At 41.6% G+C, this 288358-nt stretch overlaps 3 protein-coding genes across 10 annotated transcripts; 2 read left to right on the forward strand and 1 right to left on the reverse strand.

The window, feature by feature from the left end:
• The first annotated feature begins 8920 nt into the window (after nucleotides 1–8920).
• On the forward strand, nucleotides 8921–22929 carry ESD (esterase D). 2 transcript variants are annotated; one of them, XM_075422021.1, is made up of 10 exons: nucleotides 8921–9070; nucleotides 9733–9836; nucleotides 10296–10371; nucleotides 11297–11385; nucleotides 13160–13258; nucleotides 16389–16513; nucleotides 17388–17507; nucleotides 19576–19674; nucleotides 21159–21326; nucleotides 22704–22929. In XM_075422021.1, the coding sequence occupies exons 3-10, from the start codon at nucleotides 10304–10306 to the stop codon at nucleotides 22782–22784; spliced, it is 849 nt and encodes a 282-aa protein (XP_075278136.1). In that variant the 5' UTR covers nucleotides 8921–9070; nucleotides 9733–9836; nucleotides 10296–10303; the 3' UTR covers nucleotides 22785–22929. The 2 variants fall into 2 exon arrangements, with proteins under 2 accessions (XP_075278136.1, XP_075278146.1); XM_075422031.1 differs by having other exon boundaries at nucleotides 9737–9836.
• Nucleotides 22930–25343: 2414 nt separating this feature from the next.
• Nucleotides 25344–170242, reverse strand: LRCH1 (leucine rich repeats and calponin homology domain containing 1). 7 transcript variants are annotated; one of them, XR_012764120.1, is made up of 22 exons: nucleotides 169840–170242; nucleotides 102396–102540; nucleotides 99258–99384; nucleotides 93125–93230; nucleotides 92490–92626; nucleotides 91147–91274; nucleotides 89051–89135; nucleotides 82186–82291; nucleotides 81030–81142; nucleotides 76806–76873; nucleotides 75638–75724; nucleotides 72780–72869; nucleotides 72637–72673; nucleotides 71825–71938; nucleotides 69592–69645; nucleotides 68341–68413; nucleotides 61940–62044; nucleotides 52726–52835; nucleotides 47819–47956; nucleotides 46329–46406; nucleotides 37616–37873; nucleotides 27813–27898 (listed from the first exon to the last, which is right to left on the reverse strand). XR_012764120.1 is itself a non-coding variant. In XM_075422055.1 (21 exons), the coding sequence occupies exons 1-21, from the start codon at nucleotides 170075–170077 to the stop codon at nucleotides 27785–27787; spliced, it is 2256 nt and encodes a 751-aa protein (XP_075278170.1). In that variant the 5' UTR covers nucleotides 170078–170242; the 3' UTR covers nucleotides 25344–27784. The 7 variants fall into 7 exon arrangements, 3 of the variants coding, with proteins under 3 accessions (XP_075278170.1, XP_075278189.1, XP_075278180.1); XR_012764119.1 differs by having other exon boundaries at nucleotides 61940–62047; XM_075422055.1 differs by lacking the exon at nucleotides 37616–37873 and having other exon boundaries at nucleotides 25344–27898; nucleotides 61940–62047.
• Nucleotides 170243–236254: 66012 nt separating this feature from the next.
• Nucleotides 236255–259401, forward strand: RUBCNL (rubicon like autophagy enhancer). The gene is made up of 16 exons (XM_075422077.1): nucleotides 236255–236341; nucleotides 236668–236777; nucleotides 238823–238931; nucleotides 241273–241941; nucleotides 246639–246724; nucleotides 250184–250391; nucleotides 251275–251379; nucleotides 252664–252706; nucleotides 253058–253190; nucleotides 253581–253726; nucleotides 254522–254586; nucleotides 255656–255894; nucleotides 256696–256757; nucleotides 258009–258162; nucleotides 258286–258376; nucleotides 258879–259401. The coding sequence occupies exons 2-16, from the start codon at nucleotides 236706–236708 to the stop codon at nucleotides 258989–258991; spliced, it is 2295 nt and encodes a 764-aa protein (XP_075278192.1). The 5' UTR covers nucleotides 236255–236341; nucleotides 236668–236705; the 3' UTR covers nucleotides 258992–259401.
• The last annotated feature ends 28957 nt before the right edge of the window (nucleotides 259402–288358 follow it).

Here is a 288358-nt window from a genome sequence, read left to right on the forward strand (position 1 = left end):
AATAATGACAATGATGTTTGGGTGATTCCTGTCTCTTCGCAGAAAAAGCAAAAGGGGTGCAAGTTGAAAGACTCATTTTTCATTGAGTCATTTAGGCTGTGAACTGCTAGGGCTCTGCTAGCCAAGTGTCCAGGTCTAAGCCAGTTGACTCGCCTCCTAAAGGCAACTGAGAACTGAGAAAGAGAGACAGCCTAAAATGAGTATTGAAGGCAAGTGGAAAGGATCACCCTTTAGAATTGCCTACCGGAGAAAATCCTAGCCTTCAGAGCCCATCAGTATAAAATAGCTTCAATCCCAAATAACAGCAGCTATAACGTAGCCACTTAACATTACCTTTCAAAACAAGATACTTGGGACTGATGGGGCTAATGCTAAGCCTGGAGATGTGGTATAGCGGATAAACTTCCGACTGTTAAGAGGACTATTAGCAGTCACATGTGGGAGAACACAGACTATTTGCTGAATGGGTCTTTTGAGCAACAGTCACTGGGGAAAAGGTGAAAAGATTGAACTGTGCCATCTTCTGATCTGCCCAAGAAGCAGGTGTCTGATGGAAGAGGAGCGCACTGTGCCATTTGAAGTGAGGTTTCACCTTACAGACTTACATCTATGGAAAAAAAAGGGGGAAAATGAAACATGTTAAACAGATCACTGCAGTCACTGTCAGACTACATTTATGTTTATTTATCCTTATAATTCTTTTGAGAAAAGGCAACTACTTCTGGGACCTATTTGCTGATGGGCAACTAAGGTACAGTGAGATAAAATCAGCAAAACAAGCCACTCAGTGAGCCAGGAGCAGAACCCAGAACTTCAAAGACATGGGTGAGGGTAAGCCTCTGCTGCCCAATACTGAGGGAACAGAGATTTCTAGAGGACATCCGAGAATCTGCAGTTCTTATTGACACACGAAAAAATAAATTCTAGCAATGCAGTTGAGATTTGCGTATTTGAAATGAGTCAGGTTATGTTAAGTTTGAGGAACCAGCTAAAGTAGGAAGCAAAAGTAGTTTATAAAGGCACTTTCTCAGCTGAACTACAGCAGTTGGGAGACCCTGAGTGACCCAAAGGAAGATGGATTATCCCAAAGTTCCTCTTTGATGCCTCCCATAAGAAATGGTATTACCAATAGTGCAGAATAGCATATCCCTTCTTTACCGCAAATTAAACTTTTTTCTAAACTCCAAAATATGTTTCAGAACTGAAGCCTCTTTTTTTCACAAAGATCTATTATCCTTCTCTCTTTCTCTCTGTTACCGCAAGGAATACAATAATCTGATTTTTTTCTTAGCTATAGATCTCAGATTGCACTCCATCTCATCTTCCAGGTCATTAATGGACACTAAACAGTCTTGTCCTTTGTATCGATTCCTGAGGGGTGTCACTCTGCCAGCTGGACTCTGTACTGCCGATCAATACCCTCTGAGCCCAGCTATCCAGCCAATTTTCCACCCACCTCATTGTCCATTAACTGAGCCCCTATTTCACCAATCTAGCTAAAAGGAGAGAAGGAGACTAAGAGAAGCTGTTGCTAAGCCCTTGCTAAAGCCAAGGTATACAACTTCCACTGATCTGGCTTTGTCGATTGAGGCAGACTTCTCATCAGGAGGCAATAGACTGGTCAGGTGTGCTGTGCTCTTGGTAAATCCATGCTGGCTGTTCCCAATCACGTTCTTGTTCTTTGCATACCTGGAAATGGCCTCCAGGAGGGTTTGTTCTATTACTTTCCCAGGGATGGCGGTAAGGCTGACTTGTCTTTAGTTTGCTTGGTCCTCCTTCATGCCCTTATTGAAGGTGGGTGTCACATCTACATTTTCCCAAATATCAGTAAGACCTTCTGGATTGTCCTGACCTTTTAAACGTGATAGAAAATGGCCTCGCAATGACACTGCCAGTTCCCTCAGCACCATCTAATCCCATACACTTGTGCATATCCACATGAGTGACGCGCTCCCAAACACTGTCCCCTGTTTTGGCAAATACTTACCTGACAGGCCGACTCTATAGGTGAAAACTGAGGGGAAAAAAAAAAAAAAAAAAAGCCACTGAGTATCTTGCTCTTTTCCATGTTCCTCCTCACTGAGTAGGGGGCCCACATTCTCCTTAGCCTTCCTTTTAACGTACATAAAGAAACCTTTCATGTTGCTCTTCACATCACTTCTAGTTTCAGTCCCAGCTGAGCTTTGGCTTTCCTAACTCCATCCTTGTGTGCTTTAGAGATGTTTCTCTATTCTCCCCAGGTAGCCCATCCTTGCTTCCACTTTCTGTAGGCTTCCTTTATGCATATGGCACAGTCAAGACTCTTTTCTTCATCCACGCTGGCCCATGCTCAGTTTTCTGCAAAGTGAATGGACTTCTCTTGTGCTTTGAGGAGGTTGTCCTTGAAGACCAACCAGCGCTCCTGGGCTCTCCTTTGCCTGCCAGGGCAGTCTCCCATCAGATCCTGACAGTAATAACTATTTGCTCTTCTAAAGGTCAGGGTTGTGACTCCATTTGTTTTGCTCACTTTTAGACACTAATAATAACTAAATAATCCCACATACTAGTGAGTGAAAACTCATTCCTTCAAGGCTTCTTTTCTGTGATTTCAGTACTCAGCCTGACCCAAACTAAATGAGGACATTCAGAAGACCACTCACTATCATTTGTTAAAATTCAGACCAATCAAGTTCTTTGCTATTTCTCTGGGGGCACTGTGAGCATCTACTTTTACTTTTTCATCTTAAATTACATTTGGAATTTTCTGAGTCTTTCATTGCCTGTTCTTCCTCTCAGAACGATATACATTATTGAAACAAATGTTCCTTCTGCTGGGGATCTTGTCAATTGTACCAAAAGCCATCTAGGCATGTTACCACACTCAGTCTTTCACAGCAATAAAATACTGCCCTTTCCCCAGCATTTTTAAAAGCCATGCTCTTTAAAATAATCTTTTAAATAAAGAACAGCAGCAACCTAATATCTTGTAATTTTGCATGACTCTTCATCTTACATCATTATAGGTAACAGATTGAAATAGTCCTCACAAGACAAGAATAGCTTATGATACACAACTTAAAGCTTCTTTCTGCTATTTTGATACTAAGTTTGAAAAATGACTTCAAGTCTGTGGTCTGAATTGCACTCCAAGACCAAGAACGAAAGTCCACTGTACTTGTATTACTTCAAGGCTCATACAGGGATCAAGAAATCCAGCTGGTGTTGCTGATCTTAACTTGTTCCCTCATACCTAAAGAGAAGCCTATATCCTGGGGAAAGACAACCATAAGCCTAAACAAATAGCAGTTCTGCCTCCACCTCTCCTTGGGGCTCCCATTAATAAGACAAGCCCTAATGTTCTATTAAATTATTTATTGGCTGAAATGGAATTGAAATCTGTTCTTTGGTGTTTCGAAGTCAGATCTTAACTATTACTATTACACTTCTGTCAGCCAATATCTTTCTTTAGCTGCAATTCTACCTCAAATTTTACTGGGATATCTAAATTCAAAACATGAGCTTCAAAGACTCAGTAAATTCAACATGAGGAATTTAAAACTGTATGTGGAAAAATTTCTCAAACAGGCAGACTCTTTGTAAGTTCAAAATTAATCTGTACTAGAAAGAAATAGAAAACAAAAGGCATAATACAAATACATGCAGTCATTTTACTATAAGAAAGTAAGAAAGTTTCATTTTTAATTGTAAAGCATTAAGAGGAAAATACCTTGTCAGAACTACCAGACACATATACCTCACAGGATTTAGTATGAGTTGTAACGTGTGCTTCATTTTGCATTTCTCTGAAATGATGAGAAAATGTTACTAATGTTTCTTACTCTCTTTACTGTAATAAAAGAAGCACGCTTGATTTTTTTCCCTGGAAAAGATTTCAATGCTTTAACTGCTCCAGAGACAAAGAATTTTTTTTCAAAAAACCACTAACTTTTTCAACATGATGTCCTTCTATGAGCAGGTGACCCACCTAGTGGATGAGGGAAAGGCTGTGGATGTCATCTACCTGGACTTTAGTAAGGCCTTTGGCACTGTTCCCCACAGCATCCTCCTGGAGAAACTAGCTGCCCATGGTTTGGATAGGTGTACTCTTCGCTGGATAAAGATCTGGCTAAACGGCTGAGTGCAGAGAGTGGTGGGGAATGAAGATAAATCCAGCTGGTGGCCAGTCACGAGTGGTGTTCCCCAGGGCTCAGTTTTGGGGCCAGTCTTGTTTAATATCTTTATCAAGGACCTGGATGAGGGGATTGAGTGCTCCCTCAGTAAGTCTGCAGATGACACCAAGCTGGGGGGAGTGTCAATCTACTCGAGGGTAGGAAGGCCCTGCAGAGGGATCCAGACAGAGTGGATCAATGGGCTGAGGCCAACTGTATGAGTTTCAACAAGGCCAAGGGCCAGGTGCTGCACTTAGGTCACAAAAATCCCATGCAAGGCTACAGGCCTGGGGAGGAGTGGCTGGAAAGCTGCCCAGCAGAAAAGGACCTGGGAATGTTGGTCAACAGCCAGCTGAACGTGAGCCAGCAGTGTGCCCAGGTGGCCAAGAAGGCCAACAGCATCCTGGCTTGTATCAGGAATAGTGTGGCCAGCAGGAGTAGGGAGGTGATCGTGCCCCTGTACTCTGCACTGGTGAGGCCGCACCTGGAGTACTGTGTTCATTGTGGGCCCCTCACTACAAGAAAGACATTAAGGTGCTGGAGTGTGTCCAGAGAAGGGCAACGAGGCTGGTGAGGGGTTCTAGAGCACAAGTCTTATGAGGAGCAGTTGAGGGAGCTGGGTCTGTTTAGTCTGGAGAAGAGGAGGCTGAAGGGGGAACCTTCTTGCTCTCTACAACTACCTGAAAGGAGGTTGTAGTGAGGCGGGTGTTGGTCTCTTCTCCCAACTAACTAGCAATAAGAAGAGAGGCAATGGCCTCAAGTTGTGCCAGGGCAGGTTTAGATTAGCTATTAGGAAAAATTTCTTTACTGAAAGAGTGGTCAGGCATTGGAACAGGCTGCCCAGGGAAGTGGTGGAGTCCCCATCCCTGGAAGTGTTCAAACAAGTGTAGATGTGGCACTTCGGAGGCATTGTGGTGTTGGGTGGATGGTTGGACTTGATCTTAGAGCTCTTTTCCAACTTTAATGATTCTACGATTATATGCTCTTATCACAGATGGCTTATTTCTGCAACTGCAAAACTTCTGTGTATGTATTTCCCGCAGTCTCTCTGCAAAGAGGGTTCATGAACATGCCCAACCTCATAGCAGTTCAGAGCTACTGAGGCCAGTTCAGATCACCAGTGCAGTGCTGCAGGAACATCAGTACAATGGCCAAACTAAAGAGAAGCCAGGGGAGCTATACTGATAATCAGAATGACGAAAGACAACTGCTGATCTAGAAATAATTTCTGGCCACAGAAGAGAGTGTGTAACTTGACCAAAGACAAATTCACAAAACTGCTGAGGGAAACTTCTCCATTTGCTGATCTGTTTAATCAAATTAGGTTGTTATTACAGACTGGATATTTTTCCCTACAGAATTAGAGAACTTGTAAAGAACACAAAACGAGGAGATAGCTAGTACTGACAGCACTGTAACCTGCATTACAGTGCAAAAGTAAGACCAAAGGACCACGCTGTTTCCCAAAAAAGACTTATGGACTCAAATGACACACTAAGTCTCTAATGAACAGAAAGGAAATAAGCAAAGCAAGAAATGGAGCAAAGAAGAAAAAAACTCAAAGTAGGCAGATAAAATAAGTGAGGATGTGTAATCTCTACCCTCTGTTGGCTATGAAGCACCTTGGGCAAGCTGCAGAAAAAGTAAAGAACTGCCTTGAAGGGACAGCAGTTAATGACATGACAAGTTGTACCCAGGTGAAATCTTGACAGTATGGAAAGAAAAGAAAAGAAAAGAAAAGAAAAGAAAAGAAAAGAAAAGAAAAGAAAAGAAAAGAAAAGAAAAGAAAAGAAAAGAAAAGAAAAGAAAAGAAAAGAAAAGAAAAGAAAAGAAAAGAAAAGAAAAGAAAAGAAAAGAAAAGAAAAGAAAAGAAAAGAAAAGAAAAGAAAAGAAAAGAAAAGAAAAGAAAAGAAACGAAACTTTGGAAGATCTGACTTCCATCTAAGACAAAAAGTAAGATAGATGGATATGGTAAAGAAGGGGAAATTGGAAAAATAAATCAACAACAACAAAGTGGCAGCAAAAGTTTCTCGCTTAAAAAGCTAAAGACTTGAAGCAGATTGTGTCAATACAGTCAGCACAAAACATACTGAGGGATAATACTGTTACCAGCCATATATGTTGCTTGGAAATGACCAATAACATGGTACAAGACAGTTTGAGACAATTTAGACAAATATGACACTAGAATCATAAATGATTCAATTATGAACAATTATTACAAAGAACACTGGAAAAGTTCTTTATAGAAAAGAATGACACAGCAATAATCTCCTGGCAAAGTAGACAGTGAAGTGTGAATTCAGTGCTCTGAATAACCAAAGTGAAGATGAAATCACATACAAAAGGTTGAGAAAAAAAACCTGAAAATCACTAGCAGGAGGTGGAATCCACAGCTGTTAGGTAGAAGTTAGCAGCTACCATCCTTCATTCAGATTACCCCAACAAAGACATTGGAAAAGCGTGTACCCAGATGCGTGGCTGAGGGAAGGACTGCACTTACCGAAGAGAAAATGGGAAAGGAAGAACCTGGTACTATAAGCTTAAGACATATAGGTTGCTTGCCTACAGTATGGAAGCTTCTGGATGGAAGCTTTATGGCAAATATGTTTGAGTGGGTGGAAGCTAATGGTATGTTTCCCCAAGTACAGAAAGGATGGTGAAAATGTGGTGTAAAGGCAAAAATCCTTCTGACAGAAGACAAAGCCATCCTTACAAGTGTCAGAAGAAATGTTAGATAGGTGATCAGAAATCACATCTCACCACTGGATTATATCAGTGGCAAAATAATTGAAAGTACTGTCTGTACTCCCCAGGACAGGGGAACATACAGAAGCTATGTTGAAGAAGTATATGTTGCACTTGGAATACAACGACAAAGTAATATGTAAGGCAACAGGAGATAAGGCCTGAGATTTTCCAGAGTAGGAACCTGCCATTCTTTCCTTTTCAATATCCTCATTTCTACTGTTTGCCATAAGGAGAAGGCATTTAATGATAAAGGACAGGAAGCCCATTTCACATCTGTTTTTTCACAGATAATCTGAAATGACATGCAGAATGATACCAAAATGAATTGACTGGTGACAGCTGCAGACACTGTCTCAAAGGATACAGAAATGGCATTAAGGTTAAACAAACGCGCCTAACTGAAGATACTAACAATATCTATACCGCATAGAAGAGACTGCACCACCTTGGCTCCCTCCACCTTACGCTGTCCTCAACACTGTCCCAGCATGTTTTCCACGTTACACATTCTTACACACAACACACACTCGGCCATGCGCCGTGAGAACAGCTGTCTGGAGGTCCGCAACACAGCTCTCATGTCATTCACCTACGCATTTACTTCAGTCATTTTTGACTGAAAAGACATACAAAATAATACTTATATCTTGATGTTGTGGAGACGTGGGGAGGCCAGGTAAACTCATCAGAAGACTGCCAGTTGGATCCTTCTGAATATATCACTCTGAATTGGGAGAAAATTGAACAGAGGTTATCTAAGGGGCTTGGACAGGAAGCCCAGGAACACATCAAAACCTTACCAGCATCAGTGCTGAGACAGGCAGATTTTATATTAACAACAGAGAAATAGCTGAAAACAATTACAGATACCACGGAAAACGAGACTTGCGTAATGACGGCTGACTATATATTCAAGAGAGAAAACACACTGGCTGAAGTTTATATCAAACTACCTCAAAAGTATCTTGCTAGTGAGAGTAGGTCATTAAGAGAGCTACAAAATGCACTCAGATAGAGATGGAAGGAACAACCTGAAGAGTATTTGAGAAATACTAGTGAAAAAACACACTGTAATTTGCTTAACAGCAAATTAAACTTTCCAAAAGAAAAACTGAGAGAAGAGAGTTTAAGCAGCTCAGAGACAGACTGTTTGTACCAGCTACATCCAAGGAGAGACACAGGATAGGAAAGCTGCTCTGGAAGGCAGGATGGGTGGCCCAGGTCCAGGGTCCAGCAGCCGCAGTCCAAACGGATCTGCTAGGGAAAAGCAGAAAGTAACGGGGTGGCAAAGTTTTTGGTACTGCGCCTTGCTAGAATTAGGGATAAAAAATAGAAATGAATTATCGTCACATCAGCAAGTAACAGATGATCAGACTGCAAAACGTTATGAGCAAAAATAGTTGCTGTTAATGCAGTACGTGTTAGGAGACTAAAAAAAGGGAGGAGCTTTCCTGAGAACACGTTTCTGGCATCCGATGGGTATGTTCCACTGTAAATTAAGAAAAAAAAAAAAAGACGACGACCCTTTTAACAGCAAGTGAGAAGAATTTGGGTCATGAATCAGAAAAAAGCATTGCCAAATAGCATCTTTCCTTTATGATCTTGCCAGTGAGCCGTCACGACAAAAACTGCCTGGGCTAGAATCTGGGTTTATTACGACATCAGGAGTTCGTCAGGCCACAGCTCCTACAGAACAGCTGAAACACCGAGGAAGGGCAAAATATTTAAAACTTAACGGCACCAGGGTCCAAGTTCAGGCCACTTCAGCAGCTTTTTTCCCTTTTTGGCGGTGGAGGGGCAATAATGCTCACAGAAACACTTGCTGCTCTGAATAGTTCACCAGTACCAGATTTTCTGGATCAACTTTTCGCTTCCTTCTTCATTTCGCAGCTCAGGATTTCCTTTTTCGGAGCTGGGAAGGCCACCCCCGCCGCAGCGGGTCCCGGCGGCGCCGCGGCCGCAGGCCAGGAGGAGCTGCCGAGCTCCCTGAGGAAAAGCAGAGCACCACCCGCCCCCCCTCCAGGGCCGCGCTCGGCGGAGCCATGGCGGGCGGGAAGCGGCCGCCTGAGGGCCTCGCCGCGGCCCGCAGGCGGGGCGACGGAAGGCCGCGCCCGCACAAGGGCCGCCCCTCACCCGCTTCGTCCACCGCTCGGCCCCGCCGGTCCTCCGCGGTACGGGAGCGGGGGAAGGGTGCGCGGCGGGCTGGGGACGCGGCTGCGGGGAGAGCAGGGCGGCGGCAGGCCCTAGGGCGCAGCCAGCGGGCGGGCGGGCGGCGGGGAGGGGCCGCCGCCTGCGGGCATACCCGAGGGCGGGAGGGCCAACATGGAGGCGCAGCGGAGCGCTGCGGGGCGGCGGGCGGGGCTGGCTTGCGTGGGGTTGGCCGAGCCGGGGTCGGGGGTGCCGCTCCAGCAGCCCCGGGCTCGATGCGGGCGTGGGGCTGGGGGTAACGCGGTGCTGCGTGGGCTCCGTCCCGGGGGTGGCGGAGGACAGTGGGCAGGCCCTGAGGGCCGGCCGCGCTGCGTGGCCTCATGGCCGAGGCACCGAGGGAGCGCGGCGGCGTGAGGCAGGGAGCGGCTCCGTTCTGGCGTTTGTTCCCTGCCGTGGTGTTACCGGGTTTCTGGTCAGGGTTTCCTTGCATGCCGACCCTTCGGGCTCCTTCCCCTCTCAGCTGCCTCCTTCGCCTCGCTGTCCGCGCCAGCGTGTCAGCCTTCCGCGGTTTGCTTAGCAGGTTTGCTATGAGCGCACCGCTGTTGGCAGTTTTTAAAACTCCCGTGACTCTTTCCTGGCTTGTATTTTTCTATACTGTTTTGGTTTTTTTCTCCCCCCATGGAAGTAAGCCTGCTGCTCTGCTGTGAGGCCTGCGTTTCTGCTGTCCCCCGGACTTTGAGAGCCCGGTAATTAATTTCCATCAAAGACTGTTACAGCCTCAGGACTGTGGTAAGTAGCGGCTGGCTGCTGGCGAAGGAGAGGTGGGAGAGGTGTGTCTGCTGCACGGTCATCGCGGAGGTGGTGGCAGGCCGGAGACTGGGCATGCTGGGCTGACCACAGCACCTGAGAGGTTTCTTCTCCGGCCGCCGTGTTGGTAGACAAAAAGCAAGCTGCAGTGATGGCTGAGGTAAAGGTGGTGGGAGATGCGGGTCTGTAGAAGCAGGGAGGCTTCGTCAGCTCTGCTTCTGGAGTTCAGCTCCCCCTCCCCTCCATTCCTGTGGGGAAATAGAAAGTTAATAAAAGAGAAGAAACTGTTTGTAGATTCTTTCTTCTGAAAAACCGCAATGTTAAACAAAGGTGCTTTAAGGTGTATTTAATTTCTCTGTTCCTGCAACTCACTGTAAGTTGAATCCAGAAATGTTTTATTTTCAAATTTAACTTGTTCCTTTTTTTTTTTTTTTTCCCCAGTTAAAGCCATGGCACTGAAACAGGTTTCCAGCAACAAATGCTTTGATGGTTTCCAGAAGGTGTTTGAACATGACAGGTAAACACTACACAAGCAACCTAGATGTTTAGCATGGGGCAGTGAATCTGTGCTGTCACTGCTGTCAGTGTTCTCAGTCTGCAGGAAAACAGCATGTTCTCGCTAATATCCATATTTCAGTAAGGAATGCTGTTGACTACTGTTTTGGCTGTGTTCTTGTATTTCTGTGCTAATGTCTAGTAGTAATATAGTGCTGCATACTTGAGACAGAAAGACTATTTTTACCGTTTAAGGTGAAGCTCCATTACTTTGGGTTGTCTTGTTTGCAGCACAGAGAGGTGCCATGTGTACAAAGTTCCATTCACACTACTGGATATTTCACTTTTAGGCACTCTTAAAAAATGCTGTCAGCAGACAGATGCAGTAGAGAGATTCTTGTTTGATGAAGATGAACAGAAAGATATTCCAAAGGAAAAAAATCATTAGTTATGCTTAGATAAGCTTTTATGGACAATTTTAGGCTTTAGTATAAATTGGGCAGTTGGTTAGTCTGTAGCTTTAGCAGACTGAAAACGCTTCTCTGTTGGTGGGGTATTCTGTGAAGTGTATGTTCTGCAAGTCGTGTGGATGTGTAAAAATTACTTTCTAATTTAATAGGCAAGGCTCAAGTTAAATATTGCTAGGGTTCAAAATTCAGTTTTCAAACTATTCCCTGTTAGCAACACTGCAAAACTATGGCTTATTTTTAAGTCTCTGCTTTAAATATATTCACAATAAAGTAGGAAGGTTAGCTTTTGTCAATTTAAGAGACTAAGGCTGAGTTTTTAAAGAGCCTTTCGCTTTATTTAACTGCTTAGTTGCTGTAATTCACTGACCAAATCTCTCTTTGAACAAAATGCATTGATTCAACTTTTTTTTTTTTTATGATGTTAGTGACCTTGTTAATTAAGTAGTGGTGATAACAAGGAGTATTTTGTTAATATAGTGTGGAGCTAAAATGCAAAATGAAATTTGGAATCTACTTGCCTCCAAAAGCAGAAACCGGAAGGTGTCCTGTGCTGTACTGGCTCTCAGGTAAGCTGAATTCTCATGAATTTTAGTAACTGAAAAAAAATAATCGTAAGCATGCTTAAGCTACTGTGCTACAGTTACTGAAAACCTCATGTAGAGGTACTTCAGTGGCAGCTTTTGCGTTCTACAAAAGTTCAACTTCTGGAACATGCATTTACTTTGACTGTATTGTGATAAAGTTGGATGCAGTTGATCTCAGGGGGGTAACCTACTAGATGGTCTTCTAAAATGCTCAGTGTTCAAAATGTTCTGCCCTTTTGTTCTAAAATGTGTGCACGTTTTGTTCTAAAACATATATTTAAAGGTTCTCCTGACAAGCCTTCCTGTTGGGACACTGCCTCCTTCCCTTTTTCTATGACAGACTGCTTCAGCTAACAGGATAGGGGGTGAAGTCCAGCCCATGGGAGCCAGCAAATTTGTCCTCTGGACCCCAGCTTATTCTGAGCACTGTTTTGCAGGGAGCAACTGGTGAACTTGGAAAGGGAGGTGCTGTTAGCTGCCTTGGCGCAAGCACATCTAGAGTGAGGTAACCCTGTGAGATCAGAAGGGGCCAGGGGCTGAAGACGGTTGTGTGGCAGGAGTGAAGCTGTCTTATCTGCAGCATTGTTTCTTCATCTCTCCAGCTCCTCTGGTGTCCTGTCCAGCTGCTGTCATGCTGAGTGTAAGGCAAGCTGGAGTGAGACTGTTAGGGACAAACATGTGCTCCCAGTTAATTCTGACTTTGTTCCTCCATCCTATTCATGGCATCTCCCACAGAGCTGGGTATTGCAAGAAAAGTGCATAAATAATGTTAAGGCATTGCTTTCAAAGTGGTGAGATTTATGTTAATGATGGCTCCAGGATTAATTAATTACATCTGTTTTTTTCTGTCCTTCAAAATGAAAAGCAGTGTCTGTTCTGCAATTTTAGGAGCTGCTTTATTGGCATTTGTGTTTAGAACGTTGGAGAATTGATGGATAGTGTGGAGACTGTGTTCCTTGTATGTATTCATTACACAAACTATCTGGTAGGTCTGATTTATAGAATGACACTGGACTGGGTAAAAATGTTTACCCTTGAAGGTGGAAGCATCAAACCTGTCTGAAGAGCTCAGAGTCATGCAGCATGTTTATTTTTTCAATCTAAATCATGCTGTCATGGACAGTATGTCAGTCAAATTAGGTTACTTGCAACTTGTCATCAGAGAAGACTAAAATCATTAACCCTCTCAAATGGCACAGTAAAGAAAAATTGAAATACTGGTGTGAAGTGCTGTTTATTTGTAATTGGACTTCAGCTGGGCCTGCTGCGGTACAAAAGACACATTGCTGTGGGTTTTGGAGCCAGATTGCTTACGGACCTTTATCCTGTCTAAAGGGTGTAGGATTTGTCAGACAACGTGTAAAATTCTGTAATGCAAACAGCTGAAACAGCAGTAGAGAGAAAAGTGTAGTTGCAGGGTTAGATGTCAGAAGTTAACAAGGCTAACCTTAGCAACAATGTCTCTAGTCAACGGATTTAAATACACAGTACTTGAGGAAACGGTATGCCAGAGGTGCTCAGGGGGCTGCAGAGTATGCATTGACCTGTTTTTGGTCAAATGTTAGCGTGATTGGCTGTGAGAGTGCAACTGTGTCTGTTTCTGTGGATTATTAAGCATTGATGAACCTCGCAAAAAGACTTGCCGTGTTTATGGAGATGGGAATTGCTTGTATTTCTCAAACTCTTTTCTGCCAAAAGTTTTTGAAACAGGTATACTGTGACCAATGTGTAACCAATGATACTTTTGTTTCTCTAGGGTTAACTTGCACAGAACAGAATTTTATAACAAAAGCTGGTTTTCATCAAGCTGCGGCTGAACATGGCCTTATTGTAGTCGCACCAGACACAAGCCCACGTAAGTTTTAACGAGAGATGATAAGTTGTTACACTGAACTATACTGTCGTTATCCTCAAAGAATTCAGTGCTGCAGTTTGCTACAAAGTGTGTTGCCCACCTCAGTCAGAATGTGACCTCACCTATGTATATCTTGCATTGTTTGCTAGATTATATTGTCTATATTCTTAATAACATGGTAGTGAAGGTTTGACATTTGAAACTCTTTGATTGTCATGACACTAAAGCTGGAACAAAGGGGCCATTGAGTTCAGCACGCAGGAGGAGAGAAGAAAAGGAAATCAAGAGGCATGTGTTATCAGAGACACTTGCCTGCACTTTGTGGCTTGCTGAGAGTTTAAAAAATCTGCAGAACTGTGTTGTCACACAAAGACGTAATGTTTGCTCTTTATTATATTCTGTCCTCTAAGGCCTATTAAATACATTTCTCCAGAGGATTCCAATACTTAGAGAAGTGAACCAGAAACCCTTCCCCCCTGCAGCTGCAATAGACTGCTGATGAATGTTGTTGTTTTTTTTTAAATCATGTGCTGTTATTTGTAGAAGTCTGAGCTTATATGTGGTATGGGAAACCTGAAAATGGTGGATCTCCAGTTACTGGAAATAGTCTTTTGGGGATTGTCGCAGTTTGGCTGTGGCTGGAAATAAAGGGCCACGTGGTCGCTCTTTCGCCCCTTCCCTGCTGGGGTGGGGAGGAGAATGGAAAGAAAAAGGCAAAAACTGGTGGGTCGGGATAAGGGCAGTTTAACAGAACAGCAAATGAAACAAACAGTAACAACAATAATACTGATAAGAAGAATATACAAAACAAAACAGTGAAATGCACGGAGCAACTCTCACCACCTGGTGCCCCGCATGCTCCGGAGCCATGACTCCCTTCCCCCCAGCCAGCTCCCCCACCCGGAACCCAGCATGGCGGCACATGGTATCGAATACCCTGTTCTGTTTGGCCAGTTTGGGTCGGCCTGTCGGGCTGTGTCCCCTCCTGGCTTCTGGTGAAAATTAACCCTGTCCTGGCCAAACCCAGGACAGGGATTCAGTGTATGATGTTTAGTATTTGCTGGATTCTGCTCAAGTCTCAGGAGTGCTGTACACAAAGGTGGCAGTCTTCTGATATTTCCCAAGCTTTAGTGGGTCAGATCTGAACACAAGTAATAGGGGAATGAAGTGGTGTTCTTTCCAGAAAACATTTTTCACATCTAGGTTTTGAAGATGTGTGAGGTCAAGGAACGGAAATGCACATTTCGAATGAGGAAGTGGGACAGAAGAGGAAAGCTAGAGTATTAATGAACGTCACACTTTAGTGTTGCTATCTGTTGCAGACTAGATATGGGCAACCAGCCTTTGCATTATTCACATCATGTCAGGATTAGAATTACCCTTGGGTAATTATACTGGGACTTGGCTTTAGTGTTGTCTAAGTTGTCTCTATCAATGTGTAACTGCATTTGCATAGTTCATTGCTTTGTCCATTTTATTTTAAAACCCTCTTTGCAGCTTCTCTCTTGCCTTTCAGTCTAATAACTGATCAGGATTGCTTTGCTATTTTGATGTGTTTCACTATGTGTTTCATATTATACTCTCAGGTTTTAGCTTAGAGACCCCAAATGTTCTTAAATCTCTTTGAGCTGTCTGGAGAAACAAGTGAAGAGCCATTCAAATGTAATCACAAATGGAGAGATCTGAGGAAATGCCAGTATGTGCTTTTTAACTGTGTAGTTAGACTACATGAGAATTACCTTCCAGGAGCTAGGAGATGTATCTGAATGGGGAAAAAGACTGCGTGAAAACATGGAATACCTGTCATTACAGGCTCTCTGTCAGGCCCTGATAGACTTTTACTTTTCCTTCTTCATAGGGGTTTGCTTTTCCAGACAAGTGTGCCAAGCAGTATTTTGCAGGTTCCTTTTCAGATTTCTTTTTCAGGGTTTCCCTTAAGTTTCTTTTAGCAGAGTCAGCATTGCCTTCATTGCTTGGCAGGACTTTCTGAGTTTTTGTCCATCTCAGAGGGACAGAAGATAGCAGACTTCTTATATCCAACGTGTTGTGTAAGCACACCCAGTCCCTGTGACTGTGGGACTGCTAAGTTACAAAATGACTCCGTGTTCAAGGCCATGTCAGTGGAGCCAACTCCACTCTGATCCTTGTAAAAATCTGATTTCACGCTGTGATAGGGTGGCGGGTATCTCTGCACGAATTGTTAGGGACTGTCAGATTACACATGGGTTTGCAGTGTGATCTGACAGCAGTGAAAGCCCGTGTAATCTCGGATTGCAGAAACTAGGAACATTTTGGAGAAAGGGAGTCCATTAGTTCCTGTCACATATACCTTGAGATACTACATTCTGTTCTGCCAACCAGGCTGGTAAATCACAGGCTAATTGAGGGGAGAGTAAGAGGGGACTGGATGGGATGTACTGACTTTCAGGGAGACATCTGCGAATTTAGCTTGGAAGTGTAGCCTTGGAAAAGAGGCTACAACCCTGCAGTTATTCAAAGAAGAAATTACTAAAGTTTTATGGGGAGTTATACATGGGAGTAATGAAATGAATTGCAGAAAAGGTAAGAGTTATATACTTAAAAAGTGGTAGGAACAGTAAGTGTTATTTTGCTGTTGGATCTTAAAAAGGGAGGTATAGCAGCCGTTATTTGAAGCACATAAACTGGTCTGGACGCACCACTTGGTGACACATAGTTCTGTCCTCGGGGAAAGAAAATTTTCTGAGTTTCTGTTTCCCAGGTAGTTTCTTGTAGTTGATAGGATGAGGTCTAATAACTGAAATAAGCTAATAGCACCAATTAGCAAGTGCCCACTTTTGAATAAGTCCCTGAGTAAACTGGATGAAGCTTTACACCATGAGTTTAGGAGAGATCTGTGTGTTATGTTTATTTATGAAGGGATGCTGGAACACGTTAGAAGTTGGATACATGTGTATGTAATACGTAAGTGGCATTTTGGAAGTGTTGTTGAAATAACACTTGAAAACACTCTACTAATGAATGAAAATCTGAGTTGTGTTCAAGTTGGAAGAATAGACACGTTGATTCAGAAACTTGTGTCCCAGGTCTCTGAGTTGTATGGCAGGTTCTCCAGCTCTGACAGTAACTATAGAAAGAATTTTCACGGTAGGTGGCTGCAATATTGAAGGAGAAGAGGAAAGCTGGGATTTTGGCACCGGTGCTGGCTTTTATGTGGATGCCACTGAAGATCCTTGGAAAACAAACTATAGGATGTATTCCTACATAAAGGATGAGGTAACTTTGCCGCTGGGTTCTCCTGGAAGGGGTCATACTCTTTGTTCCTAGCACCAAAGCTTTCTTGATAGCCTGTGGATGCTTGGTTGTTTTCTTGCTCTCCTCTTTTATAAGAATGGTTTATTATTTCTTTTTTAATCCTTGGTTATTTCAGTAGTTGGATTTGCCCAGTTAGGCCCTTCCTCCCCAAACAGTTCCTTCAACACAGAGGTAATAACACCTGGCTGGGCCTGAGCAGGAGTTTCTGGAGTCTGCTTTCCTGCTGGGGATGCTGCAGGGTTGGCCTGCACTTCTAATCTTGAATCATTGGTTGCGCAGTCTCTGCGGTTATAAAATTTCTGCTGCTTCTGGAGCAACCCACGGCATTTTTCTGCACCAGTACTTCAGTTGTACTGCTCATTTCAGTTGTTTTCACTATCTGTCTTGGGAGGGTGGGGTGGTGGGTTTTGTGTGTTGTGGGTTTTTTTGTTTTTGTTTTTTTTTTTCCTTTAACTGGGTGTAAAAGGAAATCCTTGAAATATGTATTAGAAAGGTGAGTGTCCAGTTTGCCATTCTGGTCACTTACAGGAGCCTGTATTTATGTATCTATTAAAATGAGACTATATTTATTAGGAAATTCCCACATCTTCTGTTACAGGGTTATGATAGATTTCTGTAGAGATACTTATTGTCAGATGAATTGTTTCCTTTTGTTTTTACAGTGCTGTTCAGATTGCTTTCAGGCCACGATTTCAAATGTCAGGCTAGAACCAAAGATGTGCCTTTGGTTTCAGTGGCTTCCTGGAATTAAAACGCACTGGTTATTTGTGTACTTCTTTGTCTAAACAGACTCAAGTTGCTTTAACGTTTTTATTTCACTGTTGTTCCTTTACAGCTGCCTAAACTAATAAATGCCAACTTTCCAACTGACCCTGAACGGATGTCTATTTTTGGCCATTCCATGGGAGGTCATGGAGCTCTGATTCTTGCTCTGAAGAATCCTGGAAAGTACAAAGTAAGATATAGTACAGCTAAGTAAGATACAGTACAGCTTATCCTATATCCTAAGGCTTATACAGATTTCTATAGAAGTGAAGAACGAAAAGATTATAGCATTAAATGTATAACTAGTTTTAGTTGTAGCAATTCATTGACACCTAGTATTAGAGTATGGAAAATTGCCAGAAACACCACTCTGGAATGTATCAGTGAAATAAAAAAATTACAAAATCTTCAAGCTTAAAGAGTTAGGAAAAGTTCCGTTTCTTTTGGATGACACTACAGCTCTTCCAAGCCAATTGTTACATTTAAATATAAACAGGGCACTTCTAGCTCTGGAGTTGTGTGATTTGCTGTATTTTTTCAAATCCTGTCTTGTTTGTTTTGGAGCTTTTGTTACCACCAAACATTTTCATTACCATTATATGTATGTTTGCTTAGAATTTACTATGGACTCTATTAACACCAACTGGTAGCAAGTGTAACAGTAAGAACCTGAACTTCACATGGAATAGTATCTGGAGGACTTTCCCTCTCCCCGTTTTATTCCCCCTGAGATTTGCCTGTCAGCTTACCTACAAATTGATTTTTGGAGTATTCGAGGTAGCTGAACTTATCATAGAATCATAGATTCGTAGAATGGTAGGGTTTGGAAGGGACCTTAAAGATCACCCGGTTCCAACCCCCCTGCCATGAGCAGGGACACCTTCCACCAGACCAGGTTGCTCAGAGCTCCATCCAGCCTGGCCTGGAACACTGCCAGGGAGGGGGCAGCCACAGCTTCTCTGGGCAACCTGTGCCAGTGCCTCACCATCCTCGTGGTGAAGAATTTCTTCCTAATATCTAATCTAAATCTGCCCTCTTTCAGTTTACAGCCGTTTCCCCTTGTCCCATCACTACACACACCCTTGTGAAAAGTCCCTCTTCATCCTTCCTGTAGGCCCCATTCAGCTACTGGAAGGCCGCAATAAGGTCACCCTGGAGTCTTCTCTTCTCCAGGCTGAACAGCCCCAACTGTCTCAGCCTGTCCTTGTTATGTTCATTTGTGTCCTATTTGAACCTAAATTAAACGTGCTGAAACTGATTTGCCTTGCCTTTATATTCGTGAGGGTTGGGATAAATGTTCTCTTTGGAGATACGCCTGTGTAAAATGCATTTCTGAGGGAGAATCAGGTATCGGTGTTTGAGAGATGAGGGGCTCTGTCTTTGCAGATCAGTCCATCCTTGGGCTGTCCTGGACCTGCACTTTGTGGTCAGCTGTTGCAAAAATGAAACTGCATTTTTGGAAATAGCACATTTGCTCAGTGTTATTAGCTTGGTGTTATAAGAGGGTTTAATATAAGATAAAGCTGTATTTTTATCTCTCCTTTTTATCTTTTGGAGCCACTAGTTCAGAAATTTCCATTTTCACTGCTGGCACTTAATTGTTAATAGTATTACCTAAAAGAAGTAAACATTAAATTGAGAATACCAAAATCCAGGAGAACTGGCAGTGGCTCAGGTGGTTTGTTGCTCTTTCTTGCAAGCCATAGGAGCGGAAATAAGAATGTAAGAATAGGGCTTGGACTTCTGACACTGGTACCTGGAGTTGTGATCTGAAACACACTTTTCTTGACCCCCGATCCCGGAGGTACCTAAGTTCACAAGACACCATTGCATGCTTAGACTGGCTGAGCAGCCCCATGCCTCAGGCTTCTGTTACGCTCTGCCAAAATCCGCTTGGAGGTGAAATGGTCCCGCACTCTGACCACGCTGACCCAACTCTCTACTTCAGATCCTTCGCTGCTGCTTAAGGGAATTCAAGCCAACCTCTTCCAGTAAGGAAAGGAACAGGGCACCTAGCCCTGCCTTTTGTAGCTTGGCTGGTGTGCAGAAAGGAAAGTAAAACTGTGGGGCTAGAAAGAGCAAGTAAGAGGGAAGCAGGATAATGGTTAGGGCACCTAGCTCAGAGGGTTGGTGAGGGAGTCCTGGGCTGTGGCAGTAACTTCAAAACAATTTTTGAACAGGCTTTTAGTTTGCTTGTTAGTTAGCAGAAATCACTTTTCTTAACTCATACTTTTTTTCGATGTTTTCTTTCCAAACAGTCTGTGTCAGCATTTGCTCCCATCTGCAACCCGATTCAGTGTCAGTGGGGGAAGAAAGCCTTTGGTGGGTATCTGGGCTCGGATGTGAGCAAATGGGAGGTACGTGTTGCAACTCGCGGTCCTTCAGCAGCGTGTGCGTGGGTGATCTGCAGATACATCGCAGCGGGGGTCTGCAGCAAAAAACTCTGGGGTGCCCCGGAGCTGGTACTGCTGTTTTGCTGCACCCCTAAGCGTGGATGTGACCTTCTGCTGCCTGATGGTGCTTGTAACAGCTGTGGTGGGATAGAAGGCTCTCATCAAACCGACTAAATTCCTCCCTGTTTTATGAAGATCTTAAAACCTGGGTTAAGAAGAATTACAAGCAGTCTGAGGCTTTCTCTAATGCGTGGAAGCAGTGAGCAGTTTATAAGAGAGTTAGGCTGTGGCCTGTTTCTCAAAAACTCTGTTCTCAATATACAAACCAGCTGGGTTTTGTAGTAGCCTGAAAAGAGAGGCTGCTCCAAGCTGTTCAGAGACAGAATAGCCTCACCATCTGCAGGGACAGCCTGTTGGAGGCAGCTAGCAGAGGAGCCCACTAGATACTTGGAAATTGGCCGTAGGACAGGATTAAACCAGACAAAGTTAGGTTTTAGCTCTGGGGCCCTGATTTTGAAATATAAGTAGTAGTTGGTATATGAATGGCTAAGATAAAAAATGTATACATATTGCTGCATTATTTGGGCAGCCCGTCAGTATTTTTAATCTCAGCATAAGCATGGCACTGTATCACTAGAGTTAACTCAGAAGGGATCATCGTGACCACATGCTCTGATTTCCTGGTCAATAAACACAAGCTGCAGTTAAGTCCCTTGTAAATTGGATTAAAGTGTCTCTTAGGAAGACATCCAGGTCTGATTCAGACATTACAGGAATGGAGAGTGCGAGCTGCTTTCACAGTTACTGACAGTTTTTATGGTTAAGAATCACCAGTTAAACTTGCTTACACTTAACATAATGAATTTATTTTGAAAAAAATAAAATGTGTTCTGACCCCGTAACTTGATTTGGAGCTCTTTCGCAAGCCTAGTCCAGTAGATCAACGGCAGGCATCGGGACTAGACTTAGACCTGCCTTTGCACAGATGTACAACCTCAAATTTCCATATTTCTCCTTAAAATTTCCATGCGTTACACCAGCATTTTGACCTTTAGCTGCCAGAATAGTTACATCAAGATACCAAGTTACTTCGGTGGGATCTGGTCCCTGCACAAGCATGTGGATCAGTACTAGATTACGTTGCTGCTCTTCAGTTCTGTGTGAATTTAGCCCTGGGCTGGAGGCTGTGTTTGGTCCAGAAATGATGTCTAACTGCGAACTTGGTAATTACTTGGATCATACCATTTGCCCTTTTTAAAACATGGGTGCTACTTTTCAGTTGTCTGGAATTTCCCTGGCTTTTTTTTTGTTTTGTTTTTCCAAAGTGCAGGTTGGTGTCCTGATGAGCATCACTCAGCACCCCATAATGTGCCGTCCTTTCCTTGCGGTCAGGAGGTTTGACCCAGTCTGATGCGTGTGACAATGTCATTTCTCTTTTACTCGTGCAGGCGTACGATGCTACGCAACTTGCGAAGTCCTATCCAGACTCTCACCTGCACATCTTGATTGATCAAGGCAAGGATGACCAGTTCCTGTCAGCAGGCCAGTTACTGCCCGATAACTTCATCGCTGCCTGCACAGAGCGGAAAATCCCGGTCGTCTTCAGACTGCAGCAGGCAAGTTGCTTCTGCCGGCCACGGGTGTTGGGTTGTTCTTTGCGATTTTGGGGTGTATGAGGCAGGTAGCGAAGAGAGCGTCTCTTCATGGGGCGTGCTCTCACTTCCCTGTGAGTCTGTCCCTGGCCAAGCGAGGAAGAGGATGAGGAGTGATGCTTTCTTTAGCATCAGCCATCGAGCGCAGCATCCATCGGATTCAGGTGCGTTTCACCACCAGGTGGGGCCATGATTTCTGCTTCAACGCCCTGACCCCTTGGCACAACTCCAGCTGCCAGAGGTCGGCTGAAGGAGCCGCATAAATGATTTTTAATAAGCATCATCACAGTCACCGCACAAGCAAAGCGACAGATGCGCTTCTGCTGGATTCCTTATCTGCACTGTGGGTGCTGTGTTCAGCGTAAAACGTTGTGATTTGGGTGGCGTGTGTTTGTGTAAAGCAGGAAAGGTGTGCAACTGCTTGAAATCTTCGCTCTGTGCTCTCAGACTGCGTGCCGCGCCGATACCTGTGACTGCAGCAGATGTAGCGGATGCGGATGTAGATAAAAGTTATCACGTTGGGTCTCAGAATCATTGCACAACAGATTAAAACAAAAGCAAGTTCTTGGTTCTCTGTGGATAGTTGGGAAGGTTGTGAGGTAAGAGACTCCTGAATAATCCCACTTAGAGAGCAGGTGCGCAGCGCCATGAAGATAGGGAGGCTACAAAGTGACCATAAGACTGTAACAAAGCAAGCCTGAAGGACACCGTGTAGGTGATCTTAGAACTGAGTTTGCGCAGGAGCTAAGGTCAGCCAGCAGGCAGTGTGATGAAGAGTACGAACCTTCATCTGAAGACCCCCGATGACCGCCCAGAGAAGCAACAGACATGCGGGAAGGATATTAACATATGCTAATGAGTTCTGGGAAAAACCATGAATATGATCAGCATTTCTCGGGAATGTAATGAATATGTATGTTAACATAGCATAAATACCTAGTAACTGTCTCTTCAGCACACGCATTTGGGCAGAGCTATCCCCAGTGCGTCCCGCGCTGCAGTAAAGAACGCCGCTTGCTAAAGCTCCAAGCTGCAGTTCCAGAGAGTGAATTATTTTGCTGCTTTCCAGTAACGGCTCTGCAGCTGGCGCTTGCCATCGCTAACTTACATGCCCCCGTTAGGGCAGGTTAAGGTACTTTCTGTGTGTTTAGCTGCCCCGTGTTCATATCTACTTCACCTATTGGTTAGGTGTCCTTTACAGTTTTTATATATAATACAGGTACTTTGATTTCTTAGAACAGATCAAACCAGAAGAGTCGTCGCCTTTCCCAGAAGAGAGCGTGATTGCGTTACCATGAACTATATATATTTGCTCATTTCTCCGTTGTTGTTCTTTTCTAGGGTTACGACCACAGCTATTTTTTCATTGCTACATTCATTAATCACCACATCAAACACCACGCAAAATACCTCAATGCTTGAACCGTCTGGATGGGAGCACTGCCTGTCCAGTAGGAATCAAGGGATGGAGGTGACCTAAACAAAAATAATCTGCTGAAGTAGTGCCTGTAACATGGAGCTGTTCTGATTGTACTGCTGAGAAAAATAAAAGTCCCACTTAATTTGATCTGTGTGCTTGAGAGTAAGTGTTTTGGAAGTTCTTGCGTGCTTTTAAAGCTCTCTCAACACCACGAAGGTGCACGCTGCCTGCTCGGTCAAAGTGGGAATCAGCCGATGAGCTGGTGTCAGACTGCCCGTGGGGGGGTGTGCTTGGGACCTGGAGGTGATGTCTAGCGCAGCTGCGCAAAGGCTGTGAGTAACAATAGCGTGCCTCCTGCTAATTAAATACCAGGGTTCACCTCATCAGTCAGTGCTGAAGGAAGTCATTAGTGCTACAACCAATCGAGCAACTTAATGACACCAAGGTGGTGGTGTGCTCTCCCTTGGCCTGTCCCAAGTACATTCCAAGGACCAAGGCTGGTGGAGAATACAGACAGACGCTTGCTGTGCGGGGTGGTTCACTGTCCTGGGCGTTATTAACATCAAAGAATCTGAAGAGTAGGTCGTGGATGATGCTTAAGGACCTCTTGCAAACTGGGTGAAGGAAGCAGTCCCTAGTAAAGGAGGAGATTTTTTTTCCTCCACTTGCCTTTGTTGCTAAGAGGGAAAGGCTGATGCTGTGTTCATGGGTTTCTCAGGCGTAACAGGGCTGAGAGGAAACTGATAGATCTGAAAAAAGCAGCTCCTGTCTATAGATGATCTGATAGCTCATTGTCAAAAACAACATTGCTTGTTTTACAGAAGACGGCAGAGTTTAGGCCTGACAGCTGTAGATGTAAAATAGTTCCCAGTGGTGTAATTCTGCCAGCTACCTCGTGTGGGGCAAGAGCACAGGCTGTTTCTCTTGCGTTCAAGCAGTCGCTCGTAATCTCCTCTTTCCCGGGGTCTGGCTGAACCTGCGCTGTTGCTCCCACCTTGACTCACTCCTGCCAGGACACAACAGCAAAATAGGCTCGTGGGCTTCTTTAATGTGTGGCGGCGTCTTCCAGTTGTTCCGCTCCCTCCCCCCCCCCAGCGGCCAGACCTTGCTCTGTTGTGGCCAGCAAATGGCTTACAGGGCCATGTCTGACACCAGGCTGGCCGGCGGCATTTGCCCTGCGGCCTTGTGCCCAGCGCTGCGGACAGTGTAGCCATGGGGTCAGAGTGCTCAGCGGCGTCTCACGACAAACGCTTTCCATTTGTCACCTGCCTAAGGCATGCTGGTAATCGTGTTTAAGGGAAAGGGGTGTGCCATTTTTCTCATTCCCCAGCAGGTGTGTACACACCTGCGTGTTGCGTTGGAGGAGATTAAAAACCAGGTTTAACCCTGTAATTTACTGTAAGTGCTTTTAAACCATGGGTTAATGGTAGGAAAAAGAAAAAGCTTGCCCTGCATGGGGGGGGGAAGCCCTCTTTCATACTCGATAAATCTGTATGGCATAATTCTGTTTCGCGTTATCCTGCGGAGAGTTGTGGGGACCTTTATGGCCTGCGTCCTTAACGGACAGTCCAGCAGGAGCTCAATCCCTGTGTCAGCTTCCCCAAACAACTGCCCCGCTCCAGCCCTGGAGCTGAGCATAGCCGTCAGCTGTGCCCCGTGGTGCTCCCGAGAGCTGACTGCTGTCCCGTGCTGTTTGCTTTCTTGGCAAAACTCAGCGTTTCTGCACGCTGCAGACTTCCTGCTGGAGAGAGGCTTCCAGTCCGCTCGCTTCTGAGCAGGAGCAGATTCAGGTCAGCGTCTGGCAGGCTCCTGTGAGTCCATGAGAACTTCGGCATTCAGTAACCTCAAGGCTTTATGGAAACTGCCCTGAGCCCTTATAAAATAGGTGCTGGGGAGCTGATGAGGAGGGGCCCTTGACTGCGCTTGTCCACAGGCTGCAGGTCCAGGATGGCACCAGCCCCTGAGGGGCGCTGGAACCAGCTGTGCTGGTGGCTGCAGACACCGAGTGTCTCAGCACCATCTTGGTGAGAGCGGGGCGAGGCGGTGGGATCTCTGGGTGGCAAAGCTCAGGGCTCAGCTGGGCAGGGCCCATGGCTGCCTGCTCCTAGGCTCTGACCAGCGAGGAGCAGCACCAGAGGACCACAGCAGGACTCTTCCTGTCCAACTCACACTGATTCTAATGCTGTTTGTACTGCAACAGCTACAGCAGCACGCGAGCTTCCTTGGCAGTCGCAGGCAGGATCTCCCCAGGAGACTATTGCAGAAAGACCCTCTCCTTCCAAAATCCACTACTGAACGTGAACACACGCAGCCGTAAAATCACCTGGTTAAGGTTTTGACAAATCTCTTCATCAGAGAAATGAGAGAACAGCAGAACCTGTACTTAGGTACAACCCCACTCCTAGCCAAGCTGCAGAACTCCCTTATTTGGGTCATGTCCTCCTCCTCTCCATCCCCAAGCCCTCATCCATCGCTCCCAGGGTTAAGCTCTCCAAGCGCCATCTCTCTTGCAAGAAACTGTCAGTCACAGGGGCAGTCGTGAAAGGGTTTCTACAAATAATATAGTTTAATTGTAACTACAGTAAAGATTTTTCTCTATACATCGTGTTCACTGCTTCGGGTAGTATAGATTTGCCATGCATGTTTTATTGCACATTATATAAATAGTGTACAAAGAGTCATGAAGATTCTCTTTTTAGCCGTACAGGTTAAGACTGCATAAAAAAAGCTGTATTACAAAATATTTAGAGCTATTCATTTACAGCCAACTCCAGGCAAATACCGAAAGACACTATCAGGAGAAAAACAAAATTTTAATTATGAAAAACCAAGATTTGTCAAAATAATAATTACAAAGCTTCATGTTGCCATATATACATTGTAAAAAAATACTCAGGAAACCTGCATTTTATCCCTCAAGATGCAGAAATCAATATTCCTATTTTTTATACTTGATCTTTGAATGCTTTTAAAATTTGATAAACTCTGACTTGAAAACTTACTTTCTTTACATTGCTCGTGCTTTTTGACAAAACAGATATTTGTGCAGCTCTAAAATATTAAAATACATTTTAATTTAGCATTAAAGTGCACAGTATGTTTTATAGAAAACAATATGCTAGCTGCCAATCAAAATTACGATTTAAGCCTCTGTTCCCTCGACAACATAAACGCTTTTGCTTTGGTTGAAGTAACTGGATATTCGGTGCATACCGCACGTCGCACTGTCCGCGCGTCCACTTCCCCCCTCCTAGCACGCTGCCGTCAGCACAGACCGGCACCCTGGCGACCTGTGGTGCTAAATCGCGTAGTCTGCGCTCAGCTGCTGTATTAACGGTTGGAAGCCTGCTACTGGAATACGGGTGGTTGTAAACGCAGCGTGCCTCTAACCGTGCCTACATACGCAGCAGTGACAAGTATGCATCTGTCTTACAAAAAGTCTTTACACAATAGTTCTCCCCACCTTCTCTTGCTGAAATATTTAGTCCTCCTGCCACACGTTGCCTCTTTTTTGTCCGCCTGCGTTTGGAGCCCTTTCCCCCGCGCCGCTCTCCTGCCCTGCTCACCCACGTCACCGCACTAGCTTCTCATCCAAAACAAGAACGGACGTTCCAGATACTGTGAGAATCGCCATGCTGGAACTTTTTGATCTAAAACACGTGATGTTTTTAATAATAAATTATGCTTTTAAAAATGTCTTCAAAAATTTAAAGTGGCGATAGGAAAAAGAACCCGATTTCCTCTTGCTGCTGTGGGAGCAGAGGTCTGATCCTGCAAACGCTCACCACAGGGGAACGGTGGGGCCCTGGGAGAAGCACCGCACCCAGCAGGCTGGACCTGGGAGATCAGCTCTTGGACGCTGCCTTTGGCCACTTTGATAATTTTATCTCCTCTCGCAGAAACCACTGAAGAAAACAATTAACATTTTTTGGCTACCTGGTAAGTCTTCTCGTTAATGTTCTTGTGCTGCTTTTTATTATTTGTTCTGTAGTGCTGTAGTCTTTAAATCAAGTTACAGTGCAAAATTATATTTCAAGACACACGATCCTAATGCACATCATTCATTTCGTTGTGGCAAAAGTTAAATGTCTTGTGCATAGTAAAATAAGCAATCAAAAATATTTGTTCACATTTATTTTTCAAGTGTACACCTTTCCTTTTTTTTTTTAAACATCTATATACAAATAAAACGGGTGTGCTCTCAGTGTCAGCCAATTTAGTGGGGGGAAAAGTGCTACTGGAATGTTGGAAACTCAATGGAATGCAGACAAATTTTTACCAATGTTCCACAAATTCAAGAAATAAAGAATGTCATTCCAGCTAGCTGTTCCTTTAATAAAAGCACCTATTTTGTTTGCTTTTTATCTTACGTATTAGAAAATACAATTTACGGAGATCTAGAGCTACTGCACACCAAGTAGAATAAAAAATAACTAAATATTTATATTAAAATAAAGTGTTTAACCACAAAAAAGCAGTAATAAAATACAGTTTCCTAATTTACATTTTGCATCCAAAGGATGAATAACAACTCACTAATAAATAATATTTATATAAATATTTTATGTCTGGATATTTTTCAAAGGCAATAGCCTGAAGCAACTGCAGAAAAATCTAACGTGGTAGAAGTCTGATTTACTCTCCCTCCTTCCCCCCCCCCAACTGATTACAGTGATTCTCAGTTTAAAGATACGAAGGTATCTTGCTGCAAGACAGCTGCGTACTCCACACATTTTAAGTGGCAGAGAGGTGGCTGTTTTAGTAAGTACTGTACAAAGTGAGCTATAAAAGCAGTGAAGCGCCAATTTGCTCTAGAAAAATGTTTCTGCTTAGTTTCTCATTTGCAGTTCAACACACATGTACAGTCTGAAAGATGGTTTTAAAATCAGAAGTATAAGAATATCCTTGGAGCACTGTTTTTTTCCAATGCAGTTGGAAAAGACGGGCAGTATTTGTGTTCTTTGATGGCACAGTGGAGCTGGTAACAGCAGAGAGAGTGGTTTCATGTGAATAAAGCTTGTTTCACTGTGGTTACATCTAGCAATGCTTGAACTGTTATGCTCACTTTTACCAAGCCCTTTTCTTCTAGGATGTGATGTGGTAGGCAGAGCTTCTCCTAGAAAAACAGAAACAAAGGAGTCAAGATTAGGATATTCAATACTCGCTGCAAAACCTCCCTTTACATGAACACAGTTGGAACACAGCCCAGCAAGCAGGAACAATTCCCTATGTTTAATTAAAAAGACCTTCCTGTGATTTTGACAGAAAAGTCTCTGATTCTGCTCTCACTGTACCTGTGAATTAGTGAGAGATCTGTTAATATCCTGGGCCTCAGAACCCAACCTGTTCTGTGGTCATTATCGTATGGAAACATCTTAACTACGAGCGAGGGCCAGCAAGCACACACTGAACGCTTCACCTGCAAAGTGAGGTAACGTGGCATTTGCCCGTCACTGCGTATGAATGAGTTTGGGGTCAGAAGGCTGGTTTTATCGGTCAAAAAAAGTTCTGCCACTGAGCTCTAGACAGGTAGGTCTTGGTCCCAGGACACGCACCTTGAAAGCCACCCATTAGCGTTTACAGAAGAGCATGTGTAATGTTGTGCAGTCAACGGGCAAAGTGTTTCGTTCCGAGTAATGAGCAGCTTCTTCTGCAACACCCAGGAATCACCTTTATTCACCCTCAGGACACAGCAGTCCTGGCCAGGATGAAACCTGCTGGCTGTCCACAGAGGACAGTCAAACCAGTAAATACTGGATCTCCTACAGGTGACAAGACACCCCCAGTGAACACCTACAGAAAGCCTTGCCTAGAGGGGTAGCCTTGGGTCATGATTGTCTTTGAAAAGCAGTTTTTCTTAATGTAACTGGATATTCCCGTTAATGAAATCCATGGAATTATGAACTCAGGCAGCAGGCTTCTAAAAAAGTAAATGGAAAAGCCAGACTATGTAACATAAACCGTAATTACAACTGTGAGACTCGTTGCCACAACACAGAAGCCAAAAGTGTAACTGGGCTGACAAAAATACACAGATAGAAAAACCCCAGACAACGCTATTAAACACAAACACGTGGATACGGCGTTTGGCTCGTGAGGTCCTTAAACCGTGCACATCAGACTGCTTTAAGTTTGAAAAGGCACCCTCCGGGTGATCGGACCCGCTGCTCTTTCCCTACACATCCGTACATGACCATCTGCAGACACGGGATCCTGGGGTTTGTTTAGGAGAGGGGTTTTTTGGTATTCTGAGTATTGAATCTCTGAGCTGCTCAATAAACTGGCAGCTTCTAAAACTACTGATGCATTTGAGATTATAATTTAAGTGCCTGTCTTCTACTGAATATTTTTCTTGCTTCTGTAATGTCACCTAAGGGTGTCTTATTTTATCTTTATGCCATTCACGGTCCTTTCTCGTACCTCCTCGTATCCACATTGATTATATCTCCAAGTTAAACATCACTACTCTCTTCAACCTCTCTTCCCCACGACACATTTTGTTCAGCTCTAGTCCCTGTCCCTTCCCTGACCCCTACGAACCCTTAAAGCTAAATACAATATTCAGGATGATGGAACAGGAACTGGTACATACAAGAACAGTTAATACAGTTTTTATCGTGTTAGGCACCTATGATTGATGGCTTTTATCTGCTTCCACTGTTGTCCAGTCTTTGTGCAGGGAATCTCCCGTGGGCCACAGCTCCATCAGAACAGCACCGGTATTAAAGAGCTGCCCCGCTGCTTCTGAGGTTTATGGCTTTCTTTTGTTAATGAGTATTTCCTTTATGCACAACCAACACTTTGCTTGCTTGAATGTTTTGTGAGGTGTTTCACACCCCACTGCAGCCTCAATGAGAGAAAAACTACAAAGCTTATCTACTAACTACCGACCCCCAAAAAGTGAGAGCCAAACTTTCTTCACAGTTATGGCATCTGATACTGATAATTGTAATTTATCTATATTCTGTGTTTACATTTTATATTTACTGTTTAAGCTGTTTTAATATTTATTATTTTATGTTTAAAAGATTTTTTTAAACTTAATTTGTAATTATTTTTTTTAAGGTTCATGGTTATAGCCCAGAACACCAAACAACTGCTGTCGATTCCTTCTGCACACACAGACCCAAGAAACAATTTCAGACAGACAGTTTCCAAGGAGCTTGGCTGAGCAGGTCTGCAAGAGATGGACAACACACATTCCTCCACGGGGAAGATGCTACAACATCCTGGCGATCTGCTAACGCTGGGTTTTCCACTTACATTGAGTTTGCGGATTCCGATTCTCATCGACCGAACAGCTGCAGCAGCTGCCTCCCACCCCTGCCCGCTATGTGCGTGCCCCTCTCTGCTGGAGCTGTCTGCCCAAGCAGCACAAAGGAATATCCCTGCCCTGCAGCCACTCCAGTTCGGCACCCAGATTTCCATTCCAAACCTACCCTAAACTGGGCATTTGAGTTAAGACACTGGGTTCTGCAGTTCGTTCTTGTTTGTTCTCCTGACTGAGATATTGACCTGCAAAGCTGGCAGAGAAGGTTCTCCTCAATTTTTATTCTTCTGGAAAAAAGTGTCTCTTCCAGAGAAATATATAAATATATTTTAGGATGCCGATATCTGACAAGCAGTGGAGCAGTTACAAAAGAAGGCAGAAATAATGCCAGAGATATCAAATAAAAGAAAACAAACCAACAAACAAAACATTTCTACTTCAAATGTAGGATTTTACTAAAAATGTTTTGCCAATATAATGTCTCAGGACATAGTTCATATAAAAATCTAAGAAACTCTGATTCTGATAATCTTCATAAAATTTATATTCATCTTAATTATTGAGAATGCAAATCAGACATCTGAAGTGAAATGTTATTCTCTTCACTTTCTTCTACTTCGTTCCAGTGCCCTTGCATAACAGGCTCGTTTCACAGATTTTGGTGGCATACAACATGCCAATATTTCATTAGTCCTCCACATTAGGCAAAAGGCATTAAATAATAATGCCCGCTGAATAAAATATCAGAAAACTAAGTGATTAGTGTTACAAGGCTGAAGGATAGGGACTGAATCCAAAAGCCCAGCCTCAAAACAAACTACCTTGCTAAATATTCTATTAGAGAATATTCTAAATTTTTATATTGAAGCCAGATTTGCTGAAAAAAAACCCTGCAGTTAAGGATGTTTCCCTCACAAAAACTTCAAATTCTAAAATTACCATTTTTGTGGCACCTTACAGCACTCACAGAACTATTCTGTCATGCTTTCTTTCCAGGAATGGACTTCTCAATTTGGCAATCGTTTATAAGCACATTTTAAGTAAAAGCATAAGGGACTGCATGCCCCATTTCATACAAAAAAAACCCATCAAATATATTTTTTCTCCTTTAAAAGAATTAGATTGTGCATTCTCTTTAAATACAGTATAGAAATCCAGTTTTATAAAACAACCTCTCCCCTCCTGCTGCATTTACTAATAAGGAAAGTTATTTAAGGAGGTCTATAAAAAATAAGACTCTGCGACTGTGTTCTAGGAGTGGGAAGTTTCACAGTGTGTTCCTTTTTATATTATACATCATTCTTCACTAGTTCTTGAAACATAAAATTGACAGCCTTCTCTTATATTAAGCATAATGTGGAACTTGGTTAATATTTTTATAATTCTGCAGTTAAACATGTGGCTATGATGAACTTTCCAAAACTGACAATGAGACCAACACCATCTCCTAAAAATGACAAACTTCGTCTCAACGTGTCACGAATCAGTTCTCTTGCCTAAGCCCTAATCACTGGCTTCAAAGCTTTGCAAATGGCTTTCATCAACCCTGCCCTACTTATCAAAGCACAGCTTTAGAGTAATATATTTGACTCTTCTCCGCGTAAGAAAAATCAAATCCTGCTAAGGATGGAACCCAGAGCCTCTTGATGATCAACTCCGCTCCCTGCGTGACAGCCGTTACCTTGGGCCAAGATCCCAGGCGTCTCAGTCCTTACGTTCGGCCGCTGTCCCTGCAGCACAGTCCGTTTTCCATGCTCTGCCCCACTCCCTAAACCACTACAACTTCTTCCTTTCACTCAGTGGAAATCACTGATGGTAGAGCTGTGAAGCTGCAAACCATGAAGATGCCAAAACTTTTCTTAAAACTTGGCATTTTGAGACAATATACCTAACGGACCACGAGAAACACTCACCCGTGACTCTGAGGAGATTCAACCTCACCCACTTCTCCCCACCTTCGATAAAATGTCTGTCCCTTTTACATTGGCATCAAACACATAACACTTCAATATAGTAGTATGAATCATCTCTCTGAAAATACCTTTCTTGAAACTGTCACTGAAAAAAACCCAGAAAGACAGACAGAAGAACTGGATACTAATTTTCAAGACCAGTCTAAAAATCTTTAAAAACATTGCAGAGGGAAGGGCTGCCAGTCCACTCATAGCAGCATGAATATCTCTCTTCTCTATCTACTACAAAAACGAAGATCTAAATTTGTGACGTAATTTTTCTGCGTAAGAACACAGAGGAACTTAATTACCTGTTGCAAGCAAACCACTTTCTACAGACACATAGCCATTTTGAATGGACAAAGACATTTTCAAACTCATCATGAAGCAAAAGAACAAACTCCTTTTGATGGGGGGGGAGGGGGGGAAGGCAAGACAAAAAGGCAGTACAACAGGCGTACCCACAAACGTACACGTGGGCATGTGCTTGCCACAGCAAGTTTCTAATCCTGGAATATTTAGCTGGCGTAAAAGAAAACAGGAATACGCGAGGACACCAATCCCACACGGATACGTGACACTTTACACATACGCGCTATTTTCTTTGACATCAGTTGCCTTCAAAGTCAAGATAACTGATTAATTTATGCTAGGGCAAACAGCTTGACAATAAAGATACAGTAATTCATTATCAAAAAGTAACTGTTGCCATTATATTATATCATATGGGGAAGTAGCAAAATGACCATATAATTGCAACATCAGGGGCCAGCTACATTTGTTAGCCAAAGTACAGAGAAATGGAATTCTATGACTTGGCAAAAGCCTTTCTCTTTTTTCCTTGTATTTGTAGAAATGTGAGATTTCAGGTCTACAGAGGGGAAAATATCACAAAACAATTAAATACTGGAATGTGTACTTTCTCCAAGTACAAATAAAAAAAAAACAGTCCATTTAATGACCTTCATTCAATTTTTAGAGCCAGCTACTCTGAAATGGAAAGTCACTATAAGAAACACCAGGACCTTACCTTTAAGGAAACTTACATCAAATACAGAAAACCTTGACATTTTGTTAGGTCAGGGCCAAGTTTTCTTTTTAAACAGCTAAAAAACACATAACAAAGATTTTTTTTTTTTTTTCATATATCTAACCAATTTGAAATCATGACTCTTTATATATATATTTTCCTTATCCACTGTTACTGACGATGTCTGTATGTGCCCAAATACCTTGAAGTTACCATTCAAAGTACAAAAAAAGGAGCACAGTAATTCAGGCTACAGATATATTTCATCATTTTTTCTTTTAATTTACACAGTAAAGATTATTCTGTTTTGTGAAGTATACACTTATGACCAGATTTGACAACACAAAAAAATCCCAATCAGTACTTCAATACTGCAGCTGCAATGCTGTATTTGGAGTGACAGTCACTTAGATGTCTAAATATGTGCATCTTCTGAATATGTAATAAATTGCAAATGTTTACAAAACTGTATTTGCAGATGGTGGGCTTTGGACCCCTTTACAGATTCTGGCCTTGAGCCATAAAATTTTATAAGCAGACTAGGCATTTTGCCAAAAGACCTCACAGTTTCATTCTAACAGTGACCTGAAACTGGAGTGAACAGAGAAATTAACGCAGACAGACACACATTGAACAGCAAGAGCAAATGTATACTTACACTTGAAATATCAACTATACCATAACCTTACACATTAAACTCTCAGAGATAAAGTGAAAGAATAAGACTGTTTTGTACCAAAGTAGAATGAGTCATTACAGTATTTTTGTACTCCTCTTTCTGGATATTGCAGTTTATGCACTAGAAAGCAAGGAAATGGCAATGGTCCACAAAACCCGCTCTACCTTTTTTTTCCTAAACCTGCGTGTATGACTGCTTTCACTTTTTTTTTTTGTAAAAGGAGTAAAATGCCAAGAATACATCTTTTTGTGAAAAACAATTACATGGCAATACTTTGGAAACTTATGAATGTCTATGGAGTAGAAAAGTGGACTGAATATTTGCTCAGGTTCAATTCAACCTCTATTCATACCAAGCACAGCCTTTCAGAAAACTTGTTAGGAACATGATGGGATCCATATACAGCTTTCAGCTGTAAAACCTTGTTAAAATACATTGGAAGAAAGGGGCACTTGAAAGAGTACTACACTGCATTACTTCACACTTGAAAATATTTACCTGTCTTCTGGATCAAGGAAAAAGAACACCAAATCCTCACATCAAAATGCCCCTTGTAATCCAGTGCGAGCACATTTTACCTGCGTGCATATTAAATTAATTCATTACAAGTTGTATTTATGACTGTACTGCAGTAGGGATGACAAGATCTCTACAGTACGGATTGGAGTAGACCAATTTATCGAGAAACCACAGTGTGAAAATCTCTGATGACCACTGCAATGGAAAAAAATGAATGGGGAAGCAAATGGGGGAGCAAATATAATTAATGTTATCAATGAATATGTGGGTGAACTACAGCATGAGGTTTTTCAAACTCAAGGTCATTAACCTAATCATGTGACTGGCTGTGAGCACTAAGTACCAACTGTATGTAACCGAACGTCTCAATATTGCAGTCGCCTCAGAGATGAAGAACCACCAGCCAGTTGAACTGTTGGTTTCACAAGTATTAAAGTCACAGGAAGAGCAGCACAGAAAGAGGACTCTGAATTTAGTTAGAGACAATTAAAGCCGCTTAATGAGCTACATATATGTTTTAGTTTCCACTTCGCCATTTAGTGGGAGAATTATTGGCTTCAGGAATGGGCAGACAGGTATTTTTCACATTTGCATTATGTTTGAAATGTATTTTGAAAAACATTATTACATTCATACTTCAAGAAATGTAAGATTATATTCTACTATTCCTCTTCCTGTAAGATTTACATACATTTGGAAGTGTTATCAATAACAACCTGAAAAAATCCAAAATGGATAAGCTTCATGTATGTTAGTAAGGCTGTGCTTGTCATGAAGCAAGTATGTTCGTCTGTCACAGTCTGTGTCAAGATGGCTTCAACTCCGTGACTATAAGAAAGTGCTTCTAATGTTACACTTCAATTATTGTATATTGTCACAGCTGAGAATAGTGAGAAAATGTGATCTAAGTAACTAAAAGACTACTCTGCATGGTAAACATACGTGAAGTTTAAACTTTGGACAACTTTGAGAGTTACGTGTCATTATGACTGGGGTATGTTCAGTTGGTCTACACTGGCACAACAACAGTTCAGTTTCTAACCCAGTGTCTAGTCTGATAAAACACTCAGGACATGAACTTCCATTTCCGCACACTGCAAATGCAAAATACACTGATCTACTACTTCTCTTACCTCCCTCCCAAAGCTACTGGATGCAGTGGATAATCAGACAGAGTATCAGACAACAAGACAGATGTGTACTACAGGATGGTAGCAACAACTTTCACCATCTGATTTTCTGATTTCAAAAAATGTTAAAATACACTCATACATTGAGATCAGTACTACATAAGGAGTGCACAACAGAAAACACTGACAGGAGACCTGTTCACCACTTTTGGGAACAGGAGTAAAACCCCAGCCCTAGAGAAGACATGACTTTTGTCTCAGATACTGACGCTGGGTTATAAAGAATCACACAGTGAATGGATTCTGAACTGATTCAAGCTTTACATCACTTTCTCACGTTCCCTAGAAAAGCAATACTGTTAAAACAAGACAACCAAAATCAAGATAAAGATCTGCTGAAAGTGGAAGCTTAAATGTCAAGCTCCCACTCCGAGTAAGCAAGTGTCTGCTGTTGTAATCACTGAAACTGGGCACACAGTTAAGAGACAGGCTTGTGCAGGATGAGGGCACAACCCTACAGCTACGCACCCAAATAACCAGTATCTTTTCGTCAAGAATAAAGAACCTAGAAGTACTCGCTGAACTCACGCCTGGTCACAGAAAACACTCTTTATAATAGAGTTGTTATATGTAGGCACTGGAAACTGCTAGACACTAAACCCTTTAAAAAAATGGATTTATCCATTCTCTGAAATTAATTTTTCCAGCTTAAAATACATATCTGATTACACATTTAATTATTTTTATATGTGTATGTCTATATTTAAGCCATGGAAACCAGGAACCGAACTGCATTTAGAAGTTTTTAAATAAAGTTGTACAACTATCTATGGAATGGGGATATTTATAGTATAGCACTAAATCACAACCATATGGCCAGAATAATCAGTAACATACAAGTTCTTATGCTAGTTATCCTCTAAAAATCTATAGACTTTTTATATACTAGGCAGTGAGAAATGAATGTATATATTTCACAGCCATGAAATTGAGGTCCTTTGGTTAGCCAGCCTGAGACAATTACAAATTTAGTCAACAGCATCTGGGCCAATACTGCAAGGTCAATATAGGTTTATAATTGACGTTTTATATTTTTCAATCAATTTTCATTTGTATATTTCATGTTGATAAGGTGTAAAACAAAAATAATTGTCTTATTCAAGTTTTACAATAGTGGAACAGAACACAGAGCTGGAAGGGAAACGGAGGTCATCGGTCCTGCACTCTCACCACGAGCAGAGTTCAAACACACCGAAACACCTCCTGGCTAACGTGTGTTGAACCTCTTCTTTAAAACCTGCTAGGATGGAAAATCTAGAGTCTTCCTAGATGATCTGTTTTCCTAGCTACATTGTCTTTGTTACATTCATTACACAAAAACAAACCAACCTGCATTTTCACAGGTGATGAAACAGAGACAAGATAGTGACGTGACTTGCTTGACGTTACACATAAGAATGGCAGATACAGCAGTCTAACAGCTTATTCTCAACCTATCGTACTGTATCACACTGTACTCCGTGACCTTCATCCTGAAACATTCTAAAGTCCCTGGCATATTATGGGTTGCTCACACCCACCACTAATTTACAGTCATCTTCAGCATGTAACATAGCAAGTGCTTAAAAGCAGTTCAACGCTGCTTTTTGTGACGGAAGAAAAAGATTATTCTACGGAATCTGGAGGAAAACAAAATATAAGTAGGAAAACGTAACTATTCCAGTATGGAATTTAATTGGAACAGTAGAGATGACCAACAATCTTTAAAGTTACAGTAGTCTTGTCAATCTAAAGGATAAAAAATAACAATAATTTGAAAGATAGTTCTCTAAGTGCTCTTAACACAATTTATGTTGAGATAATTGGCACCAACTCAGAAAATACTATCATCTGTTGAAGGGCCACCTCAGTTGCTTCAATATCTGCAGCATTCTTGGATTTTCACAAAAAATAAGAGGCTCAGTTCTGTTTAGCTTGTGATACACATCTAGCCTACACCCAAAAGTGGGATAAGAGTAGCTTCACTGCTTTAACACAGTTAGTGTGTAGTCTAGGCAACATAAAAGAAAACAAACTATAAATAAAGAGGTACATAAGTTCTTAAACTAGAGTTGGAGGGGGGAGAAGAGATGGGATTTGCCTTCAAGATGCTACTCCCTCTCTCCCCTATTTCAAGAGATTAATAAAGATATTACAAGGAACGGAAGCGAGGGAAGGGAGAAGTTTGTAAGACAAAGGAAGGAAATTAAGTACCTGTAATTTGTCAGAGACAAAGCAGAAAGTTTGTGTGCACATGCGAACAGGTTATGCTGTTAGCACATTCCAGTGATAAGTTATATACATCAAGACTATAAAAAGTATGTGGAAAAGACAAAAGCCTATTAGATCCCAGGAGCGAAAGGTAGAAGTTGATTGTGGGGTTTTCTCCCCGAGGGCGAGCAGAGCGTCAACAGTCTTTCGAATGTGACGAATATCCGACTGCAGGATGTCATACGGAGAGCAGAGGTCAGCCTATCCCGAAGGGCAGCCATTAGAACAGAAAAAAACAGTGCATAAAATTAAAAATACAAAAATAGAAAGATATTGATAAATAAATCATCACAATACTCTAGCATAATCATGTAGGAATAGTTTCTTCCTAGTATTGCCTCAGTCACTAGACACCCCAGCTTTTTTTTATTTCCTCTAAATACTCAAGCTATCGTATAATATCAGAATGTTAAGACAGAAGACCTCAGTCCTTCAAATATTTCCAAAATTATGCCCAGATTCACAAGGGTGAGGAGGTGCATGTGATCCACTTATTCAAATGAGATTTGCACACCTTTGTTCATCTGGGCCTTATTCAAATGCTTAAATGGAACCAGTTGTAAAATCTAACTTGTACATAACAAACAGTGGGTTAGAAAGCTGTTAAAAGCACAAGCAGCAGCAATATGAAGTCTCAAGAAAAAGTACTTAAAGAAATTGTTAGAAGTATGCAAAATTCTCTAGCATAATAAATAATCTAAATCTCAGTATTCAAATATCATCTTAAATGATAACCTGGGATGAAAACCAAAAAAGTCAATGTAGCACTAACTGTATTTAATTTTAATAAATTCAGTTTCTAAACTGAAGAATTTGACACTAAATTCCTCAGGCAGCATTTTAAAAATTATTAGCAGGTTAGGTTCCCATACTTTTTTTGGAAAGTATCAATGACTTAATGTAGCAATTTACTCTAGACTAGTGATACAAAATGAAGTGTAATCTGTAATAATAATATCAATATGCATATGCAATATTTAACATGAAAGTCAAACCAAGCAACAACTACTACTTTCAAAATGTAATCTAAGATAACAATTTTACAGTGCAAATGAGGCCTTACTATCAACAAGGATGGTGAATATTTACCGAATAAAATTATAGGAAGTAGGAAAGAGATCCCCTGTTTCTTTAGTAGCTTTTCAGTTTCACTTGTTTAATGAACCAGCAGTGCAGCAAATAAATGAAGACATGGAAGTTCAGATGTCTATTTTTTGTTAGTGCAAATTTTCAAGGTCTAGTTGGCAAAAAATTAAACTTCAAAATATTTTAAAGTCCATTCTATCCTGAAAAGTGACTAGTGAAACTGGAAGTCAGAACTGCCAATCATACACAATGAAAAAAGTGATTTTTTTTTTTTTCTTTTTTTGCTTACTGGTTCTAGCTTTAATAGGAGTTAAAAGCTGTAAAATTTCAATTTTGTTACTTAGGCCAGCAGATACAGAGAGAGGGGGAAAAACACCCCGTCTAGCAACAACAATGTCGTTTTTACAGTCATTTTTCAGAATTTTTTCAACTCAAAAACTGTAGTGTGATAATAAACTTCAGTGCAATTCTATTTGGCTTTTTCTAAAGGATGAAAACGCACAGTCAGAACAAAATATGCTGATCTTGTTTAAAAATGGGATAGGACTAGTACTGTATCCACAAGGTGCATACTGGAGAAACTAGTTTTAAGGCCAACAAACTACTCACTCATGACTATCAACTATGTTCTATATATTGCACTTTTACCAAAGACACCAATAAACTGAGGAAATGCTGGATTAATTTTAATATAGCATACAAGACTTAATTCCTACTTGTTGCAAATATATCCCAAAAATAAATACCTAAGATATATTGAACTTAAATTTATATTAAAAATTTGACAGAACTTTAAAACAAGGACTTTTTGTATAATTTTTGTCTTCCCTTCTCAACAGTCCCTACTGCAGTCAAATGGAGAAGGAATTAATTTCAGAGTTAGAAAATGGGCTGGCTTTGGCTGGGGTAGAGTTAATTTTCTTCACAGTAACTGGTATGGGGTTATGGTTTGGATTTGTGCTGAAGACAGTGTTGATAATACATGGATGTTTTCGTTATTGCTGAGCAGTGCTTACACAGGGTCAAGGTCTCTTCTGCTTCTGACACAGCCCCACCAGCGAGTACGCTGGGGGTGCACAAGGAGTTGGGAGGGGACACAGCCGGGACAGCTGACCCCAACTGACCAGAGGGATATTCCATACCGTATGACGTCATGCTCAGCATATAAAGCGGGGGGAAGAAGAAGGAAGGGGGGGACGTTCAGAGTGATGGCATTTGTCTTCCCAAGTAACTGTTATGCGTGATGGTGCCCTGCTTTCCTGGAGATGGCTGAACACCTGCTTGCTGATGGGAAGTAATGAACGAGTTCCTTCTTTTGCTTTGCTTGTGTTGCTTGGCTTTTGCTTTATCTATTAAACTGTCTTTATCTCAACCCACGAGTTTTCTCACTTTTACCTTTCTGATTCTCTGCCCCATCCCACTGAGGGAGAGTGAGTGAGCTGCTGTGTGGTGCTTAGTTGCCATCTGGGGTTAAGCCACGACAGAGAATGAGAGCTGCTAAACAGGCTGAAGTTTTACAGAGACTGAAGAACTTGCTAACTAGAGATTAACACACTAAGCAGTATACAGGAGAAGCCAAAGCACACAAAACCAGCCAACATATGCAGAAGACACTTCCTGTGGGATCTGCCATGCTGTGCTTTAGCGAAATTCAGTGAAACCTGGGAAAGCCTGAGGAATGTCTGCTCATTTTGTGTGTTCTGTGACAATGGATAATTTGGTGTTACATTCACACCTTAAGTAATATGTTTATATTTTATGTATTTTAAAGTTCTGTAATGTAGCTCTAGATAAAAAAACCCATAGCTTTTAAGTAACAGTGAACGCATTTCCACTTAATTTACCAGAATTTTACACATGCTGTGAAATGAAAATATCAAACTAAAACATGATATCATGAAATAGTGAAAAAGTACATGACCCCCACCCAAAGTCTCAAAGAGAACCAACCAACCTCACCCATCCATCGCAAGCACTTCTCATTTAGGAGACTGAAATTGTTACTAGTAAGAACTAAATAAATACTTCATCATTACATTTATGGACTGACACAGTTATGTCTGTGAAGCTATCGTACAGTTGCCAAAATCATGCACGCAGAATAAACATAGTAAGGCAGAAGTGGAACAACAAAAGCATAACCAGCTGTTTGTGTGCACAAACCACCCTCTTTCTACATGCTCCTGCAGTGACTGTGAAAACAGAGAGCATTTCAAAACCAACCTCCTCAAATTTTGACTCTGGCAAAAAAAGTCAAGGGTAAGTTTGCAGAAGTGCATGAAAGAATGAAGTCTGTAGTGTTTATGTACTGTACTCAAAACACAGATGAAAGGAACCTCAGAACTATGCTTTCAGTAATCTAATTAACAGCATACTGAACCATTTAACTTGTTACTGTAGGCCAAACAGTGTACATTACTGAGCACAGAACTAAAGGGCGGAGAAAGGAGTCATACCTGATAAAACTTACTGCAACTTCATGGATGTCTCATGATGAAACTATGGAGAAGTAACTGATTATGTGAATTGATCAGAAAAACAAGCGTAAGTGGCAATGAAAATATACCTTTTATTAAACTGAGAAACATTATTACCAGGTGAACAACTAATAGGTGGATAGAAGATAAAGCACTCACTCTGTTTGGTTGCTTCTTTTTGTGCTGCCAAGTTTAGCACACAAAAGCCTCCTGTGTTTTTTTTTTTTTTGTTTTACTTAATTAGTAACTCCTACACTAACACAAATCATATTGATTTTTTGAATAACTGCAACACAGGAGAATTAGTTTTCAGAACAGGAGATGAGATGCAATAGCAGCTCCTGTTTGCAGGACTCCAAAGTCACAAGCAGGGTCACAGCTAAGCTTTTGTAACCTGAATCTTCATACGATGATTTGAGATAAAAAGAGCCATTTCTTACCATCACTCCTTTCGGTTCAGTATGTGTAAACAAAAAAGCTCACTGAAAAATTGAGAGATGTGGCAGAAGTCTCATTCCCACCTGAGAAATAACTTGTGCCACAAAGCCCTGCTGCACCAGTACTAACATGCTGGAACACAGCAGCTTCATAAGCCTGCTATAACAGCTAGCTGTGAAAGATTTCATTTTATCACCGCCTTGTATCAACAGAAATTACCATTCTAGTATTAATCATGGTAACTCAAGTCTATTTTTTTTCCAAGCTATATGAATATTGACAAAGGGGGTGTGTCTGTGTGTAGGGAAAGTCCTTCTGTTCAAAAAAATAACTCTTTAACCTAATTTCTCTGACCTAAAGTAGTTCCATAAAGGGCCAAAATATGCTCAAGTGTCCAAACTGTTAAGATATCAAACTAATGTAAGTTGCAGATCATAAAAATTAACTTGTGCTTTTGTAAAAAGGTAACTTCCGCATTTTGGCTCACAAACACTGAAAATACTTTGTTGAATTTCTTTTTCTGACAAAAAGCTTACAAGGTCCTGCTCCTGATATGTCATATTTGTTCATAATCAAGAATTACAATAAACACAGACCAAAACTTTTAAAAATTTTGCCTTTCAAATAACACATTGCATTTACAGCTTTATTTTGGTCTAAATCTCACTTGTAATAAAGTATCATTCAGCCCACCTCAAATCAGTTACTCTTCCTTTTCACAGGAATATTTGTTAACATTACAAAAAGTACATAAGAAAAAGTGCTCTATAGAATGGATTACCAAGAATCACAGCTACCGAGATTGAAAGCTAAAGCTTAAATTATTGATTTTCAGTTTAAAATGGGAGTTTACTACTTTGCTACTAGTATGAGTAGTGATTCTAATGCAGCAACTGACAAAAAAGCACTATTTTTGCAGAATGTGTATAAATAATTACCTGAGAATTCTTCTTCTAAAGAAGAAACGTATATGAATATTTTTGGGTTTAGTTAGATATGCTGTTGCTGGTTTTGTGAAAGTGGTTGAAACCAAAATAACTCTGTAACTTCACATACATACTTCTATGACATTCATTCAGACTGTCCTGATAATATTTAATATTTCTGGGACGAGATGTCACTAAGAAGAGTAAAACTGCATCAGAACTGGTACATTTGACAGTTTAGAGGCCACACTTAAACACAGAGAGAAATAAATAAATAGCTTTAATTTTTAAACCCAGAAAGTGAGAGAGGGTGGGTGCAATACAGGTGGACTAGGTAAGCACTATAGGTGGTTTTGAGTTTATATGACATTAACAGTCTGCTACAGTGAATGGCACCCTCCAAGTACCGTACATCATTCTGAAAAACGCAGTAGGACAGGCACCTCTGCTTATCACACATCTACTGCCACTTACTTATTCAATCTGTATCAGCCAAAAATCAGGAGTGTTTGTCATTCTATAGCTATTACAGAGGACCTTAGGCAATTTGACAGTTTTTAGTTAACAGTGTAAAATAAAGTCTTCTTTTGTACTTTCGTAAGTGACAAAGACTGTACCTTTTCTATCATATATCCCCTGAGAGGCACAGCACAGCCTGAATCTTCAGGCTTTCTGATGCCTACCTGCCACCATCTCTTTCTCACATCAAACAAAAATTTTGTTTCATCTCAAAAAATTATCATTTACAAAGATCTCTGATACCTCGGAATAAAAATAGGCTCTACAGGAAAAGTTAGCGGCAAAACTGGATACAAATTGCTTGTCTGACAATTCTCACACTTTTGAGGGCCTACCAGTGCAATAAGAGCCTTTCTTATTTAAGGGCCAGGACCATAAGCTTAAAACATCCCTTTTGCTTATGATTCAATACATTCTTTCTGCAAATGATTAACAGAAAGTGATTTCAACATGGCACCCACTGTACTGAAATTCTCATCTGGCAGGCTTTCTGACGCCAGCTGGCACGCATTTCCAGAATCATCTACATACCAGGTCATTATAAAGAGATGCTGATGTTCCTGAATTTTGTGTTTGTGATTCTTTGGTCAAGGCACCAACTCCTGATGCTTATTATGAGACGTTTGGATATGGATATCAACTGCATTTTTCTACACTTGGATGAAGTTTCCTAGTATCATTCTGGGGAAAGTAATTTTGGCCCAAGTATTGAATATTGAAAGCCACAGAAGTAAGAGACCCTGCACATTAGCACAGCACAGTAATTACTTGGCTATCTTGTTTTCATCATACATGATTTGACACAATATTATTCTAAACCTGCGGAGTTCAGGAAATAGCATGTACTCTATTCCATTCCATAAATAACTGAAAAAAACCCAGCAGGAACTACGACAATTTTAAATCTTTAAAAAAACCCCATGCAGCAGAATTTCGAGTTGGCTCTCAGGAATGAAACATGGATATAACTATCACAGAAAAGCCTGATACGTATGGGTATTAGAATCTGTAAGTGGAACCTATCACTTTCACATAAGATGCTTGTTTTAAAAAAAGGAAACTCACTGTATTCCTTTTACTGGTTTGTCCAGGGGTACTTAGGCAATGTACAACTCCTCAACCTGAAGCAGCATTAAACACACCATCTGTAGTTCTTTAAAAAGTTTGACAGTTAACTGTCATGCTTGCTAGCATACAACTTTGTATTCCTTATACATGTCCAACATGTCCAGCAAAGTTCTATCATCTATCACCTACTTAGATTTTCACAGTATTTAGCAAACATATACATTTGCAAATTACCAACAGCTAATCAAAAAGAATATCCTCAGATTACTTAAAACCTAGTGTAAATTTACAATTGCAAGCCATTCATTTAATGTTTAAGAGAATGAGTTCTTCCCCTCAAGAGAAATTAAAGCTTATTTAGATTCATAAGGATGCTTAGTTAATACTTCAAATTGGTAAGATCTGGCCCTATGCTTAAGGCTCTGTGCAACTCTGCAACAAATATACTTTAATAAAATACAAAAAAGAAATTCTAAAAAAAATCTACACTAATTTCAATGGCAGCATTGAAGACGAGTGGTAATAAATATATTAAAGTGTCTATTCACAGAAAACAAAAGTATTTTTCCAGAAAGCTTACTTATCGAAATTCAAAATAAAAAAACCTGAGTAAAGGCTTAGCTTACCCATATGTAATATAGCACTGCAAAGATCATTGTAAATTTTTTTCTGTTTTATATCCATTTCTGAAAGATCTCTTGACAACAATGAAGACAGCTCTTGTTTTTTTCTTTCCCAACAGGCTATATCCAGAAAAACCTGACTTGTATTCTAATTCACTGAATAATTTATGATGCATCAAAAGACAATGAATCTGGGGGGCAGTTCAACAAACACTCTGTATCGACAAGCCCACAGCACTGAGATTTTGATCTTCTCTGAGCTGAAATTTTACTTTTACTACAAAATCATTCTAACATAATAAATTATATAATTACAAGTACTAAATCAACCATTACAACTTGGAAGTCCAGCCCATAACACTGAATTCTCAAAGTACATTTATGGTGAACCATTCATTGGGGTTGTAAGATATTTTCCCCCTCAAAATTCCCACAAAAACGCAAAAAATGAACTGTTACTTATGCTGACCTCCAAGTGCTAAAACACAGATAAAATGCAAAGAATTCAAACTGGAATTCTTTTCCACGGCGAAATCTTTACACTATCATCTGCTCCCCTAGGGGGTGGTGGGGGAGATACACACAAAATACCATTCTGTTTCAGCATTCTTGAAACATAGACTAAAAAGAACTCAGTCTTAATTCTACTGCCATATGTAGACAACAACACAGGGAAAATACCTCATGTAATTTTCATCTTTTTAGATTAAAAAGACCTTGTATAACACTTTCACCTTCTTTTGAGTGTCATGTATTTGAAATTAATTTTTCTTAATTAAGTACTTTTAGACCATAAGAGTGTTTGAAATATTCCCAGTGAAACTCCAGAATTCATTACATTAGTTACAAAGATCCTTTTCCTTATTAATATGAGAATAAATTACGTAATGAATGCTGCCATTCTTAAATGAAAAGCAGAAAACACCAAGCACTGCAATTTCCTTATTTCCAATTTCTGAAACACTTCTATCTACATTACAGAACAACCTCACTCATACCTACATTCCATACGTAACCCACAATGGTTTTCTTCACATCACCGCAGAAGTGTTTCAGTACAAGAGACGGGTGTGGTGTTAGTAACTTTTCAATGCATACCACAGAGTACTTAGTACAGCAAAAAAAGGAAAATCAATAATAAAAAAGAATGAACTCCATATTCTAGAAGCACTAGGTAAAAATGCAGTTATGTTGTATAACAAAAAAAATAGCAAACTTCTATTTAATCACATATTACCTAATTACCATATTCATTATTTATTTTCCATGGCAAAGATAAGGAGGTACTGGGGTTAACAGTGAACTACTAATTTATGACAAAAGTTGCAGTTCTTAAGTGCTACAACATGAGCCACTTAATGCACTAAAGTAGTATTAAATCACATTACTTAAATCTTTTTTTTTTTTAAGTATTTATGGTTAAAAAAATTGTACTTCATAAAGTTATCCTTCAGCTTTAAAGTAATTCATGTGTTTTGCATTTTTGATCATGTAGAAATGACAGACTTAATTAAATTACCTCTGGTATCCCCAGTTTTCTACATGCATCCAGGAAGTTTTCCACATTTCTCCTGCATTTGGCCATGCTAAGTTTTGGCTGTGGAAACAAGAAAAAATAGTTTATGGCAAAACAAGTCAATAACATTCGTTCAGTCAATAAATTAATCTATTGCATTATTCTTGTACTGATGCATCATTTCCATACTTCTCCTGAAAACAACACATAAAATTCTGCTCAACTTTTCTTCTACAACTCTAAAAACATCATGCAAACAAATACGATCTGAGTATGTAAGTTGTGGATACCATGTGCTTTTACTTCAAGTCACCAGCACTTCTGATACCAGACTGGTATCAGAAATCTGAAACAAAGATCTGACCACGAAAAAGACATCAATAAACAGAGAAAATACTAAGAAAATGAGAAAATACTAAGAAAATCAAGTTTCAAGAAATGCACACCAAGATTACATTGATTTTATGTGCCGAAATCTTCAGATCCTTAGGTTCGGCAAGCCAATATTAAACCACTACAGCACATGTTTCTATTCCCTTCTGTCTGCAGGTAAAAGGAATAATTTCTATATTTAACCCAACAGGAAGAATACGCTAGTAAATGCTGTAAGCGCTTTAGTAACATGACATCTATTAAACCAGACATTGCTAAAGTTAACCTCATATTTCTTCAAGCAACAAACAAGAGGATAATTTTGTTTTCATAAGGGTCTCCTATAATAAAATCTTGTCATGATAGAATTTCATACTGTACTGAATAAAAAGGCCATTATGAAAAAAATCTGATCTGTTGCTAGATCAGAGAGAGGCAGAATTTTATTCACCTATAGATGTGTCTACATATGCATAAAAAAAATATATAAAAAATAAAGAACATTTGAATTTGTAATAATGTAAATGTTGCCCCTAATAGCGAAGAACATTCATTGAGGTGCTGGAGCATGTGCAAATAAGAGCAACAAGGCTGGTGAGGGGTCTGAAGAACAAGTCTTATAAAGAGCAACTGTAGGACCTGGGGCTGTTTAGTCTGGAGAAGAGGAGGCTGAGGGGGGACCTTCTTACTCTCTACAACTACCTGAAAGGAGGTTGTAGTGAGGCAGGTGTTGATCTCTTTTCCCAGGTAACTAGTGACAGGATGAGAGGCAATAGCCTCCAGTTGAGTCAGGGGAGGTTTGGATTGGATATTAGGAAAAATTTCTTTACTGAAAGAGTGGTCAGATATTGGAACAGGCTGCCCAGGGAGGTGGTGGAGTCCCCATCCCTGGAGGTGTTCAAAAAACACGTAGATGTGGCACTTTGGGATATGGTTGAGCAGGCATGGTGGTGTTGGGTTGATGGTTGGACTTGATGATCTTAGAGCTCTTTTCCAACCTTACTGATTCTGTGATTCTATAAACCTGTCTTATGTAACCGAGTACCAGTTGGCAATAAAACAGTAATTTTTGAAACATTCTTCCCCCCCAACCCCAACGCAACAAGAAACGTTCAACTTACTACTGCTGGTGAAGGTACGTGAATACTTCCCACAGACCGAGGACGAACGTGATTTACTAAATGGCAGAGAACGACACCATCCATCAGAGCAGATCCCAAGTCTTCAGGCAAACAAATCTTTAGTCTTGTTTCAATGTTCTGCAAATGAAGAACAAATACATACTTTAATACACAAATGGATGATAGGGAAAAAAGGGGAATATATATCCTCATCTTCTCCCACACTGTAGAGACATTGCCAGTTTTGGAGTTTTGGTATACCAAGAAACACACTTCCTTTATATAACTAATCCTTTAAAAACTAAAAACCAACCCCCTTCACCCTATGTTGGTCACTGAATTATGTAAACTTCTTTTAAAAACCTCAACACTTTAAATGCTGCTATCACAATACGCATTTATTTTTAAATATACGTATAAAAATCACTGACGTATACTATTAGCCACGTGATTGCACTAAGTGTGGCTCTTTCCTTTCACCATTCTCCCAAGTTTTCTACTTATCCATCTCAAATTTTCGTTATCAGCAGCACTTTGAATCAGAACTACATTATGTTATTCCTTGTACAAGCAGAGAATGAAAGGCAATCTTTCCCTAGCAGCCTAAAATTTACATAGGAAGCATTAGAGTAATCAGAAAGACAAGTAAGGCAAGGTAAAACGTTCAGATTTAAAGGAGAATTTTTGGATAATTGTTAAGTAAAACTGAAGTCTCATTGAAAAGAATTTGATGTTGCCAAAGAAAATACGTGGAAAATATTTGAGAATTTTCCAGAAAAAACAACCCCTACAGTAAGATTCTTATATATGATGAGTTCCCTTAAATTGTGCTCCAATCTTGAAAACACTCCAACACTATACTTAGTGATAACTCTCAGAACTAATTACTTCCATCACCTTAAAACAGATACTTCTTACATCTAGTTGAACCTCCTTAATGTCATCATTCTCTATTAATACAGTACCTCAATCTATGCTGGGTGTTTTAGATGAAAACAGATTATTCTCTTCAGAATCAAAGGAGAGTGTAGGTTGGAAGGGATTTCTGAAGGTCACCTGGTCTAATAAATTTGAAGCGAGATCAGAGCCTTGATTACTCAAGTTCTGGATACCCGCAAGGAAGGGGATTTCCACAATATCTCCAAGCAACCTTGTTCAGTGTTTTGCCACTCTTATTGCAAAGAATTGTCTCCTTATAGCTACTTGAAATCTCTTTATCTGCAATTTGTGCCACTGCCCCTCATTCTTTCACCATGCATCTTCGAAAAGCCTAGCTATATCTTCGCTATTACTACCCTTCAGGCAGCTGAGGGCAGTCATATGATATTCTCAGCACTCTTCTCCAGCTCTCAGCTTCTTCCTCACACACCCCTTCTTTGGGTGCCTTCTACGAAGTAGCATCCACTGAACTCACTCTGGGGTTTCATTATATTCTCCCAGTTTTTTACTAGACACACTACTCAAGCATTCACATGTGTGGTCTCACAAATGCCAAATGAGGGACTGCATCACATGTACTAATACAATGTTTTGTTTTCACCTTGGATTATTTCATACATTAGAAAACATTTTTGGTATAGGAGATAGTAAATTCTAACATATCATGAAACAATTCAAAAGCAAAATATACTAACAGATATGTTTGTTCAATAAGTACGAAACTAATGACTCACATGTTCTGGGCTACTTTCTTGTACAGTACATAATGAGATGGTGTGGAGGTTGCTTCTTTCAATAAAGGACCCAATACATCAGAGTAAACTTTATTAATTTGAAAAGATCTCACTATGTGCTTCCAAACAGGGTCAGTCTTTTAGCTTCTGTCATAACTCCTTGACTTGTAATCAAAATTCTCACGAGAAACAACAGAACTTTCATTTCAGGACACAATGCTTCAGGGTGAGGGCAAAGAAGGACAGTGCATGGAGCTGAATGTCAACAGCACATTAAACTAGTATTACTGGTAATACCTAACGCTAATATAGTGTAGAGAGATCCTTATTAACTCTCCATGATCATGCCTAATACGGTGAATAACCTTGTTCTACTTCTCATTGTAAGGATTAGCAGAACCAATGGACAAGGCAGGAACGCTGAGGACATTATTTTTAGGAACACCTACTTGGGGACTTGCTACATAGCTGAGGTAACTTTTAAACATAAAAAGCTGATGCTGCTGACTAGACTACACTCAGAAGAGCCACATCCTATTGTCCCACTGTCCACAAGTAGGCCCATGTGAACCTCATGAAGTTCAACAAGACCAAGTGCAAGCACAAACCACGCTATGAATACAGGCTGGGAGATGAAGGGATTGAGAGCAGGCCTGCCGAGAATCACAGAATCACAGAATCACAGAATAGTAGGGGTTGGAAGGGACCTCTGTGGGTCATCTAGTCCAACCCCCCTGCCGAAGCAGGGTCACCTACAGTAGGCTGCACAGGATCTTGTCCAGGCGGGTCTTGAATATCTCCAGAGAAGGAGACTCCACTACCTCCCTGGGCAGCCTGTTCCAGTGCTCCGTCACCCTCAGAGGGAAGAATTTCTTCCTCATGTTCAGACGGAACTTCCTGTGCCTCAGTTTGTGCCCATTGCCCCTTGTCCTGTCACTGGGCACCACTGAAAAGAGCTTGGCCCCATCCTCCTGACACCCACCCTTCAGATATTTGTAGGCATTTATAAGGTCCCCTCTCAGCCTTCTCTTCTTCAGGCTGAACAAGCCCAGTTCCCTCAACCTCTCCTCGTAGGGGAGATGCTCCAGTCCCCTCACCATCCTTGTAGCCCTCCGCTGGACTCTCTCCAGTAGCTCTTCATCCTTCTTGAACTGGGGAGCCCAGAACTGGACACAGTACTCCAGATGAGGCCTCACCAGGGCAGTGTAGAGGGGAAGGAGAACCTCCCTTGTCCTGCTGGCCACACTCTTCTTGATGCACCCCAGGATCCCATTGGCTTTCTTGGCAGCCAGGGCACACTGCTGGCTCATGGTTAACCTGTCGTCCACCAGGACACCCAGGTCCCCCTCCACAGAGCAAAGGACCTGGGGGTACTGGTGGATGAAAAGCTCAACATGACTTGGCAGTGTGTGCTCACAGTCCAGAAGGCCAACTGTATCATGGGCTGTATCATGGGCTGCATCAAGAGAAGTGTGGCCAGCAGGTTGAGGGAGGGGATTCTGCCCCTCTACTCTGCTCTGGTGAGACCCCACCTGGAGTCCTGTGTCCAGCTCTGAAGACCCCAGCACAGGAAAGGCATGGAGCCGTTGGAGCGGGTCCAGAGGAGGGCCACAAAGATGATCCGAGGGCTGGAACACCTCTCCTGTGAGGAAAGGCTGAGAGAGTTGGTGCTGTTCAGCCTGGAGAGGAGAAGGCTGCAGGGAGAACTTATTGTGGCCTTACAGCACTTGAAGGGGGCCTATAGGAAAGATGTGGACAAACTTCTTAGCAGAGCCTGTTGCAAGAGGACTAGGGGTAATGTTTTTAAACTAAAGGAGAACAGATTTAGACTAGACACAAGGAGATTTTTTTTTTTTACAACGAGAGTAGTGAAACACTGGAACAAGTTGCCCAGAGAGATGGTAGATGCCCCATCCCTGGAAACAGCCAAGGCCAGGCTGGACAGGGGTCCGAGCAACCTGATCTAGTTGAAGATGTCCCTGCTCACTGCAGGGGGGTTGGACTAGATGATCTTTAAATGTCCCTTCCAACCCAAACTATTTTATGATTCTACTGCAGTTTATTACGGCTACTTCCATTTTCTTCTCCATTACCAATAAGTCTTGTCTCATCTAATTCCCACATCATCTCCTTTTGGCGTCACCCAAGTTCAGAACTGGTACTACAATACATTCAATCAACTACACTGAATCTTCAACAAGATCTGTTGTGTTAAAAATTCAGCAAGATCAAGTAAGATTAATCCAGACTTCAAACAGGTCAAGTTCTGAGGTGAAAGAATGATCTAAAAGTCCTCATAATTCTATATTCAACAACCCGCTTTTTAAACACTATTTGATAAAGTGAATCCTTTTGCTTTAATATTAAATAGTACAAGGCACATTATTTAAAATAAATAATTCAGGAATTAGCCATTCCATTAAGCTAATGACATAAGAACAAATAATCTTGTAATTCAGTTGCAATATCAATGTGACCTACCTCACTTTCAGGACTTGCACTGCATTTAGCAGTGCAACAATACCACCTCTTTTGTTGGTAACATGACATACTGGAAACCTTGACACATTCAGGCTCACAACATTCCTTGCAGCAAAGGCTGTAATATTTTTATTTTTTTTTTAACACAAATAGATGTCACACAAACAGTGCTACCTAGGTATGAGCTGTATAAGACAGACCCTATACAACCCCATGCAGCAATTTCTGTATCAAGCTCTAGCTTCTATATTCAAGACAATAAATCAGTAAACCATATCGTATATTCAGATCTTCAAGTGATGAAATATTCATTTAATTTCTAAGAAAGCTGTTTCAAGCATTAGTTAACTACTTCAAAAAAAAGTTTCTAACTTCTTGGACTTGATGATCTTTAAGGTCTTTTCCAACCTAAACAATTCAGCTTTAATAGAATTTATTATGCCTTTTACTTGCTAGACTGAAGACTGTTCCAGCTGTTAGGAAATAGTTTCTAGACTTCTCTATCTCTTAAGTCATCACTTCATCCTTTCTGATGAAATGAAATATTATTTCCCATTTTCACAAAACCTTTCCTGAAGTACAGACATCTGACTGTGACAAAGCACTTCAGGAACAGTCCCATCAACATTATTTGCAGAAGTAATGTCACCTCATTTAATCTTTGTAATATTCTCCTACTTAGACAATTTTCCCAAAGAAAAATTAAAAAACACATTCCATTAGCACACGTTAATTCTACCAACACTCACATACCTCACGTAGCTGTTCCACAAGCTCTCTTTCTTCTCTCATCTGCTCCATTTTCCTTCGAATTGTAAATTGTGGGTCTATTGATTCCAAATTTCTTTGTGGTCTTAAGAACACTATGGTTTTAAAAAAGACAGATTTTAGTTTAAAAATGAACACCTTGATTTATTAATCTCTAAATGAAGCAAAATCCTTAGGCACTTCCTCGAGAACAAAACATTAGAAAATCTCTCTGTCCTCAGGAGGACAGAAAAATTCAATCTTGGATTACAGAAATAAAAAGATATTTTCCAGATATTGCTCTGAACGGCATCATCCGCCATCAATAGAGTGGATAATTTTTCAACCAAATCCTAATCTCCAGGCAAGTTTTGTCAGAGGATTAAGTACTGTCCCTTAGAGATTTTGATCTGTGCAAAACTTTGCATCTTAAGATGGCAGGAAACACCTCTTATTCATTTAAGTAGAACCCTCTCCTACAAGATACTGAATTGTGTAACAAGCCGTGACAAGCATCTTCCTACACAGGACAAACTGCTTACTAGATAGGTTTATATTAAAAAAAACACCCCACTCTTCAAACCAAGACTAATGTAAGCAGACTTCGCCATTCAGTACGCCTGCCTACATTAAAAAGTCATATCGCAAATATAGCATTGCACAAACTCTTCGCACTAATCCTTCCCACCAATCCTAGTTCTGTTGACTGTATCACTTGGCCCATATATTGTTCCTTGAAATAATTACATGACATCTCTGCATACATGCACCTCTACCCTCCCTTTTTCTGTGATCAATGATGGTTTTAAATGGTTCTGAAGAACAAAAAGATGTATGCTCAAAATGCAACTGTCACTTGACTTGTTTGCCACTGATTGCCATTTTGTTTCACAAAATGCAACTGTCACCTGCTTGCACTCCAATTATAGGCCAAGAATTATTATGGAAAATGATATTGCTTAAAAGAAAGAAGCATTTTGTATTATTACTTTCCCACCTCTCTCCTGAATGCAACATGAAACCCAAAGTACCAATTCATGGGGTGGAAAGTACACAGCCTAGAAACCTCCATTTTTACATACAGCTACTACTCAGTCTCAATTTTGTTAATTTAAGGCCATTAGAGAAAGAGAAAATAATTCTGAGTCAATAAGTATATGACAGTAGAGAGAAGCCCTCTGATTCCTAAAAGGCACACCAGAAAATTGGAAGTGCACAAGTTGACAATAGAATCTACTAGATGAGTAAAAAATGATGAATGGCTCTGACTGTAAGAAAGGCAGATGTGGGTGTAAGTACAGTAATTCTGATGTTCCATTAAAATTGTGGCATGTCAATTTTAATTTAGGTTGTGATTTGGGTAATAGGCTGAATTTTAGAAACCAGTCCTCAAGATACGTAACAAAATTTAACAAATTGAACTCCTGGTAAAAAGAAATTTCATCTACATTCTGATCAGAAGTAAACTGTTAATGAAGCCCCTGAATCTGTTCAGGGTCAACACACAAAATTGTACCCTCTGGCATCTCGGGCTCAGATAAACAAAACAAAGTTCCTGTACGAGCAACGCTTTGAAATCTCAGACCTAGTCACCAGGCATCACAACCAATTGTAGGCAGGTTGCTTAAGTAACAAAATTAATAATCTAAGCTACTTTTCTAGCCAAAGGGCATGACAGATGCCACCTAAGGCAGTTCAGCCAACAGGCAGTAATTGCTCTTTCCCTTCATCACTAGAAAAGTAGCTCAAGGCAACAAACTCCAGACATACCATTAGGTTATTTATCTGAGGCACCAAGACAGAATAAATTACGGCCAGAGTTACTTACTTCCTTCCACTACTGTTAAATCATGACATTTAAATAGAATACCTAAATATTACAGTTTTATGTTGGTAAGCTTTATGCTTTAGTCCTTAATGTCATCAGAAATCCCACTGGCAGAGTGGGATAGTGTCCTAGAGAGAACGTGCAGGACAGAACTACAGATACTGACTGCAGCTCAGTTCACCTCTCCAGGTGGCCTACACAGCTTCACCAGTGTCACCGTTCAGAGGGATCTACACACAGGTGCACACTTCATAGACAAAAACATTCATTATGCCGACCTCCCACGCAAAATGTGAGAGTAGCAGAGCCATGCCTTCAGATGCAATAGGTCCAGAGTCGTATGGACTTTAATCTTTTCCTTTGCAGAGGGCAAACTGCAAGCTCAGAATAGAACACCATTTTCAAAGCCCGGTGTATAAATAGATATGTGCTTCTTAACATTTTGTATAGAGGCACATATATGACTTCTATATATGCACATATCCAAGCATACAAAGGCTGCTAACAGCTGTAACTACGGTTGTTATGAAGTATAACAGTCCATTCACCTGATTTAACTATGCCATTTCAAAAGCATTACCTATTGATTTAGATAATTTTAAACTCTACTAATTAAAACAGCAGTAAATTTCTGATGAAAGTACTTATGTATGGTGAAAAATTAAACAATCAGAAATCTCTAAAATCTTCTTCAGTACAGCATATAGTTTAGGATGGCTACAACATGCATACAGCAATATCAACTCCCAAGTTCTCAAGGTGCAGAAACTCTTTTCCAAGACTTATATTAAACTCCAAAATTGCACTGAATTAAAATTTCTGCATTAGTAACCCTGTAACAATTTATTAGAGGCTGCTTCTAAATTTTTAAGAGGTTAAACAAAAATCTCTGATCGTGTTTACTAAAAACTGCAGTTGCAATTTCTAAGCTTTTCATTTTAGAAATAATTCACTGCACAACTCTAATAATTAACCTTTGCTGCATCTCACAGATGAAATACCTAGAGAAAAACATGCTCAAACAGTAATAATGTATTTAAATAGTATTTAAATGCCAGTGTAGCTTTATTAGCAGCAGCAACATTTCAAACTATTCTCTACAAAAGCATTAATTCATATTTATGTCCAATTTTGCAAGTATCTTGGAGCATTATCATGGCCTTCATTCGGTTTGGTCACAGCCATCTTTGTTTAGGCCTTTGCTAAGTCAATTTGAATGTCCCAAGCACACTTCATTCAGATTTCAGACTACAAACATCTGTTAACGAAAAGTAAATATCAACATTCAGTTCTATTCATGAATGAGACATAGAATCCACCATTAGGAAAAAGGTAGGCTAATGTTAAGGCAGTGGGAAACAAAAGTTTCTAAATGAAATAAAATAAGGTAAGTTCATAAAAACAAAACAAAACAAAACCAAAACCACACTCAGAAGCATTAGTTATAGAAGTTTCAGTTACATAATTTGAAGAAACATGTTCTAACACATGAAGTTTTGGCAGTCCTGAGTGTTGCTTGCTTCTCTGCATTGCACAGATTTTCCAGCAAGGGGAGCCCATATCTCACACACACATGAAGGTCTATTTTTAACACTTTCCAATAGCAAGTTTCTGCTTTCTGAATCCATGGTCAACCAAGGTTATTAAGTAATGCTTGTTCCAATAATGCAAAAAAAAAAAAGAAAATTTTACAAGTCGCAACAAGGTAAATGAGTAACAATTAATAACACAATATGTATTCAACATACCACAGTCAAGGACTAACTTCCTTACGAAAATTTTGAGAAGGACCTTACAGATCATCTAGTTCCAACTCCCCTGCAGTGAGCAGGGACATCTTCAACTAAATCAGGGTGCTCAGAGCTCAGACCTTGAACACTTCCAGGGATGGGACAACCACAACTTCTTGGACAATCTGTTCCAGTGTCTCACCACCCTCAGAGTAAAGAATTTCTTCCTTACATCTAATCTAAATCTTCCCTCTTTCAGTTTAAAGCCATTACCCCTTGTCCTATCACTACCTGCCCTTGTAAAAAGTCCCTCTCCAGCTTTCTTGCAGGCCCGCTTCAAGTACTGGAAGGCTGCAATAAAGTCTCTCCAGAGCCTTCTGTTCTCCAGGCTGAACAACCCTAACGCTCTCAGCCTTCCCTCATAGGAGAGGTGTTCCAGCCCTCTGATCATTTCTGTGGCCCTCCTCTGGACCCACTCCAACAGGTCCATGTCCTTCTTATGTTAGAAACCTCAGAGCTGGACGCAAGACTCCAGGTGGGGTCTCACCAGAGCAGAGGGGCAGAATCCCCTCCCTCGACCTGCTAGCCACACTGCTTCTGACGCAGTCCAGGATACAGTTCGCCTTCTGGGCTGTGAGCGCGCACTGCCAGGTCATGTTGAGCTTTTCTTCAACCAACACCCTTAAGTCCTTCTCCTCAGGGCTGCTCTCAATCCATTCTCTGCCCAGCCTGTACCTGTGCTTGGGATTGCCCCGAGCCATGTACAGGACTTTGCACTTGGTCTTGCTGAACTTCATGAGGTTCACATGGGCCCATCTCTCAAGCCTATTAAGGTCCCTCTGGATGGTATTCTTTCCTCCAGCATGTTGACCACACCACACAGCTTGGTGTCATCAGCAAAATTGCTGAGGGTGCACTCAGTCCCACTGTCCATGTTGCTGACAGATGTCACACAGTGCTGGTCCCAGTACTGATCCATGAGAAACCCACTCGTCACTGGCCTCCACTTGGACATCAAGCCATTGACCGTAATTCTTGCAGTGCAACCATTCAGCCAATTCATAGAATCATAGAAATCATAGAAAGTTTTGGGTTGGAAGGGACCCCTAGAGGTCATCTAGTCCAACCCCCCCGCAGCGAGCAGGGACACCACTAACTAGATCACGTTGCTCAGAGCCCTGTCCCACCTGCTCTTGAATGTTTCCAGGGAGGGGGCCTCCACTACCTCTCTGGGCAACCTGTTCCAGTGTTTCACAACCTTCATTGTAATGAATTTCTTCCTTATATCTAGCCTAAACCTACCCTGTTTTAGTTTAAAACCATTACCCCTCGTCCTGTCACTGCTGTCTCTACTAAAAAGATTGTCCCCATCTTTCCTATAGGCTCCATTTAAGTACTGAAAGGCTGCAATCAGGTCTCCCCGCAGCCTTCTCTTCTCCAGGCTGAACAAGCCCAACTCTCTCAGCCTGTCCTCACAGGAGAGGTGCTCCAGCCCTCGGATCATTTTTGTAGCCCTCCTTTGGACCCGCTCCAACAGTTCCATGTCCTTCTTGTGCTGAGGGCTCCAGAGCTGAATGCAGTACTCCAGGTGAGGTCTCACCAGAGCAGAGTAGAGGGGCAGAATCACCTCTCTCGACCTGCTGGCCACGCTTCTCTTGATGCAGTCCAGGACACGGTTGGCCCTCTGGACTGCCAGCGCACATTGCCGGCTCATGTCCAGCCTTTCATCTATCAGTACCCCCAAGTCCCTCTCAGCAGGGCTGCTCTCGATCCTTTCATCCTCCAGCCTGTATTGATAGCGGGGATTACCCCGACCCAGGTGTAGGACCTTGCACTTGGCCGTGTTGAACCTCATGAGGTTCGCACAGGCCCACCTCTCCAGCTTGTCCAGGTCCCTCTGGATGGCATCCCGTCCTTCTGGTGTCTCAACTGTACCACTCAGCTTGGTGTCATTTGCAAACTTGCTGAGGGTGCACTCGATGTCGCTGTACATGTCATTGATAAATATATTGAACAGCACCGGTCCCAGTACGGACCCCTGAGGGACTTCACTCGTCACTGGTCTCCATCCGGACATTGAGCCGTTGACCACTACCCTTTGGCTGCGACCATCCAACCAATTCCTTATCCACCGAACGGTCCACCCATCAAATCCATGGCTCTCCAATTTAGAGAGAAGGATGTTGTGGGGGACCGTGTCAAAGGCTTTACAAAAATCCAGATAGATGACATCCATAGGTTTTCCCTTGTCCACCCTTGTTGTTACACCATCCTAGAAAGCCACTAGGTTGGTGAGGCAGGACTTGCCCTTGGTGAAGCCATGCTGGGTGTATCGAATCACCTCCGTGTGCCTTAGCATATCTTCTAGGAGGATCTGTTGCATGATCTTCCCAGGCACAGAGGTGAGGCTGACAGGTCGGTAGTTCCCAAGGTCTTCCTTTCTACCCTTTTTGAAAAGAGGCACAATGTTTCCCTATTTCCAGTCACTGGGGACTTCCCCTGACTGCCATGACTTTTCAAATATCATGGAGAGTGGCTTGGCAACTACATCAGCCAGTTCCCTCATGACTCTGGGATGCATCTCATCAGGTCCCATGGACTTCTGTACGTTTAGGTTTCTCAGGAGGTCCCGAACCTGGTCTTCACTTATAGCTGGAGGGATTTTACCCTCCTGGTCTCCTTCATGCCATCCATTACCCTCCTGGTCTCCTTCATGCCATCCAATTCCTTATCTACCGAGTGGTCCATCTGTCAAATCCGTGTCTCTCCAATTGAGAGATAAGGATGTCATGCGGGACAGTCAAATGCTTTGCTGAGGTCCAGGTAGATGACATCAGTTGCTCCTCCCTTACCCACCAACATAGCAACCCCATTGCAGAAGGCCATCAAATTTGTCAGGCACGATTTGCCCTTAGTGAAGCCTTGTTGGCTGTCACCAATCACCTCCTTATCTTCCACGTGCCTTAGCATAGTCTCCAGGACAATCTGCTCCATGATCTTCCCAGGCACAGAGGTGAGACTGACTGGCCTGTAGTTCCCTGGGTCTTCATTTTTTTCCCTTTTTAAAAATGGGGGTTATATTGCTCTTTTTCCAGTCAGTAGGAACTTCACCGACTGCCACAACTTCTCAAGTATGATGGATAGTGGCTTAGCAAGTTCATCCACCAGTTCCCTCAGGACCCACAGATGCACCTCATCAGTTCCCATGGACTTGTGCACCTTCAGGTTCCACAGATGGTCTTGAACCTTGTCTTCTCCTACAGAGGGTAGTTCTTCATTCTCCCAGTCCCTGCCTTCGTCCTCTGTGACTTGGGTGGTGTGGCTGGAGCACTTGCCAGTGAAGACTGAGGTAAAAAAAGTTGTTGAGTACCTCAGCCTTCTCCATATCCCGAGAGGTAACCAGGTCTCCCATTTCCTTCTGGAGAGGGCCCACATTTTCCCTAGTCATCCTTTTATCACTGACATACTTATAGAAGCTTCTCTTGTTGCCCTTCACATCCTTGGCTTTGTACTTAGTTACAACACACATAGGTGCACTACTTATAGCACATCAAGGAATTTAGTGTCCCGAGTACTTCGTCTGACAACAGTATCCTCCAGGTAAACAACAAAATCTTTTAACCTGACTATAAAAATAATATTTAAAAAGAAGTTTGAATTAATGACAGGCAGACAGGAAGTCAGGCTAAATATTTACAGCTAGATTTCTCTCTGATTGATTTATTCAATCCAAATTTAAGAAACAGTTAAGTTATACAGAGTCATTTGCTAAACCAAAGCCTCCTCAATGGTATGGACATTGATCTTGGGAGACCTGTTTGTTCCAAGTCTTATAATCTCCCAGGAATTCTGGATTTAGCCTCCTCTGTTACAGAGCTGTTGCCAGACAGTTACATTAAAGATGATACGAAGTATTAAGATGTTACAGTGATGCATGGTATTTCTACATCAAAGGCTACACCTACACTAGCAAGCTACACAGGGCTGGTGCATGGATCCTCAGCACTGGCCTGCACACATCAATACTGCTGACACTGTTGCTTCCTGGTAGTTTTAGTCAGTGCAAATCCACCTTCTATGCAATGTCTAGGTATAGCTCAAGGAATGGCGCAGGCAAAGGACATTCCCCAAAGGCAGCTTAAATGCAGCCATGCTGTTTTGGAAAGTAAGAGGGCTTAGGATTGATTTGAATCATGCTGTGCCAACTAACCTCAGTGCCAGAGAATGGTCTCCGGTCCATTTTACTTCCTACCATAGGAAGATACACCTTAGATAACAAACTTAGCCTCGGATAACAAACTCCAAACAGAAAGGCCACAGTCCTGATTAAAAAAAAATAGTTGTAAAAGCAGTTTTCTGTTGTAACAGCCCAAGGTAATAAACATTAATATTTGCTTAAGATCCGAATGACAGAGACATCTATCTGTTCCAAATGCTAGTCTATACTGCTCATCTCATTTAGAAGAGGAAAATGGTAACAAATCTATATTAACATAGATCAAATTCTGCACTGCTAGAAGTACCTCTGGCTTTCTCTGTTAGAATATGCATCAGCAAAGCATCAAGTTAGCATAATACCATCATGAACTAAAATCAGTTTTTCAACTTACCGTTATCACAAGTCTTCTATTCCATATTCATTTCTTTTGCATAGCTGATTCCTACTTACGCTGTCTTTTATGGTCTATAATCAAGAACACTGTGGCAATACCAAGTATTGTCAAGTAATGAACTGAACTAAGAATGTAGGCATTCTAAACTAAATGTTAGCAGTTATCATTCAAGATTTGTGGTCTTGGCTTCAGTCTGATGCTTTTGACAGTTTCACTACTTTCCAATACTTAAACACCCCTCTAATTTAGGACAACTGGAAGAACAGCAGTCCTATTTTTAAAAAAAAATTAATCTGCTCATCAAATATTTATAAACAGTTTAATTGTCTAGGTTCTGTTTCCTCCATCTGACATTTAACTATTAATGCAATATAAGACTCTGATAGCCCAAACACAGCCAGCTTTGCCTATCAGTGCCATGACTCAATGTACTGTGACAATAACTACCTGGAGAAAAACAAAACAAAAGCAGTAGTAATGAAGTCCACCAATGTAGCTGGCCTTCACTATGCACAGAGAAGTCTGACAGCTTACTAACAGTTTCTGTTGGACAGAAATCACTATTTTTGTTTAGCTGATTCTTCAAGGTTTGTTTCTTCATGGATTCCTCTTCTAATTAAGTTAGTTATGTGCCTCCATCAATAACTGCAGATGGGAGCCGGATATTTTTATTAACATTCAGTATCCATTAAAAAAATCATAAATAAAAAATGCAAAAAAGACAGTAGCAAAATTAATTGCTGCTTCAGTACAACTTTTATAAACCCTTGAAAGTAAAGCAAGTAAATAAACCTATCCTGGACACAGTTCTTGGAGTGGGTATCACGGGAAAAGTAGTTTTGCCAGATTTGAAAACAGTGACAGTCTTCTCTCATTTACTTTTGATACTACATATTCTGCAGTAAATTAATGTGCACCCTCTGAGGTATTTAGTCTTATAAACATCCCCTCAACAGCACTGTCTTTCATCCTTACCCACATGGGGCAGTTGCCATATATTCAGGTTTCTGAAAAGACAAAATTAAGTAAATGATACATGGAACACCTACCATTGTCACTGTCTCCTTCAGATGGGATACTGTAGCTAAAGTTGTCCCATGTTTGTGCCTGTGTAAGTGTATTGAAGGAGATAGGAGGAAGACTGAGGGATGGGTCTGCTGGAGGGTAGTGATAGCCAGTCCAACCATGGTGGTATAAGGACCAGAGAGTGGATAAAGGGGGCAGCAGCATTTCATATATGGCATTAGGATCGTATGGTAATGACAAAGATGTAATTCAAAGGTGATTAATATAAAATGTGTAATTTTTGAGAAAAGAATGAAAGATGGTGCAGAATAAAAAGAACGAAAAGTTATATGTTAGTACTTGCAAATCATACATTACATGCACAGTAAAGGCTGTTAGCAAGATCATTGTAACCATAGCACTCCACATAACTTGTTTACAACCAAGTTTTAAGAAAAAGTACCCATAGATTTTAGATTATAGCCTGACAAAAATCTTGACCCTGTGAATCAGAAGGTGAAGTTTCAGCAAGGAAAAGTTCAGAGAATCAGCATTTTGGTATTTTTTGTAACTATGTAACAAGAACACTTCCTCCCCCAGAGACAAAGAAAACTTACACATCCGTATGAAAATATTATTACATTACAACTTCCTAGCTGACTTTGGTAAGTGGCAACTACATTCTCCCTTGGATTCTCATTCTGTTGAAATATGCTCTGTAACTAGATGTACCACAGATGTTTTCCTTTTGTTTTTAATTCACTTAATAGTACATGCAGCACTACTTTTATTTCTTGCTGACTCCCCTAGCAATAAGTCCAAATCTAGAATGAGGCCACCATCCTAGGAAAGTTCTGGTCCTCCACAATTTTTACAGACTTTCCAGTGACAAGAACAGACATACAACACCTCCAGAGGGTGATCCTGAGTTTACACCGCAAGCCTTGGCAAACCTGCACCGTAGACAGTCTTCTAACAAGCACAAATTCAGTAATGATCCAGCTGGGCTCCCTAAAGCATGCACAATTGCACATTTCCATAGAAGCTGCAACAGAGTCTGGAGACCATTCACCAGGTGACTGCAAAAGCATGCCATGCCTACAGTTCATGACCACCCATCAACTCACTATGGAGCTAAACTTGTACAGCAATACAGTCCCTGTTCTTCATCCATTGTGCCGTTTCTCCTTCGATTAGTCACGACACAGCTTATTTGTTCCTTGAATCCTTCAGCAGACATTTTTATTCCTTCCCCACCACATCTGCTCTACACTTCTGTCTCCTGTCTTGTTTGGGGCAAGGCTTTCCACCCAAGCTTTCCTCAAAGCCCCATTCTACACTGTTTCAGAACTGGACACTGACATCCTTAAAATATCTCCCCTCTGCTTATCTTCAGCATGTCATTCATCCTCAAAGCTTCCCACTGGTTTCCTATTTTCTGTCACAAAATTTAAATCTGTCCTTCACAATGATGTCACTGCTTAATGAGTTTTTCCTGAATCTGATCATATCTGATTCTTGCCACTTCTGCCACAAAAATTATGAACTCATTTCTTGGCTTCCTACATATATTTCCATGTTTTATCTACTGAAGCCTACACACAGGGAACATTCAAGCTCCTCAGACTAAAAACTACCTCTACTTTAAATGCTAAACCATAACCTCACATTAATTTAAAATTACTGTGCAGATCAAAAAGCACCTAAAACCATTTAATATTAGAACAAAGTCCAAGGTAAAGTTTCAGTAAGCACAGAAAGTCCCTACTGTATACCATTCCAAATTAATAATCATAAGAAACTTAATCACACAGACTTTCTCCTTCCCACAACTCTGAAATCTGTATTAACATGATAATTCAGACAGTGTTGTATAAAATTTCACTTTAAACTTCTCTTCATGCTCAACTGTTCAAGAGCTCGCTTTCTTTAGTGATGCCTTTTTCCAAAGCCAGTTTACTGCTTCTGGCTAGCGGGATACCAGATCAGCTGAAATCTGAGAGGCAGCACAACAAACTGAGCTGAGTCAACACTGGGTAACAGAATATAGATTTATGGCAAATGATAAAAAGTGTTTAATTACTCTGGCAATTAGAATTCTCATTATTTTCCAAAGAACACATGTAATGCAGTTAGGGAAGACAACAAATGGAAGGCATAAATATCCAGAGATTAGAAAAACAGTAACTGGCACTCAAAAGAGGGAAAAATACTGTGAAGTTCTAATGATTATCATGCATTCCAACAAACTTGAAAGACAGCAAGGCAAGCATGTCCACAGATATTGATGCTGTGCTTCAAATCCTCCACAAGCTATCAAAATGAAGACACTGGATTAAAAAGTAAGATTATGCTACATAAACAGTTGCAAGGGAACAACTTCTCACTTCAGAATATGAAATGCTTTGTGATTTTGAGCTTTGTCAGTGCTTGTTTTAGCCTCTGAAGGTACTTTTTTTGTTGTTTGTTTGTCTGTGTTACTGTCACCTTGCTCAGCAGAAACTATGAAACACAGTGACCTCAAAATGGCACAGAACAAAAGCAAAACATATTCTTGAGTACCGCAAGATGTATTAGTAGATATTCAGGCTTAAAGGTCTGGCATTTTAAAGATATCATGTAAGAACTTTGCAACACTCAGTTTTGACAATTAGCACAGAATCTCAGAATGGTCGGGGTTGGAAGGGACCTCTGTGGGTCATCTAGTCCAACCCCCCTGCTGAAGCAGGGTCACCTACAGCAGGCTGCACAGGACCTTGTCCAGGCGGGTCTTGAATATCTCCAGAGAACAAGATTCCACAACCTCCCTGGGCAGCCTGTTCCAGGGCTCCATCACCCTCAGAGGGAAGAAGTTCTTCCTCATGTTCAGACAGAATTTCCTGTGCTTCAGTTTGTGCCCATTGCCCCTTGTCCTGTCGCTGGGCTTCACTGAAAAGAGTCTGGCCCCATCCTCCTGACACCCACCCTTAAGGTATTTATAGGCATTTATAAGGTCCCCTCTCAGCCTTCTCTTCTTCAGGCTGAACAAGCCCAGCTCCCACCGCCTTTCCTCATAGGAGAGATGCTCCAGTCCCCTCATCATCCTCATAGCCCTCCGCTGGACTCTCTGAACATTTTAATCAATTCATGATTCAAGCACAAAGAGTTTAAATTTATTAACTATTCTTAGTGATTCTTTTTCAAAGAGCAAAAGCACTTCCCAAGAACAAAACTACAGTTCTAAGAAAACTTGTAGTTATTGGTTCTTTTCACTAGTAATTTTAAGGTTTTCAAAATTAATGTGAATTGGAGAAGCCTACACTCTATGAAAGTGTTTAAAATACAGGAGGATTCTTCTGATAAATTTTAAAAATCCTCTCTCTTTTTACCTTCCATGTAAACATCTGACCTTTGAAAAGAATCTGTCAAGAAGTCAAAACACATTCACTACCTTTCAAAACATTTTCTTTGGGTACCATGTCAAATTTTCCCAATGTTTTGCCTAGCTTTAAAACGAAAGAATAAGAGAATCTTCAGTCCTAAACACAGATCAGTATGTACTAACACAGAAGTTTAAGCCACTGTGGTTTATCCTCTGGAAGCACTTCCATTTGTGTGTGTACTTCAAAAAACTGGAATCCTTACCAGAAGTCTAGAACAGTTTACTTTCACCTTTCCAAGAGACATAAATCATTATGAAATGGTGGAGGGAAGGGAGAAGTCAAATAGAAAGCAACGCTCATTTAAAACAGATAAAAATAAACACAGTGAAAATAAACTCTCAAATTTCAGAAAGATATGGCTGCATATATTTTCATTGAAAATTTGCCACTGTTTTTCCACAGAGTACGACGTACACATTTTAGTTAGAACCTTTTAATGTTCTTCTAATCTTGCACTCAGATTTAGAAGATTTATAGAAGCGAGTAATTCAAATGTAAGCTCTAATGAAGTTAAATAGTTAAAACTCATTTCCAGTGAGTTTTAAATGTTTCCCCAAAGGCCATGAAGAATAAATGAAAAAAAGCTATTAAAATAAACTACAAACTGAGCTGAAAAACTTTCCTGGGTCACAGAATTGCTGGAACCCTAGACTAGCTCAGCCCTAGGGCAATAAAGCAGTATATAATTAACTAGCACAAATTCAGGCACTGATAGGATGGTTCAAACTCACACAAAACTTGCACAAAGTTTTAAAGGAAATACAGTCAAAAAAACAGAGACATGGCAAGCTAACCACCTTTAATGGGAAACAGCCAGGATTCACAAACATGCCAGTATTTTCAGTCATGTACTACTTCTATCTGTAGATTACTCTTCTGTGTTAGCAAAACAAACGTTAATATGACTTTTAGAGTAATTCTAGGGTGAGAGCAGGAGAGGAAACAATATGCAGCTTCACTACTCCTTCATTTTATTACATTGTGTTACATAGCTAATATACTAACTTTTTATATGAAGTTGGACCTAAAGTTTTAATATCACCAAATTCCTTTGTCTTACCATGGTATAAATTTAGGGCAACATGACTGAAACTGGATGTAATGAGGTGACAGTTTGTGCAGTAATGGCTCTTGGTTGGTGACTCTGTAGTGTACGATATGGAAAGGAAAATAAATTCAGATTATCAAGTTTTCTGCAGCCCATAGCTATGACCAAAAGACACTATAGCATTGGCATAGTCAAAGCGATTCAAATATATGAATTTAAATTGGTACAGTGCAGAAAATCAACATATAACCAATTGAATTTGGTATTTAAAGAGGCTATACCCAGCTGCAACATAGACAGGAGAAGAACCGTAGGAGTTGCACACCTCTAGTCTTCTACCACCTGACATGGAGGATTTGTTGCAAAGGACTGCAACCATTGCAATCCAGAGTTCCGAGAAATCCTCTAAAAAAACCATTCACTAGGCTATTTTGCCCTGACCTATTACGGCCATTGAGTAAAGGGCATCTTGGTGCACTGACACACCAAGATTTGGAAGCGCATGTTGAACTAACACTTGAACAAGCCGTCACGGTCTTGCATTCTCTCCCACAACGCCACTTGCAGTTCCTGGCAGCAGATTTCACTGGCAGCTCAGCAGAACACATCCCATGAAAGCAGCAACATGGCACAGGCCCGTTTGCCTTCACCGTCTTTCTCCTAACAGTGTTATTGTAATGTTGCTACTGGACAGTGCAATATTATTCAGTGCTTCATTTTTAACGAATCCTGAAAGAAGCCATTTGCTCATCATTTAACCCATACTTTTCGAGAAATAACAACATCTCTAAAGCTTTAGGAACATACAAGAACAGAGTTTAACAGTCCAATAAACTAAGAAATTCAACTGAACAGATCTGTCAAACCACATATCATAACTGCATGAGAAATTTAAAATAACTTCTTCATGAAACCAGGTGGATTCAATACTATTTTCTTTGCTTTTTACATCTATTTAAAAAAAAAAACAAATCTATGGGTACAATTTCTTAAACATTCAAACATGAAACTGCTGCTATTATTGCCAAGATATTTTGTTATGGAAACTACAAGCTTGTAGTGATTTACCAGCATTTGATTAAAAGCGTTTGTGGTGAATGCGAGAAATCAGAATTACAGTCTTAGGACACTGAAACATACTGAAAAACCTACAGTTATTCTTTAGAGGTAACGTGAGATGACTTAACAATATTGACTACCTCAGCACAGAGAAGATAAAAAAATGAGTTTAACCCTGTAGCTAATCCTGTTTTTAAAGGAAGCTGTTACCCAAGCCCTCAAATACATCTATAGGGTCTTTTTTGGGGGGGTGTTTGTTGTTTTTTGTTTTTTTTAAATAAACTGCTGCTTGTTAAAAGATTGAGGGTTATGCAGAACTAATGCACCGCAAATTCATTGAACTCAGCTGCTGACTGAAGTAAACGTCTAATCTTCTTACAGTGCTTGATCCTTACACAAGCATAACTACTAAAAGACTCAATGCAAATAAGCAATTTTCAGAGCAATGCGTAAGCGCTTTCCAAACAAGTCTAATTATTCACATACATTATTCAACAAAATCTAAACTGTATCACTACATGTCAATTAAGCAAAAATAACATTTCAATTAGTATGTCAGCACAATGATATATATGTATAAAATACGTATTTATACACACATACACATATTTTTAAACATATGTATAATTTTATGTATAATTTTATAAAACACCTAATTTATTAGTAAGGGATTAAAATTGATCCATACATAATGTGCCAAATATATACTTGTTACAAATTCTATCTTGATTCAAACCTATAACCTGAAAATGTTCTAATCTTCTAACTGTTGTACAGAAAATATTTCATCACTGCCTCCTTATGGGAAAAAACACAGACATCTATTAATAACACAGATGGAAAAAAAACCCAAATAAAACACAACCACCAAAACTTGTAGTACACACAAGTTGGTTAATTTTGTTTCCCACATTACCTGATCGTGGCTTCAGGCCAAAAGGGATTGTGGCATTTGTAGTAGGAGACATTGTTGGACTTTTATCCTTGTTCTGTGTATTTCAAGAACATAAATCTAAGTAAGAGTAATATCCAGAATATCTCAGCACAACTGACTATATAAAATGCAAAAGTTAACAATATTGCACGCCACAATCATTCCACCAAACCTCTGATAATCTCCCTTTCATATTTCATCGTGTTCCTTTTCTGGAAAACACAAGTTTCTGACCAAAGACTGAAGGCTATTCTCCCTAGCTACAAATACACTCAATTATTTCTCAGTTTTCTCCCATGTAATTACTTGGCTCCATCAAACATATTTTTGTGGCATAGTACATTTAGAAAAACAAAGCAAATACATTTTTTCCTTGGATACGTTTGTTTCTTTCATAGAATTAATTACCATTCTGCATGGTATTTTCCGTGCAACACTGGATTTCTGCCTAAAAAGCAGAAAAGACGTTAAGCATACACCTCAGAGCAGGATTGCCCTTGACCTGGAACTAGGCTAAGAGTTGCAGCAGGAAGAATGGAGTAGCAGCGTACAGAAGAAGGTGAGGTACAATCATCATACCACCAATGGTAACATGGAAAGAGTCCTATAACCAAACTCCATAATGGATACCCTATTGAAGAAGTGATTCCTCAGGGAGCCGGGAACTATAGGAGTCCCATCACCATGACTGTTGGAGGGTGGCTGGGTGCTCATGAATTTGTGAGATGCTCATACACAGTGCAATGGCAGAGGCAGAAGCCCTGTTTCCTCACAGAAAATATAAAGGGAAAAATCTCCCTACAGCTTCCCTTTTTAAAATTCCGCTGAGATTCGCACTATGAAGGCATTAGGATCAATAAAATCAGACTCCTCTCTGAAAACTAATCAAGGACATGACACAGCTGTGCAAAAAGAAACTGCACTGAAATCAACAAAAACTCTTGTGGAACATGGAAGAGTCAAAAAAAAATGTGGCAGTACGAACAAAATGTAAAAAAAATTACATGTTTTTTATTGAACTATGTAACTCGGAAACAAGCTTATCAGAAAGCATATTTTTATATCCTAGTAAATCCTTAAGATGACAAGCATAAATAACAGGCCAAATAAACCACATAGCTATTACTGACAAGTTCAGTCATATTTTCTGTGATATTCAGTTACGTTTCTTTTAGCATATGAACCATGCATACAAAACATGTAAGAGACAAACAAATGCTACTAGCAGCTTACCTCATTGTGAGAGGTTTGCCCACTTGTATTCCAAACAATTAAATCATTCTGCATCTTTGGAAAGGGAGGGGAAAAAAGACCATTTCAGGAACGATTTTAGTGATATACCACAACAGGATATTTTACCCATGATGCTCAGATATACAGTGATACTTAGTTCTTTTTTTCACTGAAATAATTAATTTTCATTAATAATAAATAGTTTTATTGCTAGATGAACAACATCTAAAAAAGTTGTGGAAATTATTCACACAGTTTTGTCATTCATTTTTTAGTATCAATACTAAGTGATTATAACTGCATTTATAAGATTTTAATGTTTGTTCGTTCAAATGCAGTATCTAATTTTATTTCACAGATTTTGTAATTAAATTATCATCAAGAGTTTAATACGGAAAGATAGATTTTTAATATAGATTTGAAGAGAGAAGTATTCCGTAAGCAATTCATTTTAAAATTGCAATATAACATACCTTTTGTTACCACTTCTGCTATAGTTAAATTGGAAACATGTAAATCACATTAATAAATATGAAATACAATCATTAATTCTGCATCAGTCATAACTCAGCAGAAACATAGCTGGCATAAGTAAAAACAAAATATAATTCGATTCGAAATCATTTCCTTGAGGCCAATTATGGTTTTTCAATCGATAAAAAAAGGAAACAAAAATAAAAGATGGCGCTTGAAACACTTGGTCCCAACAGTCACAGAACCTTCCAAAAGTTAGCAAGATGGGAAAGAAGATTACACATCCATTTTGCTTCATGACCTTTCTTGGCTACTTTTCAAGCTCAAAAAAAATTTCTCAGCTTTCGACATGTTTCATGATATTACCTCAACCACTGTATGATCTAGAATAAACGAATAAAGAAATCTTAATTATCTGATCTCAGCCAGTTCTACGTGGGGACTCACATGATTGAGCACTCCTGTGCTCAGGAACTATGGTCTTGTGGCAGACCTGCTAGTTATGCCTGCGTTGCAGGTCTAATCTCTGTCACTGCATGCAGGTCACTAGTCAAAGTTTTGAATTTATGCTAAACTGAATTAATTTAGTAACTCAAGTAGTAACACAAAGGCTTACTGTACTACACAGAATGTAGCATGATGAAAAACTTGCTCTTGCAAGATGTGTTTCCATTTCATGGAAAAGTGCCTACTGCTTTCACCTGCATAACATAGTCCAGATCAGGCCCCCTACAAGTGTTCAGGAAGATTTATTTCTTCTTTCTAAAGGGTTCTTAAAAGTGAATCAGCAGTGTGCTTGTTAATAATTACTCAAAATACAAAGACAACATACATTTTGACACTTAATTAGTCTTATCTGTTATTCTCAGCAATGTACTAAGAACTGTTCCAAATTAAGTGTGGTAACCCCAACGTACAACAACATAACGAAGGTGATGAACCTACTCCATCTTTTTGAAATTGGTATTTTAAAGAAAAAATACAGACAAAATTAAGACTAACAAAGTCATAAGGATAACGTAGGAATATTTGATGGTAACGATGATTATACACAAGAATACTTGAAAAGCATAAAGATAAACCAGATTCAATCTATGTCTGGATAAGATAGACCATACTAAGGTGCTACCAATATTGACAGAACATTACGTACTTTTTTTTCTCAGAATCCTCTTGCAAAAGCAGTCACAAAAATCCCTATACAAACAATTTCTGAAGTAATAACACATCCACCAAATACTTAGATTTGTTCATAGTTTTTCATTTAGGGCTATTGCAATGTACACAAAACTTAAAAATATTTTTTAAACTTTAAAACTATCATCTCAACCTAGATACAGTCTATTTGTAATATTAAACTTATTAAAAATACTGCTGTTAAAAACTTAGTAGCTACAAGAGTATTTGGAGTGAGGGGGAAGAAGAACCAGGTGTTTCGTTTTATTGAAGACCTAACTTTGAGGTGACTTCTTTTTACCAGGGGAATGCAACCATTGCAACTACTATAGTGTTTATTTGAAAAAAAAAACTTTTACTAATTAAATTATATCAGTTTTCTTCTGAGAGACAGGTCTTAATCAACTTCCTATTTACAGCCAAACCTGGGGATTCACACTAAGGCAAAAAAATAAAAACAAAAAACCAGCAAACTCCCCCCCCACTGGGCCAAAACCTGCAATTATCTCCACACTCAAACCGACAGAATCCAATGATCCATTCCAAATGTTTCCACACTTATTGCATCTAGACATCTCCATACCTGATTCAATGACCATTTTTCACCCTGTTCACAAATTCTCACTTCAGGCTTTGCTTTCTCCATAATCAACTCCCTCCTCCTCTGAAATTCTACCTCCTCTTCAGCATTTTCTCTCTGTAAGATAAATAACTCTTCAGACTGTGTATCCCTGGAAATAGAACTATACATATTACTTTTTGCATAATATTACCTTGGAAGTATTTCTCACAAATACTATGATGAAAAGTGAACAAAAAAGTAAGCAGATACTGCATACTTGCAGCTCCAGTACTAACAAATAGATAACACAAATCTAAATAAAGTATGTCATAAAGAATACCAGTTCATCAGTCAGGATACAGATCAATTAATATATCACACAGTATAACTCCCAATTATACTTTATATACTCTCTGTAACCATAGTGACAGTGCTCTGGGCAAACATTAATTTCAGTTTACAAAATAATTTTGGGTTATCTTTAACGAATGTACTGTTTTCCTATACCACAACAGGAATATAGAGGGGGTCGGATAGTAAATAAGTATTCATAGCTGAGCTATGAACCTGAATACATGAAAGTCACACATGGGGAAAAACAACTAAGAGGAAAAAGTAACTGATAAACCCAGAAAAATTTTATATATACACTATAAAAAAAATAAAAAAAATTCCATTAAAATGTTAAAGAATTAGTTTTGTCCTCCAACCTACTAATTTTTTCCCTTCCCTACTTGGTAGATTAATCATTGATGAAATTGTTGGCTCATTTCCTGTCCTCCCCTCCCCAGTTCCCCCACCAATATTTTGTAATAATACACTCATCAACATACCTGACCAAGGGAAGACATCTCCATCTGCATTTGACCGCTATGTATAAAGATAAACAAACGCAAATATATAATCCATTGTGTAGAAACTTGAATACAATCAAACAAATGCATTATTTTTTTCTAAAAAAGGTAGATAAACACACTTTACTGTAGTCTCCTGAAATTCTAAAGCTGTTGCTGGTTCCATGGGATACAGATTCACACCACTGCTCTCTGAAATATCCATGCTTAATCTGCAAGGTTTGAAATAAAAACATTGCACTGGGGTATAATTTTGGTAACCATTCTGTTCAGTATTTAATTTCAAATGGATATATGAAATACTTCTATAGTCATGGTTCTAACCTGCTCAGTGTTATCTCTTACCAACTTTCTGAATTGTTTCCTCATGCTTCACTATCACCAGTTCAGTCAAAGCAATGTTAATGCTTTCCTCTGCAAAATGCCACCCTGAGCAATGGCTTGCGTCAAAACAAAAGGATCTATTTACTACCAACAACCATGCCATTATGCACGTGCACGCTGTGTTCAAATAAAAGCCACAGCCCTGGTTAGATAGTCAGACTAAATTTACAGTGGATGAAAATAAAGCAGCACAACAATAAACTCACAACAGACAGTGATCTGAAAGAAAGCAGTGAATATAGGAAAGGAATACTGGAATCTGAAACAAAGATCTGAAAATACTGAAAAAGGTGGAGTCTGAAATATTTTTCCTCTCCAGCACTGAAATGCTCCTTAAGCGCACATAGGGTATGCAGATTCAAAACTCTGCAGAACACTAGGACAACAGTAACTGGACAAGCGTTTTACAAGTCTAACAGTCATAGCCATTAGCGAAAATAGCTCCAATTGCTATGCTCTACACTGGACTCTAGTCAGTGCATGTCAGACACATCAGCATTACCTAGTGTTTCAGCCCCTGCCGTGGCTTCTCCTTCTAACTCCTAAATGGCCTTCAGAGGGAGGTAAGGATAATTCTGGCTAGAGTTAATTATTCCAATTAGGTTATGCTGACTAGGTGACTAGAGTTATACTGATGCACAAAGGAAATCTCTTTGGGGAAAGTTCTAATTTTTGATGTGCTCTAAGTCTAAGTTAAAAGCACATGAAGGGTTTTGTGCACCTTAAACTACGGAGCAATGGAAGCATTTAAATTCTTCTGTGGGTTTGGATAAAGACAGAGAAACCATTCAGTACGAAACCCAAAATTTTCTCACACTGCTTTACATAATGCAAGTATATAACAAACTCCCATCTAATCCAGTAATTATAAAAGCAACGAGGAGGAACCCATGGCCCAGAGGACTGAAAATCTACAGTGTCATTTGGCAAGTATTAGGCACCCGGGTGTATCTTCCTGGGTAACTCTCTATGTTAACATGCAGGAGACATACATTAAAAAGCTTATATAGCTCTCAGCAAATTAAAAACAAATACTCATATTTAAGGTTAGAAAAAGAAAGTGCAGCTACAAAAAACCTCAACACTGTAAAAAAACAGGAGAACAGATGTGCATGACATGATTAGCCATTTTTAAAAGCCACATTTCAAATTTACTATACTGTTAGTAATGAAAGCACATCTGAATATGCATGGAGAAACAGATTAATTTTCTGTATTTTATTGCCCTTTTTAATAATAAAAACTAAATATGTAGGAAATATTGGGGGAATACTAGAAAACAAAATGATAAAATTTACAAGGCTAACAACTGAAATTTTTTTTAACATTATTTTTTTCCAAACCCCACTTTTTCCTTTTTTAATTGCAATACTTCTCCTACTAAGCCTCCTATGAGATACGGAAACAATGGTATACTATCCCACAGAAACTACAGGAACTAAAAAGCTTTCCTAATTAGTATGACTTTTTATTAAGAAAAAATACTTGTGATTCAAGTATTTAGTATATGATTCAAGAATTCAAGTATTCTTTAAATGATTCAAAATAAAGCCAGAAAAATGTCTTTCTAGAAATACTAACAGGAGTGAATATCTGTCCTAAAAAGTACACAGGTCTGCTAGATGAACAAGCAGTATCAAAACAGGCATTTAAACTAAAGATCCGTGTAGTTGCAAGAACAAACAGCTACAGTGAACTGGCCAAGAGAAGGAGAAACAAGGACACTTTAGGCTGGAAGTGACAAAGAGGTTTCTGGTCTTCAGAGAAATTGAGCTCTAAACCAGCTACCTCATAGAAGTAACAAAATAAAACAAGTTCTCTAGTTTTGAAATGAACTTCATCAGTTTCTGCAGGTGGTTACACAAAGAAAAGCAATAGCAAGCATATGGACAGAACTACCTACACTATTCCTGTCAGTCCTTTTCAGTAGGACAAGCTTTTTGTTTTTTTCTCTTTTAAATACTTATTCATTTGTTTATTCACAGATGAAGAGTCATTCCACCATCTGCCTGGAGCCACTTAAAACAGGCACCTAAACTATAAAACCTTGCCTTCTGTAGTCAGGGGAAGTCTAAGTAAGTTTCTCTAGCTGCCTCTTCCTCGTTCTCCTTTTGATTTCAGAGGTAGACTACAGGAACTCCACCACTAAACCGGGCACCTCCTTTGTGTGCTCCATTGTGATGGGATGCAGCTGGGCCAGAAGACCTTCTGTAATCCTCACAAAATACACCAAGCATTACTAAGTAAAGAAGAGCTTCTAGTCCCTAGAAGAAATGTGACTATCCTAGACAAAACTTCATAAAAGCACAGTAGTGTACATGAGATGAATGGTTAAGAGGTGCCTCCACCTCTAAATTTAGTTCTCTTTTAAACCTGAAATCCTTCTTAATTTACTGGGAATCTTGTCTAGATACTCAGAGAGAGAATGCAGGTTTCCTTCTTAACTATCTAGGTGCCCCTTGGAAAACATCAGTATGCTAACAAATCACCTCATAACTCCAGAGAATTTTCAATTATAAGTTAAAGAACTCCTCCAAAGCCATTCACAAAAAATATTAAACACAGGACATAAAGACACCAGCTATTGTAAGCATACCTGTTGGGATCTTGTAATGAATCTACTGCTTCTCTTAGTTGTTCTATCATTGCTATATCAATAGTTTGTTCTTCTGATAAACTTATTCTATAACAGAAAACAAAAACATTCAAAAAAGAGGTACAAAAGCAATAACCAAGGGTAGCCTGAACCTGAATTTGTGAGCTGTGTCTTCCAACTGGCATGCAAATACTATAAAGGGGAAAAAAAACCCAGGCTCTGTGCACAGTAGCATGCGCAGAATTTATGGAAAGAGTTTGTTATGAAAAAAATCTCCAGCACTTTGTCCTTAACAAAGCCCCTAAACCCAACACACACACAGATAAACAAATGTACTGGATTAAAACTTTTAGCATTTCAGTAAAACACACTAACTTCTAAAATTCAAAATTTATTTAACAATATTTGATTTAACTGCATTCATCATATGTATTGTTTTAACAAAAGTACTACATACAACAATTATTTTAAGGGACCAGCATGCTTTCTTTTGCTTTTCAACATTTCTAATTCTATTTGGGATTCAGAAACAATAACCTGTAAGTTCTGCCAATATGGCTCTTTCAGAAAGTACTTATTCTTCTCTTCCTTCAATTTGTTTTTTTTTTAATCATACAGGACTCCACTGTTCTGCTTAGTAACAACTTCACAGTATACTGTCATGCTAAATCCCCTTATACACTCTCCTCAGCAACTTGTCATGAACAAGATGTTCACTTGCTCTGCTCAGAATTAATGTCTATGAATTAATGATCGTCTCAGGGTTCAAATTATGACAAAAGAAGAAAAAGACTGAGGGATGTTTCCCAGTTAAATTACATTTTTTAAAATGTACATTAAATTTAGATCTTACAAGTTGTGATAATGGCATTGGTAAAAAAGGATTTTAACAGACTAAACATCAAAATATCTAGTTAAAAACCTTGTGTCCTCACAGGTAAAAAAAATATTACAGTATTATTGGTGCACACAAATTAATTAGTTGTAATATAACATCCATTCTATTTGGCAATAATGCGTAAAACATTGAGCACACACAAAGTGCAAGGCTGAGCTTCTGTCATGCCTCCAAGTCTACAAAATTATTAACTGATAAGGAATTGCCAGTTGTGGTCAATCTAATTAAATGACACAGCTAATTACTTATAGATACAGAAAAAATACTTACATTTCTTCTGTTTGCCATTGTGTGTCCTCTTCTATTCTCAATAATTCTTCACACTCTGCTGCTCTGCTCTGTAAGCAGACAAAGTGATACTGAGAACTGAACTTTGCAATTAAGTAGGCAGATAAATTTCACTTTCAGACTCAACATTGACCTAATTTATATAACATTTTAGGGTAGCTAGTTGAAGCAATCCAACACTTCTGCTCCACTCCTCACTCTACCCGCTTATCAAATACTGATTACAAGATCTTCTATTCACTGTTCAGATTTTATTGAGGTCAACAGCCCTTACCCTCCTTTAACTGTAAAAAGAAAGTCAAGCAGCATGAGAATTCTTTATTCTATGTCCCAGATCTCATCTGTGCCTTTCTGGTGTATGCAAACAATGCTTCAACTAAGCACAATCCTAACTCTCCTTTTACTTGTTCTCGTCCCACAGCCAGACTTCTTTATAGAGCAAGGAAATTCCAAAATATGCAAATAGTAGCAATTATGTACTTCATTCATAATTATTAACAGGACTCCTACTTGATAATTTTAAGAGCAGTAAATAAATTTTTTTAAAAAACAAATCAGAACAAAAACTGCAAGCAACAATTCATATCAGTCAGCCAGTTATTTTGGTTCAACGTAGGCATAAATTAGAGCCCCCACTGTCCTACCTATAACTGTGAAATGCTACTTATTTGAGAATGTGACTCTCTCCTTCACACTTCCATTTAGTGCTTTGCAATTTTCTTTTCTGTTTCATCTCAGATAGGCAGGAACACTGAAGCAGTTCAGCTGCCAGTAAAGACAGAAGCTCTCTGAATGGATGTGCACTTGTAGAGAATAAACAGCAGAAAACAGAGAGCCTTATCCTCTTTTGTGTCATGTGTTTGGCACATCAGTCGCATCACCCTGTACCAATAAATGCTATCCAACTCTGCCAGATGTGTCACTGAAGAGTGTACCAGCTTCTCTAACATTCCCCAAAGATGGCCCATTCCCCAGTAGAATGAATAAAGGCATTCTTTTTTTCTTCTCCTTACAGGAATGAAGTACGAGATTTTTCCAGTAAGAAGGGCATATATCATAAGATGACAAAAATGCAGTACTTATTCTAGAAGGTGAATGCTCAGTCTCCAGCCATAATTATATAAATAACATAAAGCCATATAAATTAGGAATAACATTTGAAAAATTACAACATTCTCCAAGCCTAAATTCCTCTTTTGCACTGCAAGTTGTACCGATTTTATGTACGGTTTGGTTAACCAGAATTTCAATTTTGGAAGCTCCTCCCACTATCCCAAAAGGCATTCTAGTACATGACTAAATATATACCAAAGAACACAACAGATGCAGAAATCTGTACAGCAAGGAAAATGCCCTGAGTTCAAAATCCTGAGAATAAAATGAATGTACTACCTATTCAGGTCACTAAATGCTGGTCTCAACTGCCATAATGTTAAGACGACACCAAAATTAAAAGAAATCAAACTGCTCACTCTGGCAATATTCTTACACTGAAATTCAGTACAGTAACCTGTATTTTACTGAACTGGTGTCTGCAACACATTATTTCAGAGAATATTATCTTATTATGATAGAAGACATTCCCAAGGGAATAGTCTTTAAATGGTACACTACTGAAAATTAAGATGAAGTGAAAAGAACAAGAAAAGGAAATACAAAGTATATACAAAATATAATGTATGGTCAAGCTTCTGATGTGCGTACCCCTTTGTCAGAGGAGAATTAAAGTATTCTATCTCCTCCTACTCAGTTCATTGACCTCAAATGTGCACACTTGCTGAAAATTTATAAGCAGGAAACCTACGATCATTTTGTAACATTTTAACTATCTAAAAATAAGAAGTTTTTAGTATAAAAGTCACAAAAGAACAATCCAATAATAAGACAACGCATAGTGTCCTAAACACCCACCAACTATAAATAGCTCTTCCTAATAATCAACGAAGCTTCAGACAATGCACTATTGCCATTTTAAACACTACTGAATTCACATTTGTAAGTACCAAAAAAATAATAAGCAACCTGTATGTACTATGTAAATAAAGTTTTCTGATAACTACATGTCTTCGGTAACTATGAAAGGGAAAAGGGTTGGGTTTTTCCCCCCCTTTGTTTTGAAATGCTAGTCCTCTGTGGCTGCCACCTCAGAGACTCTGCAACTAGCTGAAGACGACCTGCAAGAGTTTTGTTGCTAAAAAACCAAAAAGGTTGCTCAAATAAAGAGATCTTTTGCAGAACCAGAAGTCTGTTTCCATGAAACTGAAAGGCCATGTGCTTTCTCTTTCCACTATTACTTCCCAGCACATTTTTTGCTAAAAGGGATGGAAGATGAAAGTGATGCAATGCCTCTTTGCACCCCTTAAGAATCTCCACAGAAGGAGAAAATTAGTCTAAAAACATCCATACTAGATAACGCTTTTTGGCCTATAAATCAAGAGGTGTCATTACTTATACAGGAGTGCTACAAAATACTGCTACTTCTCAAATATCTTTGCGTTACAAAGGATCTAGCAAAAGTATCCAGCAAATAAATTTTCACAGAAAAATCCCCACTTGTTCATTATTTCTCTAGAACCTTTCAAAAATTCCTCAGTCTACTTAACTATGTTTAATTTATAAATTTATCAGGGAGTTCTTGCTACATAATAAAGTGAATTTCATGAGTTACCACATAACAGCAATCACTCATGATTCGTAGTATACTTCTATGAATGCTACTGCAGCTTTCTCAGACATGTATGTCTAGACATATTCCACTAAATCTAAAACCACAAATAGAAAGAAAAATGAGTAAATGACAATACAAATAAGGAAAATACAACTTAAAACAGACAAAAAGGCACAACAGAACAATTTAATTATGAGAAAAAGTTCAAAAAGAAAGCACATTTGATAGTTCCCCAACAAGAAACCACATGCCAGGAAGATGCCACATAACTTATAAGCAAGGACTCACTAGCCATGACAGAAAGCCAAGAGTAATACTTTCAAACGGATTAAGCAACTACCTATGACATGCATAACCAGCAATCCAGAGCACTAGTGTTCAGTAATGAACATCTTAGGGGAACTAAAGTGGCACCCAGACCTTTACATACTGAACAGACTGATGGGCATAATCTCAAAGTTCTCACTGAGGATAACCTGTCTTCTCTTACATACTTCAAATCATAGAATGCTTTGGGTTGGAAGGGACCTTTAGAGGTCATCTAGCCCAACCCCCCTGCAGTGAGCAGGGACATCTTCAACCAGAACAGGTTGCTCAGAGCCCCATCCAACCTGGCCTGGAATGTTTCCAGGGATGGGGCATCTCCCACCTCTCTGGGCAACCTGTTCCAGTGTTTCACCACCCTCATTGTCAAAAATTTCTTCCTTGTATATAATCTAAATTTACCCTCCATTCGTTTAAAACCATTATCCCTTGTCCTATTGCAACAGCCCTGCTAAAAAGCCTTTCTCCATCTTTCTTATAAGCCCCCTTCAATTACTGAAAGGTCGCAATATAAGGTCTCCCCAAAGCCTTCTCTTCTCTAGACTGCACAACCCCAACTACTTCATTATGTAATATCCATATATGTTGTGTTGTATGCACAATTAATTAAAATGTACTTTTCTACCACCTATAGAATCTACAAAGTGCATAACAGAGTCAGTGTACACCTCCAAAATCCATCAAGAAAGGAAGTGGCCAAATCTTCTAAGAGGTAGGTTCCTAGAATAACAGATTTTATTTTAGATTTTATATAATTGGTCTTTAAAGAACTCTCAATTGCTATCACAGTTTTAAAATATTTAAGAAAATGAATTTTAATACTGTAACATTATTTCATAACTTTAGCCACCACAGCTAATTCAAAGTCTTCTTCTATTTTACTAACCTAACAAATGCAAAAATTGCTCAGTTCAAAATATAAAGCCAGTAGTGCAGAACATATCTGCCACTTCTTCTTAAAGCCTTAAACATAGCTAAAGGATAACTCTCACATATACTTGAAAAAAAGTTATGGGTAAATTTACCTCCTAAATTAATTACAATCACTTTTAACCTACCTGCTTATTTTTGCCTTCTGTATTCTTTATGACAAGGAATATCAATCGTGGTCTCTTATTCATTAAAATGTCTGCAGTGTGTCATTCCTGCTTGCTCTGTACTTATGAGTGTAGTGAAGATATTCCCCCCTCCATTTAAAATTGTCACTAACTTGCCTTAATGTAGCTCATAAATTCAGTAGTAAGAGAATCCGATTGATCAAACTGGTTTCCTGTTTCTCTTGACTTGTCATTGACAATCAAGTGAGATGATCCCTGATGGAATTCCACTAATAAAAACAATTAAAAAAAATGATAGAAGAATGATTTCTGGTTCAGCTCAACATTTGTTACTCAACACAATTTAAGCGTATTACATTACAGAGCTCAAAAACAAGCGAAGTTTAAAGTCAAATCATATTAAGAACTTCAAACAAGTTAAGACTTTTGCATTGTAAGGAGTGATGCCAATTAATTTCAAAGTTGTAATAAATCAATACCTTGGGCTCATACAGTTGTAGATCAGAAGCACTACAACAGGCATTGATGGAGTCAGTTTTGAACTACAACAAATTATGCCTTGCCAGTACCAGTACAAGAACACAGCTAGACAGCTAGCGAGTGTTTTAGGATACTGACTTGACAGTGACTTGGAGTTTAATGCAACTTCAGAGTTACTATACTATAACAGACTCTTAGCAGAACTCAAATCCAATGATTCAGACCCTTCAGAGCCTATGCCAATATTTGCTTACATTATACTACTGCATGGAGCAGTAATAATTTTCTCCTCTGCTTGAAGTGGTCTGATCCTATAACTTACCCTTTCCTGTGTGCTAATAAACACTGTAGGTAGGGTGTAACGCTTTTACTATTTCACTTGGTATTCTACTAAATTCTAATGAGTATCTTAATTGAAGTTCATTTAATCTATGTATGTAACACTGGGGAAAGGCTGATCTATTTATGTGATATCCATACGCAACTCACTGAGTTCATCCTGCCATTAATCATTAGTATGTGCAGACCTTGGAGAAACATTGTTTATCAAAATGTGGATATAATTGAGAAAAACGTAAGTTACTTTAACAAAATTTAGATAAAATTACACCTTCTCTCAAAATCTGAAGAGATTTATTTCTTTCCAGGGGAAATGTTGACTTTGAGTAATAAATCTTTATATATGCATTAAGTCCAGCTACAGAAACAGACTCTGTTTTTGTACAAGGCTGATGCTTGTTGGGCTTTGATTTTTGCAAACTGATTTTCATCTTATACATAGAATTAGACAGAATTTCCCTGTATTTAACTTCCACTTTTTTTACATTCCAACCTTTTCTTGAGTTAGCATGGAGACCAGAATCTTCCTTCACAACCTGATCTTCTTCCACGATGTCTGACATTGGAACATTAAAGCTGATAGTATCTTCATCAGATGGCTAAGAAGAAATAAGAGAAACACTTGTTTCAGCTCAAACCAAGACTGATAAAAACATATGCATTAAGAAGAGTGCTCACTAAAGAGCAGCAAACTAATACAGGAGAGGGCACCACAGCATCTAACATGACCTGCTATAGGAAGCTGTAGTCATGCTGAATACATCCTCACAGTAGGCTTGCCAAGCAGCACAATTCATCCATCATCTTTTCCTGTCTCCCTCACTGCACTAGTCCTCTCCTTGCAGTAACACCATTGCATTGTGCTGCTCCCTGTGTGCCTTCCTGCGACAGCTGAAAAAAGGGGGTCCTTATAGCCATCAAAGTCTAAGGAAAAACTGAACCACGTACCACAGTTCCTTCTTCTTTCCCTCCAAGACTCTTCTCCCCTACAATACCATGAAGCTTGTTAATTTCATGCCTACAGCAAGCAAGAAGAGCTTTTACAGGCTGAGGCAGTGTCTTTTATTAGATTAACTGGTAGAGCTGAAAAAAAGCATAAACTCTCAAGTACACTAGCTTTTCTTCATTGGCTTAAAAGCTCATGCTCCTTTTTTCAGCTGTATTAGCTGGCACACTAAAACACATTATTTTTGTCTACAAGCTTATCCTGTCTACAACTGTATAGACAGTGGCCACACAAAGAAGTGCTGACACGCTAACCTTCGCTTCTGTCCCATGTCACCAGCGGTCTGCTGTTCTGTAGGACTGGCAGCAGCCTGCTCACAGTGGGACCTGCTCACATTCTCTCCTGAGGTGAAGTATAGCAAAAACCAGTAAGCCTTTGATACTGTTTCCCACAGCGTTCTCCTGGAGAAACTGGCTGCTCATGGTTCGGACAGGTGTACTTTTTGCTGGGTAAAAAACTGGCTGGATGGCCAAGCGCAGAGAGTGGTGATCAATGGAGTTAATTCCAGGTGGCAGCCAGTCACGAGTGCCGCTGTTTAATATCTTTATTAAGGATCTGGACAAGAGGATAGAGTGCACCCTCAGTTTGCAGGCACCACCGAGTTGGGTGGCAGTGTTGCGCTGCTTGAAGGTAGGAAGGCTCTACAGAGAGATCTGGACAGACTGGATCAATGGGCCGAGACCAATTGTGTGAGGTTCAACAAGGCCAGGTGACTTGGGTCACAAAAAACCCATGCAGCGCTACAGGCTTGGGGAGGAGTGGCTGGAGAGCTGCCCAGCAGAAAAGAACCTGGAGGTGTTGGTCGACAGCCGGCTGAACATGAGCCAGCAGTGTGCCCAGGTGGCCAAGAAGGCCAACGGCATCCTGGCTTGTGTCAGGAATAGTGTGGCCAGCAGGAGCAGGGAGGTGATCGTGCCCCTGTACTCGGCACTGGTGAGGCCGCACCTGGAGTACTGTGTTCAGTTTTGGGCCCCTCACTACAAGCAGGACACCAAGGTGCTGGAGTGCATCCAGAGAAGGGCAACAATGCTGGTGAAGGGTCTAAAGCACCAGTCTTATGAGGAGCGGCTGAGGGCACTGGGGTTGCTGAGTCTGGAGAAAAGGAGGCTGAGGGGAGACCTTCTCACTCTCTACAACTACCTGAAAGGAGGTTGTAGTGAGGTGGTTGTCCATCTCCCAAGTAACAAGCGATAGGGCAAGAGGGAATGGCCTCAAGTTGCACCAGGGGAGGTTTAGATTGGATATTAGGGAAAAAATCTTCACTGAAAGAGTTATCAAGCATTGGAACAGGCTTCCCAGGGAAGTGGTTGAGGCACCACCCCCTGGAGGTATTTAGAAGACATGTAGATGTGGCACTTCAGTACATGGTTTAGTGGTGGACTTGGGATTGTTAGGTCTATGGTTGGACTTGATGATCTTAAAGGTCCTTTTCAACCTAAATGACTTTATGATTCTAAGAAAAACACAGTTTCCAGAAAAGGCCAAATTTTTACTCTTGCTCTCCTGAGACAGAGAGCTTACCACTAAAACAATCTGTCAGAGCTTTGCAAATCTATTTCCAAACAAACTCACTGGTGTTTCTCATTCTTTAGATGCTCTGTGTCTCTGTAACTTGCTACTCTGCACATACATATTCCATACATGCATACTGTAATTATAACTGCTATAATACACATGTAGTAGTTTGTGCCATATCCTTTAAGAATATGTTTTTACAGAAATGGTATTTCTCTGTTCATCAGTTCAGACCACTGTAACATAAGACCTGCAATGGAATAGGAGATTATTTTATTATATTTATATTTTTTAAATCCTGAAGGTAAGGTTTGTGATAAGGAATGGAGCAAATCTGCTTTGCCCTTAAAAAACTGTATTAAAGATATATGTGGCTATTCCTATTTGCCAAAAATATCCTGGATTTAAAAACATTCTGTAAATGCGTACCACCATAAATGTGTTTCTTCATCAATAAACTGTATGTTATTAACTCTATGAATTCACTGGCTGTATTATTCTGCTGAAAGAGAAAAAATTCAAAAGGATATTCAGGGACTTGATAAAGCTCTATCAAAATGATGAAGCTTTATAGTGAAGTGAATAAACATTGCAGCACTGTTCCTATTCATCAATTTTAAAAATAAATTTTAAAATAAATTTTATTTTAAACCAAAACAAATCAGTATCTCAAACTGAAAAGAAATCATACTCCAAGTGCTTTAAGCACAAAATTCACCAGTTCTTTTAGACCTGCAAGAACGACAATCCAACAGCATAAAAAAAGAGACATGCACAATATAAATTCATTCAGACAACCAAAGTTACAGTGAAGCTCCTTCTCTTTCTTTCAGGTTGTATCTCATGTGACATTTAAGCACTAAATTTAGTTGTTCTAGTTCAAAGATTCAGATTTTGTTAATTTTGCAACTGTCATTTGAAAATTTTACAAAATGTTTTTATATGCATTATTACAAGTCCTGAATACCAAAACAGGCAAGATTTTTTTCTCAGCAGAGTAACACAGACAGCTTGTAGGAAAATATTTTGGAGTGTTGGTGTAAAAAAAGCCACAGGTCATTCAATTTGGAAACAGAAAATCATTCCTTTAACAGGCTATGTCTCACTTTCAGGGCCTACAGAATTCTGCAATTGATTTTCCAGGTGTTTCCTGCCAGTGTAGTATGAAATAGAAACCATCCAAAGAAGCTTGCAATAATACAATAGTATTGCTCGTTCATAGGTGAAATACTGTATCTTACTTCCTTTGTCCACAGTGTTATTTTTGTTCAGCTGGCAACAGAAGATGACAATAGACATATAAGAACCAAAAATACCTAACATTATCCCAACATTGAACTCAGATGATGCATTTTGAAAGAATCTTCGTATACATTCTTGCTGGTCCTAATGTTTCATTCTTCTGGGAAAAGCAGGGACAACATCTTGATCTTAACAAGTACCCTGTTGTTCTAATGAGTTTTAACTAAGGAAAAAATAAAGCCAAAGGGAGTTGGAAAATGAATGAAAATTCTTCACTGTTCCTAAACGATGATGTCCATAAGTGCACTGTGTTAAAGCAGAATTTGCTTTCAAGTTGCTGCGATTAATTTTACAGCAACACTAGAAGATATCTTTCACTTGAAAGGCCCGAGATAACTATAGGTCTGAAGAACTGATCCTGTAACAACCCTACCAACAAGCCAGACAGATACATGAACTGTTGATCAAGCACTTCCTCCTATGTGTATGGACCCAAAGCTAAACAGCAAGCTACTTAAAAAATACATTGGTATTCAAACAAGTGATTCGTACAAATTACTGTTTTTAAGTTACACAAATGCAAAATGACCTTGTTGTATTTTCTGTAAAAGAGCTGAAACTCTACAGTTACCAGCCTTCAGATTAAACTGTAGTTTGTTTTTCTGTCTGATGTGTTTATAACAACTCTCCAAAAATGTGTTCTAATTATCACTTTATTACTGATAATGTTTATCTAATGTTTGGCGCACAGACTTCTGATTGTGCATGAATCTGTATTTGCAACATGCTAGTATTTCTTGCACAATTCTCATGTGTAACAAGTACTAAAGGTTGCCCCAGCAGGAAAAATGAGTGACGAATTTACTACCAAATACATTTGGGATTATTGATCTCAGCATCTACTTTCTCCTTATTAGCAGACCAGTAATCAGGCAGGGATGGAATGAGTAAATAGCTCTCATATAGCCTTTGTGGTAATACAAATGCATTGGTTCTTTGTTGGTTCTCTTTAAAACAATTTTTTGCAGCATTTCAATTGCTACGTTTTGATTACAGGAAAGATGATCTATTTTCTAAAGATGTTATTTATAGCTAAAGAGGAAATTCTGGAATAACGGTTTCATTAACAAGCTAACTCCGCTTCAGGAAGTGTAAGAATGCTAAAACAGTTTGTAAGCATCTCTGAACAGACTGCACGCTCTTAGAACTAGAGGGAAACAATTACAATTCTGGCTAGAAATCACAGTAATTCTGCTTCATTTCCATCTAGTAAGAAACCTGCCCAAATACTTGGAAATCCCTGTGGGATTTTGTTTAAAGTGCTTTTGTATTTAAAAGACCAATCAGTGTGTAAGTGGCTTCATTTTCAATTTGCTTTTTAGCAACTAAAAATTCAGTACTTAACCTTGATTCTTTATACATTTTGTTTCAAGAGCAACAGAACCTCTTTTCCTCAAAGGAGGAGAGAAACACTAAAGAATCATTTCAGAAATATCATCACTGAATTATATTGAAAATTATTTACTTATTTATCACTGCTTATTCAGTTCAGCTAGATTTAGTGACCTGTTCAGCTGAGCAGAAGGTCTAGGAAAGTCAGGTGTAACTGCTTAGGACAACAGTAGTCTCAGAAAGCCATCCTTTGTCTTCACTCAGCCGGACAACACAGTTCACAGAATCACAGAATAGTAGGGGTTGGAAGGGACCTCTGTGGGTCATCTAGTCCAACCCCCCCGCCGAAGCAGGGTCACCTACAGCAGGCTGCACAGGACCTTGTCCAGGCGGGTCTTGAATATCTCCAGAGAAGGAGGCTCCACAACCTCCCTGGGCAGCCTGTTCCAGTGCTCCGTCACCCTCAGAGGGAAGAAGTTGTTCCTCATGTTCAGACGGAACTTCCTGTGCCTCTGTTTGTGCCCATTACCCCTTGTCCTGTCACTGGGCACCACTGAAAAGAGCTTGGCCCCATCCTCCTGACACCCACCCTTCAGATATTTGTAGGCATTTATAAGGTCCCCTCGCAGCCTTCTCTTCTTCAGGCTGAACAAGCCCAGTTCCCTCAACCTCTCCTCGTAGTGGAGATGCTCCAGTCCCCTCACCATCCTTGTAGCCCTCCGCTGGACTCTCTCCAGTAGCTCTTCATCCTTCTTGAACTGGGGAGCCCAGAACTGGACACAGTACTCCAGATGAGGCCTCACCAGGGCAGTGTAGAGGGGAAGGAGAACCTCCCTTGTCCTGCTGGCCACACTCTTCTTGATGCACCCCAGGATCCCATTGGCCTTCTTGGCAGCCAGGGCACACTGCTGGCTCATAGTTAACCTGTCGTCCACCAGGACACCCAGGTCCCTCTCCACAGAGCTGCTCTCCAGCAGGTCCACCCCAAGCCTGTACTGGTGCATGAGGTTGTTCCTCCCCAGGTGCAGGACCCTGCACTTGCCCTTGTTGAACCTCATCAGGTTCCTCTCTGCCCAGCTCTCCAGCCTATCCAGGTCACGCTGAATGGCAGCACAGCCTTCTGGTGTATCTACCACACCTCCCAGTTTGGTGTCGTCAGCAAACTTGCTGAGGGTACATTCTAACTCTTCATCCAGGTCGTTGATGAAGAAGTTAAACAAGACTGGGCCCAGTACTGACCCCTGAGGGACACCACTTGTCACCAGCCTCCAACTAGACTCAGCGCCGCTGATGACAACCCTCTGAGTTCTGCCATTCAGCCAGTTCTCTATCCACTTCACCGACCACTCATCCAGCCCACACTTCCTCAGCTTCCCCAGGAGGATATCATGGGAGACTGTGTCGAAAGCCTTGCTGAAGTCAAGGTAGATAACATCCACAGCTCTCCCTTCGTCTACCCAGCCAGTCATGTCATCGTAGAAAGCTATCAGATTGGTCAGGCATGATTTCCCCTTGGTGAATCCATGCTGACTACTCCTGATAACCTTCTTTTCTTCCACTTGCTTGGTGATGGCCTCCAGGATAAGCTGCTCCATCACCTTTCCCGGGATGGAGGTGAGGGCTGATTTCCAGCACTGCCTAATTGCCAAACCACGTAAACGCATTAAGATCTACAAAGTTTCTGAAGTTCCTACACTACAGCAAACTGCCATAACCATGACACTACAGAACACACCAGGACCGGGCACACTGAACTCCTGTTAATTCCCAACAGGAAAGAGTCATCTGTCAGAGAAAAGAAGTGAGAAGCCGCCAGGCATGTAACCTCTTAGGACATTTACTTCATTGGAAAGAGCAAATGTGGATTCTGGTTTGGTCCTTATTCTCTAGATTATGTAAACTGTCTGAAAACCATAGTGAATTTTCATTATTGGTAGGTTGTTGACCATTTGTAAGCACTCACTGCCCTTTCCAGAAAGTGTACAGACAAAAAAAAAACCCCAACCCACAACCCCTTCCTCCCCAAACCCCAGACTCCTTTTATCTTTGTTTTAGCCATTTCTTAGCAAGAAATTCATGCCAACGATGCGGTTGCACAGTTTTGATGGCTAAAAACTTATTCACCTCGTTACCCAATTTATAATAGTGTCAAAACATGGACGCGGAGGGAAGGGAAGCTGGACACAAAACTCAGGCAGCTTACCTCTGTTGCTGACAAACGTTTATCGCCATTATCACTACCAACACCTGAATCTGAGTCCTTTTTACTAGGGTAGATGTCATCAATGCTAGATGTGAAAACAAAAACAAACCAATAATAAGCTATTATACCATTTACCATTAGAATTCTATCCTAGTTTCACTTAAATCAAAGCAAAATTCCAATCAGTCTTAATGGTAGAGGGTGAAATAGCCTACTATGGCTAAAAACTGTACATTTGCAGTCTGGTGATTGTAAAATAGATCAGATGGAGTGGCTAGTTAGCCTAACAATCAACAAAAAAACCAGAAGTAGTCTGCTATAAACCTTGCTCTTGTCTATACACTACATAAAAACGCTTAGTTACTAGCTAAGTAGCACAGGCGTCTGACTGAAGTCATCTAGTCATGGGAAAAACAATTAAACTAGTGGAACTCAAACTGGAGTCAACTGATTTAATTGTAACCATTGATGCATTAAAAATGAACTGATATTTCCCTGAGGCTTAGAGTAATTATTAACACAGAAACCTCCTTTTGGTGTTTTAAAATAGACTTTGAAATTTAGGTTTTTAAGAAAATGACTATAATAATGGCAACTGCTCTCTCTCCTGGTTTCATTACCTAGTATGACCTCTACTCATTTTAAAGTATACTATTAGATGCAACACACTCATCACCTAATCTTTTTTTTTTTTTAAATATCCTTTATTATCCTCTCATTTGCAATCCTGAAAGCTGTAATCCTGAATTCAGATTGACACAGCAATTTAAAAAAGGAATTTAATCAGTCTTCACATGAATAAGATATCTAATTAATCCTAATCTTAAACTATCTCTTATCAGTGTAACACTAAGGATTTTGTGTAGAAATTGCCTACGGAAATGCTAACTGGGTTATGTTTTTTCTTTAGAAGTTTTAAGTTATTCTCTAAAATAAAAATTTTTTAATGACTATGTGTTAGGACATTAGGCTGTCAGGTACCATCTGGTTCCTACTCTGTACTGTCCCCTTACCCTAACATGCATGCTCCTTTATGAGCAAAACGTCATACAGGGCATGACATTCCTGTCAATTTTCTTGTACACTGAAAGAATAAAACAGAAAACCAGTAGATGTTTCCCAAATGGAAAACTTACTCTTCATCCTGGTTTCCTCTCACCTTTGGCATTTATCTGACAGAAATTCACAAAGGTTCTCCAAACATACATGGAGGAAAGCAATTTGCTTAAAATCTTATCTAGACAACTGACAGGGACATTCCATAACAGTTCTGTTTTGGTTTTTTTTCAGGGTGTTAGAAGCAACATCTCTATTTTCATTTACATCAACACTTTGTTTTTATTGACTACTCCTCTCCAAAAATAAGGCACTATCGTACTTTCTCTGATTGGTTATATTATACTTCCAACATTAGCAAAGCAAGAGCTCACTAAAGACTGGTTTCCAATTAGCTATGGAAATTCTCATAAAAAGGAGCTGCTCCATATCTAGTTCCTGTCCTTAAATGACAATACAAGATGAGATTTCCTAGATGTTTGATGGAAGACATTAAAGATTTTGTCTTTCATTTTGCTAACAAATTAGCACATTTCACTTTAAAAGGATCTCGACATTCACGCAGTTCTCTTTGCTGGATGGATAAGCCTCTAAATGAATAAAAGAAGAGATTAAAACAGCTATGCAACAAATGTGTAACAACCTATAAATCACATAAAACCACAAGCAATTGAAACTTATTTAATGTGTCAGTAGAATTACAGGAAAGTTCCAACATCTAATGATACTACCCTCTGAATTATTTCCAATATATTCCAGCAGTCTACTAGTAAAAGATTTAAACTAAGGTTCACTTCTAAGGTCTTTCCTAACATGCTGCTAACTTTAACCAGAACTGATCTTTAAAAGCATTTTGTTTTAAACTCTTACAGAGATTTCACTAGAACAAAATACATAAAGCAAAACAAACCTCTGTTCAAAAAAAGTAAACTCTATTATCTAAACAAACAAAACTCTGGAAGCTAAAAATATAAATATTATTTATTTCACTTTGTTCATAAGTGTTACATGAAAAAACTAAGTGAGATTTTCATACATACCTCTCTTCCACAGGTTGTGGCAAATGCTGTTGTTCTATGGCATTGAGATACAGTGAGTCTGCTGTTTTAATCTGACAGGCCTGTACAGTCAGATATTTAAATATATGCACTTTACCCTTTGTACAAATCTGTTAGACAAGAAAAAAAATTAGGTGTATAACTAGAATGAAATAAATAATTTACTCCAAATGTCACTTAGTGTAAAATTCCCTGAAAACTAACTCGTATCATCAAAATACAGATCACATAAAAGGAAATGGATTTTATTCACTTTTAAAATAAAAAATACTCAGAACTACTTCAATTACCCTATCAATTATTGGTGTATACTAGTATAAATACCCTCAGAGAGTAAGACAGAAAACAAGAAAAGAATGTGTTCTACTTCAAATCCAAATGAGCTTTTCACTCAAAAAGAATTACAAGAAAAATATATTGTATGGCCTATTACTAACCGTGAATTCAATAATTATTTTCCAAAATTAGTCAATAATGATATCTAATTAATCAGCACGTCCTTAATGCTCTTAGTCTTCTTGTTTTTACTGGTGTCCAAGCACCTTTGCAATGCATTTCACCTGCATTTTAGAATATTTTTTCTTTACTGCACATTTCTAGCTCAGGTGCTTGCTGAAACTTGCTCTGTACTTTTGAGTTTAGTAACCGCATCACCATTGGTTATGAAAAGTGTTTCTCCCATGTAATAAAAATTCTCAAGTACTTCAACAGTTGTTGATTTAGAACAATTGTAGCTTTCAGAGATGTAGTTTGAACCTACTGTCCAGTAAGTCAATAACAATGAAGTTGTCCTTAAGCAGCAAGCACAGGTTCCATTCATTTATTATCATCATTTCTCAGCATTGTTCAGGAGTTTCATTTCTTTGTGTATCACAAGCTATGAACTTACATTATAATGTAAAATAAAATTTCAAACGGATTACGCTCTAAACCATCTGTATATTTTCAAGTTACTAGTAAATCACTGTAGAACCTTCTAGAACTGGGCTCTTGCTAACAGAGATAAAATTTACCCAGAGAATTTCTCAATTCTCTTTTCCAGAATTATATACATATTCCAAAATTGTTTCATATGCAGACAGGAATGACAAAAATAAACATGCAGCTAACAGAATGGAAAGCTTCTAGGCTCATATTGGTTCAAGTGGCACACAGACTCATACGCAGAGCATCATACGTTGTGTTTTATTTATGTATCAACAATTAATGTCTGTGATGACTGAAGTTCAGAAGCCTGCAATTGCAGAAGCTGACATTTTATAGGCTATAATTTGTTCTTGTCCACCAAACATTAAGGGACAATCTAAATTACAGATGTTACTTACTTGTGCTGGTGGAGACTGCAAAGGATTATTCTCAAGCAGTAATACTTGCAACTGCACCATCTTTCTAAAACAAATTGGAATCATAAGCACTTTATTGCAGGAAAAGTCGAACTTCACCAGGGGAAGCTGTACTAGTTCTAAAAATCACAAAAGAGAGAGAAGCTGTTACATCTGTATTTATTTTTGCCGTAAAATAATACAATATTTCCAAACAAATTTTCTTTTGCATTAGGAAAACTACAAACTCAGGCAGGCATATGATCAACATTTACTCCATTCTATACTGAGAAATGAAGTGTTACTGTTACACAAGTGACAATAAATTTTAAAATAAATACTTTGAAATATTTTTTCCCCTGAAACTCAACTGACAGTTCCCATACTGCATTCACAGGTAAGTACTTGTGCAACTTAAAAGATGCCTTGAATCATAAAGAATTCATTAAAAAAAGCCCATACACCGTTATGAGTGAGTACCACTGAATGCTCTATTCTGCAAACTCAAATAGAATAAATTTGAACACAAAGTAATTACTACTTTTTAATCATATTTACTTACATAATTAAAAAATACTTTCAAAATGCTACTAAAAAGAGCTACTGTAAAGATATTCGGATTTTTTGTTTGTTTTTACCTTGGGGTAAAACTTCAAGGTAATTTCTTCTGACATTCAGTTCTTTTAAAGATTTCAGCTGGCCTATCTGCTGTGGCAAAGCTGTGATTTCATTACAGCTGACATCCTACAGCAAAACAGTAATAGCAGAAATAATGAACTTTTGCCTCCTGAATGTTAAATAATACAGATGTGAAACTGTAGATAATCTGCTATTCCTGTTGTAACCTGAAAACATTTACCCATCTATGTCCTGTCTTCACAATGTAAAACCAGATACATGAGAAAATGTTTACACACTACTTAAAACCCAGAGCGAATTCTTATTTGGACAAGTTAATTTCAAAAGTTAATTTACTTTCTATAGAAACAATCAAAACCATTTGCTTAAGATGTTCTACCTTTTTGTTTTTAACTTTTATTAATATGAAGAACTCAGTACCATGATTATATAATCAAAGAAGTTTGGATGAAACGTAAAACTGCTAGTGTGTGGATCTCATTTTTTAAAAAGGTTCTTGTTCTTCCAGAGGGAATATTTCAGCAAAATTTAAAAAAAAAAAGGAGAGAAAAAGGCAATAGCATATTGTAATGATGCTCAAGAAAGGCATATATTTATCACATCACATAGCAGGTCATAGTAAAATAGGACAGGTCTTGTTTAGTATTATAAAAATATTCAAGATATTATTGTAAAAGGTACTTCTTCATTGCCTAGAAAGGTTCTAAGCAGGTCTGATTTTGATGACCAAACACAACTGGTTTAATAATCTGGATGAAACTGGAACCCGTCCTCATTTCAGCATTCCTAAAGGAGTAACTGCTGTAAAGTTGATTTGAAAGTATAGGGTCTGCCTACACTGAGCATAATTTCAAGCAACAAGTTTACATACAGTAGTAATACAGTCATAAATATTATACTTTAACACTACTGTTAACAAGAAACTGCTACGAAAGTGTACTAAAGTTCAACCTCTTGGCAAGTCAGTCTAAGATGAGATAGTTTTCAGATACCATTTTTACTGCCAAATGGTCTATACTCAATGTGAAATCAAAAGGACATTGAAAACTCTCCTTACATCCCAGGCAACCTGTAAATTTGAGTTACGTCTCAATTATGCTTCCATTTCTGCATTAAAAAAAGGGAAACAATATTTCATAGTAGGAAAGCTAAGTGGGATGATGCCAAATTTTCCTGAAGAGCCAACAGAATACTTTTTGGACATTCACTCCTACTTTCTTGATTGTTTCAAATGGATTTATACAGTATCTGGGAGCTCTTAGACTACAAAATTTCTAAAGTAAATCAGATTTTCAAGTAATCTCTTTGAAGATAGCTGCTTTAATGCTAGTCAAAAGGGTTACATTAACTCTCTATCTTCAAGCATAAAAACTAGCTCACAAAAACTGATAGTAAAAGCAAAATATGATCTGGCAATGCTGCTCGCTGTGTCAGACAAGTTTCTTCTTATAACAGAATCTCACTGCTGCCAAAGCTTCCTTCCCTTGTCAAAACTGAGTCAGGAAATCATGTTAGCTTAAAAAATTCCAGTTAATGAGTGCATCTTTTGCACAAGTTGCCACAAAGTATGGTTAATTGCACTGTTCCCAGATCATTTATTTTTAAAGCCTTACTGTCCTATTTATAATCTGCAGACTTTAAAAAACTTCATAATTAGATACTAATTTTTTAGGGCATGGAATTTAAATTCAAAGTCACCTTGTGGCAGACAAACTCTAGACCAAGTGTACTTATGGACACACATCAGAACAACTCAGGGAAAGAGAAAATTTTAAAGGAAGTGGGGGGAAGGAAAACAAAACAAAAGAAAACAAAAAAACCTGGCAGCATATAGCCTCAAAAACAAAGTCCACTTACAACCTTTCAAAACATCCTCAAGAAGACCGATCTGTTATGACAGCATGTCAGCATTCACAAGATCTCTAGAGATAACATTATACTTTATCCTACTAAACACAGCAATCCAAGTTTTTTATTACCTTGTTTGACTAGCTGTGGAAAAGAAACCTATAACACTATTTCTAGTTATACTTATGCTCTTGACTATTATTAGACTTCATGAGTACGTATGTGACAGAGACGGTATTTATCTTTCCCATTACTTTGATAGTAATGGAAGCAATACTATCAAAGCCAAATGCCTATCGTTTTCAGGCTAACAGTTTTTTAAAGGAACTAGATAACCAGCAGTTTGGAACTTCACTTCATGGACGTCTGCTGACAACTGAAGTCCAAACACCTACTCAAGTTCCAGGGGCTAGTGTTTGCTGAAGGTCAGATGACTTCTTGCATTAATTCTATTTTGTCCTGCCATGACAACACAATTTCTCAAGATTAGGGAAATGTAAGGCATATTTAATTTAACATTGATTACTGTAGCATGAAGCTCAATGGCGTGAAAACAATAAAAATCATCAACTTTTTTCTGCTGTTTATGGTGAAGTTTCAATGGTCTTAAACCAATAAAATTCAGCATAATGTACACACAAAAACAAATATGGTACTCTGGCTCCATACCAACATATTTATTGACACACAGGAGTTTATCCAAACCATCCAAACACAGGCAAACTTCCTGCTTACATCCGTTTTAAAATCTGGGGACTGTTATTCCTAAAAAACACATGGATTCTGCCAGAACTTGTGACCTACAAGCCATACTGAACGGTAAAAAGAAGCTACACAGTGCATGAGCATATGGATCCTTCTAGGTAACAGAAGGCAGGAGCTCCCACTTGGTCAGGCCGCTGGCCCAGATTAGATGAATGACGTGAAGGACCTACAACCCCGTTCAGAGATTTAAAGGCTTCCAACACGAGACAGAAGTGTCCCAGACATGGAGAAGAGAAAGCAGAAGTACAATACTGCCTCATAGGCTGGAGAAGAGAATTTTACTCTGTATCTCATAGTTTTGGGTGCAATTAATGAGTCATCTCTGTTGAATTACTTTTCATTGATGGAAAGCAAGGTTCAGATTATCTTCACACCAGTTTTGCACTCATCCTCCTGGCTGACAGTAGAGGTATGATTGAGTTATGCAGCTGCAAATAAGTTTCCCAACAAAATTTTGCAAATAATTTGAATATAAAGTATTCTCCTGCAGGATATGTGTTATTGTGATGCTTGTAAGACAGCTGTCAGACCTATATAACCCAGAACCCTAAAATTTAAAAGAATACCTGAAAACTTACTGCATGTAATACCTAAGCAACTCTATGTCACAAGTACTAAATTTATATAAATATATACATGTAATAGAAAAGTAATTGCCTACCCCATTTTGGAGGAGAGAGGAAAGAAAGTAGTTAGTCGGAAAGATCTGACCCAATTTGCAGCAAACTATGCTTGTATTGTTCCAGAGTGACTACAGAGGTAAAATTTGTTTCAAAAAGTTAGATGACAACTCCATTTGCTACGTACAGACATATTTTACTGCACGCAGCCTGTGAAAAGCTGTAAAACACTCTGAAAACCTGAAGGTGCTTGGCAAAGCCCTACTAATGCAAGAACTGAATGCAGTCAGGTGGCATCTGTCACCTCTCGGGACCGATCCCCTGGGCCAGCTCAGCACCAGCACCGCACATGTCCCACAAGAGCAGCGTGTCCTGGCAGAGGGCTGAGTGGTGGTGTCACTTGGAGGCCACACGCTATTCAGGCTGGCATTGGTTTCACACAGCTGAATGTTTTGTGCAACAACTGCAGCATGACTTAATCTTTATTTTTTTTCTTGTTACTCAGTTTAGAACAAAGATCACCTTATTATCTAAACCACATTATCTTATACACGCCAGTACGGATACTGGCTCTCAATCCTACCACTATTTGCTTCTCGCAGTACATCACAGTTTAGTAATTTCCAGCTAAATAATGCAACTCATTTCACTGGAAATGTACCAAACACTCATGGTGGCATCAAACACTAAGTAATCAGGTCATCTAAACAGAACCTTGCCCAATTTAATAACAATTGTCATTCCCACTCCCCCCCACCTCCCCTCTGTCATAAAGAACTATATCAGACCTTCTTCAGCTTTCATAATTCTTCTAGGCTATCAAAGTGACATGTTGCTATAGCCTTGACTTGAAATATTTTTTAGAGCAGGAATTGTTGTGTTCTTCATGACAAAGTCTAACACTGAATTACACTGTAACTGGAAAGCAATATGAAAATCCAAATCTAGTATTCCAGAAGTTAATTTGAACACGATTTGTTTAAAAAAAAAAAAACAAATAAACTATTTCATTTGAGCATAATCTAGATCAGTTTTCAAGATCTTAGTTTTTAACTTCTCAAAATTCTAAAATAAGCATAAGGGCTACTATTAAGTTACTCTTAGTAACAAATGAAACACTTCCAGCATCAGCAATGCTAGGTACCTTACTGGAAGGGTTCAAACTTGAAATTGGAGGGGAGATTAGACATGAAAGCACTTCAGTAGCTCTTTATTGAAAATATTATCACAGACCTCTGTTAATACAAATAAAACTGGTGATTTTGACCAGATCGAATCAGGCCAAGTCTTTCAATTATTTCATGTGAGCCCGCCACCACTAAGCTAAGCTACACTTAAACTAGAAGTAATCATGACCTAACAGGTTCAAACCTTTATTATCTATTCAGTCATCCTATCCCCTAAATTAGGATGTGTTTAATACTGTTCAACTTTAATGATATATAAAACTGGAATCATAATCTTTTATTGAATCTATTTGAAGTACAACAGAAACAATACTATATCCTAACACATTTTTTTAAGGTTAATTAAATCAAAATAATTTCAGCAATCTAATTAAGACCATCACACACACAAAATAATTAAACTCTTTGATAAGATAAACTAATAATGCTCACCAAACAAAACAAATTTGGTAGTCTTTAGCTCAAGTATAACCTGGTAAAAAAAGGTAACTGCCTCCCCCTCCCCCCAACAGCTAGATCAGTTATAATAAATAGCAGAAGCCTGCTACCACAGGATGCTGTACAAAAAGAATACTAGGAAGAAAAAAGCCCCACAGTTGCCGCTGCACTCCACATATGAAGAACCAGCAGCAGGGCTGGGGCCTAAAGCAAGGCCAGCTCAATTTCTGTAACATAATTTAGTAGAGAAACTACTGTTATAAAAATAATACAATAAGCAAGCACTTTCAGATACCAAAAAGATGTGCAAGATAAATGCAGTCAACGGAGATAGCAGCAGCTGGAAGAAGGTTCAAATATCATTGTTTTACTATGCATAAGTTAGCAGTGTCAAAATGTAGTTTATTTTTCAATTTGTATTTTAAGAGGTCAAGGTGAACAGAAATAACCAGCAGACATGACGCGTAAGCCACAGAGAATTCAGCGTCTCATTCTACAATATACAAAAGAGGAAGATAAAGGGAGAGAAAGGGAAGCATTCTCTTCTATACATTTTCCACACACAAACTTTAAAAAAAATGTGCAATCAAATTAATTTTAAGTTAACGTACCAAATAATTATTGCCTTTTCAGATTCTCGTTTATTAGACAATATAGATTATCTACTGCTTGCAGAAACAACAGTTGTCTAGATGGCTTTGAAAACAAGAGTTTTGTAAATCTGTTTAGATGGATTTTCCAAGAAAGGAAGGTTGTATGAGAAAAATAGTGAAATGAAATTAAAATAGACTGATAAGACCAGTATCACTAGTGGAATGCAATATGGTAAGCAAACAGTAAAAACAGTAATAACCAAGAGAAAGGAAGCAGAAGGGGAGGGTGCTACAGAGTGGGATACCGCTTTGCAGGGCCCTATAACAGAACTCTGAACAGCAAAACAGGAAGCCAGTGCAGGCAGTGGGTAAAACTGGGAAAGATGATGAACTTTGAAGCTGAGTTTTGAACTAACTAAGGGCAGTAGTGTTGTTTAGCAGGGTACTGAAAAACTTAAAGGAAATTATTATTGTGTTACTACGCAACACACTTGAGAAGTGTAAAAGTTAATTTTTAACCTGCATTATAGTATTATGCATTTATTCAAATATATTTGCAAAGTTAAGGTCCCTTCCAACCCTTACCATTCCATGATTCTATGATTCTAAGTTAATTTTACTGTTTCTAGTTAAATACAAACAAAGTCAAAATAAAAAGAAAATAAAAGATCAGTGACATACCAGTTCCATTAACTGTTTTAGCTGACCTATCTCCTCTGGAAGGGAACCTAGCTTATTGTTACTTGCGATTAAGACTTTTAGAGGAAGACCACACAGGCAAGCTGGCAAAGAAGAAAGCTGATTTCGACTGTAACAAAACAAAACAAAACATTAAAAACACCAGTGACGCTCTACTGTATAGTCATATAAAGTCTGAGAGTTGTAAAACTCCTTCATTTTGATGGGTCAGATTTTATACAAATAAAATACGAATTTTCAAATGGCAATCCTTAAGAAAACACTTGCACATAAAAAATATCTGCATTACTGACTAAACAGTATTGTAGAATTTATCATTCTGGAAAAAATGCATTATATAAATTTAACAATATTGGAACAAGTCTGGTTGTCATCTAAAACAGCTATTCTCCTTCCTAACGAATATAGGGAAGTCAATTGAGACAGTATTTTGCAAGTATTTAAACATCCCTGTGGTTTCATGTAGCAGTACAGTGGATGTCTTTTGTTCCAGCTGAAAGACAAATAAATAAATTACAGATAAAATGGTTATTTTTTCAATTCCTTTAAAGCACACTTACAGTTGAAGATTACTTTGTATTTGTTGTTCTATGATTCTATGACACTAACCCAGGCAAAAACAGCGAAAAATTCTGGGACCATCAATTGTTAATTTCTTTCCGAGACTCATATTGAGCCATTTTATCTCTGTATCTTATTTTTTTCCTAAAATTGATGAAACATTTTTTTACATGACTGACACGTGCCATCTTAATTCTTCATATCATTTGGGGGCAGAGGGGGAAGTGAGCAGAAGATTTTCATGAAGAGGAGTCGCAAGGAAAGGCAAAATCTGGTAGAAAACTTTCAAGAGATTTACATTCGCATTCCAGTAACAATTACTCTAGAAGCTACAACTCAACAAATGCCATGATCCTTTGTGATCTCCAGATGACTAAAACTGTTAGTTTCTTGTGACTTGTGGATCAATGCCCAGAACAAACTTTAAGCTCAACAGAATAATGTATTAACTACCGTCTTTCCTAGACTATTTGAAGGTTTTCTTATAATATAACTTTATCTTTTTTATGAGTATTACCCTGTAGGGAAACAACGAACAGTAACTTCAAGTGGCACCCCAGTGAGAACCACTTTAGTCAGCTTCTGTATGACTGTTAAGGCTCCAGAGAATATGATGACTGAACTCTGACAACAGATAGTAAAAATTGGCCTGCGTAATTTCAGTAAGAGATGCAACATTGAATTGAAACAAAAGGAAACAAAAATTAAAATTCCACTAGTCTCAAAACCTTTCTTCTTTAACCGCCAATCCAGTGGTCTGCTACAAAACTGCATATAAAGGCGTGTATTTGAGGCCCACGCAACAGTCTCAAAATGTTTTACAAAACAATCATCATATCTGTTACACAGACTGGGGGACAGAGAGGTATCAAATAACAAACCCGAGGTTATTAAAAATGAGAAATCCAACTACTAGCTAGTAGTAGCTGAAAAAAAGAATCAGTGCTTATTGTGGAATCAGCTTCCCCAACTCTATTGTCTTTACAGAAGACCAAGACATAACTTCTTCTAAAAAATAAGTAGAAATAATTTTTTAAGTTCTAAAGAACTCAAATTGAGGAAGCCTAGTTACACAACACAGAAGGTCAGATACAAAACAACAAAAAAAATTAATTTAAAAATTATTTTAAGTTCTACAGAACTCAACAGCAACCTGCTAAGAGATAAGGAGCAGCACATAAACAGGGTGAGTAATAAATCATTAGTTTAAAAGGAATTTCTTTAAATAAAACATGAACAGTATCCACAGCAAGGCCCAAAGACTATGTATATCTCTTGGCATCACTAACATAACATGGTCAGAAAGTCAAGGACATACTTCCTTCTACAGATTGCTTACTGTGTTCAACTAACACGGGGGAAGGGTAGATCCAAATGAAGAGGAGATTTTAAACTGAGGGAAATGACCTCACTTAGTAAAACTTGAAAAATTTCCTTTCATTTTGCCTAATTTACTGTGGTAGTAATATTAACTCTAAGTATTACAGTTTTGTGATGACTCACACAAATTCCATCACTACATTGAGTTTTAATTCACTGGTTTACTACATTGAGTACTAATTGAGTTCATTCTAATTCCTAAATTTACTAAGATGTTTTATGTAAACTTAATGTAATCCATTCTTAATTTATATATATATCTCTCTCTAAAAAATACGGTGTCAAAATTTCAAGTCCTATTCCTTACACGTGTGCAGATACTCAGGACACATTATTCTGTTTTAATTTTTAGTGTCAAAAATAGTGTTCCACAGTGGCCAAAACTGCAGTACAGTAACAATACAGGAAGGCTTGAGAAACATCCTCAGTGTTCAAAAAAAAAATGATGATCAAGCCTTCATACCTTGAATTTAAAAGCCCCAGAGCCACTTCGCCCTCTGCCCAAACTTCAGTCTCACAAAGACCAGATCATTATATCTTCATTACTACAGTTTCTACATACTCAACTGCAAATAAACCTCCACATCTTGGCCCAACTGAAAAAGTGCTGACATTCCCTCTCTCAACAGCAAATATGCATTCACTCACACTTTAACCAGTAGCAGTTTTCTATACAGACTAGTATTCACACACATTTTTCATGGAACAGAGACAAAGCTACCTAATTCTTTGCCCCTTCCTCCTAAAAAAGGCAGCAACTATACTTCTTGCATATTAAGGATATTAGTGACAAAGTATCATGCTTTTTCTCCATTCCCCATGAAAAAAAACATTAATCCTCTGTCTCTGTCCCTCCAGCTGTTTAACTACAAAAAGTACGTCAAGTTTAACAAAATTTATCATCAGAATGGAATTAAAAGAATCTGTCTGTGAGTTGTGATTAGCATTCTGGATTTGCTAGAAGAATAAGAAAGGGATTACTATTACTTGGTCTTTCTTTAATTAATTTCACATTTTGGCCTTCACAATGCCTTCACACAGAGCTGCATCTACAGCCAGTGAGTTTTTGCATTACTGCTTCCAATAAAGTAAAAAGTTGTTCCAGATACACATAAAGTGCAGACAAAAAAGCTTTACACATTTGCAAATAAACAGAAAATGTGGCAAAGTTACACTTACCTCAAATTCAAGTAAGTTAGCATTTGCAAATTTACTATGGCATCTGGTATAATTTTAATACAATTGTGGTATAGATTTAGTGTTTCCAGTGACACAAAATGGCACAACTCCGTAGGAAGCTCAGTTAATCTATTCTTGGATAAATCTGATAAGAGAAAAAGAGAAGGTACATTTTTTTGAACCATCAGATATATATACTTTGAAAAGCTATGCTTCTTTATTACAATAAATTAATAAATGCAATCCTACAGTAAGACAGCAAATTCAGCCAGTATTTTTATTATGCAAAATAAAACTAGTGCTAACCTTTACAATCTTGAAATGGAACAGACTGCATATAAAAGAGCAAACATTCAATTAAAATTTATTCAGTCTAATAAAAAGTAATTATTTGTAGGACTCAATATGCTGAGGAAATACTTGCAAACAGAACCAAGTATAGATTCCAAAGCTCATATAATATACCCAAAGATGTAGCTGATACACAGCTAGACATCTGTAAATAATGACAGTGTTTAGAGAAAACAAACAACAAGGAATATATCTTTAACTTCTTCAAATTAAAAATTAAAAGTTCTTCAGGTAACTCTTCAAACTGACCTGTATTTTCTAGATCTCAAGCAATTATAAAAGAACATTACCTATAAAAATGGTGAATACCTTCAGGAATGGATTTGATATATGGTATAAGTACATACAAGACAACAATCATGGATTCCAATGGCCTGAGTGCTTGTGCCCACAGAACAAAAGCTTTTGATTTTTGACCAGTTATTCCCTCTTTATTTTTCATTTTAAGCACAAAGACGCAAAGGAGAATCAGTAGGAAGAAATGTTACTGAGCTTTCTTCCGTAACTACCACAGTATGGAAAATGAGGTATCATAATGCCGAAGTGAGCTCAAGTCATAAAACAATAATGCATGCCAGTGTTCAACTGAATTAGTTGGGTTCAAAGAAACATTTAAACAGTGTTGCAGAACAAACATCTCTTATCATCAGAAACTGCAAAAATGCTACCCACCCATACCACCAGACGGATAACCTGACCTGAAGAACGGTCACCTGTTTTAAGTGGAAGGAACAGGAATGTACCTGGGCAAAAAGTGAGATGTCCGATGGGAAGGATACAAAGGAAAATTAAACTTCATGATCTCCTCACTTCACTGCGGCTATTTTAAGTCTCCTTCCTGACCTTTCAAAGTTTACTTCAAAGCTTGCTTTCATAAACTACATAAAAGGAAAAGCAGCCAAAGTATACTACATACATTTCCAGATAGTCAATAACCTGAATCCTCTCTTTAAGGCCATAAAGAAATTTTTTGCTTTTGTGAACATACAGACAGAAGCCCAAAGATCTTTTTAACTTTGTAGTTCCAGACCCATCAGTTTGCTGTGGAGGCACAGCTTGAGTTCAAAACTATCATCAGTAGAAAGGTTTTATCACTTTTACTTTTGTTCCCATCTCCTGCAATGTGAGCTGAAATTCAGTACACTCCATGCCCCTTGTCAGTGTCCACTTCGCTTCACTTTGTTGCCTCCAACAAAAAGTTGGTTTCATTATTCCATCCTCTACCAAGACAACAGCCACAGCCTACACGTGCCATAGTTGAGAGCAGGCCTGCTGACCCAAATGGCAGCATGGTTGAATTGAGCACCTCACCCAAAATTATTCACTTCTAAGTTACTACACAACAGCAATGCTTGAACTGCTCTGCTTTCTCTCACCAGACTTTGATGACAATTAGTTGCAGCATTACCTCAGCTTCTCATTTCCTTCACTTCTACCATCAAACTAAAGCATTCCCTATTTGAGTGAATGTTATTACTGTTTCAAAGGGGAAGAAAGCTCTTCAATGTTCCTCTGTTTTAGTGCTTTGTCCTCTACTGTTATCTATTTGTCACAAGAGTACTTGTTTACTAACATGGCGTTCCAAAAAAATTACCACTGGTTGGTTCCCTCTCCAGCTGCCTCCCTAGCTATGCTTATTATCAGATATTAACAGATGAGTGTCATGCTATAACTTTTTTAATCATGCAGGAGATCTTTGTATTTTACAATTCGATTTCAAAGAAAACCTTCCCTTTTTCAAACGACACTTTTCTGCAGTGACACCGCCACATATATGCTGCTCCTGTTTCCTCCTTTCGAGGTGCAGGACCAGCAAGATCCACAAGACCGAACTGAACTTTAAGCTGAGGCTGAAGACAACCTGCATGGCACTGGATGATACACGGACAGTGACCTCTCATCCTTCATACAATCTTTCTGAAGTGATACACAGATCAAAAGCTGGGAGCACAAGAATGTTACTTCTTCTCGAACCACTAAAACTTCAGCCCACCACCTAAACTCCATCTTCTTGCCTGTTCTCATTTACCTTCACATCAAATAAAAGGGACTGTTGTCACAACATTTGACTTAGACTTGAAAAAATCTAGTACCTCAAAAAAGCGTAACAGGAACTAGACTGACCCTCCTCCTACAACAGACACTGCTATAACAGTAAAATGCTTTTTTAATTCTGTTACTATCCTTTGCTCTCAAGAGCTTTCACTCTGTCACTCTGAAGAAGGACAAAACAAAAAACCTGCAGATGATAACAGACAAATTCCTTCCTGTCATCCTCAGGGCCATGGGTTATAGGACAGGCTACGAACACAACAAAGGAATTCAAGAATTAACTTACAACAGAGGAAGTAAATTATTTGTTATTGTGCAGTTGTTATAGTTCAAGATTAAGATAATTTCAACACTTGTATCTATTGTCGCTTCCTAAATAATAAAAATCCAATTCTATTTACAGCATAAGGCATGGAAATAAAACCTATACATTTAATACTCTTGTAACATAACTTAATTGAAAAAGCAAAAGTTTGCTACTATAATTTACTGATAAGAGGTATCTTTAATACCAAATCTGAATGTCCTTGAGAAACAGAGTACTGGAATGGAATCTGACATGCAGAATGGCTATCATATTTTTTAATAAGTGGCAATAATTTTTGCCAAAAAACAGACTTTCCTGATCAAATGGAAGAAAAGAAAAAATATATTGTTTTTATTCAATCCTAGAATGAATGTGAGCCTCTGAACATGACGCAGCTGTGAAGAAAGCCTAGCAGCTTTCAGATGGCTCTGAAAAATCCATACAGAAAATCATGCCTTCAGAAAGGAAAACAGCCCGCATAACAGTCTTGTACTGTACCTTAAAAGGTTAAACATGTACAGAAACCTCTGAAATGTACATAATTATTTTGATATTACTTTATACGAAGATACTTTTGCCTCAAATTACTGCATCTTACTATTAGTCTGTATGTACTTCAGGTTTAGTCTGATATTTGAGTTCTATAATAAAATACAAGTGTTAAACCTTAATGAAACTGCAGAACCTTTTGAACATACTGAGAAAAACAGTATGCATATATCTTGTTTCTGTCAGAATTCATAAACTTTCTGAAAAATATTTTGCCAAGGCTTTCTTGAGTTCATTATTTAGGGAAAACGAAGAATGCAGAAACTAAAATGTTAAACTTCTGAAAATATTTTTAAAATACAGAAATAATTAGATGGCAAACCTTTACTTCCTTAATGTAATTCTTTAACTCTACATTTCCCAAATCACCATGCTACACATGCCCCTTGCTTCATTAATCTGAAGAATAATGCTTCAGGGTAATTAATAATAATGAAGTTACTATACAGACTAGCTTTTGCTACAGAAATGGAAATGAACAGAGGGATGGAATTTGTTTATGTTTACAGGAAATTTGATTAATTTGCGTACACTATGCAACACAAAGGAGATCTAACAAATTAATGAATCTATGACAGGAGAAGTACATTTCATAGTTGCCAAGACAGTATAGGTAGGTTTCATCTGAGGTGACTACTTCCTGTAAATTCTATTATGAAATAGATGACATAAATCTAAACAAATATGGGGGGAGGCCATGCACTGCAGTGAGCTTTTTGTTTTAAATGAAATAACACTATTCATTCATTATTTGTGACATCAAGACGTTTTCAAACTACATCTGGCTTCACTTCATCTTTTCCTGCCAAGAACAAGTTTGCTAAAACTCCAAAATAAAGTAACAGAACACAAAAAAATAAGCAAGCCAGTTTAGCAAAATATTAGACGGAATCTTGATCTTTAAAAGAGTCAGCACAATTCTGGCACAACGACGGGGCTTTTGTATGAGAAATGTTACTATGTTGGAAGTTAGACAGGAACTACACAAAATAAGCACTTCCTTAGCGGGGAGCGAACAATAAAAAGCAAAAAGTTCAGACTGGTAAAAAAGCATTTAACAGGAGACTCCAAGCCCTTTTTGGAGACTGGCACACTGCACGGTCAGGGTCCGCAGTGCCATCACCCCAGTGATAACTGACTCCATCCTTAGGGCAAAACTTTACCATTCCTGTAGCTCTGAACATGTCTAGCACAGTGAAGCACCACCACTGACTAGGACCTTTCTGACTTCATGCTTTACAGGCAAATTACCAGCTGCCACTATATATATATATATATGTATACACCCACATGGTATAAAACACTGCCACTGCAGAAACCAAAATGGCATTGCCAAAATAACCAGAATAACACTAGTCATATAGTTATAAATTTTTTCAGTAAGGTTACAAAGTGCTCCAATTTTCCTACCTTCCAGTTAGCAATGTTATTAAATACAAGTTATGAATACATTATTAAATAAAAACTGCAGAATATTAATTGGAGAACTAAAATATGTAAGCCTTTTATTCAGAACAGCAATTCATTATATAAATATGCATATGCATTACTACACCACAAATCTTAGCCAAGAATTTTAATGAAAGCAGTATTATCAAAAAGCAATGATTTTAAATTTTCAGCTTACAGAAAAATTCACTATAAATTCATACTTATAACACACAAACCTACAACAGACAAAAGTTGGAATTATGCAAGTAAGCATCTATCCACCATTGAGCAGGGAATGTTTGAGAGAGAGAGAGACAGAGAACAAGATCTGAAAGAGAAGAAATATCTGTATTCGATATGGAGTTTCAAAATCAAGAAATTGCAAGGTAAAAAAGTCACCCAAATAACCTTAACTCCAGCCCACCAAGTTCCTATCTTTGTACTCTTCAGCACTGAATAAAAGACAGAAATCATTTTGAAGAAGGTTTTTGCATTTGTATTCAGACACCATTCAAGGTATTCAAATGAGATGTCTGAACTGGATTTGACAAAATTCAAGCAATTCACTGAAAAAGCCTAAAAAAAATAGTAAGTTCAACCCTAATTTCATGGGGAAATTATGCAAATAAGAATGCTGGGAAATACATTAAGAAGTCTGTATATGACATGACACAACTGTACAGTGCTTTACCTTTTATACTATAAGTTACGAATATTTTTATTGGGCTTTTAGGAAGCCTGTATTTCCGTATTAGCTATCTGTGTCTTCATTGATAACTGAAGCCACAAATTGATGGCACGATCTCAGACAACTTTTGACATATCTAATTAAATACACTTCAGACCTTCAGCAACACTGTATCCCACCCATACTTATCTAGGCAAAGAAGGCAAGTGATCTATTGTCACAGGAACTATGCCTCTCAGAATCAAATAGTCAACACTCTCTAATGAAGCAATTGCTTCATTCTAGCTTTTCCCTCCTAAATTGTAGGAAAATGCATCATCTCATAGACAAATGCTATATATTATTCATGACAACACTGTAATGCAACTATAAAACGCTATACACTTCTAAGACATGCCCTACAACTTGTCATTATCTACTGTAGCAGCATACTTTGTCTCAACTGCTTGCCATCTCTATCTGCCGGTACGTATCAATGAATAATGTCCTGGATGTACAGCCAGGTTTCACTGTAGTCAGCAACTTCTACTGACAGTGATGCTACACAAACAAAAAAGAGGCAGCAAAGGCCTCTACTGACTGGTGTCTAATGTATTCTGGTTCGTTCATGACAATCACGCCACAAAGAATGCATGGCATTTCTTCACTAAGAAACATTTCTATTTAAGTTACTTAGCAGACAGAAGAGCAAATAACAAAAGATAAAGAATGCCCAATAAAGTAAAAACAACTCCACTTCCATGTAAGAAAAAGATATAACATAGTAGTGCATGGACTCAAGGTTTTTCATTCTGAAACTACAACTTGTAGCAGACTGAGACAAAAGTAGTTTTAATGCTGATTCCCAAGTCATCATTAGTGACACAATAACATCTAACAGTAACATTTAGACACTGATTAACACTACTGAATCTAGATGTAAGACTAATAAAACACATAGAAAAAGTGCATCTATCCCAGGCAGCTGGGCACAAAAATGTACAGATGTTGCAAGAAAAAATGTTTTAAGCAGATTATAAAACAACTCTGCTGATTCACACACTCACTAAACACTACCTTTGGGAACACTGTCAGCATATTCTCCATCTGTCTCCCATTGCTAATTTAAGAATTAACATTAAAAATCTCCACCTCAAAGCCACAGGCAAATGAAGATTACACTACAGGTGTAGCAAACAAAGTGATCATACATGTACCTTTGTATCCACTTTTCTTATCATTACTATGATTTAACACATTAAAAGTTTCTCCTTTACCACTGTGTAGCTGAGTTCTCTGATTCTTCCCTATTCCACATCTTGACATAGCATTATAATACGCTGGCAAGTTAAAGAGCTAACACTAGTGACATACAACACAACACTGTCTTCTCTGTGTCACTGACGGTCAGAACGAACCCAATTTATTACTTGTCAAAGCAGCAACTGTAATAGTAATAATACATATTCACCACAGTTATCAGAGGGGACCTAAAAAGGGTTTAGAGGGAGGAAGAAAAAACAGGACTGAAGAAAACCAACACTGGGAGAAAGCATCTCGCAGAGGTGTCACCACTAGAGGGGGTCCGGGTCTCATAGACTTGGCCAACACCCTGTAACCGCGTTTCTCAGCAGTTTTCTTCCTCTAGAGACCATCCACAGCACATGCAAAGGACAGAAATAGGAAGGTACACTTTATAGCCCCCAGCACTTCTGTGAATCTATTTCCCATCACAGTTTCCAAAATGTGACAAAGGCTACTCACTTGCAACTATTACTGCAGGAAGCAAATATATACACCAATTTCTAACACGGTCAAGCCCTTACAAAAAAAGTCAATTTCAAGATAGTCATAATGAAGTATTTTTCCCCAACCTTCCTTCAGATGATGTAGGAATCTGAAGTATCCTTGAGCTTTCTGTAGTACAGCAATAGCAACGCTTGGCCTCTTTCAGACAAAAGGGGAATTAAGAGTTAGAGGAGACATTTGACAAAGACTCTGCTTGCAAACTCATTCCACCCCAACAACCCTCATCTACTTTATTTCATCCATTGCTCCATTATGGAATACATAGCTTACTTTTCCACAGTGCACTGTAGCCTTCTAATAAAGCACAGCCAAGTGTAAGAAACATGCGTCCTAAATTTCTTCTCAGGTAGCGCACTAACTAGCCTGAAGCAATCCAACAGCATACGCTAGCTCTCCCAGACACCAAAACTGTGAACAGAGGTCATTTCAGGGTCTTCCGCTTCATCTATGTGAAATAAGAGTGAGGGAAGGAGGGAGCAAAGAAGTAGGAAAATGCTCAGGAAATAGGAAAATACTCGTAAACTGAAGCATGTGCTCACGATTAGCTATGTGGCACACTCCCAGGAGACAAAGGAAATTTCTCTGCAAGAAACATGCTCAAAACAGTATCACAAGCCTGGAAGAATAAAGAGAAGGTTAATACAGCAGTCTACCCTTAGGTGGCAAAGTAAAACATTTAAATTTCTCCTTTATCTTCTGTTTCTTCCTCTTTAGGACAACTGTTCATGGGTTAGGTTTGACAGAAAAAATGCTTCCTGAGGGGGCTCTGTTTACACACAGAAGCTGAACCTGGTGTGGAAGTGCATAGGACTCCCTAAAAACACACTGCAAAATGACTGGGTTCTTCCTGCAGATCTCTGTGTAGGAATAAACAGATTTGGGACTGTGGTGGGTTGACCTTGGCTGCCCACCAGGTGCCTACCCAGCTGCTCTATCACTCCCCCTCCCCCCTCCTCAGCACGACAGGGGGAGAAAATACAACAAAAAAGCTCATGGGTTGAGGTAAGGATCACTACTTATTGTCACAGGCAACACAGACTCAACTTGGGGAAATTAATATATTGTGAATTAATAACAGAGTAGGATAGCAAGAAATAAAAACAAAACTACTTTCCCCCAACTCCCCTTCTTCCTAGGCTCAACGTCACTCATGACTTTCTCACTTCCTCCCCCTGCCCGCCTTGCCCAGCAGCACAGGGGCACAGGGAATGGGAGCTGTGGTCGGTCCATTAACACTTCATCTCTGCCACTCCTCCTTCCTCACAGTCTTCCTCTGCTCCAGCATGGGTCCTTCCCACGGTCCGCAGTCCTTCAAGAACTGCTTCAGCATAGATCCTCTACATGGGGTGCAGTCTGTCAGCAATGGACTGCTCCAGCGTGGGACCCCACAGGACCTGCCAGAAAATCTGCTCCTGCGTGGGCTTCTCTCCAGGGGCTTCAGTTCCTGGTAGGAGCCTACTCCAACACAGGCCCTTCACGGGCTCAAGCTTCCTCCAGAACACATCCTCCTGCTCCAGCATGGGGTCCTCCATGGGCTGCAGGTCAATATCTGCTCCACTGTGGACCTCTGTGAGCTGCAGGGGGACAGCCTGCCTCACCATGGTCTTCATCATGGGCTGCAGGGGAATCTTTGCTCCGGTGCCTGGAGCACCCCCTCTCCCTCTTTCTTCATTGACTCTGGTATTCGCAGGGCTGTTTCTCTCACATTTTTCTCACTCTTTTCTCACACAGCTGCTGTGCAGCAGTTTTTACCTTTTCTTAAATATGTTACCACAGAGGTGTGACCAACACCGCTCGTGGGTTCAACTTTGGCCAGCAGCGGGTCTGTCTTAGAGATGGCTGAAACTGGCTCCGTCTGACATGGGGGCAGCTTTTGGTGTCTTCTCACAGAAAGCTGCCCCTTCAGCCCTGCGCCGGTACCAAAACCTTGCCATGTAAACCCAACAGAGGCACCTAAACTCCTGTATCACAGACAGCAAATACCTTCCATTAACAGAATGACCTTTAATAATGTGTGGTATGAAACCCAGTTCATGGGCCATGAAGCATTCCTCCCTCTCCCACGCCTTCCGCACAAGACAGAGGAAACAAGTTATTAATTTTCACACTCCTTAATAAACAACCAACCCTGAGAAGGATCAATGGATTGTATCATTCCAGTACTGTACTAGTCAGACTCCGCAGGACTTAAAAATTCCACGTGTTTTCTCAGACACAATAGCATTAAGAAGAAATGCTCGCCCAACTCTAAAAACTTCAAAAACTGTTCTTCATAATTTTCAGCTTTTATAGTAGGTTGATGGAGAGTACTGGAGGAACAGAAACTGAAGTGGACACATCATACACTATCCAGTTGAACGTCTTTACTATATCAAACTATATTTCAGTCATCTGCCTGAACTGTTCATACTGGCACATGAAAGTAAATTTGATAGCTAAACTGCGGGCTATAAAGGGGCTTCCATGTATATTGGAGACTTCTCACAGGATTAATACTTGGATTATGAAATTCTTTTCTGAAAGAAGAATAGCGACCACAGCTTTCACCAAATAAAAAAAAGCTGAAAAAGGTGTAAACTGTGTATGTTTGCGTATAAACACACAGGTGCACAACCTTATTTCAGTCAAGCAAAGATCCCAAAGATGCTGGTGGATCCCTGCACGGACATACTCTAGTGTCTTCTATCATGAATCTGTTGTTTCAGCCACAAAGATCTCCTCTCCTAAAGCTGTCAACTTTCGAAACCAACACCTCCCACTTCCACAGGGGAATTCCACATGATGCATTCAAAAACAGCAGGATGCAATCTAGCCCACAGACAACACTACTAGAAGGAACAAGTGGAGAGCAATGTCAAGGTTTGTTGTTCACCTCATTCTCTATTTTAATGGATTTTTTTTTTCCCCTTGGGCTGTGAAGATAGGACACTATTTGTGCTATGCATTATCTTCCTTGGTGATCTGCTTGAAGTGGAGGTACCTCACATTTACCATCTGGTAGAAGTAGCACATAAACCAGATTCTGTAAAGTAGCTCACTTGCCTGCACTCTGAAGACGATTATTTTTCACACCTGACAGAATAAAATATTAGATTTGTTTATTTCTAATTCATTTTTATACATGAACTGTCTCACCTTCTATAAGAAAATTTGCTATGAACAGGGAAATGAACAAAAGTTATTTGATCTTTGGGTATATCAAAGGTGTGTGGGCAAAGACATGAAAAAGCTACCTGACGCTAATTTACAGTGACACGGAAAGCAGAGTATTACTCATCTAATCACTTCCCTTTCTGTCTGCCCATCTCCCACAGATGCCAAGGTTAATCTACCTTATCTACATTATTCATGTACTTCTCCCGAAATGGTTCTTGAAGTCAGCAAAACGTAATTGTAACAGTTTGTCAACACAAATCTGTTTTGTACCGTAAAAGCTGACTTACACTATTAAGCACATCCTTAAACAATGAACTGATTATACGGCTATTACACAGGAGGTACATTTGAAAGAAATGGTTAAGTAATACTTCAGACTTCTAAGCAAAACAATCCGTGAAAACATTATCAGAGACTGAGGTACCAAGAAAGAAAATCCTGGAATAAACAAATATATTAAATTGTAACAAGTAACCAAAAATAGGATGGCTATTCCTAGATAAAGAAAAAAAAAAAAAAGAAAAAGAAAGAAATAATAGAAAGACTTCCTTGAACTGAAAGAAAATAAGCACAGTACATACTGCCTCTACCCTTAAAAAAAAAAAAAAAAATCAAACAAACTAAATCCACCTAGCTGGAAACACTAGAGATATAGATCTGTAAATTTTGTACTGAGATCTCTACCCTAAGTAACTGTTCCCATGGCTTTTTTTTTAAGTTTAAGATAATGTTTCTCAACATTTTTCTCTCCTTCAGAATCAAAGAACCTTGCCTTCTTTGGGGAAAACAAAACCAAAACAGATACCTTATTCAGTATGCTGCTTGTTGGTCAGGGGAGGGGCTGGGTTTGATGGATAACACATGCAACTTTTTTTCTTTTTACTTGCTTTAACAAGTCATAGTTTACATCAAGATTTTAATCTAACATCTTTATGAGAGACATCAGATACACAGACTGCAAAAAGACTAAGCAAAACACACACACCCTCTATTTACAAACAACCCAGCGCCTGTGACTGGGCAGGCAGAAACCACCTTACGCTTGCCATAATACTCACTGGGGGACACAGGTGGGAACAAGCTAGCAGGCACTGGTGGCACTTGTGGGTTGGTCTCCAACCACAGGTAAACATCAGTGCTGTTGGTATGTAACAACTGCATGCCAATGCGCATTTCGAAGGGACAAAAGAATGTTTCCTTCTGGTTTATTTTCTTCATGTTGGTTTGGGGTGGGGAAAATGCACAAAATGACTAATGCTCATCTATAAAGCCTACTAAGCGTGGCCTACAATTCCTGCTTCTGGTGCAGATTAATCTCTACTTCCTTATTTATTTTCTTTGCAAACTATCTTTCAGAAGGTGTAATTTCCATCTTACATGCTAAGTATTACAGTGCTATTTTTCTATAAGAATCATCTTGGACTGAGTTCTCTTTCTGCAGGAATTCTGTTCTGCTTTTGCATGTATCTTACCTTGCATCTTCCTCTTTGCTTGATTGCTAACACGTTCTCAATGTGGTAACAGTGGGTTAGCAGACACAGAACAGGCTGCATATAAAGCAGGAAAGGGACAGGAAAGTGTTAATTCACTATGTCTTCCCCATCAGTAATTAAAACAAAATGTAAAGAACTACCTACTCTGAGGTCTAATCCTGAAGAGGCTACAACAGCTAATTTATTCAGGCCCAAATGAGAGACCTACAGGGAGATAATAAAGAACGGACGGACAGCATTATTTCCCTTTAGTTACCGTAGCCTGTTGGGTAGAAGGAAAGTGTAAGCCAGATCTATTACATCTCAGGTTTAAGAAGTCTGGTAACTGCAAGTGTATGCTATTGTTATATTTTTTGAAAAAATTTTACTCAGTCTGCTTTCTTCCTTCTGATAAAATTCAATAATGCTTTAATGAAACAGTTGGGGTTAAGTTGTCCTGGTCAGTGAAAAAAAAAAGTCTTTGCTGCACAAGCTGTGAACCTGTTAAAACAGTGACAATTAAGAGTTTGATCACATGCTGCTGCAATCCAGGTGGGTTTTGTGAAAAGAGGAATTAAACTAAAAGCTTCAGGATGAGAACTTGGAGGTTTTGGGAGTACACCTTCAACTGTGGCAGCAGAAACTCCCAAAGATTTTATAAAGTACTCAAATTCTTGGTTTGGTTTGTTTATCCAGTGTAGACATTTTTAAATCTTTACTGTTCACTTTCAACAGTTTTCCACCAGTGAGGGTGCTTAACCTGCTAGTTCAGGATGCTGAACCTGCTAACCTTATACTACCACTGCCATCACTCAGTGGCTAAACTTCCACTGACACCATGAACTGGAGTCAGAAATTTCGAGTCAATTCAATTTTGAAGTCATTAATGCACTGCAAAACTCAGTGATTCAATAACAAATACTTCTAACTCTACCCAATAAACATTCTGACTCAATAACTTACACTTTTTAACTGTACCCTCAACGAGTTCATTAATATACAGGCACTTAAAGTGATCCACTAGTGATTTAGTCTATTTTGCCACCTCTCAGAAAATTTTAAAACTAAAAAAAATTATTAAAACCATCAGGACTTTGACTCTTGCCAAATGCATTCTCATGACTCAGTATTTGAGTGTCAGATACATTAGTCATGCCCAATAAGAAGAGGTTATATCTAATGAGAGAACTGTGGTTTTAGTCAAAAAACTACATGGCATTCAGCTCAGATTACAATTTATTTTCTGTATAAGAAAAGCAACAGTCTCGCATTCTTATCTTACTCACTCCATTTCAGCCTCTTTTTACTCAAGGAAAAAAAAAAGTGCAAGAGTTCACAAGAACCTCTAAAATTTTTGTTTGATCTTCTTCCAAAACTGGGTACTCTTTGTGATGCATATACTTCTCAGCTCTTGTCCCTTCTCTTTCTCCTCCAGCCTCTTCAAAAAATTTGGATAGGAAATTCAATTTTTGGGGAAGAACTCTAAAGGGATACACTAGCAAATATACAATTATAAATGCATTTTACTTCTGTTTAAAAAAGGTTCTGCTTATCCAGAAATTAGGAATCATTTCAACCAGCAAGTCTTTCTCTGGAGAGATGTGACACCACCACATACCCCCATATGTTTCATATGCTTACTTCATGGAAGTCTGAAGTTTGTTTATTAAAGATTGACACAATAGCAGAAAATCAACTTTAACACAAAAGGCTGCTAATGTGTGTCTCATGTTGAGCCCTCTGCCAACACACCTGCAGATATATTGAAGGTGTTAAGCAAAAGACTACATCACAGTTCTATATACTCTGCAAGATACTACACAACTGTTGTGCTATAAATTATCAGTCGATTCATTTTCTGTATATAACAGTATTTGATTTCACAGAACGCTAATTTTAACCATTAACTGAGAACAGAAATACCTATCATATACCATACTCTTCTAACAAATGGAAAAGGTTAAAAGGTTGGTAAAACTTTGTTCAAAAGTTAGCTTATACTTTTAAATCAAGCATCTGAAGATTTTAAAATGTCAGAATGCCAGCAAGCTTAAGATATATTCTATTAAGGTCTGCTGTGTCATATGAAGTCTTTTGCCAGAAACATTTGTAGGTAACGAATACTCCTACAGCTCTCCAGTGCAAGAGGCTTTTTTCTTTTTCTGCAGCCCACCTTCTGTATAACTGACCACGCAAATATGTAAGGCTAAGGATCAAGATTGTCCTTTTAATAGTTCCTCCTCTGATCTTTTTTTCCTGTGAGAACAGTACCCTCTCCCAGTCATTCTTCTGCAAGACTAACAAGCAAGCTAGATTCTTCTAGTTTCCTCTTGTTACAGTTTTCCTGACCATCCAAGTAGATCTTTTCTGCACCTGTCTCGGTCTCAAGCCATCTTCCTTGAACACGAATGCAATGTAATCCTCCATAGGATTACGTTACACCATTACCATGCATGACATCACTAAAAATTTCTAGTCTCTGTTGAAATACATCTTCTGATACAGGCTCAGGACAAAATATGATGTTTAAGATTTGTCATATTGGCAGCTCGTGACCACCTTTACAAGTGTCATATCCAGGTTTTCTTCCTTTACTAATCACAAGTGATGATGACTTGCAGCAGACACTTCGCTTATTGACCCTTTAAATCTGCCTTTCTTCTGGACCTTTCTTCATATAGCAATGACTATTTCCAACACTAAATATACCCTGACTGTTGTCCTAAGTCTGTGTTCTCACCAAATAAGAGTGCTTAAGAAACACAACACTGGGTGAAAAAACTGACACGAGAAAATACTTTGTTTCTGTAACAGTTTCCTGTCTCAGAAATAAGTTACCTACTTCAGTTGAAATTAAATAAGAAATTAGAGAACCAACAGCCACCACCAAAAAAAAAAATAATCCAAGTTTTTGCTCACAAAGCTGTAGGCAACAGCAATTTCTATTACAGGTTCATAACAGTAAAATGTTATCCAAGTTTAAGCATATCTGGCATTACAACGCACAACTGTAGTTCCAAAGATAAAAGCTATGATGGTTTACTAAATGAAGCCAGTAACCAGACTACCTTTACCAATGGATTATTTGGAAATTTGTGCTTATTGCCATTTGTTACCAAGTTTTCCTAGGTCAGCTTTTGTCAAGCATCTGACAAGAATCTTACACCCTTCCTTCCCACTAATACATTAGCCATATCTTTATCACGAACACAAAAACCAGTTCTTTACATTTTCCACTAGCAAAGCACTTTTCAGAGGTTAAATAAACCTAAAGGTTATTTATGCTTATTTTAAGTTTATTCTAGAGGTTAATAAACCTTATTATTAACAAATATTTTAGAGGTTAATAAACCTTTAGAAAGAGGTTTATTTAAACAAACTTCTTTTACACCATAAAAACTCTTGAATCAAGTATGGACAGATTAAACTTACTTACTTTAATAAAGTATCTGGGCACTACACTTGTGGGACAATCTTCTGATGTAAAATGACATCAGTCATTTCTCAACAACTCCCAGTCAATGTCAACAACTTGCAGAGGTACACACTAGCATTTCCATTTCGTGTTGTGTCTTTCCCAGTGCCACAGAATCCACATAAATAACCTCAACAACTTCCATCAGAGAACACTCATTTGTTACCCCAATGTTCGTTTTTTACTGAGAAACAAGAAAAACTGCTGCAACAAGGCAAGGTAAGTTATGAGTCTCAACATCGTAGCCAACTTCCAAGAACACTATTTATTACAAAATACATAGTTGTATACACAAATATTTTTCAAAAAGTGGAACAAAAACTAGCATGCACAGAGGAAGGAGGGAACTCAGCTTTTCCTTCAGACATGACAAGTCCTTAGAGAGTGCAGCATAGAAACTTGGCAATGTGGGCAAGCTAGCGATTCATTGAACATACTGGCCATCAAAGAGGACATCTGTAGGAGCAGCAAAAGGTTGACACAGACCTGGACCAGCATCCCCTTCATCATGCAACTGCAGGCCTTGTTGGAGGACACTGCACATCTTGACCAAAAATACAGTGAAGTCCAGCTGCAGTTGCTGTTTGCAAATGTTAAAGACACAAAGTAGGAAGAGGAAATAACAGCACTCAATGAGAGGTGAAAAACCTCTATTTTCTTGGCTTTAGTGACTAAGTGATCTCCAGCAGCATGGAGGACAACACTTCAAAAGATTTCAGGGCCATGGATCAAGGAATGACTCAACTGGAGTTATTAACAGACCTGCTATATCACTGCCTCTCACAGAAAGGAAGGGAAGCCAGAGCTGGGGTTCTGCTGCTTTTCCTTCAGCAGGAGAATGTTCAATGTAGCCAGTGCTTACCAACTCACTTGTCTGTTTTTCCAAGGACATAAAAAACACAGTTTCACTTTTTCATTTGGAAAAAAAAAAAAATGGAAATAAGCCTCAGAGACAGTAACAGAGCAGGAGCATTTCCTCCACTGAATTCAGTTCTACTTCAGATGTGCAATGCATACAGACTACTTTCTCCCATTTCAGTAAGTTTTTTTAAGAGTTTATCCTCCTATGTTATTTCATGCTACTGATAGTGAAGGGAAGAAATGCAAAGTCACCACCATCCATTTTTCAGGTTTTGAATGCTGGAAGATGTTTTAAAGCTGAAAGCAGTATTTTCTTCTCATGGATTAGCAATATGATGGCCTAGGATCACAGTGTAAACTACATCTGTCTCAGGGGAAACCTGAGCAAATTATGATTACAACATACAGATATGTTTCAGAAAAAGCAGAACAACTTCAACAAATAAGACTACATTGTTTTAAATAGCTATATAAAGGTTGATCTAAGCTGGAGTTTTTTAAATGATTTTAATTATTTTACACTTTCTACAGCAGACATTACCATAGCTTAAATGCACCCAAACTGCTTTGGTTTTCTTTAAAAGAAAGTAAATTTCAATTCCGATACTACATGACTGTTACAAGAACAGCTCTTCACTGACTGGAACAAGAAAAGAGGCGGGAGGAAATCTCAATGCTTGCATATGCTATGCTCATAAAAAACATGGGTAAAAAAACCCTCTCAAAAGAACTAATGTCACCAACATACTAACTCTTTAGAATATAATATTCTAAGTGCGTATGTAATATTATATGTATTTAACTAATCGCATGAAAAAAATCTCCTTAAGAAAATAGTTACTTGAAGTCTCTGGTAACATATATTTCATTTCTTTTCTTTTGGCATATGAAAATACAGCAACTGATATCAGTGAGTTGCCTCAAGCTGCTTCTAGTTGTAGACAAAGGACTTCATTGCCAGCAGGAGCAGTCTACATTTTTTAAATTGTTTCTGCATTCTCTGTATACAGATTGTCGAATTATTCGCATGTGGTAGACTCCTGTCATTTCCAGCTGTTCCTTGGTCCTTACTGTTTTGCACCAACATAACAACTTTCAGTACAGCTTATTGAAACTTGGCCACTGAGCAACCCTGTCTTCCAAAACCACAACTAAACATGCAAAACCTCTCTCCCAGTCATTAAAAGGTATAACAAACAAGAAATACAGCCCTTCTTTGACAGCTGACAAAGCAAACAACTCAGTAGCTTTCATTCACTGTTCTTCAGCAGCTTTCACAGCCCAATTCTGATAGGCTAAGAGTACATTCTAAGCCTTTAAATTCACTTAAAACTGATTTAGCAGTACTGTAAATCACTTTTTAGGATTTCTATGAGCCCTTCATATATTTTAAGCAAGTCATACACTAATTTTGAAAACTTATAACTGATAAATGAACTCCAATGCCTATAGTTTCTATGCATAAGACTCTGCACTACAAAGGCAGCTGGTGAAAGTTTGTCACATCCCTTCAAAATTTATTTCCAGACTTTTATATTAACTTTTTAGGTGTTTCTAGAAGCTTTCCAGTCTTAAGTACTTCCAAGAAAATCCAGCTGAAGAAGGAACTATACCCTCTGCTTTCACATGGGTTTCCAGCATTGACTTTGCAATATGACTAATCTTGCACTGAATTGTGAAAATGGTGTTCAAGTAACTTACAGTCTGATTATAAATAACAATTTTTCAGTGTCCTAAATTGAGTGAACTATAAAGTTCCCTAACTCTTCTGTAATGCTCAGTGAACTGTAAAGTTCACTAAAAACTTACCCAAATCACTATCTGGCTAATTTGAACCTGAAAAGGATCACACAGATTGACAGGTAATCCATACAGTACTCAGATCAAGAGTTCAATCAAAAAGTCATGAAACAAGGGGGAAAACACTCCTGATTTTAGACTGGGCTCTAAATTGTTATCCTTTTTGCATGACATGGATAAGGGGGTGGTTATCTTCTTTGCAGGATATGGATGAGGTAAAAAACATTCTATCTAGGAATCTAGAACCCTTTTCACAAGTCAGAAAGAAAGTGCTGTAACTCCACAGTCTTTCAGAATTAAAAAAGGTTTCTTCTCAAATTCAGTTATACTGTCCACAGCATCAGCTCACCCAAATTTCTACACAAATCCTCTCCAGTTTGCTTTGGCTAGATTCCTTAGCTGCACACTCTTGAACAAGGTTATGTGACCCCCAGTACCATACCCGCCACAGCAACTTCCCACATATGACAAGCCAGAGACTTTTGTTCTCTGTTTTCCTACCAGCCACCCAAACCATTATTAACACAATGAATTAATTCAGTCTGAAATCTTTCACAATGAGAACAATCAGCCATTGGAATACTCTCCCCAGGGAAGTGGTGGATCCCCCAACACTGGACACTTTTTAAGATTCAGCTGGACAGGGTGCTGGGCCATCTTGTCTAGACCATGCTTTTGCCAAGAAACTTTGGTCCAGATGACCCTTGGGGTCCCTTTCAACCTGGTATTCTATGATTCTATGAATTCCCATACAACTTCTGGCCTTTTTCCTACTGACAGAGAATTATCCATCTTACCAGTAACAAAAAGAGTATTTCGTTTAATAGAATTCAAGAGTTAGAAGAATTATTTATTTTTTAATTTCTTAACAGGAGTGTAGACATGTGCATTAACTAAAAAGAACCCCAAACGACTAAGTAGTTTGGAAAGGCCAAGGAACTGTAAAGATTAATGTACCCTCTTCAAGTCCAACGTGTAGTGCTCACAAAATTTATTTTTCACACTTATTTTGTAATTTGGCCTGGAACTCTGATATCCCCTTGCCATGCAGGGACACTCATGTCAGGGCAAGAGGTCAAGGAACTTTCATTCCACTCTTGATCTAAGCAAAATCTGCTTTTTGATGCATACGTGACTGCAGATTACAGCACTCCGTTTTCTTCTTCATACCAGCACTGTGCTGACTGATTCCTCTCCTGGACAGTTTTTTAACTCACCAGTCATTACCCAAACATTTTCAATAGAGCAACACGGCCCCCTAATATTTTCCCAGAACATCGCAAACTAATCTAAGTCTGAAGACCAGGGAAGTTGCCTGAAATTAAAAAAAAAATAAAAGAAAGAATTCAGCCTCTTTTCTTCCACCTTTTATCAGTAAAAAAATAAAATTTCACAAATGTGCGATTTTATGGCTCCAGGAACAGCTAAATCATATGCAGATGAGAGTGACTGCCCATACAAACACAACATACAAAGTTCAGGAGGAGTCTGAAAGCCTTCAGTTTAGATTGCAATCAGTAGCTGATACACAAGAATGAAAACAAGACTGTTGTGATACATAGTTTTCAACTATTAAACTTCTGAACTTCTTGTGCAAGTCTAGTCAAAGTGGTGAGTTTATGAGGGAAAAATGTTAACTCTGCTATTATTAGTATACTGTAAATACCTTTATTCACAGACAACTGAACTGTCTCAGCTGTTGCTTTGAATGCTTAAGCATATAATCTATGCCAAACTCTCATGGCAAAACAACAACTGAAAAGAAGCAAAGATGACAGAAGTTTCTGACACTGCTTAAATTCAGTACCAGTAAAGTAACAACAAAACAAGAAAAAAAGGACATCTGGAACTTAATAATATGCAACAGAAATTTAGTTTTACTTTTATACCATTGTTTCCACAGTACTGCAGGTTCATTTAGTAAAGTATACTGTGTATATCCAAAATACACCACTTGTTACTCTACACTGAATGAGCAACTTCATAACTAAAAGCTGTAATACACTATTTATTCCCTATAGAAAACAAAGTTTAGTGTCCCTACCCTTGCTTGCAGCAGGTGTGAAGCTGTTCAGACATACTACCTCTTGCAACTGAACACAGCAGAATTAATTCAAACTATATTAACAATCAAATGTGCCCAACCATCTAAACTGCTTTAACTGGGAGTCCCAAAAGAATGTTTAAGTTACTGTATGGTCTACATAAACCGAAACTTATACAGTACTGAAATTAAAAATAGTATCACAGAAATCTAATACAAATTGTTCTGCAGAGGTTTAAGAATCTAAATTAAAACAAATTTAAAAAACATTGAGAAGAAACTGCACATACTATTGCTTTTTCTTCTCATTCCAGCTTATGCTAATCTTACAATTGAAAAGTTCCCATCTACATTGTTTTCAGCAATGTCTTTTACCACTATATTAAAAAGATTTTGTTTATCCATCATGAATTTAGTTTCAAAACAATGAAAAGTTAGGACTGCCTCAACATTCCCCTTATTTGAAATCATTCAAATTGCTAAGAGGATTTTGCGTGTGCATGCATGCAAGTCAATAAAAGAGCATATCACCGGGCCTTCAGCTTTATTGCTCTGGAACTACAAGACAAATAAAGGGCACTAGCTGAATGAGAAGAAGGTATGATAAAGTTAACAGGGTCAGATCGAAGAGCTTTTGGAAGCTTTTACCTTTCTAAACGAGGTCAGTTTTTAACAGTTCTTTTGCAAGCTGTAAAGTAGTTCCACCCTGATCAAAGGGAGAACTTCAGAGCAGCTGTTCAACTGTACATATATGTATGTATATTCTTGGTAAGACAATAATGCTGTTTGCATTCTTTAAGTCAAATAGTAGCCTGCTAGATCATGACCGAGTTAAGCATTACCACTACACACTTGATAGTACTACACGTCTCATGGCTGTAAACACAAAGGTCAATTTATGTGTTGTCAAACAACACTGTGACACTGAGCAACCAGTGCTACACAAGACCACGAATGAAGCATAAAGATAACCCAGTGGTGGGTGAGAATCTGATTTAATGTACCAAATAATGGGTTTTAAGGCATGGGAATAGAAAACCTTCATCCAGCAAAGCAGGATACAAGAGTGGAATATGAACTTGCCAGATAAACGGAAAGTACTGTTTTTTGTATTTTTTTTGCACTGTTTGCAGTATGCTTAATGCTTTTCTGTACCACAAAAAGAGGCATTCAGTAAGCAAAGTTGGATGACACTTCCCCCCCCCTTTTCTGAATTGTATGTTACTTCAGAAGATAAAGATTTTTGTTTTATCACAGGTTTATGAAAGGGCACAGCACAATGCTAAATATCAACTGTAAAAGTAATTGAAACATTCAGAAAAGCAAGCAAGGAAGGAAGCTTGAACAAACTAAACAGCAAACAACAATTCCACCGTGTTTATCCATGGCACATTCTGTTTTGAAGACTGCATGTGGTTCTAGTGGCCCCTTTACCAAAAGAATCTGGCCAGGACTAAAAAGGCCAAAGAAGAGTATAAAATAATAACAAAAGCTTTGAAACAATTTCCATAAAAAGCAAGATTAAGTTGTTTAAGATTCCTCAGGCTGGAGATAACCTGGTGGAAAGGATATGAGAGTCAAAGTCAGGACTGAAACCAATATCATCAGTAGAGAATGATAATCCAACTGTCTCTAATACAAGCAAAAAAAACCAAAACAAAAAACATGGAACTTCTTACAAGAGTTTACCGGGATTCAAAAAGGAACTACACAAACTTTCTGAAAGAAATACCCACTGAGGACTGAAAAACAAAGGTGACAATTCTGCCTCATGAAGTCCCTTGGCTGCAAAGTTTTGAAAAATGGCAGGAACACACATGAGACTAGTCGGTACACTTCTCCAGGTACACACTATGGGCTACTGGGACAGGCTACTGGGCTAAGCAAGTTACTGCTACTTCATCAGGATATAAGAAGTCCACATGAAGTTAAAGCTGGCAAAAATTCAGGGCAATGGCTTTGTTAAAACTGCCAGCTGACAGTAGTAGATTATGATTACTGACTGAAGTCTACTGATTTACCATAGCCCCATAGCTGCACAACAATGGAAAGAAAAGCTACTACTTGCCATTTCATTGCACAAACATATTTTTGCCATTTCACTGTGCCATCTCCACAGCAAACCTGGTATACAGAACTTTTTAATCCAATGTCAAAATCATTTTAAGGTTAAAATAGACATTAATTATGCCTCGATACACTTCAAGACTTCTAACACAGTAAGTTTTGTATTCATGACAGCCTGGTATTTTAAGATGACAGATGAATGAAAAGAACAGGACTTCTAATGGAAAATGGTTGCAGCCACTCTATCAACATAACGATAGCTTTTGGTTTGAATGGAATATGTATGCAGACTCCTAAAAATAGATTGGAAAAAGAGCTTCTTCATATCCCAGCAATATGCGCATTTCATAAGATAATAAACCATATTGTTTTAGGGGCACATCAGTATAAAAAAGCTACATCCACATACAGGAGAACTGTTCACTTTATATGAATAACTAACATCTGTTACACAAAGAACAAAATAATCTCTTCTCTGACAAGTTCTTAAATCTAGAGGTAGACAACTACACGTAGCAGATGTGTAATATGCAGAAGTTCACAGGCTCAGTTCTCTAGCAGACCTCACTAAATTCTACATGAACGATGCTTTTCAATAATAAATAATCATAATCTTCACCCAGTGTTCCATTCAGAATGTCACTAAGTTACACAATACTGGATTTACAAGCAGACAACTAGAACCATACCAAAAGAAGGAAATGTGACCCACCTGCCTTTCTTCACAAAGCTGGCAGATCCTAGCTAGAATTATTTTTTCCACCAGATAACAAAGGGCAGGCAACAAAAAGTGCTAAATAAAACAACTTTCTGACAGGACTTCTGTTCAAAACATCTGAAAATACATGAAGTCATATACTAAAATTCCCAGCTTTGTGGGATTCCAGCACAGCACTGCAGTTGAGACAAAAAAGCACTTACATTGCTTGAATCTCTGGTTGAGCAGTTGAGGTGCTTTCTCCAAAATTGTTCGTAAATGATATGTGATAAAGCAAAACATGTTTTATTCAATTAATCTAGCAATTGCGCCTGTGAAGATGATGATGCGCCTGCATCTAACCCTTAAGGGGGCACTGGTTTTCAAGCACAATGCTGAGAGTGAATTTAACAGATGAAATCCAAGCTCCTGCAAAGAAGGAAAGGTGCACTGATTTCATTATGTCTGAGATTTGACTCTCAGTGACTGTATTTCTCTGCACCCATTTAGTACATATATTCACCATTCTGCAAACATGAGAGAGCTCAAATGTAACGATTGCCATTTGCTTCCTCCTTTGGCTTGAATGTTATGCCAATTTAGACACACAGTGCTCTTCTGTCTGAGGGAATCATGACCCAGATAGGAGAAATTGGTTTGACAGATGACTACTTGCTTGGTAATTTTGGGCAAAGTCAATTAATCCCCCTGCAGCAAATTTTTCAGCAACAAGTGGCAAAAGCGTAAACCTCGTAATAGCCCTACAAGGGCTGATGAATTCTTGTAAACCTTTTCAAGAGAAAAGGGTTGGTAAAAATTTAAAGCATAAAATCAGGAACAGTTTGCAACAAGATCACCTACTGACAAGGTCTGAAATAATTTAAATCCAATTGTTGCCAAATCTGGTTTTAGGTATAATGTTGCCTAGGATGTATCTTTGTTTGTATACATAATGACTTTATTGCAGATTGACAGAAAACACTTAACAGAGTAAAACTAAGTCTACCTGGCACAGAACTTAAACAATCTGGAAAAAATAACTCCAAACCAGATGTCATTGTCTTTTTACTCACAAAACACATGGTGTTGCCTAACAAATGTAAAAAGAATGTATATCATGTATACAGACAGCATGAATAAAATGTTTTATAGAAATAAGTAGACTATGGGTTTAGGTGAACCATGAACTTTTCAAACCCACTTACAAATGTGGCACAGTATTAAACAAAGACAGGAGTTTGTATCTATCACTTTGTTGTGTTGCATAAAATCAGTGACTAATTTAGATTGGAAAGGACCTCCAGAGTCACCTGGTCCAACCTCCAGCTTAAAGTGAGGCCAACTAAATTATATTATCAGGGCCCTGAGCTAAAGCATTCTGAGTATCTCCAAGGACGGAGGTGTCACAGTACCGCTGGGCTACCTGCTCCAATGGCTGCCCTCACAGCCACTGGAATTTCTCATTACAACCTTTGGTCAGGCATTGGAACAGGCTGCCCAGGGAAGTGGTGGAGTCACCATCCCTGGCGTGATTCAACAAACGCGTAGGTGTTGCACTTCGGGACATGGTTTAGCAGGCATGGTGGTGTTGCGTTGACGGCTGGACTTGATCTTAGATGTCTTTTCCAACCTCAATGATTCTACCATTCTTGTGTTTGTGCGTCTCTTGCCCCCTCACTGTACACCTCTCAGGAAACTATGGCTCTGTCTCTTTGTATCCCACCATCAAGTAGATGTGGACAGCAGTAAGATCCCCCACCCCAGCCTTCTCTCATGAAATCCACAAAAACCTCATTCTCTCACCTTCTCTTCATACATCATGGACTTAAGCTCATCAGCCATCCCAGCAGCCCTCAAGACTCACTCCAGCATATCGGTATTTCTCTTATAGTAATCAAAATCAACACAGTAGTCAAGAAGCAATCTAAGTGCCAAACACAAACACTTCCCTCAAACAACCCAGAATACTCTTCTCTCTGGGCACAGAGACAAGGCTTTAAACTACAGAACAGCAGCATGAAATAATACATGCAGTGGTCAAACCCAAGCAAACTTACAGGCTACAAACATGTTGCTTCTGAAGGATGGTAAAATCTAGTAAGACAGACAGAATTTATGGACTTTTTCAAAAATTTAATTATCTTGACAACGTAACAGGTTCGCAAGTTTCTGAATTTTTTCTAAGTCCTGAAAATTTGTTAAACAGATAGGCACCTAGCTTACTGATTTTAATCAACGCCAAAACACTTGAAGATCTAGGCCTCAGTACTTTAGGAGACCAAGTTTCACTTCCAGTGACTCAAAGCCTAAGATTACTGAAAAAGGATATACGGTGCTTTGAAAAAGTCTGCCTACATTTATAAACAAAAGTCTACCTACATGTATAAGCAATTACAATATAAATAACAGTCCAAAAGGCTTTCAAATCACAGCAATCTGTATTTAACTTAGCATGTATGAATACTTTGTATATTAAGGCACAAGAGGAAGAGAAACCCTGAAGATTACTTCAGTAATTCATTCCTAAACGACACTGTCAAAAGAAGGAGAGAAAAGCTGTGTGTTTAAGAGGTCCTCCAATCCGTTTGCTATAAAAGCTCTTCTGGAGGAGCAATGTGGACTAAACCATTTTAACAGAGCCAGAACATTATTGAAAAATTTGGGTATAAAGTAACCACAGGAAGAGACCCCCTACACTATCCCCCAACAGGTTGGAATATAGTACCTTAGAAGCCAAATTGCTTAACACAATAACAAATATAAGGTCTTACAACCGAAGTGCAAATGAAGATGTCACTCCTAACTGCAGCTAGAAAACTAGGAGTATGGTTCAATTAACCCAGCTATAACTGGCCTCAGACAGGTAAAATTACAAAATAACCTTGTTCCCCTATACATAATGCTTTAGACAGAGTTAAAATGTAAAATATACGCAAGGATATATTAAGGACACATCATGAATTTAAAGTTTAATTTATTTAAAACAAAATAATCACTTAAGCATAGAAGGCTAAACAAGAAGAGACACAGTATCAATAATCTGGTAAATGGACAATATAACAATTTAATGTTCCATGCAGAGAAAACTGTGCTAAGATCATATCAACGAGAGGGCACCCATATGGCCCATCCTTAGCAAATGGCCTGGATGACAACACTTGGAAAGGCAGAAGCGTAAATGGCATGCGTCTGGAACACCCAAAAGTATCTGAGAGAGTGTTTGTCAAAAAACTGGTAAAGCTAAAAAGACAACCCTTGAAAAGGATTGAACAGTAACTGGAGAATTACAAAGAGACTTCTGAAACAAAGGAAGGGTCAGCTTGAAAAGAAGGACGAGCATTTACGCTTTGTTTATAATGGAGGAGAGGAAGATCATAATGGCAACAGAGCAACCACGAAAGCCTGACCGGACAACGGAGAAATCACCCCACCAGCATCATGAGCTCCCCTACGCCTCAGGGAGCAGCCCCCCCGCCAGGTGAGGAACTCCAACCAGCACAGGGGCACCCTGGGGTGCGGATCCATGGCTCGGGTGGGCTATGTGACTTGGCTCAGGGGGGACTTTGCTGCTGGCCTGCAGGTCAGCAGACTGTCAGGAGTGGCCCTAGTGTAAAGCTGGAAGATCCACATCTCCAGAAGAGGTGTTTGCAATTAGGAGAACTCACAGCCGGGCAAGAGCAGGCACTGCTTGTAACCCACGCTGCCCATGAAGCTTGTGTGCAGTAACTGTGTGGGGGAAGAGGGGGATTAGAACTTTTCATGATTTGTTATGAGAAGCATGTAGATGTCTGTAGGCTTTTATTAACACTTTCAGTTGTCTGATACTCTGGTTTATCCACCATATTGCTGGTATCGATCCTAAGCATACAGTTCCCTGATTGATGCTTAATTATATCATGATAATAACTCAATAAATTGCTTTCTGTGGTTTAAACGACATGATCTGAGCATTTCTTTCCCTGGAACAGTCAACAATATGAGTCTTTGAATATATTGATCTTTACATTAATTTCTAATGTTCCTTAGTAGTTGTGCTTAGATAATACAGAACAAATGCTATCTGGTGGAAAATTAAAAAAAAAAAAAACACAAACAATCACACATCATTTCTTTGGAGCAGATTCATTATTCCGCTGCATCCATTTAACTCAAAAGATACTTCTTTTAACAAGACAGACTGAGGAATACAACTCTGAAGAGGCATTCAGTACCTTTATGAACTCTCCAAATTCCTTCACCTCTCATCAAAGCGGGCCTCTCTCCATCAGTTAAGTCTTTCAAAATCTTATGCTAGCCTCGTTTCACAGAATGACATTATACCCAGAATAATCAGAAATCCCACACATATGCATGTTAATTAAAAACAGATCTAAACTAAAGGAAAAAAAAATTTTAAAAATTATTAGACAGTCATCTAAGTTTGCTTCCCACTGCAGAACAACAGCTCATAGATACGAACGAAGAAACAGGTTAAAACCACTTGCATTTTAACAAGTTAGTTCCAAGCTGATTTTACAGCCACAAGTTTTCAGGTTTGTTCTACACTGCTGAGTAAGATTAAAAAATTTTCACCTCTAGGGAAACAAAACGTAAGGTCAGTCTCAGACAGAGCTACAGGTCTTGCCTCAGCAAGGTCACCTCAACAAAACAGAAATATCTCTTCCTGCTTTGCCAGCACTGCCCACACATAGTTACCATGGTTAAAAAAATCCAAACCCATGCCACTCCCACTACTATTTTTCTCTTTTAATTGTGAAAACAAAGCCTCAGTCTGGCCAGATGGCTTCAGTTCTCCTGAATCAAACTGTCTCTCCCCTGAAGCACTTCATTATACACATAATGTCAGAAAAGAAATAAGCATGAAAAAATTTCAATTATGTAGAAAAACGATATATGATCCCTAACATCACCTTTACCGAATTAGCAGCTTCACCAATGGAAACATGGCAATGCAATTAAGGCACTGTTGCATGATCCACATCTCCCAGATCACACAAGGCTTTGTTTCTCAGGGAGTTCAAAATTATATCAAAATTACATGCAAAAAAAAAATCATGACTCACAGGAACAAATCATCATCTGAAGAAAAGAGAAAGTATGTAACCACATTATTACAGAAGTCCTCAATACTCTCTACACTTTGTACTGTGTGGTCCATCTTACAAACAAAACTAAAGTAACAGAAAAACAAATAAGCGCAGTTTTACTACTAGTTTTGTATCTTCTGGTTCAAATACAGTGGCTCAACCTCACCTTGTATCCCATCGAGGTAGTTTCTTTGATACATTCAATTTTTTCTAATCTCGGAGTCAGAAGCCATACTCTGCTAAGAAGCAGGGCTCTAATCATTTCTCTGACGCAAAAATTTTAAATACACAAAACTTGAGTAACAGCCCAACTCCTTTCTGAATCCCTCTTAGTACTTCTAACATTACAATCCCAGAAGCTCAGCTGTTTCAAAATCCTCTCAGAAAAGGCAATACCTGAACTCCTAACATGAAGACTGAAGGGCAAGGGGATGAAATCATTCAAGGCAGAAGGAGGTATTTCCAAGTTTTACATTGGATTAGGTAAACTAAAAAAAAAAGAAAATGAGCAGCCGCTGTAAGCTATTAACAGTTTACAAATTTTGATTTTGAAGTAACTGCTTGTCCCATCCCACTCGTTGGGTGAGGGAGGTGAGCTTTTTAATATCTGGGCTGGTACACTACTGGAGTAAGTAATCAACTGAGAGAAAACAAAGACAGTAGCTTCTACTGCACAAAAAGTACACAACATATAATCACTCTGCAAACCTCTAAAAGGCACATAAAATCTAGGTGTATAATCCATTAAAATATATATGCAGTATTTTATGTTTTACAGTTGGGGTATGACCTAAAAATCTTGACTTTTACCTTCAACTCTTTCCAACTAGTGCAACTGGCTCTCTGCAAACCTTGAACTTAAACCAAACAGCCTCAGCGCCAGTGCTAGTTAAAAAAACTCAACCAAATAAAGCCTATTCCTTCATGGTCAAATATAGTTGTATAACAGAGACTTAAGGCTTTGGAATTCTAGGATTTGTGCGAGGTAAAAGAAGTAGTTGATGAAAGTAATGATTTAGTTCTTTTGTATTTGACCTCACTGCAAGTATATGATTCTCATTTCCTGAGGAATGTAATTAAGTTGTGGAATTCTTGTACCACAGCAGAATGACTTAGTTAACAGAACTATAAATAAAATTGAATAAATTATTTATAAAAAAAAATACAGTACTGCAAAGATTCACATGCATTTTTGGAACTATGTTAAAAATAGCTGTATTCAAATATTAAACAGCAAATTCATCAGTGACTTCCATTTTCAGCCCTGGAAGTTAGAGACAAATTGCTCTTGCCAGTTGCAGAAGATACTGTACCCTGGAGTTTCCATAGGGAAAAAATAAACACCGACAAGCAGAAACAAAAACCCTAAGATTTACTGTACAAGGAGCTCTTAACAATCATTATACATTGCAAAACAGTCCTGCAGACTAAGACTTCTACAACTGTTATGAACAAACTCCTTTAAAATGAATTTCTTAAAAATCTGAGATGATCTGTAGCAATTCTGAAAACTATTTTTTGCAATTCCTTAGAAATTCCCTGTTTAACCTTCCCATTAGAGACAAAAATCAAAACAAACTGTGGAATGCCATAGAAATGTACTATTTACATAGCACAAAATGATCAAGTCAGGAGTTTCTAGGGTGCCCTATGGGCTGCAGATTGGTTTTGTTTCTTCCTTTGTTTCTAATGAAAAAGCAGTTATGGCTTTGTTTTGATCAAATTAAAACCTGGTTTTAAAATTCTGGGCCATACAAATTCTAGCACAGTAAAATTTAGGTTTTTGTGCCAGTAAATTCTGGCTCTGAAATACCGACTGAGTCTACAGACTTCTATTTTGCTATGTAAAAGAGACAACATGATAACCATATGAATATTCCAAAAACATGGGGAATATTACACAAAGGATCATTGTTGCAGGAAAACTGGAGTCACTCATTCATCAGAATTTTAAGTATTTTCAGAGTACAACTGAACAAGCTACAATACACCCACAAAATTTATTTTTAAGAGATCAGTAGCATTGCTTGTTCTGTTACTGATTGTCTTCGTTAACTATTCAATCAAGAAAATATGTTGAAGACATTACATGTACAATGTAGACAAAATGTAATATATGCAACATCCCATTGGTATTTCCAGTGGGTAAACAAATTGCCAAATTCTTGGTATTTTGCAACTATCTCTGCAAACATAATATTAAGTCAGTAAGACAGACAGATAAGTAAAACCATTGATCACACTCCCCTAGTTACACTAACAGACTTGCCTCTTTATACTAGTTCATACTCAGTACATCCTTAATTTAGTTGCATTAAGCTATTCCGTAATCTCGTAATACAAGCAGTACACTTAACTCAGAGGATAGACAAATTTTACATGCCGTGTTCAGTTTCTTTGGCGTTCTAAATTTTCTTCCATCTGAAAAAACATCACACTTCACACTTTAGAATTAGGAGGTTTTTTTCTGTTTTACAATTATGAAAAACTTCTGGAAGATCTGACAGTGCCTGAAGGCAATGCTAGTATTGCAATGTTGTGGACTTCCAAAAAAATCCAAATAAAAACTGACAGCACTTTCGAAAACCTATTATTTTCAAAAATGTTTTTTCATTAACACAAACATAATTTGAGTCTCCCCATTTATCTGTAGTATTATATGATTGCAGCATTCCTTTCTCCACTTCCAAATGGGGCATTAATGGGAGAAAATTTAGCTTTTGTAAACTTCCAGCCTTTACCTCATAAGTGGCACAACATAATGAAGAAAAACCATGTCTTCCCTTGAAGCAACAGCACACGTGGTGCTTCTGATGTGCCAACATTATCTTGTTTTTGTTGGCTGCAATTCCAACAAACCACTGAAAATCAAAATTACTGAATATCTGGAAAAGGCTGACCATATAGAATACCTTAATCTTAAACATCTATCATTCTGAAACCATCAGAGAATGTGCAGTTAAGCACAGAAGTATTATGAAAAAGTCATTTCACTATGGACTACTACAGTTAATTCCCTTTAAGCAAATTCATGTAGTAGTTCCCATATGATTTCCCTTCTATGAATCTCCCATTCTCTTCAGCAACAATAGTTCAGATAAAACTCCACAGTCGCTCTTTCAACCCTTCTAAAATCTCGTCCTCTGACATTATTTAAAAAAGTCAGTAACTACTATAGACTTGAATACTGCAGGGCCTCTACTGTTCTTTGCTAAACAGAAGATCCATCAATCCACAGAATATTTATGCACTTGTTTAAACAGCATGCATACGTGCAGCAGTAACTAAAAGAGGGTCTCCTAATCTTTTTCTCATTTTCCTAAAAACAATTTCTGTTTTAAACTTATCAAAAAGAGGAAAAGAGTCCCAGAAATACGTTCCTTCAGCTCACATGGATTCACCTCACCTGCCTGAAATGAAAACTTAACACTGTCTTTGGAATAAACTAGCAGCATCTTAAGTCTAAGAACTGCTTTATACCTAGCAAATGGTACAAAAAGGGTGGCTAGCCTTTGTCAGAAATGAGATCAAACTTCAGGCTTACATACCTTCTAGAAGATAAGAAATTCCAGATGGAAAAACGTAAAGCGAGTCTGAAACTCATGAACTACAGGCTCATGAAGCAGAGTTCATGAAGTGCAGCATAACTGCATTAACTACAGGAAGTCCTTAAACTGCAGTCTCAGGTAAAAGCATGCTCTGATGAGCGCATCCTTTAGGAAGAGAAAAGGAACAGCCAGAATTGTCCATTGCTGGTCATGCCAACAACTAACACAGCTGTGTGAGAACAAGGTCAAAAGTCAAGTTCATTTTTGTTAAGAGGTTTTTCTAAATATGGCAACGAGTGTCAGCTTGACTTTAATTTTCTGTTTTCCTCATTGTCTTTTGGGCCCTCTTTTTTTTCAGCCAGCTGGCCGGATAGCTGTCGCTTCCAGGGTAACTCAACCACCACAGTTTGTCTTCCATCTTCCATTACCTAAACTAGAGATTACGTTTTGGGTGCCTATAAAAACCACTGAACCTACTGCTTTATCACTGGTCCTATGGCTTATATATTGGTCTTTTTAAGACCTAGGAATCTTGTATCTTTTACCACTAGTAAATTTTCACACTCTTTATAAACCAAGTTAAGAGAAAACAACTAAACTTTTCAATCTAACAACTTCAAATGGCCCAGCTTTCACACAACAGAAATATTTTAACGACTGTAGAAGTGGTAGGCTACACAACTGCCCCAGCTTTTTTTAGGGTTTTTTTTTACCTGCAGTCACACACACAGTCTTCCAAACTCACTACTAGCACTGGGTAATATGTCCTTTTCTTCACTGTACAGGAATCGGGGCAGTACGCAATACAAGCCTAGGTAAATGATCATGCTTATTGTTGGTAAAACGTACCACAACAACAAAGTTAGGTCTCATACAGAACTGTAGGAGCACTGATAATGTCAACCTACTTGTTACTAACACCAGGATTTTTATTGCCTTTTTTCCTTTTCTTTTTTCACAAACCCCTTAAAATTGCTTCAAGACTACAGAAGGATCCTCCCGTAGATACGAAATGGAACACAACCATCCATCAAGAGTGATTCCAAACAAGTTCTTTTAAAGTCTTTGCTTTGAGCTGCAAGCAGCAAATTACTGCAAAATATGCCATCACTGTTGCGAGGAGTTGCCTTAAGTCAGTAGGGTGCAAGGAGGAGGCTATGTATCTTGACAGTCAGATACTTTATAATGTTTATAGATCACGTTTACTCCCTCTGCCAAATTCATAACAAACAATGTTTTAAGTCTTAACTACAGCTGGTAAAACCCATGTGTCTTGCAACAGTACTCGGCAAAGCTGTATCACTTTGTTTATTAAGGAGCGTCTAAAACCAGAGGAAACAACCTGGTGCCAAGCGTACTCTCCAGTCACAGTATACAACAAAATTGTTACTTAATGAATCTGGAGGTGACAAATGAGCTAATCTCTCTTCATCACTGCACGATACCTCAACAGTCAGTCAACAAAGAGAAAGTAAACAGTCAAATTGAGCGGAAGAGCATTACATTTTAAGCTAGAGAAGGAGCAGATGACTAAGTATTCTAAGAATTCAGAACCAGCTTTCTAAGAACACTGGTTTGCATAAAGCTGGTATAAAACAAACTGTCCAGGCTTCTGAGATATAAATCTTGTTATAGAAGCTCTCTACTTCAGCCATTGTGTTTATTAACAAAACTAATCATGACCATAAATCTACCAGGTAAGCTTTGTCAAAATAAAAGCAGTACATGATAACTAGCAATGCCTTCTGAAATTCATACTACACTACTTCTAATCCCATGCTGTAGTGTGGAGGCAAGCTTTTCTCACAGAGAGAATTATTCCTATTTTCAGAAATGTTTACAATGAAATGAATGTAAGAATACAAAATGATCACTGCTATTTCCTCTTCAGAGAAATATGATTTTAAGAGCTGCCCCTGAAGAATCCAACTATAAAATCACAAAAAACCATGAAAAACCTCATATCCAGTTAATCTTTTTCCTGACATACATTGTGCTTCATAAATCAGCTGTATAGCAGGTTAGTCTCTTTGGATGGCTGAATCAGTCAGTTGGCCTCCTTACGGTGAAGGGACAACTGAACTGGGACTGCAAGGAAGACACGCATACTCAACAGAAAACTTTTTTGCTGCAGTTTTCATCAGAAAACAAATTTTATATTAATAGAACTTCTGGAAGAGGTTGCAAAATAAGGACTAGGAATAGGAGCAAACCTAAGACACACCTCTTACCTGCTCACGCTTACACATTTACCAGTGTTTGTGTTAGAGCGGTTTTGCAATAGTTTCTCATATGCTCTTGCCTAAATATCATTCAACCTCTCTCCCCCTCATTATCACTTTCAATTTGTTTCTGTTAAGTATTTTTATAGCAATAACAGAGGACTACTAAAAAAAATCTCAGAATACTTAGCTGTTGTGCTAAAATATATAGTGTACACTTAAATCAGTAACAGTGTTTATTCACCATTATGGAGAGCAAGTTGTTAGGACACTGCATGCATTAAAATCCAAAAGTGAAAGTACCGTAACTTTCAGAGGTGATAATCACCCAAAGGACATATCAAAAATCCAGCAGAGTTCAGAGTGTTAACCACTTTTCAAATACCAGGCCTCCAACATGGAAAATTTTGTTCTGTGCTTTTGGGTACAATCCTGATACAGAAAACTTGCCTTGAGAGCAGCATCAAACAGTGCAAAGGATCCCTTCACAGATAACTGACAACTGAAGAAGCAAAAAGCTTATTTCTCTGGCATAGCCAAATTCGGTATACTGAGGGACTCTCAGATTCCCTCCTCTCCTGGTCTGGTCAATAGCAGCTGCTGCTCCCTAACACCTTCCCAAGTTCCACAAGAAGCAAGGTGGAGCAGTAATTCCAAAGGGACAGAATCACACATTGTAGATAATATGGCTCACCACAAACACAGAGATGAATAGAAGGGGACAGTATTGCATTGAACACCCACACAAACACAGACAGCACAGATAGGTACACCTTGTTCTTCAGGATCAATGCTTAGAGCAAAAAAAAGCCTTCACTAGTTCTCTACCAGCTATCTCCCAGAACTTCAGTCCCTCTACTGTCACGCTCTCAGACCCTAATTCTGCTTGCTGGCTAGTCCAGCTTGAAGTCTGCTAGCATATCACACATACAGCCGAGAGACATTCACAGGAGAATGGGGGGAGAAAAAAAAAAAAAAAAGAAAAGAAAAGTGTTCAACAGGATAGGCTAAGCCGTGGTGATCAGTCAACAGGGCTTCACCAGGCAAATGTACTAACCAGCTGCCTGCTTAAACGCAACTGGCCCCTTTTATCCCTTCCTTCTCTCCTTTTTCCCATACTAATTCCTCCCCACTTTGATCCTTCTCTTCCCCACCTCTGGTCGTTGCCTTAAACATCCCATAACAGATCCGAACAATCCCTAAATTCTTTTGTTGAGCCCCCCATCCCACTCCTTTGGCACTCCTTAATACATCCTATGTGCCTTTATTCAACAGCTCCCCCTCGACAGTTTGCCTGGCATTCCAATGAGTTTCTTCCAGTGAATCATCTCAGCAGGTTTGGCAACAGGGATAATGGCTTCATCCGTCGCCTTTGCCGGGGTTTATGAGCAGCTGATTCAGACAGATTATCATGGGACCTGATGAGATGCATCACAGAGTCCTGAGGGAATTGGCTGATGTAGTTGCCAAGCCACTCCCCATGATATTTGAAAAGTCATGGCAGTCAGGAGAAGTCCCTGGTGACTGAAAGAAGGGAAACATTGCATCTATTTTTAAAAAAAGGTGGAAAGGACCACCCCAGGAACTACTGACCTGTCAGCCTCCCCTCTGTGCCTGGGAAGATCATGGAACAGATCCTCCTACCAGCTATGCTACAGCACCTGGAGGACAGGGAGGCGATGTGAGACAGCCAACATGGCTTCACCAAGGGCAAGTCCTGCCCAACCAGCCTAGTGGCTTGCTATGATGGAGTGACTACACCAGTAGACAAGGGAAAAGCAATTGTGTCATCTGTCTGGACTTCTGTAAAGCCTCTGACACGGTCCCCCACAACATCCTTCCTCTAAATTGGGGAGATATGGTTTTGATGGGTGGACTGTTTGGTGGATGAGGAATCAGTTGGATGGTCACAGCCAGATGGTAGCAGTCAATGGCTTGATGTCCAAATGGATGCCGGTGACGTGATGTCCCTCAGGGGTCCATACTGGGACCAGTGCTGTTTAATATTTTCATCAATGACACACACAGCATAATCAAGTGCATCCTCAGCAAGTTTGCAGATGACAACAAGCTAAGGGGTGCAGTTGACACACCTAAGGGATGGGATGCCAGCCACAGGGACCTGGACAAGCTGGAGAAGTGGCCTGTGTGAACCTCATGCAGTTCAAGTTGTCCCTGAAATTGTCAGGGACAACCCCCGATATCAATACAGGCTGGGCAGAGAAGGGATTTAGAGCAGCCCTGCCGAGAAGGACTTGGGGGTACCGGTGGATGAAAAGCTGGACATGAGCCACCAACGTGTGCTCACAGCCCAAGCAGCCAACCATATCCTGGGCTGCATCAGTAGCAGCGTGGCCAGCAGGTTGAGGGAGGTGATTCTGCCCTTCTACTCCGCTCTGGTGAGACCCCACCTGGAGTCCTGTGTCCAGCTCTGGAGGCCCCAGGAGGCCCCAACGCAGGAAAGACATGGACCTGTTGGAGCGGGTCCAGAGGAGGGCCACAAAAATGGTCAGAGGGATGGAACACTTCTCCTATGAGGAAAGGCTGAGAGACTTGGGGCTGTTCAGCCTGGAGAAGAGAAGGCTGCAGGGAGAGACCTTACTGCGGCCTTTCAGTACTTAAAGAGGGCCTATGGGAAAGATGGGGACAATCTTTTCAGCAAGGCCTGTGGTGAAAGGACAAGGCATAATGGTTTTAAACTAAAAGAGGGTAAATTTAGACTGGATATAAGGAAGAAATTTTTTACAATGAAGGTGGTGAAACACTGGAACAGGTTGCACAGAGAGGTAGTAGATGCCCATCCCTGGAAATATTCAAGGCCAGGTTGGACAGGGCTCTGAGCAACTTGATCTAGCTAAAGATGTCCCTGCTCATTGCAGGGGGGTTGGACTAGATGACCTCTAAAGGTCTGTTCCAACCCAAAGCATTCTATGCTTCTAAGGTGGCTCAGTTCTCCACCTTGTCACTGTTCCTCTGGTCATTACCTGCCTATCTGAATAGCCATTAGACAGGTGTCTTTACACTTATGATCTCGAAAAGCAACAAGTTTTTGAGATAGCTTAGTTCTTATTTCACTGACATTGTAGCATTTTTATTGTATTATTTCATTCTATTTTTGTATAAAAGCATTTAAGCATGATTAAATAAATAACATTTTCAGTGTACTGTAGTCATTAAAAAAATGAGAGGTGAGAAGAAAAACTTAATGATAGCTTAATGTAGCTGCAAACTATACTGAACTATTAAAATAGCTGGTGGCAAGAGGCAATGCTACTCTTTCCTACTATAATACATTCCTCCTTTCCTCCACTCCTAGTTCCAACCTTTCTTCTATCTTTCCTTATTCATTGCAGCAGTTGTTCTTGTATCTTGCTGATGCATTTTCATGAGTTCTGAAATATTGGTGTATCGCTCTTTATCATGCTTGCTCTTACCATACTTCTACCAGGTAAAAACTACTGTTATCTCTGTTTTACAAGATAGAGATTGGAAACACAGCGACTATCTGGCTGACTTGAAATTAGTTTTTCAGAGGTACCACACATTATTTGCTTTAAGTGTAGGGGGAGTTGTATTATCCATACTTAATAAGTAACACAAGCCAGCAAGGCCAGATGAATAGGGGAAAGCCAGATTTGTCTGTCCTACCTAAGATGACATCTTATTTTCTCAAGGGAAAATTATCAGGCAGAGAAGCTGTAAAAGGATTCAGAGGAGGAAAAAAGTGCTAATAATGCTGAAAGTGGCAAGGAAGGGGTGAAAAAGAGACAGAGAATCTCCCTGTCTTTGCCATACACAAACACTGTTCTAAACACCGGGATAGGAAGCCAGCTGTTGCCTGAAGAATCCAAGACACAAAGATTATTTTTGGTTTTGCTGCAGACTGAAGAGTTACATTGCCCAGCATTTACTAAATGTAAACGTTAAGATTCAGAAAACGTGCTTGCATCAGCAAAGTTTAGATTCCTAGTTCATATGGGTGCAGGTCCATTAACAATAGTAACAGTGTAGACCACAAACAAAACAGATACTTTTGCTATGGCTAACAATATACAAAGTTAGGGAATAAAACACCTCATCCTTGCTTAGCTTTCGCTCTTAGTTCCAACAGAGAATTTTCATCCCATTTTTACATATGGCCAAAAAGTTTTAAGGTAACTATATTTTATTCACTATTTCTTTCAGAATTAAAACTGATTTGCTTTGCTTCGTACATGAGCAAAGACTAGGCATTCATTTAATTCGTCAAAATGCTTTTTTCTCTGCTTTTCTGGTGTTCTCTTAAACAGTAACTATATTCAATAATAAAAAAAGTTCACTTCTACTGAGAATTTAGATATCCCACAGAAGAATTGCACGTCAAAAAAATGGGTTTATTTTAACCTTAGCTATCAACGTAATTCAGAAACGGTTTCTATACTGTGGTTAGTCTATTCATTATGGCCAGCCACAAGACACTAATTTGCTATGTTATTTGAAGGTTTTGTTGTCCTTTTTTTAATGTAGGCCTTTATTTGCTTTTTTCTCTTTTCCCAGTGGTCCCATCTTCATTCACATTCGTTCCAGACAATTCCGCAAGTAAACCACAAGCACTGCCACAGTCAGGGATCTCAGCATAACCCTTAAGAACCTGCCTTCTTTCCTACCTTCCTTTTGTTCAAAACCTTGCAAATTAAGCATCTCAACTATCAGGGCACAAAAGTCCTAATAAGCCACGATCAAAAAAAAAAAAAAAACGAGCAAGAAAAGGACTTTAAAGTTGTTTCCAATTCTCAAATAAAAAGTCCATCTGAAATATTTCCAAACATACTGTAAAAGTATACTCTACTTCTAAATTTAAAAAGTAATTCTGAACTTAAATATAAACCAGATACTCAAATCGAGTATCTTTTTTGAGAGTCTGAAGTATTCATATAAAGTGTAAAACAATTACCCAGATGTATAAAGCTGTTACATTAATGATATTGTGGTACCAAGACACTCCTCTCTTTGTACAGTCAAATGAAATCACTTTCAGTATAAAGAAAATACCTCTAGTAAAACAAACTAGCTAAACCTTTTAGGCTAATAGCTACTCTGCTTAATATGCTTCAATTAATGTCTTATACAGTTTTGAAATCCAGTATATTTATCTAAGCTTTGCCACCTCAAAAATAAAGGTATTTTTAAAAATACCGCAGTTCATTAACAAATTTATGGAACATTAATGATGAATTCCCTGGTGACAACAAGATCAACGGATTTTTAACACCACTTCAAAACTTCAGTTAACTCAGGAGGAGCCAGGGAGATTCTAATAAGCTTACCATCTTGTTTAACCATATCCTGTAGAATATTACTCCAGACAAACAACATAACAAATACTCTGAGTTTTGTTCAAAGTGATAAAATAAACTGAAATTAATGATCTGAAAACACATTACGTTAAACAATGTAGGATTTATAATGATTGGTTGCTTTTACTCATGTGCAGAGAATTTGAATGGACAAGACTCCATGACAAGAAAAAACTCAAATGTGTAACATTTAATCACACTAACAAAAATACTTATGAGCTGTGAAAAGAAAATATTGCGAATTACAAATGAAAAATGTGTTGCTCTTTTCTTTAAAAACAATTGTGCCTCATGATGTAAGATAAACTGCTTCCAATGTGTATAAACAGACATATGTAAAAGATCACTTACACAATTCAAAAGTTAGTCACAACTTCGTACTCCATCTCACAGTCCTGGATAGCAAGTTTGTTAAGTTCCTTCTAACACAGAAGAGTTGGACCAATCTGTTTCATTTGCTTATCTCCACTTCGAAAGCATAGTTATTTATCCCTCTTTAAAAACCTCTGCCTTGGTTAAATTCATCTGTTTATATTATGCCTCCCAAGATCTTCCTGCTTCTCACAAAAGCCACGTGCCTTCCTCCCTTTTCTTTGCTCCCTCAAGCTTGCTTATTGCTATATAAACAATTCTGAGAAAATTACTGCAGAAATTACCCTCTTCTGTTGCTAGGAATAATAATAATAAACAGGTCATTTGAGTTCTAAGGTTAATGAAAAGTTCTCTCAACTCTCAGGTCCAGCTAAGATACAGCTGTAACATTCAAACTCTCAACATACACAAAAGGCAGCTATATTTACTGATTCTTAGCTAGTAGTTAGGAACTTGAAGGCATTAACATTCTAGTGGGGACAAACAGTATCACAAGCATTCCAGATAAAATTCACATAACTTCATAATTTAAGCACGAATTTTATTCAGTTATTGGTAGAGTAACAGACCGCAAAGACACATCACCGCAGCAAAAGATGTTCCAGAAGCTGACAATACCAGGGGCTTGAGGCATTATTAGGAAGGTTCAACCACCATGGCAGAGACAGTCATTCTCAGAACCAATCCTTCAAGGGAATTCTCTTTTTGTTCGAAAGACTTCTTTCATCAGTTACAAAAAAAAAGCAGTTTTGTGTAATGTTCCTCATCTGTGGACCACAGTGAGCCCATATTACCACTTCTCACCTTCAAATTACTAGATGTCTTCCGCTTCTTCCAGAAATTATTTGCTTGCTTACTACTTTTCTCTTGTACCTGCTTTCCACAAGCTTATCTCACTAGAAGCTGCAATTCTGCAAGCAGCAAGCCTTGCAAAACCCTGCAACAATAATCACCCTGTACAGTAAGAATGGAAAACTGTGGTTCTAAATGAATACAGAGAAGCACTCCTACTCAGCTGGGTTAAACCAAATATAAGAAGGAATAAAGGTGTATACAGTCAAGATGCTCAAAGTTTTTCAGCCCCTCCAAAAAGAGCACAAATTTTGTGAAGAAATTTAACATTTTAAGTAGCAGTCTGCAGAGCTCCTACCAACTCTAACTTTTCTTTAAGTTGACATCTTTACTATTTGTTCATGTAACGTTCATAAAAACTTCATTCGTCTATATCTCTTCAATTCTACCTAGATAAACTTCCTCCTCCTGTACTCAGGGTTCATTCATCTTTCACACTCATCTGTGAAGATCATCTGAAACAGTCAAGACTGAGAAAAGGAGAAGTCCTGTTCTCAAACAAAAATTTTCATTCTAGAATATCTGTATCAGGCAGCCTAGCTCTCCTTTGGAAAACTGCGTAAAATTTGGTTTGGTTTTGTTTCTGGCTATTGCTTGTATTTTTAGCAGTCATAAAGGAAAGAGGATGTTCTTTTAGGAAGCCCTCAGGTTTCATGTCAAGGATCTATAAACAGTTTGAGTGGAATAGCACTTTTAAGCTTTTACATAATTAATATTTTTCACTTTGGACACTACTGTTGTAGAGAAACTGTCCCAAGTGATATTCAGTGGAAGATCTCTTCTGTCTCCAATTCCAGCAGATCCAAAATACTTACAAGGAGTCTCTCTGACAGGAAGGTTCAGCAACACAAGTTCAGAGGGAAACGTTTTCCATACCTTTCATTCAGGAAGAATTAGTAAGGAATACCTGAGTGTACTGTTACACACAATTAGAATGTTACGTATACAGTTAGATTGTTTCATGTTTTTCATACCTTAATCTACACCGAAGGCTTTTCTTTCAAGTTGCACAGTCTACATATATCTTGATTTTTCAAAGCCACTGTGATACCTTGGCTATTGCAGTGGTCCCCATTCCTGCAGCTCCAAAACAACAGGACTGTCTGAAGAGACTTTAAGCATATACAGCCACCATAACTAGTGATGCACCTGTATCAACGTTATATTACCCTGATTTTCAGTAACTCGTTACACTTTGTCAAAAGATATTTAAAAAACAGAGACTGAAAGTTACATAACTAAAGGACAAGCCTGGAAAGGCAGAATTTTTCTCCAATACATTCTTTCGCAAATATACAATCCAGTTTTAAAGCACTGTAGTGATGGTGGAAAGGATGTCACATGCTCAAGTGACATTGTTTTTCTCCTGCTTTATAACACAACAGTGAATTCATGCTCACACTTCCTGCTTACTGAAAACAGTGCTCCACTACTGAAGACGCAATGTCACCTTTTTTTAATAAAACGAACCACTTCAAAGTGAATGAGTAACAGAAGTTAGCAAAATCAAAGTCTCTTCACACTGAGTCACTTCCCATGTCAAGACATTCACCTATTCATGAACTTCTACATTACAAGTGTTTGGTGTCTATGCAAGACACTGTTTTCACTCAACAATTCCTGCAGAAGACTTGCTTTTTTAAGTAAACACTAATATAGAAGAGGATCTATCAAATACTTTGTATCTGTAATAATAAACTTTTTCCAATTTCCGTATTCACATACCTTAAAAAGCACCAGTAATGAAACATCAAAATCAATATACCATAACAAAAAGGTAGTAGGGCAAAATATCAGGTCAGATCAGACAACTTGAGAGAAGAGAAGCTACTGCAGCTCCATGCCCCCAGAACCAACCAGTAGCCAGGTGGAAAATGTATTCCCAGTAGGCAGATGCACACAAAGCACATGCATGCATCACATATGCATATACACCATGGTAACAATGACATACCCACAAAGCACTCAGACACAGGCAGCACCAACATATATTTATATATTAACATACACACACATGCACGATGCAGATCCATCCAGCAGCAGGGTTCACTCAGTCTCCCCAGTTGCTGGTATCTGGACGTAAGACCCCCTGGGGTTTCAGGCACTTGCACTACACACAGGTCTCTGAACCCTGGTCCCACACCAGCGGCCAGCACTTCGTTTCACTCACTCGTCTCTCCAGTCACTGGCACCACAGACACAATCCCACTCCAGCTGATGGCACTCAAGTCCATTCAGTTCAGCCTCTCCACTTGCTAGCACCACAGACAGACCCGCCGACTCACGGTCCCACTCCAGCTTCTGGCATTCAGGCCCCCACTCACACCCATGTGCACAGAGTAAGGGTCCCTCACTCAGGAAATGTGTTACAAAGGAATCTGATAAGATAATACAGACTGGACTGACCAGGTGCAAGGCATGGTCAGACAAGTGTGCTGACCAGCATATTACTTAAAAGTGACCGGCCTTTTCTATCTCATAAATATTGCTATCTTCCCGTAAACGTTCCTCCTCAAATCACTCTCTTTCTCCACCATTGGTTCATATCCAAAGTGTGTCATAATAAAACCTCCGCAATCCCAAAATGCTCTTCCCCTGCAGCCCATAGTGTGCCCCGTACCCCTAGGCAGGACTCCTCTCAGCCTAAAATATGCTCCAGCCTTGACTCGTCCCGATGGGTCTCACACACGGATAGTGGGGCTGAGGCTTCCTGGGAGACCATCTTTTCCTCCAAGTCCTTAACCTGTGTTCCTTGTCTGCCTTTGTGCCTCTGTGCTACTCTGGGCTTGTGGAGATGGTCCTTTGATGGGCTGATGGCTCCTGTGATGGACCTGTAGTGCCCGAGGCAGGGTATTATTTGGGCTCCCCCTCTGGCACTGTGTCTCTGTGCTAATCCGTGGGGGCTGTAGCTGAGCTTTTATTACATCACCTAACAATAGGAGGCACAGCTATGCTAAACTGAGATGTTAATTAAAATGTTCTTTCAAAATATCAGCTAACTCATAACACAGATTTCCACATAGCATCAGACCAAAAACTCATCCTCCAAAATTACAAGAACTAGAACTATTCTATCTTTCTAAAGCAACAGCTATGCTCCAAATATTACCTTTAAAAAAGGCGATTATGATACAGTTTAATTTTGCATGATGGTTTCATTAACCTATGTAAAGCTAATGTAAATGAGCTTTTTACCTATGTCCAACTTTTACAACAAAAATTTCAAAAAAATCTTAGTATCTGTTCTAGCTAATACAGTATTTTGGGAATCATATTAAATAATCAAATGTTAATTTATCTTATGCTATCAACTTAACTTCCAAAACAAGGTCAGCCTTATTTAAAGTCTTCTGAACTAGAAAAACATGGGTTTACTACCTCTTTATGAATTCATACACAAAGAAAGAAAGTCATCCCAAACACTACTAGTTATTAAAATAAAATTTGGACAATGGCCAAATGTGAGCCACTTAAGTGCAGCTCTAAAAGCATTAGATCCAGTCATCTTGCAAAGTGTGATATACGACCAGACTTACTCTAGGCATTCTGTCCCTCAAAGCAGCAGAGATACTTATTTCCTGTTTCAGCAGAATAGGTCACGATATTTTTTTTTTTTGTAAACTTGACATGATACTTTGAACCTAGCATCTTTTACAGGCATCACCCTGCTATTCTAAATAGAGTGCCAGAAAAACATTCAGATTGTTGAAAATGCACTGAGTGTGTCTACAGCAGCATTTTAGTTCAGATCAGGAATCAAAAAAATCAGGTCTCGTTACCATCACCACTTACTATGCTATGATGCACAGCAGAGAGAACAGCAACTTTTAGAGGCAACTAAACTTCAAAATACACTCCTAAAAAGGAACTCAGTCTACGAGATCAGAATGAGTCAAAAATAAAAATCCCTTTTAATTTGTAACAATATGGTGTCTGGGGCCCCAGCACCAACTATTCTGCGTTCGAGACCCAGTCTTACAAATTGTGCTAATTGCTAACGTACACATAGCCAAATCTCTTCAACTGATACAGTTCTATCCAAATGAAAAAAACAGTAATTGTATAACTAACTCAACTTTCACAGGTAGTTTCATCATTACACCTGCCTCAGGGTTTAATGCTTAAAAAAACCAAACAGTAAAATCTGTCTGTTAGATATGAAATTTAATCGATGACAAAATTGCTTCAGCTTCAAAGCAATTTTTCTATAGAAGTCATGGATTTAAACCTTGAATAAGCAATTAACACTTTTTGCTTCAACTAACATAGTGACACTAATCCACTGACATCTAAGAGAAAGAGTTAGTGGCTGGAGACTGATTTTCAAAGAATGCAGTTATGATACAAGAACAGCCCAGAAAAGGCACGACATTTTTTCACTAGTGTTTATATACGTTAAAAACACTCAGATGTATTAAATCCACTTAAAATACTGTCTTTTAGTATTCCCCATCATGCAGAAGGAGAGAAGCAACCAAGCATCTGAAATACAAAGACATTTCCTTTGCCTAAGATAGGCAAAATGTTATGATAATATCAAAAAGGAATCAGAGAACAGATAAGAGGACAACTATAAATACCTCAGTACATATGATTAAGACAAGTAACTCCTCTCAGACCCTAAGCAATATTGGAAATGATACACATAAGACTAAAGCTTGCATGGAAATATCTACAGAAATCATAAAATCATAAGTGAAAAGCAAAATGTATTTTTTCTTGCTAAGCTGTAGCCAGACATACTTAGAAAAACAACTGCACAAGGACACAAACAAAATAAAAAAACATTAGGTTAGAATTCTGAGGTACTCATACTCTGCTGGTATTTACTTTTTCTGTAAAAACAGAAATTTAACTCTAGTAGTCACCTGCACACTTCACATAAGATTACTATGCAACATACGTCACCATAAAACAAAATAGATAATGCTACGTTTATTACCTCAACACATAAAAGCATGATCATGCAGAAATTACTGTGAAAATAACATACTTCCATAAGTACGTATTCTGAGTAGCAAGTTCAGAATAAAATACACACACAACTTCTTTGAATAAATTCTGTGCAAAACACAAACTTTGTTTTTAAAATTGATCCTGAAAAGCTCCCATGACTACACTAGGAAGACCTCTAATTTTCAAATTATAGACATAAAAATGTGCCTTTTTTCTCCCAGCTACAAGAAAATGAAAATCCAAATTTTAAGTGCCTGAAGTGTGGATGTGTGCGTACATAATTCTTTCACATGTCTATGACATGTGCTTGCACACCCCTGCAAATGAGTGAATACAATGCACAATGACTGATGCAGTTCCTTATTCAAGTACATCCCTGTTTGAGAAACTGCTTTATACAAAATTCTGGTAAGCAGTCATTTCAATAGCCAGTTTAATCTGAAATATTTTGCCTGCATATAATTATGAAACTAAAAACAAATGTGTTTTTATTAACAGTTACCCCAGGGCATAGTCTGTTAAGGATATACATTCTCATGGCTTAACTGTAGCTTTATCTGGCAAGCAAGTACCCTGCCTTCCCTACAAAGGCTTAGAGGGGCCTATACTTGAGTAAGATAGAGAGATATACACACAAATCAAACAAGGATAAAAAATAACAGTAACTTATAAATTAAATTTTCCTCAAAGTCTTACAAGCAAATATGAAGCACATACATTGGCCATGTAGTCTCACCAAAACAGAGAAGACCAATCTGGTAACCTACTGAAATTTTGACTCAATTAGCACTCACAAAGTAAGCTTTCAGTAAAACAAACAAACAAAAAAAAACCAAGCACAAAGAGGCCAATTAATTTATTCTGAAATGAAAATTAACATTCTGGAAAATATGATTACACAACAACTCCTGGCATTTGCTAAAAATATATGATACTGTAAATCACTGGTCAGAGAACTATTTGGGCTATGATATCCCACATAAGCCAGTCTATATTTATTTCATTCACTTTAATTAGTTCATCTTCGATTTTCTTTATCTCATTCACTTGAAGCAAGATACAAAGTAGGCAATTACACACCGTTTGGCTATCTCCATAGAAAAAAGATACATAGAAATAGCAAAAGATTTTTCCATACAGTCATAAATTAATAGATTCAATTACAAGAAGGTATTTAAGAGTGCAATGCAATGCCCTTCTGTTAGAAGCTGAAAGTTACTGTTTGGTATTAAAAACTGTTATTTCAAGTTTCACTGCCAAGTAACATAGGCCATTTAGAACAAAATTGACAAAACCAAGGTAATCATACATTCATTTTCATAAACTTTCCTTTGTTAAATAACCCTTACAAATTACAGATCCACTTTCTTACACAACTGAAAAAGGAAACAAAGTACTTAAAGAATTCCCTTTTCAAGGGGTTACACCAGAATCTGTTTTTCTGCAGAAAGAGAATGTGGGCTTATTCTTCTCCCTTCATTTTTCCTCAGTGTCAGAGGGAGGCCATTAGGTATTTGCATCAAGACTCAATTCTTCTGTGAAATAACTAGTTTCATCACTGTAAAATGGAATTTAAAGCGAAAGGTGAGGAGCAAATTTCCAACAGCTGTCTTCAGACTTAGCCTTGCCATCTTACTGTCTTTTCACACACAGTACAGATGTATTCATTGTGCTGTTCCAAGTTAACTACTAAAACACTGCAAAACAATAGATTTATGCTATGTAACTTACATATTTTGTTCCAAATTAGTAAACTGCAGTAAACATGGCTAACTAAGGGTGCATTTGTAGTTTACTGTTTATACAGTAGCTTTATGAAAGACCAAGAGCCAAAGCTTCTGTTTAAGGAAAAAAAAAAAAAAAAGCTGTCTAAAAAAACTACCTATTACCACAGTGGAAATCCAGTGGAAAGTCCCTAAAAACATTTCAGATGATGCAGTCAAATGGTATTATTTAAACACTGACTTCCTCCTGTTAATTTACTGCCAGTACACTGACTGACAAACATTTTAAATGAAAATTAAGGAACACAGAGCAATTCCCCAAGAAAAATACTTCCATGCTACCGAACTGTATAAATGCAGTATAGTAGGATATAAACTAAACTACTGCCCTCACCGTATTTCCTTTTTCTTTAAAACTTTCAGCTTACTATATTTGCAAGGACAATACAAGAAACAGTTCAAGGAGAATTGATCATACCAATGCTCAAAACCATTCAACTCGGCTAAGACAGTAAAACCATAACTCTGCTACTATTTTGCCAGTGGCCTAATACACCACAGTTATTCCTTGTTTCTAATCCTTTAGCCATATAGGATAACAGAAAGCACAAAAAAAAAGCTGCATTCTGAGGGCTAATATTATTTAAATGTTATTTAGAGATCTGTCACTTCCCAACATACTTGCTGCCTGTTCAGTACCTCATCAACTTCTCTGGTTATAACACAAAGCTTCTCACTTGTTCAAATCTACCATTCAGAAAATTTACAGCCTTTAATGGGTATTATGAGAATAAATAAAAAAAATAGAAATAGTATTAAATTTTATATTAATATTCTATGAGGTAGAAAATGTATCGGTAACCACATTTCAGAATGGAAAATGCAATTAATGGAAGAAAACTTTGTGAGAATTAAATTCTAAGACATTATTTGATTAAATATGTTACTGCTCTTCAAGCTAATAATATTGTACAAAAAAAGAAATAAAATACCACATAACAATAGTGACACTGAACAGAACAGCTTTCAGTGTTATTTCATTACCTAAACCATTTTACATTAATATACGACTGAATCATAAAAGTAGCCTGGTATCATCTTGCCACAGATGAGTTCTCCTGCAGATCTTAATCTGATTAAATTCAGAAAATAAGTTTTAACTGTCTTGCTTTTAATGGCCACAGTTTCTGGTGATTTGCTAAAGAAACAAAAGAGAAGAAACCTAAGCAAAACAAGTATTCATCCTCTATCATACACTGTGTTCCTCTAATTGCAGGTGAGGTGGGGAGAACTATCACATGTTAAAACCATATATAATAAAGTTATATAGTAGCGACACTACATACAATGAAAATACATTGCAGTTAATATAAATATCAGAAGACAATTTTCTAACATTCAGATACTGCAATAGAAGAACAAATTCTTCTATTTTATTATTTACATTACTGCTGATATTGCACTACAGTTTCCCCAAGATAGTCTGAAAGTAAGAGTTAAAACCAAGGCATAACATGCAAGACCATACACACTAGCTAGTGGGCAAGAATAACTATCTATCTTTCAACAGCTGTAACTGCAAAATCACAACGTACACAGACAGCTATACTACTGCTCTCACAGTGACACAGACATACTGAAATTCGTTTTTAACTAACTGAACTCAGATTGTGACAGCAGGCTAAATACAGCAGCAGTGACAGGAGAATTTGCCAAGAAAATAAGTTGAATAAACCTCTGCTGAGGTTTACACAGATAAAAGATGACAGTAAGATGTCTTCCACTGCTGCAGCTACAGTACACCTCTCATTAAAAGGAAGTTTGAGGCAGTGTATCTATATTACTTTTTAAACAAAAGCAAGCTTCTGCATGCATGGTGACACAATTTTTCCCTACAAGGGACAAACAGTTAAGTCCCATAAAGTACAATTTGTTTTAGAAACTGGGAAAATCCTGCATACATCAGTCAGAAGGGATTTTGCCAGCAACTTCACTTATGCCTACCTTTCACCCTACCCGCATTTGTGCACCAAATTGCCAAAAAAAAGACAACTTACTGTGCTTTGCTTGCACACATAGCTTTTGTTTTACCTGTTAAATGATCTTTTAAACTCAGAAGTTTTCACACATTTACTCTTCCGATTCTATTCTCCATCCTATTGGGGAGGCGTGAGTGAGCAGCTGTGTGGGGCTTAGATGCCTATAGGAGTTAACCCGTAAGTAAAATTTACAGCCATACCACTTTAACAGTTGAGTAATTTTAAACACAGGCATTCCACAGCTGCCATCAGAACTTACAGGAAGAAAATACACTAATCTCAACCCAAACAAATCTGTGTCTCCTAATATTCTTGCTAAGCATTTCAGTCTTAAGTGCTACAAGTTCCTCATGAACATATTTCAAATGAAGAACCACCAGTGTACCCAGAATATGGTTTAAGAACCACCAGTGTACCCAGAATATGGTTTAAGGTGATAATCAAGACCACCACATTCTCTTTTAAAGTGCTGTAAAAGCCAAAACACTTCAGCCTAAGTGCTTCCTTCAGTATTCCCTAGACAGACTAACCATTACAGTCTGCATTTGGTAACAGATGCAAAGTATGTCAGAATCTATGCATCTATGTCAATATATAACTAGAGCAAAACTCTACAAGTAGGTTTACGGGTAAGTATGTCAGACAAAGGTGTCTGAGTTGTAACTTTTGCATAGATGCAAAGCAAGGTTGTAAACAGAATTTAATCACCTCAGGTATTCCTTCACTAAGAAAATGCTGGGAATTCACAACAGGAGAAATACCTCACACCTGTTCCACACAGAGAGCAGGCTGGCAAAGTTCAACTCCCCTGTTCAAAATCTCATCTTGAAGCTACAGGACGAGGGCATCGAACGACATAGAATAGAAAAGCTTTGATTTATAGAGGAAAAAAGATTCTGAAAAGGAGGCCTTCAGATGACCCACTACACTGCGCTTGCAAAATGTAATCTTGGGAGTTCAAGACACTTGGGAATGCCTCGGGTAAATGAAATATGCTTCAGCTGGCAAGAACAAGTTAAACAGGTTCATACTTGACCCTGCTTTGCACAGGCGGTTGGGCCAGATGACCTCCAGGGGTCCCTTGCAGCCCAAGTTATCCTATGACCCCATAAAACTCAGATACAAAGTTAGAATAAGCCTGTATGTAGGCTTTTATTAAATTAACTGCACATTTTAACTGATACTTGATTTAAAAACAAATACCCCATCGAAAGAAGCTGGTTTTGTGAAGCTGTAATCAGATCTTAACCAAAAGTTCCCAAAGGGAAGTTACCTATAAAATCAAATGCCAGCTGACCGAAAATTATCACAAGTGAGAGAAAAACACAGATAGGAGATCCAAAAGAAGTGAATGACACAGCTTTGGCATCCAAGAATGGCAACCGAAGGGGTATGTTTTAGAAAGAACACAAAGTGACCTAAAGTGGAACCTACACTGCAATAATTTAGAATATTGAAAACAGAATAGGTAAAAATCCAAACCACCTACTGTACTCAGCAATGTTTCTTTGTTAATTCCAAGATGGGTTAAAGTAGATTTTAACCAAGATATTTGAAAAGTCAAAAATAAGTCAATTGAGCACATTCTAGTATAAAAATTTAATATAAAATTACTATCAATATCTTTCAGTCACTTTTTTAAAATTTCATTATGTTCTGAAACTTGCTACTAAAAACTTGCCTAATTTATGGACAGTTATCAACACCTATTTCACCACATTTAGTAAAAGCCAACCTTAGCTTACCATCTATGTCCTTTTTTCAAGTCATCACTGCCTGAAACAGAAGCTTAGACAAGGCTACCAACAAGACAGACACCCCTTATGAGGGCAAAAGGCCAACACAAGACTGTTGGAAAAACAAAGGAGTACACACAATGCAGTACAAACATACTGTATTTAGAAGTTCTTTCAAAACAAAATCCAAGCAGAGTCCAGCATAAAGCTGGAGAAGGAAGGGAAGACAAAATACGGCAGAAGAGAAGAGGAGGCAAAAAGTAGGAAAGAGAATTCTCTCGAGTTGTAGGCAGGGGCCACGTTAGCACCGTTTCTCTGTTAAACACCCCATATGTTATGGTCTTGTTTGAATCTCTGGAGTACAGTTGCTGAGGTACTGCCAGGGCTAAAATTTGGAACAATGACATGAAAGTGTGGAAGGAGTAAACAAGTCCTTTCTCCCTTTTCATCTACATTTTCCTTTTCTCCAGTTCACTCAACCTTTCTTTTCATTCGTTATAAAATCCTTATTTAGTTAAAATATAGGAAAAATGCTTAGGTGCAGCTGTCACATTCTTCTAAATACTGGCACCTGCATCTAACCCAAAGTTTGTGCTACAATAAGCCAAGCCAGCTTTCATCACCAAAACGCTTTTCTGACATAGATGGTTGGATCCTTTTCTGTTTATTCCCAAGCCTTCCTGAACTAATCCCCAAACTCAAAACAACAAAAATAATTAAAACAATAAAAACAATTGCCTTAGATATGGTCATCTGGACATCAGTACCATCAATTCACCTTAAACAGTAAGACTGCTTAGCATGCAATTCCTTTTATGTCATTGACACTCCTAAAGCTGGTCTTTATGTACTGGCTGTAGCATGAGTACATAAAAAAATCTGATTTCATCTGCATTCCACCAAGGGTGGAGGCAGACAAACACTTTCTCAAAACCAGTTCCCAAGAAATCCATATTTCATAAAACCAAAACATCCTGTTTCTATAAACAGAATTGTCAAGCAATCCATTCTAGAACGGATACTCAAGGAGGAATTCCTAATTAAAAAGCAACTTTTCCTGTATTTGATTTAAAACCTTCTTTGACATTAAAAATAACTTTCATTTTCATGTCCCTAATTCATATAGCAAAACATCAAAGGAGACCTAAGTGTAAAACTATTGCAAGGAAAAAAAAAAAATACTTTGACATGTTTAATAAACACTGTCAGAGCTAAAACTTGTTCACTACTGAAACAAATCATGTTCTATAATCTCATATGAATATAGCATTTACTAGAAGAGCCTTTTTGATTTGTTCATACCAGAACATCAGTCATTTTTATTTGGTTGTAGAGCATTAGTTCAACATCTACTCAGAGGAACTGAACAATATCCACAAGAAAGTTAAGCGTATCATATCAGAAACTATTTAGTTGTATATATGCACAACCCAGCATCAAAGATCTTCTAGACTTCCCCCCCCCAGAATACAAAGCCATTGCTGATAAAATCTGCAAGTGATTGATGTTGACAATGCTATAAGTAACAGCAAGGCCAAGTTACAGATACATGAGGGCCTGGAGCACACGATAGGTTAGACACAACCAAGCTCATATTTAACCCTGTCATATGAAAACTTAAAAATACAACATGGAATATTGCAATCACAGTCTTGGGAAGTGATGGCGTAAGCTTGCAGTGATGAAAAAAAATGGGCTCCCACCAACACTAAGGTGCAAATGACTAACACGAAAGTTGGGTGCATTAACAGCAATTATTGATAAATAAGCTGAACACACCTTAACCCACTGACAGTATTTGCAAAACCCCCCAAAACTGCAGTGTCTAGTTGCTGAGTTAATGTTTAAATGAAAGACAATAAAAAGGTTAAAGCACCCAAAAACCTATGAGTTTTCATTAAATTAGAAGATCTGGGATCTGAAAGCGTATTTCACAGCAGAACACCAACGCTTTGTCTGTTTAGGACTGACTCAAAAGCCCTTGCAACATTCACTGCAGCAACGTAAGATATTTGCAGCCTCAACACTGCTCCCCACTCTGTCAGCAGTTCCCTAGAACAGAGGCAGCACATGGAATCATCTGCCAGCTCTTCAACACCACAACTGAGAGCCTGTACTGTTAGTTTAAATCCACCTTCATCACCATTTAGTCTGGTCACCCTAGGTAGATGGGCAGTACCTCAGTAGGAAGGTAGGTTGACAGACTTGCTCAGAGAAATTTATGGCCAGTATTACTCAGAGGGTCAAACTGTATCAACGTAAAAGTCTCTTCTAGTAGACATATCATTTATTCCATGCTTCAACAAGTATAGTCCACTAGCCCCAGAATGAAAACAGCAGCACGAAACAAGGTGAAACACATCTGGTAAAGAACGACAGAAGTGGCTACATGTTCTTGAAGTAGTAGTGAAATTCCTCTATAATAAAAGAGCTTCTGTTAATAAACCAAAAAACCTTAACAGCTTATTGCTCTCTACCATTTCCTTTTTTGTAACACTGCTTTCTATGGATTTAATTACACTGTTCCACAGGAAAGACATATAGCAGTTATGCTCACATAGCCTTAGTTTAATAACTTAATCATAATAATTACCAATAAAGTAATATATTTCTCCCTATGTCCCAACTTCTTTCACACATCTTGATTGGCCTGTCCTCATGCTTTACTTATTTCATGCACCAAAGAAGGATTTAGAAACATATGAAAAAGTAGAACTGTAACATGCATAAAGTAGACCAAGTGAAACATTTATTTTATATAATGCATTTAATACACACACAATGACATAATGTAAATACACTAAGACTAAGCACTAAAGATTTTTGTTTTCCAAGCTGAATCAATTACAAGCAGAAGAATACATTCTAATAGCAAATATGTTTGTTTTTCTAAGGTGAGAACATTAAAAAATAAGATGGTTTTCCTAGAGACAAGGAAAGAAAATTTTTAGAGACAGTCTAATTCCTTCAAATACTGTTAAGGGAGAAGGTGATTTATCTTCAATAACTACCATATAAAAATAATTTTGAAAAACAACAAACATTCTATAAAACTATTTGACTAGAGGTTGTAAGCAAGAAATGTAAACAGCTTAGACTACTTGGCCACCAAACCACAAACCAAAAGATTCTGTTTTAGAGGGAAGATATATTTCATAGAATCATAGGTTGGAAAAGACCTCTAAGATCACCAAGTTCAGCCATCCACCCAACACCATCATGCCTACTGAACCATATCCTGAAGTGCCATATCTACACATTCTTTAAACACCTCCAGGGATGGGGACTCCACCACTTCCCTGGGCAGCCTGTTCCAATGCCTGACCACTCTTTCAGTAAAGACATTTTCCCTAATAGCTAATCTAAACTGCCCGTGATGCAACTTGGGGCATTTGCCTATAGTCCTGTCGCTAGTTACCTGGGAGAAGAGAGCAACACCTGCCTCACTACAACCTCCTTTCAGGTAGCTGTAGAGAGCAATAAGGTCCCCCCTCAGCCTCCTCTTCTCCACACTAAACAACCCCAGCTCCCTCAGCCACTCCTCATAAGACTTGTTCTCTAGACCCCTCACCAGCCTCGTTGCCCTTCTCTGGACACGCTCCAGCACCTCAATGTCCTTCTTGTAGTGAGGAGCCCAAAACTGAACACAGTACTCCAGGTGCGGCCTCACAGTGCTGAGTACAGGGGCATAATCACCTCCCTAATCCTGCTGGCCACACTGTTCCTGATACAAGCCAGGATGCCGCTGGTCTTCTTGGCCACCTGGGCACACTGCTGGCTCACGTTCAGCCGGCTGTCGATCAAAACCCCCAAGGTCCTTTTCTGCCAGGCAGCTTTCCAGCCACTCCTCCTCACGCCTGCAGCATTGCATGGGGTTGTTGTGATCGAAATGGAGGACCCAGCATTTGTCCCTGTAAAACCTCACAGTTGGCCTCGGCCCATCAATCCAGCCTGTCCAGATCCCTCTGCAGAGCCTTCCCACCCTCAAGTAGATCGACACTCCCGCCCAGCTTGGTGTCATCTGCAGACTTACTGAGGGAGCACTCAATCCCCTCATCTAGATCATTGATAAAGATGTTAAACAAGACCAGACCCAAAACTGAGCCCTGGGGAACGCCTCTCGTGACTGGCTGCCAGCTGGGTTTAACTCCATTCACCATCACTCTCTGCTCTCGGCCATTCAGCCAGTTCTTTATCCAGTGAAGAGCACGCCCATCCAAACCACTGGCAGCTAGTTTCTCCAGGAGGATGCTGTGGGGAACAGTTGTCAAAACAACACTGGTAAGGTTTCTGATTAGTCCAGGTAACAAGATTCAACCTTTCTACAGATTGAGCATAGGTATCCTACAGAGCTGATCTGGAACGATCCTTTTTCATAAATGGTTTGGAACAAAAGCATTTGTATTTTAGAAACAGTAATTTTGGAGGTAGATAGGTCTCAAATATTAGCACTGATACAGAATAAATACTCTTTTCAGAGTCATTCACTAGTCTGGCCATCTGAAATTTGTGTGATCACAAAGTTGATCAGAACTCATTTTATTTTGGCCATATTTGCAGACTACTGTATTAATAACACCTTACACTGCAAATTTAGAACACCAAAAAAAATAATACTGATTTCTCAGATTTTAGAATTAGTGTTTTATGGGTGTTTATGAGCTATGTCTAGAGCAATACTGATTCTCATGTAGAATTTGTCCATACTGATTTCACTCACAAAAAAACGAATAGAATTGTATTTTTATACAAATTCTAGTTAGAAAAGCTTTACGTTCCTGCAGCATCAGGCATTTTTTTCACTTGTTCCAACAAAAAAATTGGGGAAAAAGCTAACAGACTTGGGAGGGATGTAGAGGGAAGCAATATCCAGCCTCTTCATAAGTCTTCTCTTTTTCAGACCTTTTACTGGTGTAAGACTTTTCAGATTTAAATAGTTAGCCTCTTATTCTCCTATTCCAAACTTCTTGTTATGTAATCACCCAAATTACTCAGAAATCATTCAGAACCCTACACTTACTATAAGCACACATTCACATACAGTAACTGGTGTGCTTGTTTCTGGGAGGGGGGCGGGGGAGGACTGATGTTTGAGTTTGGGTTTGTTGGTTTTTTTTTTCACTTTTAAAGGTAAATCTTACTATACTGGATAGAAAAATACGGAAACTTCACAGAGTCATTCTATTTTCCACATGTATAGTCTCAACTGCAATGCTCATGCTTCACTATTCCCATAGCAATGCTGTGATTTATTTCCTCATTTTAGAGCATTTCCCTGCAGAGGCTAAACCTTACACTCATTCTTACTCCCCTTTAACGAGCACTTGTAGAAAAGCCTTTTTTTTTCAGGCTACCATTGCTTCACAGATAATCACGGCTTAAATTTTTCAGATAAACTGGATGCTGGAAGGATCACATGGCCACATCTCCCACAGCTTAACATTTAAGTGCATAACTAAAATGCTTCAGTGAGACTACCAATTACTGCAGTTATGTTACTACCACACAGAACTGTTCAACACCAAACTGAGCTATAAGATTCCAGAAGCCATTTTTAGCCTTGGGCACTAGGCCAAAAATAACCTTTCCAGTTCTCTAGGAAGCCCAGTGTACAAAGATATGAAAGCTGACCAAGGGAGTACAGCACTTCTTGCCAAAAATACTGATTTTTTTTTTTTGTAAAGTTAATACTGTTTCACACTACCTGATTCTTAACTGATTGCAAATCTATAGTGATCTTCTTTTAGAGAGTGAATATTTCTGAATCATACTACCATTCTTCTGCGCCAGATGCTACTATAAAGTGAAGTCTTCATTTCTGCATTGTGTTAATACATTTAAAAATCACTCCCAGGACTTAAGATCATAACGAAAGCTTCAAGGTTCACACCTTTACTACTATACCAACATCTTCCAGCACAAAGCTTCAATTCAAATGCCTCAATCTCCGTTCTTCCAGATATCTTACACTGTCTTGATTAAAATGGAAAAATATAAGCCAGAGAACCAAAGCTGGATTCCTTTCAGTCTTGTCCTTAATCTGCTCCAAGATCTAGACTTGGCCATTCAAAATTTCTGTTCCTCAGTTTTTCCAGTCTGTAAAACCAGGGATAACCTGCATCATCATAGAACAAAGAAATAACTCACAGAGAAGAGCAAGGTTTGCAAGGTAATTTTCAACAGCAACATAGAACAAGGTCTATGCTAGGACCAACTAAAACTAGGAGTCAGCTCTTAAAGTCATTATATTAACACTCAACTACATAAAAGGCTCTTAAATTAATCAAAATACAAGAAATTCAAAAGACTTTCTCCACTCTTGGAAGTTCCTGATCTGCAGGCTGAATGTCAAAATTACACACAGTACTCTAACATAGCAGTAATAGCTGCAATACCACCAAAGAATATACCAAGAGAGTGGCTGCCTTACCTCCAAATTCCCTCACAAAAATTTTAGCAAGTTGAAGTTATTGGATATTTTATATTAGCTCATCTTTTCATTCAAATCATAAGATCCATACCACTCGCATCAAAAATTTTCTTTGAAGAGCTTGCCCCCTTCACTTTTCATGTTGAATTTCAATAAGCATATAGGGAAAAAATTCCAAAGATGGAGAAGCAGCGTGCCAATTTTTTAAAGAAAAATAAGCAGTTTCAGACTCAACAGCTTCTTTTACCCCCCAAAAATACCTAAGAAAAATAATGGATGAAACCACACATTGTGAAACAAACATGACAGTTTTCCATCAAATTTGAAAGTTCGATGATGAATTAAAACATCCATTATAATACAGCTATAATTCAGTAAAGCATTCTATTAGTTTCTGCACATTTGGACTAAGAAACTACATCATCTGCCCATGAGAAATTAAAAAAAAATAATGAAGAACACACAGTAACAAAGTATGTTGATGTTGTATACAAACTAGGTACTGGTACTGACAGGTCTTAAACTAAGACAAAGTACGTAAACATAAAACAGTTTAGATAGACCCCACAAACAAATTCTTGGAAATAAGGAAAAATGTCACCTCTGGTAAAACTCGCAAGTGACAGGACGTGTGCAAGTGAGAAAAAAAACAAGGCAATCTGAACGGGCTGGTAAATGAAACACAGGCAAAGAGCATGCATTCAGGCAGAATGAAATTCAAATCTTGGAACACAGATCACAGGCAAAACTTACTCAGTAGGGAAATGACATTGTACATAGTGGAAGGCAAAAAGACAGTTTTCTTGAACGGGGATGAACTCAAAAGTTTAAAAATAAACCCTAGCAGCACAACATATAAGCATGGGAAACCTGAATTTAAGCTTCCCCCCTTAACCAAGCCCAGCTGCGTTAAGCAGGGCATCTTCCCCCTGACTGCTGAGAAGGCTCCTTTTATCTTTGACCAGAAATCCCATCCCAGAAATCTTCATCACTGTCTGTATTTTCTAATTAACATATGAATGACACCATGTTCTTCCTCCTTCCCCACCAAATAAACAGATAGATAGCTTTGTTGTTACTACACTTGCCATGCCTTAAAAAGACTGGATTAAATAAATTCAGATAGGCCTCACTATCCTCAAAATACAGTAATGTAACAATGGCAATGGTACGACCTATCAAGTATTCAATAGTTTTACCCCCTATTGCTCCTGTCACTAAATTATAAACAGTTAAAAGTTCAAACAGTAAAAAAAGTCATTTTAATAATAACTTTGCTTACCATGATAACAATTTCACTATCATTAAATTCCAAGACAAAGTTCTTACCAAAAATACAAAAACAACAGTTCATGCATAGTATCTTGCCTTACTTCCTGTCAGCCTCATCCAAGGGTGTATTCTGCTCCACTTCTTTCCTTGGAATAATTTCTGACTCAATTTTCTTTTCCTACTCCATTTCTCGCCCATTTTCTAAAACTTCTCCATCAGTTTCAGAGATCACCAATTTATCTTTGTGCACACATTTTATGAACCTGTTTCTTTCTGTTTACCAAACAGATCCAACTTGTCATTCATGCGTTTCACTTTAAATGTGGAGGTTTTTTTATTTCTAATCTGATTTTTTTCATTTTTACATTTTGCCTGTCTAACGTAGTGCTACAAAGGAGTGATGCCACTGCAAATAACGAAAGATGCAGACTTCAGATGTTAAAAAAACCTGACATGTGTATACACACCATAAATCAAAGTGAAATTGTCATTTGTAGTTATTTGCTACTTTTGAAACATACTACTTTACATCACAATCTACCGCATAAAGAAATCAAGACACATGCCACATTTAAATGTACTTCCAGGATTTTTTTTGCTGAATTTAGTTCAATTCAAGAAATTATTTACCTTAAATCCTCCACCCACATATTAATGCTAGCTGTCCCAGCAGTGTCTCCTTCTACCACAAAGAAGTCTTTATACAGCTGCATTAGCAGAAAACACCTAACTAGTCTATATACTTAAATCCAAAAACTAGAAATTAAATCTGTTACCAATCTTGCATTTTACAGCACTGCAGTTTTGGAAGGAAATAAAAGTTCTGTTTTTAAAGCAAGTGTTTTATGTCTACCTTGATATTGGCAACATTCACTTCAAAAAAGAAGGATTATGAAGAGAAGTGTAGGGAGACACAAAACATTTATAATCTTTACAACATTTGCAATTTATATATGCAAGCAGCTGGTGTATTTCAATAAATTAACCTACTGAAAAACAGAAAAGGTAACAGACAACAAGTATCTTCCGACATATTTTCCTGTTTGTTCAATACAAATAATTCCCTCCGTTCTACAAAGAGTATTTCCAAACCAAGAAGAAAGCAAGCCACCTGTGCAAGTTCGCATCCTCCACACTCAGTATTACAATTACTGCAACTCACACCAAGGAATATCATCACCCAGCTACAGAAAACCAACATAAAAAGCAGCACAGGTCACTGTTAACGTGGTGCTCAGCTGTTTTGCTCTTGTTCTGCTTCTCATAAAGATCAAATCAAGAACCCTATTCTGATATTCAAAACCTCCAGCTACTTCCAGTAATTTCTCCAACCATACCTAGAGGAGCTACCTCACATTGAAACTGTCAGCTAGCTTTTACCTAAAGGAGTGGGAACTCCCACAGGCTCAGCTGAACATGAAACATTTCATGCCGCTTCAAAAGCCAGCACAAACCTCAAGCTCCAAATTAAATGCAAAACTAACCCTCGCTTGGCTCTGCCAAGATTATATTCTCACTCACAAGTTTTGACTTTGTTTTCTTCTCTTTAAAAACATTTCTCCTACGGACTGGGATACAAGGACCAAAGACTGTTATTATTATTTCTATTTTTAAATAGTTAGGAGGTTTACAGATATTATGGTGTTCTGCACCATACAAGGAAAGAAAGGGATAAAAAGGCAAGCTGGCCAGCAAGACACCCTTGGGGGAAAGCGGCTGGGGAGAAGCATTAGAATTTTAGAATCAAACTCCTCCCACAAAGACACAACAACCCACAAATTTAGCAGAAAGTAATTATTCCTCCAGAAGCTTAACTCCTCATTACCTTTCCAAAGACCTACTTTGATGTGTGTACAATACCTTGTAAAACACTGTCATTGGAGAGCAGTCAGAAGTCCGGAGATACAACACCCATTTTCACTCTTGACAGTGATCTGCACACTGAATACAGTGATAACATTTCTGGCTTTTTTAATTTTACACGTGGGAGAACAATAAATGGCTAAGCTATTTTCATCATTCTGGTCTCAACAGAACACATTAAAGATACTGCTCTGGTTTCAGAAGTGCCATTTAAATTATATTGATTATAATATTGATGATTAACCAGCTTGGGAATGTTCACAAATCTAGTAGATGCTTACTAACAGTGCCAGCAAGAACATGGCAGGCAGAATGAACAGTCTGTGGCCTGGGGAAGTTACTCGTCCTTCCTAGAATGGTCATTCTGACATGCAAAACATCACACTCTCCATCTTGGTTGCTCTTGCAACTCTGTAAGCAGCAAAAAATGTCACTGGCTTTTCCTTCTGCAAACAAATGGATGCCAAGCTTCCCAAACTTAAATTCAACAGTTGACATTCTAAAGTATGAAGTTTATACTATTATTTGTAGCACAAAGACTGTAAATGTTATGAACATTAGAGTCAAATAATTTTCTCCATGTTTTTCTAATTCTCTGCTCACAAAATTCTAATCATCATCATTAATATAACTGCTCAAGAAATCAATTTCCCTCAGTTTTACAGGTGTCAGAAAAGTATCCCAAGCCATTACACTTAACCCAGAATATATAGCTCACCTCCCTGCTTATAATCCTTTTCCCTTCTTTCACTTCTACCACTTCATACATTTTCACTCAGTACTTCATAAATTCACAATCAGTTTGTATGATACTTTAACTTCTGCCTTTGAATAGTATTTTCTTTCTATCCATTTTCTTGCTCAAACCTGTATTACATTTGCCCCTTCTTTCAAGTCACCCTTCTACCAGGCAAATACTCGTTCTAATTTGTCATCGTCAGTTCTACCCTGGTCTCTTCCCCTCACAAAAGTATTCAGCGTTTTCAAAACTCTACATATAGCAACTATATTAAGACTCATATTGTTTCTCTTGTTTTACAGTTACCTAAACCAAGACATCTTCTGTGCCAAGGACACAAAAGAAACAGACAAGGAGAAAGAAGAAAGGAGACACATAAACCATGCAGGAATATTTGGGTTCTGTCTCCCACAAGTCTCGTGATGACCTGCAAGTGGATCTTCAAAACCAAACTTCTTCCACTAGAAGCATCTGAAAAGGAACCTTCAGTACCATAACATCACTTTTGGAGCTCTGGGTCAGTCTTTTCCAAAGCAGATGGGCCAAGGACGCACAAAGTGACATTTCTACAAAAACAGTCTTCATCCATTTACATGTACAGCATGGCCACACAAGGCTCTGGCAATTCTAGGTAGAGCTGTTTAAAAAACAGCCACCCTAAACTGGAAATTAAGGGTAAAGGTTCAATAAACAGCCAAGCTTACTCCTGGAACTGAGAGGTTTCACCCTCCCTCCTATTGTGTGATTTCTAGGCTATCACCTCTCCTACCTCTTAGCCCTTGTGCTAGTTTTGAAGCTTCTCTACAAACAAAGCAAGCTAGCCAAAAAGAAACAAACAAACAGAAAACCCACACTGGGGAAGGAGATGGACACACACACACACACACAGAGTCAATGGTAGAAAGCCATTAATCTGCTCAAGCCACTTTCTGAAACAGTAACCAGACAATTGACTACTCCCAATTTCTTTCAAGCAACAAAAGGCACTCCGAGCTAATTCACTTTATTTTGTGTCGAGAAAAGCCTAACAGCACCTGCAAAGTTACTGACCGCACGGGGGTATAAACCTCCAGACAGAAGAGGCAACTTTCAAAGGCGCAAATGACTAGACTCTATATAGCTAAAGAACTAATAGACTCTTTTCAACAAGAGTCAATAGCCTTGATATTTATATGATCCACAAGCAAGGTCATACTCAGACTTGGGGAAGAAAAAGACAAAAAAAAGTACCAAAGGGCTTTAAAGAGTATTCTGCAGTTATAAGTTGCTAAGCATGTCTATGCTCCTAAAAAATTAATTTAGCTTGATAAAGCTCTTTCACAAAGCATTACTTATCAGAACAAAAAACAAACTAGTGTGTTAATAGAGATGTCATTATGAAGTTACAGTCTGAAATTGCATTTATACTGCTGGATACATAACGATGAACACAAAATGGATTTATCTTCATTTTTTAGCCTTGATATAAAGACACATTATACACTAATCAAAAAAAGTTACATCCCATAAGATTTGGCTGCAGGGCAACATTCAGTTCATTTGTGAGAATAAACAAATATACTTCCTCTTTCTCCCTCTCCTAATAGAGTTACAATATTATTTGTGTAAGACACAGAGTAAGTAAGGTTAGAAATTTTCAGATAAACACAGGAAGGCTGTACGAAGGGACTGACTATTGAACATAAAGAAGAAACAGTTTTATTGTTTTTTTCAGATTTATAATTAAATATGTTATTTTCATTGGTATGAGTTTGGATAAAATGAGCAAAATAAAAGGTTCTCAAGAAGCCTCATCCAAAAAACCCACAATGTAACAAAAATATGAATTCAAGATGATGAATTATAACCTATCAGAGAGAATTGTTAAAAGGAGATGGATGTATCAAATCTCTTATCTTTCCTAATGACCAAATAATACCCATATTCTAAAGAAGAGTCCATCTTTGGTTCAGGAAAGCATGCAGTAGCACAAACTAGTCTGTATCTGTGACATCCTTCCCAGTACAACCTGCATTTATAATAAGTGGAACCAATTGCCCATCTACTGCTATAATTACAATTACCAGAAGTGAAGGAAGTATGTTAATAAAGGAGTTGCAGAAAATAAGTGAGAATGAATTATGGCAATCTAATACACACAGTTGTTCATTTAAAAAAAAAGAGGGGAAATAGGAAAGTGGCTTTTTATTATTATTATCAAAGAGGACTGAAAGGAACACACTTTACTTGAACCAGCATCAATCCCCAAAACAAGAAATACATTTTTCAGAAAGGCAAACAAGAAAGAACTTCCAACAGTTGGGTACAAGCAAATGCATTCCTGGACTTAACTGTAATGGAAGACAATTTGTAAACTTGTTATTCTTTTTCCTTTACATGATCCCACAGGAAGCACTTAGATGTCAAAATTCAAGCTAAAGTGTCCCAAAAACTAAAACTCTACAGGTTCTGCGACAGCTGTTCAGGTGCTACTGTGATTTTTGGACCATCTTGAAAACAAATCCGTAGTTATACAGTCCAAACTATTTCAAAGATGCTTCCAGGCAGGCTAAGATGTCTTCAGCACAGCATTGTTTGGAGAGCACAGTCCATTTACAAACATTTACAAAAAAAAAAAACAACAAACAAAACAGCAGGTAGGAGTTCTTTCGTCTAGTGAGAACCCTAAAGCACAATACATACATCTTCTTTCCAGAATTTTGTACTGTCCAAATCAGCATTCAAACACTTCAATTTGTATTTCTTTTCAAATAATCTAACACTTATTTAAAAAAAAAAAGTATTTGCTTCTCTCCCACGTCATCACAAGCAGTAGCAAGTAATCCTTCCTCATGTGCCTAACCCACACAACAGAAATGGATGTAACAGGTAGTCACCAGGAAAGGTTCAGAGGATCTGTCTTCAGAAATACAGCCAAAGCCTACAGAAAGAGGTTGAAGAGATACAGGCAGCCATGGTTAAACATTTAAGTAATGGCTTTGGGGCTTTTTCTTCCTCTTTTACAAACTAACATGCTTCCAGCATTCCCAGTGGTTTTGAGGAATATAATTGCATACTATTACTTAAGGACTATGTGATTACTGTGCCACTGTCTTCTGCATAGCCCAGCCTGTAATAAAAGTGATAAGAATAGCATTTATTATTTTTGAAATGGTTTTTGCAATGCATCCACACTGATGTGGTTTAAAACATCTGACTAAACTCCAGATACTTTACATAGAGGTTTTATTTTCTTCTAACAGTACTGCACAACATGTAAACTCCCTTCTGTGTGCAAAGATACTGCCTGAAAGTTCATCTGATCAGGTCACTCAGCTCTTGAGCAAAACTTTCAAAGACTGAGGAAGAAATGTCCTGTCATCTATCAGCAAGACATATTCAATGTAAACAAAAGTCACAGAAGAAAAAGCATGCCAAGAAGCTGCACAAATAGAAAGTGACAAGTATAGTTAAGCCTCTATAGTTACTATGTAACTGCAATAAGAACTAGAAAAGTCAAGCAATTCAGTCCCAGCTATTGAAAGCAATCAAGCTACATCCCTTTCGTAAGGGTATTGATCATTATATAAAATACAGTTTCCAACTTTGGGAAAAAAATACATGCATGAACAGAGAATTTAAGGTTTAACACTTCTGTCTTCCTCAGACCTACTTAAAGGAACTTTTCTAGAAAACAAGCTTGATAAGATTTTATTTGAGAGTATCTGTAGCCCATCATTTTCTCAATCCAAAAATACTATACTAGTATCTAATGCTAAAACACTGTCAAGATGCAATTTGGTTTCAGTTTTCTGGAAATCCCCTGCTCCTCTAAACTCAATTCCCCAGAATAGTCTCCTCTAAATCAATGACTGTCTCTATTTTTCAGAGAGATGGGTCCTCTTTAGCAAAAAAGCTTTACCAATGAAAGGCTACCCCCATCCCAGAAACCAAAGTTTCAGGGCTTCAGAGACATGTCAGCACATCAAATCCAATAGTAAAAGTCACTCAGTGAAACAACATATTCCAAGTAGTACAAGAAGGTACTAGTTTTATACTATGCACATTTATGGAGAGGAAGCAAGAGAGAAAATTCCCATCAAGAGTTTGCCCCAAGAGCTTCAGAAATCTGGTCTGAAGCCAAGCGTCTCTTCTGTTTATATATTCTACTTATGTAATGTAACAAGTGAAAAGGAACACATTTTTCGGAAATGTATCAACATAGGACTTCACTCACAAGGCAAACAATTCCCACTAAACAGTTACAACATGCTGTTACAAACAAAAATATAAAGTAACTACGGATCAACACATGGTTCTCCTAAAAGGGGACAATGAAAAAAAAAGGCTGCTGTTATTGTAAGATTGAGACACAGGCTGCTCTACACTGCAATTTGCATCAAAGAGAGAATGAAAATTTTATTCTACAATAATTTCATATTGAATGTCTTCTATGTAAACTCTGAAAAAAGCACATTAATGCTTAAAGGCAAAGACTACTTTTTTCCGTGAGCTCTCTTCTGAATAGAAAACTTATTAGAACAAATCGGCATGTAACAAGTATGTACTACCTACACTTACAACTCACAGCTCATGCTTGTACAGAAAACAATATACAAACACTAACATGTAAGCACTGCCAAGCAAAAAAATTTTTTCCAGTACTTAATCTTCTTTTCCAACAGTTTGTATCAACATTAGGTCAAAACAAACAAGGTAACTTTCTGCATTTCCAAACTACTTATCTCATGGCATGCCTTCATTAGACTACAATTTCAAAAAAGAAAAGGGATAAAACATCTTGCTTGGAGAGACAAGCTGACAGTCATTCTTCTAACTGCATACAGTTCCACTATCATGCCTTATCCCTTTCACTATCACGTCTGTTACCGAGTTAATGGTTAGCATGGCAATTCATGCACCAATTCATGGTAGTTCCATTCATCAAGTTTCCTTCATACGTCTCTCTTATTGATATGACGATATAGATGTTCATACAGAGCTCTGTGAAATCCATTCAGCAACAGCAAACAAGCAACAGAGCTAAGTAACAATTGCATATGGCATCTACCACACATCTGAGACATTACTCTGTTCCTTTCAGCTGGGACAGAGACAAGCATGCAGTAAGCACATATGTCTCCACATACAGGGACGCGTAAATATCCTCATGTGCAGGAGCAGTTGAGAATTTAGGCTCATGTTATCACATGCTTGCACGCAGGTATAACACCTGCTGTTTTGAGGGACAAGAACAAGTGACTGCTTGTCTTCTCATTTGCTGTTACAACACAGCTATCTTCAGCAGGAAAATGGGGACACAAAAGGGCATGCGGAGGCGGTACACTAAACATCTCAGGGATACACTAATATATTCTTCTAGTGCAGGTTTGTACTGTTCTCCCTACTGACGCTATGTAAAGAATGGATTAGGTTCCAGCCCCCAGCACAGATAGGGGGTCTGCCTCCTCAGGTGAGAAACAAGCGTGCCTTTTTTAATGTTGGAAGGAGGGTGTGAGGGCAAGGTAAACGCAGACTGGATACACTTCCCCTCACCACTCCTGCCTGCATTGCTGTCAGGCCTGTCCCCTCTGCAGATTTATGTAATGATGGTGTCCCCCACTGTGGAATATGTACAGTGCCTGTGAAGACGGGGATTTCTCTCCACATTTGCCTTAGAAAAGAGCATTGCATACAGAGCTGGAACTATGGCAACGTGACTTAAGGATACAAGCATGGATGTCGACCCCAATGTCAGTCAAGCAGCATTTGTGAAAGGTAGCATGCTCCCTGGGGTAGCTGCAGAGAAAAAGGGTTCCTATGGACACGTCTCTACCTGTGGCATGCAAATAGGCGAGATGTTCAGAGGCTCATGAGTGTCCTAATGTGGTCACACACAGACTTTCATCCCCTTCATGCCAGGTGGGTCCACCTACACGCAGAAGGATGGAAGGAGCGGGTATCCAACTTGGCAAGTATATGCATTCCTCGGGAAACCGATTCAAAGGCGGGCTGGCTGCCACCTCAGACCTCAGCAGTCAGGGAAGGGTGGCACAGAGATGCACATTCCCCAGAGAGGGGGAGGAAGACAGGTGCGAGCAAGAATCCCCCACACACTCCCTCAGAGAGCCAGCTCTGCCTCACCAAATGCAGGGAGTGTGTGTGTGGGGGGGGGGGGGGGGGGGGGGGGTGTGCAGCGATCCAGCCATATGGGAGCAAACACCTACCTCATACACCAAGGCGACGAGGGGCGGGGGGGGGGGGGGTTAAAGAAAGCATAGGGTCCGCGGAGAGCTGGGAGCGGGCTCGGTTTCCGTGTGGGGAGGGCGAACGCCTCATGCCACGGAGGTGGGGTGGAAGGGTGGGTAGTGGGTGTCCTCCTCACAGGGAGGCTGGGGGGCACTGAGATGCCTGAGGGGGCGGGGGGGGGGGGGGAGGTGGGTCCCCCGGCGATTAAATCGCCGGGGGACCCACCTCCCCCCCCCCCCCCGCCCCCTCAGGCAGATACCGGCGCCGGCCGCCCCCTCCCCTGCGCTCCCCCGGTTCCTCACCTGCCCGCACCGTGTCGGAGAGGTCGTGGCTGAGGGCGGCGGCGCTGCGCGGGAACTCCTTCAGCTTCCTGCCGCTCAGGTTGAGCCCCCCGGAGTTCGCCGCCTCCTCCAGCGCCCGCTCCAGACCGCGGTTCAGCGGCGCCTGCAAAGCCAGCGAGCCGCCGCCGCCCACCCCGGCCGTTGCCGCCGACAGAGCAGCGGCGGGGAAGGGCTGCGGCTCGCCTCCCAGCGTCGCCATCTTCCCCCCCTCGCCCGCCTGGCCGCTGGGGGTACCCGAGAGGGCCGCCGGACCTGCCTCCCTCTCTCCCTTCCTCCTCCTCCTCCTCCTCCCGCTCGCTGTGGTGGCTCCGCCGCCGTGAGGGGGAGGGGGAGCGGCAGCGCAGGCAGGAGGCGGAGGCGAACGGGCCGGGCGAGGCGCGCCACACTGCGCATGCTCCGCCTCGCCACCACCCCCCCACCCCCCCCCCCCCCCGCGGGCGGGGCGCGGGGCGGAGCACTGCGGCGCCGCCTAGCGGGGGCGCGCGGCACGCCCTCGCCCCGCTGGCGCCGCTTCAAGCGCTGCCGCACGTGCGAATGCCGTTAGAAACGCGGCCGCGCGCGGGAGCGGAAGGAGGGCCGGGCGCTCCTTCGCCGTCTGTCGCCACGCTCCCCACCGCCTTCCCTAGTAAAGGCTGGCCCTGCGGGTCTGCCCGCCGCCTGCTTTGGACCCCCAGCACCCGCCGAGCCCCCGCGCCGGCAGGCTCAGGGCTCGGACGCGCAGCGGCCTGCGGCAGGGCGGCGGGGAAGCCACCTCGGGCGGGCCTCGTGTGGAAATCAAAAAGCCGCGGTGGCTGTTGCCGCTGAGCTAGGCCCTGAGGAGCATCCGCCCCGCAGAAAGGATCTCCTGCGACTTGCTTCTCCCGCAGGGGCTGGTTCACGCATGCCCATGGCCCCCGGGGCGCAGCCTGCCAGGGTGAGGCCCTCGCATGACAAACCTAGCACAGGAGCCACGATCGGCTCGGTTCTCAAGGGAACAACCTTTCTGAGGGGACGAGGGTGTTGGTTCTGGTTCATTTCCCCCTCCCTTTCTGCAGCTTTGCAAAGCTGAGCCCAGCAGTGGGAGAGGAGCAAGGCCTCGTGCTTCTACAGGGTTTGCAGAGCTTGATGCTAAAAAAGGACTTGTGGACATCATCACCCATGACCTGTATTTTACAGGCCATTACATTTTGCTCAGTTACCCTGTGTTGTGATCAACGGCTGACATTAAACCAAAGCCGCCTTGGCTCCAGGAGGTTCAACCACTGAGCGCTATGGGGACAAGGAAGACAGAATTGCCACAAGGAAATAACTCAGTTTCTGAGAAACAGGAGAGATTATAGTGCATTTAGCAGTCACAAGAAGAAACAGCACTGGTTAAAAGGGAAAAAGTATGTTAGAGATAGATCTTTTCACATAACAGCATCATAATATCCATTAAAAATTGGTTCTTTATAATTAAGATACACTTTCAGTATCAGCATATTTCATGGTAGTTTTATATATATTGCATTATTGCAGAAGTGGTGCAGGCAGCATAGCAGCATTTTTAAAGAGGCTGCCTTCCATTAAGGAAAGAGCTGTATGGTTAGATGGGTAGGAGGGAGGATTATTTTACTCTAAGTACGTTTACACTGCACCTAAAATATAGGCCCTGAGCCTAATCTCCAGTTCAAACTCCCCTCACACCTACAGTTGCCAGTTCTTCATGTTTGATCTGGAGATCTGGGGTTTCAGCATGACAAATTCAGGGTCCTACCAGATTGAGAAAAATTAGGGTACACCAGAGAGCGATTCTTGACACCGTTCCTTGGAACAGCCCCTAGCCGAAGAGTAAATCAACAGTTACCACATCATCAGTTGTGCCCAGATATCACATTACTTTTGACAAAGCTTGTTGGTGAGTTTTTAAGATAGTTTTTCCCCACAAATTTCCACTAGTCACAGCATGTTTTTGGATTTGTTAAAAGGCTTAATTCCAGCTTCTGTGCAATCTTTGCATTGCTGCTGGAAAACATAAAGAAGCAGATGAATAGCTGCATCTTCTCAGCAATTTAAAGAAAAGCATTGATGAACAGTTCACATTCAGTAAACTCCGAATAAGAGCAACTGATAGGCTTCCCCTATAATGGATATTTTTTTAAATGCAAGTTTAATGAACTATGTACTACATTCTTTTACACTTGCAGAAGTCTGAAATAGGTTTTATAACTCAGTAAATGACTTTGCACAGGAAATTTCCTGTGTATTAAATTAAAACATGGAACTTTATTTTGAAACTAGTAATACAGAACTAAACACTCCAAGAGCATATCTGCAGAAATCATCTTCCAGCATCAGCTCTTACAGTCAGGTAGCAGGCCTGTCTTTTGGTGAGCTTTGTTAAGTTTTCTCACCAGTGGGACACCATGTTCCTTCCTCCCCCACTTCTGGTAAGACAAAAAGATTTCTAGTGCTGATTTTCATAAAAACATGAAGCTTTTTTTGCTCTTCGTTGTCTTCACAGAATACCGCAAATCCTGGGATTTGATTCACAGCATCTCGCATAAGGGAGGCTAGCAGCAATACCTTTCTCAGCCCCATTTGAAGGACAACTCGTTCTCCTTTGCAGGAGGTGCCCAAGATGCCAAGGACAGAATCATAGAATCACAGAATGGTAGGGGTTGGAAGGGACCTCTGTGGGTCATCTAGTCCAACCCCCCTGCTGAAGCAGGGTCACCTACAGTAGGCAGCACAGGACCTTGTCCAGGCGGGTCTCCTGCTATGCTCCATACGCAGCATGCCTAAAAGACGAGCGGTTTGCAGCAAGAACACCAGCAGAATCAGTAGCCTACGCAGAGCAGACAATGCTCTGCAGCTTCCTTGCAGCAAAGCTGGTGAAGAGAGTTTGAAGGGCGGGGAAGCTATATCAGGAAATAGCTCAGAAAAATCCATCTGTATAGCACCTGCCTCACAGAGCACTCAGACAAAAAAGGGAAAATAAGAAGAGAGCAATTAATCTATAGGAGACAGGAGATAAAGAGAAGTTTATGAATAAAGCAGGAGCTCAGAAGGTAGGTAAGCAGCATAGTCACCGCTCAGGAGACACACATGGTTCATCGTCACATACATCCAAGCAGGTTCAGTGCATAAGGGGGCAGAATTATTTCATTACTACAGAGAAAGAAGCACTTGTTGGGCCCAGTGACCGATCGTGCAAGCATTGGGAGCTCAGGAAAGCAGCTCCCTCGCTTTGTCCTGAGATCCAGCGGGTGGGCAGGCTCAAAACACACATTGATATTTGGTGGGGATCGATCTCAAATGGCAGCACGTACACTAGACGTGTTGGCAAGGTTGACTGTTACGGTAGCGATGCTGCTGTACAGACACGCATGCGTCAGGAAAGAAGCTGCGAGAGATCATGACCAAAAACTCAGCTCTCAGCTAAGAGGTCATGAAAATAGGCCTGAGGGTAAGCTAAAACCAAAACAAAACTGTCTTAGTATCCCTGAATGCTTGACCTGACCAAACGTTTAAAGGCAACATAGTAACATGTCCATACCTGAAATTTTTAGTTCAAAGACTATTAGCAGTTGAACACTGGCAGAGTTTCTCCCAAGTTTCTGGGACGACCTTGAAACACGCAGTGTGATAGAGCGGTGACTACATCCACGCTTACCTGAATCCGCTGCTGAAACACAACTTCCACAGAGATCCAGTGGAGATTAAGGGGACTGCAACCGGGGCGAGAGCCTTGCGCTTGAAACAGGAAGAGCCAGTAGGTTTTTGCACCATAGGTCAATAGAACAAAGACATACCTCAGGTGGGAAAGGAATGTCTTGCAGGTGTTCGCCTTTGTGAAAATTTGAAACAGCATCTGGTAGGGGAAGAAGCTATCAGAGTAAGAAATAATGTGTCTTCTAATAAAAACAGAGAAGACAATTGTTATTGTCACTAGCGGTGGACAGCATTTACAGAGAGACGCTGTCCCACAGAGGCAGTCCCACAATGCCTCCAGTGTATGCTGGTGAAATACGGCAGTTTATATTGCAAAAAACCTGTGCAAACCTGATTTCCTACCTGCAGCAGACTATTACCACAGACACATGGAATTGAAACAGAAATACCAAGTCCTCAGTCTATTGCAAAATCCAGAAAATGCAAGAAGATAGAAGACATCAGCCAAGCAATTGAACTCTGGTTTCTAGGTGGAGCACACAAGGCAGAGATTTTGTAAGACCCATGTCCATGTTTATGGGAAGTACAGCAGATAAAATGCTTCATATCCCTGTTATGAACAGCAAAAACACTGGGACTAAAGAGAACTTCTGCCTGGCAAGCAGTTGTGATATATATTGAGAAAGTGAAGACCTAAAAGCCAAAAGCAACAGTGGAAATGGAAGAACAGCTCTACCTGAATGCAAGCCCAAATATTTTGCCCACAAACCACCTCTCTGGTATAAACAAGTTCTTGAGACACTTGGGAACTCAGTAAGAGCCATGAACCAGCACCAGCCTGGTGGTTGCAAACCACTCACCTGAGTCAGGTAGCTAATTTTAGTTGACCAGTGCTGTGTTTATGCCTTTTCCCCACTCAGTCCAACCATGTTGCTGATACCAGTCGACTGGCAGCAAGAAGTGTGCAGGTAAAATTGTAAAGAAGGCGTTTGGATACCTGCCACTGGGAAAACAAACAAACAAACAAACATGCATGCAATTCCTGAATGGGGAATTGTATCCAAGAACATGTTAACAGCCAGACAGAATGTGCTGGACTAGGAAGTGGATACCCAGTATATTCCATATTTCAAGAACTGTGGGCTGTATGGCACACAAAGAAAATGCATGTCTTAGAGCAGCCTTCAATTCTTTTCTAATTCATACATGACGCTAGAGTAGCTGATAGTGTCTTGCAGATCCTGACGTGCTCAAAAATAACTTAAATCCTCCTTTGCCCTTTGTCTGCTATGCTGCAAGTACTATGGGACAGCTCTTGAAAAAGAGCAGCAAAGAATCAAGATCAAAGCTTACGATTTAACTGCGATTTATGTCCTCACCCCTTCCATTAAGATCAAGGCATTCAGCAATTCTAAACATGCCAACAACAGTAATTTTGACATAACTACCAAGACATATAGCACTTGCTGGTTTATTTGAGAGAAAAACAAAGACTCAGCTTGTTTCACCATAAGTCACTAACACATGTAAAAGAACTATAATAACTTTATACCAATTAAGTTTATAACCAATATTTTAGAGGCATTTTATTCCCAGTTAGCTACAGAATACAACACTTTGTTTAGAGCAGTCTTATCTTCTTCCAGTACATTAAGAAAGCCTCCATCCTGTAAACAGCCACTTAATGTTAGTTCCCAGCTTGTGAACTAGATCACTGGAGGCCAGCACGAGGTGGGCTGCGGTGCAGAGGGTATGCTGAGGGGGGGACCTGGGAACAGGAGGCGAGAACTGCTCTTCCAGGTGTGGCTTTGCTACTCCGCCTGCAGCAGAAAGCACTTCCCAGCAGAGCATCATTGGCTTGCTGCACCTGGGAGGTGAGCAAGATCCTCACACAGCAGACTCCTGCTGCCTTCTAGCAAGATCTTGGCTCTGGAATTGCGATACGGGGCTGTGAACTTTCCACCACTCCACAACCTCACGTGCTAGACACCAGACACAGCTGGAGCTGGGTGAGAGCCACAGGCAGGACCAGTGCTCAGATGAACCCTGCTAGGCAGGCAGCACTGTCCTCTTCAGCCTCCCTCCAAACCCCACCATGTGATTTGTCACTGTCCCTTTCCAAACCACACCATAACATGAGAGCATCTCAGTCTTTGCCAAAGAAGATACCTGTAAGAACCAAAGTAACTGTTGTTCAGGGCAAGTTCCTCTTATTTTCATTAAAGCAAAGAATGCTGGAGATCCCCATCAAATGAAGACCTCGTTACTCTACACTGTGCAAGAAGACAGCAACTGGACAGAATCTCTTGTATTATAAGTACCAAATCATATTTCATACACACAGGCTTGCATACAGTGAAGTAAGAGGCATAATATCAAGGAGCACAATGGAAAGAAGAGATTCCTCTTGGGAAGAAATAGCATGCAGTGTTCCTAGTAAGACTGACTGCAAAAGACAGCTCAAAAATTGTTGACATGGGGTAAGCTCAGGTTCCTGCAGTGCTGGGCAGGCAGCACTCCTCCCTTTACCTCCTCCTCTTCCTCCAGATAAACACTGTTGGACCGGGCAACACACAGCCAGCAGGACAGCTTTCCCCCTCGCTGGCCGATGGAGTTGCAGCCTGCTCTTGGGCATGGCAAAACAAAGGCGATGCCGTTAGCTGCAGAGTTTCGTACCCTGTGCGTAGCAGAGGCCAGGCAGGTGCCCAGGGACGGGTGGTGCTCTGACCAGCTTCCCACAAGAGTTTGGCTCCTGGGAGGTGCCAGGAGGTCCTCCCTTCCTGCAGAAGCTGATGGGAGTGGAGATTGCTCACCTTTGCACAGAATCCATCCGTAAAGGCAAACATCCTTATATTCTCAGTGTGCATCCATTCAAGGACACCTACCTGAATGTCCTTTCCTATTCCCCCCTAGGTTTTTTTGAGCCATCTCCCTCACCTTGTGCCTTCAAGTGCTTGCTTAGAATTAATGCCTCACACTCTGTTTTTAACAACAGCAGCTGAACACCGCAATGGCAGAGCTAAGTGAAGCGTACGTGGAGAGAAAGGGAAGGAAAAGCAATTTTCCACCCATCCCCCCATCTGTCATCTGTACATCCCTGTTAATATGCAAAACATAGAGCAGCCTGTACAGCCTACATTACAGGTAGCAGTTAGAAAAGGGATGTTTTTTCCATGTGTTACCTATAGCACCGAAAACACTGCTATTACTAAAACATCCAAGCGGTAATGCAGATTACTAGTCCTCAGCAGTTCTAATAAGTGAAAGAGAAACAGCACAAGTCCCTGAGAAAAACCTTTCGGGGATCTTGCTGCCTTTCCCTGAATCCATCTGGGCATATAGACAGCAAGGGTTAGGGTTATTCTTTATCTGTTTCATGGGAGCCTCGAGAGCTGTTTAGGGAGAACAAATGTTCTTAGTACTCTGAAGAAAAGAAAAAGTAAGAAGGAAAATGCTGGTCAGGGAAAGCATTCAAGCCCTTGCATGACAGATATGCAGGGGATAGAGATTATTTTTACAGAAAAAATGGAAATAGAGATTATGACCAGTGCTTTACTGATTTATTTTTCCCCAAAAAACATTCTGCATTCTCCATGCTTGAAAAGAAGCAATTGATTTTTCCACCATATTAAGATGGGAAATTGTTAGGGTGATTGCAACTGTAATGTAAATACCTTCTGCTCTGACGAGATTCCCCACTCTGTAATCACAGTCCACATCAATGAGGCATATTTCATAAACCATTTCAGAAGTTTTGTTCTGAAGTCATAAATCACCTTTCTTTGTGTATATACAGCACAGCTCAGGCTGCTCACACCTTTCACCTGTGGCCACTTAGTTGTCTTTCAGGCCAGCAAGTCCCACTGCAGCAGCGTCTCTTACATGACGAGTTACGTGGCTCCATATCTCTCCCAGGAACCACTGCCCATCAGCGCTGGAGCACAGGGAGCTTCTGGTCAGGTCCCCGAGTGGGTTTGTTGGGCTTTTATGGGGCAAACTTCTACAGGCCTGTAGGACCTCCTCGGGCTGCCTTTGTGTGGATCATTATGCCAAACATGCCTGATTTCTGTCACTGCAGTTTGTTAAAACTGGGATTCAGGGAGGGGAAAAAATACACAGAAAGCTTATAAAATGCCTTCCCCAAGTTGTGTTGGAGGTACTTATTTACATATGCTAGGCATGTATGCGCAGCAACACTGCAGCTTTCATCCACAGCACCTCTGAATTACCTGGTGCCTCACATACACACGGACTTTGGTCCCTCACATACACACGGACTTTGGTGAGGCTACGGATATTTACCCAAATAAGTGAAGAAGATTGGCTTCAAGCCGAGCATATATTTAAAGGCTAATTAACAGGTGTGCCTCACATTTGCAACATATCTGCAATAAAACCTCTGAAAATTGGCTAGCACTTATGTTTTTAACAGAACACCATCCAATATCAAGTAAAAAGTCTTAATAAATCTGAATATATAACAGTACTTTTACCAGTCATCGACTATATAAATTCCTCAAGCGTGGAATCAGGCTTGCTTCACAACAACTCATTTTCATTAATCTATATTGATGGGTAATAATTATATTTGTAGATGTCAGTTCCTTTGAAGCCCCATGTCATTTTTCTGTCGCTTTGCCTACAACCGATGTTGGGCTAACGAGTCTATAATTAGTGGCTCATCACACCCTCTGAATTCTGGCACAGCCTTAGTATTTCCCCAGTCTTCTGGAATTTATTTCCAGTTCCAAGGTGTTTTCTGGGCATCTTCAATTTCTGATGCCTTGAAAGTTGTGTATGACTCTGCTAGGATGCAAGCACAAATCCTGCTCCATTCTGAATAAAAAAATGTCTTTTTACATATTTCTGCCTGTTCTGCATCACTGATACCAGTTTTGCCTGCTGTTTCTAGTGATGGGCCTAAAACGCCGTCATTGTTCCTAATAATTTAATGCTTTCATATTATCCTTGGCTGTCATTTGCAGATATTTTTTCTGAAATCTTTACTTACCTATTTTCAACATTTAATAATTGCGTACTTATATGGATTGTTCTTTTTTGTTCACTATAGCATTTATGTCTTTTCAGCAGCTGATTTCCTTCTGCCAGTGAATCATGACTGATGTTTAGTCCCTCCTTGACAAAGGGGGAAACTTGACATTTTTCCATCCAAATAAACTTCTCTGAAATAAATTCCCATGTTTATTTTCACTTTCCTACCTATATTTTGCCTCCTACACAGTTTTCTCATAATTTACCCCTGCTTCAGGAATTTAATTTTCAGGATAACCAACACACATTAGCTATTGGTGGCCAGTGTGCAGTGCTTGCCCGTATTCAACGTAATCAGATCATGATCATTGGCCCTGAGGCAACCAAAGCTTTCCAGCCTAGCCATTAATTCGTTTTTTATGAACAGAGACTGTAACATAAAGCCTGAGCCAACAGCTAAATTAAAGTCACAGGGATTATATTAACTCCAGAAGTTCCTACCTTTTGAATAGCCGATTTTGTAACAAAAAACCCATGTCCTTCTAGATTAATGCTTAGGGGAGGAGGTAGGAGAGCAGAGGACTTGTTTCTCTATTTCTCCTTTTTTAAAAACCCTGAAAAAACTGATTCTCTGCCCCCTGATTTTGCCTTCCCCAGGAGGGGTCAGCACCAGGGCCGGAGCTGACTGGTTTACCAAGTGACAGAGGTCTGTAGGACACTGCAGTGTTTGGCAGGTGGATTTCTTCTCAGTGGCCCTGTCCTGACAGGTCAGAGTCAAAACTATATGCGGACTATAGAAAGTCTACGGTCCCTCTCATGGATTTCCCCTGGGCTTTGCAGGGGACTGTGTGTGAGCAGCCACACATATTCCTCCCCAGCCCTTCTCAGATTTGACCTCCCAGCCCTCCCAGCCTAATCTCTTCCCCTTCCTGGCTCCTTGTCCAGTCCCAGCCTCCTACATTTTCTTGCCCAGCCCAAACCTCCCCTCACTTTCCCATTCTCTCCTTCCTCTATCCTTGTCCAAAATTGCTTAGACATCTCCAAGCTCTAGCTCCAGTCTTTCCTATATTTAAACCAAACAATTTCTTTCTCCTCACTACCACCAGCCAGAAAAAGAGGGACATTGAGAGCCCATGAAAAACAGGACCCAAGGCCATGGTAGCCTAGAGATGTGACACAGCCCAGAAGGAATGATGTCCAGCTCAGACACACCCTCCAAGGCATTTAGCTCGCAGCTGCAGCACATATCTACAAAGCATGTGCTAAATGCATTTTTTTTTTTCCTACAAGGTCTATAACTTGGCCATATTTGGGTTCATTCTTCTGGAGATACAAAATACCCAAAAGTCGTCTAGGGTTAGTTTCATGTCCCTCCTATAAAGCATGGGGGCCAACTAGAGTTTCCAAATGAAAGACAGAAATTAACATCATCAAAACAATACATATTTTCTAGCTATGTTCTTGGAAGTGACTGAACTGTTCTCTTCATGCACTTAAATTTCAGCTAAATGAGCAGATGCCCCGCAGCGAAATTTTTATTCCCAATTGTTACCATTTGGCAGAGCTATAAGCAACAAAGAACAGGAGCTCATCATGGAAAGCATTGGACAAACAACAATAGACAGTACCACTACTAATACAAATCTTTTTATTTTTAGATTTCCTATAAAATCTTTATTAAGCATTCAAAGGATTTGTTTTACTTCTATTTTCCACTGTGTTTTCATGAACATTTGACTGAAAGCTCTGGGGAATCGATGAGGGCTAATAGCACCAATAAAGTACAAACCAACTGCGGAGCTGAATACAAGCTGGGGAGCTTTTGGAGGCAGCTTTATAATAATAGATAGGATGTTATGAAATGGGACTTACTGATTAAAAAATACTTAAATAAAATATAAAATGCACCAGAAAGCTAAGGGAAATAAAACCCCGATACCTTTTAGTTGAGTTTATATATCACTCCCCACTATGGTAACTGAGAATCTGTTTTTAATGCATATAAGAAAATGAATAGCAATGAGAGTACTATGAAGCTATGAACAAAAAGAGTAAACAGGGAATAGGAAATAAGAGAAAGCTGTAAAATTATCAACTTGGAACAAAGCATTGTACCCTAAGATTTATATTAAAGTAATTACACAGATGGACAGAAATCCAGCAGTGAGAAGGAAAGAAGGGATGGGAAGTTCACTTTATACACTCCAGTAATCACTAAACGATAAGATCATTAAGTCGCAGCAGATGTGCACCAATACAGTTCTCTTACGTGCTCAAGTGCATCAGAGCTGGGCTCCTTCAGTCAGCTGAGAATTGCACCAGCCATGGCCAAGTGCAGCCCTGGCCCCATCTTGGGCAAACTGAGAACAACTGGCTTTTTTTTTTTTTTCTTCAGTTGCAGATCCCCTCTTCTGCCAAATCCTAAACAGCAGCAGTAACAAAAAACTCACATAATGTCACTGATTCTTCTGTCTGTCTCTTTGGAAACACTTTTAATTTCTTCCAAATCTTTTCTCCTCTTAGTAGCTCAGTTACTCTTCCAGAAGAGCAAAGGTACTTTTAGCAGATTCTTTCTGCTCTGGACGTGGGCTGTTGATCAATCTCTCTGTTGTATTTTTGTTTGAATAAACTCATGGAAGAGAAATCCACCAACACTTAGGAAATATATATTTATTTTAAAAAGGTTATTATGCATGTACTATATAAAATCTTCACTCTCAGGAAGTCTCTGAGTTGGAAACAGCCAGAAGATTACTGAGAGGAAGTATCATTTATGCTCGCCCCGTTCTCACGTTCTCTCCCAGTAATCTACTGACAGACATTGGTGGAGACGGGACAGTGACCTAGATGGACCTGAGGTCTAACTTGGTAAAGCCAGTCTTATGTTCTTGTAAGAGCTGGAAATATTGCTAAACAGCAACCTTGCAGTAAGGGTCTTTCTGCTTATCAGATATCAGCAGCAAACAGTGAGCCTCCTGATTGAGCCTTGCTGTTGCACGTCCAAAGCACCTTGGTCTCCTAAGCAAGGAATCATAAAGGTTACAGGGACACTTGCCAGTGTGCACAGCAGTATTTCCACTGTGTTTTACTGAGGATTGGAGTAAAGGCTTCTTCCACCATTTGGCTTTGTTGTTGTTTTCTAACACCATACCCAACATGGCTCTCTGTTTCCTCCTGTGGTCTGAACCACCCATTAATATAGATCTAGACTGGCTATTCAGAAGTCTCAGATTCTGTGCATGTTATTGTGCCTCCCTTGTAAAATTGCTTCCTAAATGAAATGCAAATCCAGTGCTAGAGCTGAAGCATCTTCTCAGGCGGCCACAATCTCAAAAATACTTATAGGTTACTCTTGTCCTCATTTTACTTACTATATTTATCTACCTTAGGAATTCAGCTACCTTTTTTCCTTTACCCCACATCACAATATTTGAGTTCTTGATAGCAACCCAGTGAAGATGGCAAGTCTCATTTTATAGACAGGAATCTGGAAGAGCGAGACCAAGATACTGTCATAGGAGGCCTTAAGCAGGAATTAGGCAATCATCTCCATGCTCTGTTCCCTCTGTCCTGAAATTACTTGCCTAAAGACACAGAGTTAAGCGCAGAATGCAGCTCTGGGATGTCCCACCCTAACATTGTAGTGACCAGCTTCCCTTAAAGCATATACAGTTGGTGGCATCCTGACACTGCATTTCCACGTAGACTGACAGTGTTTGAGCGTGCTCAGCTTCAGGAATTTCAGGAAAAAACCTCATGTGAAAGAGAGTTGATTTGTCAAAACCAAAATCTTTTCTCAGGAAAGAAAAAAGGAGGGAAAGCAAAAAATTAAAGGAGTGTGGCTAGAAGAAAATTTGCAATTCAGAGTGCTTCAGAATAGCTGGACTGAAGTGGTTGAATAACTCTGAACAACAGTCGGGATTCTGCTGTGCTTGAGGCAGAAGCAAGAGATTGAGCCCTATCTCCCACATCACTGGTGACAAGAAGCCCTGTGTTGATGAGCATCTTCTATTGATGTAGATACGTTAGAAAGCAAATTCTCTCCTTCATGGAAGGAGAAAGCTCTTCCCTGCCCAACTCTACTGCTGCCGCTCTGTAGGATCTGCAAATCCCACTCAAGGATCAAAGTCGTTGGGTTTGGGCTGGCTGCTGCCTTAGTAGCCGGGTGATTGCAGGCACCTGAGCTATTCTTAGCACTTCAGCACTTCCATTCAAGGTCAGTTCGGTGCATCTGCGTTGCACTTACGGCTCTGAATGCAGTGCAGGCACATGCTCCAGAAGCGGGTCACAGCAAGATGACGAAAGCTAAATCAGGCAGCAATTATGCTCAGGATCTAATCCGTTGCACTAAGACTGTCAGTGCACTTTGACACCTAAAATGAGAATCTTTAAGCACAAATAGGAGGTATTCAAATATAACAGCAAAGACTGTGCAACACCAGTTCAAAAATGTGCTTTATGTAGTCCCAGAGCAATTATTTTCAGTAAAACCTTAGGAAACCATTCAATCTGCAGCTATTAGCAAAGAGCAAGTATCTGGTTTGAAAAAAAAAAATAACTGGGGACAAGTCTGTGGCGATACTCTGTTTTGCCAAACGTGTCTATACAGATCAGCTGCCTTGCAGAGCCGCTGCTTACCAGGACTGCAAGACAACCCCTGGTATCAGGTGGTGCTCTGCCACTGCTTGGCTACCCCAGCGACACAAGGACGTGACAGTCCACAACATCCCTCCCTGCAACAACAACTGCTTTCTCATCACATTTCCACCTCCGGAGCTCCCGAGGCAGGGGATGTCCCACCCATCCCAGCAGCGTGGACAGCCATGAGCTGAACGCCTTCTGCAGAAGAAAGAGGGTGGAGAGCAGGACTTGTAACACAGCAGAACTGCAGGGCGCCCTTTGTAGCGCACAAGCAGGGAGACATCTAGAGACAGGAGTTTAGCTCTGAGTCATTACTGCCAAAACACGTGGAAACAATGTTGAACATTTGCATTTCCATAATATTTAATTCCACTGTCTAGGTCTTTTATCAGTAATGTAGATTATGGATACAGATAGATTCAGAACAATAGAAATGTAAGCCTGGGTACTGATAATCTCTTGTTAATTTTTAACAGACAACCACACAGCATTTAATTCCTCAATGAAAATGACTCAGAACCCACTTGTTTCCAATGAGGCAGTTTAAAAGATGTAATAGCAATAGATGTTCCAACCTTCAGCATCTTGCAAAAGCTGGATTATGCACCTGCTTGGTTATTGTTGAATGTGTTTGAATTTGAAAATAATGGCAGAAATTTGGCAATTTAAAAGCAGTCATCTTCTATCATCCTTTGGATACTTGGATCTATATATTTTTAATCAGTGCTGTTGTTGCAAAGTTATGAGGTGCAACTGATTAGGCTCTTCTTTATTCGTTATTACCAATAAAAATTCCATTGAAGTACTAGCTGTCAGGTGCTTTGAGAAAAACACTCGGTTTTTGCTTTCCTCCAATGAAAATGTGGGCTAGACACAAGCAAGGAATGGAGAGACAATACAACAGTGATCCTGTTGTTGACCAGAATCAACAATATTGCTTCCAGCTCTGAGACCTAGAACATCACTTCTATATTTCTGCCTATACAAAAGATAGCAGTGGTTCAATAACCCTCACTAGTAAAGAATGTAATTCTTTTATTTTTTTTGTACAGCAGCCTGTAGGATGGGGAAAGGCCATAAAAGGGTCATTTTTATATTGCTCAGCACATTTTTCAAGGCCATAAACTTGCTTTTTGTGATGATCTCCATATTGCACCAAAAGATTAGCTTGAAATTTAAGCTAAAGGCATTCCGGAAGAAATAGTTTCAGTAGTTCATGGATCTTCGAAACCTTAAGTGTAGCAAACATGCAAGGCACATAAAAAACCTCCCCACTAGGATCAGATGCAAGCTGTAAAGAGATTTAAGGAAGGAAATTATAAATTTAAGGAGAAGTAAAGGGCTTAGTCACGAAGCAGAAATTTTGATGAGCTTCCACTACGATACAATGCATCTGTGGAAAATTTGCCACACATCACATGAATCAAGTACTGCCAGAAAGCAGCAGAGCAGCTTCAGGTCCTTCTGCCTCCCTACATTTTGCAGTTGCATGCAGCTCTCTAACTCTTTATCTTTCTTACGCCAGTACCGAATGCCAGCCTCGCATGTCTCCAACATGTGGCAACAGATCGGTGTTTTATTACCTTTTCAGTGTCGTAATGCAAGCCAGCTGTAAGGAAAGCAGGACGCTTTGCTCTCTGTGGAACTGAGCCTGAGCAATGGTGCTCCTCTGCTCCCCTGGGGAGTAGGGTGCTTCAGGCAGCTCTCAAGGAGCTGCAGGACTGAGAAGCAAATAAGATGTTCTTGTTGTTATACTAAGGAACAAAAAGAGGAATCAAAATGTGAAATGATAATTGAAATAACTAGACTATTGCTGTTATAGGTATTTTTGTAAGGCCCTACCCTTGTTATAGCTAAGGTTTGCAATCTTGTAAGTTTAAAATTAACCATAGAAACTAAGAAACAGGATTTTGAATAATGTGTTATTGTTTTATTAGAAGGATGTACCTGTCCAAAGTAGAACCAGAGAGTGATGAATCGTAAGTACAGCTAACGAGCTATGAAAGGCTGCTGAGATTGCTGAAAGGAACAGGTAACGAGGGGAAAGGTTGTTCCGTCAGGGAGGAGATCATGACCACCGACTCACAGACCACCCACCCCAATTACACCCCAGACTCAAAAGACGAAGAAGCTGAGCATGCATACTAATTTACATGCTGGACAAAGACACTTTAACCAATCATTTAATAGAATAGCAATGCATATGTATTAGGAAGATGAATATGGTAATGTTAAATGTATAAATAACTGTTGATTTGTGAACAAGGTGTGCTGTCTTGGGACAGACACCCATATTTGTGCAAAATGCAATAAAATACCTCTGTTCTGTATGCATATTGGCATACTGCACTCTGGGAAAACGAACCCCGATTTTTGGGACTACATTGTGAGGAAGGGTCCTGTCCACCTTCAGCTTTACTGCAACTATAGTAGGGTTCTAGCAATACTCGGGGTGGCTGGAGTTTAAACGATGTTTTCCCAAATCATCCGCCCCACTGCCCCCCCCCAGGTATTCCTCATCTACAGCCTCTCCAGGCTGATAGCTCATGAGGAGGAGCAAAGTTCAGCCCTCGGGTAGCCACACAGCGAGGCTGCAGCCATGCAATGTGATCTGCTCCCATAGTTAATGTGAGGCACAGCAAGCATCACCAAGGGACAGGGGACTTCCAGTTGCTTTCCAGCCTTAAAAGCCTGTAATGGTTGCTTTTAGCTGCAGTGCTGTAAAGAGCCATTAGAGTGACAGAGTGACTTGACCAGCAGCTCCCTCCAGCATCAGTGACAGCTTACTCAGTCCTGTTTATTCTGCCTTCCCCCCAGAGTTACCTATGCAGCCATGCAGTGAGCCACACAAGGAAAGGGATTGATGTGTATAGCAATCTTTTTTGGTTTTTTCCCTTTCATTTTCGAGGCGAGGAAGTTGGGCTGGGCTTTTGGATTGGAGGAGAAGACAGAAAAAAAGGCTTAGGGAAGACCAAAGAGCTAACGAGCCAGGTGAGAAAGCTGTTGCCGGCTTAGCACCTCCACACACACTAATACCATGCAGGAGACAAACATTGCTGGCTGGAATACCTCGCAGCCCCCCTAACAGATTCATTTTATCAGCAGAGTTTGGGATTTTTTTTAGTCTGGATGTTTTAACACATTAAAATCGTCAAATTAATAGTTAAAACTGCCTTAGCTTAGCGTTATACATACAGGACACAAAGAAAGAGAGGAACAGTCTCTTCTGATTAACAACTAGTTTAATGTTTCTTGGACCAAAGGCATTGGTCTGTAGTAAACATCGCTGCATTTATAATTCATGAGCACAGAGAGTGCCAAGTCCCACTATGAGGACAGAGGTGAGACTGATTACATGCCTTAGCTGCAAGTTTCCATACAGTACCACGTTTTGTTTAGGTTGTCTTCTGGTAAGTTGATTCTTCACTCTGAATTTTCTTGGTTTGCTGTGTACACTTGTGCCATAAGGAAATGACTTCTGTGTTTCATTTTAACCCCTGGTAACCTATTTGTATTCCCAACCATCGCCTCAAGTGTATCTAATGCTTAGTTTTCTGTTTGGCTTCAGTTTTCCAAGCAATTTTCAGCTTCTGTCTTCAAATAAAGACGACCCTGCTTAGAATAGCTTCAGCTGGCTGAATCTCCGCTGCGGAGTGCCCCTGGCTGAACGCTGCCCTGTAAACATCTGCTGGCAGCCTGGAGGAAGCATCACCTCCCCTGCAGTAAGGATGCCCGGACAGGCCGTGAAAGGCTTTCCCAGCCTTCTTCACCTTTGTTTTTTTTAAAAAACATGCAGCAAGTAACAAAAGTGAACCAGTAGCTTTGTTTTATTGAAACATTTCTGAACTTTGGGATGTTTACAACTACACGTGGGAGCTACTGCCTGCGGCAGGAGTGACCCAGCGAGAGCTTGCACAGCTCTCAGCGGGGCTGGACAGGGTGAGCAGAAATGCGTGGAGGCAGGGCCACACTTCAACCTCGGGGATCTCCCACCAGGAGATTTCTTGCCAGGCTCCAGGACGTTTCCAGCTCCAAGCACCGAGACCACTTCCAGCAGCAGGCTGTCCCTCGTAGGCATCAGGGAGATCAAAGATGGTTCCTTGTAATGTGTTGGCACTGCCAAAAAGAGGATCCTTCTTGCACTGTGTGTTTGGCATCCATAAATTGAAATTTCTACATTAAAATATTATATATATATGATTTATGTACTGCATAGCAGTAAAATCTCAGAACCAAGAAATTTGAGCTGTAGCTTGATCAAAAAAAAAAGCTTGAACTTGTCTCAAGCTGCATTTGAACGTGACTTACACCTTTTTTTATTAAGTCTTTTTTGAACCAGAACTGAAACCAGGACTAAAAAAACATGTCTAGGTATTGGTTCAAAGCAGTCGTTCACTGAAGAGTGACGTGGTATGACAGATAATTTTGCCTTTTCCTTGCCCTTTGCCCTGCCTCTCTAAAGCCAACCACAAGTTAATTGAACAAGCTGAGATGTGCTGATCTGCTTCTTAAGACATTATATTGCCCATGCTGAAACAACTTCAGTCGCAGCTGAAGCTGAATCAGGAGTTCATACCTAAATTTTGCAGGCTGCTATGGGAACATATTATCATCTGCTCAATGAACACATAAAAAGTAAGAATGTGCCATGATATTATTATGCTTCTGTCAGATAAAAGGACTATCTAGATGCAGGATAACCAAAGGGCTCAGTTCTCCAGTTCTCCAGTTCTCTCTCTTCTTCAGTTCTATGAACTGGACTCCACTGACCTCCAGGAATTTGCATTACTATAGATGTAAATCAAACTGGACCTATAATCATCCCAGAAGAGGGGTCGATTGGTTACAACAGGTCATGTCCCAGCTCCTCCACTGAAAGCCACCTTTCTGATGAGCCTGCATTGCTCATCATTATTTCTTCACCCTGAAAAGCTCCACCACTGAAGTGCGCAAGTTTAGAGGGCACTGAAAACATACTCCGGCCTATGAGATAGAGTGAAGAATGGTATAAAGAAATGCCAGATCATAAATTATCAAGCTAATTATTGTCCAACACCTTCTTTTAATTCTCAGTGCTTTTGGCCGTTTTGCTTAGAGACTGGTTTATTTTGTACTAAAACGTTCCTGAAGTTCACTCATCACGTTCCCCTTTTTTTTTCCTACTGTTCGCTGCATATGGGCTAAAGCTCAAGAATTTGGGTCTTTATTTACACTCGCTAAGTGGCAAAACAGCACAGATCTAATCTTATCTAATCTTAGCTCAGTACAAATTAAGATTTGCTTGTTGAAAACCCCTAAATTTTGAAAGCTACTGCACAAATATATACTCACCTGCTTGGCAAACCCACAGAAAGTGAAAATTGGGCCGTTGCTGAAGAATAGGAGGAGAACGAAACTCTTGGGCTCCCTCATAGTGCATCATTCTGTATCCACCAAATGACAGATCCAGAGGAGATGCATACACCTAAAACCGGCCTTTGGCAGAATTTGTCACCCAAACCCGCAGCGGCAATGCAGTGGTCAGTCCCCACTCACCCTGGGAGGATCCCAGCCTACAGAGGCTGTCTGCAATTTCAAAACTTCCTTGACTGACTGAAGCGCTGCATCTGTGGGTGAGCAGCAGCAGGGCATTTTGGCCATGCTGAACGCGTGCCGGAGAGCACCCACCATCCTGGAGCAGGGACTTCCCCCAAGCCTCGTGAGCAGCCGGGGCTGGAATTCCTCCTTGCACCGTTGCTGGCATGAGCTTGCAGGGTGGCCTTGCACACTAAACATAACAGAGATGCCGCTTTATTTAAAACCTGGCCCAATATTTCAACTCCCTTCTTGAACTGGACCCTGAGTAACCACTCTCCTCATTGCACTTGCTCCCCACATTCTCTGACTGGTGCATATGCCAGACAGAAGCCCATGAGATTGCTCCCTAATACAATTCAGCCAAAATTAGCCGCATTAACTTAAAAAATATCATAAATTGGCCTTTCCTTGAAGCCTGACACAGTTCACCTGAAAGGGGATTGGGATTGAATGCACAAGCAACCAGACCATCTGTCCAGCTATGGCAGGGACATGTTAGGGACACAGCAGCAGACAGAATCACAGAATCACAGAATCACAGAATAGTAGGGGTTGGAAGGGACCTCTGTGGGTCATCTAGTCCAACCCCCCTGCCGAAGCAGGGTCACCTACAGTAGGCTGCACAGGATCTTGTCCAGGCGGGTCTTGAATATCTCCAGAGAAGGAGACTCCACAACCTCCCTGGGCAGCCTGTTCCAGTGCTCCGTCACCCTCAGAGGGAAGAAGTTCTTCCTCATGTTCAGACGGAACTTCCTGTGCCTCAGTTTGTGCCCATTGCCCCTTGTCCTGTCACTGGGCACCACTGAAAAGAGCTTGGCCCCATCCTCCTGACACCCACCCTTCAGATATCTGTAGGTATTTATAAGGTCCCCTCGCAGCCTTCTCTTCTTCAGGCTGAACAAGCCCAGTTCCCTCAACCTCTCCTCGTAGGGGAGATGCTCCAGTCCCCTCACCATCCTCGTAGCCCTCCGCTGGACTCTCTCCAGTAAGTGTCTGCCTATGCCAAAAGCAAGGCAGAAGCTTTTGGTGGTTCTTTGTTGCAAGACCAGGGCCACATCTATCTCTGTGCCCAGGAGTGTGCAAGGGACTGGGGAGAAATCAGTGTCACCTGATTTGACACCTCCATGGAGAGTTTTCTATATCTGAAGTGGCACCTCTATAAGCAAAGGAGAAAACAAGGCACTTCTTAAGACGCAGATGATCTCATTTTGTACGCTGCCATCTGCTTCATCCCAATTCTCTCTCTCTCTTTCTCTAGCTCTCACAATCCCTTTAGCTCTGCCTAGCTTGGTACCCAGACCTTCAAGATTTCCCCGCTTGCATACAGGGCCTAACATCATTGATCATGGTAAGAACATCAAGTACATCCTGGAACAACCTCTGTATACCTGCTACCCATTAGAAAGGTCCAAGTATTTAAGGATAGCTTCCAGTGCCACCCCACCATTCTTGTTTTCTGACACCCCTTCACCCTTTGCAGTTTTTTATCTTGCTGGGTTTTGTCCCTTTTACAGTTGCCAATGTCTAGTGAGAGCCATGTGTTTTAAGAGAGTTGTGTTTTAAGAAATTGCTGACAGCCTGATTTCATCTTGTGAGGGCGTCTTTTGTCACTCCCTTCCCAGATTATCCCTCCCCACCTTACATTTATGTTGCCTATCTTGAGCAGTGACTTAGATGAAATTGCAAGAAAAGCTCTTGCCTTTGTCTGTTAAACCCATCACATCTACTTGAGGGTCACTTGTAAATGAGAGATGAGAGATGAGAGGGGTTTGGTGCTCTCTGAAGACCAAGGTACTGCCAGGCTGCTCCTAAAGTGTCCTGGAAAAATACATGTGTGCACATGTATGGAGGGCTTGGCACATTGCTGTCCCTATGCTGGCTCATTCTTCCACCTTGTAATTAATTTTAAGAGCCCAGTAAGGAATTGACGCAAAGCCCAAATGGAGCCTGTTTTCCCAGCCATGTAATACACTTGCCCCAATATCTGCTCTGCTCTACATACCCTCCCCACTCCAGCCTCCCACACAGCCAGCAATGTTTTTTCCCCAAAATCCCTTTGACCCCACATCACCCAGCTCACCCCACAGCTCCTGGGGCTCTGCACCCTCCACCCCAGGGCTGGCGAAGGCATAAGAGGGCAACCACAGTGTCACAGCCTGTAGCTCCCCCTTCCAAGCCGAAGAAAGCATCTAAGAGGTGTTTTCAGCTCCTCTCCTTCTTCCCAAACGAAGTGATGAAGGGGAAGGGGACCGGCAAGGACCACCTATGAGAGGACAGGAAGGAATGTTGCTTTGGGCTCCTGGGGAGGTCTCTGCTCTCCCTCCTCATGGGAGCTTGTGCTTTCTAACAGGAGAAGGTAGGGAGATGGGAGGCTCCGGAGGAGAGCAGGGTGGCAGAAAGCTGAGGGAAGAGTCTTTCCTCTGACAGGTCCAAAAATGTATTGACACCAAGTGATCCTCAGAGGTATTTAAACGTTTTACCTTCCCCTCCAATGAGCACTGGCACAGCGTGGTCTTGGATCAGGCAGAAAAGCTGCCTTTTACAGGCACGGCTGTGAATCAATGGGAAGAGCTGGTGTCTTCACGAGGGCAATGGTGTGGGGCTTGGACACCACAGATGACCCATGGCAAAGAGGTGGAGGATGTGGCCCTTCTCAGGGATCTTTCAGAACCAGCCCTACAGCCCTGCCCCATCCCGTACTGGCAGGGTGCTGACTTCAGTAGGGTGATGCCGGTGGCTGGAGAACCCCTTCGGTTCTTCACCACAACGAATGCCTCTACACAGCCATCCTGAGCTGGTGCAGCTCAGGGCTGACATCTCAAGCAGCATGGAGGCCAGGTCTGCCCTTGGGTAGGCAATAAAATGAGGGCACTTCCCTGCTCCCCCTGCCCTTATCCTCCATCGGCTGTACACTCCCTCCCGAGCTGCTTCTCCCATGCTGCACGCTCAGGGAGGCTCAGGGCTCCCTGGCGCTGGCTGATTTTGATCCTGCTCTTCCAGTTCTGTCACATTCCCACCAGCAGCACAATAATCACAGTGGGTGTTTTAGCAGGATCTGTCACATATGTCGGTGAACCCGTGCGTCTTCATGTCCTGCTGGGCAGCTACTGCATCTGTAGCAGGGTAGGAGAAAGCCATTCTGGGTGTCATGGCTGCTATGCAATTCATTTGCACACAGCTTTCATTCTCTTTGGACCATATCCCGGTGGCTACATTTAAGTAAAACTCCCTCTGGAATCGATGGGAGTTTTCCCTGTAGAAAGAAGGATTTTTCCATTGCTTTCAAATCCGTTTCAAAGCAAACCTTTATCTAGCCCAGGCTGAACCAGACTGGTCTGGTTAGGGAAATCCTCACTCTGTGTGTGCCTCTGAAGAGCATTCCTGCCTGCCTTCTCAATCCAGAAAAAAGGTGCTTCCTTCACCCCTGGGGGTATGGGAGCAATCTTACAAAACCAACAGCAAAAGAAAAAGCCCAAGCATGGATTTCTCTCCCCATTTTTTATCCCAAGTAAAGAAGGATGGACTCGTTAGCAATCATGAGGTTTCCTGGACAAAAACACAAGCACTCCAAGCATGTCCTCACTGCCCCATAGTAGAAGAACCTGCTTCCCGGATCAGATTAGGGATGCGTTGGCTGCTGGGGTGGAGGGCAGGATTAGGAGATACTGGAAGGCTTCCAGGCAATTTTCTCAGAGACAGGCTACCGTGACTGCAGCACTGCTCGTTTGTCAGAAAGGATCAGCTCTGTAGGTGTCATCCCACAGCAGTCACGGTGTAGGTCCTCCACCAAAAGAGATGAAGGTGAAATGGCCAACTTAATCAACCAGAGCAAAACATGCATTGCAAATGGCTGTAGCAGCATTACCATGACTCCTCCAACTCAGGGAAGGACATGACATCTCAAAAATAGCTCTGGTATACCCAGGCTGTGTCTGAACCGTGGGGTGGTTGTTCTCCATGGTGTAGTCTTCAGACCTGCTGTGGTTCAGCCTGTTAGCCCAGCTGGAGCCCATCTTCCCCTGCAGGTATGCCCAGCAGAAACCGCTGTGTGGGAGAGGTGGGGTGATAGGGATAGTAGATGCCCACCCTCACTGCAGCTCACCATGCAGATGGCAGGCAGGGACCCACCGGGAAGGGCTGCTGGATTTCAAGGGTGAAGTCTGAGAGATGGTGATGCACAGAGACAGAAGATGACCCTGTGGCAATCTGCTACAAGAATAAACATCATTCCTCCTCCCTCTACCCAGCACACATGCTGCCGAGGGCTCAGGAATAACAGCCTTGCTCCTTCCAGCTCAGGGTGAAGGAGGAGGCCAGGACTGCCATTTAAGGGAGTGTTTTTGGTGCTCGCCGCTAATGCACCCACCAGAACACCTCCTATCGTCTTTGGTAAGACAGACACAGAGCACATCTGCGTTTCATGTGGAAGAGTTTGCTTCGACACGTCAGAGATGTCCGACAGCCGGCGACCGCAGAGTTGACTCCAGGAACCCATCGTGCCTTGAAGGCCCTCCTCTGGTGCAACTCAGGGGTCCCCAGACAGTCCCCACACGGCACGCCAGCACGGCAGCTTCCCCGCCTCTGTTGCACACGGCTCCTGATTCACTTGCTCACAGCCGGATTCATGTTTTCCTGCTATTTTTACACACCACAGTCATCCTGGCTGTGCGCTGGGGTGCATGATGCACGCTGTCGTGGCCTGACATCTTTCCCCGTGTATGTGCGTACTTGACGAGACCATGAGTCAACACAAACAAAATCATACAGGATGCTCTTCTGAGCATCAGGCGTGCATTCAAAACTCTCATCTGTCGGGACCTTCTACTAGAATAAGCTTACGTGTGTACTCACAAGCCATTATATGATGCTCTATTATATCTGAATGAACAAGAAATTCAAATGAATTTAAATGAATTTATCCATACGGTACCGCAAACCCTAGTGACAGGAAAAAAACAATGAGTAGAAAGATCATATCCAAAATTTTCAGCGGTGACCCCTGATTTTGGGTGCCTACCATGCAAGGTTTTCCTCTTGTGTCTGACATTTTGATTCCCTCTTCTGCTTGCATGGAGGACTCTGCTGTTTACTGTAGTTTGCATATAAAGCTCCAATTAATGTCAGCAGAAGTTCTGCTTGCAGATAAGGGAGGAATATTAAATAGATCTGCAGTGCAGAGAGAGATGATATTTTAGCTCCTTTCGTACATTTTAGTTAGAAAATAACACTGCAGTTGACTGATGCCTTTCACTTCCAGAGATTTCAAAGTACTCTTCTCAATACCCAGGCAGAAAACTTCCCACCCCTGAAGTGAGGCTCCTGCTGGCGTGGCCATCAGCAGCCAAACGACAACCTGCCTTTCAGGAAAGGACACTGGAAAGAAAAATTAGCACAACACAGACGAGCTAGAGTCTTACCCAAATAGACAAGGTCTTCTACGTCTGGATGAAGCAGGTAGGGTTGCTCGGAGCTGGCAGCCCCGAGAAGAGCGAGAGTGGGAGGCTGAGCTGAGGGCACAGGAGCAGAGGACAAGAGTTCGTCTCAGGTGGGGAGGTCTGTAGAGATGATTGAATGTTTTTTGCCGTTATGGGCAATGAGCATGGAAGCATTCATCAAATGTCTTTTTTTAGATCTCCAGTGTCCCACACTGAATATCCCAGGGAGTTATTCAGATGTTTTTCAAGCACTGAAATGGAAATAGCAGTGGACTTCCACTCCAATAGAAGATGAACTTGCATTTCCAACCTCTCTGACTGCTGGCTGCTGTGTTAGTGTGATTTATCTGAACTGGACTTTGTCTGGAGCAGTGGGGATGTGCCTTTAAACAGTGTCGCCTTAAGACTACCTTCACCTTGGCCTGACAAAGTGCACTTTGTAAGCCTAGTTGTGGAAATCTTGTGCTAGGAGGCCAGCTCCAGCGTAATGAGTAGTCAGATGTGGTCTCGTCCTCAAACCTCATTTCAGGAAGTAATCTGGGGCTTTTCATGCCTGCTCCCACTCACAGCAGGACACTCTTGCCCTCCTTTGAAAAGCGGAAAATCCGAGGAAAGCAGCATTTTGGTGATAAGCGTATGCTGGCAGGAAGACTGCTGTAAAGCTTGCAGCAAAGGCTTTAAGAAGCCAGTGCCATAGCAATAATATTCACAGCACCTACCAAATTATAATTCTGACATCACTGAGGGCGAGAGAGCTTGTCATACAGGGCCAGCACCTCTTCCCACCTCTCTGAACATGTTTTTGCCCATGCAGTTTGACTGGTTACAGAAAGGGACCCCGACATGGCCAAAGCCACTCCCTTAGAAAGCTAAGAGAAATATTTACAGGTGTGTTGCATTGGTTGCGTACATCTGTCCTTCTGTCCATCTAAGCATTTGCTTTTAGTACTGCCATCGAACAAGGAGAGGATACAAAAGCCTGGGAGCCAGGGAGAGGAGAGATGGCATTGCCTGCTGGAGGGGCGAGGGGACGGGCAGCGGGGAGGCAGCCATGGCTGTGCAGGAGACGTGACGTACGCTGTAACCAGCGTGGATCCAGAAATGGCAACACGAGAAGGACAGCTGCCCCAGCACTGCTTCCTGGTGGGTCTTCAATGCCCTAGGCCTTCTCCCTGACACCCCGACCCCTCCAGCAGCCTGATGGGGCTGGGAGCGGGCTGCCCACCTCATCCCTGAGGCCCAGCGGGGCAGGTAATAGTGCAAAGAGCTGAAGCAGAGTAGGAGGCACCTGCTGAGGCGGGGAAGGAGAAGCTGGTAAGGGCACTGGGGATTGCCCGCAATGCCACAGCAGCTCCCCAGGATCTCTGGGCTGGTGGCATCCCTTCCCCTTTTAGGCTGCCTTAGCATAATTCTGCAACTGGATGCTTCTTTGCAGCTACAGCCTACAGAGAAGTCTGAGCAAACAACAGTGGAAACAAAAAAGCAAGTGCAAAGCAAACAGAATCACAGAATCACAGAATAGCAGGAGTTGGAAGGGACCTCTGGGGATCATCTAGTCCAGCCCCCCTGCCAAAGCAGGGTCACCTACAGCAGGCTGCACAGGACCTTGTCCAGGCGGGTCTTGAATATCTCCAGAGAAGGAGACTCCACAACCTCCCTGGGCAGCCTGTTCCAGTGCTCCGTCACCCTCAGAGTGAAGAAGTTCTTCCTCATGTTCAGCGGAAACTTCCTATGCTTCAGTTTGTGCCCATTGCCCCTTGTCCTGTCGCTGGGCACTACTGAAAAGAGTCTGGCCCCATCCTCCTGACACCCACCCTTCAGATATTTATAAACATTTATAAGGTCCCCTCTCAGCCTTCTCTTCTTCAGGCTAAACAAGCCCAGCTCCCTCAGCCTTTCCTCGTAGAAGAGGTGCTCCAGTCCCCTCATCACCATCCTCGTAGCCATCCTCATGCTCCTAAACGGAAAGGAGTTAGGAGCAGTGTGAGCACTCAGCACCTCACACTGCTGGGAAAGAGAAGGGAGCAAGAGGAGAGGAACTGAGAAAAGCATAATGCAGTCACAGGGAGCTGGGACACTTCTGGAAAATACACGTTGCCCAGCATGGAGCAGGCAGGGGCTTGATGAAGGAGTACATCAGAAGGTTTCTATTTCTGAGGAGCTTTTTGAGTTTGGTGACATTGTCAGGCTCAGGATTTTAAACCACATGTATCAGATCCTTGAGTAGTAGGAAACTGGCTTCAAAACCATGAATGGTTTTTCTTTGTTTGATTTCTGGTTTTATTATTTTTTAATAAATATTCAGTTCTTTTAATTTGCCTTCTGGTTTCTGAGCCTTTTGGCTTATTTAATTTGCATTTTCATGTCTTCTTGAGTAATGGTTCAAGCCTTTTGAAGTGGTCTTTTTAAATAAAAGCTCTGATTTTCTCAGAATCAAATCTTTCCAGGTAGTGGCCAAATGCCAAATATTGTGATGGTAGTGATAAATTAGCAAGCTAAATTTAATAAGAATTTTATGATAAAGAACAAGTAATAAACAGAATGATTACATCAGTCATTTTCATGTGCTGTTGACCAGGATGCTATTGTATGTGGTGTTTATGTGCACTAATTGTGGTCTGGTAATGCTGCAGATGTGGCAGTACGCTATCGAGAAAACTGATTGTATAAACATATGCATAGATCCCTAGTATTCTGAAATTTGGGAGTTCATCATATGCTGAAGAACAGATACGCTAATCTGGTGAACTTCTCATAAAGCATTCTTTTTAAGTTCATTTATTGCAGCTTGAGACTCCCCGGAAGAAGGTACCAGGCAGGGGTTGGAGCGTTTATATAGGGAATGTTGTGCCAACTCAGCCTGCATGTCTCACAGACATCTGGGAAATATTGTCTCATAGGGAAGTAAACATTCTTGAATGGTTTTGGGTTTTTTTTTTTCATTTTTCAGATGAAACTTTTGTTTCTTCCAAAGCAAACTGCTTTGTTCAACTACAGGACAAGTCTCTGCCCCGGTGCAGCCATCTGAGGATGCTGAAGAAATCAATCAATTCCAGAATTATGTGCTGTCTCACAGGAAACCATGGGCACAGCCATTTGATTTAGGGCAGAATCAGAGAGATAGAAAGGAGTAGGGGACAAATGCTGTGTGACAGAATATTTGCTGACCCTATCTATTGGCTTTAAAGCTGAAGACAGGTACTTCTGCCTTAACTCAGCTCTGGCCACATCCCCAGATGATGCCAGCATCATTTTTACAGACTGCAAGTGAATAAAAAAAAAATGCCAGGGAGCAGGGAAGGAAAGAGAGTGTGGGGGAAACGCCAATGGAGCCACCAGCATCAGTGGGAGGATGGCAGAGCAGGAGGACTAACCAGGGCACACCGAAATCCTTTAGGTAAGGGAGGGCAAGCTCCCTCCTACACTGCCATGGAGATGAGGGAGGGCTGGTAACACCCAAAAGAAAGGAGACACTGGGAGACCGGGACCGTGACACACATTTTTAGAGGGATGCCTGAAGGATAACAGTGAACAGGACCGAATGTCACACTGGGAAGCGTGACAGCCTGCCTGCCCTTCTTTAAAACTGGGCTGGCATTAAAGGAGGCTGCTGAGTTACATGGTCTGTTTGCAAAATGAGTGAGATGAATGAGCTTGGGCTGAAGTGGAAAAGGAGATTTAAATCATTTGTGGTACGATGAAAGTTTTTCCTCCCAGGAGTTCAGGACATAAAGGTAAAACAAGGCCTAGTGCTAAGAGGCTCTGGGAAAGGCGCCGTCCATCTGAGCTGCAGCCCAACAGGGAGTCTTCGACAGCAGTGGGAAGAACGTTTCTCTGCTGGGTTTCGTGGCTGTTGTTTGTTTGTTTGTTTGTTTAAAAATAGGGAAATTTTCATGTACTTTATTCTTCACTGACGTCTTTCAGTATCACACAAGAACATATGCAGAATCTAATCCAGGGATACTGCAGATCAAATTGTTGCCCCGGCTACTGCATCATATTACATATGGCTTTTGTAGCAGCACTCGGGTTGGTTTTCCCTTTTCAGATAATTCTGCTGCATTAAAAAAACAGATCAAGAAAAACAAAAAATGGAGAAAAATGCTTTTCTTAAAATTAAAACTTCCCCTGCAAGCTCACATGCCAAGAGATACCCAGCTATCAGCACGGGAGAGTGGAGCATCTCTATACCTTCAGAGAAGTAGAAGCTCTCCCTGTTAGCTACTCACATGCCCTCCCTCTGACTTTGAGAGCTACCTGTGTAACCGTGTTACGGTGTCTCTACCAATTAGCATAACATCAAAGGGGATTCCAGGGATCTGAAAAAGTGACTGTAAGAAATGGTCTATAGCTCGTTTGATCATGCCGCTGTTAGGATGCATCTTCGGGCCACTGAGCTGTTTGAAACTTCACTGGGAGTAGCTGTATTAATCAGATGATGGCAAAGTCCAATATCTTGGACATTCCTGCAGCTTCCCCGTTGCACTGCAGTTAGTTTAATTCTGGTGTTGCTAGGATATGTCATCTTAGAGAACATAAACCCCACAAAGCCCTCGCTGACAAGAGGATTAGAAAAGCCTGTCTACCAGTGGATTATATATATGAATGAAGAATAAAATGAAACATAAAATGCTTCATTTGTGGTTAAAATGATGTAATTCTGCAGATGCAGAGATGAAACAGTCAAGCTGGCTTCATCTGTTGTGCAGTCCCAAACCACAGTGCTCTGCTCCAGCTGTTCTCTCAAGACACACGTCTGAAGTAAGCCAGCGGTTTAGGCAACACCACAGAGTTCTCCGTCATCTCATCAGATGTAGACAAATCCAAAGTAAATGTAAATAGTCACGGCTTGAGCTAGTCACCCTCACTTCCCATTTATTCAGGGGCGAGAACCACATGCTTTTAGAGAGTGAGTCATCTCACCCTAAGGTAGGTCAGAAATTGTGCTGTCAGAGAGCCCATTGCTCTCCACCAGCTGGAAACGACGCCTGGGGGGCCTAACTCCAATGGAGACATCTGGGGTTCACCCCACAAGCTGTTTAGAAACAGAGGTCACTAGGCCCTTCAGATGCTGCCGCTCAGGGCATGCCTCGGAGGCTGAATCAAACAGACGGGGCTTGACCCACTTGCGCTTGCAGCTGCCCAGCTGTGGGCTGGAGCCACGCCAGAGCGGTCCAGCTTTGTTAGTGCAGGACCTGCCAACCCCTCCTGGTCCCACAGGGTGGGATGCTGCAGAAGCTGTGCTTGCTCACCAGCCCCTACCTAACAGCATCAGCAGAGAAAATACAGAGATACTCAGCAGAACAAATACACAGACACTCCCCCATACATACATATGTATATGCACATACATATACACACACAGAGACATATACATACGTAGATCTATATAAACCCCAACAATATAGGACTTCTATGTACATGTGTGTATATATATGTATACATGTGAATAAATTGGTCCTATCCTGGTTTATCCATCAGATTCAGGTATCTCCAATTTTATGATGATTTCCCCTCTAAGCATTAAATATGTTACTAAAGGAAACCTGTCTACATCTGTTGGGCCTTTTACCTATTTCCTAATACCACCTAACTGCACTAACATTAAAATGTTGGATTCCAGCAGCCAGTCTTGGACTTGGGATCTATCTATGGATTGATATGACTCAAGCAACCAGGGTCCAGCAGGAGTTGAAGCTGCTACTCTATGCAGCATAAATGCACACACAGAGATACGCTCATACCAAAACGAACAGGATTAAATTAATGGATTGCCACACAGACTGGTCAAAACCATCATATTTAATCCATGACAGAGTCAAGTAAATTGCTTGTAAACCTAGCAGGAATACTGTGTATATCCAAGTCATGTGTTTAGCCTGGGCTTAACTCCAATTTTTTCTTCCCAGCAAAACTCTCCCATCTGCAGCACCCCCAACATCTGGGGGCAAAGTCAGAAAGTGATGTAAACCTTAGTGACAGAGGCCTGACAATATGCTACAGATATTTGTACCTAAATGCTACACATCCTTGTGTCTCTACCACTCTCTGGTACTGAGGAAAGCTTAGACACAAGGACCGAAGAAGCAGAAACCCATGAGTTTTGGTGACCGAGTACTAATTGAACCTCTAGTTGTTTCTCTGCTATGCACTGCAATATCTGTCTCTGCATCAAAATGGTGTGGTGCTTGATTTTGACTTTGACTTTGGCCTTTGACCCAGACTTTGACCTCGATATTTTCTTTTCCATTTACTGTCTTGACTGTGATCTGTTTAGAATATGGTTCCAGAAATCATGGAATCTGCCTGATATTCACCTTTTTATGTGACATATGTGTCCTACTAATTTGCTGCCACGCTGATGGCCACATGCCTGTGCATGGGCACTCTTCCATACGACCATGGATTTGTTCCCTGTGAATGTTCAGGATATTTCAGAGCCTCTAGGATCCCAGATGGCACTTTTTTTAGGCTGTGCAACAGAAAAACAAATTATAGACACAGAATTCTACTTCTTGTTTTCTTCTGAGCTTCAGTTTTATTTCCTAGTTCAGGTTCTCAAACTCGCTAATGTTGCAGGTTTGGGAACTTCATGGTCATGCAACTCTTCACCCTTCTGCTCTTGCCCTACACAGCTACACCAGAAGTCTGCTTATTACCTACAGCACTAAACAGCATGAGAATCTCACATAGTTTGGGATCTTTCCTTCACCCAGTCATTTCTGTAGGGCAATCCTCGTCTCTTTGGGAAGTCCCCAGTCCAGTTCTTCCTGAGGACCATGTACTCTTCAGGCCATCACAGGGAGACACTGTGGTGGTGACAGGTTCCAGCAAAGCCCAGTAGTTTTCAGCAAACCTAAACCCAGGTTGAGCTGGCCAAGCCAGAAAAACCTGGTATGCTTCCTCACACCTAGTCCATGCACAATCATAGTGTGCATCAGGCTTAGCAGCAAGGACCCACATGCAAAAGAGAGCTCAGATTGAAGTATCTACAAATCCTAGTTATCCCTGGCAGCCAATGTCAGGATGCTTCCTAGAAAGAATGTGTCTTTCCCATCACCATGTGACAGGCTATCAGGACAGCAATAGGAATAGCTAAGGCAGAGCATTCCCAGAGCATGCGTACATGCAGGGGTACGTACACCCTGGTCTATGTTAAAGGTTTGCCAAAGTCCAAGCTTTCTCCATCAGACTAAGGTGAAGATTAGCAGACAACTCTGAGTACTACCAAGGGCTGTCTTGGGAAAGAGAACACTCTGAGGTGAGTCTGGCCCTCATGAAGATGGTTTTCCAATATTGTCTGGGCAGAGGGCTGTTTCCTATCACACTAGCTGAAGTTTTCAGTCAGGACTGAACTGAAGTCAGCTGATGAAATCCTGGGACAAACAGTTCTCTTTGGCATAGGCCAGGTTGGAGACAAGATGTCTCGCAACACTTGAGAGCCCTTACTGTTGTTAAGGCAAATAAAAAACTGTCCAGCTCGCTACTGCACAAACTGGCTTGAGGGTTGCTTGTCATCATCCATCTAGCTCTGCTCAGCACAGCAAAGGGCAGACTCAATTCAGGCTCATCAAGAAGATGTCCTTGAGGTGTTTGAGGCTGGTGCCTCAAGACAAAAGAAGAGGTTTTCAGATCAAAGTAGAGCTTTGATCATGCAGGGCATTATTTTTACGAGCTGGGCTAAATAAACACAAATTCTACAGATTGAAGGATAATGAATGGAGCAATAGGTGGCATAGCTCGAGACTCAATTTTTAAATTCAGAGGTGGCTTTCTCAACTTGGTGGCTGCTGGGCAGCACGATTTATGACTTTGCCTGTAGGAAGCAATCCCACTGTTACTAGGAAGTGACCTACTTGTTAGGCAGAAGAGCAGGGTGCTTGCGTCCCATGGTCCTGCTTCCCACATCCTGGCTTTTGCTGCCAGCACTGTGTTTCAGATCGTGACTTCAAATGTTCATAGGAAGCTCTGTGTCTGTCTGAAGAGCTATGAACCCAATACTGGCACGAAAGTAATGCATTGTGTTGGGGAGCAACAGGAATTTTGCTTTCCCTTATATATGAAGCCACTGGCACACACAAGAGAAGGGACTGGTCCTATGCAGGGGAGTCCACGTGGACCGCCAGAGTTGGGAAAAGGCCATGGGGGAGGTTGTAAAAAGGCAAATTTTATTTGTCTTTCCAAGGCTGTTTCATGTTACAGAGGATATAATATGGGTGCACCATCTTACCTGGGTGACCTCGCTGAATAAGCCAGAACAGAAGGCACATGGGGGAATGCCATATCACTGACAGAACTGACCCAAGTGCTGGTGTGAAACACACATTTTCCCAAACTGCTTTCTTTTTGCCCTAAAATGATACTGGTTTTGTTAGGGGAAATGCTTACAACGTTCAGCTTTATAGGCTGTGATATACCTGCTGTTATCTTCCAATGCTCTTAGCAGTTACAGATCTCTCTTCATTAGACAGGTATATATGTACAGATAGACACACACTCTTATGACTTGCTTTTGCAACAACGCTGCTGCTGAGCTGACTTTGTCCCTTGGCAAGTGCTTTTTTCTCGTGAATGTTGACCACCTTTCCCGGGGTGTAATGAGCCCAAAGAGTTTTAACAGAAATTGTCACAACCTCAGCTGGCAACAAGCATGACCAGTGCTGGGCAGAAAAACTATTCTTTGTGTTGAGAGAAATATTAGCAAAATGTTCCTGAACCACAGTGGAGTGTATTGCTGTAGAAGCCTCAAAATACTTCAGCAATGGACTCCAAGGTCACTGAGCGACAAGATCTGTCAGCGTAAAGAGCCATCAACACTTTGTTCTGACCTTCGCTGGGTTCTGCAAGTACCCATCATTCAGCATTCATAGCTTTGACTATATCTACTTTTAAATCACCCTGACAGATGTGAAGACTGGAGGCCAAGCTTTGAGCCATGTCTCAGCAACTGTAGATCAGTAAAAACTATCTGAGTAGTTGCCGAGACAGTTGTGCTAGCAGCGTGACTGCTGCTGGAAGTGACAGGGCTATACAGGTCTGATTTGCCACAGTTCTTCCACTTGAAGGCAATGAGGGATGTTAAAAAGCCTGGCAGAAATCCAGTAACCGCAAATGTGGCTTAGAAAGGGTGGGAACCACTGACCCAGTTTTATGTATGTCCAGATAATTACCCACAGGAAAAATTCACACTGAGAACAAGCTCCTTTTTTTTTTTTAAAAGCTTGATTTACTCTGGAAAACAATAAAAAAAAAAAAAGTAGAGCAGAGCGGGATTTCTTTTCCTGACACTCAAAAACAATCATTGTTTTCCCTCTTCCTGCACTGCTAAATCACGTTGCGAGTCTTATCACGCTTTGGCTTGGTCGGACAAGTCACACGTCAACGTCAAGACAAAGTATACTGAAAACAGCACAGCCCTTGCCTGTAGACAGACCTCTGCTTGCAGCAATGTCAACAACCCACAGCCTCTGCTGAAATATTCACAGTAGTTGCTTCCTGCCCCTGCAGCCCAAAGTATACTTCCTAAGTCAGGAAAATCATGTAAATATTCTCCTATAAATCACAGGATTGTCTTTCAAGTGGTAAAATAGAAATAATCGGTGCTGCAAACTTGGACTTCTTGTCCTCAAACACAGAAAAAATAAGGATGTTTTGGTTGTTCTCATGGAGCCAATAAATGTGCTTCAGGGGTCATTAACTTCAAATACATTCTTTTGGAAAAAAGATTAAGTGCAGCACTGTACCTTATCCTGAATACCCTGCCAAGCTTTGTTTAGAAATAGCATTTTACTGATATCTTTTTCTTTCCCTCCTATGAGAAAAATCTGCTCGCACAGGGTGGAAGCCGACTGCATGCAGTGGAGAACCCGGCTGCATACCAAGTGCCACCCTACACTGCATAAGCACACTAAAAACGCCTTGCTTCTCTTTTTATTTTAGGATCTGCTCTGGCAGCGGCAAGCGGCTGAATGGCTGCAGCTCAGCCAGCAGCACGGTGTAGGAAGCGAGCCCGCGCTCCTGCCAGATACTTTGAGGTCCCACATCAGCATCTGGTGGCTTTGGGCCACTCGCATCCTGCCAGAGAGGTTCAACCAACCCTTGCTGCAACCCTTCTCTTCCTTTAACCCTTTCTGATGAGAAACTGCTGTGAAAGTGAGCAGAGAGCAGGGATTAGGTTTTTGCAGGAGGTTTTGGTGTCAGACAGGCTTCGCAGGAGGCAGGTGAGGGGAACGGGGTCATGGTGGAGCAGGACATCTGGGGCCTCATTTGGGACAGGGCTTACCAGGAGGCTGGATGAGTGCAGGTCTTTCGCAGCACAGGTGGTCACCTCTTGTGAGCAAACCATGACTGAAACGGGATACTTCAGGGCGATGATATTTTCCCTTTTATCACGAATGTGTCTCTCAACTGTTCATTTCAAATACCCTCCATTATCCAACTAAATTACCATGAGCTTCAGGGCATCATTTACTTTGTCGTAATTGACAGCAACCTCTTTTGAGATATTTCAACTTATCTTCTGTGTCTTCAAATCAGTTAATGCAATTCTTCCCAGAAAAACAGGAATTACTTTAGTTTGAAGCCTTATGTTAATACAGTTTTTGACAGGCTGACTTGTGAAAAATATTCAGTGTGTCTCTATGTCTGAAGTAGGAACAGCATCACGAGTTCTGAGAGGTTTAAGATCATGAGAGGAGCAGGATTCAGCCTATTTCCTAATACAAGACTCCCGAAACACGTTCAAGCAGCTGTGCTGAGCCTCTCAGTATACAATAAACCTTACGCAAATACACTGTATCCAGCTTTCCATCAGATTGAAGCCACTCAGGAGAACTTGCAGTGTCCTCAAAGTCAGTGTTTTCGTCAGAGAAAGCATCTTAGCCAGACCGAGGACTGAAATTAAAATGTGAAGTCAAGTATTTGGGTATGTGACAACTTTTTTTTTTCCTTCACGAAGAAGTGTTTTAGATAAAAGCTATACTCATGACTGAGGAACTACCAGTTCTGACCTGTGACTTACCTTTCAATGAATGCATGATATAATTAATTTTGGCACATGCATCATAAGGTCATTTAATTTTAAGGTTATTGTTAAGAAAAATCATGTGACACATTATGAAAGCAATGATAAATTTTTGATAATACCCCTCTGTCAACTGCATCTAAGTGATCCTTCAAGAATTCAAAAATTTAATTGGGAAATCTTTATCTAACATTTAAAGAGATAAAGAAAGAATTTCTTTGTTTGTTTAAAGAGCTACAAAATGTTTTTAAAGTTCTTTTGATGCAATTGTATGGAAATAACTGTCATCTGGAGATATACCTTGATATTTGCACCTGTCTAAAGTGTCTAAAAATTAAATCTCTCCTGCAGCTCTAAAATTCTCAGGAACTAAGAAAAGATCTTTGTAAATGTTATTAAACTGCTTTTAAAATTAAATTACTTTGCTGTATAATATTATATGAGAGGCTGGATCAGTTAGAGGAAAATATTTTCTTTTCTGCTAATCTGTAACTACAGAGGCATCTTCCAAAGTGAACATCTACATTATGGCAAGCTATTGATGGCACATTCTCAAAGTTCAAATAATTCTAATTTAGTTCATTTTTCACATTTTCAGATACTCCTTGCACTGTTTTATCACTGCCCTGAAAACAATAAAAACCTCATTGAGTCACTCCCCTTTCGTACCTGTGCAATAATGCTTAACTATGGGAAACTATTTAATGTTTTTTGGTTGAAAGCATAGAGAAAAGTAAGCTGCCTTCAACCACATGTCCACTGTTTTCCCAGTTGAAAAGGAAGCTCAAACTTGTGGACAACACAGACAACTTTCATCTTGCCAAGATGTATATTTTAGCTCCTGGCCAACCTTGGAACCAGTATTATTTAAGCTGCAGTCATGACAGACTGGTCTGCCTGCTTAACTACGGCTAATGCTACAGCAGCTACTGCACTGTTAACAACAATAAGATTATAAGAATTTCACCCATTAATAATTCCTTTTGTCATCAGCTCTCCTTGCTCTCAGTCTTCTTTCTGTCTGTGGCTGGTCATAACCACTATCTGCTCTATATCCAAAGCGTATTCTATCTATGCCGCATACTGTGCCTTATGCAGCCCATTATTTATCCCCTAATAACTGCACAGGATAAATTAACTTCAGATACTCAAAGGTAAGGTATGGAGGGTAATCTTAGCTGTTCTTTCAAGTTAGGTAAAGCTTTCTTTGAAATGCATTTCAAACTGATCTTTTCACATTTGTACCGTGCTTGAAATTGTTTCTGTCTGAAGAAAATAGGGATACCTTCCTGATCTAGTGCCCATGGCAGAAGGGTTGGAAGTAGATGGTCTTTAAGGTCCCCTCTAACCCAAACCATGCTGTGATTCCACGATTCTATGCAGACTGGAAAGAAGCAAAGGACCTTTTGGTTGCATATGTATTGCTTAAATGTGAACATACATTTGAGTTAAAATGCACAGAGCCGTAACAGGAGAGTTTGGGGAAAATGAGGTGGCCTCCAGCAAAGATTAGTCAGGGTCTTTCATTCAGCAGTCCTGCTGAAGGAATGAGTACACTTAGTTCTTCAGTTCATCCTTCCCAGGAGGTTACCTATCCAGGCTAGGTGTTTCCATCTGCAAAAAGCAGGAACTGCGGACATCCCCACCTCAGTTTTTCAGTAGGGTTTTTCCATCTCAACTGTCCTGTAAAATCCTTACCCAAGCCCTGCCCTAAACTCAGAGCAAAACGCTTTCCCATGCTGGGATCATCTGGGAGCTTCATTGTTCTACCAACCACCTTAGCACTGCAGAGTCCTTGGCGCAGTGCACTCAGAACTCTGCCTGCTGAAGCCAGATGAGCATTTCCAGGACCTCTGCTGAGATCTCAGCTTTGATGTCTCCAGGCCATGCTAGAAAAAAGTATCTTGATGCCATGTCTTAAAGCCCTACCCTGTGCACTGCTCACAGGAGAAGCATGTGCTGCTCATACAGCTCACAGTGACCCACCCAAAGTCCTCCCCCTTGCAGGCCATTTCTTTCCTGGGTTACAGATGAAAAAAGAGGAGCATTGCGTCTTACTAGGCAACATCTCTAGCAGGTAGCCTCATCCATGGTTTCCGTTTCAGGTGTTTCATCCTGTACTGCCTCAGGATAACCTGACAGAAGGAACTTTTGTGGTTATTTTGGTATGACTGGTTTTCATCAAGCAGTATCCCATCCTGTAATATAGTTCCAACAGCAAAGCCACTGAGATATAAACAGATGCTTATATGTTTACAAAAGATATAACTGAGTGTTAAGCTATGTTAAGGCTCAGTGCATGCAGGCAGCAGAGGAATGAAATCTGGTGTGGTCTCTTGGTGGACAGATGCTTGCCTGGGATGTCCACAGTTGCTCAGCCACCCTGAGAGGTTCCAGGATGTGCTCCGCTGGCTACAAACACAGCTGCAAAGAAGTGCCGCTGGCCAGATGTGTAGGCTCCGGCCAGATGTGCACCTCCAGCCAGATGTGTGCCCCCTCTGTAGAGGGGGCTTGACAGACTGCCAGGGTAGAGATGTGAGACCCTTCGCAGCCACGGGTAATACAACTGAAGCAGGAAGACTGGGTTCATTCTGTGAGCAAACTAGGCACCTGCCTGGGACAGGCAAATTAGAGGAAAGTGTTTTCAGAGATGCAGTGTGGCTTGGCTACTTGTCAACCACAAGGATTCCCCCCCAGAAGTCAGCAGAGACATTTTTGGTTCATCAATAACAGAAGCTTGCATGCAAGGGTTCTTGACCAACCAGTGTGCTGCCTTCCTGGGACTGCAGTCGAGAGATTAGCCCCATGGTGGCTGCCTGGGACGCCAAAGGAGCTAGGGCCAGCCCTGGCTTCGGGCTAGATCCGTTGTGCTCAGAGGCAAAGCAGCAGTAGCAAGAAAATGCTGGATTATACATAACCAGACCATAAGAGAGTAGCCATGAACCTGTGGTGCCAGAAGGAAAAAGAAAGTGGCAGGAAGAATGGAAAGCAATTTCTTCTTGCAGGGACTCTCTCATCAGAGTGATGGTCCTCTCCTAAAGGCTGTGAGCAAGAGGGATCCATGTCTGCTTTCAGCTGCCCTGAATGGCTCTGCAGACCACGTGATCTCACCAGGTCATTTTTATGATGAGATGATGATCTGTGGTCTGTCCTCAAGGTACATTTATGTATTCGCGTTTCCCTCAGCAGAGCTGTGACTATACAAACCGAGGGCTGAAATCAGCCCATCTGAAGTGAGTCAAAGCAGAAGAAACTAGTTCCCCCCTTGGGCATAATGTGAAAGGGATTTGCCATCCTGATGTTTATGCTGGTGCTGTAGGAGAAAAATATCCCTCCACCTTGTGGCTAATGCCTGCCTATATATCTATAAATGCCTGTTGCCTTGGGCAGGTTAAATGCTCAGAGTCCAAACCTGATAAAAGCCCACATCTCACCGATACAATAAAAAAGGCCCCCGTGTCTCGTTCAATTTATAATCACGACATTTCTTGCTGTAACTCTGTGATATCAGGATGTGGTTTTCCTTGTATTTTATCTCAGTTTTGCTTACATGGCATGATCTATATACATCACCAGGGTACTATGAAAATCAGAGGAAATATTTAACCACTCTAATGCCGGCATGTCTGTTTAGTATCACAAGCTACCAGTAAAATACCTGAGAAACAATGAGAAATTAAAGTGCACAGGAAATCCAGTTTCTATGAGAATCTTAAACCAATCAGGATGCTGCTGACACCTTTCACAGCCTTTTCTGTGGTTGCGGATTTTGATGTGGACCTAGAACACATACTGACTTGCTTGCTTGTGACTGTGCAATAATGCTGGTATAATCAGCGAGACACATATGTAGTCCTGGCACAAAACACACACAAGTTGAAAGATATGCACCTTTTGTAAATAGTAAACAGCCATAGCTAAAATGATTTTATAATCAGTCATGTTACTCCTTTTTATATTTCAGTCCAGTGAAAAGGCTGGAGAATCTTCAATGAAAGCTTTTTCAATAGATAGTGATTACACAACTATAAATACAGAAATACTGGATTTTGTGCACTGAAGTGTCTGAGCTCCAGAAGCTGCTGCTGTTGTAAAATACAGTGGGAAAATGGGCAGTGAACAAGAGGTGTCCTTGCTCAGTTAAGCTAGCCTGGTCTTTGGTTATATGCTACGCTGCCGTGTAAAACATGGACACTGATTTGGTTTCGGTTGTCCTGCCTTCAGCGCAGCCTCTTCTAACAGCCCACAGTAGGCATGTAACTCGGGGTGGTGGGAGATGCTCTGCTCATTCTGTCAGAGACACCTTCCTCAGAAGAAAAGGAATGTTGTTTCGCAGGGTAGACTCTCTACCATCTGTCTGGGCTCACCAGAGCTGAAAGGGCTGGTCCTGCTCTTCCTCCCCATTCACCTCGCACACCCACGCCCCTACACTCACCAACATATGCCTACACACATCACACACAGGATGCCTACACAGACTACAAGCAACGCACACTCCTATCCCATCCCTGCACTAGTTCTGCCTCTCACCTCACCCCAAGTCGAGACAGTTCGGCTCTCCAAGGCAGCAGAAAACTAAGCCAGAAGGAAACAGGAAAACCCAGCAAAAAGCAGGAATCACTTTGGAAACTGGTTTTCTGGACTGCCACCATCCCAAGTATCTAGAACATTTAGGTACATTTATACGTGTACAAGGTATAGCTGTGCAGCTATCTTGTGCAGCAATCCCCTCAGGCTCTGGCTCAGGGAAGGCATTTTCAGGAGCATTGCCAGGAACCAGAATAAAATGTTGGTGGAGGAGTGCTTCGTTTTCTTCACCTGGCTCCAACCTGCACCATGGTCCTCTCATCTCAGAGAAACCCAAAAGAGTTCATTACACTGCAAAGATGTGCTGAATATTCTCAGAGAAAGATTTAACCCAGAGTCTCTTCCTTTGGCTAGCAAAATGAGAGGACTGTTTTCTTTTAACTCTTTTCAGAATGAAGGAGAGACCTGTGGAGGGGTTACCTGGGGGGGATCTTCCTCATTATAGATAAACTCTATCAATGTGTCTGTCAGAAAGGCTGCTCTGCACTGAGCAGCCCACAAAACATGATTTATATCTAAGATTTATATCTGACAAGCCACGTATTACCCACATTATGTGTGTGTTTCCTCCCCTCAGCCAGAGAGGGCAAATACAACATACTTCTGACATCACCCTCATCATGCTTCTCCATTTACTAAAATTATGTGAAGTGATTTAAGCAGAACTGATATGATTTACAATTTCCTTTTGCCTATTTTTTTAATAGCCCTGATAATTTGTACCCTGTCATTATGCTTCTCAGCACTGCGTGCACAGGAAGATGCTTCGGTGTTTCCTCAGCCATGCAGTTTTAGATGGCTCCACCATAGTGGTGAGGGCAGGACCCTGGTTTTGGAAGATGCCTGCACAGGGTAGGGCCACGCTGCAGCACCACCTTTCCCCAAAGAAACACCACAGACATGCAGTAAGAGGCATTACGTTAACACCCACAGAAAACACAGGTTATCAGCGCCCAGCTGTAATGACATTTAAGACCACTGTGACCATTTCTTCTCAATGACGTGGTGCTCCCTGGACTGGTTCTTGTTTCACATCTCCAGACCTGTGACTGTGCATTTGGAGCTGCCCTGCTTCAAACTCTCTTGGATCAAAATGCACCGCATGAGCACTTAAAATACAAACCCTCCTTGTCACCACAGTAAGTCAGGGTAGCCCAAAAGCTGCCTTCAGTTATACTGACATTTACTAGCTATTAAAATCAGCTAGGGACTTATTGCCTCTCAAAATAGGAACTTTTTTTATGATTTAGTGCCAACTTACCTTCTACCTGCTGGGCCAAACCAAGCACGGTAATGATCATAGCAGGACCAGCTCAAGGGAAAGCAACCTCCCTGCTCCTACGCAATGTTGCCCTAAGTGTATGTACTACATACATATATCAGGTTTTTTACTCACAGCATCACACTTCACTTCAGCTGCTTGTGCCCCATGGTTCCTAGTGTATTTTTATTCGGACATTTTCCTCTGGACTCCTTGCTCCGTGATCGCCGGAGCTTTGCCCCTGCATGACTGTAGAGGTCAGGAGCTGGTGGGAATCCTTTTCTATCTCTGCAGACAAGCTATAGAGCAGAGCTGATCAGTTGGGTCCTGTGGGAAATGGCCCGTCTCTGAAGCCACAACAAGCTGATGGATTAGTGCAATTTGAGTCGTCTCCCAGCTGTACAGCTTGTGTAGCCTCATCATTGCAGCTGCCAAAAAGCAACGTTCCTCTTGTAGGCACTGCTTGAGACCTCTTCCAACAAAACTGATCACCTTTCTGCCCCTTAACAACCTCCTTCCATACTGAAGAGAAGGAAATCTTTCTACCTCACAAAAGTAATCAAAATACTGCATATTCTTCCTGATTCAAATTGCATGAAGGAAAGCAGAGAACTTCAGCTGATGTTCCACATTAATGCACTGGAAAATCAGCAGAAACTTCAAACTTAAATCAAGCAAGCTAGAAGGGTCAAGCTGTTGAATATAACCCAATGTGATACATCAAGATGCCATTTAGTACACAAACAATAGTTTATGGTAGTGCAAAAACACACAAAACATAAATTATTATAAAATATGCTTCGTTGTGCTTCTTGACTGAAATTGCTAGATGTTGAGATAGGATTATTTCATTAGAGCTGGTTGGGAACATTTCAATGAAGGTTTTGGGTTTGTTTTGTTTTTAAATCAAAAAAAAGTCTAACATTTTCATGAAAACTTTCTGTTTCAGTGAAAATTCGGTCAGGAAGACCCTTATTTCTAGAAAGGTCTCTGTGGGCAAAACAAGAAAGACCTTTCACTGTAAAATAATTCACAGATCTGTGGGTTAGTGCACGTAACACATTAAAACACAAAACACAAAAGACTCCTTGTCTGAATCCATTTTAAACTTTATGTCTGAAATCCTGGACAGTGTTTAGTGTCTGTCATAAAAGACAAACAATTCACACTTCAGACTTCACTTCAAGACCCCAGCAAAGAGGCATCCATCTCTATCCTTCGTGTCTTGTTGCAGTAGTAAGAGACCCTCATGAAGAAATCCCTGCCTCATTTTTAAACTTAACTTATTGATTTAAATGAGTTAAATTACAGCCATTTGTTTCTGCTAAGCCTTGCCCTCCTAAAGAGTCCTGTATTTTCTCTCAATCAAGGTACTTATGCAGTGCAATGCTCTCATCTCTTGATTTTATTTTTGAGATGCTAAAAAAAGAAGTCTTCTGTGTGCCTTACTTAGAGGCACTTTTTTCAGTTTCTTTAAAATTTCTCTGGCTCTTGTCTCTGCAGTTTTTAACAGTCCTTTGCAAATGAGCCATGCAGATCAGATGCCGGACTGGTTTACTGGAGCCTTAGCTCTTGGCCCCAGATACTCCTAACTAGCTGACTCTCCCTGGCCATGGTCTGTACTCTTTGTTCTTACTTGGATGTCCTTTCATGTGGCTGGGCCAAAGCAAATCAAAGACTACAATAAGACCTTTCAACAAAATTGTTATTAATATGTATTACAGCAGTGCCCGGAGTTGCCAGTTGAGATGGAGACTGTGCTGTCTAGCTAGATATTGTCTCTGTCCCGAAGAGGAGACAACCCCTGGGTAAAGTCTGTCACACTCCCCTGGAGTATCTTGTTGCTCAAAATCACAAGCTCCATCGAATTCAGTGGCACCATCCACGCATCAAAGTACTATTTTTTATGAATGACAGCAGCAGCAAACAGCCAAAACGATCTGGTTAAGTTCAGAATTACCCCGTTCCCTCGATGTGTCATATTTCTTGAATTTATTGTGAAAGACATGGTGAAGGAGAAATAACACAAAAATCTGTAGAGCTGCTTGGAAATCCTTTGTGAGAAACCTATTTCTTCTACAAGGGAAGTAAGAGGCATTTTAAAACTAGGATTTTGGAATGGCAATTCATTAAGCCGGTAGACAAGGACATATTGTATGTCCATATGCATTTGTGTCTAGTGAGACTTCAAAGGATTCAGTTGATAATGTATAAATTAACCAATTAAAAACTTTACTGGAAAACTAGTAAATCAGAATGAGACTTGGCTATTCCTTTTCTGCATTGCTAAACTCCATTATTAATATCTTCTGGCTATTACTGGGGTCGTATCACTGCAGAGGGCCTTGCTGACCTATCAAAGACTTTGGAGTTTAATTAATTATAATAAACTTCTGCATAGAACTCTTTCAGATCAGGCAGTAAATTGCATTTGAAACTACAGCCTGTGCTTGAGCATGAATAAATTATGGATTTTTTTCTCATCATTGACACATCCTCCTCGACAGGGCAAGTCCTTGATCACGGTCCCAGGCTGGGCCTTCCAAGCACTTCTGTTCTGCTTCAGAAACGTGGATGGAAGTACCTGAGCCTGGGAGATAACTTGGAAAATGGAAGAAAGACCAGTGAGCATCCTGTGTAACCTTCTAATTTATAGTTCCATTGTTCTCTGCTTTGCCTCATTCAAAATAAGTAGACAATACTGAGGATAAATAAGGTGTTAATTTACTCTCATTTTCAGAATGGGTTGAGGGCTTCTGTGAACACCGCAGAATTGCAAACTTGTTAATCCAGAGCTTTATTAAATGAATTTATACGTCAATGTTAAATATAGACAGAATAATAAATATAGAACAATAACGCTGTTTGCCTGTTTAAGACAGTGGCACATTAAATCTTCCTCTTACAGACTTGCTCAGCTGCAGGTAAGGTTGGAACATCCAGATTTCTTAGCCTAAAAAAAAATTAGTTGCTTTGTGTTTTGTCTCTTTTTATTATTATTATTTGTAGAAAGACTCAATTATGATGTAGATTTTTTGGAACTACAGCTTCGAGTAGAAATCCGCTCAGATGAAATGGGCTCCTGCATCACTGTGTGCTTTGGGGATTAATCCAGAGAATACAGAAGCTGAGGGTGCCAAAGCTCCTACTAACCTGGAGCTAGAACCACAATGGCCCTTCAGCGCTCTGATACTCAGTGCTTCAACACCTTGTCTATAGCAGCCTGGGCCTCGGAGAAGAAAGCACAGTCCTGAACTTGGAACCCAATCTCCTTCCAACAGAAACAGAGCCAGAGGGCTCAGACCCACATCTTCCCGCCAGCGGGAAGACCCTGCTGTGCCCTATAAAGCTGTCCTACTTTGCAGCACAGGGGACAGCAACAGAGGATATACAAGAACGAGGGTAGCTGTAGTCCAAGGATTAAGGGACTCAGACAGGAGGAAAGTAAACTGGTTTAATCCCTACTTCAAGGGCTGTTTATGCAAATGAATGCAAAATAGGTAAGCTGCCTGCGGATCAAGGACTGTCATGCAAGCACCACTCTTCATTCAGGTGTGAGCTCTGATGGGGCTGGGGCAGGAGAGCAAGGATCCCTGAAGGGAAGTCACCTCAGTGATGCTGGGCAGCATGGGGTCTTTCTGCAAGGCTGATGGACAGTCAGTCATAATTTCAGCACTGATTGCAATAACAACAAGCCTGAGCCCAGGGATTTTTAAGTGTTTTAGGATGAAAGCTAATGTGCACAGTCAAACCACTGTGCAATAAGGCATTACTTTAATCCATTAACTCTCCATTATGGGCTAAGTATGTTTCTCAATTACTGAGGGTGACTTTGGAGAGTGGCTTAACCACATGATTCTCACTAACATGAAAGAAAAGTTTATTGTTGCATTCTAGACTTTGCCTAATATCTTAATTTCACCCTCAGAGCTGTGCCTGCAGGCAGAAAAGTCAGATGAGATCCATTTAAGGAAAAATGTGTTTAGTGTCAGCATTCAGGATTTAGTGCACATAGCTTGATCCTCTCTTTATTTGTAATTCCCTGTTCAGTCATTTCCCTTCTACGTGAGAGCATCTTGTAGTGCTCTAAAAAGGCCAGGCTGAGGGATAACATGTGGTGTAACTACAGCAGAGTTGCTTTTCCTGAAGTTAAGGAATGTGAACACAAGGCTTCCTGGGCCTGTCTGTTTTTTAAAATAAATTGTGTCAAGCATGGAACAGGAGGCAAGGAACAGACAGGCCTTCACAGCCTTTTTCTCCTCCCTTGGGCCACCTTCAGCGTCACCAGTGCACAAGCTACAATCTCAGCTCTCCAAGGACCTGTGTTCAGCTGCAGCGAGCTGCCGCATCCCTGCCCCCCCTGCAGCCCCTGTCAAGGGCACTGCAACAGCTGAGAATAACAGGAATGCAGTGGCTCAGGTCACCGTTCTCTCACTCCCCCTTCAAAATAATCCTCTTCCAGAAAGGAAAGCAATGGCTTGTTCTGGTAGCACTGCACCATTCAGCAAGCCTCTTCAAATTCACAATAATCAAGGTTATTGGGGAGAGCTTAGAGGTGTCAGTGCAGAGCAGACAGTTGACCCCTTAGAAGTTGAGGGGCTTGGTCTGGAAAGCCATCTCTGCCAGTGGGAAACTGGTTAAAAAAGTTGCTCCTCTCTCCCTTTCCACCCCTTCCCTTCCCTCCCACCCACACGCTGCAGCTCATGCTCGCCTCAGTTGTGCCGAGGCAGCTGCTTTGAGGACTGTGCTGCAAACAGTATCAAATCAACGATCTCAGTTTAAAAATAAACCTTTTTATTATTATTATTATTCAGCTTAAAGCATTTCAATAATCCACTTTGCAGCCCAGCCACACAAGCTGTTGCATTGCTCAATGGAAAGGGCAGAGAGACACGCCGTTAGGAAGGGAAATCTTGGCTGAGGAACTGTTTCACTGCAGCAAGCCCCATTCCTCCGTCAGGTTCCTGTAGTACAACCTGGACATTCCAGCGTGTATGAGGCCCCTCGGTCATTAATACTGAGCTGTACACCGCTTGGTCAGGCAGCAGTGTGAATTTATACCCAGTGAAACATGGATGCACCATTGCACATCTGCTGAATTTAAGAGATAATGCACTGTGGACTGTGTCATCTGTAAACATTTATGCTGGTCGGAATCAAAGCAATACATTTCCCCATGTAAAGACTGCAAGGACGCAGTTACCTCATCAACATTCCCGTATGTCTGAAATTAAGTTCAATAAGCAGAATCAAGCACCTAAATCAAGCCCATATTTTGAAAAAGACTCTTAACGTTTTTGAATTAAACCCCACCGGAAGATTCATGGCTATTTAGGACTGGTGGCTTCTGTTTTTGTGGATTTATAAAGACGGTAGGACCCCACGCTTGATTATGCCACTCTTAGGCTCACGTGCCTGAGTGTCAGGCCCAGCAGTGCCAGTAAGACTTTTTGCTGTATCTGAGGCAGCCTATGGAAATGGAAAAGAGAAGGAGAAGGAGAAGGAGAAGGAGAAGGAGAAGGAGAAGGAGAAGGAGAAGGAGAAGGAGAAGGAGAAGGAGAAGGAGAAGGAGAAGGAGAAGGAGAAGGAGAAGGAGAAGGAGAAGGAGAAGGAGAAGGAGAAGGAGAAGGAGTCTCTCACCCAGACCTCCTGTATGTAATACCACGCTCAGAAGTACTAAAACAGGATTGATCTCAGATCTTGGGACACAGATGGGAAGCGGGGAGGAGGGGACAGGATCTGCTTGACAGACTACTGAAAGAACAGTTCATTTCGGTCACAACTGGAAGGAAATGGTCTGGGGCCCACTGAATGCATTGACTGAATAGTGTGTGGTGCAAAAGGCACTGATGGAGATGAAAACAAGCTTGAACTAAAGAAGTGCATATTTAACTGTTAGTGTTAATACTAGAAGTCCTCAGCTGTTGTGCACTGCTGGGTGATTTATCTGGTTCAAGGATTAACTGTGCTTGACTGCATGCATCGACAGCTCAGGTACAATCAGTTTTACTGGTTTAGATGCACAGCAACACCTGCAAATGTAGCTCTTCATGGATCTGGAAGACGTGGCAGCTGTTTTAGGGTAAAGCTGAGCAGATAAACCACGCTGCACTGAGGCTAGCTCCCTGAGAAATGAGCATCTTGGTACAATGCTGTGGAGAGCATGCTCAGTCAAGATCATCAACCTCAGCACTCTGCATGGATCTGCCACTTCTGCTCTTGCCAGCTCCCATATGATCAGAGACTTCTCGCTGCTCAGCTTCAGCTGTGAAAACCACGCCAAACGTACCTCAATTTAGATTTCTCACACAACTTGGCATTTCCAAAGATGTCAGCTGAACCCCCAAAAGGTTAGTCACCAGAAGCGTGCATGAACATGTAAATAGAAATACTGCATGCACATCTACACCATGCCATGCAAGCACAGGGTGGTTTTGGATTTCTCAGTGGTGGAAACAGGTGGAACTCGAGGCAATGGAGTGAAATTAAAGAATGAAACTTTTACATTAAACACGAACAGTAAAATGTGCTGGATTATGTACTATCTTGCATGGGAAATCACCTGCATTTCTTATATTCAACAAAGATTTGCAGTAAAATGCAGCCCAGGGAATAATTTTTCACAGAAGGTAAGACAGACACAGAGTTAAACCTCCTGGTCTGTTTCCGTGTCTGCTTTCCATGAATCTGAGAATGATCAATGGATTTACTTCCCACAGAATTTGTAAAAAAGTGCCTTCTTACCAGTCACAACATAACTGAGTTTGTTACTTTATTGAACTCAGCTAACTCTGTTCATATGAATAAGGCAACAAAGATTGACCAAAGGACAACCATTTTCTGATTTGCCTGAAAACGTCATTGTAGCCACTGCCTTTCCATCTGAGTCTGAGCCAAGGCAAATTTATAAGCTGGATCTACAGCACAGCCTGCTCCGCACATAGTTTTTATATTGATTTTAAGTATTTTGACTCAAGGTGTGGCTTATCCTGAGGAAGTTAAGGAACACTGCCCTGGGGCAGATGCTTAAACTGCATTTCTACTGGAACTTGTGGCTACCTTAACGAGGGAGGGCTATTTTAACCACACTACCATCCAACCCAAGCAAGGGGCTGAGACGTTGTGTGTAAGAAGTCCTTAAATCATTACTGGCCTGAAGCCAGATTTTCTCTGCGGTTTTTCAGCTGAAGAACCTGAGCCTGGTTGTTTTGCCCTGTTGAGCTGGTCAACAACACTAATGAACATTAGCAAATATCCCTGAGCACTGCATTTAGGCAGGAAGGGAACTTATTAAAATGGATATTTACTCTTGGACTAGATAGACAACAGCCTCAGACACCACCTGCATCTCTCCCTCTATCTCGCTTTTCTTTTTTTAATGGGGAAACCTTCCTTAAAGGGACACCGAGACTCAGATTCTTACATTGCAGAAGGGGGAAGTGATGTTTCCTATCAGCTGTTCTTTTCCTTTGGGTTCCCCATGCACATGGGCCTGAAGATGTTGCTTCAGAGGTACCTAGTATCCTCTATTGACAATAAAAGGGAGCCTATAAGTCCAAACAGGGAGTTCTGGATCTCCCTGCCGAGGCTACATGCATCATTTTTAAGCTTAATGCAGGTACCAGATCTGGAACATCTGAATGTTGCTTATTGAGTTTGTCCTTATAACTCCCCACGAGACAGGGAAATACTCTTCTTATCTGACAAAATCTTTTATTACAACATTGTCAGCACTGAAAAGTATTTATTTGCTATTTACCTCCTGATGTTCTCCTTTAACTCCATCTGAATTCTGCCTGACCTTTTTTTTCCCCCCTGAAATTCAGTATTGATAAGGCTGACATCATGAGGCAGCTTAACACTTCTGTGACTGAAACAAAATTTCCTACATGTTTCAGTAAGTTACGCAGTCTAAATTTGGTGCAAGTAACATTTTCAGCAAACATCCCAGTCATAAATGTGAACAGCTTTAACTGAGAATAGGCAATGATGTCAGCAAGCTGTGCCAGGGCAGGTGAGGTAAGAGAAACAGCTGACCTCATTTCTTTCTTACCTGCCAGCAATATCAGCACAATGGCTCATTATTCCTCTGCTTACTTACGGGCTTTTATATATTCACCCTTGCAATATCAGCCCAAATTAGTAATGAATCTCAATGCTCGTACCTGCTCCTCCTTCCTAAAGTGGAAAAAGGTTTTTAGCTGGCCTTTAAAAAACACAAGTGTTATGAGTCTCCCTTTTCTTATCTTGCAGATGGCAGTAACCGCATTTAAAACTTCTGAGGGGGAGTGGCTTTGTGCAGATCTTTGTGTACAATGAAATAAGTTAAACCGGCACGAGACAACGTGGTCTAAGTACCACAGCGGCTGGCAAAACTGGCAAACACATCCCTCCTCCTCACCGGTCAGAAAAGGTCTCCACCACGGTTTAACCGGACCGGAGGGTCTCGGCCCAGCGCAGGAGCAGGCCCCGTTCCGACCCCGCGTTGCGAGGACAGGCGGCTTCGCAGGCCGCGAAGGAGCGTCGCCGACCCTCGCAGTTCCCTCACGCGGGTCTGGGCGGGCAGGAGCTGCCTGGAGGCGCGGGATCTGGCCGGGACGGGCATTTCTGAGTGGATCCGCCATGCCCCCCGCCCCAGCGCCTTCCAGGCCCGCCCGGGAGAAAGCCCCCTCCGCGCGCGCGGGACGGGCGGGCTCTGCCGCCCCCTGCTGGCCGCTCCCCGCCAAACCCGGCTCGCGCCTTCCCCGCCTACCGCGCTGTGGAGCAATAGCCACGTCACGGTGTTACAGAATCACAGAATCACAGAATGGTAGGGGTTGGAAGGGACCTCTGTGGGTCATCTAGTCCAACCCCCCCTGCCGAAGCAGGGTCACCTACAGCAGGCTGCACAGGACCTTGTCCAGGCGGGTCTTGAGTATCTCCAGAGACGGAGACTCCACAACCTCCCTGGGCAACGTGTTCCAAGTGCTCCATCACTCTCAGAGGGAAGAAGTTCTTCCTCATGTTCAGACGGAACTTCCTGTGCTTCAGTTTGTGCCCTTTGCCCCTTGTCCTGTCGCTGGGCACCACTGAAAAGAGTCTGGCCTCATCTTCCTGACACCCACCCCTTTATATTTAAATATCTAGGGGATATTTATAAGGTCCCCTCTCAGCCTTCTCCAGGCTGAACAAGCCCAGCTCCCTCAGCCTTTCCTCATAGGACAGATGCTCCAGTCCCCTCACCATCCTCGTAGCCCTCCGCTGGACTCTCTCCAGTAGCTTCTCATCTTTCTTGAAGTGGGGAGCCCAGAACAGGTCACAGTATTCCAGATGAGGCCTCATCAGGGCAGAGCAGAGTGGGAGGCTATTCGTAGACTCTGCGTGTGCTGCTGGAATTGAAAGCATTTGCCGTTATTTAATAGCCTATAAACAAGGATGTCTGTACAAGGGTGCCTCCATAGATGTTTCCCCTTTCTCAGCCTCGAAACTCCAATTTCGGGAAGTCTGTGTGCAGATATGTCAAGGGGAGCAGATCCCACAGCTGCGCACCCACCGAAGCAAGCAGACACAGAACGAAACAAAAAGTGACCATTCTGTGATGGCTTAAACTGTCTCATTTCAGGCTACCATGGCCCTCTCCCTCTTCTCCTTCCCTCCCCAAAGCTGGCATCGCTGGATTCAGAAAAGGACATCTGTCCCCCGGCTGAGTCTGAGGAGTTTTGAGATGATGGAACAGCTTTTGGGCACATTAACGTTATACTACTACCACATCCCCTGCCTTCCAACAACAGACGGAAGCTATTCCAGGGAGCCTGTTAAATCAGGGGGCTGTAGCAAAAGCAGAGGCATTCTGTGACATAAAGCAATTGTACTTTCAGGGTGAATTAACTGCTTTTTCAGAAGCTTAGAAACTGTTTTTCTCACTAACACTGAAAGAAATCAGATCGTGCTGGGAGCTACCCACTGGCTCGCTGAAAAGAAACACCATCCCCTCCACAAGACCACACAGAGACCCTAAGGAAAATCTCTGTGATGTTTTGACAGTGCTTTTGTACAATTTGATTTTATGCTTTTTTACATTGAAGGTCTAATGATCTCACACTAATCCCATGGACATCAGGCATCTGTACTTGCAACAAACTTCTCTGAAGCTATGGGTAAAGCATTGAACAACACTCCTTTTACGTGCTCCCTGATTAAGTCAGTACCTTTCCTAAAGAAAATCAGAAACACTGGCATACCTTCTATTCATCAGGATCACAGTGCATTTTATTGCACAGATGATTAGATCAGCTAAGTCAATTGACCTGTACAAAGTGGGTCTTGTAAAAAATAGAAGAGAGAGCCTTTCGGAAAACTCATTACCCTTTTTCTGGGAAAGCAGTAATTGGAAATCCTATTTTAAATAACTATCTAGTCGTTTTAATAGTAAAATATTAATTCCTCTTTTCACTGCTATAAATGCCTCAAACACCTTAATTATCAGCTCCTTAAAACTAGCACATCCTTTCCCAGCTATTAACACCTATCTCACTGCTGCTAAGCAATGCCGAGAATTGATGGGGGGACTCTGCACTCCTTTACCTCCACAACAAGAAGCCCACATTGCTGCCCATGCCTCTGTTATTAATGATTCCCAGCGCTCTCCTTCATTCGGGGTCTCAGCTGATAACACGAAGGATTCAACACTGCACAATGGCTTCTGTTCCCATGGAGCCTATGAGCCTTTCCATCTTTGGCCACCAGTGACAACTGATGGGGGTGCAGAGGGGATCAGAGAAGCCAGCAGGTCTCAGGGTGGCCTGAGGTAGCGGTCATGGAGCCACAAGAGTGAGCTATTTCCACAGGGGACGAGCCGAGAGCGAGCGGTGACATTTGCACAGGCGCGGCAGCCACAAGTTTGGTCTCTTTTAGCTCCATGCACATCAAATTAATTCCCTGAAATATTGGTCTGCTGTGTTTGGTTTACCACTGCAGAAGTACCAAAACAGGAGGAAGCCTTGGCCAAGAGGGGGGTTACCAAACCGCCCAAAAGGCCGGCCTCGGCAGCGCTCGGCGGCATAGTCATTTCATTCAGCACGGCAAGAGTCGTAACCCAAGGCTCAGATCCCATCAAGTCAGAGGGACTCTTTTGTATGCTCCCATATGTCGTGAGTTTTTATAGAAAGGAATCAAAATGTCAAGCAAAGGGAAGAAAGCAAGCAAATATAAATTCAAATAGAGAACAGAAAGTCAATAGGAAAAAATAGTCAAAAGAGGATGTAACAAACACTGTATGCCTGAAGCAAAAGAACAAACCATGCATTTACCTGTGGTATTGAAATAGAGAAAAAAAATCCATTGATTTCATTTAGAGCACGATCATACCTTGGCTTGATGCCTGTCAGATTGCAAGAAAGGATATCTATGTTTTCCATCTGAAATAACGCCTCCATACTGAAAATTCACTACTACTCACTTCCATAGCTCCTGCCTACTGACAATATTTCTATCATGCGGTGGGTCTGTGGTTTCTGAATTGTACTTCAGGGATGTCTGGTGACCCATGCAATCCTCCAATGTTTCTGACACTACCGCAAAGCCTATCTATCTCTTCAAGCAACACAGCCATCTGCCAGCACTTTATCCAGCTTCAAGGACTTCAAAGATCAGTGAAGTCATAACAAAACCAGTAGATTCTCTCTTCACAGCTAAGTCAAGTCTTTAGGCTCATTTAAGAATATCAAAATCTCTGCATTCAAACTAGATCTCTAATTTTCTTTGATGAGTCTGTGGACTGCTTCAGCCTTGAAAGGTATTTAAGAAAAGCAAGGGTATGGACAACAGGCTTCCATCCACTACATAAATTTATTCCTCCTTTGAAAACGCCTTCGTGTCAGAACAGTTCAAAAGCACTGCAGACATAATTAGGAAGAAAAAAACAAACCAAACAAAAACTGGAGTGAGAAACAGAGGGAAAGATGTCTGAGGAGAGGCAGCTGTGCTAACGGGTCACCATTATAAAGAAGATAGAATAGTAGGATATGCCCAAATGGGTCCTATAACTGGATTTCACCAAATTAATTGCTGAACATTGGACCCTTTGTTGTCAGATTAATACCCCCCCAGGTAGCTGAGGATGTCTGTTGTCTCTCCTCTGTTCAGTGATTAATAAGGCAGAGGAGAACGCGTCCCTGACAGAGGATTTCTTGGCAAAAGTACTTTACACTGTGTATGGTTCAGAGCAAGGACCGGCTCCCAGTATCCCCTCCCTTGTGTGAATGACCCGACAGCTAAGCTACAGACTCAGCTTGTTGTGTTTTGAGGTTTTCAATGAATTTTTGTTTCACATTACATCTTCATTTAGAAGGAAAACGAGTGCACGCAGATCAGAGCAACCCTGACCCTGGTGCTGGAGGCCCGCCGCTCCAAGCTAAGCACAGTGTGTGAGACCTCTCTCAAGGAGGAAGGAATTGCCCCCACCAAACCCGCAGCCTTCTCAGTAAGAACCATAGCTGAGAACACAGCCTCTTTCAGAGAGCCTAGCTCTTTGCTTCCCTGCAAATGAAAGGTGGTATTTTCTCCAGTTCCCAGGGGTGAAAGAAGCAAAGCAAAACTGAATTATTAACATTTGATTCGAAGATCTATTTACAATTTTGACAAAAAAGGCATGACTGTTGCTGTAGTTTTTTCAGCTGTTCAGACAGGCAGCAAATCAAAAATATGACTTTTTCAAATAGTCCTACCCAGGTGCCAATTAGCTGTGAATTTGTAGGTTCAAAAGGTTTCAGTTATTGACACAAAACCACTTGTGGTTAATGTCCTCAGTGTGTGTTGCAGTGTATTTTGAAGAACTGATAAAAGACTGTAAATGCAAAAGGTTGTCTGTTTTCTTTCCAGCTGATGCCAGTTGTCCTAAGGGTCCAGGCATCTTGCCTCTCACTTCAACCTTGCCTCTTCCAAAGTTTGGAGCTTCCTAGTAGCTGCTAACAGCTCATTTTAGAGAATACACTGTTAGAGAACACACAACTTTCAAACATAACCACACCCTGCACAGAGAGGTGAGGTCCCCTCCCTCCCCAGTAAATAATTTCCCTTACCTAGTGCAGTAATTTACCTTGACTATGAAGTGATTTTTAAGAATTACATGAATACTTCATCAAACTTGATGGAAGACAAGGGTCCGGGCAGGGTGTGGGCCCATGAGAACCTCATGAAGTTCACCAAGGCCAAGTGCAAAGTCCTGCACCTGAGTCGAGGCAATCCCCAATATCAGTACAGACTGGAGGATTGAGGGATGGATTAACTGAGAGCAGCCTGAGGAGAAGGACTTGGGGGTACTGATAGATGAAAGGCTGGATGTGAGCCACCAATGTGTGCTCGCAGCCCAGAAGGCCAACCATATCCTGGGCTGCATCAAACACAGTGTGGCCAGCAGGTTGAGGGAGGTGATTCTGCCCCTCTACTCTGCTTTGGTGAGACCTCACCTGGAGTCCTGCATCCAGCTCTGGAGCTCTCAGAACAGGAAAGACATGGAGCTGTTGGAGCCGGTCCAGAGGAGGGCCACAGAAATGATCAGAGGGCTGGAGCACCTCTCCTGGGAGTAAAGGCTGAGAGATTTGGGTTTGTTCAGCCTGGAGAAGAGAAGGCTGCAGGGAGACCTTACAGCAGCCTTTCAATATATAAAGAGGGCTCATAAGAAGGACAGAGAGAGACTTTTACCAGGGCCTATAGTGACAGGACAAAGGGCAACATTTTTAAACCGAAAGAGGATAGATTTAGACTGGACATAAGTAAGAAATTTTTTTCATGAGGGTGGTGAGACACTGGCACAGGTTGCCCAAAGAAGTTGTGGATCCGTTGGAAGTGTTCAGGGTTAGGTTGGATGGAGCTTTGAGCAACCTGATCTAGTGAAAGATGTCCCTGCCCATGGCAGGGTGGCTGAAGTAGGTGATCTTTGAAGGTCCCTTCTGACATCAACCATTCTGTGATTCTAATTCTACGAAATCCTACCAGCAGCCCAAGCTCCAACATAAATCACACACTCTAAATGTTAAACACTCTGAAAATAACACAACCTCAAGCCTTCCTTCACAAAGCTTTCTCCTCTATTTATTGGTGTTGCTTTGCAGCACTACAACCCCTACAGGCCTACCTTTCTCAGTGAACCCATCAAGCTAGCTTAACTAAGCAGAGAACCAGGCTGCAAGACACATATTTTGAATGAAGTTTTCCCCTGAAGAGCTATCAGCTGCTCCTTGCTCATTTTTATTTGCTTGTGTTCCCCAGCCCCCACAAGACGAAACTCATTGCAAGCCTGACTGCTGGTTGATGCTGTGAAATGAAGACATGATTTGGTTTGGCTTTTGGCCATTTGCATAGATCTTATTAATGGGAGTTTAGATCTATTTAAACTCTGTTTCCAGCAGACTCCAGAGCCAGAATAAACTCTGTACTTGTGTGCACAGAGTGAAGCTCAGCGACAAGTCTGTACTTGAAAATAACTTCAAATCCAAACTCATCTGGCAACCTGGGCACACCCAGTATTTTACTCTTCCAACTTCTGCAACCCACCGCCCACTGTGGATTTACAAATTGGTGTCTAATTGACAACTAAGCAGGCACCTGGATTTTCTTTTCTGTGTTCTGAAAGAAACTGCCTTTCTCATAACCGGTTGCCCTACATCTTACAGGCACTTTAGATTTTATCTGGACTAAAGGATTTTGCCAGCTGAAGTCCTGCTAGCACGGGTTTCTGCTGGTGGTTTTGAAAAGCTGCCCAGAAAGGTACCTTGAAGCAGCCATGGAGAGCGGCAGGAGGTATTGCAGTGATATCTAACAAGACTCACAGCGTTTAACACACAGGGTGAAAATATACACTAGGGCGGGCTACTCTGAAAGCTTATTTCTTAAATTCTTAAATTTACTTTGTTCCAGGTCAGTATGCAAATGGTTCTGTATTTTTTAGGGTCTGAAATAGGTGGTGTGTGCTAGTGTTTGATTTTACTGGTATAAGCTGCATGTATAGTAGGAAATTTTTTTTCATTTTAACTGTATCCATCTAATATTTCAGCAAAAAGTTTCACCTACAGACTTGACCTGAAGAACAGCTGGTTTTAATATCTTGGAAAACTAATATAGTCTCATGCAATCATATTAGAAATAGCTGATATTCTCATTTATGCAGTAAAATAAAAATAAAATAATTTGATGTGTTACTATGTACAATAGTACCTAACATGCTGTCTCAATACTATTAAATTGAGATTTTGACATTCCTTGTCACTCTTCTTCCTTCAACCAAAAAAGGCAACTAATTTCTAAACAAAAGTGCCACGATTTCATGGAAATGTTTTTGTTTTGACAGAGGACATTTTTGAAAGAAAATAATATATATGGAAAATCACTCTGTCCTGCTCAAATTAGCAACAAAATGGTACTGATATTTAATGGAGGATGATATACATATTTAAGAGAGGAAAGCATAAGGCTGCTGCTGCTAAATATTCATCCACTGACATTTATCTTTGAATTTAAGAGAAAGTGTCAGTGATACATTAAAAAAAAGTGATCTACCTTTTACAGGGCATGTGATGACTTTGAGTTACAGCTCAGCTCTCCAATGGATTTGATGGGGTTAAACAAGAGTAAACACTGAGGCAACAGTTATAAACTATGCCTTGGAAGAAGTGGTTGAAACAATAAAGGTTCGGGCACCGGGCTGCTTACGCAAGTGTGTGGCTGCTGCAAAGGTCGTTTGCTGTATACCGCTACATCCCCTTTTTCCAGGGCACATGAACTGGTTTTGCAGCACGCTACGAGCTGGCTGTGCATTCCCTGGGTTTAGTTTAGCATCTAAGCCCTGAGAAGATAGTCACCATCCCTGAAATAACACAAAATCTCAGCTCCTCCTGAAAGCAGTGGGACTGAGAAGCTCAAGAGGCGTGCAGGGCCAGACCTCTCCAACGGCCCTTCCAAATGTTCAGGAGCTGAAAAATACTGTGCAGTTCATCCTGCAGGCATGGCTGCAGCTTCAACAACAGCTATGCAGCACCTGAGAGGTCTCCCTAGCAAGATTTTCTCATTCATGTCAGTTAATTTATGGCCTCAGAGGACATGGTTAAGCAGACATGTTTTTGAAAGGCAACAGTGCCTTACGGAGCTCCCATTCCCCTTGCAAATTCTCACGCCTGTGTTTGCCTTTACCGAGGCAAATCAGGTGTGTGTGTGCAGCTGCGTGGTAGACGGATTTGGCTGGAAAGCAACCTCTTTTTCCTGAATCATTCTGGGCTGTCCCCGCTCGGTTCACCACCTAGCCATGCAAGCTGCTGCGAGGGAGGCAATGGGACCAGTAGTCATGAACGCGGAGGGGAGAATGGAGCTGGTAAAGCAGTGTAGGCAGCGCTACCGCCAAACGTGAAACTGGGGTCTGATGCTGTATGTGCTGCAAGGAAATGAAGGGAGCCACAACAGCGTGCGAACCAGCGCTGGCTTACAAACCTCTGGCACAAACTCAGCCATGCGCAGGACACTTACAGGCCAAACCCCAAATCCCTCACATAGCTGTTACAGAAGTCCTTGGGCCACACAAAGCAAAGTGGGAGGAAATCAAAGCTGTAACTAAATTCGGTGAAGTCAGGTCACCACATAAGCGGCTTCAGGAAGGGAGTTCTCATGATGTATCTTGGGAAGGGAGAGACAGCATAACGCCTGAAGCCAACACACTTCTTGCAATTAACTGACAAGCCAGGCCAGCCTCATTTCTACTTTCTCATTTTGTAAAATGTTTTAAACAAAGTATTCATTCTTTAAAGGCTGGAGCTGGGAACCTAGTTTAGATGTCTACAGCATAGGTTTCTGATGTCTTTTAGCTGTTGCCTCTTAGAAGGAACGGAATCACATCCTAGATGCATACAAGCACAAGCCTGGCTGAGGACGACGGGCTCAGAAGCAGGGACGGAGGTGCTAGGTGAAACATCTTGGAGAAGGGGGCAATGCCCACGGCCCCCATCTCCGTGCCGTGGAGTGGGTAACAGATGCTGATGTCACGCGATGTGAGTGGGAAAAGTGTGAGCAAACAGAGCCCCCAAAACTGCCTGCGAGGGTTTGCCCCAGAGCGGGTCACGCTAAAGAGGAAAATAGCAATAACAAAGTTTGCTTAGGAGATGGCCATCAGCTGGATTAAATAGTAACCAGGAAATTACTAAGAGACTTCTGAAGCGAAAAAAAATAAAAGAAGAAAGGGAGTCAGCCTGAAAAGAATTCTAAACAAAGCATACAAGTTTGTGGTGAGGGAAGAGAAGCCTGGCCTGACTACGTGAGACATCACCCTGTTGGCATGGGGTGTGTGAGTTATGGGTGTCTGTAGCTCTGGCCATGTGGGAGGGGGGTGAAATTTGGGGCATTATTCATAGAAGGGTGTTCAGGCATTTGTAGGTGTTTGTTAACTTTCTGGGTTAACTGTTGCATTGCTGATACTGACCCCGAATGTGTGGCACACTGATCAGCAGGTAATTAGGTGACATTAATAAATCAATGACCAATCATTAATGAATCTCTTGGATCCCAGTTTGACTGAAACCAGGTGGGTGGAGCAGTTTTTCCCTGTGATAGGAACTAGCAAATTCTACCCTTCTCCCACTGGCAAAAATACAGACTGGAGTGGAAGTAAGGCTGTAAAGCCTTCAATGCAGGTGTATTCGTACAGTTCCTGCCTGACACAAACTTTCTGGAATTCTGAATTCCTTGATGATTCTGGATTTTTCTTCTCTTCCTGCAGCAGCATTTCATTGTCATTCAAGGCAGACAGGAGCACATTCAGTAGATCATATAAATGTGCCTATGTGGGAGGAATTTAGCTCCATAACAATGCTGATAATACTCTTCCACTGCATTTGCCCCCCTATATTTGTAGAAATATAGCTATCCCTGTTTGGATGTTCTGATTAATTTCCCCATGTAGGAAAGTATCAATATCATATGTGAACTTCACTAAACTTGTTGCTTTTGTTTCACACCAAAAACTGTCTTTCTCTGTCATTACTAAATTCGGTGATGGTCACAAGGCTGTTTTTCCATCTCTAGTTAGAACTACAAAGTTTCAGCACATTACTGACAGGGTGGTGTGTTTTTTTTTTAAAAAACAACACTTCACTAAGAAGCATCACAGGATTTCAGTGTGTGTGCGTGCGTATTTCATCTGTTTTTAGAATGGAAAACCCTTCATAAATCCTAGGTAATTTAAAACAAGCATTTTTGGTTTAGACTGTGTTTTCTCATTCATCGGTATGAGATTTGCGCTACAGCATCACCTAAGAGTATAAATTTCATCCGCATGAAATGTGAGCACACAATACCACTTCTGTCATGTTAGAGCATGTGAGATGGAGCTTACACCACTGTAATGGTCCCTGAGGGCTGGCAGACAATATCTGATCCACCATAAAATCTGTTTGGATAAAATTGTCTCTGCAAAATATGTATTACACTTCAGCTGGCATTGCGAGTTTGTACCACTTTGTGTCAAGTAACTGCAGTGTTTATGATCCAGTGCTTTGTGCTCTAGGACCCAGTTTCTCATCTCGCAGAACTGCAGCCTTGGATGGAATTCAGGCTCCATGAACTGGGCCACCACTCTCAAGAAGATGAAGGGCTTCTTGTGTTCATGAAAGCCAGCCCGTTCTTCACCACTGCATCATCTGGTCTCATAAAAGATATTACCTCTCACTGTAGGCATTGTCTCTCTCTTAAGCACTTGAGAGTTAAGAAGTTTCCCTCTCTGAAAGAGTATCTTGACATTTCTATAATCTTTTTATCACCAGAATAGTGTGTGAGCAGGATATGTCCGTTATGTAAATGAGACTATTCTATCACAACGAGAAACTTCTCCAGGAAGGAGCCTTCAACGGGATTGTTCCCACCGGGTTTGCCTGGGTGGACAGCCGTGCCCCATACACTCCTCACGATATCGCAGGGACCCCGTATGCATGAAAGCTATTCCAAAAATGAGACTTTTCGCTCTGCCTGCAATACAAACCCTGCACCAGTTCGTCAGTCATTCTAATAAAACAAATGCACAACTGTCCTGAAGTTCAACTGCATTTGTGAGATTAGTTTAGTTAAACAATTTAGTGTTGCAAATACTGAAAAGCAGAAGTTAATAAAATAACCTTGGCACACGGATTGGTTCATGTTACAGTTGAAAGGACAAGGGATGTCTAAATAGCAGAACTCCTGTTTAAAAATGGAAGGCAGAAGTAAGCGAACGACTAGTCATCCGTTTCAAAGATGCTGAACTGCGAACATCTGCATTTCCATCAACATTGTTAACCATGATGAAATGTACCGACTGTAATTACTTTACCATCTACTGTGAAGACAAAAAGCTTGGAGGAAAAAAGAACTTTTTTGTTGAACTTTTACATGTTTTGTGTGCTTTTCCATGTAGATAATGTCCTAGAAGCTTGATGACAGAGGCAACAGCCAGTATCTTGAAGCAACTGAAAATATTTTGTAATCTGATGTCACTTTTCTAGCTTCTGCTGCTCAGTCATTCAGCAGCAATTTTTTTTTTCATGATGCTTTCACACATTTTTTTTTTCATTACAAACAGCAGATGCCACCACGACTTACCCTAGAAATTAATCTTTTAAGCAGCAGCCCTACAGGCTGAGGAAATGGCATGAGAAGATGCTACAGAATGCTCTCCAGCATTATGATATGAAAGCTTTTGAGGGTCTGCCTCTGACAAGTGGACCTCTCTCAGCAGCCACTCCAATTCGCGGGGTAAGACTTCCTGAGAAAATACTCAGTTCTTCCAGCACATTGCCTGGGAACGGCTTCTCGCCAGAACAGATGAAGCATCACTTCCTCAGCATGCAGCTCTCCAATGCAGCAGTTACACAGTTCAGACGTCAGAAGTCAAACTTGTGATTCTGGGAATAAAACATTTATCACTTATCTGCGTAGTGCTGAGCATTTGAATCAAAAAGAGCCACACCCACCTTTTTGTTCTGTTCAAATGAAGGAGAGACCTTAATGTAAATTTGGTGCACGGACTTCACATTTTCATAAAATCACAGAATCACAGAATGGTAGGGGTTGGAAGGGACCTCTGGGGATCATCTGGTCCAACCCCCCTGCCAAAGCAGGGTCACCTACAGCAGGCTGCACAGGACTGTGTCCAGGTGGATCTTGAATATCTCCAGAGAAGGAGAATCCACAACCTCCCTGGGCAGACTGTTCCAGGGCTCTGTCATCCTCAGAGGGAAGAAGTTCTTCCTCATGTTCAGATGGAACTTCCTATGCTTCAGTTTGTGCCCATTGCCCCTTGTCCTGTCGCTGGGCACCACTGAAAAGAGTCTGGCCCCATCCTCCTGACACCCACCCTTCAGATATTTACAGGCATTTATTAGGTCCCCCCTCGGCCTTCTCTTCTTCAGGCTGAACAAGCCCAGCTCCCTCAGCCTTTCCTCGTAGGGGAGATGCTCCAGTCCCCTCATCATCCTTGTAGCCCTCCGCTGGGCTCTCTCCAGTAGCTCCTCCCAGAACTGCACGCAGTACTCCAGATGGGGCCTCACTAGGGCAGAGTAGAGGAGGAGGAACCTTAACCAAATTGCATTTGATTCACATAGTCTTCCGAGCAAGGACTGGACAAAAAGACGCTGTGTCTAACAGGCTCGCCTACTTTAACGACTTGTAGTGACTAATCCCGCTTGATCTTTTACTTTCTCTATTTGCATCTACAGTTTTCAGCATTTTTATTTCAGGTGCCTTCCTGCATTATTTAATTTAATGTGTTATTTAATGCAGGTGAAATAATTTGATTTGCTGCACAAGTTTTGTCAGAAGAATAAATTCTTTCCTAGTAGTAGTAAGTTGTTTGGCATGAGTGATGGGCAAAATGAAAAAGGAAAAACCATCTTTCTACAAGCGACTAGTGTAGTGATAAAGCTGTAGCTCCTCAATACATTTTCTTTCATGACAAAGCTGGTTTAACAATCAGCCCCATGCTTTGCTCCCATCTGCTTCTCCTTCTCACATACACACATCCTTCCTCATCTGTATCAGTCTTGTGGAGCTGTGCTCTACATGGGACTGCCAAAGAATTAAATTCAGTAATAAGCTATAATACCTCTTAAATTTTTTTCCTTTTAATGCATAGTCTGAGTTACAGTGGCACTGGCAGCTGACAGAGCAATAAACTGCAGAGAAGATGTGGGAACACACAGCTATGAGACAAGATATCTGTCAGCAAGGACAAAAACTTCTTAAGCCAGTTTTGCCATCCGAGAAAATATATGATGTATTTACCCAGATGGGATATGGAGAAGTATGTTCCACGTTAACAGTATCTGTTCTCTCTCTTTCACACATTCATGCCAAGAAACTCTACCATCATCGGAAAGCAGCATGTGAGCTTGACTCTCTACTTCACATAAAGAGGATGTAGCACGGTCGAGAGTTAGCTCTTAAATGTCTCCATTTCCTGTGCCTTCAACCTCCCATGTGATTCACCCTTCTCCCTTTTTCTACTTAATCCACCCTTCCCTGCACGCTTCGCTTCAGAAATTGTTATGCAAATCATGTTACTAAATTATTGGGGTTTTTTCAGTTGTACTCATAAGGAATAGTTGTGTCCTGAGCTACGCAACAGGTTAAAAACAGAAGTTACTTAAATATGCATGTACATAAGGTATTTTACTGTCTTTAAAGACACTGCATAATCCTTGCCTCAGCAGTTGTATTGGTACAGAATTTGCTATTAAAAACATCCAAAAATGAAGTTTTTTCAACTGTTTCTGAAGTTCAGTTCATAGCTGTAAGGAACAGCCTTTTCCCAAGATGCCAAGTTTTCCCATTTGCCTTGAAATGGACAATGCTGGCAAGCCTTTACAGCCTGATTTTAATTTTTCTTTTTATTTCTCTTATTATTTCTTATTCTTTTATTTTTTATTATATTCTTTCCTTGACCACCTGAGTCCAGTTCTACTCCTCCTGTGATCAGCTCTGCTCTGTCCTTTTCTCCTCTCCATGACTTCCACTGGTAAAAAAGGATATGTGGAAGAACACTTGATTCTGTCTGCTACTGACAATCATTTCACTCAGTACAGGGTCTTTGAAAAAGGCTTAATCTCATCTAAAACATGAATGTGTGTTAATCGTGGCAGTTGCATAGTACTAGTAATGCACAGAGTCAGAGTTCCTGAAAAGGAATTATAAAGGTGCCTTCAGACTCCTTGTCCTTCCAACTTGGGTGGCCAAGCCACTCGTAAAACAGCTATCAAACTGCTAGGATTAAGTGATATTGCCACAGACATTATGGTCTTTGGCTGTATTAGTGTTTACTACATATTCGTAAAGAAATATCCACCAGAACAAAGCAGGATGTGCACTGCTCTGATGGAGATGTGCCACAGCACCATAAGGTCTACCAGCAAACTGAGGCTATGGTAGCTCGCTCTGGAGCAGCGTGCCCAGCCACCCAGCAGCTGGGTGGAGAGCTGAGGACACCATCGCAAGCTGTCGTCCCCTGCCAGGGTACCAGCCTCCTCAGGCATGTTTTGTATTTTGACTGGATGCCTGCAAATCTGCATGTCTGGAATTCTTTGGAGGGTCAGTTGACCACCAATTTCCTGGATGTATGGTTGGCTTGGGATAGTGATCCTGCCCTTGTAATTATTTTTTGTGTTACATGCAATTATTTCTATACTTCCTTCTTCTAGCATATTGCTGATATTTTTAAATTAAAGCCTGTTGCAGGTAGCTCTTTCCTGAAGAATTAGGAATAATAATTCTTTTCAAAAGGCAGAATTCAGTCATTCTGCAACATCAGCCAAAAAAAAACCCAACAAAAAAAAACCCAAACCAAATAAGCTCCCCAAAAATCTTAAAAGTCTTAAAAGCCTTTGGTGCTTCTCTGTAGAAGTCTTCCAAATAATTGCCAAGGTTGAGCTACTTTAGTTGTGTGTTTAAAAACACTCCTCTCCCTGATTTAAAAAGCATGCCTGTTTCATTCAGGCAATGCCTTGAACATGTTTAAACAAACTATATTAGAGACACCAGGGCTATCTACTTTCAGTTCTCCCCAGTGTACCCTTCTGTAGCTCAAAGATCTCCCTGTGGTATGTATCTTGGCTACTGCTGAAGTTTACAAGCCATCTACTTCCATGCCCAAGATGCAGAAAACAGGAAGATTCCTCTACGGAAGCTCATGGATGTGAGCTCTGAATCTACCATCTCTGTCCCCAACCTCATTCTTCTGGGATTTGACATTCTGCTGGAAGGTTTTAGGCACATTTTTGCTGATGCTTTTAATTTTGGCATGTGTGCTAGACAAAACAGCTTGTTTTCTTCCTCTTCCTAAACCAGTGCAGGTAATTCTGGTATTAGGGCAAGATGCCAGTTTGGTGCACTCTGGTCTTGTTGAATTTCCACCCCGTCAACTTTAAAAACAGGTTGGCATTTTTGTCCTCCTTTTCCTTATGATTCTGCGTCTGTCCAGTTTTCTCATATTTCTGTTGGTGACATCTGCAAAAAGCAGAGAGGCTTTTAATCACACCCCAAGCAAGGGGTCTTACACAACGCAAGGGTGCCTGACAATACACATTTACATAACGAGATCAGCATGCAGAGAAAAAAAAAGCGCTAAACGGATATGCAAATGCTACCACACTCTTTTTGTGCAGTGTTGCTTTCAGACATATTCAGTATTTTGCATTTGTATAATTCTTTCCCTGTAAGGATTTTGGAAAACTTCATGGGAATAAAGCACAAATTCCCTAGCTGATTTTTTTGCCAGGCTTTAGTAAGAACTACGAATAAATCCTTTTCCACCTTACTACCTGCTCTTCCCCATGTGAATATGTAAGTGCCTCAAAAGTAGAATTTATTTTTACAAATAGCCATGTGAAATTGCCATTTTATAGCTGGGAATCTGAAACACACACCACAGGATAACATCTAGACCAAGTTCAGACAACAACCGTGCAGCCTGGCCAGCGGCTGCCCCTAAGTTTCCACAGCCCAAATCCACTGCCCTGTTTACTGGCCAAGCCATCGTCTGTGCTTAAAAAGGGAGGCAATTACTCCAGAGCATCTGAAAGCCACATTTTCAACTGTAGCTCTGTTTTGCATTCTGTTTACTGTTTCTGCTTATTTCTGCATGGTACCATCTGGGCTCTACCTCCTTTCTACTTCCTCATGGTTTGCAGTTTCCTAAGTTTCTGTACATATTTTTTTGCATTTTATGGACAATCAGCAATTTTTAACTCCACAAATACAGCTCAGCGTTCCTTCACTTTATTTTTAGCCCAAACTGGCTACTGGGAACTGCAGCTCACTAGCTGTGAGCCCGCTAGGGCAGCTGACTCAGAGACTGGCCTGGCAGATGGCGAAATTCCTTTCTAAAAGCTAAGTGAGAATGGATCTTTGTCACTTCTAATCCGCCAGATGGTTGCAAATCCTCAGATACAGCTGATCCTTGATGCTTGTCTGCAGGCCCACCCAGGCTGAGAAAACACCCTCCATTCACTCCCAATTAACTTGTCTTGATTTTGTTTGGTTTCAGAACAGGACAGAATAGACTGTTTCAGTCGGAAGGGACCTACAACGATCATCTAGTCCAACTGCCTGGGCAATGCAGGGCTGACCAGGTTAAAGCGTGTTGTTAAGGGCATTGTCCAAAGCCTCTTAACCACGGACAGGCTTGGGGCATTGGCCACCTCTCTAGGAAGCCTGTTCCAGTGTCTGACCACCCTCTCGGTAAAGAAATGCTTCCCAGTGTCCAGTCTAAACCTTCCCTGGCACAGCTTTGAGCCATTCCCACGCGTCCTATCACTGGATCCCAGGGAGAAGAGCTCGCACCTCCCTCCCCGCGTCCCCTCCTCAGGAAGCTGCAGGGAGCAACAAAGAAGCCCCTCAGCCTCCTTTCTTCCAAACTGGACAAGTCCAGGGTCCCCCCATCGGTGCTCTCTGTCGTTCTTTGGGTTGGTTTGGTCTGGTTTGGTTTCCTGCTGGCCTTCAGCTACCAGCGAGCCGGGCCGCCGAAGCCCCGCCCCCCGCCGCCGAAGCCCCGCCCCCGCCGCCGAGCCCCGGCACCCGCCGCCGGAGCCCCGCCCCCGGGACTGCTCAGCCCCGCCCCCGGTCCGGCTCAGCCCCGCCCCCGAGGCCGGCCGTGATGCCCCACGCCGCCGGGCAGCCCCGCCCCGGGGCGGGGTTCTGCTCCCCCGCAACCGGAGAGGGGGCGGCTGGGGGGACGCCGGCGGTGCAGCGCGGTCGGTGGCGGGAGCCGCGCCGCGGCCCGGCGGGGAGGACGGGAGCTCGCCCACCGGGAGGAGCCGGGCGCCGCGGCCGCAGGTGGGCCTGGACGGCCGGGGCCGGGCGGGTGGGCCGGTACCTCGCAGGGCGCACGGTTGCTGGGGCGGCGGGGTGCCTCGGTGCCTCTCTCCGCTTGCCGGAGCTGGCGGGCAAGGCTGAGCGCTCGGTGCAGGGGCTGCGGAGCTGTCGGGCGCCGTGCCGGGAGGGCAGAGCCGCGGTGTGTCCGTTGGCGGGGGTTTGCCCCGCTCGACGAGCAAGGCGGGGGCCGAAGGCGGCGCGGAGGGTTGGGCGGGGGGTCTGCGGGACGCCCGGGGGAGCCGTGGGCGGCGTGGCGGTGGCCGCAGTTCTTCCCTTCTTGCTTCCAGGTACTCAACGACGAGGGGAAAATGAAAGCTTTCCCATCATGTCTGTCCATGCGGTAGCTCTGGCCAGCTACAGCGGAGCAGAAGCCTTCCAGCACTCCCGCGCGAAAAAGGTACCGCGGTCGCAGTCGGTATTTTTAAACGCCGCGGTTTCACTGCGGAGTTAATTTTGGTAATACAGCCCCAATGTTTGGGGGGGGGGGAGATGGCTGACTCATTTATTCTACGAAAGTGTCAATCTGTCAGTGGTTTTTGTTGGTGATGGCAGCTTGTTGTACTTCTCATGCACCTCTGTTGTGTTTCCTTCTACGCGCTCTTCAGTTGCTTTTTGCTTGCTTCCTTGTTTGGGATTTTTTTTTTAGTTTGACAATTAAACACTAAAGCAGCTTTTCCCCAATCTATGATACCGTCCAAATCGTGACATCATGAAAGTAGATGGAAATCTTTTATTATCTGAATTATCAGCACACCGGTTGCTTCTGATAAGATCTAGGAGATGGGAGGGTTGTTTAAAAAAAAAGATAAGATCTTGAAACTTAGCACTCTTAATATTTGCACTTACTGATAAGGTACCTGCCTTCACCCTGGTGTCAGGCAGCGATGATGCTTGCATCCGAAGAAGTGGAGTCAGTTCACTGCTGATACTAAAAACCACGATTTTTTTAAATCAATATAATTAATTGAGTTCTTGTAAGACGACTTTATCCAGGATTATTGATAATATTATATTTATATGTATAAAGCCTGCCTACACGACGGTTTCTCTAAACTAGGGGGGCGAAAAGAAAGCATAATCAGATACTGAAAATAGTATTTTTCTAAGCACTGGCATAATCAAACACTAAATATTTGACATTCGGCGTACTGTTTTTGGCCTGAAATGTTATTCTTCAGTTAAAAGGGAAATTCTTTGTGGGTTTTAATTTCTTCTGCTTTCCGTGAGTCTGAAGGGCATCTGGGCTAGATCTGCTCTCTGAATCACCTCGCTCTCCTGCGGCCCCACACGGGGAACGTGGAGGTCAACACGGGGTGACAGAGGACAGCACCCCCGTTAGCTCCCTTCTCCGTGTGTGGGGTCACAGGGTGCAGGGGAGGGCGAGAGGCGTCCTGGGGACGCTTCCGTGTGGAGACATCTCGCTGACGTCTGTGAGCAGGGAGAAGGCGCGAGGTACGCCTTGCTGAAGTGCCGTGCGATGGTACGCTCGTTGGAGGAGCAGGGCACCCCTTTTGCTCTCCCTGGTTTCTGTGATGTGCTCTGCAGGTCCGGGAGGTAGTTGAGGCAGTGGAGAGGGAGACGAACATGTGACCCTCGCAAGGAATTTGTGAGCTTGGGGAGGAGACCTGTTGCTTTTCTGTCCTGTGGGTATCTTACTCCCCTGTTGGAACTGGCCCCCTGCTTGCCCTGGTTCAGCTCATGCTGCTTTGACAATAATTTGGTAAATCCAGCTCTCGGTTCCACATTCCAAATCGAAGCGTCACAGCCTCACAGAGGGAAATGCTGACCTGGTATGGACCTGCTCAGTCCGTTCAAATCCATTCACAGTTTTTGTCAGCCTAGACTGGCGGGCTGTGTGCCAGGTCAAGTATTATCTGTGCTGCTTCTCGCTTTGTGCTGGGCCAGCCAGCTGACGTGAAACGTGGGTCCTAAGGCCTGTCAAATTGCATGACCGTGCTTGCTCCCGGTCGATACAGCTGGGAGATCAAGCAGCTCGTGCAGCAGGTGCCTCATAGATTTACCTCACAGCTTGTGTACATCTAAACAGGTCCGTGCTTCCAGCTACAGGTTGGTGGTTCCTTGACCTCTTTTCCATTTCACTGCTGTTGTTTTGACAGATATAGAGATATCTGAGTCAGCATTTTCTCTCTTATATGCCTTATGTGTATGTTTAATTCGCCTACCGTGGCCAGTTTCTTTTGGTCAGCTGCCTTCTGGGGCGAAACGCAAGGCGCAGAGTTGAGACGCCAGCGCTCTTCAGGTGGTGCGTGCTTTGGGGAGACTGAATTTCAGGCAACCCGAAGTATAGGTAGTGGTTAGGTGACCGTGGGCAGGGCTTAGCACCGTGTTCTTCCTGCTGGGATGACTGGGAGACTGGGGATGTCATTACCAGAGTACTGTTGCTTCATAAACAAATTCTGTGCCTGTGTGTTCTTGTTCTAGTTAAACCACAAAAGCCTAAAGGTGGATTTCACCGAGTCAGCGTATTCTTCAAATCCTTCAGCGAGGAGGAGCTGCCTTGCTCCGACACCTCAAATCTCCGTTCTCTCAGGTACGCCGATGCCTTCCGAACTGCCACCCTCTGGGGAGCTTTGCTGGTGCTTGTAGTGCTAGCAAAATCGATCCATCTTTGCGTGTCCTAAAGAAGTATGGTCTGGTTGGAGAGGGAACCTTGCTTATTGGCTTTAGAGGTGGGGCAACATCAAAGTATATTATACAATCTGAAAGTACTTTTTTGGGTTTTTTTGCCTTTTAAATGCTAGTGTCGCCATTTTATTTATGCTGGCATTTTGAGTGCTCAAGAATGAAATACTTGAATCGTTCAGATGATTCTTGGCACGTTAACTCCTTGTTCATTCAAGAAATAGTTTCTCAGATTTTAACAGATTAGCTTAATTACTCACGTGAGTATCAGTTAGAAAATGGATATTTTTTATTTTAATTGGAACTAACTTATTTCTGGTAGGAACTTAAAATGTGTGTGTGTGGGGGGAGGTTGTTTGGGGGGTTTTTAGCAGCTGTTTTTTGAGTGGCAGGGCTAGGCTTGGCTATGCGGAAGCCTGAATTAAATTTTTAGAAGTTGTTCTCTTTTTCTCTGAAATCGACTAAGAACAAGTATTTAGCAGAGCAAGTCAGCATGGTTATATGATTAGTGCTAGAGATGTTCTGCGGTGCTGGAGTAGAGATGATGACAAAGGATGAGAGGGGGTGGAAAGCCTATCAGGATAGGCTTTGCGGTAGGAGAGCAGAACAGAAGAGTTCAAGACAGTAAGACTAAATGTTTTGTCTTGCACAGAAAAGGTGCTGTTTTCAGCCCGGGTGGAGGTACTCCTGTGCAATTGAAATGTCAATAGTTACCAAAATTGCTCTATTTTCCTGAAAAGATCAAAATATGTTTGTTTGAAAGTGGCTAGATTTAATTTTCCCATTCCTGCTCTTACATTGCCGTGGCTGGCTGTGTTGGCAAGGTGTTTTTCTGCAAGTGCAGCCAGTAAAAAGGGCAGTTCTGCTATTTCTGCAAGAGTTTTTTCCTGATCAGTGGCAGGTGCCTAGCCCCAGTCACTGGTGAACTCTTCAGCTATTTTGTTCTGGCTTTACTAAGGACAGCATTGCTAGCAGCTGTTGCAGCATAGCATCTACATGATGTTCTTAATAACTGTTTTTTTCAGCTTCCTCTTGGTGAGGAGGACTTCTCTTTATAGACTTGCTTTTCCCAAGTGCATGGGGGTTTTTGTTTTGGTTCCGATCCCTTCATTAGTGAACTTTCTTATCGTGCGGTTTGAGTGCATTCTGGCTTCCAGGTGAGTGGTTCGTGGAGATTTACTGTTTTCCGTTGAGATATGTCCAAGGAGAGCAATCCCTGGGCAAAGTCTGTAGTCTGCAAGATTTGCCACTTTTTTCACCAGCAATGTTTAACATTCCTTGTGGTCCTAAGAGTTCTTTGTCCTGGAAATGAGTTGTCTTGATTGTATCTATTCTTAGAATTTTACGACCGACTTATCTTCCCCAAAGGAGACAGTTGTTAACTTCATTGTTGTGATCTGGTTCTGTGATCATAGTTTCTCCTGGAACATAGACCTTATGTCTAATCTCTCCATTGCTTTGGTTATGGCAGTTCCTGTGAGGCTTTTTGTTCAAGGTACAGGATTTCAGTTCTTGAATGGCTACTTGTTGCAGTACGCACTTCTACGTGATGCTAATGTTGCCACGTTCGTCACTAAAAGCAGTTTTTTCCATTCTCTGTTGAACTCCAGTTCTGCAGTGGATCATGCAGGACCTTGGCACGCAGTACTTCAGAGGCATTATAATGAACTCGCTGTGACAGAGCTAATTTTCTTTATGAGTTCACGTGAATGTTGCCACCCTTATGAATAATGGACTAAACGTTATTTTAGCCTTTTCCACATGAGGAGGAGTGTCCCACTGAGCTGAAACATGCAAGCATGTGACCTTTTATTTCTAACTGTATAATTTTTTTTTTCTTCCTGCTGTATTGATACTCTGTATGCCTTGCTGTAATGTGACCTTCTCTTTTACTGGCAAAAGAACCCATACCTGTACCAATAAATGCACCTCATCCAGTCTTGTAGAATAATGATGTTTTTGAGCATGCTGACAATCAGTCACTGTTAAAGTCCAACTAATTTTGTTTGGCTAGCAGCAGTATACTTTACTGTTGGTTTATTACCTAGCGTTATCAATGACAGAATTGATTTGTGACTGTAGAAAGCAAGAGCTTTCTTGCAGGAAGAGGCAGCAGAGTGGTGTTTGAATGCAGCTCTTTCCCGTCTTCTCACCCGTGGCAAAAATAATGTGCATTTTATTCGTGTTGTAAACTAACGTTTTTTTAGGATTGTTTCCTAACTTTTCGGTTTCTTCCCTTTTCTAAACAGACGAATACTTGAGGCCAGCAGTGATTGGACATGCTGGAATTTTTGGATCATACCCAGACAGTGCTGAAGCTATCAAAGACATTCTCATGTCTGTTTTAAATGCATCTGGTTTGAAGCCCCCTTTGGTGCCGGAGCAGACCACGATGCAGGGAGCTGAACATCTGGACAGTGATGTGGAACAGTGGGAAGAAAGCAGTGACGGGGATAGCCATGACGACAGCGACAGCGATTCTGCACATCGCAGTGCTGCCTGTACACAAACAGACATTCGGTTTACAAGGCACCGGGCATGCTGGGACAACACGGGCTGCGATTCCTCTGAACCTTCGCTGGATACTTTCTTTTGTCCCCGTTACTCTGACCGGGATCCTGCTGCTTCCTCCTTGAATGGTTTCTCTCTTTCGGACGTCTCCCCGCTGAAGCGGGACTGCTTTACCCAGGTGACGTTAACAGGAGGCACTATCACATCGGCTGTTCTGTGTTCTGGAAAAGAACGTTCTACCCCTCCCGAACAAGACTTGGCTTTCACGAGGTTTCTTCCCGATTCAACTGCTGGTAAGCCAGCAGAGCTGTTGAAGTACCCTGATGCGTTGGAGCCTGCGCCCGTCAGTGTCAGTGACAGCAATTCTCCCAGTGGACGTTCTCAAGCAGAGGCAGTCAATCGAACAGGTAACTTCACAGATCCGTTTTTGTTTTAAGATTTCTGTGCTAGGAAAGATGACTGTAATGGAAGGTGATATGTCCCCTCCCTTGTTTATGGTGATGACAAATGCCTACGCAACCGCCATCCTTTGAAATACGGGTGAGGGGAGAAAGAGAAAGCTTCAGAATGAAGGTGAACCAGAGGGTTGGACTCGGTGAAATGGGAGACACTCTGGCGTCTGGCAGTCTTCTGTCTCGGGACACGTAAATGCTTCTGTAATACGCACCCTTTGGTAAAATGTAAAAATCGCTGAGCTGTGGTCAGTGGAGAGCATCCATTGGATGAGACTTCCACTGTTCAGTCTTCGCCGTTAGCCTCCTCCCGAAAGCAGGTGGCGTGGATCTGGGCATTTGGTAGAGATTCCTTGGGTTTGCAGGCTCCCTGGGATGTCTCCTTGCGTTTGACGTGGGCTGGAGGAGAGGGAGTCCTTCAGTTCTGAGTGTTTTGGGGGCATGGTGTCAACATCCATTCTTGTTCTGACTAAATCAGGTTGTGCCAGAGCTGGACTGTTTTTCCTCTTCCCTTTTCCAAGCACATCTGCCATCTTAGAGACACATAGCCCTTTCTAATACAGATCAGGATCTTTTTACCCCTCATGGGCTTCAGATGTCCCACGCGTTGTTCGCGGAGGGATGCCGGCTGAGGGCGGCTCGCACTGGGTGCCTCCTGTTCCTGCCGTGGCAGGGGGCTGGGGGCAGCGCAGACCCGTAGGCAGGGACCTGGTCGGTTGGGGCACTGGGTGCCATGCCCACCAGATGGCCGGCCTGGCCTCCTCGCGACGCTCTCTGACCTTCCCAGGCCCCTGCCCCTTGGCTGGGACAGCGGAATCCCCTCGTGTTTGATACCTGACATCGATGTGGACAGCCTTGGCTACAGCGAGTTTAAGCACTTTTATTTATAAAGGGTGTTACCGGTATCTGAGAGCTTATTCCTATATTGAGCCCTAGAAAGATGGTGCAACTGAGACCTGATTTTTCTACTGGAAATGAAGGCAAATTGGAGCACTCAGCCTGCTTTTGCATTATAAATACAACGGCAAAGGCGGCTGTATTTTTTTTCTCCCTATGGTCAATAGTAGTCCTAGTGGTGACTCTCCATGGAGCTCTACTTCCAAGCTCTGGTCCTCCCTAGCTATCCACCCAGAGCTCCTCCGAGTCGGCAGCGAGATCTCAGATAGGCATGTGCTGTTGTGGGACCGGGAGCTTTTAAGAATCACAGAATGTTTAGGGTTGGAATGGACCTCTGTGGGTCATCTGGTCCAACCCTCCTGCCGAAGCAGGGTCACCTACAGCAGGCTGCACAGGACCTTGTCCAGGCGGGTCTTGAATATCTCCAGAGAAGGAGACTCCACAACCTCCCTGAGCAGCCTGTTCCAGTGCTCCGTCACCCTCAGAGGGAAGAAGTTCTTCCTCATGTTCAGGTGGAACTTCCTCTGCTTCAGTTTGTGTCCGTTGCCCCTTGTCCTGTCGCTGGGCACCACTGAAAAGAGTCTGGCCCCATCCTCCTGACACCCACCCTTGAGATATGTATGAGCATTTATAAGGTCCCCTCGCAGCCTTCTCTTCTTCAGGCTGAACAAGCCCAGCTCCCTCAGCCTTTCCTCATAGGAGAGATGCTCCAGTCCCCTCATCATCCTCGCAGCCCTCCGCTGGACTCTTAAGAGTAATGACCTTGTCATCTGGGGCAGGACGACGTCAGCAGTTAGTATGGCGACGGTTACGGTTGTTTCCCTCTGCTGGGTGTTGTGTTGGCCCCAGCATGTGCGAGAGGTGCCCAGCAGGGAGAAGGAAGCCAGAGGCAGTGGTTGGGGCCGGTCGTGCAGGTTTGGGTAGCCGGGGCTGGAAAATACAGCCCGGGCTCTCCACGTCGTGTGGACCGCGAGGCACGTGTGTAAGAACAAGTAAATTGTGCGTGACTTGATCTTCTGGCACGAGTCAGATGCGTCACGAGCTTGCATTGGGTCAGTAACGCTGCCGGCTCTCCAGAAAGCAAATGGAGGAACGTGGCCGCCAGGCAACTGAAGAAGTAGCATCCTTGGTTTTACTAACAAATACTTCTCATGGGAGCTGGGATGCTTTCAGACACTGCGCAGAGTGGTGGGCTATGGCTGCGTTAGACTTTGGTCTGTTCTGGACAAAGGGAAAATTTCTGCATTTCATCGTTCCTTGTTGCCTCCAGCCATTTAACTTGCCGCTGGGTAGCCTGGGGTGGGGGGAGCAAGGTCTCATTCTCCCCTGCCTTGTGCAGGACTATGAGGATGGGAAAAGCAAATGGCAAACCGAAAAAGAAGAAATAAGATGACTAATTTGAAGGCAGGAGTTACACAAGAGCATCTCCTGACTTGCTGTCCTTTCCATTGCTGTCTCAGAGGTGGTGGTTTCTCACTCGTGTTTCTCACAGGAGAATTGGTGAAGGATGCAGCAGACGTAAGAAAATGACGTAAGATGACTTAAATCAGCATAAACAATTTTTTTCAGTGGGATATAACAATTTTTTTCAGTAGGATTTTCTGTTGGTCCTGTGAGACTCCTGTTAGGTCTTGTTCATGCTTTTAAGCACCATTTTCCAGTGGCATCGCACAACCTTCTGGAAAGGCTCCATCATTGTTAATGACGAGCCTTTGTCTGAATTTGGTGTTTTCTGGGTGCTTTGTTGTGGCTGGTGTATCACTGGCAGTTTGCGAGGCTTGTTCTTGCTTTTAAGCCCTGTGGTGCATCAAGGTCATCATGTCCTCTGTGGCCCTTGAGGGCTCTTTCCCCAGCCCCAGCAGCTTCCAGGCAGTGGTGCTCAGGAGCAGGAGGGCAGCCAGATTTGTGTTTTGCGTTAGACCCAGAGCTGTGTCCCATTGCTGGGTGCGCTGGGCTCCTTCCCCGTGCTCCTTCCCACTTGACATTCATTTCACTTAAAGTTGCAAGTGGGATGCAAGAGGTAAGCAAAAGAGAAAGCTCCTGTTAGATTTCAACTGATGTTTAAGATGAATTGCGTCTTGTATTTTAAAGAGAAAGGAATAATTTTCCCATTTCCTTATTTCTTATTATTTTTGGTTCAGAGAGTGATGTTTGTTGTCTTACCTGATGAGAATGTAGGCTTTTACCAAGCTGTAGAGCGTTTAGCGCTTGCCTGTGCTCCCCTCACACTGCTTATCCAGTAAGATGAATCATCAGATAGGCATGAAAATAACATAATTAGGTGATTAAATCTGTTCTGATAAGTCAGATCATCAGCCTTTCCATTTGTCCTCCATGGTATACACAATAGAGGTATTAATAATTGTGTACAAAAACACTATGTCTGTCTCGCTACGCTCGAGCGCAGTATTGACTTTGCAGCCTGATGTCACTGACGCGCAGGGCAGCGTAACATCGTTTCTGTAAATAATGCAATGTAAAGAATCTAAATTAGGCCTGAGAGTGCCCTTTAGCTGGAGAAAAATTCTCATAAATTATTATCGTATTTTGTGAAACCTTCTTATCCTTTCTGTGACTCTTAAAAATTTGCCACCACTACATTTGTGTTTTTTTTTTTTTTTTTACAAAGAGCTTTTGATTAAGCCATGTTATCAGCAGCAGCTTTAAATGGCATGTGTGGTGGTAGAATTTCGGTAGGGTCTGTTTTATCCTGTAAACATCACCACAGTGAAACAGAGAAATTGCTTGGTTATGAGGTCAAAGATGAGGCAGTAAACAAACACCAGTCAGTGTAAAAAAACAGGAGTCATTTCCTTCCGTATCTTATTAGCGTGTGCATCCATGGACATTATATATAATCTTCATCATCATTCCATTCTTGTAGCAGTGGTTGTGAATGTTGTGAAAACAAAACATGAGGGCGCGATCTCCCACCTTCAGTTCTCTGGGGAAGAAGATTGTGACTATGTATATATATTTATATATAAAAAGCAATCTAAGGTACAGCATACATCTATAGAAAACCACGTGTGCTCTGCTGCGTTATGAAAAGTTCTTAATGGGAAAAAGAGATGAGTTTTGTTTCGTGTGCTCATCATACGTGGCAGCGAATGCCAGGAGAACAGAGCTGCTGTTCTGGGAAGTAGGGAGTACCGGGGCTGGTGCGTCCGCTCCAGCTGTGTGCGTTACCGTGCGGTGTGGGTTGCGTTTGGATACAGGAGGGAGATTTCCTGGAGGTATGGAAACATCACGGCAAAGCTTTTTCCAAACTTGCTGTAGTCACACGACACCAGCAGCGATTCAGGGAATCATTTAAGGCTGCTGCATATCTCTGCGTGCCCCAGACAGCAGCGAGATTTCTTTTTCTTCCGGCTGTTGTGAAGGAGTGGAGAGCAGCGCTGGCTGGCTGTGTCGCCAGCTGCAGAGCATCACTGTAATCCCAGCGTGAGGTTCTGGCCCTGGCTGTCCCCAGCAGCTCGGGCCGTAGCTGGGAGGGGGACTGGTGCTGGGAGCGCAGCGCTGCTGTCACCGCATGGCATTTACAACTCTGTTTCCCTGGTAGTTGACACTTATGCTTCAGGTTGCCACGGTAGTTCAAATGCCAGCTTGTTCCTCCTATTTCTCTCTTCTTCTCCTAAACTTCCACCACAGCTTCCAACCCCAGCGGTGGTCAGTTTTGGGAAAGGAAATCCCTGTACACATTGTGGGAGCTGCAGAGAAAGAAGTAACTCATAAAGTTCTTGTTGTACCTACAGGTTCTACTTCTCCTTTGAACATAAGTGCTGTACCCTTGAATCGTTCGTTGCAGGACATCTGCATACTTCCAGAAGATGTGGAGAAGGTGAGGACAACAAGGACTATTGTCGTAATGTTTTTTCCATTTTTGTAGTGGTGAAATGAAATGACCGGAGGCATTTCTCAATAACAGAACTTTATGGTAGATGGTCTAATATATACAAATACTGTATTTTCCCTCTTCTTGCCCTCTGTGGGTGAACCTACAAACCTGAAATGCTCATTTCTTATTTTAGTTTTACTCTTAATACATTAATTTTTTAAATCATTTTAAAATAATGGAAATATTTTAGAACATTATACATCTCTACTTTTCATTCCATAATTTCCCCACGTGTTCCTGGACACCAAACTTTAAGATTATTGTGGCCATTTTTAAAGTTACAGTAGAATATGTTGTATGGAGTTGTTTGCAGCTATATGCATATGGGTGGGATTTACCTTGTGCTTTTACTATCAGGAGATAGGGAGGGATTGAGGGATTTTGTTTGTGTTTAAGATGAATGTGAGATTGCTGTAAAAGAATTAGAATGTGGATAACAAGCACAGTAACTGTAACATCTGCAGTAATTTAAGCAGTTTCTCATGGTTTCTAATTTGTGTAAGGGGGCCAAATGGTGTGTTGCCAGACAGGCAGCCCGTTTGAGCCTGTTAAACAGAGATAAAGGTGAGAAGATGATGCTGATGCACATAACTGTGTCCTAAGTCTTAATCTTTTGTAACAGTTGGAAGAGGGGTTAATGTTATAGTTAGTTACTGCAATGAGTAGAATTTAGTGCAAAAGAACTTTAAAAATGTGCCTAGAAAAGCAGGGTTTTTGCCTGCACAGTTGATGTGCATGTGGTCCCATATCCTGGGCCATTTTTTGTGCACAGCACTGGTTTTATTGGAGTGGCAAGCTCTGCATTTGATTTGAAGCTCTTAGTATCCCTATGGTGCATTTAACAACCAACCAACCAGCAACAGGAAAAAACCACCCAACAAATCACACACCAAAACCGAACAAACTTGTGAACTAGCTTTTCATGTTGCTTTGTGAGAGAGGCGTTTCCGAAAGGAGATGATGTTTCTTCCTCTGTAATGTGGGAACCAAAAGCAAGGTAATTTGCTTTCCATCACCAGGAGACCAGTGAGTAGATATCTGGATTAGAAACCACAATCTGAGAACTGTTGAGTGAGGCAAGATCACATCAGCCGCTTCTGCTGTGCAGATGGTTAGGGACTGATGTGATTACAGGTTAAAAGATATCAGAAGTTCAGTCCATTATGACTGAGGCTGCCTTTAAAAACACTAAACTAAACCCAAGCAAAAAAACCAGAGCATTTTTAGGTTGTGTAATAACCTTTTTGAAATTTAGGAGACTGAAAACTACACGTCAGCAAGTGTGAGAGTTGTAGTAGTCGTGTGCCAGGAAGGAAATGGGCCAGATGATTGAGGGGGACTTTCCACTGGGCGAGTAGGAGGGAAGAGAAATGAGAAGAAGGTTGGTGTGTCACAGCTGAGTTGGGACTGCTCCTTAGGGTGACAGACTATCAAGAGGCAGAGCTGAAAGCTGATATTCATGCTGAAGTACAGCAGTGCCTGTAGCCTTTTCCACCAATCACAGAATCACAGAATGTTTGGGGTTGGAATGGACCTCTGTGGGTCATCTAGTCCAACCCCCCTGCTGAAGCAGAATCACCTAGAGCAAGCTGCACAGGACCTTGTCCAGGTGGTTCTTGAATATCTCCAGAGAAGGAGACTCTACAACCTCCCTGGGCAGCCTGTTCCAGTGCTCCATCACCCTCAGAGGGAAGTTCTTCCTCGTGTTCAGATGGAACTTCCTGTGCTTCAGTTTGTGCCCATTGCCCCTTGTCCTGTCGCTGGACACCACTGAAAAGAGTCTGTCCCCGTAACCTTTCTGCAACGCAGCTCTGGGTTACGCCCGTAATTGCTTTCATCAGCAGGACATGCTGATACACTGTGCTCTGCCACTCACTTGGGGTTAACCAGTGCCGCACAGGCTTTTTGAAGCTTCAGAGTAGGAGATGGCTTCATCTCCCAAAAGGAAAAAGGCGGTTTCATTCTTTCGTTTGCGAATGGTGTGTCCTGAAGTTCACTGGAAGTTGTCTCTGGAGAAAATGTGCACCAAGCAAGTGATGTTAATCAGTGTCAGGGGACAAGATAACAAAGTCTCTTCAAACACCCCCATGGACTTGAGGGCTCTCACTAATGTTGAGATAAATCTCTTCTAAATGCATTTGGCTGCAGACAGTAAGAAAGCAGCGATGTCTATTGTGCTCCTTCAGATTTTGCTGTTTCTAAACACTGATGTCTGTCTTTCATGCTTCCTGTACAAGTTGTAGAGGATGTCATGAATACTGTCATCGAGTGGTACAGTTTGCCGAGCATAAGCCACTTTAGAAGATCTTTAATTATTCTGCACTCAGAATTTCTATCTTTAGATACTGCCATGGTTTTTTAGACTGAGGTTTAGGTTTGCACAATGCAAACACATGCGGTTGAGGGGAAAGCAGGAGAGTATCCTGGGCATCTCTGGGTTTCCATCCATGCACTTGAATGTACCTGTGTGTCCATGATGCATCCACTTTGGAGCAGAGCCTGGGCTGGGATGCTGTGCGCAGGCCAGCAGCGGGAGCCCAGGTGGGGCTGGTGGGATGCTCTGCTAGACCACAGGAGGTGAGGGATACAGCAGTGACATTGGGGCACGAAGCCCCCGCCTTGTCTGGATGTCTTCAGTGGTGCCGGAGGTGGCTTTACAAATTCCCTTTTCCCAGAGAATGAATGACCTGGGCAGGCAAGGTGGTGAGGGTTTGTCTGGCAGCGAAATGCCACGGTGAGGCTTTGAAACAGCTGCCTTTTATTTAGGGCAGTGTGAACCCCAGGGGAGCTAGGTTCCCACTTAAGCTTATCTCAGACTTTCTATGCGGCATTGAGTTGACAGTGTAAGCTATCTCACTGCCTATTCCCTGCTTCACTGCCTTGTCTCTTAACATGTGAAAGGGTTTTACTGGCTGCTGCGCTACCCACCTCCTGAAGATCTGCAATCCCTTCGAAACCTGCCGCTTCTGGCCCCAGCCGTGTTACATGCATGCAAAACTGCTTGCACACACTGGCTGGAAATTAAATCTGATGACATGGATTCACACTTGCATACTAAATAACGCAGTGTAACTGGAAGGCTACGTGCCTAAAATGCATGCATATTCATCAATTAGGCATGTAATCAAGTTTCTTTTTGTTTAATAGATGGGTAAGATAAAAGTAATTGTATGTTTTAATCAAGGGTGAGACAATTATCTGGGCAGTTGCCTTTTGCATGTTGTCTCCGAATTGCCCTTGGGTTTGTTTTTCTTTTTTTGGTGCTTAAATGAAAGGTGAGAGCGCCTTACATTTTCATTTCTTGAGTTGAAAAAAGTTTGGGGAAAAATTACAGATTTCCTGTCATCTTAAGAAAATATCAGATAAGCTGTGTACTAATGAGTGTTCCAATCTTGTGTCCAGGAAAACGCGCACTTTTTTGTTGCAGATATGATTATAGCATCACTAGAAAAAATGAAATGTAATATCTTGAGCCAGCAAGCAGAGTCGTGGGCTGTGGAGGAAACAAGTGGATCAGATGGCAGCTATCACACCGATTCGGAGTTATCTTCTTACCCTGGAGTGAAGAAGTGTGATTCTTCCGTTGCCTCTTCAGACAGTGGTTATGAAGGCAAGTTACTTAGTCTGTAATGCAGACTTTTCTGACAGCCTTTGCTGTTGATTTTCATGCAGGAAAATACTAAATGAATTTGGGCATTGCTTGGAATGAAATTCTCTGTTAATCTTCCTTGAGTCTCAAGAGCTGTGTTCCCTGAGGATCATTATGCCACAAGGGTATTCCCTGTGGGTCAAATTCTTCCTTTTGAATACTCACATCTGTGGTTTATTTATTACAATTATTTATTTATATTTTAACATGTAAAAGGAAATGTGAGGTTGAAATGCCACATGTCAAGCACAGCTCTCCATAAAGCATGCTTGTCGCTGGCCATTTTTTTTCTCTGCTTGCATTCTTTTTTGCGAGATCTGAAGCCTGGCTCCTTCCGTCTGTGTTTACTTCTGCAGTGTGCAGATCAGGCCATGCAGCTGATTTGAGTGAAACTGCCAAGAGTGTTCATTCACATGTAGTTTGAGGCAAGAGAAGAAATGCTCCTGGCACTATAATGCTTGAGTCAGCACAGGCGTGTTTAAGTAGATTTTAGTCTCTTGAGTAATGTGGATCTTAGGGATGGAAGTCTGAAGTCTAAATGACCTAACCTGTGGCAAAAACTGGATGGTGTGCTTGCACCTGAGAAGGGGAGAGACGACTGATAATATAAAACCTCTTGCTTTAGTCTCTAGAAGCCGCTTCCTAAGAAACTGAGGGACATGCTGTATAACAGACTCCCAAGAAATGGCTTTCGGTGTCTGTATAAAAATAAATAAATAAAATAGCTCTGTAAATACAGGCTGTGTGCAAAAGTTTTGGTAAGCAAAGAAAAATATAAATATAATTGCAGCTACTCTATAAATGCTGGGAAAGTTTAACTGGTTGTTGTCTTTGTTCCGGACAGGCTGTGCTCTGCTGCCTGTCGGCTCCCCAGTGCATCTACTGTCACATCATGAGGTTACCAGATTTCGTTGCCACAGTGACTCAGAGGATGAATATGTAATTATTGGTGAGACCTGAAAATTATAACTACAGAAACAGTTTCATTGTTCAGATGAATCTATTGCATTGTTTGGAAAATCTGTTGACTTAGTAGGCGTTATTGCAGGAGAAATAACATGAGAAAACAGAAGAAAAGATGTATGCATGACTCCTTATTAGAACACATGCAGAAATACCACACTGGTGCGGGATTTCCTTTCTACAAAAGAATATCTTTGCTGGTTTGAGGGACTGAAATTATGTCTAAGGATTAAAGCAAATGAATGTGGGTGAGCAAAGTGTGAAACTGGCACAACCTCAGCCAACTATAGCAGCATTGTTCAAGAGAATTTAGGACATGATCATTTTGTAATTAAAGAAGTTGATTAGGTTTTAGGCAGCTGTCGCTCTGCTTCAGTACTAGAGCAAAATATCTCTGTCCCGTTATAGTCACCAATGCCCTGCTTCGCTTCAGGACATCCTGAGTTTCTTTGGTTACCTTCTGGTTTTCACATATACAGAAACAGAAACCATTGAAAGTACCCTGAGCAACATTTAACCTCTCTCTTATTTTTTCCTGTTAACAAATGCTTTTTTTATTGCTCCCTTTGGTTTTAGAGATTGACTTATTTTTCACCTCCTCTTTCCCTAATGTAAGAATGAAGAACTAGCTCTCAAAACTGCTTTTCTAGGACCAAGAGTTGTTCTGACACATATGAATGGGGAAGCATTTGTCTTGAGAACAATATGCATGGCCAAAACTAATGCTACCAATGTGGACACCTTGTCTGCATAAGCGTATTTTGACTGTATGAACATAATGAGGAAGTGTGTGCTTTAATTCCATTCATCTCACCGGTTACTAACTTATTTATAGCATTAGCTGGCACATTTGTGATCGGTGTCTCCAAATATCTGCTAGTGTCCGAAAAAATTCACGTGCACTCCGTTGGTTCTGTGTATTGTTATTTAAGTCTAGTGCCTTCTGGCTGGACCTGGACTAGCAGGCGCTTAGTCTCCCCTTACCGATTCTCCTGCTCTTGAAGGGAGGCTGGTGGTGGTGGTGTGATGCATCGCTGCTAGGGACTGCTCTTCATCAGCGGATGTCAGAGATCTGCAGAGGAGATGAGACTGCTTATGCCTGTTCTACAGGCAGGGCTGAGGTTATTTCCCACATCCAGCAAGGGTGTTGTAAAGATGAATATATTTGAAACTGACACCGTGGTAGCGCAGAAGGTAGATTTAAAACAGTGGTGAGTAACAGAAGCTTTGTGTCTTAGATGGCTTGATAACATTTTCTCCTTTACCGCAGAACTTGAAGACCTTGAAAATCTGTCTGCTGCCCCAGATGAAAGGTAATGCTCTGTATCTTACTGTAATAGCCCGGTGGCACTGCCTTTTCTGCTGGACCAGCTCTCTGGTGACTCTGGCAGCTGGGGCGGGGAAAAGTGTGGGAGTGGTAAATTTGGTCCTCCTCAGGAAGGGGAAGGAATGCTGCTTGGCAGCAAACGTCTGTGGCGCTTGGCTTAGCAGAGCGTTTCTCTGGTCCCGGAGTCTCGCTGGAGGGTAGTAGCCCTGGGTTTGCGAGGCCCTGGGTGTATCAAAGCAAGGGGATGGGAAAAAACTTTTTCAGGGATGCAGAAGAGGCAGCAGAGCTGCTGATGCCGTGCTGCTATTTTTCACTGTCTGTGTTGCTTAACTTTCAGATCGTCTTTTGAACCAGGCAGCAATTCTGCTGAAGCAACAGCCCAGGAGTTGTGCAGAGCTTTCAGAAAGCGCTGGTTGCAGACAGATTCTGCAGTTCAACTGTCTGCTTGCCTGAGCTCATCTAAGCAGAGAGTGAGTCTGAGCCGAAAACAGCGGCCTCTTTATTTGGTTCCCCAAATAATCATTGTCTCACTGCAGCTGCTTCACTGTTAGCGAAAGGGGGAAGCTGCATTTAGAAAAAAACATACAGACAAGTACTTACAGTTTATTAGTTCACTTTAGATAACTTTTCAGAAAATTTCTTCTCTGTTCAGCAATTTTCAGCACATTTAAGATGTGCAGTTCTGAACAAACAGGATGTTCTTTCTTCTGGGACTTGATACGAGGGGGTTTAACTGAGGGGGGGGGCTACATGCAGGTGAAAACTGAACTTTCGCATCCTAGAGTATAAAGAGAGGTGCTTTGTAGCATTTCGCATACGTCCTGCTGATGGGCTGTTCATGGGTTTGTCTTTCCCAATAGTCTGTGCTGGAAGAAGAGATTCCAAGAGAGCTTGAGTCCAGTTTGAGTCTGGCTGAGGAAATAAAGTTCATAACCAAATTAAGAGGATCTTCTGGCTGGGCCCCACCAAGATCGCAGATTATATTTAATATTCACCCTTCAGTCAAGTAAGTCTAAGGGACCTGAGCATTGTCGTTCGGTACGGCGTGGAGGCTTGTCTAAAACCTGTTGAAGTTGATGGAAGGATCCTGGGTGATTTAACAGAACCTGAGGCTGGAGCTAGTGTGTGGTGCAGCCTTCTGCAGCATCTGTCACCGGCTTTGCGAGAAAGCTGCTGGCAGCTTTTTCCCTGTGTTAGCATGTCCTGATTCACGTGGCAGGTGTGCTTTTACTTGTGGCGATACACATATTGTTTGGTGTTGCGGTGGCAGAGTGCTTACCTGGAATCCTAAAAATTCCACTTTGTGAGGCTACCTGGAGAATAGTTTTAAAGAGTTTCCCCACTTCCCTGCTGATATTTTATGGGTGGTAGATTTTCAGAAAGGGAGGAGAAAACAGGTCATGTTTGGGGAAACCACAGTCTCTCTCTGCATAAAGTGTTGTTAAGTGCACAAAGTAGGCAGGCTGGCTAATTCCTGTGGTGCTGCAGGCCTAGTTACTTTTCCAGTTGCAGATGTGGATTTTTTTTTTTTTTTAATTGGTGCCATCTTAACAAATGGGAAGAATTTAAATTCTTTCAGCAAGCCTTCTTTAGAAGTGTTAGTTGATGTTACATTCTCCACAGAATAGCTTAGAGACTTTGGCTAAAATAGTAACCTGCATCTTCTTCCAGAACCCCCTTCTTCATGTGGGGCAGTAGAAGGCAGCTCCCTGTTTGGAAATAACCACTGGTGCTAGTGTAGCTCTCTTACACTTCGGGACAACGTTATCTAAACTGTGTAACTGTTTGCCTCTGTATGCAGGAGAGATGCGGCGGTGGCTGCCCAGAACTTCACGTGTGTTGGTTGTGGAACCCCAATAGAAAGCAGTAAGTGTTACCAAAAAGGAGGAAGAAGGAAAAAAAAAAAAATCCGTAACTGGCAATCAGGCTACAGTCTTCACCAACACAGTTTTACAATTGTGGTACATCTGTCTGAGCTAGAAGGAAAAGTCTCATTGTTGGATTTGCCTGCAATAATAAAACAGGCAGTGGGATCCTACGACTGCCTGGAATTTCTTGTTGCAGACAGAATACAATGCTTAACAGATGTCTTTTTCATACACGGTAAAAATTAATGACTGTCAACAACAAAACAGGAAAAGCTATTAAAAATCATGCCTTCAGGCTGGGAAGTGCTGGTTTTACATTTTCCAGTAGTTCATGGTTTCTTTCAGTAATTCTTTCTCTGTGCCAGTTTACACATTTCGAAAAGTCTCTAAGCTTATGGAATGTGTGGTTTTGCTGTTTTGTTTTGTTTGGTTTTTTTTTTCTTTAAATCTTGATCACAAAATCCTGCTTGTGTTTGAAGAGTATTTGTGATGCTTTGTGAGAACTGCTTGGAAGCATGATGATTTGCAGGTCTGACAACCAGACCTTACCCAAGAAACCTTTGAAGTGGCTTTCAAGGCTTTCAAGAGCAGCATTTGTGATGTCCTATAAAGTATCAAGAATCTGTGATGGCACATTAACTCGAGCAAACCTGAGATGCTGAGATAGCTGGGGGAAAAACCACAAACCTCTTCATATTGAAAAGTATTACACAAATGTGACTCCAAGATCAGCTTGTCGTTCCATTTGGTGGAAGTATTTTGTTGTGTGGTTGGTTTTTTGTCTGTTTTTTTGCAACAATGGTTTCTCTTAAGATCTCATGGCGATAAATATAATCAGTGCAGTCTGACAAATGTGGAAATGAGGAAAGCTTTCTCTTCTAATTCGGAATGCAGACCTTGTAGATGTGTTTACCACAACAATAAAACCCCCTACTTAAAAATTAAAAAAAAAATCCATTGCCCCTCACTTCAGTAAATCTGAGTTATTTAGACAGAATATGCATGCAGACGAGTTCTATGTCCCATAAATACTAGAAATATTCAGTTTCATTGCTATCTACTTGCAGAATATATCAGGAGACTCCGATATTGTGACTACCTGGGGAAATACTTTTGTGACTGCTGCCACAGCTATGCCCAGTCTTGCATTCCTGCCCGAATACTGATGAAGTGGGACTTCAAAAAATACTACGTGTGCAACTTCTCCAAACACCTACTGGACAGTATATGGCAGCACCCAGTTTTCAATGTGTCTTGTATTAACAAAGCCCTCTATACGAAAAGCAAAGAAATGGACAGGGTGAGGGTAAGTGTGGCGTGTTTTTTGTTTTTTTTTTTTTTTTAATTGGGCATTTGTGGGTCTGAGACTTTTGGGAAGAACTCCTCAGGGCAGGTTGTTCTTTGCTGCGTCGGGGTGGGGGAAGGAGGCAAAGTTGGTTTCTCTGACTTGTCCCATCCCCGCTTCTGGGACTTGCCTTCTCTCCCCTCTGACAAAATAGGAGGAAGGAGAAGTTTCCAACCTGTTGCAGAGGTCTCATTTCCCACCTTGTCTTTGGGAGGCATTTCCGTATTGGTTTCCAGTTTTAGTTCGTGGCGGAAGCTGGGCTCCTGCAGTGAATATTTACCTCTGCTTGTCAATGGGCTGTTGGAAAGCTCTGGAAGTTTTGAATGACCCCTTAATTTTGTGAGCCTTAGGGAAAACACTCGTGGCTCATGTAAGGGCTGTAGCTCCCACAGCTCGAGAAAGGGTGCTCTGCCAAGGATTGCAAGTTGCCATGCGCTCCCTTCATGGCTGAGGAGACCCTGACCTGTTCTTACACACGTTTGGGTCTCGCATCTTTGGTGTGCTGACATGGAGCCCTTTGTAGCGTTAGGAATTGCTTCCCTTGTCAGTGGATAAAAGTAGCCTTTGCCTTCCGTGGCCTTTTGTGTGTTAGAAAATTCATTTGTTTAATTCTGTGCTGAGTGTGAACTTCCTATTTCTAGGTGTGGCTTGATGTGCTGACAAGGGTTACTGACTCAAATAGTGGTGTTCCTCACTTCTGAATATATAATTGAAATTGCTTTTCATTTAAAAATTGCTTTGTTTTTCCCCTTCGTCTTTTAGGAGGCGCAAGAACAGCTGTTTCATTTAAAAAAGCTTTTGAAAACCTGCAGGTTTGGTGAAAGGTATGGGCCATGATCGTGCATGAAAAAATAGCCTGTTAAAATGTACCTAAGGTGGTTATAGAGCCTTCTTCTCTAGGGACATTTGAGTGCAGATTTAAATGAGTTAATATGATCTCTAGAGAAAATTCTGATAACAGAACTTCCTCTATTTGCACTGAAAATGTTGAGTGAAGGAAAGGTCTTGTGTGGTAGTTTTCTGTTCTTGTAACATACTTAGACGTTTGGTTTTAAATGTTGAATGATTTTTTTGTTAGGTGTATATTTTTTCCCAGTCTGTCTCTCTTAGGTTCTCACTTATTCTTAAAAGGTCAAAGTTACTTCTGTGTATCTCTGAGATGACGTGTCTTTAAAAAATTTTAAAAAATTAAACAATCAAGGAACACATCTGTTTTCTTCCAGAAATCTGTCATCATGCTGAATCCAGTTTATTTTATAAAGATACTTAGATGAAATTAGTAACCAGAAGTGATAAATACCAAAACATGACTTTGCTTGTTGCTGCAAATTAAAGATTTCTGTTATTCACCTACCCAAACTATGATCATAACTAATAGGTAGACATGTGAATGATAAAACCTTCCCTGCAGAGTTGCTGACCTTTTTAAAAACAGACATAAACAAAGTAAGCTTTAAAAGTTGGTTCTGTTCCCTCTTTGACATGGACCTCTTACTCATCAATTACGTGTTGTTCACCAGAATTTAATAGAAACATATTTTAATGTCTCTTTTCTGCACAACCACCTGTGATTCCATTATAGAAATAAGCCTCAGGAACCTTGCTGTACCTTCTACATCAGTGATGTTTTAAAAGTAATAGCTATATTTTCAGTGTTCACCCACTCACTACAAGCATAGTTTCACCCAGTAGTGGCCTGCGCAGGATAAAAACCCGCAAAGTTCTCCTTGAAGGAAATAAACCCAAACACATAGCTTACTGCATTAGATACGATATGGGATTTTACCTACTGTTCCTGAGGTAGGAGAGAGCCCTTTACACATTATTTAAGAACTGCTGGGATAACTGCACATGGCAACTCCAGTGCCCGAGGCACGCACATTTAAAGCAGACAGTTTATTCTAAATCCCAAACCCTCCAATTTTTGTTAAAAGTGACCTCAGAATGGGAGGGGAGGTAGGTTTTAGCATGAACTTGCCTTGGGTGACTAGAGAAGTGAAAGAGGCTGATTCTTCACATAGACTTGAAAAACTTTTTTTTTTAACATGATTTGGGTATTTTTTTCCTCTTTGCAGTGTACTGAAGGAATTTGAACAGGTCCCCAGCCATCTGACAGAGGAGCTGCATCTCTTCTCTCTGGATGATCTGGTGAAGATCAAACGAGGGCAGTTACTGCCCCTTCTTAAAGACCTTCTGAAGAGCTCCACCTCCCACGTGGATGGTTGTGAGGTGAGGAGGAGCCACAACTCTTGGTGTCCTCACAGCTGCTAGCACATGCAGTATCTCTGCTGACACTCCCAAATAATATTTTCTTGGATTAAAACTAAATCAACTCTTTTGCTGTCCTTACAGCTCTGTCAAGCGAAGGGGTTTATCTGTGAGTTCTGTCAGAGCGCAGATCTGCTCTTTCCGTATCAGATTGCCAAATGCAAGAGGTGCACAGGTATGTTCCGACTGAACATTTCTCTCTTCCTTGGGAGGGTGTTGGTGTGTAAAACTGATCAGACTCACTTCAGGAAGACATTAAGAGCTCATTTCATTGAAAGCATGTGTATTTGAAAACCGTGGATAGCAGGTAGCCCGTGGCAGCTGTCTTGCATCAGTGAATTGAGAGAGCAAAACCAGGGACTTGCCTGGATTTGATTATGGCTGCAGGGGGAGGCTATTTTTTGGGTCTACGCATGAGCGCGCGCCTGGGACAGTGTTATACTGCTGCTATATCAGATCTTGCCGACATTCATTGTAAATCCTGGGAACCTCACCAAAATGTTTAGTCATAGTTATTACAGTGGTTGTTTTTGTCCCAGCCTTGCACTGCTTCTGTTTACTTTCATACTTGGGTGAACTAGGCAGAACACCCTTCAAGGAACACAGCTATTGATTCATTTTTTTAATTTGTTGGGGTTTTTTTTCCTGAATGTTAAACTGCTTGTGTGTATAAACAGAGTGCAAAACCTGCTTTCACAAAGCGTGCTTCAAGTCTGGAGGCTGCCCCAAATGTCTGCGGATCGCAGCTCGGAGGACGCACTCAGAAACTCCATCACTGGTGCCTCTGTGAAACTGGATTCCTCTGACTCCTGATTTCAGAAGATGCTGAAAGCCAAATCTTCAGGTGCCTGACTAAGAATTAAATAATGTTGTTTTAGACATTACTATTTTTAATGTGTGTCTCCTTTATGGGGGGTTAAAGAAAAAGAAAAGAAAAAAGGAAAAAAAAGAAGACTTCAATACCATCGTTGAAAACTCACCCTAGAAGAGTTTCATCTTAACTGGTGACAGAAGACAGAAAGACTGGATGTTAATTCTGTGTGCAGCCTTTTGTTGCTGTGTTTTGTCATTCTACGTAAGATTTTTAATATTATACTTTTCCATATAAAAATTACTCTTCTCTGTAATTCTGCAAATAATGTATAGATAGTAAATGAGTGTTGGAAATCCTTACCTGTGTTGGATTCTGGAAATGGGGAAAAAGTGGTAAAGTAAAAAATCATTCCTCTCAAAAGCTCTACAATAGAAAAAGTTTTTCTGCAAGCTTTAGGCAGTTGCTGATCTGAAATTCTGTTCTGGCAAATGCTTCATGTGAACCAGTGCATTTTAAATTTATTTTAAATAGATGTATGCAACAGCTTGTGGGGTTTGACCTTGGTCTGCTCCTAGATGCCTACCCAGCCGCTCTCTCACACTCAACAGGACAGGGGAACGAAATATGATGGAAAAGCTTGTGGGTTGATCTAAAGACGGGGAGATCACTCGCTAATTACTGTCATGGGCAAAACAGTCTCAAATTGGGGAAAAGTAAATTTATTGCCAATTAGTAATTGAGTAGAGGGGTGAGAAACAAAGACAAAAACCGAAACAGCTTCCCTCTGCCTCACACAGCCTTTTTCCCAGGCTCAGCTTCACTTCTTCATTCCCAACTCTTCTACCTTCTCCCTGCCCCAAGTGGTGCAGGCGCTGGGGGTTGCCGTCAGTCCCTAACAGTTCCTCTCTGCTGCTCCTTCGTCCTCACACTCTGCCCTTGCTCCCGTGTGGGCTCCTCCTGTGGGCTGCAGTCCTTCCGGATAAACCTGCCCCTGCACGGGTTCTCTGGGAGATGTAGATCCTCCAGGAAGTATCCACGTGCTCCAGTGGGGTCCTTTCCATGGGCTGCAGAGGAATCTCTGCTCTGGTGCCTGGAGCAGCTCTTCCCTCTCCTTCACTGACCTTGGTATTTGTACTGCTGTTTCTCACCCCCCTGCCTATGGGGTGTTTTGCCCTTAAATGCATTTTCCTGGAGGGACCACAATCTTGGCTGAGGCACTCTGCTGTGTCCTACGGTGGGGTCCATCAGAGCTGGCTGGAAGCAGTTGTGTCTGGTGTGGGGTTGTCCTGGCCTCTTCACCCAGAGGCCACCATGCAGCCCCCCACTGCCAGCACCTTGCCACCTCCACCCCAGAGGCCACCATGCAGCCCCCCACTGCCAGCACCTTGCCACCTCCACCCCATACACCGCTCCAGAAGTTTCTTTCCAGAGTGCTCAGAAATGTGAGGAGAGGCAGTGAGCGAGCAGCAGAGACGCTTCTGTTTAAGTCCACCCTCGCCCTTGCAGACTGAGTCCTTGCCTGAAGGGGAAGTGCTGGAAGTTGAAAGCAGCTTTCTTTGCCAGCCCGGTTGGTTTCTTCTGATGAAACTGGCTGAGGAAGCAGTTTGTGCCATCAGAAACCCAGAGCAGCTGCTTCAACCTGTAAAACAATTCTTCTCTTTGTGCCACACACGAAGTACCGATGAGCAGAGAAACCCCAGAATTTGAAAGCGTGTACCAAAGCTGCCCTCTTTCCAATGGGATGCTCTTAATATCTGGAATTTGTTGTTCTCATTTTGTGCTTTGTTCTTCCTCTCGCTCTGGCTTTTAGCAAGGAAAAGATCAGCTGTCTGTAACCAGAGTCTGTGTAAGTTCACCTCCACGCTAATGCTCAGCTAGTAAGCTCACTAAACTCTTCCACTTGGCTATTTTTTCTGTGGTCGAAAACAGCCTACCTACTTACTGCTCAGAAGTAAGATTATCATCTCTTACTCAAGATCACCAAATGGATACTGATGTAGGGTAAGACGTGGTGAGAAGGAGCCAGCTTATGCAGCTGACTGTGTGTTTAATGTTATGCAAGAGTAAATTCTCATTTAAGTTGGGTGTACGGCTAACTGAATCACATGAAAGGCCTTGCTGTAGGGATTTTCTGCTTATGAAGGAGCTCACTTGAATAATCCTTCCGTGGGATAACCTGCAGGGCAACTGAATACATCTGTTTTATTATGCATGAATTAAGAAGAGCTGATCTGCTTTCTGGCTGTGCTTTTCGCAAATGTTCAAGTCTCACTAAACAGTAGTGGTACGCATGAGGGGGAGCATTGGAGAGTGAGTTTCATACATCAGGTGTTGATACTTTACATCCACTCTGTTCAGTCCAGGTCTCCATAAAGCCTGTACAGCTTCTCCTGACTAATTGTGATGTACCACAATGTGTATCGCAGCAAGAGAAGATCCTTGATGAGTCTGAATAGCTGGTGGAAAGCAGAAGACCCAAGAGGACCAGCAGGCCAATAATCCAAGTAAAGCTAGTTATAATGTTCTAGTGCTGGATCTAAGGTAGGAAGGACCAAGCTGTGAGGTGCCAACAGGTTGATCACAAGTTGGAAGCAATAACAGAGGCCACTTTGCTGCTTTTGAGGGGGTGGTGCTCTTGGCTGTTAGGTCTGGAGTAGGGTCATACCAAAACCGCATTGTTGTGTGCTGGTGTCAGAACAAGATACCTCAAGATACTCAGCTGAGGCCACTCACCCTGAACCTCTTCTCAGGCAAGAAGCAAGGCATGGATGACTAGACCTGTGGTCAGAAGGTGTTCTCGATGTTGGTGAGGTGAGAGTTTCCTTCTTATCAGCTGCTGTCCTGGGACAGCACAAGGCAACCACGATAAAACTGAAAGCACGTGCTGCATCTTTCTATATTTGGTGATGAAGTGGCTGGGACAGGAAGGCGTGACTTCTGTGCTACAGACCCTTTAGGTGTCTTTAGGGTGTAGCCGTGTTCTTTGAATTGAATTTTGAGACTCATTAAGCTTCTTAGATCAGTGCTGTTCTCCTCCTGAGCGTATCTCTGTGGCTAAGTACTGAGTCTGATCATTTCTGAGGTTAAACCAGATGATAAGGCAGATCCAGGATAAGAACTTTTTAAGAAACAAAAGCTATATGGCTACAGTGAACTTCTTTGCAGGAAGTAAAATCCTACGTGTGGAAGCTCTGAATTCTTTGTGAGGAGAAGACGTGGAAGGGTGAGGCTGTCTTACCAAGAAGTTGGGCCGGTTCAGAATAAGCTGCCTGCTAGCTAGAAAGCTGGACATGTTCCACAGAGAGCAGTGACAAGAGATGTTGCTCTCCAGCTAGGGAATGCTTACAAATATCTGAAGGGTGGGTGTCAGGAGGATGGGGCCAAGCTCTTTTCAGTGGTGCCCAGCAACAGGACAAGGGGCAATGGGCACAAACTGGAGCAGAGGAAGTTCCGTCTGAACATGAGGAAGAACTTCTTCCCTCTGAGGGTGACAGAGCACTGGAACAGGCTGCCCAGGGAGGTTGTGGAGTCTCCTTCTCTGGAGATACTCAAGACCCGCCTGGACAAGGTCCTGTGCAGCCTGCTGTAGGTGACCCTACTTCGGCAGGAGGGTTGGACTAGATGACCCACAGTGGTCCCTTCCAACCCCTACTATTCTGTGATTCTGTGATTCTGTAGGGAAAGAGAGGAAATTGTCACACTGTTCTCTTTGCCTGAGCAATGAGGACCAGTGCTCCTTCTTAACTGTGGGTTTCCGTGATGCTGTGTGGATGCAACAGGAGCACCTCTGAGGACCTTGCTGGAGGAGCACTCTGAGGGACATAAGAGGCAGAGAAACCTATTCCTAGTTAACTGCCTGCCCTGCTCCACAGGCAGAATTCAGGTCAAGACACTTTTATTAGTAATTTCCACAGGAGCAGTTTTTCAAAGGAACACAATACCAATATCTCCCTCTTGCTGCTAACAATTTCATCTGCTATTCCACTAGTTATTTCTTTATACTGATTTGTTGTATTGTTTCCTCATAGTTTCAGTTGTGAGTTGTCTGGAGGTGGAAGTGCTTTGCTAAGACTCTGTACAGCACGTTGCAGCCAGGGTCTTTCATGATACATCATGCAGCTGTTACTGTAAATAATAGAATAATACTAATTGCCGGGTGTAGTATGGACTCACAAATACAGGTCTTCTTGCAACTCCAAGCAAGTATGTCAAGAAATTAAGTGGTTTTATGGGCCCATATAATTCCAGGGATGTCTGTCACACCCATTCACTTTAAGAGAAGAAAAGATCTGTGTTTTATGAGAAATGATATTTTGTCTGATTTTGCACACAGAGTACACAAACTCCTTCAGCAGAAATCTTTCACCTCCTGATGTGCCTATTTTCATGTTTTTAATTTTTTTTAAAAGGAAATTTACCACTATTTTCCCACATTTGCTCTGTGACTGCTGCTTGATATCGTTTTCTTTTAGGCCAGCAATCTGAATTCTCTGAAAAACACCTGAGGTCTTCTCTCTAAGGTACGTGCTGTACTGATGTGGTTCAGCACTGACATAATCATGGATATCCTTTGGTCTTGAGTGTTTGCCCTCCCTCGTGATTCTGAACAAAGCTACAACATCCTTTCATTTTGTACATGTAAGCGCCATATTTGATCACCCACTGCGTATTTGTCTGACCACTGACTGAAAAGTCTTCTGAAGACTGCAAAACTCAGAGGTTATTAAGGGAAATCTAATCAGTAAAGGAGGGAAAGGAGAGGTAGGGAATAGATTTACAAGAAAGACTTGGGTAGCATACACTTCAGTGGAGCATGGAGAGAGCTGAGCAAGACTGGCAGCAGTAAAAGAAGCTCTGCACCGAATAAATAATCCATCCTGTCTACAGAGGATGATGATATTTTATGTTTGACTAGATTAAAAATAAAAATGGAGGTTAAATCTGTTATCAGTGAGTTAAACTTGCTCAGGACTGGTCTCAGGTACTGAGGGCAGATGGGTCAAGTTGAAATACTTCACGCTTTTGTTCGCGGTGGGGTCACCAAATCCATCGTGCCTGTTGTGAGTGGCCCCATGTCTGTGTTAACTCCTGATCTGTATTTGCTGTCATGGGCCAGAACTGTGCCATGTTTAGTCTTAGTAATTTTCCAGTGTAGATGTCCATGATTTCATCAGACAAAACCTCTGTGGCTGTCATTGGTTGGTGTTAACTCGCGTGCTCAGGAAAGTTTATGGCTTGGTAGCTGCCAATTGCTCACCTTCCACAAAATGGTGGCATCTCCCTAAATTTATTTTTCCCCACCAAATTGCTGAAGGCTTGTTATTTTGGGGCTTTTGGCAGCGCATGTCTTAAGGCAGAAGAAAAAGGAGTTTTTTTTCCTTTTTCCCCACTATGCAGATTTCCCCTCAGTGTATCATTTAAGATTCATTTATTTGCAACCAAACCAAACCCAGTGCCAGCCTAATAACAACTGCTTCAAGGGTGGGGGCTGGGCTGCAGGGGGATGTTGGGGGTTCCATGTCTGTGCTGGATATACAGGGGAAACAGTACCAAAGCCCTTCTGCGTGAAAAAAACCCACCTGATTTATGCAGAAGAATCGTAAGCAGTTGAGGAATCGCCCAACTGGTTCTGGTGAGCAAGAGTCAAGTTCTCTATGAGCTTCATGGACCTAAGGGTGAATCTCTGTGGAAATACCGTGGAGTACCTGTGTAGGTGCAGGCACAGATGGTACGAGCAGATCACCACATAGGGAAATCTGGCACAAGAAGGCAGCACGAGTTGGACATCAGAGTAACTGAGTGTCCAGCTGTAGGGGCTATATCCATGGCATGGATATTTGTGGTGTCAGTGCCCATTCCATGGACCTGGGGTGGGCACCTGCCTGCTAGTGCAGTGCAAAGGAAGCCTGACACTGTTGGCTTGGATCCCATAAAACATGCTGAAATTGGGATTAAGAAGGAACTGAATAAAAAATTGCAGTCTTATGGAGGCCTTAATTCAATGGTTGTTTCCAGTAAAATTTTTTCCATTGCCTAGAGATCTCCTTCTCAGGCCCAGAATTGCCCTCATCTGGGCGGCTTGATTCTAGTTTCCTGCTTGCGTCTGCCTGGGATTTGGAAATGGGGAATTCTGCCTGAATGATGGACAGATTCTTGCTGTAAGAGAGAGCTCAGGGAATACGACGAATGCTGGTGGCGCAGCTTTTCTGTGTCAGCTCTTAGCTGGAAATGTAGTTTTATTCAAGTGCCTGTCTTGTGCCCCAGCACTGTCCTGCTGATGCTGCAGACAGTGCAGGATCTGGATGCACCCAGAACTGTGTGGACAATGGACATTTGTAGGAGCTGAGCTGGACTGATTTTTGACAGCTTTTCCTGCTGTCCCTGTGTCACTTATCTGAACTGATCTGACTTGCCTTACTTCCCCAAGCACCAGCAGCAGCAGTTCCTCATGGATTTGTTTCTCTGCAACTTTAGTCAAGTTGTCCATAAAGGCAAAATGAAACTGAGTGGTAAACCTCCAATGTTACCAGCTCCTCTTCTCCTAGTCCTATTTTACTCACTTTCTAAACCATTTTTACCTCTTTATAGCTCAGATAAATTTCTTTAAAGATGTGCTCCTTATCATAAAGCAAATAATATAATAAAATACTTTTGCTATTCCGTAATCGAAGGGTGACACTGAGGAAGATGTTAGCAAAAAAAGGGAAGCAAATTCATTGAGATGGTGTCAGCCTGAAGAAAAGAAAAAGTGCTGTAGAGTAGCACAGACAGGTCCTCGGAAAGACCTGCCTGCTGCCTTAGGAGACAACACCAAAGAAGCATTCCCTGGAAGAAGTCGCAGTGCCTTGCATAAAGCAGAAGGAATGTGGTGGTGTGGTCACTTCAAAGCAAGTCTGTGACTGCTGAAATGCTGCTATTGTGCATCAAGTAGTGTGGGGTGGAAAAGGAGAATTTATTTGCCTCACCTGGCACTGGAAGCCATTTTACTATGCTCTCATCTCGGTCCAGCAGTTACTGTAAATCATGTTCCCCCTCCCTGGGTTCTCAGAAGGTGAAACTAAATTAAAGCAGGAATGGTTTTACTGGAATGGGATATGTTTTCAGGCCTCCTACACATTTCATGGATGAGACAGAACAACACGAGTAGTAGTTTACGTGCTGACACAGCACAGAGGATATATCCAGGCTTCCCATGTAACAGAGGATTTCCGAAGCTAGCTCAGACCCTAGTAACATCTGGCTGCAATAGCAATGTTCCTCTCACAGGAAAATGCCTTGGCACAGTGTTTTCCTGTGCCAGCATGGCAGTAACATGGCCAGCATGTCGTGCTGTGTCACGCCAGAAAAAAGTTTGTGAGTCTGTGACTGAAGCAGAGCCCCAGGACTACTTAGAAGTGTAACAAAAGATTGAGAAGTCACTGAAGTAGGAAAATATGATGAGCTGATATGATTATGAGCAATTGGAGAAGTGTTTGCATCGTTTTGTGGATAGCAAAATGCAGTCGAGCTGAGGCTGAAACAGCCCCGAGGAAGCTGGTGGTACAGATGGAAGCACAGCCCTGATCTAGACCAGCATCCTGAGCTGAGGAGCGTCTTTCTCCTCTAACCTTCAGAGCCACAACAGTCATGGAGACAGACTTTCTCAGGAAGGATGAAATGCACAGAGAAGGGTGACGAGGCCCTGTTTGTTCCACATAGTGAAGAAAAATTTTATTATCTTAGGTTTCATCAATTTATTCGTCAACATGTTAACAGCACCACTTATCAACCTTCCCTCTCAGAGTCTGCTCAACATGGAGGATCTGGTTGCCCAGACTCCCCTTTAGAAGGCATCTAGTTCTCTCTCCTTCTTGAATAGCACTGCATTGGCTGCAGTAGGGCTCTTTCAGAAGGTCTCAGCGGTCAAGCACAAGGCCTGTACCAGAGTTAGACAGGCTGGACCCCCAACCCCAATCCCCAGGATTTCAGTATTTGACAGACTGATGGGAAAACAGAAATAACTACCAGCACATCCTACACACTTCCTATTTCAAAACCACTTTCTGGCTAGTTAACGGATGCGCTTCCCTTTTTACAGAGCAAATCTGCACAACTACTACTCCAGCAAGTGCTGGCTGGAGATGGCCATGACACTTCCCCAAGTCGACCTTCCAGTTGCTTCCGCCAGGAGATGGGGAAATCCACAAACAGCCCATCTACTGGTTCCAGATCTGGCCTCTTATGCTGGGTCCAGGGCATGTCCCCATCAGCACTGTGCTGAGTGCTCACCAAAGGAATACAATGACCTCACTCTCACGTTTTCCCAGCAATTTTTCTCACATTTTTGTCTTCCCACATCTCCTTTCCACAGGGAAGCCCTTCAGGCCATCCTACCCCATCCTTTCCTCTCTGAGTTCCTGCGGACACATCATTCACTCCTACCTTCCCAAGGGTTCTTAGCTTCCACAGCCACACCTTTTCCCCTCTAGCATTCCCTCCCTTCTTCCTCTAGCATCTGCCACCAGAGATGGTTGTCCGGAGCCTTCAGCATTCCTTCCTTCAGCTTACTGCCTCTAGCCACTGTCTCTCCTGGGCATTCATCTCAGGCCCACATACTCCCCTGTTCTCTGTCCCTGTTCCTCCTCCAGAGGAGTAACCTGCACAACTCTAGTTTTCCAGCACATATCACATGAATTAGCCTTTGACTATTACTAGAAGACTTCACTTTCTCCATGACTGTAATCCCCTCCACTCTCTGCCAGGAACCTTTTCACCACTCATCCTTTCTTCTAACTTGACCTGACTGCCAGTGAAGCCTGAATCACTTTTCCACAACTTAACTATGATTCTGTTTCCCACTGACCCTTCTTCACCTACGTAACTTCCCAGTCCAAGGAATTCAGAATTCCAGTCAAGCTTACAGGGAAAAAACTCTGATGGTGTAAGGCTGAGCTAGCTCACACTTTTGCTTCCCACATCCTGTTGAGGACAGAACACAAACACATGCTTTTTTCTCAGAAAAAGGAATTGATTATAAAACCTCAGATTTTATAATCCAGGGAGTCACACCTCCTCTAGATCTAGAAATGCTGCTTACCATGCATCATGAAAAAATGACACTTCTTTGTCTTCCAAGGTGGACTGCGACCACATGCACTGTAGTATCGGGCTGTCCTCAGGGTGCTATTTGCCAAGTCAACAACGCCATAGAGGTGCCTCCAGTCTCTTATGTGCACTGGGTCTTACCAGGAAAACAAATGCTGAAACCATGCCAGTGCCTAAAGGCAGATTTCTCAAACAAAATCTGTCGTCCAAATTTCATAGCAGATGGCATAAAACTTACCTGCTGGTCCTGCCACTCTGCTGTGTCACAGACCGTTTCAAGCACTGCTCATGCAGGGATGGGGGGCAGCTGGTATCTACTGTTTGCTGCTAGCTCATCCTGACTGACCAAGGGTGTTGTACAAAACGGTGTCTAACAAACAGACAACTTGTGGCTACACAGGGCTTCTCTCCAGAGTTCTGCCTGAGTCAGGGGAAGGAGGAACAAGAGGAAAGTTGCTGACTGAATCATTTCTCTTTCCACCGCAGTGAAATTAAAGCTGATCCAGGGATCTTTGTCCCCTCCCTCCTCTCTGCTAAGCAGGCATCAGAAGGAGGGATTGATCCCTGCATTTGCACTATGACACGCAGTGCTACAGCGTTTGGCACCTGGGAGTCACGGAGTGCCAAAGAGGTCCCCAGGTCGCGCTGAGGCTGAGCAGTGAGGGTGCCAGGGTGCCACTCGAGCAAGAGGCTCTGGCACGGCACATGACCCACCATGTGGCAGTTCATGCACTGGGGCTGCAGAGAATCATGGAATTTATACATAAGCTTGAGCTTCCAGTTACGTGTGGTGGCTGTAGGCTGCAGGTGGCCAGTCTGGTGTTTAACGGCCAGCTATGTGGCTGCAGAAGTAGGTATGTCGTTGTGCCTGGTCCTGCACTTCTCAGCCACGGGCAGCTGGACACTGAAAAATAAGACATCACTTAAATTTTGCCCTGTGCGCTGCCTGAGGACTTTGCACTAAGCCAAGATGAGGGACAAGCAGGGAATGAAAAGGGGTGTGTTTCACATGTCAGTCAGACAGATGTGCCTTGGGCTTCAAAGGGATTTGGCATAGTTCGCAGGCAGGAAGACCAAGGAGAGCAGTGACTCGGATCTGTTCGCCCCCTCCCTTCCCCCCAGCCTCAGTTGATAAAGCAGAAACCTCAGTTTTCCTCTCACTGTGCGAGGTGCTTGCTCAGCTGGATGCCAGGAGAAGGCTCAGTGTAGATCACACAGGAGATGGGGTTGTTGCAGGCGACAGGAACAGCCAAGAAAGTATCTAAATGTGCTGAGATCAGTGAGAGGACAAAACGAGGAGCAGGTGAGAGTGAAAAGCAAACGCTCGGTACAGCAGGAGCAAGCCCGTTGGGAGTTTTGTAAATCTGATGGGGCAACAGTACGGTGCTGTTAAGCACAGATCGTTGCAGTTTTTCCTGTTGTAAGCTTCGCTTCACTCCCCCCGTGCACACATCTTTCCTGTAACGCACGGCTGGGCTGCGGCGAGTGGTTCCTTCCTGGGAGGAGGACACGCTCCAGTGTGAACCAGGCGACCACACCACGTGCTCCAGCTGATCCAACGCCCATTCCTGCGTGTTGGCCTGGAAACCTGTCTGTCTGTTACGGTACGGAATACCACACGACCACGGGGGTAGCCACACGATCAAAGAAGACAGGACACAGTCCTCAATCATGGGCTTTTCCTCCGTAAACAATTGGACAGGACGTGCCTGTCACTTACTATCTGTGGCCCAAATCCTCCCCGCTGGCTGTGCAAAATCAGCGTATGGGTGTGTGTTGCCCACAGCTACCTCACACTCTGCATGCCAAGGGAAGAGCTCTCGGAGTGTCTCACTGCACCACCCGTATTACCTGCGCCCTTCAGCCACCTTCCAGCTGACTGGAGCAGTGAATCGAGAAAGGACTTGCAACAAAAAGGTTCCTTCCCCTCTAACCCTATCATCACACACACCTCCTTGTATGCATATGCACACACACGCTTGTTTAAAGGAGCAGGGCCCAATGCAAAACCATCAAGAAATGCCAAGTGTAACTCTGGCTGAATTACAACCTCTTGTCTCCAAACCAGACACATCTGAGAAGCAGGAATGCTGTGTATGGATCGCCCAGTAATAAGCCATTGCTGTGCTATCTAAACATGATGTGACAGTCAGAGTTATATTTTTAATGATCTTCTGATAAAACAAGGTAGTCATTTTTCTTCTAACCCGACCGAAGCTTTGTCCTCTGCCTCCAGGGTACACAGTTTCAAAATCCCGAATCAGTGGAGAGATCATACTGAGCACCGCCCCCCCTGCACAAGCTGGCTGTAATTTTGAGCTTTTGCAGTCCTCTGAGGACCTGTGCAAGCACAAGCTCCGTATGTAGGCTGTCACATGTAAAAGATGACGCCTATGCTCCAGCATGTGTGTCAGATGCCTTAAATTACACTGCAATAAATACTGCTGGTTAAATGCTCAAGTATAGTTTTAGGGGGTGGATCTCCTCTGACACTAGCTTTACATTTAAAGGTGTGTTTGGAAGTGCCCTGGGAGAAGAGGAAGGCAAATGAGGCTTGAAGACTTTCACAGAGGAGATGAAAGCAGCATTGGTGTTGAACTGAGAAGCGGTGTGCTCCCAAGCAGCAGCTTTGTTCACGTTTGAACAGTTTGAGAACAGTTTTCCGTTCATTCCATCACAGAAACTTCAGAAGGTGACTTGCTCCATATGCTGTGCTCTTAGGGGTAAGAGAGACTGTAAGTGATTAAACAGTTTAAACCTGGCTCATGTCACTATCTCGTCACACCATGTTATGCGTATTAAATAAATTTTGAAAACCAGCCCAGCTTCACGAAGTATTAAAACTTCACGGGGATAGAGTACCACTAGAGGGGGCTGGTTGTACGTAACGCAATTCAGGTTTCTGCCCTGCGATGGCTGTCTCGGTGCCTCCACACCACTGGAGGTAGGTGGCCGGTGCAGCCCTGATGGACACCACCAGCCTCTGCAAACACGCCTCGGTGTAGCTGTGGCCACATCAACTGCAAAACCCGCCCAGAGCCAGGGGCAGAACCCAGAGTGCTAACCTCAGCGATGTTGCATTGCTGTCTTCATGCTGCTCTCCGTTCCAAAGGTGCATCTCCAGAGCCACCCCAAGCGGGAGATGGGCGAATGTTCATCCCGAAGAAGCAATGCCCACACGCGCCAGCAGTTCTAGCGCCTGCAGAACACAGCTGCACTGTGTGTTCGCTTCACACTCTGGCTCCCTCATTCTCACATCTCCAGGCTTGCCCACCTCTATTCCTATATTCCCCTAACTCCTTCCACTACTCACGCTCGGTGAAAGGCAGACCAAGTGCCAACTCTCTCTGCTGCTGCCAAGTGAGCAATGCAGAGAGCACAGCCTTCTGCCCCTGGAGCCTGGCGGACAGCCTGCGAGTCAGGTCCAAGAATCCTGAGTGCATCTGCAGCTTTCAGTCTGGAGACACTTTCTATTAATTAGTCTTGAGAAGCTTTACAGCCATTCCTGAAATAATGGAAGAAATTGCTTAAAGATATCCCTAGAGCAGCTCAACATTTTTTCTTTGGACGACAGAGGACTACTGTTCCTTAAAGACGCGTCTATTCAGGCAGGTGCTGACACACACACAGAATCACAGAATCACAGAATAGTAGGGGTTGGAAGGGACCTCTGTGGGTCATCTAGTCCAACCCTCCTGCCGAAGCAGGGTCACCTACCACCTCCTCCATGCTAGCCTGGCACAGCCCAGCTCTCTCTGGAAGCCATAGAGTGAAGCAGTGCTGCACTTGAGACAACAACAATTAATAACAATAATATCAGTTTTCATGGAAGACAATGTAACTGCAGCTCACAGCTCGTTCTCTGCCAGCCGCCTCCGAGCCCAGAACACAGGAGGTTGTGTGTGTCCGTGTTTCTCTGCACCTGCATTCTCCCTTGCAAAAGTATCTGCGGTACTCTGCAGTGTCAGAGTGCATTTTCCTTGCGTGAGCAGCTAGGAACAGGGGAGAGAAAGGCAAAGGCTGCTGCTAAGTTCCTGGGTTTGGTGATGCTTTGAAATTATTTTGAATTTCAGCCATGGGCTCTTCAGCGTGCACAAATCCTCTGGACTACATCAGTCCCAGACAACTTCAAAGAAGAATAAATAGCGTCCGTGCTCCTGTACCATGGAGCTTTTCACTTTCTGCTCCTCTCAAAATCATGGGGTGGTTATTCAGACTGCTGTGGTGTCTAAATCAATTTTCTACTCTGTATGCGAAAGTTTAACACTTAGCAAATGGCAATCTTCATGCGAGACATTTCCCTGTTTTCTGCATTTGAATAATGGTTATTATCATTTGCATAAACTCCTTCAGATCCTCTCTCTTCACTGTAATGCCCATGAGTTCCACTAAACCTCTGAATTCCCTCTTTCGGTTCTTTTTCTGCCACATCCATTTCTGCTTCTGCATTTAAATTTCTGCGACTTTGCTCCCAGTTCACACTGTCACCTATCCCCATTTCTGGCACCCTGTAGCTGGGTACTCGCACTAAGAGAACGTTCAGCTGAGTTAACTGACGGCAGTGAAAATCCCAGCAGAGACAAAGCAGTGTGAAGTTTTTTACTATAACTAGTATAGCAAGTGGAGAAAGAGTCAGAAAGTTACTTTCATCCTTCAGTTCCACAGAAAACAGATTTCAGGCACGCTGAGCTAACAGAGTGAAGCCTACCTGCATCCTTGGTTGGGCTTCGTCCAAAGGCAGCCAAATTCTCCTTGCAGCTCCCCGAGGCACTCGAAGACTCACTGCTGCACACACTCCGATGGGGTTGCCGTGCTGTTGGAACCACACAAAGACAACACTGAGTTCACTTGAAATTTCTGAGGAAGAGGGAAGAAGGGAAACTGTGTCTGCGTGACTGGGCAGAGGTTGGAGCACTTACCAGGAGGTGAACAGCATTCCTTCTTCAGCTGAGGTAGTTTCAACTCCTTATAACTGCATCGCAGCAGAGCTCAACAGCCACAAGTCAGTAGGAATAAAGTGATGCATGGTGGAAAGCAGAAGGGGTGGTGGGGAGGGAGATGCGTGGTGGAAAGCAGAAGCAGTGGTGGGGAGGGAAAGGGAGACTACTACAGCTACACAGCTGCCTTCAGGAATGCACAATTCATGAGGCCAGAGTGAGAAGCCAGCAGTTGTGGCCCAGGGCTCACAGGAGCTGGAGGTCTGTGTACTGGGCCCTGCCCTTGATGTTACTGATGCGATTTATCCAACAAAGATTTTGGGACAAGTTCTGTGTTCTCATCACTGGAGCAAAGGTGTCCCTCTCTCCATAGGAGTGCGTGGGTACAAAGAAGGCTGGTGTCATAGGTTTTTCACCTCTGCTTTAGCATTTCCCTCTTCTGTCTCTGCGTCCAAACTGCCGAAGTGTTGTGTATACAACTTTTGTGAGAAGCCATTACCAGTCTTCCCAACTTCAAGTCACACAATATTGAACAGCTCTTAAGACACACAACAAATCCAAGGCACTTCAGCTGAAGGTTGTGAAAACACCAGGTTTTGGGCAAGTGCTATGATGGGGCCGTGCCAGGAAGATAAGGCAAAAGTCCGTGTCCCCTGTTCAGTCCAGCTGGTAGCTGCAGGTGTTCCACGGTCAGGGAAGACTCAGGCATTGACTTCAGTGCATTAGGGTCCAAAGTCCATTATAGACACGTGATAAAAATCCTGTAACATAAAAAATGTTTGCCTTGGAATAGGCACAAGCAAATGGTTGTTACAGAGATCAGAACAAAACTCTTCAAGTGTAGCCGTGAAAAAATGCTGGATTTTTGTCATTTAACCGAATGATATGAAAATCTGTTGCACTTTATGATTCTGCATATGTCTTGTTAAGTGAATGATAATAAAATCAGGGAGTTGGGGGTTTGAGTTTTGTTTATTAAAATGGCACTTGAGTTTCACTGTTTTTATCTACTGTATCACTTGTACTGATACAATGTGGAAAACAACACAAAGCATCAACTAAGACCTTACTGAACAATATTGTGGTTAAGTGTATCAAATCAGAAGTTGGAGCTCTGATCCCAGTTCCGTTGCAAACTGTCTTCATAATCAAATTACTTAGATAAAGGGTTTTGTTAGTTTGTTTTTTATGTTTAGAAAAACATCAGGCATTTCAAATTTGGGGGCTGGAACTCATTAAAAACTATGATTTTTTTGCTATGGTAAACAAAATGTATTTGCAAGACCTTCTATAGCTTGCAAAAATGTTGCAGTTTTGACAAATTGGTCCTAGATGTAATTTGTAGTCCCAGAACAAAGTTATCCTTTTTTTTTTTTTTTTTTAAAGCAATGACAAGTATTATGATGTGAAGTGACATATGGCTAGCAGTGGGGAAGAATCTGATCCTTCACCAGGTACCACTGGAGGAAACACAGGGTCAGCATGTAACTTCATTAGTTTTACATAGGGCTGAGTCTGCCTTTCATTTTGATTCAACTATACATTGATTGGTATGAAACAGATTGTTCAGAGCTGAAAGCACTTTAAGAAAGATATGGCAATAGTACACAGCAAGTGATCCCATCACTCCAGCTGAGTCTCAGGTTGTCCAACAGAACAATATAACATGAGTTCTTGTGTTTCTTAGCTATTTTCTCCCATTCACAGTTCCTCTGCTGTAATCCAGATCACTTTCCACAAAGTACTGGAGTCTTCAGTCTGAGACATGAAGTTTCTATGACATGATGATGAGCAGGCATGGAAGTAGAAGGGAAGCCTTCCAAATCTAAATATGTTCCTGTAACGTCAGGAAAATCAAAGTCCTTTGCTGTACTGAAGTCCACAGCAGCAATCGCAGACAGTAAAACTACAATGGGGAAGAAACTGGTTAAAAACAGCGTCATCCTGTTAAAACTATAGATACGCTCACAGCAGTTCAACTTCCTCACTCACAAATGCAAATTAAAGAAATTATCTGGCCTCAAAATGACTGTGGTTCATCGCTGGAGAAGATGCTTAAACTTCCTCAGCTCCATTTTAGTGGAGGCCCACACTATTGCAAAGAAGTAATTACTTAGCCTTAATGCACAGTCTGCATGGCTCCCGGGAGGGAGAAGGAGACGGACATGTCAAAAATAGAAAGATGTAATGTACAGTGGAGTGGGGTGGAGAGAGAGGGAAGAAAATGATTCTGCAGTTCCCAGAAATGGAGCTGATACCATTTTTGTCTCAGCTGTAAGTTTTGTTGTCCCTTACAAGAGTGGCCAGCCTGAGTTCTAGCTGGGCTTCTGCCTTTCTAATTTCCTCTCTGCATGACCTAACAAGACCCCTGTATTCTAGAGTCTCCTGCCCTTTCTTCCATAGGTGGTAGACCCTCCTTTTTTTCCGGAGTCCCAGCAAGAGCTCCCTGTTCAGCCAGGCCGGCCATCTTCCTCGCCAGTTCATCTTGTGGCACATGGGGACAGCCTGCTCCTGTGCCTTTAAGACTTCCTCCTTGAAGAATGTCCAGCCTGCCTGGACCCCTTTGCCCTTCAGCACTCTCTCCCAGGGGACCCTCTCAACCAGCATCTTGAACAGGTCAAAGTCTGCCCTCCAAAAGTCCATGGTGGTGGTTTTGCTGGCCCCCCTCTTTACTTCAGCATGAACACTCTATCATTTCATGGTCGCTAAGCCCAATACGGCCTCTGACCACCACATCTCCCACCAGTCCTGCTCTCTTAGTAAACAGCAGGACTAGTGAGGCACTTCCCCTGATTGGCTCTCTTACCAGCTGTGTCAGGAAGTTATCTTCTACACACTCCAGGAACCTCCTAGACTGTCTTCTCTCTGCTGTGTTGTATTTCCAGCAGATGTCCGGTAAGTTAAAGTCCCCCATGAGAACAAGGGCTAGCGATTGTGAGACTTCAGCCAGCCACTTGTAGAAAACTTGATCTGCCTCTTCATCCTGGCTGGGTGGCCTATAACAGACCCCCAGCAGGATGTCTGCCTTGTTGGCTTTCCCTCTCATCTTTACCCATAAGCATTCGACCTTGTCATCACAATTGTTGAGCTCTATGCAATCGAAGCAGTCCCTAACGTACAGAGCCACCCCACCACTTCTCTTTCCTCACCTGTCCCTTCTGAAGAGCTTACAGCCATCCATCGCAGCACTCCAGTCACAAGAGTCATCCCACCACATTTCTGTGATGGCAACCAAGTCATAGCTGTCCTGCTGCACAATGGCTTCCAGCTCCTCCTGTTTGTTGTCCATGCTACGTGCATTGATGTAGATGCACTTGAGCTGGGCTGTCGATCTCACCCCTGACCCTGGCATGCCATGCCTGGGCTCATCCCTAGTGAGCTGGGTGATGTCCCCTGCCCCCATCAAAGCTAGTTTAAAGCCCTCTCGATGAGCCCCGCCAGCTTGTGGCCAAGAATCCTTTTCCCCCTTCCGGACAGCTGGACTCCATCTGGTGCCAGCAGGCCCGGTGCTGTGTATACCTCCCCATGATCAAAGAAACCAAAATTCCACTGACGACACCAGTCCCTGAGCCACCTGTTAATCAGGTGAGTTTTCCTGCCCCTTTCAGTGCTCTTCCCTGCCACTGATGGGATGGAGGAAAACACCACCTGTGCCCCTGATCCTTCAACCAGTCGCCCCAGTGCCCTGAAGTCCTTTTTGATGGCCTTGGAACTTCTTTCTGCAATCTCAGCACCGCCAACCTGCATTACCAACAGCGGGTAATAATCAGAGGGCCGCACCAGACCAGAGGGCTTCCTAGCAATGTCTCCAACCTGGGCCCCAGGGAGGCAGCAGACTTCCCTGTGGGATGGGTCCGGTCAGCATATCGGGCCCTCTCTTCCCCTCAGAAGGGAATCACCTATGACAATTACCCTCCTTTTTTTTCTTAGCCGGGACAGTCATAGTATGTGAGGCTGACTGACTGATCCTAGGCAACCCCCTGGATGGACCTTCACCCACGTCCTCATTTGCTGGGCCCTCACATTCCAGAGCCCCGTATCTGTTGTTTAAGGGCAACTGGGCAGGTGAGGGAGGCCGGGGGTGGATTCACTTGCCATCCCAAGCAGGGACCCATTTCCATTCCCCCCCATCTCTTAGGTCCCCTGTTTCTGCTTGGTGGCAAGAGGGTAGGGGGTCCTCTGCTTCTTGTGGAGCCACCTGCTGCTGCCTCGGCCTCAGGGAGGGCAGGGTGCGGCTCCACCAGTCGATCTCCCTCTCACACTCCCAGATGTTCCTCCACCTCTCCACTTCCTCCTTCAGCTCTGCCACCAGGCTGAGCAGATCGTTCACCCCGTTGCACCGAACACAGCAGTTGTTTCTGCTGTCTTCCGGTACAAGTGCCAGGCTCAGGCACTCCCTGCAGCCAGAGACCTGCACAGCCATGTGTTTGTGTAGGACCTCTGTCTGGCTCCCCCCACTCCTGCTGGCGACGGCTTTCGTGCGAGTGGAAACCATGGCTAGGACGTCTCCTGGGAGGGCGATGTCCACCAGTCGGGTTGCCAGGAGGGGGACCGCCCGCACGCCTTCCCCGCACGCCCTGCCTGCGCTAACTGCCACGCCGCACGCGTTTGCCGGCCCTGTTCGCCTGCCCTGCTTGCGCACGCTCCCCAGGGGCTGCTCTTGTGCGTGAGGGGGTTTGGCCGCTGTCACACTCGTACCGCCCCATGCTGAGTCAGAGCTGCTGCTTGTCAACAGCTCCTTCTTTCCCACTTGGGGGAGGGGGCTGGGGTCTCCCCTCTCTCGAGGGGATTGTACATACAATACTTTTGTATTGTTTTGTGTATTTGTATTTGGGTTTGTATTTTTGTACTAAATTGTACGTACAATACTTTTTCTAATTATAATTTAAATACCTGGGTTATCTAGAAAGACGGGGATTGATGTGTCTGAATGCGTTAGATATGTACACAGAGAACATCAACCTTAAGGGCAGCAAAGAGCAACACAGTCTCATGTATGAATAATTCCTTTTCTACAGTTTCTGTTGGGTGCGTTCCACAGAGCTACGTTTTAATTATCACCTCACCAATACTTTGCACTGCTTGAAAACAACCACATATGGTTTAGAAATATGTTTTCTCTTTCCTTATCACACAAATCAAGTGTACGTGCACATATATAGTCCAAATGAAAGAATGATCATATTTTGCATGGGGATATTCAACTTACAGCTACCATCAAGATGCTTGCAAATAGTGGCTGGCTCTACTCTATCCCCAGCTATTTCGGGCATGCAATTACCATTTACTGGTGTTGTTTAAATGAGCCTCTCACATAGGACAGGATTAAGAAGGTGGGGAAAGGGTGCAGTGAATCTTCACAATGTATTCAGTGACACAGTTAAAACCCAGGTATGGTCCACAGCACTGTGATGTACAGATCTGGTTTCATTTTATGTTGCTTATATACCTGAGGTTCTTGACGTCATTAGGAATGAAGCTAACATCATTATAGGCAATATCCAGATACAGAGACCTTCTAATAAAAACAAGCTACAATGAAAGAGAAACACAAATGACAGAGAATCACGGAATCAGAATAATTTAGTCTGAACTAAATTTCTGGAGGTCATCTATTCCAACCCTGCAGCTCATACGATTTCTAACTACTACACAGTGTGTAGGTCCCTATGGTTTTTACCTAGCATGGAAAAGCATGATGGCTTAGCCTATTTTCAGCATCCAAAACCATGGTCCAGATTTTATGTGAGCTGAGATGACCTCCAGAGGTATTCTCTCCACTCAATGTGGATGTTGACATGGGTGCCTCAATTAAATATCTAAAGCCAGGAGGATGAAGCTAGGTCATAGCTTTCCAAAATACTCTAAAAAAGGGACTTTTTCTTCTGTACTCCAGAATCTCCTCAGGACAGTAAAATTTTAATGTATTGATGAAGTTTTAAAAAGCTACCTATTTTTACTGCTACACAGTGTCAGACAGTAGAGTTAAGAATGGAAGCCACAAGACCATTCTTTCTCAAAATATTTTCAGCTAGAACGTCTGTTTACTGAAAATGAAACACAGCTGACTCATACATTTATGTAGTGAAGATTAAATATGGCAAGGTGTTTTAGCAAGCATTACAATTAACTTTCAGTACTTCTGTCTTCTACTACTGTGAGAAAGTCTTTTTTGTTTGGGTTAATTGCATGGCTAGAATGGAAATTAGTGAATGATTATAATGTAGGTCAAGACCGAAATCCTTGTTTGTGGTTCTATATGCTGCAATCCTCTCAGTTAATAAAAAATATCTTACCCAGATGGAAGATGTGATAGCAAATTAAAGGAAACTGGCAATTTCTTCAGTGACTTCAGTGTGTGAATGTCATTAGGGATTTCTCTGATGGGGTTGTTCTGCAGCACCAGGACTTGTAAGGTTTTAATATTAAAAAGCTGAGCAGGGAAGTGCACAGTGAGTGGAAAAAACAATGGCTGTCCATCACAAAACATGTCATAGTTCTAAGTATTGTGTATTTCTAGTATCAGTAAAGCATGCTGGAAGAACTGGCAAATAAACATTGTAAGATTAGCTAGTAAAAGTACTGTACACAGAGACCTAGCTAACTACTACAACCATTACTCCAGATACAGCGTGAAATACAATTGCTAATCCCTTACTGTATCACTTACAACACTGTGATTTGGAATTGCAAAGCAGAGCTGATAGTGCTGCTGGTTGTAAAGACTATCCAGCATTTCCCTTTATAAGCCTTGGTTTTGTTTCTGGTGTCACATCCCAACTTTCTGAGATTAAATTCCTCATTTCTATGATGTCTGCTTGAAGAAAGTTTTTGATAAAACCATATGAAAGGAAATCAGAAAAATATTTTTCTTGGTCATCATTTTTAAAAGACCCAAAAAACCAACCTGATAATATTTCCTGCTTTTGAAAGGACAATGGTTTTCAAATCATGAGTCAAAACCAAAGTCCTGATTTTGGCTGGGATATAATTAATTTTCTTCCCAGTAGCTGCTGTGGTATGGATTTAGTATGAGAAGAATGTTGATAATACACTGATGTTTTTAGCTGTTGCAAAAAAATCAACAACTTTTTTCAGTTTGCCATATCTGGCTGACGATCATCTGTGCAGGAGCTGGGAGGGAGCAAAGTCAGGCAGCTAGTCCAAGCTGGCCAATGGAAATATTCCATACCATAGATATCATGCTCAGGGGTTGGCCAGGGGGTGTCAGGGATCCACAAGTTCCATGAGTTCCATGAGTTCCGTGATCGCTGCTCAGGGACAGGCTGCACAATCAGTTGTCAGATGGTGAGAAAAAATTGCATTGTGTATCACTTGTTTTGCATATTCTTTATTATTGTTATTCCTTCCTTTGTTATCTTATTAAACTGTCTTTACCTCAACCCATGAGTTTTACTTTTTGTCCATTCTCCTCCCCATCCCACGGGGGCTGGGGGTAGGAGTGAGCGAGCAGCTGTCTGGTGCTTAGTTGCCAGCTGCCAAGTTAAAGCACGACACCCACAAAAGGAGCAGTGAAAGTTTTCAAAAGAGAGGTCTGACTATTAGAAGCACCTTCATTTCAGTTACTCATCTGACTTTTTAAGGTCTTACATAGCTGGCTGCATACAGATGGCAAGTCAGAAAGGCAGGGAGGGAGAGGATCACATTTCAGAAAAGTTTGTAGAATACTGGATTAGCTCCTGAGCTCAAGAGCCCTGTGCTCCCGAGGGAGACATCTGAAGGTCTAAACTGGTGCTGCTCTGAGTAGGGGTTTGGACTAGACGACCTCCAGAGCTCCCTTCCAGCCTGCATCTGCAACCATAAGCTGTTCAAGCACAGCCTCTGCCACAGCAGACACAGTCCTGGGCCTGAGTGGGGGACACCGTGCAACCACGCAGCTACCACTGTATCAGGTAGCATGGCAGCGGGTGTGCTGTCCTAGGCTTGTGAAAAGAAGGAGCAGGGCAATGTCGACAATCCCCTGAAATGGACGTATCTGTCGGCATCACCAGGAATTTGCTTAAACTGGAATTGTTTGCAAAACATATAGCCAGCCCATGTTCACTAAAGCTGTTCTAGATTTTAGTAGCTACTCATTCCGAATGATTCTGTTTACACTAAGCCAGCTCTAATTTAAATTTTCCCAGTAACTGCAGGATCACGTCTGGATACCTTAAGTGAGCTGGCCAGACTGAGACCACTGAGCACTGTAGCTACTGGTTGCTCAGTTCCAGGGGAAGATGGTTGGTAAGGGACAAGACCCACGGGAGCAGACAGGAGCCTGGGAGGACAGCCAAGAAGACTTATAATCAAAAAGGTAAAGAAGTTGAATATTGTAAATCATTATTTTTCACTTCTTTTAGGTATCTGTTCTATGCCATTTGCCTCACTGATTAAATCATAAATCATGACTCCTTAAAAGTTATAATTTCTATATAAACTGTAAAATTTGAGGCTTATATCATTTCAGTGAAGTCATGGAAAATAAGTAGCACATACCTCTGTAGGAAAGAAGTGTAAATTGTTGGATCACAAGTTAAGGTACACCAAGGTTTCTATTAAAGGGGTCAGGTCTGGAAGGTGAAACAAAAAGTAAGCCTAAAATATGTATAAAAAATGAGTCAGCTCCATAAAGAAACCTCTCAACCTTTTCATTTAAATCCAAAAAAAGTAACATCTTTAAGAACAATTCCTCAGGGCTCACAGATTTATCATGAGACAAAGCCAGAAATACCACAATTTGATTCCCCTGTGGATGGAGACAGCTTAAGCAGTGCCGAAGATATGCCTGAAGGCCATATTAGCACCTCAAAGCCCAGCCCACCTTGACCCTTGCAACAAAATCCTTTGCTGTCATTCCTACTCCTTTCCACTAAATCTAAATAAACTGCTCTCTTTTTTTCAAAGGTGGCCATGGTCCAGAGTTGGACTTTCTGCTAAATTTATCCCCTTAAGGAGCAATCCCTGGCCACAGTTCATGTGATACAGAGTGGCATATGAATACACTGCCTGCTTACCTGCTTGAAAGCAGACTGCACTTACACCGCATAGCGCTGGGTCATGAATATCCTCTCTGTTTTCATGAATAATTATGATTTTGCAGGGTAGTTTTTTTCAGATTGCAGAGTCTGAAATAAAGTGAGGACACTTCCCGAAGCCTACCATACTGATGTCTTCATAGTGTGTGCGGTAGCATACAGGAGGGCAGAGGGTGCCAAGCCCTAAAGTGTTCAATTAATATGGGAAAGGGGGACAAATCATGTGCAGTCTTGTCCATACAGCTTACTAGGTGGGGCCCCTGCGACGAACCACCCGCAGCACTGTAGCAGGGTTTTGTTGGGGAGGAAGCTGTTTGCTCACACCAAGAAAAACTGGGGATGAATGAATATTTTTGCAATGAAGATGATCAGGGAACCAACATGTAATAGAGCACAGACACTGACACACAAGCTCTACACCTGCAGTCATCGAGAGCAGCAAGGTCTTCTCTCTTGTCAGAGCCCTGGTTCAGGCTTTCTTAATTGCGCAATGAAATAAGTATCCCCCGTTCTGTGGCTGACTCTACGGTCTGTCATTTTTGGTTTATGTTTTCTTTTCATCCCACTCTCCCATGTTGTTCAAACTGTATTAGACATCCCTTCGTAACCTTCCTAAGGCATGCTGGATATATTAGCTCAGGTAGCCTAGTCAAGTTCTAGACTATTCTCATCCTCTAGAGAGGACGTGGAGACCAGTGACGAGCGGCGTTCCTCATGGGTCGGTATTGGGACCAGCACTGTTTGACATCTTTGTCGGCAACATGGACAGTGGGATTGAGTTTACTCTCAGCAAGTTTGCTGGTAACACCAAGCTGTGTGGTGCAGTTGACACACTGGAGGGAAGGGATGCCATCCAGAGGGACCTGAACAGGCTTGAGAGGTGGGCCTCATGAAATTCAACAAGACCAAGTGCAAAGTCCTGCACATAGGTCAGGGCAATCCCAAGCACAAATACAGGCTGGGCAGAGAATGGATTGAGAGGAGCCCCAGGGAGAAGGAATTGCGGGTGCTGGTTGATGCGGAGCTCAACATGACAGTGTGCGCTCGCAGCCCAGAAGGCCAACCGTACCCTGGGCTGCATCAAAAGCAGCGTGGCCAGCAGGTCGAGGGAGGGGATTCTGCCCCCCTGTTCTGCTCTGGTGAGACCCCACCTGGAGTCCTGCATCCAGCTCTGGAGCCCCCAGCACAGGAAAGGCATGGAGCTGTTGGAGTGGATCCAGAAGAGGGCCACAGAAATGATCAGAAGGCTGGAACACCTCTCCTGTGAGGAAACGCTGAGAGAGTTGGTGCTTTTCAGCCTGGAGAAGAGAAGGCTGGGGGGAGACCTTACTGCAGCCTTCAGGTACCTGAAGGGGCCTACAAGAAAGCTGGAGAGGGATTTTTTTTACAAGGGCATGTAGTGATAGGACAAGCTAATGGCTTCAAGCTGAAAGAGGGTAGATTTAGATTGGAGATAAGGAAGAAATTCTTTGCTATGAACAGGTTGCCCAGGGAAGTTGTGGATGTCCCCTCCCTGGAAGTGTTCAAGGCCAGGTTGGATGGGGCAACCTGGATTTGAGCAACCTGGTCTAGTGGAAGGTGTTCCTGTCCATGGCAGGGGGGTTGGAACTGGATGATCTATAAAGTCCCTTCCAACCTATACCATTCTATGATTGTATGATTCTGTGATCCCAACCATCCAAACATGTAATCCAAAACATCTCCAGAGCCCAGGCCATGAAACTCCTTTTGATTTTTTTGCTCCTTTATTAAACTCTTTCATTTCTAACCTAGGAATTTTTTTACAGACTCTGCTAGGAGAACATTGCTTGTGCATTATTAAGATTCCCCAGGAAAGCAGACAGTTATTGTTACACACAGCATCTCAAACTACATAGATGCTGAGATAATATTTAACTATTGTCACATATAATCTCGAATACACTTTAATATATATAACTAACATCTACTTCCCTGTAAATCAGGCTTAATTAACCATTAATTAACCAAGTGTATCTATACAACATACACTACCTATTAAATTGCCTGTAGTCATATCAAATCTAAATCTAAGTGTTCCAATACAGTGTGATTAAATCTAAGAGTTATAATATATAGGCACAAGAATGTAAATAATGAAGATTATTACAATGAAAGAGAATTTATATACTGCACTGGAGTTCAGAATTTTCTTAGATTCCTGGAATCTGCTTTGCAAGAAAAACAATCCTTCGGTGCTGAAGATTTCACAGAGTAGTAGCAGACGACTGTAGTCAAAGAGCATTGTCTATATTTCATTAAAATTAAAGAACGAAATGAAAATTCTCCTGGATTTAAACAAAAATCTACCAAACATGGTTCTAAAGACGAAAAATATTTCTAGTAAAAATGAAGATCCACTGCAGATGTTCTCATTGGTAGCTGTGAAACATTCAAGAGATGTAGTATGAACACAACAGTCTGAGATAATTGAATGGATACTTTTGCCATAGAATTCACAATTGTTATGCTGATGAATTGTTTCAAACTGTGTAATTCATGAACAACAGCTATGAGCTCTCAAGTATCTGTTCCTCATATGGAACAAAAAATTCACTAATTAGTGAACAGCTGCAACAATTCCTTCTGATTTTAAATAACTGCCTTTGAGGATGTAGAAGCAAAACCAGAAGCACTTTGTCTTCTAAGCAAGACGATAACGCCAACAACAAATATCTTGACATTTACTGAGCTGTGTGAATTGTGGTGACTCTGCTTCATGTGCAAGCCCTTCCCTTTTTCAGTTCACAGCATTTGTGTTTCTAAGTGTGTGAATGGTCAGAGTATCTGAAACAGCAGCTGAACCCTGGAAATCTGTCCTGTTTTTGCTTAAAGCAGATGGTGGCATTGGGATTCCTCCATGGGCCTGCGCAGGAGGGCTGGCAGTCAGTGCATCTGAAGAAGAGGTGCAATCTCTGGCCTTCCTCCCCTCTCCAGAAAGTGCTCTGGAGGCAGCAGCTTCTAGCCCCTGTGTACAAGGGGGAGTTTGGCTCTTTGGTCATATTCCCCATTCAGACATTTATCTTGCTTTGATTCCTCCAAGGACAAGGCAGTGGGCTGGATGCTTTGGTCCTAGTTTGCTGATGGGATCGCAAAGACAAATTTAGGGTGGTGTTTATCTAACAACAAACTATGGCTGCCTGTGGCTTGGATGGGCATACTCTTCCCTGGGCAAAAAAATGGCTGGATGGCTGAGCCCAAAGAGTGGTGGTGAATGGAGTTAAATCCAGCTGGCAGCCAGTCACGTGTTCCTCAGGGCTCAGTAATAGGGCCAGTTCTGTTTAATATCTTTATCAATGATCTGGATAAGGGGATTGAGCGCACCTTCAGTAAGTTTGCAAGTGACACCAAGCTGGGCAGAAGCGGAGGGTAGGAGGCTCTGCAGAGGGATCTGGACAGGCTGGATTGATGGGCCAAGGTCAGTTGTATGAGGTTCAACAAGACCAAGTGCCAGGTCCTGCACTTTGGTCACAACAACCCCATGCAACGCTACAGGCTTGGGGAAGAGTGGCTGGAAAGCTGCCTGGCGGAAAAGCACCTTGGGGTGTTGGCTGACAGGCGGCTGAACATGAGCCAGCAGTGTGCCCAGGTGGTCTAGAAGGCCAATGGCATCCTGGCTCGTATCAGGAATAGTGTGGCCAGCAGGAGTAGGGAGGTGATTGTGCCTCTGTACTCAGCACTGCTGAGGCCGCACCTCGAGTACTGTGTTCAGTTTTGGGCCCCTCACTACAAGAAAGACATTGAGTTGCTGGAGCGTGTCCAGAGAAGGGCAACGAGGCTAGTGAGGGGTCTGGAGAACAAGTCTTATGAGGAGTGGCTGAGGGAACTGGGTCTGTTTAGTCTGGAGAAGAGGAGGCTGAGGGGGGACCTTCTTGCTCTCTACAACTACCTGAAAGGAGGTTGTAGTGAGGCAGGTGTTGGTCTTTTCTCCCAAGTAACAAGTGATAGGACAAGAGGAAACAGCCTCAAGCTGTGCCTGTAGGGGTTTAGATTGGATATTAGGAAATATTTCTTCACTGAAAGGGTTATCAAGCATTGAAACAGGCTGCCCAGGGAAGTGGTTGAGTCATCATCCCTGGAGGTATTTAAAAGATGAGTAGATGTGGTGCTTAGGGACATGGTTTAGTGGTGAACTCGGCAGTGTTAGGTTAATGGTTGGACTCTTGATTATCTTAGAGGTCTTTTCCAACCTAAACGATTTTATGATTCTATATATCAGTTAAAGTACTACTTTTACTGGAGTTCGTATTTACATATTTCAGTATAACAGCAAAACTTACGTAGAGTTGCATGAAAACCTATTTTGACATCTAACACAGTTCTAAGATGCTGAAAAATATTTCCTGTTCCCAAAAGAAAGCAATGTCAATAACATTTACATTTGGTTTGTATTGAGCAAATGGAAATGTCTTGATGACTTAGGAAGATATCATTATTATTTCATTCTTTTATGAAGTTGCCTTATCAAATAAGCTGACATTTCAAAGGAAATGTGCCTCAGACAAATAAAAAATGTGTTTTGCAAAATAGAAATTAAGGCATTTAAAAGAAAATTGAAAGCATTGACCATGTTTGTAATTTAACTTAATTGGAAAATTTTAGTCTAAGTTTTAATGGTGGTCAAGAATTATCTGGAACACCAGAATACTTACTCAGAAATGAGGCCCCTCCCCAGTTTTTACTATTAATGTTTGGCATGACTCTGCATATTGATCTTGCAATTTCTTTACACACAGATCTTCATTGCTGTACAGCACACAACGACCCCGACTTCTGGAGATTCTGGACATGGTGGATTTTCAGAAACAGAACCACAACCTCAGCAAAGCATCAGGTCTCTCAGTTCCCCCACAGACAAAAAAACAAGCCATACGACAAATCTTTATTTCCCTCACTGGAAGCCAAAGCAAAGCTGCAGCAATCATTGCGGTTAGATGCTGCATAAAGTTATAACATGTGTATACTCTGTCATTACGTGTTTCAGACCTCAAGCAGCAGGGGGGAGACTCTAGGAATAACTGAAGTCAACCTTCTCCAAAAAAGAAGCAGCACAACCACGGCAGAGCACTGTTGTATGTGAGCTGAGGGGCAGGGCTGCACTGACTTGGCTATGCTGCAGACCCGGCCCGTGTCCCTGCGTGTAGCTGCGTCTAACTGTGTGGATGTGTCAGCCCACCCAAGACTAGCCTGCAGCTTTCTGCAAAAGGTGAATAGGCCTTGATAGGATTGGGACAATGCTGTGGTATTTAAGAACTTTTAAGTAATCTAAAATAATCTAAGTAGCTTGCCTCTAAAGAAGAACAGATGCAGCACAGCTAAGAAGATTTCACCAGTGATGGACATGAACCAAGAATCTGTTCAGTACTTTTTACTAGTCTTTTTAGTACGCTAAAAATAACCTGACAAGACTAGTCTTTCCCCTCTCAAAAAGTCAGCAAAATGATAGTAGTGTTAGCAAACAGTTCTCTTAATATGCCCTAGGTTCACTGCAGAAAAGTTGAATAAAATAAGGAGGGGGCGTGTGTCATTTGAGGATCTCAGCTCTCAGCTGGTAAAGAAGGAGTATCTCCATTGTTTTGGATGCTTCGGAGATGATTTATACAGCTGAGGAACTTATATACTGTATATTTTTCAGCAAAGAGAAAAAAGTTCTATAAATATTTTCTCTACACCCACAGAAGAGTATTGCTGCCAGGAACGTGAAAAATCAATAATTGTTTTTTATAGTACCAAGAAAGAGAACTCCCAGCACTGTTTGCTTGTGATGATGGTTCTGGTATTTCCATGTCTATTATTGCCAATTTCCATCTTGGTCACACTTGCAGAAATGGATAATAAAGTGACATAATCTGTTTGATTTGATAATTAAACTTCTTACACATATAGTACCAAAGAACATCAAACCAAATAGCTATTAGATAAAATTTGTACTGTATTGCCACAACAACATAGGATACTTCTTATCACAGCTTCCAAACACAGCCATGTCACAGTATAACATTTTCAGGTACCAAGCAAGTTCACTGTGAATACTGACATTTCAACATGTTTTATAGATGATAGAACAGGAAAGGGAAGAATAATACCAATTCTTTCAAAGTCATGGAAAAAGGAATGGAATATTTACGGTTAATTTACACAGAGCCTTTGCTTAAGACTGAGGTTCATTTAAAGCACAATGTATCCAGCTACAATTATTCTCAGAACGTCTAATCAGTTATTCCTGATCCGCCCTCTCACTAGATATATTTATTCTGAGATATTAA

The sequence above is a fragment of the Opisthocomus hoazin genome, chromosome 1 (genome assembly GCF_030867145.1).
Source record: "Opisthocomus hoazin isolate bOpiHoa1 chromosome 1, bOpiHoa1.hap1, whole genome shotgun sequence".
Lineage (NCBI taxonomy): Eukaryota > Metazoa > Chordata > Aves > Opisthocomiformes > Opisthocomidae > Opisthocomus > Opisthocomus hoazin.

What these genes read in the sequence shown, in the direction of transcription:
- LRCH1 (XM_075422055.1), bottom strand. Translation starts at nt 170,077, where the DNA reads ATGGCGACGCTGGGAGGCGAGCCGCAGCCCTTCCCCGCCGCTGCTCTG. An exon ending in AGATGTCTTCCCTTGGTCAG is followed by an intron (nt 71,939 to 72,636) that starts GTATGTTGATGA and finishes TTTATCTTACAG; the next exon opens with AGAGAAAATGCTGAAGAGGA. An exon ending in GGCAAACCTCTCACAATGAG is followed by an intron (nt 68,414 to 69,591) that starts GTAAGCTGCTAG and finishes TGAAATACACAG; the next exon opens with AACAAGGATAAAAGTCCAAC.
- ESD (XM_075422021.1), top strand. Translation starts at nt 10,304, where the DNA reads ATGGCACTGAAACAGGTTTCCAGCAACAAATGCTTTGATGGTTTCCAG. An exon ending in CGCACCAGACACAAGCCCAC is followed by an intron (nt 13,259 to 16,388) that starts GTAAGTTTTAAC and finishes TTTTCACGGTAG; the next exon opens with GTGGCTGCAATATTGAAGGA. An exon ending in CGGATGTGAGCAAATGGGAG is followed by an intron (nt 19,675 to 21,158) that starts GTACGTGTTGCA and finishes TTACTCGTGCAG; the next exon opens with GCGTACGATGCTACGCAACT.
- RUBCNL (XM_075422077.1), top strand. Translation starts at nt 236,706, where the DNA reads ATGTCTGTCCATGCGGTAGCTCTGGCCAGCTACAGCGGAGCAGAAGCC. An exon ending in TTCCAGAAGATGTGGAGAAG is followed by an intron (nt 246,725 to 250,183) that starts GTGAGGACAACA and finishes TCTTGTGTCCAG; the next exon opens with GAAAACGCGCACTTTTTTGT. An exon ending in TCTGCTGCCCCAGATGAAAG is followed by an intron (nt 252,707 to 253,057) that starts GTAATGCTCTGT and finishes CTTAACTTTCAG; the next exon opens with ATCGTCTTTTGAACCAGGCA.